Consider the following 288,358-nt stretch of genomic DNA (forward strand, 5'->3'; position numbering starts at 1 on the left):
ATTGGATTGGACCTCGTCCATCCGTTGGGTGAGATTGAACCAACATCCTGTCCATTGATAGAAGAAAAGAATACAAGTGTCAGTGGATTAGCTTTGGGTTGAAAGTGAAACCTATCTAAATTAAAACCAATTTGAACAGATTAGACGATTTAAACATTGAATTGGACTGATCCAAAATGGTCCAGAGTCATCAGGTTGGATTGGACCTGCTCCATCTCTAATGGACTCATATCTAATTGACACCCTACACTTGGTAAAATGTTATTGTCCAATTAAGTAATGTTCAGTATTTAGCCACTCTAATTACAAGTTATAGATGGGAGCTAGTGTATCTATTATACCAATAAGATCTGCTACCCACAAGACACTACCAACACAGTTTCCAACATGATCCACAACCGCACATCTTAAACATGTTTCATATTTGGATGTTGTCATTGATGGAGTGTACTTGAGATGTGCAGCTATAGATCATGTTGGAAGTTCTGTAGGTAGCTTCTTGTGCATAGCAAATCTAGGCAATATTTTGGTACACGCTTCTTTACTAGTGACCCAACTATCAGAGCCAGAGCCCAGATCTGCTGATCACAAAACTTTGTATGTACACATCTACAGCCACACATTAGAAACATCTCTTGTACTATTTATAGTCATTCAGCGGGAGATATTTCCAGTGTACAGCTGTACTGTCAGGTGCACACGGATGCAACCAGCATTTTGTGATCAGTGAATCCAGAGCAGGGATGGCAATTTTCCCATCCCCACTGGGTATCCGGCCTCCCCAACCTGATGGGGTCAGGGATGGGGAGTGAAAGAGTTCGGCTTCAGTCAAGGCAAGGTCCATTCGGGCAGCTTTTTCTGCGTTGCATTGAGAATATATCCCTACTTATGTGTTTTATTTTATGGGAAGATATTCTCAATGCAAGGTTGAAAAAGGCTGTTAAAACGGTGTGGGCACAGATTTGCCCTGATGGAAGCCAATCTTGAGTGAAATCCCAGACCTGACCCATCCCTGATTATATATATATATATATATATATATATATATATATATATATATATATATATTAAATATAATAATATATTATTTATACTCTCTCTCTCTCTCTCTCTATATATATATATACTTTTAATTAAAAAAAAAATCGAAGATTTGAGCCTGCATGCAGAACCCATCTTGAAGGATTGGGGATGGAGAATAACTTTTATCCTCGGTGGGGGTTGAGGTCGGTGACAGGAATTTATTTCAAAATCGGAATCAGGAAAAATATGCCTCATCCCAAACCCGCCCTGTTGTCAATCCTAAACAAGAAAAAAGAAAAGAGGAATTTTCTGTACTTGGCCTAATATACTTCAAAAATGCTAACTTTACACGCACATGGAGTGTGCAGCATTTACAGAACTTCCTAAATGAGACACTTCCAACCAAAGGCACAGGCGTCTGATTTAGTCCATGTTTGGTTTGACAGAAAACAAGAGATATTAAGAGAAAAAAACTGAAAGCCGAAGGAAAGTTTGCCAAACTAAACACAGCCTTATGGGGTGTAAGATTAGTATTGTATTATCATATCAAAATCACATAAAAAAGCAACACAGATAGAATTTTAGCTCAAATCGGATATTACTCCCTTTTTCTGCCACCCTTAGCTAACTAACTTCGATATAGGTCACTTCAGATTTTGATTATGACTTTATAGCCAAGAGATGGGGAAAAAGATAAAACCAAGAGGATAGATAGAAGGAGCCAGAGAGGACAGAGAAGGGTGGGGGAAGAAAGATGAATAAGATATAATTGAAGAAAAAGCATGAGCATGTCATATCATCAATTATATCAGAAGGAAGAGAAGAGAAGAAGAGAAAGAAGAAAGAAGAACAGAACATTTTGGTGTTTGGAATTTAAAACAATTGTGGGCCCGGCTTTGTTTTATTATGGAGTCCAGATCATCTGTCAATAAAGCACGTTTAGTTTGCAAAGGTGGTCAAAGACTCACGACAGATGTGATTGCAATAAAAACAATTTAGAAAACTCTGTTGACATTTATTTTTAAATGTTAACATAATATGAAAATCAAGCATGTTCATCAACTTCTATTTCTATGCACATCAGACTTCTAATATTAATTGCTTTTTATTTTTTTTATTTTTGCATTTTTTAAAATTTTTTAAACAAAAATTAAATATGGGGATATTTAAGTTCACCAGCGATCACAATTAAGAAACCGAATGTGATGTGGGAATCTATTTAACATCTAACGGGTCTTTTACTAGATTCAAGGGGTTTTTATAGATGAATCCACCCTTAGAATGGAGTTAAGATTTTTAGGGATGGACTGAATCCGGTCCGTGGATTGATGTCAAATTCATGGGCAGGATGCGATTTATAGGGGGGCTATTAGTAGAGTAGGAGGGGGCTGCAATTCAGATTTCTGAGGTGAATTGCAGTCCACTTATCCTTAGATTAAAAGGGACTGGTCCTGAACCCTATTCAATCTAAATTTGAGTTTTATCCTAAAAAGTGTTGGTAAATTTACTAACAAAAAATTCAAGGAAAAAAAAAAAGATTTTGTCTTATTTATATTTTAGGTAGTGGATCTGCTATACAAATCATGATTTTTAAAACCAAATCGGTCAAGGGTCCAGTTACCAATTCGAACGGCTGGCCCGTTCTAACAAAAAAATAAAAAAAAATTAAAACATTGAAAAACGGTCAAAACCATTCGAACAATTTAAATGGTTCAAACGGTTAACCGGCTGGTTCAGCAGTTTGTTGACCAAAATCAAAAGTTTTGTGGAAAAAAGAGGGTTTGGGAAAAAAGCGAGTTCAGCGATTCCCGATTTTTCTGGTCCAGCCGTCCAATTCGATCCGATTTTGAAAACCATGATACAAATAGGAATATAGGATGGGGCCCATGGAAGACCTCTCATAATTTGAGACTAAAGGCGATGTCTTCTATCAGGGGTGTATTCATACTTTGCACCACACGCTTTTTTTTTGTTCCCCCAATTATGAAATTAACTCCATCCACAATCCTCGCTGGACATAAAATTTGTTCTCTATTCCCGATCCTTGATAAGGATGGGTTCACCGTGGGACCCGAATCTTTAAAATTTTTTAGATAATAGTATTTTTTATGAAAATAAATTTACTTAAAATAAATAAAAAAAATAAATTATAATAACATTTTAAATATGTTTTGATATATACAATATACATTTAATATAAATAACATTTAAATAAATAAATATATATATATATATTTATATATAAATATATAATCAGGCTCGGGGTGGGGTGGGGACCTCAATCCCCATCCCCAACCCCGACCAGGGATTCTTATTAATTTCCGTTTTCATCCCCGCCCCACCAAAGCAATCCCTATCTCCGAGCCAATGGAGTCTGAGAACTCGGGTCCCCATCGGGGATGGAGAAATTGCCATTCCTAACCTTGATTAACATATAAAAGAAAAAGGTTCCGGTATTGTCCTTAAAAAGGTGTATTGGCAAGGTATCAATATAATACAATGTGCCCAATATAAGATGTATCATATCAATACTTTAAACCTTTGATTAGAAAACTCATTTCATCACCGGGAGTTCTCTAACTATATTTTAATTTAAAAAACCCATCCTTGAGCTCGTAAGAAATGGTATTTCTAATTACCACATGCATGATACATCAACTCTTCCATTTCCAAATTTCTTCACATATGACAAAGAAACAAAGTGAAATTTTGTAGGATTTATTATGTGTTAAATCATTGTGGGAAGAACCGTAAGATTGTAACACGTGGCAATTAAAGCAATTATAATCAATACCAGACCATTATGCAGAGTAGGTAAAAGGTTTGATAGTTAAGGAGGTGGCATTCTGATGAAATGCACATGCTAAATAGGAAGCAGATATGTAGGGCAGTAGGGCATTAAATAACCAAATTGACAATAGATGGGGAGATATTGCACAGCTGCAAGGGTCTGTGAGGACCATTTTGTTGAAGTGGTGTGGTTTGCCACTCATATAGTTGATGGGCTTATTGTTGGGTCTATTTTTTGGCCAGCTCTTTGTTATGGGTCTTCAATTTTGTGTGTTTGGGCTTACGCCTTATATCTTCTTTTTCTTCTTTTTTCTTAATAAATTTTTATTTAGTGTAAAAAATAAGGGAAAATTCCTGATCAGTACTTTATATTTTTGCTCGAGTAACAATTTGATCCCCAAAGTTTAAAATGCGATAATTCAGTACCCAAAGTTTTAAAATGCAATAATTCAGTACCCAAACTTTCAAATACAATAATTCAGTACCCAAACTTTCAAAATGTGACAATCCAGTATCTATCGTTAACCTGTCCATTAATTAGCCGTTAAGTGACATTTGAAAAGTAAAAAATGCTATAAGAGTGCCATCTAATTCTCTTTATCAACCACCCAAACATTGACAATAAAATGAACATCCCCAAATTCTAGATTCTTCTAAGATTTGGGACTGTTCAGTTTTTTGTCAATGTTTGGATGGTTGATAAAGAGAATTAGATGGCACTCAAAGGGCATTTTTGACTTTTCAAATGTCACTTAATGGCTGATTAACGGACTGGTTAACGACAAGTACTGGATTGTCACATTTTGGAAGTTGGGGTATTAGATTGTCACATTTTGAAAGTTTGGGTACTGGATTGTCACATTTTAAAGTTCGGGGACCAAATTGTCATTTGAACCAAAGTACAAGGTATTGATCGGGAATTTTCCCAAAAGTAATGTTGTTTGTATATATACTAGCATAATATATAGTTCAATGAGGTCTTAATTATATATACTAGTGTAAAAGCATATCCATGCAAGTAAGTTTTAGCCATACATGATATATGATATTTGGATTTAACTTTAATGAATTTATGGAACCCAAGTCAAGTATCCACCTCGCATCACGGGTTATGACCAGACAATTATACCAAATTCTCTATGCTTGGAAGTCATGTCTACAATTTAGATCAATATTGTTTTAAAAAATAACCAGGAATTGAAACTGCTTTTTCTCTAGGTGGTAAATCAGTGATTTAACCGCTCAAGTCAAATGGGTCAATCTATAAAATCATAAATCATATGATAATAAAAATACAAAATTTGTACCATTTATAAAAATGAGAATGGTTGTCAGAAGACCTGATTTTTCTATTTCCACTATTGTCCCTTAGTTATCATACATGGGTTATCTGATTATCTATTTCCATTATTACCCCTATTATTGTCCCTTAGTTATTATACCTGGGTAATCCGATTATCTATTTCCATTATTACCCCTCTTTAGTTATTATTATTCCAATTACATATCTATTTCTATTATTTTCCCTCCTTAGCCATTGTATCCTAATTTCTCTATAACCATTATATATTTCTATAATCTATAATAAAAATGAGGATGGTAACAATGTTTCGTCAAAAAGCCTGATTACACTTTCCCTTTTTATAGGGATGCAATAGATCGAATTGGATTCAAATCAAGGTATATCCAAATCCAATCTGATAAATTATAGGTCAAATCCAATCCGATCAGATCTCACAAATATTGATTTAGATTCGAATTCGATAAGGACATTGGATATTCGAATTTGATCCAATCAGATTTATTTTTTTAAAATCATAAATTATTAAAAAATTAAATATAACAATTTAAATAAAGAAAAACAATAAAATGAATGTCTTTTTCAACTATTTTCATCATATATACATGTTTTTATAAAAAAATAAATAACTATAAAAATTACAAAAATATGATATAAATAATATATTGGATCCTTTTGAATCGGATAGGGGTGATCCGAATCTGATTCAGTTTTTAATCCGATCCAAAAATCCATAATGAAGATATCCAAATCCTATAAAATAGGATTAGACTTTGGATCGGATCGAATCATGATCCCTTTTTACCCTTTATGCTTTTTGTTATTCCAATATTTATTTGACCTATCATTAAATGGGATGTACACTATGAAACAAAGTTTTTTCCAATAAAAATGAATACTAACCGTTAACATACTGAATATCAACCAAAGTTGCATCCTCTAATTTTTACCTTTATCATTTTTTTGCTATTCCAATCTTTGATCTTTCATAAATGTGAAACTATAAAGTGGGCTATACCCAACACAGGCCAATCAATGTAGCAATTGGACTAGCCCATACCCCCGAGTTGTGTTGGGCTTGGGTTTTGAGGCTCGTGCATCAGCATGATATAGAACAAAAAAGTGGACCATGCTGGTATAGGCCCACAGCCCATCACAGAACAGGCTTTTATATATATATATATATATATATATATATATATATATATATATATATATATATATTCAATTTTACTGTACTATTTTGTTCAAATTATATTGTAATTTTTTTAATTTCATATATAAACAATTGTATACATCAAAATTTATATAGAATAAAATTTTAATATTTTTTCAATTTCTTTTTTATTTAGTTAATTTATTTAACTTTTCATTATTTATTTAATTTTTTAATAAAAAATCATGCCTCTCACACCCCAGCCTATGGCTAAGCCCACCTGGACTTGTGTTGTAGGCCAAACCTTGGAAGAGTTTCAGCCTTTCAAGCCAGGTAGGGCATGACCCACCCAGGACCATGTGTCGACATGGCACGGCCTGTTAAAGCATAGACAACCCGCAAAATCTTGTCATGTCGGCATGACACAACCCATTTTATATTTTCTGATGAATTAATGAAAAGTGCAAATTAGAGACAATACAAAAAAGGGCACGGAAAATAGTAAATAACACACATACAAACAAATGAGAAAATAATAGCAAAGAAATAATCATAAATTGTCAAACATCAATCAAACCACTTTCTAATGGCCTAAATCCAAGTTCTTTCCAACTTATTGTCAAATTGATATCTTCATCCCAAATTGTATTTTCTTTATCATACTTGATTTGTATTAATGAGTTTAGTTATAGTTTTAACTATTATTTTTTTCATTCATTTTCACCCGTGCATCGGCTTCTCTACTAGTAAGTATAAAAATTAGTTAAACATGCAAAATACAACTAAATATGCATGTATCTGATATTATAAATTCATTGTATTAACCAATTAATTATGGCTCGGTTGGTAAGTTTTTCTGGCTGTTTAAAGCGAAGACCTGGGATTAAATCCTGCTGCCACCAGGGTTGGAGGGTTATGGATTTGAGGAGATAGGCTACCCTGTTATGTTAACAAGCAAAAAAATATATATAAAAAGAAAAAAAAATCATTGTATTAAACAAAATAAGTGTAAAAAACAAAAATTATTATAATAAATAATGAAAATGACTAAAAAAATGCAGAAAAAAAAGAGATATTTAATGTCTAAGCCATGGATCAAATGGCTCGACAGTTCCACACATTTTTCTCTCTAAGCAGATGGCGATTCAAGGGTTCGACTGGTCCAAATTGGCAAGGTCAATGATAGGTTCTTTCTCTGGGTACCTTTTTCCTCCTCATTTTCTATAGATGTTTTTTTTTATTTTTTTTTTACTCCTAGTACTATTTTCTGATATTTTAGAAATCATTAGGTTAAGTGAGATCCCAATTGGAAGGAATGGCTTGTCTTTATGTTATACACAGACCTTCATTTGTGTTTAAAGCTCAATTTGAGTCAACTATTGACCCTAGGTGGAGCTCTCTTCTCCATGGTGTTTGGAAGCGTGGGTGTTTTTTGAGACCGATTTTCAAGAAAAAATGCCCATGCTTCCAAAACCTGTTTTTCACAAAAAAAAATGTTTCTGCCACATAGGCAGTGAGCAATACTATGCTGTTTGATAAGGTGATTTTCATCACTGTTTTTCATGTATGTACTGACAAGTAAACACCACATAACATACACATCAGTCAACCGTTGGGGGAAACAGTTTACCAATGCATGAAACGCCAAATTTGACATTTCATGCATCGGTGGAGTCCCAATTTTTGAGGCATGCCCAATTTTTTAATAATTGGTTGAACCAAACAATGAAATACATAGGCGTTTATTATGTAGATCCAACGTGGCACCGTTTTTTTGAAAAACGGCCATGGTTCCAAACCCCCTCATTAGTCCCTCACTAAAATAGAGATTTAATTAGAGAATACAGACCAAGACTGTTCATTGCCTGACATGTTTGATTGCATTCTTTCCTAAGCTCTCTCTCTCTCTCTCTCTCATTAAACAGGAATGAATAACTAATTGTTTCTAAACTATTTTTTATTGGTTTTTTAGTTTTCTTTACCAACTCTTCGACCTATGATTCACTATCCCTCTCTCTTGAATTTTGAAAGAATCTCCCACTTGTCACTGTTCCAACTGTACAGATGAATAAAAACTTCTGAAGGGGAGGAATATATAAAAACTCTGAAGTGTTGGTAATATACTACAATATTTCATATAAGAAATTTGGTGTAAAACATAGGATCGGTTTGGTTTGCAGGAATAAGGGTTTGGGTTCAGAATAGAAATGTCTCATTTCTAATGGAAAGGCATTCCCCCATTTGAAGGAATGATCATTCCCTCCTCCCTTAGAAATGAGAATCCATTCCAATTGATTCTAATTCCCATTTGAACCAAATAAGCAGAGAAATAGGCTGCATTCCAATTTCAATTCCTGACTATAAATCAAACGGACCTGTAGTGCAATGTGTTTGAGTCTTTGTTTGAATTATTCTCTCTATATATATTTATGAGAGAGAAACTCTTCAAACTATATTAGCTGCCATTATTATTAAAGAAGACTTTGCGAGTTAACTGTTGAGATAAGGAGCCAAAAAAGAACCAAGAATCGTACAAATGGAAGCAAGATACGGGGTCCAACAAAATAGCTTCACTTCTATTCATGGTAAGTTTTCATCCCAAAAAGCCTCTCCCAGTCCCACAGACCATGCATGATCAATGCTTTCAACCCGCTGTTGACCTGCCAATTGAATTGTTTGAACTGTCACCCGGTCAGGATTTTGGGTTCAGTTCAGTCAAGACCTGTCAGATGGTCAAATACCGTTGCCTTGGTCAAGAACCGTTTGGCCCGGATGGTTCGACCACTAACACGTGCGACCTAGTGCCTGGGATGCGGGTTGCATACACAATGAGTACAAACTTTTGGAGGCCATAACTTTGCACTCCGATGCCTGATTGGGGTGATTCTTTTTATTTTTTATTTTGGGTAACTTTTCGAGATCTATGTCCCATAGAGGCATAGGCGCCTTGCCCCGCTATTTTCATAAAAAATAATCATTTTTGGCCTCAAATTACAATTTATAATATTTTTTATAAATAAAAATAAAAAATATAAATCAAATATAAAATAATACATATAATATATCTATAACATATTTATACATTGTTTATTGCTAAGACGATTCGGCCTCCAATAAGGCTTAAAAGCTTCTGCCTTCTCGTCCACACTTAAACAGCCTGGATTATCACATGTTTTGTCATTAATGACTCACAACCCAGAGGCAAAGACGATTCGGCCTACAATAAGGCTTAAAAGCTTCTGCCTTCTCGTCCACACTTAAACAGCCTGGATTATCACATGTTTTGTCATTAATTTGGAATTCTGTACACATCTACACCAGGCTGGCAAGGGGTTATTGAAGCGGTCAACAAGGAACCAAACTCTAGTCAGGCCATTATCCAACGACATCAAATCAACCTCCCACAACGTCTCACAGCACATTCCCACTGTGTATTAGAAACATCTCTTAATGATAATATCAGAAATGATGATATCATCATTTGAAGATATTTCCAATACATTAGCCCGGATGTTTTGGAGAACAATCTTATGGGAGGTCTGGTTTGAACTCTTATCCAGCCATATCCCTACAGTCAGGTGGAGAGAGAGAGAGAGGAGGGAGGCATGTGCTTTTCACATGAAAGCAATAGGTTAGTCTAAACATTGAACAATTAACTCCTCAACCAAATGGTAGGTTGTCTTATAGGTATGGAATAATAGATAATGTGTCTGAATCAAGTCATTATAGCTTAGGTCTCTTTCTATCTCTATTTAATATTGGTTGTTGTTTTTTTTAATTTCCTTCGTATAATGGAGATGAATATCTTGATGTTGCCTTTCTTTCATTTCTATCCTCACTTTGTTATCACTATATCCATATACAATTCCTACAGCTAATAAGCTAGAAGAGCTGAGGTGTCCCAACGATTTGCACACATCCTTCCGTGTATTGGGTTAGGGAGATGTTCCCGATACTCGGTGGGATGTGCCTATGAGGTCGGTGTGAGGTGGGGTCTAGATGCCAAGTGGGTGTCAATCTCTTTTATTAGGCATTTTAGCGAGTTCACATCAGTGCCCCACAATGCCCCAATCACACCTCGACCTTGTATTGGGAGCATCTCCCGGTGACAAGTACGGGATGTGTTGTGAGGCATCTAGAGGTGTAAAGTGGGTCATGCCGTGTGCGGCCTGTGCAAAGTGTGGGTCGTGCTGTGTCGTCCTCCCCGGTGAAAATTTTGGGGGTTGGTTCGGCATGGCCCACAGCCCAGGCATGTGCAGACCCGTGCCATGCCATGGGCCAAGCCCTGGACCAGGTTGGGCCGTGCATCGGGCCAAAGCTATTTATTTAAAAAATTGACAAAAAACTTAAAATTTCAATTTTATATGAATTTTGTGTATAAAATTGCTTATACATAATTAAATAAATTAGTATAATAAAATTAAAAAAATATATTTATTTTATTAATATATTATATATTATATAATTATAATTTATATAATATTATATAAATATATAATATATATAAATAATATATATGGGTTGTATTGGGCTAGGCTGCGGGCTAGGTCATTTCAGCCTGTGGACCTAAAACCCCAGGCCCAGCACAGCCCATATGATCATGTTGGGCCTGGCATGGCCTGCAGACCGTCATGCCAGACTGGTCCAAGTTTGTGTCCGGCCATGCCGGGCCGCGGGCGGCACGACCCGATTTACACCTCTAGGGGCATTATGGGATGCCCTTCCCCTCAAGTTTGTTGGCCCGAGCAATGTTTTAAAAACTGATCTAGAATCAAAACCATTATAGCCATCGGTTTCCGAGTCAATTATTCGATCGTCCAGTTCAAATAGATGGCCCGTTCTAACAAAAAATTAAAATTTAAAAAAAAATAATTAAAATAAAAAATGACCAGAAATTGTTGAATGGATCAACAGTTCAACCACCCAGGTCAATAGGTCGTTAACCAATTCAATGATTTTTGGCCGGGAGCCAAGTTTGGAGTAAAATAGAACTGATTACTTGGATGATTTCCGATCCAAATGGTCCAACCATCCAGGTCAATGGCAATTCGAAAACATTGGGCCCGAGATTTTAACATTATTCCAAGTAATGGACCGTTAGGAATTTCTCATAATCAATCAGTTGAAAGTTTCAGCATCTTGTTCATGGGGCTACACAATAACAACAATAACGGGTAACCCATCTCCCAAATCCCAAACCCACAACCTCGGTGAAGGCAGGTCTTCCCTACCAAACACGTTACTAACTGAATTAGTCGGCACCTTCCCATCAATTTATATTTTGATGGAATATGTATCTACCTAAATGTGATCTAATATGATCCAATCTAAATCAATAATGTTTAGCCATTTGCATTTATAAGCATAAAATTAATACATATCTATTAATAAAGTTGTTTTGAATATGTATGTTTACTTAAAAAGTCACAGGTCCCACGTCTCATAGAAATTATTTTCAAATAAATTCATTTTTAGTTAATTTTGTTAATAGCACAGAATATTTTAATTATTTTTAATTTAGATTATGTTTGCGAGTGTTTAAAAATAAGTGCTTATTTGGGATGGACCACACCATTAAGTACTTATTAGTGTTTTGGAAATAAGCCTGAAAAAAAATGCTTATTTTTTAAACCCAAATTTTCAGCTTTCTTTAAGTGCTCATACAATAGTACTTATTCACTTTTTTCTCCCATAATTGTCCCCAGTGAATTTTTAGAATACCAATTATAACCCTTTTACGAAAGCACTTTTATAAAAGTACTTTTACAAAAGTATTTTTATGGAAGCACTTGTACAAAAGTACTTTATAAAAGCAATTCTATAAAAGTACTTTTATCAAAGCACTTTTATAAAGTATTTTTACGAAAGCACTTTTACGAACAAAAGAACTTTTATAAAAGCACTTTTACGAAAGCACTTTTATAAAAGTACTTTTGTAAAAGCACTTCTATCAAAATACTTTTGTTCATTCACTTTGGATTGGATATTTTGAAAATTTGAAAGAAAATGAAAGACAAAAGAGTCACAATTACTTATTATTGGAAAAAAAAATACCACCAAACACTCAATATAAAATAAGTGCTTATTTTTAAAATAAGCACTTAAAAAAATTAGGTGTCAAATGCAAATAAGTACTTATTTTAAGCATTTATTCAATAAGCATTTATTTTTAACATAAACACTCTCAAACATGACCTTAATTTATTAATGGCATTGAATAACCGAATCCAATTAAGCCCTATTTAAATCAAAATGGATAGGAACATACGCCATTATTTAGTACTTCAATGTTAACTTGCCCAAAAACAGGGCCTTTATTCTGGCTACGAACAGGCGTTTTGGGGGGCTTAAATTTGGCCCAATTCCGGCTCCAAATCAACTTTCCACATATAAGATATTGCCTGGTTTTTACCCCAAATAAAAAAAAAAAAAAAGAAAAGAAAAGATATTGCCTGATTGGTTGACCTTCTTGGCCAAATAATCTGACAAATAGATCGCTCTCATGGACTCTAGTTGGTTTCTAAGGTTCAAAATTTCAATATGATACGCTCTATATCGGGATTATTATACTGTCCTAAACCCAAATTAGAGGTGTTTCGGTTTTTTACTATTTTTAGGGGGTACGCATGCTTAAAACTGACCCCTGATACAATTTTGAAAAATAAAACATTAGGGCTCGCTTGGTTCTTGGGAATAGGGGTCTAGAATCGGAATCGGAATGGGTCACTCCAATTCTAAATGTTTGGTCGGGCGGAATAAGAATCTCATTCCCATTTCTGGTGGAATGGCCATTGCCTCCCCCTCCCTTGAAAATGAAATCACATTCCAGCTTATTCCAAATCCAAATGTTTGGTTAGGTAGAATAAGAATCCCATTCCCATACCTATTGGAATGGCAAATCACATTCCAGCTTACTCCAAATCCAAATGTTTGGTTGGGCAGAATAAGAATCCCATTCCAATTCCTATTGGAATGGCCATTCCCTCCCCCTTCCAACTTGTTCCAATTCCTGTTTGAACAAACCAAATTATGGGAAAGATCACTCTGATTCTGATTGTGACTATGAACCAAATGAACCCTTCGATTAACAAAATAATAAAGTAGTGAAACATCCGATAAGCCTTTTGTGCATATTGGATGCTTCGATACTTTAAATCAGGCCATCATAGTTCTTGCAAATGAAAGAGTACAACAAATATGTAAAGTACAAATGCATACAAAATGCATGGTTTTGCAATCTACATATATATTTGTATTTGTACTTCTTCCAAACCGAGCCAAAAGGGAGGGAAGTGGGAGGCTGTGCTTTCCCATCGAGGCTTCATCCTCCCCTTGTGCTCTAATGTTTTAGGGCTATTTATATCCTATTTGGCTCACTGCTTGGTCACCTGGCTTATTCATCAGACTGGGCTGACTCGGTTCAAATCAGCCCCCCACAACGTCCCACAGCACATCCCCGCCGTGTATTGAGAACATCTCCCAATAATGACATAATCATTTTTGGTATATTATCGGTAGATGTTTCCAATACACGGGTGTGCAGTGAGACGTTGTGGGGGGCTGATTTGATCTCAGATTTTGAAATCTATACTCTTACACAGTTACACTTGTAACATACTTGGGTCAGTGAATGACAGATAAGGGTGCCAATGGACCGGTTTTGAATTGGACCCATCCAGTTCAAAATCAATTTGGATGAATTGGAAGGACCAACAAGACATATTGGGTTGGACCAATTCAGTCCAAAAGTTTATTAGAATAGATTGGACCTGATCCGTCCGTAATAAATTTATATTGGATTGGGTTGGATTAAACCAAATCTGGTCCATTGATATAAGATAAGAATATATGTGTCAATGGACCGGGTTTGGGTTGAAATCAATCTAAATCAAAATGAATTTGAACAGATTGGACGGTCCAGACATTGAATTGGACCATCCAAATTGGTTCAAAACATTCATTGGATTGGACCTGGTCCATGGACTCACATTGAGCTGGATCGAATTGGACCAAATCCAGTCCAATTGAACCTGGTCCTTGGGACATCCATTGTATGTCTCTGTCTCCAGTCTGTAGTCTGTGCTGTGTAGATAAACTCCCACATCTTATAGAGAAATCCTTTTTGCTTCTGCAAGAATATTTTATAGGATTCTTTTTTGTTCCAATAATCCAACTTTTGCTTTCTTTAACATGCACGTCCCTACTTGCTTTTCTTTTTTTAATTGATGAAACCACTTGTCCATGGATTCTCTGATTTTTGAATGCTTTTGAGCATGGATTCAGAGGGGAGATAGCTTGGTCAATAACAGATTAGCTACCTAACTTCTCCTATCTACAAACCTATCCCAGCCATTCTATTCTCTACTCATGGTTTATGATTATGAACAGAGAGAGAGGTGGGAATGTGGGATTCATGAATCAAGATTTTTTAAACTGGATCGGACATAGAACCATTGTAGCTAGGGACTGGTTTTTGGGTCGAATAATGATCTGACCATCTAATTCAAATGGAAGGCCTATTTTGACTTTAAAATTAAAAAAAACGGCTAAAATTGTTGTCCAGATTGGTGGGTTGACAGTTCGACTATCCGAGCTAATGGGTTACTGATCAAATGAATGGATTTGGCAAAAAAAAAAAAAAAAAACGGTTTTAGGATGAAACGAAACCGGCTCCCGAGTTTTCCGGTCCGATTTTCAAAACCATGCCATGAATCATAAATGGAAGGAATACCCACCATTAGAGATAAGACAAATAAAGTCGATCGGTAAGGTCTTTTCGTGGGTCCCACTTCTGTCATGAAGGGAGATGAATCCAGGGAATTGCAGCCTGGCGTTGTCTCTGCAAATTTGGTTTATTTAAGAAAGAAGAAAAATGGATGATCCAAGAAACCCTTTTTCATACTGTACGTACATGTGAAACCCAAAGAGTTGTGAGTTTGGAATATAATTGAGGATACATCCTTCCACCCATTTGTCATTTCTTTAATTTTCAATTGGTATTATGTAAGAGGCGTATCGAACCGTCCAAGCAACGCAACACTCAGCAGTCAGCTCAGCCTTCTATATAAGAAATCTCCATTTCTTATCATCTCTAGTCTGCAGATATCCAGCATTAATTCATCTTGGGTTTCAAGCTTAACGTCGTACGAACCCATGGAAGCAACTACCGAGAAGCAGGCGACCTTGTCGTCTGAATCTCAAGCATCCAAAGAGATGGCGTCGTCCTCACCCGCCACTAAATATTTGTCGCTGGACTTGTCGCTTAGAGTCCTACTGTTCGCGTCGACGCTCGTGGCCGTGGTGGTCATGGTCACCAGCAAGCAGACCGAGCTCGTGCCCGTCCGGTTACTGCCGATGCCCGCCTTTGGCTACAAAGCAGCCAAGTTCAATCACTCTCCGGCAACCATGTAAGTTGATCTTAACTGAATTGCTTGAACTACTACATGTCTGGACTGGTAGATAGGTAGACTGGTAGAGCTGATGATCTTTTTGCGTCACGTACTTAGGTAGCTGATCTTTTGGGGTTGGCCCCAAGACTGATATGATCCTCTATCAGCTTCATCACTCTCAGTCCCGGGCCGGTGATCTTTCGGTGCTTGGTACAGTATATGCACCGGCCGGCCACCGGGAGAAGAACACAAAATGACCCAGCTTTTAATTTTGAGCTTATCCATTAAGAGTCAACAAAGTTTGCATCAATTTGTCAAAGTGGGACCAGAATCGATATCAAAAGTGGAGCCCATGACTTATCATGGGTTTAGCGCTTTGGCTAGAGTCTAGAGTTTCATTCTGGACCCGGCTTGCCAGGTGGAAATTCTGATTGACATGTAGCCTCACTCATTCATTCTGGGTCTGGCTGATCACTTGAGTCGTCTGTTGCTATTTTCTATGTAATTTTGATCAACGCTATATATACCTTGTGTAGATACTTTGTGGCTGCACTTTCAGTGGCTTGTTTATACAGTATTATCACCACGCTCACATCCTTGGGAGCCATCTGGAAGCCATGCCCCTCGAAGAAGTTCTTCCTTCTCCTGGTTTTCATGGATCTGGTAATTAATTAATTAATTAATTAGCTGCTAACAGATATATAATCTCCTTGATTCCCTCTCTTTAACATTAATGTTGCTGGGTACAAAGAGGAGATATACTTACTCAGAGCTTATCTCTGTATCTGGTGCTGCAGATAATGCTGGGGTTGGTGGCCTCAGCCACTGGCACGGCGGGTGGTGTGGCTTACATCGGGCTGAAGGGCAATTCTCACGTAGGATGGACTAAGATCTGCTCTGTCTACGACAAGTTTTGCCACCACGTCGCTAGCTCAATTGCAATCTCTTTGTTTGCTTCTATTCTCCTTGTCTCGCTGGTTATGGTCTCCACATACGCGCTCTACCGCCGCTGCTAATCAGAATCCAGAGCTAATCAATGAAGCTTAATTTGGTTGTGGGTCTGTCTGCATTAAGAAGTGTGTGTGTGTGTTTGATCAAGTGCTGATCGAATCCATGTCTGTATCATATCATAGAACCAAACTAGCTCTTCATCATCATACTGTTGTTATTTATAATTAGCCAACAATGTACAACTGCTTTAACTTACTGCTTGTCTTTATTAAGCTACATTTAGTTTACTGCTGTAAGTCCATTTGTTGAGACCCAGAAACTCGTTTCGACATTTTGACAAACAACCAGAGATCACACCAGTGACAGTGGGCGGGATTGATTTTGCAGAAAATAGAACACAACTGACAACCCCAATGAAAAAACCAGTCAACTTCTTCCATCTCTTCTTTCACTTGGCTTGTTCCGACTCTTAAGAGAGACTCAATGGCCTCATGTTCTGGGGATTCCCATAAATCTGGTTATGATCAATAATTAGTAAAAATAGAGCACATTTCACGCACTTAACCAACCGTGCTTATTATATGGCTTACTTGTTAAATAATCAAGTAACTATGCTGTTTTCTAAAGTTTCCCACATTCTGCTCTCTATTCTACGCTCCGTTAGACACCTTTTTTTTAATTAAAAATCCATTTTTTAAGCGTAGAAGAATCATTCTCTCTCTCTCTCTCTTTGCTCTTTCGAGAGAACCTTGACCCATGTTGCCAAACTCAACAACCAATTACGATGTGTATGGTGTAAGAGCAATTCATAACATGGGCTATGCTTGTTACTGTGGCGGTTTGTTAACATTGAAGAAAGGTTTTGTACGGGATTTATTTTGAAAAACAAGAAAAGTAATTATTGAATGAAGCTTATCTCAATTGTTGCTCTCATACAAACTAAGACAAACATTTATTGAGGGGATATTTGGTATGGCTTCCATTTATTTAAAAAACGTTTTTATTTGATTTATCTTCAAAATCAAGGAAAAGTCAGAGATAATAAAGTTTATTGGATAAACAGGTTTACCAAATAACATTTTGGTACAAACGCTTACATGGCAATGAGCTAGCACCGTTTACCAAAACACAAAAGCCATACCAAACATCATCTTAATAAACGTTTTTCAAAAGAAAAAACTGTCAGCGTTGCCAATTCATTGCCAATAGATGTTTATTCTAAACTGCTATTCAATAAAACTTTTATTAAATAAACATTTGTCTCGATTTGTGTTATTATGTGAAAGCCAACCACTGGGAGAAGTTTCATTTTAGATGATGTTTGATATAATTTTCATTTATTTTAAAAAAAAAAAGTTTGTACTTAATTTATCATCAAAATCTGCCATTAGGCACTATATAAGCAAAACAGTAGACAAGCACCTTAGCGTTGGGGGAAATGTTAAAATGAAGCTCCCCCCAACGGTTGGCTTATATATAAATGGAGACAAAACATTTATTTGATAAACATGCTTAACAAATAGCATTTTTGGGACAAACACATGGCAATGAAATGACATCGTTCTCCAAATAAACGAAAATCATACCAAACACCATCTTAATGTTTCTCTCAACACCAAAGCATTTATTTACTATTTAGCTTATGTGGCGTCTAGTGGTGTCTAATTGTCAAAAAACATCAATAAACTTAAACATTTATCAATTATTTTTTCAAAATGATAAAAATACAAAAAGTTTATTTCATAACGGCAACAGAACCAAACATCCCCTAAAATCATCAACAACAAGCTAATACTAGATGGGGACTTGAGGTTGAACTTGGCTTACTAGCACTTTTCTGTTTTGTGGTATATTCTCAAAGTTATTTATCTTTTATCTTTTTTTTTTATTTTAGGGAAATTGACTAAAATTCACCAAGTCAGTAAGTTTTTATTTTCCAAAACTCACCTTTTGTTAGTGCACCGTTAATGCTTCTTAACAGAGGTGTCCATGTCAGCATAAATAACAATTTTCATGGCCAAATTACTCTTGAATGGCGAGTTAGAGGAAAAATGGTCTTTTTCAGTTTTCAATTTTCATGTTTTTTTTTTTTTGCATTTTTAGTGTTTTGTTATAATTTCCGTTTTTTACATTTTCTATTTTCTACAATCTATAATTTTCCTATATTTTTTGTTATCTATTTGTAATTTCTGTGTTTTTCTATAATTTTTTGTGCTTTTCTACAATTTTTATTTTCTGATTTTCTTTTCAATTTCTATAGTTTCTATAATTTGAAAATATTTTTTTATTTTGTTTGCAATTTCTATAATTTTTTATATTTTTTGTAATTTCTATATTTTTATGTATTTTATATTTGAAAATATTTTTTGAACTTTTTTCCTTTTTTTCATGTCTAAATATTAAAATGGTAATATATTAACACCCATTAATTTATTTTGTATATATTTTATATTTTTCTATGAAGGTTAAAATGGTAATGTATTGACACCCGTTAATCTGTTTAACGTTGAGTTAGCAACATGGTGAGTTTTAGACATTTTGAAAAATTGTGGTGAGTTTAAGAGAAATGCTGAAAACTCATGATGAGTTTTAGACAATTTCCCTTTATTTTATAATTTTAAAGTTGAACAAAACAATTTAAATGGTCAATCACCTTAAGACTTTTAACACTCCTCATTAATATATCATTAACTCTCTCTCTCTCTCTCTCTCTCTCCTCCATTAGCTGTTTTAATAATATCTCTTCATTAATTATGCTATTAACTCTCTCCTTCAATAACTCATGCCACTAATATTCAATGACATATTATAATTATTAGTAAAGATTAATTGTATTGAAATTGATATATTCAATGGTATATTATTATGCTAAATAATTTACTTTCGTTCAAAATTATAATCCATTCATATTCCATTTGAAAATAATAAAAGTTAATCAACCATAATAAAAATAATTTAGTAAGTTACTTGAATAAAATAAAAACAATTATTAATTATCGTTATTAATGAAAATATTTTTTATTAATATAATAAAAAGAACTTAATTAATAAAAGGAATAAGATAAATAAAAACTAATATCAATTTAAAATGAATATAAAACTAATACAAAATTACCAAACAATTATAAGTTTTATAATTAAGTTTTATTAATTTAAAACCAACTTAAGTTCCACTAAAAATAAAAATTTATATAAATTTCATAAGGAATTTAAATTTAATAAAAACTTAATATACTTAAATAAATTCCATTTTTACTAATTTTAAAAGTTAATAAAAATATCAATTTTAAATATAGTTTAATTATTTTAAAATCTATTTAAATTTCATTTAAAAATAAGGGAAATTATAAAAACCTCTTTGGGTTTTCTAGCAATTGTATGAAGCTCCCCAGTTTTTTGACCTTAACGAAACCTCCCCTATTATTTTGAAAAAAAAAAGCAAATTCCTTCCTTTTATTAGCATTTCAAATAAATAATGTTAATGTAATGCATTAATTCTACTTCACTTCAGCCTTTTTACCTTATTTTGTCCAAGGTAATGCATAAATAATGTTAATGTAATGCATAAATAATGTTAATGTAATGCATTATTCTTTGAAAGTTATCTGGAAAAATAAATTAGTAAAGGGTAACATTGAAACTTTAAATTATGTATGATAATGCATTAACAATGATATAAGACTTCAATGTCTTTGTTATCAAAAAGCCAAGGGAAAATAGGTATTTGCACTTTTTTCTCAAAACTATAGGAAAGGCCTTTGGTAGGGTCAAAACACAAGGGTGGTTTATAGAATTGTTTAAAGCAGATGTTTTTTTTTATAATTTTACCTAGAAATAATACAAAAATAAAAATATATATTTTTCAAATTTATCTAGAGAATAGGAAATTGGCCACTCTCACTAAAATGCAACTTAAATGTGATTGGATAAACTAGACATAACTCCAAAAAATAATACTTGAATTGACTTACATGAACACCACTTAATTGGAAATATTATACAGCTCCATCTTCAATTTTATTTATAAATAAAGCCTGTACATCACACGTGTCCTGACTAATACCTTTTTTATGTACGATGGGGTCCTCTCATGAGATCAGATAAGAAAGAAAATCGAAAAGATAAAAGAATAGAGAGTTGCGTGAAAGAGAATTATTATCACATGCTCATTGACATCTGGTAAAATTTTATTTGGTTAGTAGAATAGAGAGTTGGGTGAAGTTAGTAGGAATCCGGACTGCACGTTTGTTTACATGGATAATATTAAAATGGGTTGGCCTATTTGGATTATCTAAACTTGGGCCAACCCATTAAGTCTCGAATTTGGGTTTTTGTTTGGCCCAAAATTTCATTAATTAGGCAGGACAGAGGCAGACTTACCATGTGTACAAACTACTAACAAATATTGGTGGATTCACCACTTGATGGGCTGTATATTATACCCTGAGCTTTTAGAACTCTAGGGTATGTTTTTTTTTTATTTTAACTCTTAATAATTTTTTTTTAGTTTATAAATTGATATGTATTTTTCAATTTTATTCTTATTTTAATATTTTTTTGATTTTTTATAATTTACTCATATTTTTCAATATTATTTTGAATTTAATAAATTATTTTTATGAAATGTTGCAAATTGAACTCAAAATTACCAAATAGTCTATTTTAGGGGTAAAATAGTAAAATCAATGAATTTCAGATGCTGAAACACAAACAACATTCTTTATTTAGAGCATCTAAAAAGTCGAAAAACAACTATGTCTCTTTTCAGATTTTAGACACTTTTAAAATCATTTTTAACTTTTCTGATTTTAGATTTCAGATTTATCAAACGCCACCTTAAATTAATTGGCTACTTGAGTTATTTTGTTTCATTTTAAAAATAGAAATAAAAATAACACAAATTAAAATAGATAAATGGTAGGGGAGAAAAGAGAGCCAATATTAACATGGCATGGCATGTCTTGTTTTATTATATACTAGTGAGGACAACACAAGATTTGTCAAGGGAAAGTGAAACGATAGCAGCTGATAACTATTATAATGAAGGAATGCAATGCTGTTTAAAATAATTGATCTTTAATTTAGTAATTTGTAACAATTTGAATTAATTATATTAATATTTTTTAACAAAAGTAATAAAATACCGGTAATTACTTACTAAAATAATTATTTTTCTATATTATATGTTAGTGTTCTATATTAATTATTTTAATTTATTAATGATTAAATGTTACAAATTTTTAGTAAATATTAGTAAATATATGAAATTAGGTTCTAGTCATAATAAAATTATGGGTTAAAGATTTAAACATACCTTGAGTTTTCAGAAATTGACTTACACATACCCTAATGTTGTGTTTGTTTTGAAGGAAAAAGTAAGGAAAGAAAGAGAAAGACAGAGAAACCTATACAAGGTTTATACATGTTTCCCTTCCTTTGCTTTTATTTCCATACTTTTTCCTTCAAACCAAACATGGCCTAAAGTTTTAAAATGGACTTAAGCATACCTTGTGTACCAACCCCACATACCCTTCATCAATGAAATGTCACATCTGAATTCATTTAAAGTTTTTGAAAGCGTATCTTACCCTTATATCCCTTCAATAGATGAGACTTTCCCTCTCTACAATAATTCCTCTTACTTCTCTCTAGTATTAACACTCCAGAGCTTTTTCTTTTCGAGAAAGCTTATGATCTTAGTGTGATCCTATACTTGCCCTTTACCTTAATCAATTTACCACTTGTTGTCAAAAACTCCAACTTCTCTGACAATAGCCACTTGAAGTTTTGGCAGTGCCCAGCACTGGTCCTCAATATACAAAGCAATATGACCCCGTTCGCTTCTCAGCAAGTTACTTATTTGGGTAAATGCAGTTAGCTGGGCAAGTTTTTCCTAGGGAACACTTACCCGGATAGGTGCATCCCATGTTCTTTTATTTCTCATGTAAATAAGACAATGATGTTCTTCCATTTGTCTTGTTCTTCAGATTCACATTTGAACACAAAGACAATACACTACTTATTCTAGGTCTTTTAGTATTGTGATCCATTCTTGCTCCATGTTTCTTAACCCCAAACTTAAGGGCAGTTCCTTCTTCTAAGGTCCACTTGTCCGGAATCCTTTGGAGCACCCATTAGGAGAAGTCCCAAAATCTTTTTAGGTCCACCCACTAACATATTGAACAATCAATAAAAGTATCTTCTTTTTTGTTCCTTTTGACAATTTGAAATCAAATGAAGGGTAAAAGAGTCGCAAGGCATTTTTAAGTCCATTTTAAAACTCTAGGGTATGTTTAAGTTAATTTCTAAAAGCTCAAGGTGTGCTTCATATAAATTTATTATACATACATACTTTAAAAATAATTGTTTTTTAACTTTTTGAATTATTTGATCATTTCAAACACAATAAGATGGTATGTGAATTAAATCTGAATCCAATCCAAAATCCACCATAATAATTGGATGTAGATGTGGATCTAGATATTTCATGATCAAATGTGGATGCACCTGGACCTGATCTGAATTTGATCCATTTATAGCTCTATTGCCCGTATTGTGTGTGGACTTAGTGCAAATCTGAGCTAGGCCTAGCGTATAAGAAAACAGTTGCTTGAGCTCAGGAATTTGTAGGTCTATCCAAATTGGGTGAGCTAAGTTATAAATGATCATCCATAAGTAGAATGAGTTTTATGACATTTCTAATTAGGCCATTATTAGTTTTATTATATAGAATGCAAATGGTTTATTTTATTACTCTTAAAAGTTTTTTTACCTTTTTCTTGTTAATTTAATTATCCTATTAATATTAGTTGTTTTTAAATAGAAGTCAAATGTTTTTCAATTTTTAATTTAGGCCCTTTGGAAGGAGTACAAATACAAATATGTAGAGTGTGAAACCTTGTATTTTGTATTACTTTGTATGTATTATACTATACATATTTGTATTTGTACTTTTTCTAAATTGAGCCTTAGGAACTATTACATTTTGTTATGTTCTTAATTTTTAATAGTTGATAGATAAAAACTTGCTAAAATTTAATTTTTTTTGTAAACTTTGGTATTTTTATTAATTTTAGTTATTAAGTTTCAAATTATAATTTTATGACAATTAACCGATTAAATAGAATTTGAATATGAAACAAATAAATGGAATTTGGATTAGAGTAAAATTCTCTCTCTCTCTCTCTCTCTCCCTCTCTCTCTCTCTGGAATACAATAGTTTAATAATGGAAGGGGCCTGTAAAAATATGCTAAAATAGGTTAATGATAGAAGGGGTGGGACCTGATGAGGGCAGATTTGGCCCTCTAGTGAAGTTGCGACACGTGGCACCTCGCGACAACTAGGCAAGCCCCCAAGCAACAACTTACCAAGTTGGTCCCCCCCCCCGGGCACCGGTCTGGCTGGCCTGGTGCGACCTGGCGCGGCCTGCGCGCGATCTTGAACGGCCTGCGCGCGACCTGCGCGGCCTGGCGCGGCCTGCGCGCGAACTGCGCGCGACCTGCGCGAACTGCGCACGGCCTGCGCGAATTGCGCGCGACCTGCGCGACCTGGCCGGATGAGCCTGCCACATGTGCCGACTTGGCAACCTGGCCGGACGCCGATCCGCCGACTAACACAGGCGCCGACCTGGCAACCTAGCCCGGACACCGACCCGCCGACTGACATAGGCGCCGACCTAGCGATCTGGCCCGGACACAGGGGCCGACCTGACAACATGACCCGGACATAGGCGCCGACCTGATGACCTAACCCTGACACAGGCGCCGGCCTGGCAACCTGGCCCGGACACCGACCCGTCGACTGACAGGCGCTGACCTGACAACCTCGAGGAGTTCATCACCGTACCTCGGTTCTGACGGGATATGACGTCTTACCATTTGAAGGCTTTTTACCCACCTAACCCGCGAGGGCACCGCTATATAAGGACTCCGACCCCAAAGCCAAGGGAGGAGAAAAAAGAGTATGGTAACCCCCGCTCTCTAGCTCTCTCATTTCTCTCCAAGCCCTCTGTAATTAGAATGCTAACTTAGGCATCGGAGAGTCCCCGCCGGGAAAATACCCCCGGGTCCTCTAATTCAGTTCCCGCAGGTCCCTCAGTTCCCGCCATCTACAATGGAGAGAAAATCACCTCACGCAGGGGGTAGTCGGGTAGCGCTGCACCAGGGAGCTCCACCATCCTCTGAGTTGCAGACCGCCTAGGAGCAAGTCAAGTGATGAGTTCGCCATCAGGGAACACTACCAGGCAGTTCGCCACCAGGTAGCACTGCCGGGCAGTTTGCCACCAGGCAGTTCGCCATCAAGCAGTTCGTCACCAGGCAGTTCGCCATCAGGCAGTTCGCCACCAAGCAGTTCGCCATCAGGCAGTTCGCCATCAGGCAGTTTGCCATCAGGCAGTTCGCCACCGGGCAGTTCGGCACCGGGCAGTTCACCACCAGGCAGTTCTCCATTTGGCAGTTCGCCACCAGGAAGCATCACCAGGCAGTTCTCCCCCGGGAAGTTCGCCACCAAGTAGCTCATCACCAAGGCACGTCACTACCAGGTCAAACACGAGGTACTTAGCCAAAAAATTTTACCAAAAACGGTTACATCAATTGGCGCCGTCTGTGGGAATACGCTACGAAAAGCTAAGTTCTCATCCTACAAAAGCTAAGTTCTCATCCTACCAAAGCTAAGTCCTCACTTTTTTGAAGATATCACTTTATAGTTTACATTTTTTATGAACTCAAAAACTATGCAGGGGGCTAACAGACTAAGTAGCTCTACCAACCTTACTTTCGATTCAGATGATGCCTCATCAGTCCTCTCCGCAAGGTCCCCCTACAAAGATGAGCTCTTCGTGGCTTCCGCGGGAGTTGACGGCCAACAGACTACATAGGCGCCCTTACCGGTCGAGCCTTCCAAGGCTCCCGTGTGAGCTGGCAACCTAAAGTTAGTAGTGCTACCCCCGAAGGTCGAGCCCCTAGCAGCTTCTTGTAGGAGTGGGTGACCGGCATTACGAAGCTGATGCAGCACAATCATAGCTCGACACCTCACAGGCAAAGCCTACGGGCCACATTACTGCTTAAGACCCGGTCGCCTCTCCGGCACGGGCAAAGTCAAAAAAGAGTAGACCACGAGTCACTCCCAAAAGCCTACGGGCCACATTACTGCTTAAGACCCGGTCGCCCCTCCGGCACGGGCAAAAGTCAAAAAAGAGTAGACTACGAGTCACTCCCAAAAGCCTACGGGCCACATTACTGCTTAAGACCCGGTCGCCTCTCCGGCACGGGCAAAGTAAAAAAAGAGTAGACCACGAGTCACTCCCAAAAGCCTACGGGCCACATTACTGCTTAAGACCCAGTCGCCCCTCCGGCACGGGCAAAGGTCAAAAAAGAGTAGACTACGAGTCACTCCCAAAAGCCTACGGGCCACATTACTGCTTAAGACCCGGTCGCCTCTCCGGCACGGGCAAAGTCAAAAAAGAGTAGACCACGAGCCACTCCCAAAAGCCTATGGGCCACATTACTGCTTCAGACCCGGTCGCCCCTCCGGCACGGGCAAAAGTCAAAAAAGAGTAGACTACGAGTCACTCCCAAAAGCCTACGGGCCATATTACTGCTTAAGACCCGGCCGCCCCTCCGGCACGGGCAAAAGTCAAAAAGGAGTAGACTACGAGTCACTCCCAAAAGCCTACGGGCCACATTACTGCTTAAGACCCGGTCGCCTCTCCGGCACGGGCGAAAATAAAAAAGAGTAGACTATGAGTCACTCCCAAAGCCTGCGGGCCACACTGTTGCTAAATATCCAATCGCTTTCTCAGTAGGAACAAAATCAACAAAAGTGAACTATAAGTTACCCCAGAGCCTAAGGGCTACACTACTGAAACCGGCGGAGACCCCCTCGTCTTACTGGCAGCTCGCCACATACAGGCAGCTCCCAAAGCCTAAGGAATTGGATCAAAACTTACTAACTCGTCGACTTACGGGCCAAAAGAAATCTACTCCCTTCGCTGAGTTACTCTCAGCTCAGGAGTGGGGGGCAATTGATGAGGGCAGATTTGGCCCTCCAGTGAAGTTGCGACACGTGGCACCTCGTGACAAGTAGGCAAGCCCCCAGGCAACAACTTACCAAGTTGATCCCCCCCCGGGCACCGGTCTGGCTGGCCTGGCGTGACCTGGCACGGCCTGCGTGGCCTGGCGCGGCCTGCGCGCGAACTGCGCGCGACCTGGCGCGACCTGCGCGACCTGGCCGGATGAGCCTACCACATGCGCCGACCTGACAACCTGGCCGGACGCCGACCGGCCGACTGACACAGGCGCCGACCTGGCAACCTGGCCCGGACACCGACCCGCCGACTGACACAGGCGCCGACCTGGCGATTTGGCCCGGACACAGGCACCAACCTGACAACATGACCCGGACACAGACGCCGACCTGATGACCTGACCCTGACACAGGCGCCGGCCTGGCAACCTGGCCCGGACACCGACCCGTCGACTGACAGGCGCCGACCTGACAACCTCGAGGAGTTCATCACCGTACCCCGGTTCTGACGGGATATGACGTCTTACCATTTGAAGGCTTTTTACCCACCTAACCCGCGAGGGCACCACTATATAAGGACTCCGACCCCCAAAGCCAAGGGAGGAGAAAAAAGAGTATGGTAACCCCCGCTCTCTAGCTCTCTCATTTCTCTCCAAGCCCTCTGTAGTCAGAATGCTAACTTAGGCATCGGAGAGTCCCCGCCGGGAAAATACCCCCGGGTCCTCTGATTCAGTTTCCGCAGGTCCCTCAGCTCCCGCCATCTACAAAGGAGAGAAAATCACCTCACGCAGGGGGTAGTCGGGTAGCGCTGCACCAGGGAGCTCCACCATCCTCTGAGTTGCAGACTGCCTAGGAGCAAGTCAAGTGACGAGTTCGCCATCAGGGAACACTACCGGGTAGTTCGCCACCAGGTAGTTCGCCATCAGGCAGTTCGCCACCAGGTAGCACTGCCGGGCAGTTCGCCACCAGGCAGTTCGCCATCAGGCAGTTCGTCACCAGGCAGTTCGCCACCAGGGAGCACTGCCGGGCAGTTCGCCACCAGGCAGTTCGCCATCAGGCAGTTCGTCACCAGCAGTTCGCCATCAAGCAGTTCGCCATCAAGCAGTTCGCCATCAGGCAGTTCGCCACCGGGCAGTTCGCCACCAGGCAGTTCACCACCAGGAAGCATCACCAGGCAGTTCGCCACCAGGCAGTTCTCCCCCGGGAAGTTCGCCACCAAGTAGCTCATCACCAAGGCATGTCACCACCAGGTCAAACACGAGGTACTTAGCCAGAAAATTTTACACATCCCAAAAAATGGTATGTGACCAAAAACGGTTACATCAGGACCTATGTATAGGGCTGCAACTTGGGCGTACCCAACCCAAATAAATGGTATTTTTATTAATTTTAGTTATTAAGTTTCAAATTATAATTTTATGACAATTAACCGATTAAATAGAATTTGAATATGAAACAAATAAATGGAATTTGGATTTGAGTAAAATTCTCTCTCTCTCTCTGGAATACAATAGTTTAATAATGGAAGAGGCCTGTAAAAATTTGCTAAAATAGGTTAATGATAGAAGGGGTGGGACCTATATCTAGGGGTGCAACTTGGGCGTGCCCAACCCAAAATTTTACACATACTGGGCTTGGATTTTTGGTCCTTAGGCTGGGCACGGACCCAAGAAGTTGAGCTTTTTTATTATTCGGCCTAGGCCCGGGCCTAGCCCTTAGGTAGCCTGAACTTGGCCTAAGCCCGACCCAAATATAGATATTCATACATACATATGTATGAATGTAAATTTTGCATACATATTTACATATATATACAAACATATTTGTGTGTGTGTGTATATACACATTTGTATACATATTTACATATATACATAAATATATGTATAATTTTAGAGTGGGTTCATTAACCAACCTAAGCCCGAACCCAACTTGAGTGCATCAAATTATAGTGCGGGCTGGGCTTGGGTTGGGAAGATCTGGCTTGACCTCAGGCTCGGGCCTTAAGCCCAAATTTTAGGGTCAGGCTCGAGTTGACCATAAACCTAGCCCAACCCACCCAACTTACATCCCTACCTATGTCTTAAAGACTTAAGTTAATTAACTCCTTTGAGTTGTTCAATTTTAAAAATAAAAATTTAAAAACTACAAAAAAATAAATAGTAGGGAAAAATGAGAGACATACTAATGCGACAGGCCCAAACTTCAATCATGGTTTTAAAAACTGACTCAGAAATGGAATCATTTTAACCATCGATTCTTAGGTCAAATGATCTAAATGTCTGATTAGAAGCATGGTCAAGCTATTTTTGGGTCCAAAATCGGACCTAGAGACATGACCAGTTGGTTTCCATGTCAAATAGTTTTGATTGTCCAATCCACTCTAGTTTTTAAAATCATAATTTTAATATGTAGATAGATATATAGAAACCAATGAAATTCACAAAATTGAGTTTTAAAACAAATCCAATTAGTAGGGGTGCTCATAAAAAAATGAAAAACTGAAAAGTTAAACCATGTCAGAAAAATCCGATTAACTGAACCAATTGATTTGGTATTTTTGAAAGACTGAAGGTTTCAATTTAGATTAAACTATATGAAAAACCATCAATTTCTCATATATTACATATTATATTCATAATTAGCTATTTACAATACATCATATATTATATTACATAATATACATAATATATATTTATAGTATTTATATCATATGTATTTATTTATTTATTATATATATTATAAATAAATAAAAATAAAAAATCTGAACAATCAAAAAATCAAATAAACAAAGTGATCAACCAGTTAATCAATGGACAAATATCTTAAACTACCCCCTAATGTTTAACTGTGACCAATAATTTTTGAAAATTCCCAAAATACTCTTTTGAATCTCTCTCTCCTCACGGCTTTTCGTGCATATTGGATTGTAAACCAAGGCATCACCGCCGTTGCAACCTTATCTAAGTAGAAAGAATGGCCGTAAGGAGTATAAATGCAAATATGTAGAGTGTATAACCTTATATTTTATATTATTTTGTATGTATTTACGCTGTACATATTTGCATTTGTCCTGCTTCCAAACTGAGAGTAACGGTTCTAGAAGCAATCAAGCAAATAGAGTTCATCTTCGACTGTTCTAACAGAGATTACCAGAAGAATCTTAGATTCAGTACACTCCATGCTGAAAGACTCGTTCCATGCTCCTACGGTGGCTGTCAAATCCAGTCCAAATCTCCATGCTGTCTCCCTCATCGGATCTCAGATTTGAGTATCCCTCACCAGAATCGATTCCTCCCTCGGTCAGATACAGTCCATATCTCAGACTCATGCCGCTCCGAAGGTCGAACTGTTGTCACACGCCAGAGGTCTAAGTCTGAGATCTGAGATCTGAGATCTGGACTGCACATTGCAACTCAAACTCAGAACTTAGTTGGCCTGTATCTGACTGGAAATCTCAGTCCTCTGGGGCGGCATGCCTGTTGAGGTCTCCGGCGTTTTATCACACATCACCATGTTTGACGCACCCATGGGAACAGAATGTCAGCCGATGAACAACCACGGGAACTGCTCCACCGATTGCCCTTGAACTGAGAAACTGCTCCACCGGGTTTCCTTTGATCCAAATACTAAAGATTGAATCCTAATCCCCTAGTCGCGAACTCAATTGGGGCTATATGCGTAGGATTTGCATCCTGTAACTTCCGAGTAAAAAGAGGGTACAATTCAATGAGGAAGGAGGAGACATCTTTGCTACTCTTCACCATCGTTGTTAGCCATGGTAACTTGAGCGAGATGTTGGTTCTCTCACAATTTCACGAATGATGTGATCTGCAGAGTAGCTTTTGGGAGAAAGTACATCGCAGATGAGGGTGGGAAGAGGTTTAAGAAGTTGCTTATGGAATTTGGGTCATTGTTGGGTACTTTTTTGTGTGAAGGACTTCATTCCATCACTTAGGTGGGTGGATTATCTGAGTGGTTTGGACGCTCGAGTGGAGAAGAACTTCAAAGAGTTAGACTGTTTTCTTGATCAAGTAATCAATTACAACAACCTCTTCTTACCCTAAAATTCTAAATTCCATTACTCCCAAAAACAAAAGAAGAAGCTGCACTTGCATTTTTCTTTTTTCTATTCTAACAAATTGATTCATTTGTTAGAAAAGGTCACAGTAGGTTCAACAACCCAAAATCAGCACCCTGCTCTCCCCCTCTTCTCTCCTTCCTCTCTCCGTCATCTCTGCTCTACACTCTGTTTCTAGCACGGTCCATGCTTCTCTTGAACCAGAGCTCTCACTCATTGAGAAGTCATTCCATGATGTCATCTCAACCCAATCGTTAAACGCCGGAGTGATAAAACCCTGGCTAGATTCCCCTATTGCTGCACATCGCAACTGATACAATCCAGATCTTAGACCTCCGCTCCGGAGACCCAACTCATGTTAGCACATTACCGGAGATCTCAGACTCAGAGGTTAGTCGGTTGATCTGCACATCACAACTCAAACTCATTTGTGCGAGAAGAACTGACCTCTGGGCGGTTCAATATTAAATGTTCAACTTCAAAACAAGGGAGGTTTAAGGGCAAAAAGGATATTTCATCCTTTTCTGTTACGATTTAACGTGTAATTGTCAGGAATAATAAGGGTAGTTTAAGGAAATACTTAAATAAATTAAACAATTAGCTAAACAGTTGGATAATTTAATGAATTTACCTTCAATCAATTGATTGATTCGGTTCAGAACAATGTAAAAATCGAATGAACCGAACCGGCTCGGTTTAAAAATGCCCAATCGAACCGTGGGCACCCCGGCAGTTAATTCTCCTAATCTTTCATCTTCTTCCTCTATAAAGACTACAACCGAACAGAGTCCAGAGGCCTTTATCAACCGAGCCAATTGGCACCGTCTATCCGCCTAACTCGGATGGCAGGAGCATCCGCGTTTTTCTGATTCACAGGTGGCCATGCCAAACCAGAGAGGAATCGTTTTTTGCTGGTCTGTCTTCCCAAATTCTTAAAAGGAAAAAGCACGTCCTGCACAAGAACAGTCTTTTGTTTTGTCATTGTTATGGACACATGGCTCCTCATAGGTCAGTCGGTCGTCTGTCCCCTCGGGAACTCTGGCACACCACATGTTCGATGATAAGCCACCCACTAATTCACTGAACATAGTCGCGTTATCACATTACTCTCTCGTCTTCAACGAGGACTTGTTGTCTGTATTCTTCGACTTTACGACCTCTACTTCAGTAGGTCCCACTTTGAGCTGATTTAGTGGGATTGATTGATGGTTTGATATACACTCCAAGGGGGGCATTCTCTCGTTCTGGGACGTCGTGGTCTGGGCTTTGGGGTGTGGCGCGGGCATGGCCTTTTAATGGCGTGAGTTGTGGCCAAGGGAGAACCAGAAAAGGCATCGACAGTTCTAGTTGTGGCGGGTGAGAAGCTGAGAACAAAACATGGACGCAACCCAGAAGCTCAGCGTCTTCTGCCAAAATGTCCTCCGCCACTCAACCGTACAGGTGAAAGAAAACAAGATGACTCATTCTAGAAAAGTAAGAAAAAACGAGTTAATATTGACCATGACTCTCTCTTTCTCTCTCTCTTCTCCTGCTTCAAATATTTTTTTTGATAATGATAAAAGAAATATATTTTTTGGTAATAGCTTTATAATTGAGCGTTATTATTTTTTTTTTGTTTTTTAGTTTATACTAGGCTACTAGCATAACCATAAACGCTTTCAGTATCTCCGTTTAGTTTCTTATAAATCTCTCTATGCCATAGTCTTCTTTCCAGCTTCAACAAATAGCTGAAAGTCACTTCAAACCCCAATTTCTTATGCAGCTATTATTTAGATAGGCAATGGCTTCGACTGTAGCATGTTCGTCTGCTAATACTCGTATTCTGGGCTTGCCTTCTCTTACTGTAGCTTCTGTGTCCAAATGCGGTCGAGTTCGGTTTCGTGCTTTGGCTGGTGGGAATCCGGGGGTTTTGTCTTCTGCACTTGTTGAAGCCAATGAGACTGCTTTTATCAGAGACCAGGAAGAAATTGGGTCTAGAATTGATGGAAGGAATGGACGAGTTGGTTTGAAAACTAAGGAAGTGAAGGAGAATGAAATGGGTTTGGAAGGGCTGGAGGTGTTGTGGGATGATAGGTTTGGGACTGGTAGTGTGAAGGATTACCTTGATATGGCAAGGGACATGATTAAGCCTGATGGTGGTCCTCCTCGCTGGTTTTGCCCAGTTGATTGTGGGCGTCCATTAAAAGATTCACCTGTGCTGCTCTTCTTGCCCGGTAATATATGCCTGACTGTGGATGGCTCCGTGTTTGCTAATTGTTGGAAGCCGATATATGAACGTAGACAATTGAAGTTTTCATTTATTTTAAACTTTATAATACTTATTTAGTTGCTTTCTATTTTCTTTCGGGCATTCCCTGTTTCAGTGTTCTGGAGCTTTTCTGTAGCTTTGATATCCTTTTTTTTTTATGAATAATATAGATTTGATATCAAAGTACTGATTGCTTTATCAATTGATGAATGCAGGAACAGATGGTACTGGGCTGGGACTCCTCTTGCATCAAAAACCACTTGGCAAGTGAGTCAAGTATCCTTATTTACCAAAACTAAAGTATCGTTGGTTTTATGTAAATGGAGAGACATTACATATTTTCACATGAACAGAAACAAATAGTGCCTTACAAACATGATTCATCATCATCTAAGCCTCGTCCCAACTATATGGGGCCTGCTACATGAATCCCATTTTGCCATTCCGTTCTGGATATGGAACTTTGTTACAACTTGCACCCAAAGGTTGCACTAACCATTCTGGCTTAGGATGGTGACTTTTTTTTCCTGGTTGAATTGGCCTCTAAGAAGAAAAAGGTCTCAAAAGCAAAACAAAAAATACAAAATTGCAATGCTAATATGCTACCATATTCAATAGAGATATACTCTGAAAGAGTAGCATCTAGGAAATTCGTTCCCTAGGAAGGTGACATTTTTGCCATGTACTATTTTTTTTAAAGCAGAGGTATGGAATATATGACAATAAAATGGGTGCATTCTATGTTTTTTTATTCCTGCTATATTTCTCTTTTTTTACTTTTTTTTTTGCTTTGTACATAGCTTTGTTTAAAGTTCTATATATGTTAGTTTTGTTTGTCATATGCATGACATTCATTCTTGTATCCTTTTGGCAACTAATTTGTATTTCTCCACCTATTCATCATGTGTGCAGCTTATGCAACAATTTCAAAACATCATCATCATCATCATCATCATCATCATCATCATCATCATCATCATCATCATCATCATCATCATCATCATCCATGCATTATCCCAACCATATGGGGTCAGATACATGGATCATGTTTTGCCAATCCGTTCTATTTAAAGCCATATCCATTGTTAAATCATTAGTGCTTAAATCATTTCTTACTACTTTTACCCATGTCCTGTTTTGGTCTACCCCTAGCCCTTCTAGCCCTTTCAACTTGTAACAAAACACTTCTAATTGGTGTTGTTGGTGATCTTCTCCACAAGTGGCCAAACCATCTTAGTCTACTTTCTCTCATTTTATCACCTATCGGGGCTACTCCTAGGTTTTTACGGATGACTTCATTCATGATCCTATTATTTCTAGTTTTTCCGCTCATCTATCTTAGCGTTCGCATTTCTGCCGCACTCATTTTTGGAGATATTGTTTCTCGATTGCCCAACACTCTTGCTCCATTACAACTAGGGGTGTTCACGGGTCGGGTTGGGTCAGTTTGAGTCAATTTCTTCAACTGACCCGACCTAGTCAGTTTACTTATTGACTAAACCAAAACCGATTGACCTTGAAGCAAAATCGAATCAAACATGAAGGGTTGGTTTATCGGTTTAGTCGGTTTATATAACAATTAAAATAGTTAGTTTTAAACAGTCCAATGTGAACACCCTTAGTCGGTTTGGCTCCAAGACTCCAACAGGCAACATGCAACAGTTGAAGACTCCAACTCCAAGTATCCAACAGTCACTTACCAGTATTTATTTAACCTCTCTTATTTTTCTCTTTCCAAAACTAAAGAGTGAAGACTCCAACAATCCCAACTCCCAACCTGTCTGTCCATTCCAAGACTCCTTGACAGCAATGGTTGCTTGTTTCCAAAAAAAAGGAAAGATAGCAATGGTTGCTAAACTCAAAAAGGTAATAAATAAACTAATAAAGGTAATAAATAACTTAAAATTTAAGTTAACTATGATAGGGAGTAGGGGAGGACTAAGGACTACCGAGTAGGGACTAATTAGTAATTACATAAACATACAGGGTTGGGTCAGTTAGGTTTCGAACCGAGTTGTCAGTTTATTTTCTCACACAAACCGAAACCGACAGTGGTTTTAAAAAACTGACCAACTCGGATTGGGTCGGGCCGCCGGTTTGGTCGGTTTGACATTTAATGTGGACACCCCTAATTACAATGGTTTTATATAATTTTCTCTTTAGTCTAAGTGGTATTCACCTATCACATAAAAGTCCAGATGCACCCCTCCATTTTGCCCATTATGCTCTAATTCTTTGGGTGACATCCTCCTAAAATTCTTCCTTGTTATGAATTATTGAACTAAGGTATTGGAAATTGTCACATTGAGTTATCTCTTGGTCTCCAATCCTAAGGGTATGTTGAATTACACTCATATTAGTACTAAACTTACATGTCATATACTCTATTTTAGTCATACTTATTTTTAAACCCCTTGCTTCTAAGGCATTTGTCCATAAGCTTAATTTTGCATGTAATCCTTTATTAGTTTCATCAATTAAACCAATATCATCCTCAAACAATATGCACCATGGAGCTTCCTCCTGAATGTGTTTAGTCAATTCATCTATGATCAGTGCAAATAAATTAGGGCTAAGTGTTGGACCTTGGTGGAGTTGTGGAGATCCATCATAACTATAAAATTGGAAGTCTCTCCCACTAGTGTTCTAGCATTGGTTGTTGCCCCCTCATACATATCCTTAATTAGGTCTATATGCCTATTTTGAATTCCTTTTTTTTCCAATACCCACCATATTATCTCTCTAGGAATTCTATCATATGCCTTCTCTAGATCAATAAACACCATATGGAGTTCTTTCTTCTTCTCTCTAGACTTTTTTTATCAATCGTCTCAAAAGAAATGTGGCTTCCATGGTTGATCTCCTTGGCATAAGCCAAATTGGTTCTTTGATACACTTGTTTCAAGTCATAATCTTTATTCAAGTATTCTCTCCCAAAGTTCCATAGTGTGACTCATGAATTTAATCCCCCAATAATTATTACAACTTTGTATATCACCTTTGTTCTTAAGTATAGGCACACTATGCTGTTGTTTTTCCAATCGTCAAGCATCTCCTTTTCTTTCACTATAAATAACTTATTTAACCATAATGAGCCTATCTCTCCCATACCTTTCCATACTTTTATTGGAATCCTATTGGCTCCTAATGCCTTTCCCTAACATGGTTTAAATATTTGCCTTTCCTTTCTCTCAGCTTTGCTATTTATACATTATCTTTATCCCTCTATAGTGCCTAATTTATGGTAAAGCTCATCATAAGTCTTATATTTAGCTTCATTCACTTTCTTTTTTAATTTCCTTTCTTATGGTTATATTTTTCCCAATTTTGTGCATTTCTAGTTTTCGACATTCTTTATGACATGCTTGTTTTAATCTGATTATGTTTTGAACCTCTTCATTCCACCACCAAGTTTCTTTAGTACTTTTTTTGATAAATAACAGGGTAAAAATTTATTCGTTCAACATCAAACTGCACACAAATGTATGCAGCAAAAGAAGGGTACAACAATGAGCTTCCCAAGAGAAGCCTTACTACAAGTAACAACAGAAACAAAAACAAGTGACAGCAAACTGATTACATATTACACGTTATCAGCTGGTCCTGGGCATCCCCAATCTAAACAAACTTTTCCAACCCCAGCCTTAGCTAGAGAATCAACCATCATGTTAGCACTCTTAGTCTCCTAGGCACCCACTTAAATGAGGCATTCAAGGCAGCACCTAAATATCGAACCAGTCTGACTAGAGGTCTGAATTTCCATGAGATTTGACTTTGACCTGTCATCCAACATAATACCATTTGACAGTCACCCTCTACTTCCACATTCCTTAAATCCTGCCCGGCCAACTTCAAACCTTGAATCAAGGCTAGAAGTTCAGCCCTTAAAGAATTCCTTTGGCCCACCGGACTTGAAAATCTTAGAATGATACTGCCCCCTTGATCTCTAACAACTCTCCCCATTCCCAAGGGCCCCAGATTTCCAAGGCTGCAGCTGTTGAAGTAGAGTTTGAGAACTTCTACATCAGGAGGGGACCAATGACCACCCATTGTTGTCTTGTAACCTGAAACTCCATCACCACCTGCCACTCCCTAAGCAAATCATTAATAGAAACACCTTGAAATGCCCCGCAAATCACAGCCTAATGAGCTACCTTACTTTTGTGAGCTCAAACACTTCCTCCACTTGTTTGCACCTTTCTTCAAACATCCTCACGTTTCTTTCACACCATAATCCCCAAAGCACCGCCCCACATAGACATTGCCAAGCAATCTTTTGCCTTTGTGTAGGTCCTCCAAAAACGTATGTTTTAAATAGGTCTACTAGTGTAGTTGGTACAACCCATGTTTTTCCAAACAATGAGAAGAAAAGCTACCAAAAACTAGAAGCATAGGAACAATGTAATAAACGATGATTAATATTTTCCTCACTCTTCAAGCAAAGAACACACACATGAGGAGAGAGATCCCAGTGTTTCCATTGCCTTGGAGGGTTTCAGGAGTGCTGATGATTTGGTTGACAACCTCCCAACAAAAAATCTTTACTTTGGGGGGAATTGGGTTACAACATACCTCTTTAACCAGGAAAGGTTGAGACTCTGTAAGGGGAGATAAGGATTTAAAAAGGGAGGCACAAGTAAAATAGCCATTGGTATTAGGAATCCAAATTCTCTCATCATTCCTCGATGAGGACAAATTAAAGTTTTCAAGTAGGGCTACAGGAGAAACTTCCTCATTTGTTTCATGACCACAACATATCTTATGTTTTGCAAGAAGGTAGGCAATATGGTGAAAATTGATCTCCATGGGCTTTTCAAAGTTGCACCCTTGGTAGCCCTTGAGTCCCATCCATTTGGTTGCAACCCATGGATGCTCTTGATCACCAAATGCCATAAAGCCTCTCTTTCTTTTGGCTCTACAACCATCTGCCTAGTAAAGCCTATTTTTTTTTCTTGAATCCTTCCTATTTCTAATCCTCCTTCCCAGCTCTTTAGATTTGCATACTGATGTAACCGAATCTGGTCACTTACCATTTTTTCTTCGCTAGGTACCTCGTCACCTCGTCTGCTCCCAAGTGGCCGATGACTCGGAGGCTGAAGTGGAGCTCCCTAGCGTAGCGCAGCCCAGCTACTCCCTGCAGGAACTGACCTGGCTACCAGCAACGACGGGAACTGAACCGGCTACTCCCTGTTGGAGATGATCTGCTCATCTTTGTAGGCGGCGGGAGTTGAGGGACCTACGAGAACTGAATCAGAGAACCCGAGGGTGTATACCCGGCGAGGTCACTCCGATGGCTAAGTCAGCACTTTGTAGTGAGCTGAGAATCATATTGGAGAATGAGAGAGCTAGAGAGCAGGGGTTACCACCCTTTTTCCTCTTCATCCTCCTCTTTTCCTCATGCCTTTGCCCCTAGGGGGTGAGGCCTTTATATACTGGAGTCCGCACGGGTTTGGTGGAGTGGTTCTTGGATTCCTGCTGTGATGGGACCTGCTTTCATGTTAGGTGGGCATAAAGCCACCAACCGGTAAGGTTGCCCATTTCTGCCTAAATCGGGGAGTGGGTGAGCTAATATAGCCGTTACAAGTCACAATCCCGTAAAACGCGGGGTATGGTGGTGAGCTCCTCGGGGTTGTCATGCGGTGGCCGGGCTGACCAGGTGCCGAGCTGCCTGTGAGGTGCCGAGCTACCTGTGAGGTGCTGGGCTGACCAGGTGCCGAGCTGCCTGTGAGGTGCTGAGCTGCCTGTGAGGTGTCGGGCTGGCCAGGTGCCGAGCTGCCTGTGAGGTGCCGGGCTGGCCAGGTGCCGAGCTGCCTGTGAGGTGCCGGGCTGACCAGGTGTCGAGTTGCCTGTGAGGTGTTGGGCTGACCAGGTGTCGAGCTGCCTGTGAGGTGTTGGGCTGACCAGGTGTCGGGCTGCCTGTGGCGAGCTGTCTAGTTGTCATGAGGCTGCACTTAGTTGTCATGAGGTGCCAGGTGTCATAGGGTCATTGGAGGGCCAAATCTGCCCTCATCACATACCTCTTCCCACTTCCTTAGACGACTACTCTTACTATCCCCTGGATCCCACAAGAAGTCCATTATGATTTTCTCTAATCTTCTCACCACCTTAATTGGAGCCTTAAAAACATACAAGAAATAAATTAGGAGATTGGACAACATAGATTTAATCAAAGTAACTCTCCCCCCTTTGGAAATGTAGTTCCTTTTCCAAGAAGCCAACCTTTTACCGAGTCTTTCAATAATACTCTCATAGAAAGTCTCATCTCTTGGGTTGCCTCCCAAGGGTAATCTTAGGTATTTAATTGGTCACTCCTTTACTTCACAACCCAACACTCCTCCAATTCCACCCTTTCCATCCCAAAGCGCACCAAACTGCATTTTCCTAAATTGATTTTCAACCCTAAAACTCTCTTCACTAATTCCAAGATCCTTTTTAGAGCCCTAACATCTTGAACCCCCCCTGAACTCACGTAAAATAAAATTATCATCTATAAACTGAAATGAGATACAACTTGGCTTTCCCTCCCTATTCTAAAACCTCTAGAGATATTTCTTTCATCCGCTCTCTTTAAAAGTTTATTGGAAACCTCTGCCACTAACATAAACAACATTGGTGATAATGGGTCTCCCTATCTTAAACCCCTCGAATCCTTAAAGAAATCTTCTGGGGAGCCATAGGTCAAGATCGAAAAATGAATTATCCTCAAACACCCCATCATCCACCTGATCCACCTATGTGCCAAAACCCATTTGGGCCATCACCTACTATAGGAAATTCCAATCCACGTGATAATAGGCCTTTTGAAATCTAATTTGAACACAAACCTTTCTTTCCTGATTTTTGAAAATCCTCCATTGCCCCATTAGCTATTAGGGTCTGGTCCAAAATCTACCTATTCCTAATGAAAGCTATTTTGTACAGGCTTGTAGTGAGGCTAATATTGTAGAGGCAGCTTCCACACATTTCAGAATCATGACGCAAAGGTTGCATTCATTCCTTACTTTTCCCCCTTAAATAGAGCTCACCAATCACTTTTTCCAGATCCTTATAATCCCAATACTCATGATAAAAGGCCATAGTGGAACCGTCCAGACTAGGGGCCTTATCACTACTCATACCCCTTTTTTTTATGAGTAAAGAAAAAAGATTCATTAATAGAGAATTAATGCAATTACAAGCTTCCCATGGAGAGGCACGAGCTGCGTCCTCTCCTAATAGCAGGAAGAAAGACAAAGGAAAACAGATAACAGAAAACAGAAAACAGGAAGCAGATTCAATCTACAATTGAGCCCAATATAATCTTTCCCTGTTTACCCCTTGCTTTGCAAGGCCATCAGCCATAGAGTTTGCAGATCTCCCCACCCATTGTATTCTCACTTAAAACACCACACTATAGAGTCCGGGTTTTGTAGCCATCCATCCCACTACCACCTTGAAGTCCCCTTCTATTATCAGATGTTCCACACCTATCTGCACAGCTAGCTGTACTCCTTGGATAGCAGCAGCAAGTTCCGCCCTAATGGAGTTTCCAGCTCCTATTGGCTCTGAGTAGATAAGAACCACATTCCCAGCCTCATTCCTCAGTATCCCTCCCACCCTTGACGGACCTGGATTTCCAAGACTACTTCCATCGAAGTTCAGCTTCAAAAAATTCTCAGGAGGGGGTTCCCAAGTCAGACTCACTTTAGTCTTTCTAGATGAACAATTAGCCACTGCTAACCAATTCCTCCAAATATCACTAAATGAGAAAAGATGAAATAAGTCCATTGATTTTAGCCATAAGATTACCCTATTTAGAATGCAGTCCTTCATCTCTTCTAAGTTTCTCTCCTTCTCTTGGAAAGTTCTGGTATTCCTTTCTTCCCACACGGACCAAAGCAGCGCTGCTCTTGCACACCTCCACATAATTCTTCCTCTTCTGTGCTGCCAAGGGAGGAAAGCAGGATCAAAAATCAAGCTTGCATCTGCTGGCCTAACCAACCTGCGCCCAAACAATGAGAAGAGCCACTCCCATAACTATGCAGTAAATGAACAGGAAATTAGTAGATGGTTACAGTCCTCACCACGTGACTTGCAAAGGATACACCAAGAAGGTGAAAGACAAAGATAAGGTCTTCTCTTTTATAGAATGTCTTAAGGTGTTTATTTTCCCATAATGCACTTCCCAACAAAAAGCCATAACCTTAGGGGGAACAGGCCTACACCAGTTTTCCTTAAAAGGGAAAAGTCGAGTGGGGTTAGATTGAGTAATGGATTTAAAGAAAGAAGCGCAACAGAAGGATCCGTTTGGCTTGGGTGTCCAGATCCGTTTGTCGGGTTCAAAAGGGTCCAATCACACTGTATCAAGTAGGCTTAGAAGATTTGTTAGGGACACAATTTCCTCTTCCCTTAGGTCTCTATGAAACCCAAAATTCCAATTCGATGTTAATGGATTATTCATAAAGTAGCAAAACTTTGAGACAACCTCCTTTTTGTGTCCTCCCAAAAAGAACAGAGTTACCATTACAAACATCATACCTGACAAAACTGAAAAACTGAGGAAGGATGCCATGAATAGCTTTCCAAGGAGTTGCCAAGGTTGCCTGCCGTGATACTCTAGCATCCCACCCATTATCAGAGCGACCATGAATACTACCCACCACCTCATGCCAGAGCCTCTCTCCCTCCACTGGCCACCTCCACAGCCACTTCCCTAGTAGTGCTTTATTCTTTTTAATCAAATTCCCTAACCTCAATCCCCCCTCCTCTTTATTCCGGCATACAATCTCCCTTTTTATCAAGTGATCCTTCTTACCTTCTCCTGACTTCCAGAGGAAATCTCTAATCACCTTCTCTATCTTCCTAGCTTCCCTAGGTGGTATCCTAAACACAGATAGGAAATAGGTTGGTAGGTTAGCTAATGTGGCTCTTATCAACGTGATTCTTCCCCCCAAAGAAATATAGTTTTTCCTCTAAGAAGTCAATTTCTTTTGAAACCTCTCCACCACTGGACATCAAAAACTACTTTCCCTAGGGTTTGCCCCTGACGGAAGCCCCAAGTAGGTCATAGGCCATGACGAAATAGAACACCCTAAGCTTCTTGCTATAGCCTCCACCTGACTGTCCTCCAAGTTAACCCCAGCTACACAACTCTTCCCAAAGTTGACACTCATATTTGACACCCTCTCAAAATTCCTAACCAGATCCTTGAGATTTCTCACCTTCTCAATATCGTCCCCTTCACAGAAAATCAAAATATCATCTGCAAATTGGAGATGGGTGACCGAAATACCATCCCTACCTATCCTCCACCCTTTAATCATTTCTTCCCTATCAGCCTTTGAGATCATTCTACTAAGCACCTCTGCTATTAAAGTATAGAGGAAGGGTGATAGCGGGTCCCCTTGTCTGATACCTCTACAAGTTGGGAAAAAGTCCTTCACCACTCCATTAACTAGGACAGAGTAATGGCATGAACTCACACATCCAAAAATCCAACTGCACCATTTATTCCCGAAGCCACAATTTCTCATTACTTGTACCAAGAAGTGCCAATCCACTAAGTCATAGGCCTTCTCTAGATCCAACTTACAAACAAAGCCTCTTCTTTTGGATCTCCTCATATCCTCCACACATTCACTAGCAACTAGGATCTGATCTATTATTTGGCTTCCTTGAACAAATGCCCCTTGGGCTTGGCTTATTAGGGATGGAAGAGCTACTTTCAGCCTCAAAGACAACACCTTAGCCAATATTTTGTTAGTGCTAATTACCAAACTAATTGGCCTGTAATCCTTAAGGGTGGATAGCATCTGATTTCTTGGGGACTAAGGCCAAAAAAGTGGCGTTGACTCCCGGGCTTACTATATGAGTCTCTACGAATTCCTTAACAGCGTCACATAAATCCTCTTTCAAAATGTCCCAACAATCATGGTAGAAAGCCATAGTAAAACCATCCGAACCTGGTGCCTTAGATCTATCCATCATGAACACTGCCCTCCTGATCTCCTCTTCTTCAATTTTCCTTTCTAACCACCTTGCTTTCTCTCCATCTTACCTCGGCCATTCCAATCCTTCTATAGGCACCCTCTCATTCAATGTCCTTCTAAAGATAGCTTTAAAATGGTCTAAAAAGGTTCCAGCTATCTCCTCCTGATTGGTAATTACCTGCCCTTCTACCTCTAATCTATCCACTAAGTTCTTCCTCCTTCTATCATTTGCCAACTCATGAAAGAATCTAGTATTCCCATCTCCCTCCTTAATCCACTTATGCCTTGACTTCTGCCTCCAGCAGATCTCTTCTCTGAGTAGAACCTCTTCTAGGTCCTTATTTAATTGCCTTCTTGATTCTCTATCCTTCTCACTCAACAATCCTTGGGCTTCTCTCTCATCCAGCTCTTCAATTTGTATGAATAAGTTCAGCTTTTGTTCCTCTACCCTACCAAATTGATCTTTATTCCACTCCTTCAACTTGACTCTCAGTCTCTTCAACTTCTGATGGAATTTGACTCCTTTCCACTTTATTCCCCTTAACTCCTCATTCTAGCAATCCTTCACTATGTTTCCAAATTCCGGATGAGTTAACTACATATTCTCAAATCTAAATGGTTTTGGTCCACTAATTAGGGATTCCACCCCAATCTTGATGGGGTAGTGGTCTGATGTAACCCTAGGCAAGGCTCTAGAAACCAGATTTCCCCAATAGTTTTCCCATTCTAGATTGAATAGAAACCTATCCAGCTTTGAATAGATAGGATTATCTTGAAAATTGGACCAGGTGAGTCTAGCTTGCATTAACGGAATTTCTTTTAGCTCACAATCTTCTATAAATCCGTTAAATTTCCTCATGCTTGTTGTGATTGATTGTACAAGATTACTAGATTCCTTTGAATATCTTGTGACATTAAAATCCCCTCCAAAATACCAAGGCCCATCCCATAAACCTCGAATTGCGTACAATTCCTCCCAAAATTCATTCCTTTCTCTGTAGGTATTAGGGCCATACACATTAGTAAGCACCCAACAAAATCCATCCTCCACATTCTTGAATTTAATGGAGACAGAGTATCTACCTACTAACTCCTCCACCGCTTCCATTGCCTCATTCTTCCAGATGGTGACAATTCCTCCAGATGCTCCCCAAGAGGGAGCCAAGGACCAACTAACACCCCTAGTCCTCCAACAGCTTCTTATCCACCTTCCGTCTAGCTCAGAGAGCTTCGTCTCTTGCACCATAACAATATCAGGCTTCTCTCTTGTTAATAAATCCTTTATTACCCTCCTTTTTCTCGCACTTCCCAATCCTCTCACATTCCAGCTGATAATTCTCATGGATAAACTTGCAAAATAGTCCCTCCTGAATTCGACTCCTTACCTAGAGTTCTTCCTCCTCTCTCCCCTTCCGCTAAACTCAAGGTCAGCCTCGATGTCAGATATTAGCCTTTGCACCTCAGTTCTTTTCTTCTTCTTATACTCCTTTTTCTTCTCTTTTCCTTCCTCAGGTTTCCTATGGTAAGTTTTAATTTTGTCATTCCCCACCTCTAGGTCAACCTCTTGATAACTTCTTCCTGTTTTAGGGTTCAATTCTGTCCTCTCAACATCATCTATTTCACCACTCTCTCCTTCCTCACTAGGCAAACCCTTTTTCTGATGATTCTCTTCCAAGTAACCTTCCTTCATTCTAATTGCCTCAGCTTCCGTACAAATCAGCATCCAAATTCTCTCCACCTCTTCTCCCACACCCTCACAAGGAACTGACTCTTCCTTCTCCTTAAGTTCATGATTTCCACCAGCACCTTCACCACTTCCTTTAGATACCAAATCTGGTCCTTCCGGGTGGGATATTAGAGTCTCTGCAACAGGCCGAACACACGGATCAGTAGCAAAAACCGAATGGACACCCATACCTGATTGCTGAGGAGGATATATAGGAGCAAACAAGGCTTGTGTCTGCGAAATTACTGGTAGTGCCCCGTCCACTCCCTTTAGTTAGCAGTTGCAGTGAAGTGGTTAAGGTTAATATTTCACCTTTGTTCAATCTTACCATCGGAGAAGCCTGTTCCTTCTCCTTCCTTCCTAGCCTATCTTCACAGATCATTGGTGAGTCTTGTGACTTTGTACTAATTCCGTTTATGGTCTGAGAGGTTGGAGTTGCTCCCTCATGGAAAGGGGGGTTGATAAGCCTGGCTTCCGAAGCTGAATTTCCAGTCCTCCTCACCTCTGCATCTTCCCCTTGAGAGCTTCCTTCTAGAAAAAGATTCTGTGTTAAAACTTCCTTCCTGGAGCATGTCTAAGTTTCCTTGCAGATCAAGACTTCTCAAACTCTCTGTTTCAGTCGAGTCTTCAGCACCACTATCTTCTTCATCTAAGTAATCACTGTCTTCAATAAAGTCTAGATCCCTCCGTTTTATGCTTCTGGGGTTCCGCCTATCTGGGGATAACTGGTTTACCTTCTTGGTTGGAATCCATTGCAGTGACGAAGTGGCCGAACCTGCAACTGGCGCGCGGATATGAGAGGAGGAGCTCGAAGGAGAAGAAAATAGATGGTTTTTACCATCTATTGGAGCCTCCCCCTTCCCAAACACGTGTAACTTAAGTGAGTCACGTGCCCTCTTTAAGTGAGGCTTGATTTGGGCCGACTTAAGTTGAGGGCACGGCCCACCCTTGGTTTCTTTAACAGGCCCAACAATTTTTAGAGGCCCACGTGTGCTTTCTTGCATTGGCACGTGAGGCTTTACCACTTAACACTCAGTGCCTGGGACACCCGGCTCAAGTTCACCCTTTTTTGGTTCAACCTGGTCTGAAACCTTTAATCTTCCTTCGTAACTTGAATTTAAAACGTCCTTCTTGCCGCCTTTAACCATCTGAGCATAAGATTTACTACCCTCCCTTCTGATAGCTTGCACTCCATGTAGTTGACCACCCATCTGCCCCTTCTCTTAAAGTTTCCAGTTTTTGCTTACCCAAATAGGTGAAAGACTGATCGACCTTTGATATTACCAATCTCCTTGTTCCACATAGGGCCTCTTCTTCTACCTTCTCCTCCCCTTCCTTGCGAGCCTCCCTCCACAGTGTAGCTTCTATGGAGGAGGCCAGCCAAACTGAGTAGAAGCAACCTTCCACATTTATCTCCACTTTTCTGGGTATGTCTTCTGGTTTCACTCCGTTCAATAGAAGAGCTGCTGATCAAAGGTCCCCCCAAAAGGCTCTGACAAGATTACCACCACATAACAGTGCAATGGATGCGGCCACTTCCTGTTTCCACAAATGAAAGGGCAGACCAAGAACTCATACCACCACCCCGTCCTCAGTGAAGAACTCTTTAGAGTTCGATGAAGGGTTCCACTTAGAGATTGAAAACTGATAGCTGAGAGCTCTAACTTATCTTCAGTCAGATCAAGCACCGCTTTACTGTTCTCAAAAGGTGTTAGAATAAACGTCCCTTTTAACTTCAGCTGTAATACGAGCAGGTCTGCAACTCTCCTCCAGTTGCTAACCTGATTTTTAACTTGAACCACATATTTATCTTCCCATTCTTCTCTCCTGGAATAGCCAACCAGCCTGTTCTGTTCAAAGGCTAGTAGCTCTTGGATCTGGTCTTCGTCTTCAGTTGAAAGTTTGTTGGTTTTACCATTTTCCTTTAGTAGGTCCAGACGCAAGGTTTTCAGGTGTTGGATAAACTCTTCCAGTATTCCATTGATTTTCTTCCATCCAAGTCCCTGTCTACTTTCAAGAAAGCAGACTAGTTGCCTCCTTCCTTTCCCGAAATATTCAGAAAGAGCTAAATAACCCCCTTTACTGTTTCTTCTGCATTCTACAACATACCTCTTCCCTTCTTGAGTTCTCAATTCCTTCCAGTTTGTTTGTTTACCTTTGAGGCATGCTTCATTCACATACTCCTTGAACCATTTAATCACTTCCATACCTTGCAACATCACTGTGGCCTTCTTCCCTTCCCTATTCTTCAAGCTTGTCCCTCCTTTGTTTTTCAGCTCTTCAAGCAGAAACTCATTGGCTTCAACCTTCAGCATTCTCCTCCACCATCCTGCAGCCACAAGCCCATCGCCCTTTCTTCCCGTCGTTCTTCCTTTCACCTCACCTTTGTTCCTTAGTCAGTATGAAAAAAAATGCATATCACTACTCATACCCATTATAGACCTCTTTATTTCCTTTAATGAGAAAGGTTCCTCAAGCCTCGCAGCTACCTCCGAGGGAACCTTTCTATTTATCAAGTTGTTTTCAAATTAAGTTAGTTTTTCTCCTTTTAGGTTTTCCCACCTAATTCTGGGACAGCTATTTTCTTCTCTATTTTTCTTTCATTTCCTAATGCGCACATCTACCACCATTAATCTATGTTGAGCTTTTTCCTGGGATAATTTTGCAATCTTTAGACACCATTCACTCTGTTCTTCTAGTAAGGAAAAACATCTATTTGGTTTATATTTGGTTCACTTTTAAATGTTATTAAGTGTTCATCATTCTTTTGGAAAAAGGTGTTTAAAATTGCCACATGATAAGTTACTGCAAAATCTAATATTGTACCTCCTGGTTCATTCCTCTCCCCAAACCTAAATCCTCTATACACCATTATCATATTTTACACTTCTTTTCCCTACATGCCCATTTAAGTTTCCTCTTATAAAAATCTTCTCTTCATTTGGAATTTCTTGGATCAATCCTTTTAAGTTTTCCCAAAATTGTCTTTTAATGTTTTCTTCTAAACCCGCTTGAGATGCATAAGCATTAATTATGTTAATGATTTCCTCGCCTAAAACAAGTCTAATTAAAATTATTCTATCCCCAACTTCTTAATATTCACAATTTCATTTTTCAAATCCTTATCTACTATTATCACTACACCATTTCTATTATTTACCTCTCCCATATACCATGATTTGTAACCATCAATTTCTTTAGCTTTTTTACCCTTGCAGTTAATTTCTTGTAGGCATGCAATATTAATCCTTCTCTTCTTCATAGTATCTACTAATTCCATAGTTTTTTATGTTAATGTTCCTACATTCCAAGTGGCTAAACAAATTTGTGGTTCTTGGACAAACTTCTTTACCTGCCCCCGATCAGAAGGAAGTAGGAACCTTTGCCTATTTGACACCACAACTCTGTGTTTCCATGGTGAGTCACTTACAGGAACCATCCTAGCATACCCTTGCCCACAACTGGGTGTTTCCATGGTGAGTCACTTATAGGGACCATCCTAGCATACCCTTGCCCACTTAACACTGCACTTGGGTTAGGGTTCAACACGGCATTTTTGGAGAACACCTTAGCATGAGCACGAAAAGACAAATCAGGATCCATGTTCATAAGGGTTTGGAAAAAGTTTTAGTGCCGGCTTCAAATTTGACATAACCTTCCTCCTTTTTTCCGGGCTTGGGATTGGCGGTGTAAGACATGCTCACACTAGCGGAGTTAACAATTTCAAAACATGAAACCATTAATATGGAATATCAGGAAATTTTCAATAATGATACCAATAAAAAAATTAACAGTGATGTTTTCAGGGATAACTATGTATTTGGACTAACATATACCACTAAGTTTAGGTCACTTTTAAAGGTACACTCTTCATGAACATTCCTAACCTATAATTTCTTTGACTGCAGGGTTTTTGAAGTTAGATGCTTGCATATCCCTGTTTATGACCGCACATCTTTTGAAGGTCTTGATCTCTGAACTCCCTATATTCATGAAAGATCTCTTGGGATATATCTCCCATGGTTTTTTTCCTTGATCTTGCTGAGGGCTGATATTATGTTAGATGTTGATGGATCAAACTGGCATCCATTAATCCAAATTCTAGTGCTAGTTAAGAAACCTATTTTGAACTGCTTAAAACTGCAGGTTCATAAATGTCAAATTGAAATAATGAATTCCCCCACATCACATTTGGTACTTTATAATCCGCATTTATGAGTTTCCTGATCAGTTAGTGTTAAGAATGTACCATTTATGTTAAGTGGTTTTTTGGATTTATTGACAGAAAAAGTAGTTGTTTTTCTGTTCAGGACTCGTGAAATTTGTTGAAGATGCTGTGAGGCTTGAGAGTGCTTTATCTCCAAATAAGCCAATTTATTTAGTTGGGGATTCATTGGGAGGATGCCTAGCACTTGCAGTTGCTGCTCGTAACCCAACTATTGACTTAGTACTGGTATTAGTCAATCCAGGTAAGTGTATAATGCGATTAAACATTTTACTGCAAAACCTAAGTCTTTTCCCTCTTCTTGACCTCGTGTGATTGGTCTTCCAAGTTGGTGATACTTTTTGTCTTCCCATTTAGCGACGTCATTTGGCAAATCACAACTTCAACCATTGCTCCCAGTTTTGGAGGCTTTACCAGACGTACTTCATATAACTGTCCCTTACCTTCTAAGCTTCATCATGGGTAAGTGATATTGTCTCTTTGAAATCTTAAGTATGATTCTCAGTTTGTAGAGGATGGAGTTAGGATCTTAGCATTGTGGTATTACTTTATTACTATGATTGCAATCTTTTAATCACGGTTGTGAAATCTTTTGCTTGATGGCATATGGTGGATTTTTTTTTGATTGAAGACTGCTGTTGCATTCTTTCCATATCAACCAGCAGATTACCATAGGCACCATGTCCCATAACCATTTCCCCCAGGCACCAAGGGCTTTAGTTTGGCCACATGGAAATTAGAAATTTAGGACATTTATGCTACCTGGTGCAGCCCATTACATCTTAAACAGCTTCAGGAAATGGTCTCACACTTCAGTTGAGAAAGAGCAATGAATCAGGAGATGATCAACTGATTCCAGTGAGGTGGCAAATACTGTTGTTGATCCACATTCCTGTTGACAAAAGGTTATCTACAGTGAGTATTCTGTCAAGAAGGGCAATCCACATAAAGAAAACAACCTTTGAGGGACAGCATGATTTCCAAATCCTTTTCCAGTTGACACGTTCACCACCTGCACACTCAATTGCTCTGTAGAATGATTGATTTCACCGAGAAGAACCTCAACTTTCCATCCTCCACCAACTTCTGTCTCTCTCCATAGGGGATGGGAGGGCTTGACTGCTTGACCTAACTCCATGAGCATTTGCAGTACCCCTTCAGCTTCCAAGTCATATAGACTTCTTCTCAGCCTAGGGGACAATACAATCTGGTATTGTATTAATATGTTTAGAATTTTTATAAACAAGCAGGTAAACTTGATAGAAAACTAAAATTTAAAGAGCCCAAAACATCACCCCTGGCTCAGAATTCGATTTCTGTTCAAAGATTATGCTGTTCCTCTCATGCCAGAAAGCCCATATAATTGCTGCTGGGACAGTTGTTCAATAAACCTTCCCTTTCCTGGACATACCTGAGACAAGCCATTCTTCTAACTTCTAACAACTCTTTCACTTATCTAGGACAATACCACTGCAGGTTTAAAGCTCTGAAATAATGATTCCACACAAAAATTGTACATTAAAACTGCAGAGAAGATTGCTTCTATTGAGTAGAAGATGAAGAGGGAGATGGCAGCAAAGAGGGTTAGAGTATGAGAGGTTCGAACTTCACTCTCCCTCTAACACCCTAACACTATTTCATTAAGTTAGTTTTGAATAATTACAAGGGGGGGCCCTTGGTTGGGCAAGAAATTACAAGAACATAACAGAGAAGAGGATGGGCCCAGAATAAGGTCCATTACATAAAGGAACATAAACAGTAAGAAATAATAACAGCCTATGGGCCATTGGGCCCATCTTCTCTACACTCCCCCTCAAGCTGAGCATAGATGTCAATCATGCCAAGCTTGCCAGTGTCATGCTGAATCTTTGCCTTGGGAATGCCCTTGGTGAGAAATTCTGCTAACTGTCCTTTAGATGTGATGAAAGGAAGACACACTTCACCCGAAGAGACCCTTTCTCGAATAAAGTGTCTATCAACTTCAATATGCTTAGTTCTATCATGTTGCACTGGGTTGTGGGCAATGTTGATGGTGGTCTGATTATCACAGTACAATATCATTGGCTTGTCATGCTCAACCCCAAGTTCCTCCATCAATGATTTTAGCCATAACAGTTCAGAAACTCCATGTGCCATGGCCTTGTATTCTACTTCTGTTGAAGATCGAGCAACAATCGATTGTTTCTTGCTTCTCCAAGAAACAACATTACCAGCCACCAAGCTGCAATACCCAGAAGTAGATCTTCTGTCATCAATGTTTCCAGCCCATTTAGCATCAGTATAGGCTTCAAGTTTCACATGACCATGCTTGGCAAACAGAATTCCCTTTCCTGGAGAGCCCTTCAAATAACACAGAATTCGCTCTGTTGCTGCCATATGAGTGTCTCAAGGAGCATGCATGAATTGGCTAATACAACTGACAACATATGCAATATCTGGCTGAGTCGTGCATAGGTATAGGAGTTTCCCAAGAAGTCTCTGGAAGACCCCTTTGTCTTCTAACAATGTTCCATCTGAAGCAGAAAGTTTATGACTCATATCAATAGGAGTAGCAACTGGTCTAGCACCCATCTTCCCAGTTTTAGAGAGCAAGTCAAGAATATACTTCCTTTGGGAGATAAGAATCCCATCCTTGGATCTAGCAACTTCTATTACAAGGAAGTATCTCAATTCCCCAGGTCTTTAATCTCAAACTCTGTGTGGAGGAAAGATTTGAGAGCATGAATTCCTGAAACATCATTACCAGTCACAACAATATCATCTACATACACAATGAGGTATACTGCCAGAGGTCCACTCCTCTTCACAAAAAGAGTATGATCAGACTATGTCTGAACATAGCCAAAGTTAACAAGTGCTGTTCTAAATCTCTCAAACCATGCTCTAGGGGACTGTTTGAGGCCATAAAGGGATTTCTTCAGTTTGCATACCTTTCTTTGCATATCTCTTCCATACATCCCTGGAGGAAGAGACATATAAACCTCCTCATGTAATTCACCATTCAGAAATGCATTCTTTACATCCAATTGATAAAGGGGCCAGTCAAAGTGAGCAGCTAGAGATAGAAGAACCCTCACAGATGTCATCTTAGCAACAGGTGCAAAGGTCTCCAGATAATCAATCCCATACGTATGTGTATAGCCTTTTGCAACTAGCCTGGCCTTGTACCTCTCAATGGTCCCATCAGCCCGATATTTAATAGTAAAGACCCACTTGCAACCAACTGGATACTTCCCTTCAGGCAAATCAACCACTTCCCAAGTGTCATTCTTGTGTAGGGCATCAATTTCAGATCTCATTTCATCCCTCCATTCTGGAATATTAAGAGCTTCTGACACAGACCTGGGAATAGGGTTAGAGGCAACTGAAGAGAGATAAGAAAAATATGAAGGGGTAAGTAAACTATAAGAAACGTATTTGGAAATGCAGTGTGCAGTGCACTTCCGTTTTCCTTTCCTAACAACAATGGGAATATCAAGGTCAGGGAAAGATGGCTCCAAAGGGGTTGAAACAGTAGCTGTTGTCTCATCTGTGACTGGAAGTGCATGAGGCTCATGTGTTGTAGGGGAAACAACCTGCTCATTCCTAGATCTTTGCCTTTGATACACCTTGGGGTTGAGGATAGGACGAGGAGGTAAAGAGGGAAGAACACTGGGACAGGGAGAATGGAATGACTGACCCTCCCTTGATTCATTTGAAGGAGACACAGACTCAATTAAAGATTCAACTGGGACAGGGAGAGGAAGAACAAACACTTGTGATAAACCCTCCCTCTGTGGACAATGTCCTTCCAGAGAGGAACCATAAAAGGGAGAAAACTCATCAAAGGTGACATCCATTGAGACATATCGAGTGCTACTCTTTGGATCAAAACAACAGTAACCCTTCTGTGTGGGGGAATAGCCAAGGAAGATACACTTGTGGGCTTTTGGTTCAAATTTATGTCTTTGGACACTTGGAACATGTACATAACAGGTGCAACCAAAGACACGAAGAGGAATAGGAAAAAGGTCATTGTCCGGATGAAGAAGATTGAAGGGAGACTTAAACCCTAAAACCCTGGATGGCATACGGTTTATGAGGTAGGTAGCAGTGAGGACAACATCACCCCAAAATCTTGTAATGTGGGGCAAACAAAATACTTCTTGCAACTTCAACAATATGCCTATTTTGTCTTTCAGCAACTCCGTTCTGTTATGGGGTCCTAACACAAGAACTTTGATGAATAACCCTCATGTTAGAGAGATAGCGGGATAAGCTCTTCTCAAAATATTCTTTTGCATTGTCAGATCTGAAAATTTTAATCCTGGTATCAAACTGGGCTAGAACAAATTCATGGAATTGTCTTACAAGTCTTGGAACTTCATCACGAGATTTCATCAGGAATATCCAAGTGAACCGAAAAAAGTCATCAATAAACAAGATAAAATATTTGTAGCCCCCCATAGAGGGTAAGTGATAAGGCCCCCACACATCAGAATGCACAATATTAAAAGGAAAAGAAGTTCTTTTATTGCTCAAAGGATAATTGTTTCTACAATGCTTTGATAACTCACAAGATTCACAATGAAGACTAGACACACTAATTCCCTTGAATAGTTCAGGGAATAAATGACTTAAAGCAGAAAAAGACAGATGGCCCAAACGACGATGATACAACATAATTCGACTAGTAGACTCTAAAGAAACAAACCCAAAAGCAACATTCCCAGGCTGATCAGAGCATTGTCCCGGAGTATCAAGCAAGTATATTCCGTTCGCCTCATGGCCACTCCTAATCACCTTCTGAGACTCCAGATCCTGAAAAACATAGTAGGAAGGAAAAAAGGTTACACAACAATTTAATGACTTGGTTAAACTACTTACAGATAACAAATTTGTATTTTAGTCTAGGTACATGAAGGGCAGAAGATAGGAGCAAGGAATTTGTAGCCTTGACGGTTCCCTTGCCAGAAATAGAGGCAAGAGAACCATCGGCTAAGGTGATTTAATCACGTCCAGGAAGCAAATCATACGAAACAAACAAAGTAGAAAGGTTGGTCATATGATCAGATGCCCGTGAGTCGATAATCCAAGGGATCTTAAGATTACCTGAAGTGGTTGCATGATTAGCAAAAACCCTTATACCTGAATGAGCAAATGCAGAAGGAGCTGAATTTCCTGAAGGGTTGGAAGAAGAAGTTACACCCTCGAGATGACTGATCATCTTCCCAAACTTTTCATACTCTGCTTTCATGGCTGCCAACTGTGCACAAGCAGACTCAACTTCAGTATCTGGACCAACAGCCACATTTGCACTCCCTGCCCTTCTACTATCATGTTTTTTCTAAAACCGAATAGGAACAAGATCGAGATGTAATTTCCAACACTTGTCTTTGGTGTGCTTTGGCTTCTTGCAGTATTCACATACCTCTTTCTTTCCAGAGCCACTAGGAGCCCCCACAACTCCTTTGGGTTTAACCCCCATATTCGCAAAGTGATCATTAATACTAACCCCTTGAACCTAGACCATCCTTCTGCTTTCTTCCCTGCTCACCAAAGCATACGCTTGTGACAATGAGACACTTTCCTTGGATAAAATATTATGTTTTGTGATGTCATATTCTGGGTTTAGTCCGGTTAAAAACTCAAACACCCTGTTTCTTTCAACTAGTTTCTTGTAGGTCTCTGCATCATTGGTGGTGTCCCAAGTTACAGCTTCTATTAGATCAATTTCTTGCCACAGAAACTTCAGGGTTTAGTCCGGTTAAGAACTCAATTTATAGGCTCTAACCACATTTAGTTTCTGGTAATAGGTTTCTGCAACACTATCCCAGATTTCCTTTGCTGAATTCATCCATAGATAGTGTTGGCTAATCTGTTGCTGCATTGAGTTCACAAGCCACCCAATAACAGTGTAATTCTCTTGCATCCACTTCTCATAGGGATGGATCATCCTTTGGGGAAGCCTTATTGCTCCTGGAGATAAACCCCCATTTTCCTCTACTACATATATAAATCTTTACCGATTGTGACCATGCCAGATAGTTGGTTCCATCTAGCTTAACTGTGGTCACAGTCAATAAAGAATCAACTGGAGTTCCCTGAACTTGTCCAAATTCAGCAACATTCTTACTCTCAATCTCTGAGGAGTCCATCATGTAAACACTTCAAATAGGGTTTCAGTCAACTTCTACTAGTGTACTGAATGAGGATGAGCTAGGACTGTGTTAAATCAGCCTCAAACACAGCAATACACAAGGCCAAACCAGACCCGGAAGCAGTGAGAACCAAATCTGGCAGCAGCACCTTGTTGTCTACACGAGACACTAAATGGCTTGGTTCAGTCTTCAAGAAGTAATCAATAGACCTCCAAGCACTGTGCACCCAATTGAAGTACCTTTTCTAATCAGGGATTCTAGGTACTCACCAACAAGTGCCCTAAAAAGAGCAAAAAACAGTTCGTAGTGATTAAGGGGCCTTTTTACGAACACTGTGTGGGCAGCAGAGAAGACCCCACTGTCAACAAGTGAGAAACACCTCAGGAGCAGTCCGTACAGGTCCAAAAACCAACCAAACAGAAGCAAGAACTTGCACCACTGAATCCAAAGAGGTTTCAGCAGCTTAACAGTCCAAAAAAGGGAGAAAACCAACCCAGAAATCTCTAGGTTAAACCAGATTAACCACAGCCGAACAGCTGTACAGTTTCAAGGGAACTTCGAACACTTCAACAACCCCCAAAACAGAAATATAACTCAGGAATAACTGAGTGCAACTTACAATCTCATCAATCTCCGATTTGAGCTCCAACTCCAAATTAGGAACCGAACAGTCCTTTTCTCTGATTCTTCCTGGTCATCGAACCACTCTCCAAGAGATTAGAGTCTTGGGCACCCTCCAATGACCTCCAAGAACACTCTCATGCAGTCGGTTGGACTACACCCACATGAGAGCCAAGCCAAGTTCAGGCCTGCTCTGATACCAAGAAGAAAAATAGTCCTTGAGAGTGTGGGACTGTTTAGGATAGATGTAGAAATCAAAAGGAATCAAAAACTATAGAGAAGAGTGCTTCTATTGAGTAGAAGATGAAGAGGGAGATGGCAACAAAGAGGGTTAAGAGTATGAGAGGTTCGAACTTCACTCTCCCTCTAACACCCTAACACTATTTCATTAAGTTAGTTTTGAATAATTACAAGGGGGGGCCCTTGGTTGGGCAAGAAATTACAAGAACATAACATAGAAGAGGATGGGCCCAGAATAAGGCCCATTACAGAAAGGAACATAAACAGTAAGAAATAATAACCTATGAGCCATTCGGCCCATCTTCTCTACACTCTTTGTGTGCCATTCAAAGATAGACGAACTAAACAACATGCTAGTATCAGATGGTAGGTTCCACCTACACTCAAACAACATAAAACTCCAAGTCCATAAAGCTGTAAGTGGTGACAGTCCTCATTCTGAGATTTACAAATAACACACCAATTAGGGGATAGACACCATTTTGGTCTTCTCTTTTGCAGGTTTTCAAAGGTATTAATCTTACCATAATAAACTTCCCAACAAAAAACAACAATCTTTGGAGGAATGGGACTAGTCCAGAATTCTTTGACTGGGAAGTTTTTGTTGGACAGTTTTGTATGCCCTTAGCTTCAATCAGATTGATGTACTTTATGAGTTTATTGTAAATGAATAAAAGTGCATATTTGATTCATGTTCCCTTGGTATGTTTCTGTGTAATACCCTTAAACTGGACACTTAATGAGACTCGTGTTAGTTTAGATTGTTCACAGCCAGTGGGTCAGTCTGGGGAGACTTATCCTGATAAGGCTGACACTGTGGTGCCACCAAGTCGGTTGGGGTGGCCTGTCTCAGCTGCCAGGGTGAGACCCTAGGCACACACAGTGTAGGATTAATTGAATCTTTGAACTGGACCAGATTTCCAGTATTGCTCTGGACCTTGGAGATTAATGGGCAAAACTGGAAAGTTACACCCGACCCCTAGACTCGATTATGATATTGCACTAGGTGTCGGATTGGGCTGTCTTTGATGTACCAATCAGTGAGATCCTTAGCGGGGGTCAAAACTTGGGTATGTTGGGACAGTCTGAGAATTCATCTGAGTGGGTGATCATAGTGACAGGATCAGCCCCTTTGTCGGACAAAGGTAATGATCGGGGATGCATTCTCACTGATGGAAACCAAGACTGCCGGCAGCCGATTTCAATCGTTGAGATTTGTTTTGCAAAGTATATTTTATATGAGATATAAAAGTATATATATTATGGTTTCTAAAATGTTTGCAAAAGGTTTTAATTCCCAGGATCCATACAAGTAGAGAGTGCAACACTGTTCTTTGCAGTCGAGGGAGAGGTCCTCTCTTGTCGGGCAGTGTTTGATCATTATGGGCTGAGAGGTTAAGTGTAAGACCATTGAGGATAATACCTGATGGGCTAATCTTGCATCTGCCCATAGTCCCTGGGTGTTACAAGGTGGCTTGGCCCAGGGACCACTTAGGGTAAGTGTTGGGCCCATAGAGCCCATTTGATGGGTTTGAGGGGGTGCACTGTCCATAACAGTGTATTCGGCCAGGCCTTGTAACAAAGACTGGGCCGAACCCATGTGGCTGATGTGTAGATCAATGCTTGGGTTCCACGCCATACAAGGAAGCCCAATTGGGCAGCAGTTAGGAAAGTTAAGTGAGCACATAAGCTTAATGGGCCTAAAGCCCATTTTGAGCTGGATTTATTTAATAAGTTAAATATGGGTGAATTCTGAGATGGATCAGCTGATAGGATAGGGTCTTAACCCTATCCACTCAGAGAGTCCAAATCTGAATATGATTCAGATCTAGAAGCCTCCTAATGAGATTAGGAGAGGGCTAATCTAATCTGCAGATAAGATAAGGGTTTATCCTTATCATCTAAAAGGATGTCTGATCCAAATATGATTTGGATCAGCAGCTCCTAATTGGATTAGGAGCTGATCTTTTAGGGTTACTAAAGAAGGAGGGGGCGGCAGCCTTTAGAAGAATCACATATTCAGATCCTCTTCAGAGCTGAAATCACAGAAGAAAGATTTTTGCAATCCCTACAAAGATCTTTCTTGCCGCCTCCTTGCAGCCGCCAGACATCCAGTTCGATCTCCAGTTGTGGGAGAAGTCAAGATTCAATCTTGACATCAGTTCTTTGAGAAAGAATTGATAAGAAGCTGTGCTCACGTGCCATCCTGTTGTTTCTTGTGAATGACAGAATTCTTGGAGAAGAATACTGTTGATTCTGCTCCATCCTGCAATGCGCCATCTTCAGTGGGAGCAGTCTTTGGATCCTTCCTTGGGCGTAAACACCTTCGTTGGGAGATACTTTTTCTCCGTATCAGGTATAATCCTCTCCTACTCCTTTTGGTTCAGATTTGGTTCAATTTATGGTTCAAGATTGATCCTTGAAAATATGATTTTCTAAATAGGGAATGCGATTCCCAGTTGAAAGGGAGAGAAAAAATTTTTGAAATTCACCCCTTTATTCCGCAAGATTTGGGCGTCCATACGATGGATCTCTCATCCCTTCAGTTTTGGGGTGTAGAAGTGGAGCAAAGGGACTTGAAGAAAGAGGAGCAAGTGAAAAAGCCTTTTGGGTTAGGGGTCCAAATTCTTTTGTCAGGTTTTAGGGGATCTAAACAAATAGACTCAAGTGAAGACAACAGTTTTGAAACACAAGCATTTTCATCATCACGTAACCCTTTACGGAAACTAAAATCCCAATTTAGGATCACAGAAGAAGCTGAGGAAATAAAACTAGAAACCGGCTCTTCCCTATAAAGGGAAAGAGAGTAAAGAGAGGGAAAAAGGTCTTTAAGAGGTTGGTGTCCTACCCAAATGTCTTCCCAAAAGAGAACTTTGTTTCCAGAATTAACATCATACCTGAACAAACTGAGAAAATGGGGAAGGATTCTGTGTATAGCCTTCCAGGGTGTTGCAAGAGTCGCCCGTCAAGATACCCCAACATCCCAACCGTTTTGCGAACAACCATGAATACTATTCACCACCTTGTGCCATAACCTCCCTCTCTCTAACGGTCATCTCCAATGCCACTTCCCTAGTAGAGCTTCATTCTTAAGAACTAGGTTTCCCAATCCTAATCCCCCTTCTTCCTTACTCCTGCTGACTATCTCCCACCTAATCAAATGATCCTTCTTCTCTTCCCCTGGCTCCCACAAGAAATCCCTCATCACCTTTTCTAGCTTCTTGACTTCCGTTGAGGGTATCTTGAATACTGAAAGAAAATAAACCGGAAGACTAGCAAGTGTCGCCCTAATCAAGGTCACTCTACCCCCTATCGAAATGTAACTTTTTTTTCCAAGAAGCCAACCTCTTTTCAAACTTTTCCACAATTGGATACCAGAACCAACTTTCTTTTGGGTTAGCTCCTAACGGAAGATCCAAGTAGGTTAAAGGCCAATCAGACACGGAACACTCTAGACAACCTGCTATAGCCTCTACCTCCCAAACTTCCAAATTGATTCCCGCCACACAACTTTTGTCAAAGTTAATTGTTAGGTTTGAAGCAAACTCAAAGGATTTAATAAGATCTTTTAGGTTCCTCACTATCCTTAAGTCTCCCCCTTCACAAAAAATGATGATATCATCAGCGAACTGAAGATGAGTCACCGAGACATTATTCCTACCTATCCTCCAACCACTTATTAGCCCTTCCCTATCTGCTTTAGAAATCATTCTATTGAGCACATCTATCACAAGTGTGAACAAAAAGGGTGAAAGAGGATCTCCTTGCCTGAGCCCTCTATATCTAGGAAGAAATCTTTGACCCCTCCATTAGCTAGAACTGAAAACTGGCAAGATGTTATGCATCCACTCACCCACCTGCACCATCTATCACCAAATCCACATTTTCTTGGTACTTCTAATAGAAAATCCTAATCCACTGAGTCATAGGCCTTCTTAATGTCCAGCTCCTTCTCTCTGTTTGATTTGGTTGTTGGGGGTAAATTTGGTTCAATCAAAACCTTTTCAATCCCTACATCCAAAGGAGGCTTTGGTGCATTTTCCTTTCTGGGTGTTTTCTTGTAAACCTTCAAAGAAGAATCCTGCCCCTCCAAACTGAAACTCTTTACCTGCATGTTTTCTGGAAAGGATTTGTTTGCAAGAATAGATGTACCCTGATCATCCTTTAAAGCTGCTGCTAAGTTCCCATCATCCTTGTGTGGCACATCAGTTGTTGAAGTCTTTAACTTGTCAGCCTTGTCTTCCACCTTATTTTGCTTCTCCCCTTTTCCACATCCTTCCGGAACACATTTCCTCCTCTGGGAATAGAATAGCAGTGTTTAAACTTTTGTTCTCCCACAAGTCTTTTGAATCTTGCAGATTTACACTTTCTATATCGATTGTGTTGTCTGTGTCTGAACCAGAATCACTTTCAGCTTCAGATGATAACTCTGCTTCAAGGTTTTCAAGGTCGTTCCGTCGAACTGACCTTGGATTGCAACAATCTTTGGAAAGTCGTGACAGATTTTTCGAAGGAACCCATTGTAGAGAACCTTTTCTCTGGTTTGACTTCTTCGAAGCCTTAGAAGAGCTCAATGAGGATGATTAAACTTGTCTAGCATGAATCCTTCCTCAGTCACGTGTGCTTTTAAAAACTCATATGATAACTTAAGACATGGGCCAGCTACAGTTGGTCCCATTTGAGAAGGTCCAAATGAAAGGTTAAGCCCAGCCTCACTTAACTGTTCAATCACGTGACTTTTTAAAGAGCCACCCCTTTCGGCTTGACCCGATGGCTCAACCCTCTTAATAACCGGCTCAAAATCCTTGGCCAGACTGGTTTTTCCTCTTGGAAATGAATGGTGCAGCTTGTTTGAATTTTTGGCTCCAGAAACTAACACCTGAGCAAAGGATCATTTTGCTGTCTGTCCCCTGCCTTGTAGCTCACGTATTTGACCTTCCTCACTGCCCATATCTTTTGGATGTTGAAGTTTTGCTTGCCTATTTTAATGAAACTTTCCATCTTCTTCTGAATCTCCAATCCTAGGCATCTGTGCGGGGCCTGTTCTTCCACTCAACGGAGGAAGCTAACCAGACCTGTAAAGACAGTCCTTCAACCTGAAGAGTAATCTTCCTGGGTATCTCCTCTGGTTTGACTCCATCTTCCTAGGTATCTCCTCTGCTACTCATGTTTCCACAGGTGGAAAGGCAACGCAATCACCCTGACTATCATTCCATCTTCAATGGCAAAAGGTTTCGAATTGGATGAAGGGGACCATCTATACAAAGTAAAGGTCTCCTTGTCCTCTTGAATGCTTAGAGACTCAACTTCCATCATGTTTTGAAGAGGATCAAGCACTGCCTTCGTACTGTCAAAAGGGGTTAAAATAAATGTCTTACTCAGTTCCAACTTACTAATCAACAAGTCTGCAATCTTCCTCCAATCCTTAATCTGATTTTTAGCTTGAACCACTAGCATATTGTTCCAGTGATTTTTGCTGAAATTTACATTCAGTATTGGATTGCTGTTGCAGTTTGCCATGGCTAGAAAGTCCTGGTTAAGAGTCACTCCCTCCGTCAATGGTGAGTTTCCAACAAATACTCCCTCAACTACTTCTGCAGCTTCCACCATCTTCTTCGTTTCTGGGTTCCTTCAATCTAAAAAGCCAGTCAAGATCTCAGTCACTCCTCGCCATCCTTGACTATTTTTTCCAGTAGGGAAGCAGACCATTTGTTTCCTTTTGTTACAGACTGTATAATTAAAATAGGAAGATGTTACAGACTGTATAATTAAAATAGGAAGTAAATACTAGGGAGATATGATGTTACAGACTGTATAACTAAAATAGGAAGTAAATGCTAGGGAGATATGATTTACCTTGATTGTAGGACAGATTTGTAGGAATTTGATTAGTCTTCTTTCCTAATATATTCTTTCCTAACATAGAATTTGTAACTTGTATATATACATACGAGATTGATGAATAATACAACAAATTCTTCTTCTTCTTCCTCTGTTTACTCTTATTTTACATGGTATCAGAGCATCTAGTCTCTGCTTGCCCTTTTGTTTTAAGTAAATAGTAGGTAGAGGAAAATTTCTGGGTGTTTTGGGTCACCTCCTTGGAGCAGTCAGAGCATCTAGTCTCTGCAAAGTCCGGCAGTCAGCAGCCCTGTGCGTGTGTCTCACGCACCGCCTGAAGATTCTGCCACAGTCACACGCGCCGGCACGTGGAGGCACATTTGTCGCCGGAATTTTTTTTTTCGATCGTTGTCTTTTGGCTCGCCTCGTCCTGTATAGCACATATTTGTACTTTGTTACGTGCATATCCATTCCGGTGTTTTCAACAGGTGTGTTCTGTTGATTTTCGGTGTTCAAAATATTCTGTTTATTTGAATTTTGAGATTATGGCAGACAAGAAATCAGTAGTTATGTCGGATGTTATTCCAGTGATATCAAAAATAATTGAGCATAAGCTTAATGGCTCTAATTATCTGGATTGGAGTAAAACTGTTCAACTATATTTGTTGAGTATTGCTATGGATAACCATTTGACTGATGACCCTCCTAATGATGACTCGAGAAAGTCTTGGTTGAGGGAGGATGCCCGTTTGTTCTTGCAGATACACAACTCCATTGAAAGTGAGGTGGTTGGTTTAGTCACTCACTATGGATTTGTTAAGGAATTAATGAACTATCTAGAGTTCTTGTACTCCGGAAAGGGGAATATTTCCCGCATTTATGATGTGTGCAAAGATTTTTACAGGGCAGACAAAAGCGAAAGATCTCTTACAAGATATTTCAAGGATTTCAAGAAAACATATGAAGAACTTAATATGTTGCTTCCGTTTAGTACTGATGTGATTGTTCAACAAGCTCAGCGAGAAAAGATGGCTGTTATGAGTTTTTTAGCTGGCCTACCTTAATGCTTTTGAGACTGCTAAATCTCATATTCTTTCCAGTTTAGAGATCTCTTCTCTACAAGATGCTTTCAGTAGGGTCCTTCGTACAGAATGTTCTCCACCTGTTCAGCCTAGTAGTGCCCTTGTCAGCCGCAATAATACATCTGAATCAGGGAGACAACAATACAGGAGTGGTAGTGGTAGGTCAAGTAACTATGACAGGAATACTAATACTCGTGGACAGGAGTTAGGAGAGATAGTGTGTCATTACTGTCATAAGCCAGGACATATGAAGTGGGATTGCAGGAAGTTGTAGAATAAGAAAACTCAGTCAGCCCATATTGCATCCACCACGGATACTTCTGAGAAGTCTGTTATGATATCTGCAGATGAATATGCCAAATTTGCTCAGTACCAAGAATCATTGAAACCTCAATCTACTCCTGTTACTGCCATCGTCGAGTCAGGTAAACCCAATACATGTCTTGTTTCCTCCTCTTCAAAATGGGTCATTGATTCTGGAGCTACAGATCATATGACAAGTAATTGAAGTCTGTTTTCTACCTTTTAGTCACATAAATCTACCTCTCTTGTTACTTTAGTAGATGGGTCAATATCTTGTGTTATTGGGTCTGGCACAATTAGTCCAACACCATCACTTCCTTTGTCATATGTTCTTAGTTTACCTCAGTTATCATTTAATTTAATTTCTGTTAGCAAACTCACTCGTACCCTTAATTGTTGTGTCTCATTTTTTCCTGATTATTGTTTATTTCAGGATCTTACGACGAAGAAGATTATTGGTAAGGGACATGAGTCTGGAGGTCTCTACATCCTTGATACACAAGTTCCAAGATCCATAGCCTGTTCTGGAGTTGTAACCCCTTTTGAAACACATTGTCGGTTGGGCCACCCCTCTCTCCATGTGTTAAAGCAAATTTGTCCTCAATTTCAGAGTTTGTCGTCATTAAATTGTGAATCTTGTCAGTTTGCTAAACACCATCGTCTTAGTTCGAGTCCTAGAGTCAATAAACGAGCTAATGCTCCTTTTGAATTAGTCCATTCAGATGTTTGGGGTCCGTGTCCAATTGAGTCCAAAACTGGGTTTAAGTATTTTGTTACTTTTGTTGATGATTACTCTCGTATGACATGGTTATATTTAATGAAAAATCGTTCTGAGGTGTTTTCTCATTTTTCTGCTTTCTGTGTTGAAGTTAAAACTCAATTTAATGTTTCTGTACAAATATTGAGAAGTGATAATGCTAAGGAGTACTTGTCAGAATCCTTTCAAACTTACATGCTTCAGCATGGCATTCTTCATCAAACTTCTTGTGTAGATACACCATCTCAAAATGGGGTTGCTGAACGGAAAAATAGACACCTTAAAATTGCAAGAGCTTTTTTATTTCAAATGAAGGTTCCTAAACCTTTCTGGGTTGATGCAGTTTCCACAGCATGTTTTTTGATTAACCGTATGTCTTCATCTGTCCTTCAGGGTAAGACTCCTTATCATGTTCTGTTTCCAAATAAAACATTGTTTCCTATTGAGCCTAGGGTATTTGGGTATACATGCTTTGTTCGGGATGTTCGTCCTCAGGTTACCAAACTAGATCCAAAATCTTTGAAGTGTGTTTTTCTTGGGTATTTTCGTGTTCAAAAAGGGTATAGATGTTATTGTCCTACTCTTCACAGATATCTTGTGTCAGGTGATGTTAATTTCCTAAAAGATACACCTTTCTTTCCATCTACTCCTCATTCAAGTCAGGGGGAGGATGATGATTTGTTAATCTATATTGTCACATCATTTGGTTCACATCCTATTGAATCTGCTCCTTCCAGGCCTAAGCCACCTACAGTACAGGTTTATTCTCGGTGACCAACCCCTCTAGATCCATGTTCTGCACCAGCTCCTTCGTCGGCAGATCCAGTCTCAACTGATCCTGTTCCTTCGTCATCAGAACCAGTCTCTAATGATGATCTTCCTATTGCTCTTCGTAAAGGTAAGCGTAAGTGTACTTATCCAGTATCTTCATTTGTGTTGTTATAATCATTTGTCGTCCTCTTCTTGTTCTTTTATTGCATCTCTTGATTCTATCTCTGTTCCTAAGACTGTTAAAGAAGCCCTTTCTCACCTTGAATGGCGTAATGCTATGATTGAGGAGATGAATGCTTTAGAGGACAATGGTACTTGGACCTTGGTAAATTTACCTGCAAATAAGAAGGCTATTGGGTGTAAATGGGTGTTTACAGTTAAAGTCAATCCTGATGGGTCCATTACCCGATTGAAAGCCTGTCTTGTTGCTAAAGGATATGCTCAGACTTATGGAGTGGATTATTCTGATACCTTTTCTCCTGTTACTAAACTTACTTCTGTCAGGTTGTTTATTTCTATGGCAGCTACTTATAATTGGCCCCTTCATCAGTTAGACATCAAGAATGCTTTTCTTCATGGGGATCTTCAAGAAGAAGTTTATATGGAGCAACCGCCTGGCTTTGTTGCTCAGGGGGAGTATGGGAAAGTTTGCTATCTTCATAAGTCTCTATACGGGTTGAAGCAGAGTCCTCGCGCTTGGTTTGGAAAGTTTAGTCAGGTAGTCGAGAATTTTGGTATGAAGAAAAGTAAGTCTGATCATTCTGTTTTCTTCAAGCGCTCTGTTGCTGGCATCATTTTGTTAGTTGTGTATGTGGATGATATTGTCATTACAGGGAGTGATACTACAGGGATTTCATCCCTTAAATCCTTTCTCCACACTCAGTTTCATACCAAAGATTTGGGAATGTTGAAATACTTCTTGGGCGTTGAGGTAACAAGAAGCAAGAAGGGAATATTCTTATCTCAAAGGAAATATGTACTTGACTTGTTGTATGAGACGAGAAAGTTGGGAGCTAAGCCATGTAGCACTCCAATGATTCCTAACTTGCAGCTCACAAAAGATGGTGAATTATTTGAAGATCCCGAGAGATATAGAAGATTGGTTGGAAAGTTGAATTATCTTACTGTAACTTGTCCAGATATTGCATATTCAGTTAGTGTGGTGAGTCAGTACATGTCCTCTCCAACAGTTAATCACTGGACATCTGTAGAATAAATTTTGTGCTACTTAAAAGGAGCACCTGGGCGAGGAATTTTGTATGGCAATCATGGTCATACTAGAATTGAATGTTTTTCAGATGCTAACTGGGCAGGATCCAAGGAAGATCGAAGGTCTACTTCAGGCTATTGTGTATTTGTTGGAGGGAATCTAGTTTCATGGAAAAGCAAGAAGCAGAATGTTGTCTCACGTTCGAGTGCAGAATCGGAATATAGAGCTATGGCCAAGTCTGTGTGTGAAATAATGTGGATATATCAGCTTCTGACTGAAGTAGGTCTTAAAACTTCAGTACCAGCCAAGTTGTGGTGTGATAACCAAGCTGCTCTTCACATTGCATCTAATCCTGTTTTTCATGAACGAACTAAGCATATCGAGATTGATTGCCATTTTGTTCGTGAAAATATTCAGCAAGGTTTGATTTCCACAGGTTATGTGAAAACAGGAGAACAACTGGGAGATATCTTCACGAAGGCTCTTAATGGGGTTAGGTTTGATTATCTTTGTAACAAGCTGGGCATGATTAATATCTATGCTCCAGCTTGAGGGGGAGTGTTACAAACTGTATAATTAAAATAGGAAGATGTTACAGACTGTATAATTAAAATAGGAAGTAAATGCTAGGGAGATATGATGTTACAGACTGTATAACTAAAATAGGAAGTAAATACTAGGGAGATATGATTTACCTTGATTGTAGGACAGATTTGTAGGAATTTGATTAGTCTTCTTTCCTAATATATTCTTTCCTAACATAGAATTTGTAACTTGTATATATACATACGAGATTGATGAATAATAACAAATTCTTCTTCTTCCTCTGTTTACTCTTATTTTACACCTTCCTTTGTCAAAGAACTTTGAAAGAGATATGGATAAACCTTTTGCGTTCTGTTTACTTTCCACCACATATCTCCTGCCAGACTGTGTTATTTTCCTTCCAGCATGTCTATTTTCCTTTTATTGCTGCTTTTTGCAAAAAAATCCTTCAGCCATTCGATTATCTCCAAGCCTTCCACCAGAACTGTAGCTTTCTTCAACTCCCTTATTTTCAAGCTATGACACCCTTTGATTCTTATTTCTTCAAATGTAAAGCCTTTAGCCTCCACTTTCAGAGCTTTCCTCCACCTTGTCACCTCCACAAAGCCCTGTGAGCTTTCCATTTTCCAAAGATATTAGTTCAATTATTGTACAATATTGGATTTAATTGATCATCTAGGATTCTTTATAGCTACAGAACCTTCAGCAGAAACTGCATAGTCACACACCAACCCTTTCCTTCTCAAATCGACTCCAGTCCTTCCAACTATTACTTCTACTGGACAATCATTAAGCCTTCTTTGAATAACAATGTTGTCCTCCACGTCATGACAACCAGTCCTTTAACTACAAACTGAATCCTTCCTAACATGCTTCAACGATGTCTTTGAAGAAGCCAAATGATATTCAAGACACAAAATATCTGGCTCCAATGTCCAAAAGTAGAAAAGTCTGTACTCGATCTCGTGTTGGAACGTGCATCTCCCGGATCTTGCCACTCAGAACCACCTGGATTGACATGTTCCTTGACATCCATTTAAATCTTCGGAAATCATTCAACTGCCATGTCACCCCTTCCCCTCTCTGCAACCATTTTATCACAGTTTTTGAGTCTCCCTCGATTATCAGTCTATTAATACCCAACTCTTTAGCCTTCTCAACCCCATATGCTGCAGCTAGAAACTCAATGCTTGAAGGGCCTGGGTTACCCACACAACTCCTATCAAAGTTCAGCTTCTTCCAACCATCTGTTGAAGGGGACCAAGTCTCAAAAAACTGTCATCCCATAGATGATGATGTGACAATAAGTCCCCAAACCCTGAAAAAGTCTTCGACCTTAAAAGCTGAAAACAGCTTCAAGCTTTTTACCCAATGTGCCACCCTCAATGTTATTGTTTCAACTAAAGCTTCCTTGCATTTTTCTTTACTTTCGAATATTCTATCATTTCTTTCCTCCCAAATGGTCCAAAGTATTGCTGCTCTAGTACACCTCCAAAGAATCCTATCCCTCCTTGTCTTACCACTGATACCATTAGGGTTGAATAAACCTTCCACCCTGTCAGGAGAGGACCACTTGCACCCAAAAAGGGAAGTAAACCAATTCCAAATAAAACTGACAAAATGGCAAGATATAAGGTGGAAAGCAGTCTCATCACTCAACTTAGACAGGACACACCAGTTAGGGAACAAGCACCAATTTGATCTTTTCCTTTGAAGTACATCAAAGGTATTAATACAACCATGAAAAACTTCCCAACAAAAAGCACTAATTTTAGGGGGAGTAGGAGGGCACTAAATTTCTTTGACTGGGAAAGGAAGAGAAGATTGTGTGGCAACCAACGAATGTAAAAAGGATTTACGAGAAAACGACCCATCAGAATTAGGACCCAAAATCCTAGAATCTGACCCACCTTCCCCCAAGAATACTGAATTCAGCAATCCTAACAGCTCAGACACTGCAAGAAGTTCAAACTCTCTGAGGTTCCTGTTAAATCCAAAGTTCCAATTCAACCCTGGAAGGTGAGATGGTTGACTTAGGAAATCTGAAATAGGCTTACCTTTGAACCTGGACAGATCACAAAGAGAAGGAAATTTCTCACCCAAAGGAGTATCCCCAATCCACACATCCTCCCAAAATCTGATTTTATTACCAGAAGACAAGTCATATCTGATATAATTTAGGAATGTAGGGAGAACATCATGGATTGCCTTCTAGGGACCAGCCAAGTTAGCCCTACGGAGACATCCAACATCCCATCCGTCTCGACATGCCATGAATTCTTGCAACCACTCTGTGCCATAATTTCTCATTTTCATTTGGAAACCTCCAAAGTCATTTGCTAAGCAAAGCCCGATTCTTCAATCTAACATTACCTATTCCCAAACCCCCTTCTTCTTTCAATTTCTTCACCTTTTCCCATCTAACCAAATGATCCTTCTTTTTTCCCCCCGACTCTCAAAGAAAAGCCCTCATGATTTTTTCAATTTTCCTTACTATCCCTTGTGGCATCCTAAACACTGACATATAATACACGGGAAGATTTGCTAAAGTGGACTTAATTAGGGTTATTCTCCCCCCAATGAGATATAATTCCTTTTCCATGCAGCCAAGTGTTTCTCAATCCTTTCCCCCACCAGAGACCAAAAACTAGTAGATCTAGGGTTGTCTCCAAGAGGTAAACCCAAGTATTTCATTAGTCACTCACCTTTCTCACAGCCTAGGGAATTTGCCAGAAATCTCACTTCATCCTCTTCAATGTTGGTTCCAACCAATAAGCTCTTTGACCAATTAATCCTCAAATTAGACATCCTCTCAAAGAGTTTCACAACCAGCCTCAGATTTTCCACTCCCTCCCTACTTTCTCCATCACAAAAAATAAGAATATCATCTGCGAACTGTAAATGAGTGACTAAAACATTATCCCTCCCAACTGACCAACCCCTGAATAATTAATTGCACACCATTTGCTCTTGAAATCAATTTACTTAGGGCTTCAACAATCAAAGTAAATAGAAAGGGAGAAAGGGGGTCAGCCTGCCTGAGCCCCATGGTCCATTAACTATTACTGAAAAGTGACTAGTTTGTAGGCATCCCATGGTCCATTTATACCACAAGTTTCCAAAGCCACACCTCCTCATAATTTCAATCAAGAAGTTCCAACCCATTAAGTCATAGGCTTTTTCCAAATCCAGTTTGATAGCCACTCCCTTCCTCTTTAATCTCTTTTGAGACTCCACACATTCATTGGCAATTAAGATTTGATCAATAATCTGTCTATCCTGCACAAAGGCCCCTTGATAGAATTCATTAAACACTCTAATCAGATCTCCTTTAATTATGTCCCAACAATCTTGATAGAATGCCATTGTGAAACCATCGGGTCCTGGTGATTTTGATCTATTCATATAAAAGATTGCTTCCTTAATCTCTCCCTCTTCAAACCTTTTTTTCACAAATTGGACTTGAGTCTCCCCCAATGTCTCCCAATCAATGCCTTCAATCCTCCACCTCTCAATTAGGGGTCTTCTATAAATTGACCTAAAATGCTCTAAGAATGTTTTAGCAATCTCACCTTGGTCCGTGATCTCATTTTCCCCCACCACTAAAGAGGTAATCATGCACTTACTTCTCCTTCCATTTGCAATGGCATGGAAAAATTTTGTATTTCCATCACCTTCTTTGATCCATCTCTCTCTTGACTTTTGCTTCCAGCATATTTCCTCTCTCAATAAGGTCTCCCCTAGCTCTTTCTTCAAATTCCATCTCAGCTCCTTTTCACCTTCACCTAATGTTCCTTCTACCTCTTTGCTATCTATTGCCTCAATCTGAGAAATCAAATCAGCTTTCTTCTCCTCTGTTTCGACTGCTGCTATAGTAGTCCGAACAAGAAGAAGAAGAAGAAGAAGAAGAAGAAGAAGAAGAAGAAGAGAAGAAGAAGGGTCAGTCGAAAATCTGATGGTTAACCCATCCAATCGACCCCCTTAATCTATATTAGATTCTAATGATGTTTACAAAGACAGAAATGCCCTTACTTAAGTGTGGGGTAGAGTAACTCTAATAACACTGCCACATAAGCAAGTTACTTAATAAACAGAAGAAGACTAAACTACCCCTATTCGGCACATCTTAACACTCCCCCTCAAGCTGGAGAATATATGTCATATAATCCCAGCTTGTTACATAGATAGTTCACTTTCCCTGAGCTTAGAGCTTTTGTAAACAAATCTATCCACTAGTCATTGGAGCCCACATGTTCTGTATTTATCTCTCCGGCAAGAACCTTCTCTCTCACAAAGTGGCAATCAACCTCTATGTGCTTTGTTCTCTCATGAAAGACAGGATTGGATTAGATATGGAGTGCAGCTTGGTTGTCACAGTACAATTTCATAGGTTTATCCATGTGAAACCCAATTTCTTGTAGGAGATTCCTCAGCCACACTTATTCACAGGTAGTGTGAGCCATGGCCCTATATTCAGCTTCAACACTGCTTCTGGCTACAACCGTCTGCTTTTTACTCTTCCATGTCACAAGATTTCCTCCCAGAAATGTGTAATAGCCTATAGTAGATCTTCTGTCACTCACTGAGCCTGCCCAGTCTGCATCTGTATACCCAACTACTTCAAGTTTTCCTCCTGGTTTATACAATAGCCCACGGCCTGGAGCTCCTTTCAGATACCTCACAATTCTAAGGACTGCATCCCAGTGAGGTATATGAGGGTTCTGCATGAATTGGCTCACCGCACTGACTGCAAAGGAGATGTCGGGTCTCGTGATAGTCAGATAGTTCAGCTTTCCCACTAGTCGTCTATACCTTCCAGGATCTTCAAATACTTCTCCTGTATCACTGCTCAACTTAACATTTGGTTCCATAGGGGTCTCAGCTGGTTTTGCACCTGACAGTCCTGTTTCTTCCAATAGATCAAGGACATATTTCCTTTGGCACAGATTCACACCTTGTTTTGACCTGGCAACCTCTATTCCCAAGAAATACTTTAATGTTCCAAGGTCCTTTGTTTGAAAATGATTTTGTAGAAATACCTTTAGTTTGCCAATCCCCAATTAATCACTACCAGTGATGACAATATCATCCACATAGACCACTAATAAAATCTTCCCAGCTTCTGAGTCATAGTTGAACACTGAGTGATCAACCTGGCATTGCTTCATTCCAAAACTCTTCACCACTTCGTTGAACTTCCCAAACCAAGCACGTGGAGATTGCTTCAACCCATAAATTGCTTTCTTCAGGTTGCACACCTTACCACCCTCCCCCTGAGCAACAAACCCAAGTGGTTGCTCCATATATACCTCCTCCACTAGATCACCATGGAGGAAGGCATTCTTTATGTCAAGTTGAAGGAGAGGCCAATCATACATAACTGCCAAGGAAATTAGGACACGAACGGAACCAATTTTAGCCACCGGAGAGAATGTCTCCATGTAGTCCACACCATACAACTGTGAGTAACCTTTAGCAACAAGTCTGGCCTTCAAACGCTCCACACTACCATCTGACAAGTATTTCACAGTATACACCCATTTACAGCCCACAACATGCTTACCAGGTGGGAGAGTAGTAAGTTCCCACGTTTGAGTATGTTGAAGAGCAGAAAGTTCCTCCTCCATTGCCCGCCACCATCCAGGTGAACTAAGAGCTTCTTGAACATTGTTAGGTATGGAAATAGAAGACAAAAGTGAAACAAACTAGCGATGTGAGGTAGAAAGATGAGATAATGAAACAAAATTGGAAATGGGATGGAGTGTAGAACTACGTTTACCTTTCCGTAAGGCAATGGGTAGGTCAAGATCTGAAGGTTCAGCAATAGGAGCCATGAGAGGATCCGCAGATGAGGTAGAAGCAGGAGGAGGGGCCGGTGTCGTTCGTCGTATATACACTTGTTGGATCGGTGGTCGTTCAGTGGTGACCTGCGCTGGATGAGGAGATGAGTCTACTCCAACAACAACCTCTAGAATAGAATCATTGACAGGAAGAGGAAGAGGAGGTAAGGGTGAGGACAAGGGTGCTTCATGACTGGAGAAGAAGGGGACAAACTCAAAAAAGGTGACATCAGGGCAGACATAGCACTTTTGGGCAATGGGATTATAACACTTGTACCCTTTTTGAGTCCAAGAGTAGCCAAGGAAGACACATTTAATTGAGCGTGCATCTAGCTTGTCTATTCCAGGACTCAGATTATGAACAAAGCACATACAACCAAAGACACGAGGAGTTAATGGAAACGGAGATAAAATGGGAGGGGACCGACCATGGAGAATAAAAGAGGGCATCCGATTAATGAGAAAACATGCAGTGAGTACAACATCACTCCAAAACCGTTTAGGAACATTCATGTGGTGAAGCATAGACCGAGCAATTTCAAGAAGATGACGATTCTTCCGTTTAGCCACCCCATTTTGTTGAGGGGTGAAAGCACACGAGGTCTGATGAATAATGCCATGTTGTTCTAAATACTGTTGAAATGCAGTAAGAAAGTATTCACGACCATTATCTGAACGGAGAACTTTGATTGGAACACCGAATTGTGTGTGTATTTTAGCATGGAATTTTTGAAAAATGGAAAATAATTCACTTCTTTCTTTCATTAAGTAAATCCATGTCATTCTTGAACAATCATCAATAAAGGAGACAAAATACTTGTACCCATTATAAGACTCTATTTTGATTGGACCCCAAACATCTGAATGAACCAAAGAAAAAGGACTCAACATACGACTCTCAACTCTTGGACTGAAGGACACACGACGGTGTTTACCAAACTAACATGACTCACATTGTAAAACTGACAATTGACTCAATGATGGAACCAACATCTTGAGAACCTTGAGAGATGGATGTCCTAGTCGGCAATGCCATTGTAGAGGAGTAAGGGAAGTCTGAAGTGCAATTGAAGATCCACCGCCGTCAAGGTAATACAATCCACCAGCTTCATGCCCTCCACCAATCTTCTTCACCGTCTTGAGATCGTGAAAAACACAAGTGGAAGGAAAGAAGGTAACAGAACAGTTAAGAGTTTTGGTTATTTTACTAACAGACATAAGATTGAATGGAAACTTAGGTACATATAAAACAGATGATAAGGGAACAGAAGCCAAATCAACATTACCAACACCACAGATGGGAGATGAGGACCCATTGGCAAGTGTAACAGTTTGTGATGTGGAGGTTTCAGAAAGAGAAGAGAACACACCTGGAGTCCCGGTCATATGATTTGAGGCTCCAGAGTCAATAATCCAGGAAAGAGTTTTAGATGACATGCAAGCAATACCTGATTGGGCGTATGTGGCAGTGGTATGCTGTGAAGTAGTTTGAAGGAACCGTTCATACTCATCACGCGGAACACTCACCATCTCCCTCCCAGAAGTAGATGTAGATGTGGGAGGTGTTCGGTCTGCTAGTTTACTGTCACTAATAGCAACCTCGCCTGTTACAGCATGATTAGCCCATTTAGAGGGAGGGCCATGTAGGTCATAACAGAAACTCACTGTGTGTCCATCCCTACCACAGTGAGTACACTTCCTTGTAGAGTTATTTTTTCCTCTGCCATGGCCTCCCCCTGAGTCACGGCCACCCCGACCAATCATGGAATTGCCATGGCCCCCTCTGGAATGACCTCCCCCTCTTGTACTATGTCCACCACCTCTAGCTGTCACAAGTGCTGATCTATCATACTGTGTGGGGTTCTCTGTCTGGCCCAAAGAAATTCTACGAAGTCTTGAGAATACTTCCTCAAGTGTAGGAAGAGTAGAGCCCCCCAATATTTGAGCTCTAACTGGTTCATATTCCGACTTCAGCCCCACTAAAAATCTTGTAACATCTAGCTGCTTCCTTTGCTGTTGCTGAACTTGAATATCTGGAGTAAGGGGATGATAAACATTGAGTTCATTCCTTATATTCTTCATGCAGGCATAGTACTCTTCTAGTGTTTTGGTTCCTTGTTGTAAATCAAAGTACTCCTGATACAGCTGATATACTCTTGTTGTGTTATCTTGTTCAGAATATAGCTTCTTAGCATGCTCCCATATATCCTTAGCTGTATCAAGGAACATGAAGTTGGCACTGATTTTGGGTTCCATACTATTCCACAGCCAAGTCATGATTTGAGCATCTTCTTGTTCCTAATCATCAAACCCTAGAGAGTCAACCGGTGGCTTCTCATCTCTTACATGCTTTACTTTCTTCTTTTCCTTGAGAAAAACTTCCACTGATTTAGCCCATGGAACATAGTTCTCCCCATTTAGCTTAATTGCGGTCATTTGTACCCCTAGGTAGTCGGAGGAAATTACTACACTAGGTTTCTGATCATTGTAGCCATCTCCTATTGCTGCCATTGTACTCTTTCACAGTTGTCTCTAACTTTACTTCTCAGCTACAAGCTGATTGATGTTGTTCACAGTTTGATATTTCAACACCTATTGCAGCCTCAAAACACCATAGTGGAAGCACACACTTGTTCTTATTCACACTACTGCTGACTTCACACACTTACGTCCCACATAAGCATCAGTTTACCATTCACTAATCACAAGTAGAGGCCCTCTTACAACCACTCAAGCACCACAACACAGCCAAATCTGCTGCACCCAGTTCAGACTTGTTTAACACACTTAAGAGGGCATTACACAACCACAAGGAGTTCGGCAAGGTCACTGCATTCTACCTTACACCACTCGGCCACTTACAGCAGCCCTAACACCATTCAACAACTTACAGCAGCCCTACACCATTCGGCTACTGCACACACAGCCCTTCCTAGGGCAACAATGAACCTAGTTCTCTAGGTTCTACTCAATACTAACAGCTTCTTGTAGGGTTTCTGCCTAGAAATATAAGTAACACTAGAAGAAGAGAGAACCGACCTTCCTTTGAGAATATCAATCAACCATTCACTGCTGAAGTCACTTTCCTTGTTGAAGAAGGTTATGCACAGCAGAGAGACAAGCTGTAATGTTCCTGACCTAGGGCGAACCAGTTCTCTCCATCGACTGACCAGAAACGAAGGTGAAGAGTCACGAACAATGCTGAGGTGCTTTACCAACTGACGTAGGTCAGGAGCCTGGCTCTGATACCATGTTTCGACTGCTGCTACAGTAGTCCGAACAGGAAGAAGAAGAAGAAGAAGAAGAGAAGAAGAAGGGTCAGTTGAAAATCTGATGGTTAACCCATCCAGTCGACCCACTTAATCTATATTAGATTCTAATGATGTTTACAAAGACAGAAATGCCCTTACTTAAGTGTGGGGCAGAGTAACTCTAATAACACTGCCACATAAGCAAGTTACTTAATAAACAGAAGAAGACTAAACTACCCCTATTCGGCACATCTTACCATACTCCAATCTCCCAAACTTCTCCTTATTCCACTCCTCGATCTCCTTTTTCAACAAGTGGAGCTTCTTTAGGAACTTTTGGCCTTCCCACATTGTGGGTGCGACCAAACTATTCCACCAAACCTTCCTTAGGAATTGAATGGAGTTGGGCCATTGGTGTCTCCGGAAGCGTGTCGTTAACCATTTTGGAACACCAGTTTCAATATTTATAAATTTACCGATTCTCAAAACAACTACAAACGCAGTTAATGGTGAGAAAGGGGTTCTATCCACAGGGAAGCGAGGGAAAAATCACTACGTACTTTAATTCGGACAAAATAACACGATGGGAAGTTGTAGAAACACAACTTTAATTAATTAAATTGGAACCCATTAAAATAAAATTCTAACAATTCTGAAAGCGAAAAGTGCAGAAAAATAAATAAATAACAAAAATAAATAAATAAAAGAAACTAAATGAAAAGTCTGCAACTCGGTCGGAGGTAGTAGTCTCCGAAAAATAAATAAATAACAGAAATAAATTAAATTGGAACCCATTAAAATAAAATTCTAACAATTCTGAAAGCGAAAAGTGCAGAAAAATAAATAAATAACAGAAATAAATAAATAAAAGAAACTAAATGAAAAGTCTGCAACTCGATCAGAGGTAGCAGTCTCCGGATCTCTCCTTTGACCCTCGAACTCCTCGAGCTAGGCCTTCTGTCTTACTTGTCTGAATCCCAGATCTGCAGAAAAGAAAACAAAAAATAAACTAGATAAAAGTAAATTGCAGAAAGGAAGAATAAGACTAGAAATTAAAGAACGGAAGTTAAATCTAAAACGAAAGTAAACTAGTTGGGATCCGAATCCAATCCAGAGGTGGCAGTAGTGGCTAGGTGAACTGCAAGTAGGAACCCCTCCTCTTGCCTGGGCGTTCTCTTCCTCTACCCTTGAACTTCTCAAGATCAGCCTTCCGTCTTACTTGGGGGTAGAATCCAACCCCTTCTCAGGCCCCCTTGGGTCATTTTTTTAGAGAATGGTGGATAAAACTGGGATTAGAGAGAAAGAGGGGGGCGGCAGCTGGGTTTTGGCAAAAATATGGGCGCCCTAGGGTTTAGAATGAAGGGTTAGGATGGTTCTAAGGTGATCCTAAGGCTGAGAAGAGAAGGAGAGGGCGCTCAATATTATGTAGGGCTGAGATTTGGGTGCCCAGAATTGAATGGTGGAGATTAGGGCGCCTAGGGCTGAAAGGTGGAGATTAAAAGGAATGGGTGGCGCCCTAGAGTGAATGGCTGAGATAGAGAGTGGAATAGAGGGCTGAGATCTAGTGGCTAAGGGCTGAATGGTGAGGATTATAAGTTAGGTGGCGCCCTAGGGTTAGAATGCTAAAAAGAGAGTGCCCTAGAATGAATGGTGGAGATTAGAAGGGATGGAAGGTGAGGATTTAGTAGTTAGGGGTGGCTAGGGTTTGTTAGAGATGAAAAGAATGAGTGGAGAGTCACCCTAGGGTTTGCTAGGGAGAGGGGAGTATGCTAATACAGTAGGAGGGGCGCCATTCTGGGTTTAGCAGCTAGGAGGCGCCTTCCTGTGTTCAGTTTTTCACAAAAACACCCCCTCTCTCAGCTGGACTTCACACCAGCTTCCCAAAAACTGCATTTCAGCCATGAAACTTCCCCAGTTTTCCACAAGATTTGCACAAAGACCCTCAGAGGTCACAATATTGAATTTAACTGGGAAAAGGGGACATTTTGTCTATTCTAAGGCCTAAAATACCCCTGAAATGATGGCCTTAAGGCATCAAAATACAGAGTTATCAGCCACCATCACTGGTTCTCTCAAACAAATAGATGGGCCAATGGTCTAAGGTTATTCTAGGTAGATTTCTCCCAACTAACCCTGGCCAATGCTTTTCCCAGTCAGGTGAAACTAAAAACCTATCAAGCTTGGATAGGATAGGGGATGTTTGAAGGTTTGACCAAGTATAATAGGATTGCCCTAGAGGAATATCTCTTAGCTCAAAAGCTTCAATAAAGGAGTTGAACTTTCTCATACTCAATTTAGTTCCTTGCCTAACTCTAGTTGTCTCACTCACAAACCTTACTACATTGAAATCTCCCCCTAAACACCAAGGCCCTCCCCAGACTTAGAACTTTTCAACACCAACCCTTCTTTCTTCCTAGATCTATACCCACTCCTCACATGAGTCCCTTTCCTTTTTACCACCCCTACTCCATCTAAAAGACCTGCCCAATCTCTTTGAAAACTTCTTGAACCTTCCCAAATTCCCTCCCTCTTGAAACTTTTAACTTATCCCACCAATCTCTTCTGCGTAAAACCATTGACTCTTTCTTCTGAAAGTGGATCCCACTCAAGCCCCTCTCATCACAAGAGCCCGCAAGTGTTGGTTCCCCTTCCTCTCTCAAACCAAACTTAGCCAACCCTTCTAATTCTTTATTCCCTTAGTCGCTACCTTCTTTTTGTCCCTCGAATTGAGGCACTTGCGAGCTTTCCCTTTCCTCACCTTAATGCTCCCCTTCCTTCATCGTGTCTCTCCCACCTAGCCCTTTAACTTCCTTGCTCTTTGATACCATTACCTTCCATGTAACCTTCAGCATGAATCACCTCCGTTTTCCTATCATTCAAAATTGCTTTTCTACCCTTTAACTTCCTTAATACTAGCTTCCCCCACTTTCCAAAATACAGTCTTATTGCAAATAAGTTCCTTCTCCACACTAAAGGTCACATCCTCACCTTCAATCATGATTCTTCACTCGTAAATTCTCCAGCAATATGAAACTCCAACAAGTTTGAGATAACAGAAAGGCCCTCCAATTCCACCAAGATTCTTGCCATGCCCACCCTCTCCCAACCTCCCACAATGCTCGCCAATCTCTTTGAAAGCAATTATAGATCGTGCACATAACGGAATACCAACCACCACAATCCAAACCACATGCCTCCTCTTTTCTTTGTGAATTTCTCCTTCCACTGGAAAGCACCAGCTCAACCTGAGATCCCAATTCCTTACCTTCAAATTTTCCAATTCAAGAACCCAATCCACATCTGACCTCTCATAGAACATAAACAGAAATGTCCTTCCTACAAGTCTCCTCACCCTCATCACCTCCTTCCCCCACTCTAACATCCCTCAGACTTCGACCTCTTCCAACTCAACTCCCACAAATCTACCATTGAGACTTGCCTGCAACACCTTCATCCTTTCACTCATCCTCCTGACCTGCCTAACATCAATGTGACACTCCATGGTCCAGAGTGTCACATTGTAACACCTCCTGCAAAAAAAAAAGAAACAAAAAAAAAAAACAAAACTCGTAAGTCGTAACTATGCCAATCGAAGTCAAGTTGTACATTAATATCTACTATATCAAAAATATTCCAAAAAGCCATTCTAAAAGAAGCCGACACATCAACTTTTACAATGTTTTCAAACTTGGGCAAAACCTAATGTCCAATAGAAGTCAAGTTGTGCACAATCATCTAGGCTCCCTTGCTTTTCCATAAAAGATTCATATGTTCCTCTTTCTATAAACCCCAACAGGTTCTGAACAAAATTATAATCCAAGTTTTGTCATTTCACCCACTATCATGAGAAACAGTGAAGTTATTTCTTATGAGTGGGCAGGACTGAATACCATTTCACCTAGATTTTTTTTGGTACTCTGCCATTTCACCCACTCCCAAATGACATCATATTGGTGAGTCGTTGGGTTTTATTAAAGGTTATTAACTTCCTTTTGTCCATCCTAAATAGAAAGAAAAGTAAAGTATCTACCATAATGCTTAAAGCACTTGAAGTTACACCAAAATGAGCATCTTTTGGGAATTTCATAATATGTTATCTATAAGTTGTGGTTCTTTAATCTCTAATTCATCCTATTGCTGTATGTGTGTTATTGGCACAAATGTATGGATGCCTTGACTTTTACAGTTCATTTGTTGAGTCTTCTTAATGTTTGTTCCTCCACCCATAGTTCACATGCTCTGTTTTATATATGCTGTAAATTTGAGATCCACTGATCACTATTTTGTTGTTCTTAAGTTTGTTGAAATCCATGATCATCACATTCTTTCTACTGTGGTTGGTTTCAATTTGCACTCGTTCTACTAATTTTCCACATTTTATTACAATAGGTGATCCTGTGAAGATGGCAATGGCCAATGTTGATGATAGACTTCCTCCTGCACAAACACTAGAACAATTGTCTGGAAATCTTACTGCTTTATTACCACGTCTGTCAGTAAGAATCTGCTTTCTTTGCTTACAATTTCCCTGTCATTGAAGTTCTTGGTTGCGCATGGGCAAGCTTCTTTTTAGTGGTAACGGATCTGCAACTTTATTAATAAAAAATAAGAGATAGTACAATTAAGATGGCATCAAGAAATGCCAAATAAAGGAAAATAAAGAGGGATAGCTCCATCATGTTATACAATATCCCATGATAAAGATTACCAATAAAAGTCCCATTTGGGGGGGGGGGGGGCGGGGGAGTAGGGCCTCGATATGAATGTTCTTACTGCCTCTTCCCTTGCAAGCTATCTGCTGAAAGAGTTTTCAGCTCTATGAACTCAACTAAACAAGCTATCTAGTTGGTTGGATAGATCTTTAACTTTCTGAATTTCCATTTAGAAGGCTACCAATCTATGATTACCTGAGATTTGCTTCCACCATTAGGTTGTTGTAATGCAGAGAAAGTGCTATGCATAGCTCCTGCAGTAGAGATAGAAGTTCTGTTCATATGGAATCCCTCTGCTTATTGGCTCCACAAATATGAAAGCATGTCATTGATGGTTCCTGATCCTTGAAAACTCCCCCAAGTCCCGAAGCTCCAGGATTTCCCAGGCTGCACTTATTTTAATTTGATCTGATTTGAAGGTGTGGTTCTTATTGACTACTCCTAAAGGAAGATGAAAGAACATATTCCATTCTCAAATGATGTTATTGGTGAAAGGTTTGAACTCTTCCATGGTTTTGTGTCTTTTGACCAATAAGCCACTCACACTGTAATCAGCTCTACTAAGGCTTCCAGAGTTTTTGTCTTGTTTGAAAAAGTTATTGCATTTCATTCCTCCTAAACTGACCATAAGATCGCATCTTTAGTTCTTGCATCCACCTCCAAAGGAATTACCTTTCTCTCTTGTATATATATATATATATTATCATCATCATCACTATTCATTACTGTTCATCGTCATCACTGTTAATCACTCTTTCTGTTATTCCCCCATATTGGTATCAGAGCCAACATCCCTATCTATCCTTACTTCATCTCTTAATCCCTCTATGCTCTATCTTCCATATTGACCATACAATTGTTAACATCTGAACCTGTCTCTATCTAGCTTAGATCTTTGGACACTAGTAGGTACCCTAGAACCTTTGGCTAGAACCCAAAGACTGTAGCTTCTTCGGAGATATCACTGGGCTAGAACCCCAGTCGGACAGCCTAGACACCTGTCGTTTTTACCAAGGCTAGAACCCTTGAGCCAAGGTTGTTGTCGTGTTGAAGGCCGAAGAGAGTGAAGGCCGTGGAAGTTGACTGACCATATTTGGTGAAGTAAAAGGATAAGATGAAAAGTTATTTAGGACCTCCTCTAGTTCCCCCGAAGACTAGTGAAAATAGTAGTAGAACATCTTTAGCCAAGTCTATGTCTATAAAAAATATGGAAGAAGTAAATTATGATAATATAGAATGTAGAGAACACTGATGTGGGCTCCACAACTACGGTCCCACTGTACTTGTAGGGTAGAAGGTGTTCTAGTCTTCCTAGGGTTAGTTATTGGTTATTTAGTTGTTTCAGTTGTTATTTGTTACTTATTATTTCAGTCTTATTTTGATTTGTTTGTTATGTAAAGACTAAGGGCAGATCTGTCCTTTCCATGTAATGAGCATAACCTATAAATATTAATTAAAGTGGCGGCAGCAGTACATTAAGCTTCTGCTCCTCCTTTCAACTCTTGCGTTCTACTACTTCTCCTCCCTCTTCCTCTTCTTTCCTCTTACCTTTCTTCTTATTTTCGATCCTGAAATCCATTAGAGTTCAAGACTGATAACAGTCCTGAACTTCTACTTGGTATCAGAGCTAGGGTTTCTCATGTGAGTCTAGTCCAGCCGACCACATGAGAACCATCTAAGGCTGGAAGCTGAGAAAGCAGAGTTCGTTGACTGGTTCTTGGAGATCTCCAGAGGATTAGCAACTGTTTGAAGAAGTGCCACAGTTGCAGCGAGTTGGTGATCAGGAAGAATCAGAGAAGGCTAGGGTTCGGGTAACCTTGGTAGGCAGCGAACTGCATCCTATTGTAAGTCTTTTATTTTCTGAGAGAAGTAATATCAGAGAAGATAGGTTGGACCTATCCAGCAAGGGTGGCCGAACCACTCTAGGGTTTTATCTCTCTATTCTCTAGGGTTTTGTCTTATCCCTGCGGCAAACCCTAGTATTGGACTGAACCTTGTGATCTTATCCCTGCGGCAAACCTTGATAGTTCTCCTCAACATTGATCAGTTTTAGGGTTTCATATTAATCCTAATACAAACCTTATCCGTACGGTACTGTCTGGAGTGTACGACTTTTAGGACTGATTAAAACCTCAAATTGGCTTCAGCATATCAGATTGTTCTTCAAACTGTTTTTCAGTTTTCTTTTGGGGTATTGAACACTTCTAAAGGGGTGAAAACAGTTCGGACTGTTGCTGTTGTGTGTGGTTATTGATTTCAGATCAGTTTTATACATGTTTCATGCACATCTACTGTGAGTACAAATTGGTTCTATACTGATTTTGTGATTGTGGTTGGTAGTCCTAGTGCTGGTTTTGACTGTAGTAACCCTAATTTTGAGACTTCTGCTTCTTGACCGAAATGGAGTTTAAGAATCAGGCAGAAGGCAGTTTTGGGAACAGCAGTTATGGTGGTGGTTCTGAGACAGGTTTTCAGATTACAACCGTAAAGTTTGATGGATCAAACTATTTGGAATGGGCCCAATCAGCCATGATGGCTATTGGGGGAAGGGGCAAAGTAGGGTATCTCTTGGGAGATGTGGCAGAACCTTCCAAGGGAGACCCTATGTATACCAAGTGGGTCCAAGAAAACTACTTGATTATGACATGGCTCTGTAATTCTATGCAGCCCCATATCAGCCGAAATTACTTATGGGCAAAGACAACCAAGGAGATATGGGATGTGATGAAAGAGACTTACTCCCAACCCCTTAATGTTGCCAGAGCATATGAATTGAAATGTGAGGTGAATTCCCTTAAACAAGGAGAGAAACCGGTGTCGGTCTACTTCTCTACCTTGAAGTCCCTGTGGCATGAGATTGATCACTTAGAGACTCTTGAGTGGGAGAGTCCCAAAGATGCTCAAATACATAGAAAGCACATCGAGACAAACAGAGTGTTTGAGTTCCTGGCAGGACTGAATTCAGAATATGATATTGTGAGGCAGCAGATTTTGACTAGAGATAGTGTGACCCTCTCTCAGGCATACTCCTTAGTGCATAGTGAAGAGACCAGGAGGAAAGTCATGATGCAACCTCAGCCGCTTACACCTGCCTTGGTAGCTATCAAACCCAAAACAGGGGGTGATTCAGAGAGGGACAGAAAGAAGGAAGATAAAAGGGATGTGGTGTGTGAGCATTGCAAGAAACCTAAACACACAAAAGAAACATGTTAGAAGTTGCATCCACATTTGGTCCCGGCAAAGTTGAGAAATAAAAAGGGTAATGCTCATGTGGCTATGACTACTGATTTAGCATCCTCATCTGGCACAAGAGGCACACCATTAGAGACCTTAGCTGCAGTTCGGGCTGCTCTAATACAATTGGAGAAGGAAGTTGGCAGTTCAGCTCAGTTACCGCATTCATCGTCAGCCCTGGCCACATCGGCCTTTGCACACTCAGGTACTCGAGCCTCAGCCTACCATGCCTCCGCTCCAGGTACTACTGAACCTTGTTGGGTAATAGATTCAGGTGCATCCGACCATATGACTAGCTTGCCCTCCTTGTTTACTACTTATTACTTATCTTCTGGTAGAGATAAAGTATCTATAGTTGATGGCTCTCTTGTCCCTATTTCTGGCAAGGATGACATCAAACTGTCGGATACTATATCCTTGTCCTCTGTCTTGCATGTTCCTAAACTGGATACTAACCTCCTTTCCATTAGTAGTATTACCAAACATTTGAACTGCTCAGTAACTTTCTTTCCTGACCAATGTGTTTTTTAGGACCTGGAGACGAAGAAGGTGATTGGGACTGGCCGTGAGACGAATGGGATCTATCTGCTCGGGGAGAGTTCTCGTCGGGAAGAGTCAGTGGATAAGAAGTTACTTGTTTCTCAAGTTGTGAGTCCGGTTATGCTTTGGCATAACCGATTGGGTCATTTATCTTTTCGGTCCTTGAAGAGTCTGTTTCCTACTTTGTTTGAATCTGTTGAGTCATCTCAGTTGAAGTGTGAAAGTTGTGAGTTTGCTAAACATTGTAGAAACTCTTATTCATTGAGTAATAAAAGGAGTAATAGTTCTTTTGATATTGTGCATACTGATGTTTGGGGGCCATATCACATTCCTTCTATGAGTGGGTACAGATATTTTTTGTTATTTGTTGATGACCACACCCGGTTTTCTTGGGTTTATCTTATGCGTTCACGAGATGAGGTGCCTGCCCTGACCCAAAACTTCCACCAAATGATCCTAACCCAGTTTGATGCCAGGATCAAAGTGCTTAGATCTGATAATGCAAAGGAATACTTTGCTAAGCCATTGGCATCGTACCTCCTTAATCATGGGGTTATCCACCAGAGCACTTGCCCTCATACACCTTAGCAGAATGGGGTTGCAGAAAGGAAGAATAGGCACATCTTGGAGGTGGCTAGAAGTATTATGTTTACCTCCAATGTCCCTATTCGCTTCTGGGGTGATGCTATCCTTACGGCGGTATATCTTATTAATCGGATTCCTTCCCGGGTTCTTGATATGAAACCTCCTTTTTCCCTTCTATACCCTAATGAGGAGTTGTTCACTATTCTCCTCAAAACATTTGGTTGTACCTGTTTTGTTCAGCTTCTCGGTCCCCATCACTCCAAGTTTGAACCCAAGACCTCCAAATGCATCTTTCTTGGTTATGCACAAACTCAAAAGGGTTATTGTTGTTATGATCCTGTCTCAGGGAAGAAGTTTGTATCCATGGATGTCACTTTCTTTGAGGAGACACCCTACTATTCTCGGGTCTCTCCTCGGGGGGAGAGTAGTGAGCGTGGAGATTTGGGTTCTTTTCTTTAGGGGGAGTGCAGTGAGGACAGGGTTAATACTTTTGAGGCTGTTCCCTTACCTATTCCAGTTGGTGATGAGGGTTGCAGTAGCGAGGGTGGTCAAAGGGATCGGGAGTTGAGAGTCTATCACAGGCGATGCAGACAGGTTGATCCCGGTCATCAGCAATCCCGGCCAGCTCCAACCTCTTCTACGGCTCCAAGTCCAGATATTACAGTCTCAGGACCCACAGAGACTCTTTCCATTGTTGCTACCTCACCCTTTGCAGATGACCTTGACCTTCCCATTGCCCTCCGTAAAGGAAAACAGCATTGCACCACATCTACAGCCCACTGCATCTCCCAGTTTTTGTCCTATGATCGCCTATCTCCCTCTTACAGGTCCTATCTCACCTCCGTTGTTGATGTCCCTATTCCGAGAACAGTGCAAGAAGCCCTATCAGTCCCGGAGTGGAGAGGTGCAATGCAAGTTGAAATGGATGCCCTGTTGAAAAATAATACCTGGGAGCTAGTTGACCTGCCCAAAGGAAAGAAACCAATTGGATGCAGGTGGGTATTTACTGTGAAGCACAATGTGGATGGTTCCATTGAGAGGTACGAAGCTCGGCTAGTTGCAAAAGGGTTCACTCAGACTTATGGTATAGATTACTTGGAGACATTTGCCCCGGTAGCCAAGATGACCACCATTCGGGTTCTATTATCTCTTGCAGCAAGCTACACTTGGCCTTTGTACCAAATGGTTGTTAAGAATGCCTTCCTGAATGGGGACTTGCAGGAAGAGGTTTACATGCAGTTGTCTCCTGGATTCTATGATACAGAGGCAGGTAAGAAGGTCTGCCGGCTCAATAAGGCATTGTATGGTTTGAAGCAGTCACCTAGAGCTTGGTTCGACAGATTCAGACTAGCCCTTGGGAAGTTCGGTTATGTACAGGCCCAGTCAGATCATACACTGTTCATCAAGAGGGTGGAGTCGTCACTGACACTACTTGCAGTATATGTTGATGATATTGTGGTGACAGGAAATGACAACCATGAGATTGAGTCCCTCAAACAGCTCCTTCATCAAGAGTTTGAGGTGAAAGATCTGGGTACACTACGGTATTTTTTGGGTATTGAGGTTGCTAGATCTAAACAGGGGATCTTTATCTCTCAGAGAAAATATGTTTTAGATCTGTTGGCTGAAACTGGAAAGCTGGGTGTCAAACCTACAGATACACCCATTGAACAGAACCACAGAATTAGTGCAGAGAGTGGGGAGTTGCTTGAAGACAAAGTTATGTTCCAGCGGTTAGTGGGAAAGCTCCTATATCTATGCCTCACTCGACCAGATATCAGTTATGTCGTTAGCGTTGTCAGTCAGTACATGCATTCTCCTAGAACCACGCACCTTCTAGCAGCAGAAAGAATACTAGCATACTTGAGGAGATGCCCGGGTAGAGGTATACTGTTCAAGAACAATGACCACATGAAGGTGGAAGTCTATACGGATGCCGATTGGGCTGGGAGTGTTGATGACAGAAGGTCTACCTCTAGATATTATGCTCTTGTGGGAGGTAACTTGGTCTCTTGGAGGAGTAAGAAACAGAGTGTTGTCTCCCGATCCAATGCTGAAGTTGAGTACAGGTCAATGGCTAATGGAGTGGCTGAAATTCTTTGGCTGAGATCACTACTTGAGGAGTTGGGTATTGAGTATGAGAAGCCCCTGATGCTGTATTGTGATAATCAAGCGGCTATTAATATAGCACACAACCCGGTGCAGCATCACAGAACTAAACATATTGAAGTTGATCGACACTTTGTACGAGAGAGGGTCTCATCACAAGAAGTGTGCCTCCCATACATCACCTCCAACATGCAGCTGGCAGATATCCTCACCAAAGCTGTACCACGGAAGAAGCTAGAGGCGGATCTATCCAAGTTGGGAATGATAAACATTTATTCCCAACTTGAGGGGGAGTGTAGAGAACACTGATGTGGGCCCCACAGCTACGGTCCCACTGTACTTGTAGGGTAGAAGGTGTTCTAGTCTTCCTAGAGTTAGCTATTGGTTATTTAGTTGTTTCAGTTGTTATTTGTTACTTATTATTTCAGTCTTATTTTGATTTGTTTGTTATGTAAAGACTAAGGGCAGATCTGTCCTTTCCGTGTAATGAGCATAACCTATAAATATTAATTAAAGTGGCGGCAGCAGTACATTAAGCTTCTGCTCCTCCTTTCAACTCTTGTGTTCTACTGCTTCTCCTCCCTCTTCCTCTTCTTTCCTCTTACCTTTCTTCTTATTTTCGATCCTGAAATCCATTAGAGTTCAAGACTGATAACAGTCCTGAACTTCTACTTAGAAAAATTTTTATACAACTGGACTATCCCAAAGATTGCACCGTCTGAAATATACAAAAAAGGAATATTCAGCCTAAAAACAGACCTGAATATTAGGACTGTAGAAAGAACGACTGCTCTAGGAAACGAAGCAGAAAGCTTCTCCCTAGTAGATAAAAAGATAATAGAAACTTATAAGAAAAGAAGTGACTGTAATTTTATACATTTTGGCTTAATACAAGTTTCCATTAAACCATTGACTAGAACAGGTCTACAGACAGCAGCCCTAGCTTGTCTGACCGATTCTAGACATAATAGATTCAATGACTCCTTATTAGGAGTAATAGAAGGAAGCCTCCATCAAGGGCCAATTTACTTCAATGCCTTTCCAAATTTTTCTGTATCACTAACAGATCCGGGTATCCAAGAAGCCTTAACCCTTGGGATTCAGACCCAAGATTTCGATATGAAACCAGGATCCAAAAATATAGCGTTAGTATACAGGGTCTACTTCAAGACCATGAATACTATCTGTCCTAATACCAGGATCACAGGAATGACTACCCTCTTCCTGACCAACGCTAGGAATAATGTTTCGATTCCTAGGCAAATAACTTGGAATGAAGTGAAGATGCCGAAAAGTTGGTCACTTGCTAAAGTAGAACCCCCGAGTCCTATCTGTTGGAAAGTAGAAGATTGACTCTCTGATTGATTCTCCATAATTTTAGGTCCATCAATTTAGGAAACTTAATTTCCTAGAATCATGGGATATCCTAAAATCATGGGATATTAATTGGAGAATCCCACTGATATAGAAATTAGTTTTTTAGGAAAAGTTAGTTTCCTATTTTATCACCCTGTAAATTAGCTCTGTAATTCTATATAAAGTTGTGTATATGCTCCTTCCAAGACAATACAATCAATTCATTTTTCTCTCAAATTTTCACATGGTATCAGAGCAGGTCACGACTTAATCCACACATAGTATCTCTTTGGTCATCTCTGCTGCTGGTTCAAGAACTCTCAAACAGTATTTGGGAGGTTCTTGAGTGTCCTTGATTCTTCTTCGAGATCGGCTACAGATCTGAACTCTACATTTTTGCTTCTTCTGGACTGCTGCTTCATCGGATTCATCCTTTTTTCTTGGATCTCTTTGTAGAGACATCAGATCAGTCTGAAATCTTAGATCTGGTGTTGCCCAGAGCAGATTTACTGAATCCCTTTGGTTTGGTTTCGATCAGTTTTGATTTTGAGTGGTTTCGATCCACTCTTCAGTTTGGTGGAGCATTACAGTTACCTTTTTTTTACATTGGCTGAAAGATTCTTTAGGCCTTCATCGCCAACCCTTACTAAGTTTTTCAGACCTTCATTGTATGTTTTTCTCTCTTTCTTGAAGCCCGCCCAAAATGTCAGAAGCCACTGTATCAAATACCACTGCACAATCGAAAGAAGTTTCCTCACATCAAGCATCTGGCGACCTGCAAAACATTCAGGCAGCATATAGGTTGAACGGGAAAAATTATTTGAAGTGGTCTCAGTTTGTTCGAACATATTTAAAGGGAAAAGGAAAGCTTAGTCATCTCTTAGGGACGGGACCGAAGGAAGGAGATCCAAGATTTGATGCATGGGACGAAGCTGACTCCATGATCATGTCATGGTTATGGAATTCAATGAACCCTGAAATCAGCGACACGTGTATGTTTTTATCCATGGCTAAAGAGATCTGGGATGCCGTCCGACAAACATATTCAAAAGCACGTGATGCAACACAAGTGTACGAAATCGAAGTCAAGACTGGAGCAACTAAACAAGGCAGCAAGACAGTTACCGAGTATGCAAATTTACTGCAGAACCTGTGGCAAGAACTCGATCATTATCGGTGCATTGAGACTAAATGTGCAGCGGATGCAGCAATCCTAAAGAGTTTTATCGAAAAAGATCGCGTTTATGACTTTCTTGCAGGACTCAAAGCAGAATTTGATCAAGTTAGGGTCCAGATTCTCGGCAAAGAAGAGGTACCATCTCTAAATGAGACTATTTCTCTGATTCGTGCTGAAGAAAGCCGTAGGGGGGTTATGCTTGAACTCCAAGTACTAGAAGGTTCAGCCATGACTACAAGGATGGAACAACCGAAAATATTAGAAGGAATGAAGACAGATTTGTCCTCTGCACGGGACAACAAGGAGTCTCTTTGGTGTACCTATTGCAAGAAACCAAGGCACACCAAAGAGAAGTGTTGGAAGCTGAATGGTAAACCGTTGAATAGGGAATGGGGCTACCGAGGACAACAGAAGAGTCGAAGTCAAGCTAAGTTCACCACAAATCAGCCGAGCCAAGAAAAGCCTCCAGACAAGACCGAGTTCAATAAGGAGGAGATCGAAAAGTTAAGGGGGCTTCTGGGATCGTTGGAGAAACCTAGTGATACAGGCTCTCTTGCAATCTCAGGTAAGTTTTCTATTCCTCACGGACTAAATGTCTCAGATGAACCTATTAGGGATTTATGGGTTATTGACTCAAGAGCCACAGATCACATGACTCACTCCTCACTACATTTTAGCACTTATACCCCCTGCCCAAGCAATCGAAAAATAGCCATTGCAGACGGTTCCCTTACTACCGTAGCTGGCCTTGGGGATATCCATATTAATCCATCACTTACACTAAAAAGTGTCCTTCATGTTCCAAAATTGTCCACTAACCTGATATCCATCCAAAAACTCACCCATGACATGAACTGTAATGTGCTTTTCTATCCTTCTTATTATATATTTTAGGACTAGGATTCGGGGAAGAGGATTGGACTTGCTAAGGAGAAGAATGGACTCTACTATCTTGAAGAATCATGCAAATCAATTATTGTCCAGGATAAGTTATCTTTGTCATTCCTTTCATCATCCAACAAAGACACCATTTGGCTTCATACTTTCGACTAGGACATCCATCTTTTGGAATTTTGAAAACCATGTTTCCCTCTTTGTTTAAAGGATTGAGTGTTGAATATTTTCATTGTGATGTGTGTGAATTTGCAAAACACAAGTGTGTGCCCTTTCCAATCAGTAACAAGAGAAGTTCAATCCCATTCTTTTTGATCCATAGTGATATATGGGGACCCTCCACAGTTCCAAATGTGTTTGGCTCACGATGGTTCGTCTCTTTTATTGATGATTGCACTAGGGTCTCTTGGATCTTTCTTCTTAAATCTAAATCAGATGTAAGTAGTGTACTCCCAAATTTCCATAACATGATCCAAAATCAGTTTGGGGTCAGAATCAAAAGATTTAGATCGGATAATGCACGGGATTATTTCAACCAAACTTTATCCCCATATTTTCAAAAAGAAGGGATTATCCATGAATCCTCCTGCATTAATACTCCACAACAAAATGGAGTAGCAGAAAGGAAGAATGGTCATCTACTAGCTGCAACCCGAGCCTTACTTTTCCACCAGCATGTTCCAAAAACCTATTGGGGGGAAGCTGTGCTTATAGCTGCATACATTATAAATCGATTACCTTCGATGGTGTTGGGATTTAAAACACCAATGGAAACACTTTCTCAATTTTATCCCGATCTACGTACAACAAATAATCTCACCCCAAGAATCTTTGGATGCATTGCTTTTGTCCATGTTCATACCCATAATAGAGGGAAGTTAGATCCAAGAGCCATCAAGTGTTTTTTTGTGGGTTATTCGTCCACCCAAAAGGGTTATAAGTGTTACCACCCACCTACTAAAAAATTCTTTGTCTCTATTGATGTCACTTTTAAAGAAAAAACACCATATTTCACTCAACCTTATCTTCAGGGGGAGTCTTTGTCATTCATTGAAGATAAGGACAGAGAATTGTTCCCGCTTGGTCTACCTACAGTTTCTCAACACCCAAACTTAGCATCTATACCAGTTCAATCCGTATCTGCACCTATCAAACCACCTCAAACCAAACCAACTTCTTCACCCATTCATACCAGACCCATGACAGAGAATGATGAACTTTGTGACTCTATGAGATTGCAGGTATATTCAAGAAGAAGAAACCAGGATCCTAATCTTGTGCAGGTTCAAGATTCAACTCCTAATCCTGAGAATGAGGTAAATACAGTTCCAGAAATTTCTTCTGAATTAGCATTTGACCAAGATCTTCCTATTGCCCTTAGGAAAGGCACAAGAGAATGCACTAAACATCCCTTATATCCCTTAGCAAATTTTGTGTCCTTAAAAAAATTCTCACCATCACATAGGAGTTTCCTAGTTAGTCTAAACACCATTCATATTCCTAATACTTTATCTGAGGCATTATCTGATGAGAAATGGAAAGATGCTATGAGAGAAGAGATGCAGGCTTTAGATAAGAATCAAACATGGGAAATTGTTGACCTACCACCAGGAAAGAAACCCGTGGGCTGCAAGTGGGTTTTCACAGTAAAGTACAAGTCAGATGGCTCTCTAGAAAGATACAAGGCAAGACTCGTGGCAAAAGGATATACACAAACCTATGGTGTTGACTATCAGGAGACATTCGCTCCAGTGGCTAAGATGAATACGGTAAGAATTTTGTTGTCACTAGCAGCTAACTTCGACTGGTACTTGGAGCAATTTGGTGTAAAGAATGCTTTTCTTCACGGTAATTTAGAGGAGGAGATATACATGGATATTCCTCCGGGCTTCAAAGGAAATAAAGTTTGTAGGTTGAAGAAAGCACTATATGGTCTCAAGCAATCACCTAGGGCGTGGTTTGGAAGATTTACTAAAGTTATGCTTGCCATCGGATACAAACAAAGTCAGGGAGATCATACACTCTTTCTAAAGCATTCAGATGCAGGGGGAGTCATGGCTCTTCTGGTATATGTCGATGACATAATTGTGACAGGAAATGATGAAAAGGAGAAGGAAGCCTTGAGAAGATGCCTAGTCAGAGAATTCGAAATAAAAGAACTTGGGAGATTGAAGTATTTTCTAGGGATTGAAGTAGCTCATTCCAGAGAAGGCATCTTTATCTCACAACAGAAATATGTAACAGATCTTTTAAGAGAGACAGGAAAGTTAGCATGCAAACCATCCTCCACACCGATTGAGCCAAATCACAAATTGGGAGAAGCAAATGAAGATCCAGCCGTGAATAGGGAACTGTACCAAAGATTAGTAGGAAAACTTATATATCTTGCCCACACAAGGCCAGACATAGCATATGCCGTGAGCGTGGCTAGCCAGTTTATGCACAACCCGAAAGAGGTTCACCTACAGGCGGTCTATAGGATACTACATTACCTAAAGGCTAATCCTGGCAAAGGAATCTTGTTTAAAAGAAATATTGGATTAACCCTAGAGGCATACACCGATGCAGATTATGCAGGCTCTCCCATGGGTAGGCGGTCCACTACAGGTTACTGTACGTTCCTTGGAGGAAATCTTGTGACATGGAGGAGTAAGAAGCAGAATGTGGTAGATAGATCAAGTGCGGAGGCAGAATTCAGGGCAATGGCTCAGGGAGTATGTGAATTACTATGGCTCAAGATAATTTTGGAAGACCTAAAGATCAGATGGGAAGGTCCAATGAGATTATTCTGTGACAACAAGTCAGCTATTAACATTGCTCACAATCCCGTCCAACATGACAGGACAAAGCACATTGAGATAAATAGGCATTTCATAAAGGAAAAGCTGGATAGCGGATTAATTTGCACTCCATATGTCTCAACGAATGGTCAACTGGCAGATGTGCTGACAAAAGGGCTTTGCAGTGTGGCATTCCAAGGACTTATCTCCAAGCTGGGAATGAAAGATGCATATTCACCAGCTTGAGGGGGAGTGTTGGAAAGTAGAAGATTGACTCTAATTGATTCTCCATAATTTTAGGTCCATCAATTTAGGAAACTTAATTTCCTAGAATCATGGGATATTAATTGGAGAATCCCACTGATATAGAAATTAGTTTTTTAGGAAAAGTTAGTTTCCTATTTTATCACCCTGTAAATTAGCTCTGTAATTCTATATAAAGTTGTGTATATGCTCCTTCCAAGACAATACAATCAATTCATTTTTCTCTCAAATTTTCACACTATCGAATCCACTGAATTAGCTTCTATGTTCAATGAACAAGATGGGTCTATAGAACTCAGGTTTAGAAGAGCTTTGACATCCTCACGACCTTCGTATGCCGAATCAATGGATACAAGGTCTAGGAGAGACGCCGATTTGATGGACACTAGTTCCAGGAGATCGGTAGACCTGACACGACCTCTCCCAGGAATTATTTATGCCACTTATGAGACACCCATAACCAATAATTCACCATCGGACTATCATACAGCCCGAAGAGAAAACCCATCGGTAAAGTCTTATGAGCCTACAGAGGCAGACTTTGAGATTAATGTGATAAAAACAGAAGATGAGTTCCAAATAGATAAAGACCCTATTAGGTTAGATTTTAACTCACAACCTTTGAAGAAAACGTGGTTTTTCAAGAAATTTACCAAGGAAGAAAGAGATCGTATCAGAGAAGCATTGCACGATGACATGATGCAAGTTAAGGAGAATATCCCTTTCTGGGAATGGTTTGTGAAACAAAACCAGTTCATACAACCTCCCACTAAGGAGTTAGAATTATGTGTTACAGAAAAGCTATCTAAAGCTTGGAAGATAGTAACAACCGAAAAAATTGTGGAATCAATACATCCACCTTTAGAAGCAATGAAAATAGGGAAGGACGAGCTAATAGCTAGCCCTATAAAAAATTCAACAATAATAAAAGAATATGAAAAAATTGCGCCAGAACACTATTCTCAAATAATATAACAGAACAATTACACGAATATATGCCTAAATGTCTTAGGAAAACAAACCAACAGGATAGAATCCTTATTAAGTTCGCTAGAAATCTCTAAAACCAGAGCGATAATCAAAATGGAAAGACCAATGGCGATTATGCCAAGTTTTCCTAAAAATATGAAAATTAAAACAAACCCAATAGATCTATCAAAAATAAGTTATCAAGAATTATCGGCTAGATTAATATCCCCCTCAATTTGGTAAAAGGTAGAAACTTCTAAATCTAGTAAAGGCAAAAGGAAAGATGACTTATCAGACTCTAGATCAATAAATCTCTTGGGAGAAGATTCAAATAATGAATCCGTAGCAGGAAGCGAATCCATAAAAAGTTTGGAGATAAATAAACTCTCCTATCAGAGTAAAAAGCCTTATTACTCAAGGCACACCCCAATGGATCTTCTATTCGAAGAACCAATGAAACCTTAAGTCGGGTATAATTGGAATGCCTTCTATGAATGAAACCTAGATGGGAAATCTGAATATCAGATTCACGACATGATAGCATACATGACCATGTATGCTTGTGCCAACAAATTGGCTGGAAATGATGAAAAGGTGATAGCCACTGTTATCACTGAATCCTTCACATGACAATTAAAAGGTTGGTGGAATAATTATCTTACAGAAGGAGAAAGAGATTACATCCTTAATGCAGTAAAAAGAGATGAAGATGGAGAAAGAATCCTTATACAAGGATCCCCTGTATCTGATGCAGTTATGACCTTAATCCTAAACATCCTAAACCAGTTCATAGGAAATTCGTTAGATATGTGGGAACGAATAAGAGAACAATTGATAAATCTTAGATGTAAAACCCTATCTGATTTTAGATGGTACAAAGATGTATTCTTATCCAAAGTACATAGATTAACCAATTCCAGACAGGACTTCTGGAAAGAACAATTTATTTCGGGACTCCCGCCAGTATTTGAGGAAAAGGCTAGATATTACCTTAGGCAAATAGGAGGTGATAGAATCCTGTACTCCAATTAATCCTACGGATACTTAATCCAAATAGTAAATCAAATAGGATTGGAAGTATGTAATGACATGAAACTAAAAAGACAAGTTAAAAAGGAAAAACTTAATTCTAAAAGAGAATTAGGAGATTTTTGCTACCAATTCGGAATGGCTCCTGAACCTCCCGCTCCGCGGATGGTTCAAAAGAAAAAGAAAATAAACTTCTACAAAGGGGAAAAGAAGCCCCATAAGAACCCTAAAAGGTTTTCTAAAATCAGAAAGCCAACATCCCCAACTTGTTTTAAATGTGGAAAAACAGGCCACTATGCTAATAAATGCTTTAAAAATAAAACCACCACTAATAAACTTAATGAGTTGGAAGAAGAAGAAGGTGAGCCAGAGGTCTCAACAAGAGAATCTTCTACCTCTTCAGAAGAATGCTGTGCTAATGACATATGCACCTGCAAGAGTGAAACGAATACTTCTAAAGAAGAGTCAGGAGAGCTTAACGTATTAACCTTAGATGAAGAGTATCTTTTAGAGGTACTTGATGAAATTCCTAATGAGGAATTAAAGAAAAAATACTTGCTAATAGCCTTGCAAAGTAGAACTGAAAGAGCCAACAAGGAGAAACCTAAACAATTGTTAGATGAAAAGAATATAATTTCATATAGAGAATTGATTAGAAGGTCTCAATCAGAAACTTCCCGACCTCCTACAATACAGGATTTACAGGAAGAAGTCAATCTACGAAAAAGATAGCTAAAAACCCTCAAATTAAGGGTTGACCAATTGGAAGCCAAAAAATTCTGGGAGAATCAATCAGAAAAATCATCGGAACAGGTTTCCGTTGAGTTTGTCGGAGACGATGAAGAGTTTATATACTCTATAGAAGAAGTCAAATACCAAAAATGGTATTCTAGATTACCATTAGAATCAAAGATTACAATCTCTCAGTAATAGCCTTAATAGACTTAGGCGCAGACATTAATTGTATTAAAGAAGGAATTGTGCCTTCTAGATATTTCGAGAAAACATCCCAGCAAGTTAATGCAGCGGATGGAAGAAAACTTGAGATAAAATACAAGATCTCTGTAGCCCATATCTGCAACCAAGGAACTTGTCTAAAGTCTACTTTCCTTATGGTAAAAGACCTAAAACAATAAGTTGTAGAGAACACTGATGTGGGCCCTACAGTTGTGGTCCCCACTATGTTCGTAGGACAGTATGTGCAATTATTTGTTTCAGTCATGTTAGTGTTAGTTGGTGGTCAGCTTGTTATTTCAGTTATTTATTTCAGTTTGTTATTTGCTTTATTTGTCATGTAAGTATTAAGGGCAGATATGTCCTTTCCTCTATGTACTGAACATAACCTATAAATACTAAGAGAGTGGCGGCGGCAGATCAACTTTCAGAATCTGTCCCTCCTTTCAAACCTTTGTGTTCTCCTGTTCTTCTCTCTTTTCTTCTTTTCCTCTTTTCCTTATTTTTCTTCTATCTTTTCTAATCTGAAATCCATTAGGATTCAAGGCTGATTGTAGTCTTGATCGCCTACTTGATATCAGAGCCTATCTAGGGTTTCTCATGTGAGTCTAGTCCAGCCGACCACATGAGAACTATCTAGGGCTGGAAGTTTATAAAGAAGTGTTCGTTGGCTGATTCTTGGAGGTTACCAAAAGAGTTTAGCAGCTGTTTGAAGACTTGGCATGGCTTGCAGAGTGTTGGTAATCAGGAAGAATCAGAGAAGGCTAGGGTTTAGGCAACGTTGGAAGGTAGCGAACAGAATTCTCTGGGTAAGCCTTATTTATTTTCTAGAGAATGCTATCAGCCAAGATAGGTTGGACCTATCTAGAAGGAGCGGCCGAACTGTTTTTAGGGTTTTCTCTCAGAGGTGATCTATTCCAGGGTTTGACATTAACCTTATGGCAAGACCTAACTGTTGGGCCGAACTCTTTTATCTTCTTGGAAAGTGTTCGTTTTAAGGGTTTTCTCTCAGAGGTGATCAGTTTTTAGGGTTTCACATTGACCCTACGGCAAGACCTAACTGTGAACCCCTTGGAAAGTGCGGCTGAGCACTTATTTCAGACCTACGATTAAAACCCTAATTCTGTTCCAGCATCTCAGATTGCTCTCTAAGCTGGTTTCAGACATGTCTCTTGGTTCCGAGCACTTTTAGGGGGTGAAAACTTGTATGGACTGCTTGGTACTGTGATTGCCGATTGGTTTCAGATCAGATTTATACTGGTTTCATGCATATACTGTGATTACAGATTGGTTTCAGATTAGACCTGCATTGATTCCATACTGATTTTTGATTGTGATGTTCAAGTGTTGTTTTCTGTTGTAGTAACCCTAATAGTTCGTAACTACTGATTCTTGACCAAGAATGGAGTTTAAAAATCAAGGAGAAGGTAGTTTTGGGAACAATAGTTATGGTAGTGTATCTGAAACTGGGTTTCAGATTACAACTGTGAGATTTGACGGGTCAAACTACTTGGAATGGGCCCAATCAGCCATGATGGTTATTGGGGGAAGGGGAAAACTAGGTTACCTCTTGGGAGATGTGAAAGAACCTTCTAAGGAGGATCCAATGTATACCTAGTGCGTTCAAGAGAACTACTTGGTTATGACATGGCTGTGTAACTCTATGCAGCCACATATCAGCCGAAATTACTTGTGGGCAAAGACAGCCAAGGAGATATGGGATGTTATGAAAGAAACCTATTCCCAACCCCTTAACGTTGCCAGAGCCTATGAACTGAAGTGTGAAGTGAATAGTCTTAAACAAGGAGAGAAACCAGTTTTTGTCTACTTCTCTACCTTGAAATCCCTGTGGCATGAAATTGATCATCTAGAGACTCTTGAGTGGGAAAGTCTCAAAGATGCATAGACTCATAGAAAGCAAGTCGAGACGAATAGGGTATTTGAATTTCTGGCTGGCCTGAATTCAGATTATGACATTGTGAGGCAACAAATACTGACCAGAGATAGTGTGACCCTCTCTCAAGCATACTCCCTGGTGCATAGTGAAGAGACCAGGAGGAAAGTTATGATGCAACCTCAGCCCTTTTCCCCAGCCCTGGCAGCTGTTAAACCTAAGTCAAGGGGTGATACAGAAAGGGACAAGAAGAAGGAAGACAAACGGGATCTGGTATGTGAGCATTGCAAGAAACCCAAGCATACAAAAGATACTTGTTGGAAGCTGCACCCTCATTTGGTTCCAACAAAACTGAGAAATAAGAAGGGTAATGCTCATGTGGCTGTGAATACTGATTCAGCATCCTCGTCAGGCACAAAAGGCACACCCCTAGAGACCTTAATCGCGGTTCGGTTTGCCCTAATACAGTTGGAAAGGAAGTTGGGAATTCAGCTCAGCCATCTCAGTCACCATCAGCCCCTGCCACATCTGCATTTGCACATTCAGGTACTCGAGCCTCAGCCTACCATGTTTCAGCTCCAGGTAATACTGAACACTGTTGGGTAATAGATTCAGGTGCATCCGACCATATGACTAACTTGCCATCCTTGTTCACTACATATCACTTATCCTCTGGTAGAGATAAAGTATCCATTGTTGATGGCTCTCTTGTTCCCATTTCTGGCAAGGGTGACATCAAGTTATCTGATTACCATCTCTTTATCTTCTGTCTTGCATGTTCCTAAGCTTGATACTAACCTGCTTTCAATCAGTAGTATTACCAAACATATGAACTGTTCAGTAACCTTTTTCCCTGACCGATGTGTTTTTCAAGACTTGGAGACGAGGAAGGTGATTAGGACTGGCCGTGAGACGAATGGGATCTATCTGCTCAGAGAGAGTTCTCGTTGGGAAGAGCCAGTGGATAAGAAGTCCTTTGTTTCTCAGTTTGTGATTCCGGTTATGCTTTGGCATAATCGATTAGGTCATTTATCTTTCCGGTCTTTGAAGAGTCTGTTTCCTGCTTTATTTGAATCTGTTGAGATGTCGAAGTTGAGATGTGAGAGTTGTGAGTTTGCCAAACATTGTAGAACATCTTATTCTTTGAGTAATAAAAGGAGTAATAATTCTTTTGATATTGCGCATATTGATATTTGGGGGCCATATCACATCCCTTCTATGGGTGGGTACAGATATTTTCTGTTGTTTGTTGATGACTATACCCGTTTTTCTTGGGTCTATCTAATGCGTTCTCGAGATGAGGTTCCCGCTCTGACCCAAAACTTTCATCAGATGATTCTAACTCAGTTTGGGGCCAAAATCAAAGTTCTCAGATCCGATAATGCAAATGAATACTTTGCTAAGCCATTAACTTCTTACCTCCTTAATCATGGGATTATTCACCAAAGCACTTGTCCTCATACACCACAGCAGAATGGGGTTGCCGAAAGGAAGAATAGGCACATCTTGGAGGTGGCTAGAAGCATTATGTTTACCTCCAATGTGCCTATTCGCTTCTGGGATGGTGCTATCCTCACGGCAGTATATCTCATTAATCGGGTTCCTTCCCAGGTCCTTGATATGAAACCCCCTTTTACACTTCTATACCCAGACGAGGAGTTGTTTACTGTTCCTCTTAAGACCTTTGGTTGTACCTGTTTCGTTCAGCTTCTCGGGCCCCATCATTCCAAGTTTGACCCTAAGGCCTCCAAATGCATTTTCCTCGGTTATGCACAAACTCAAAAGGATTATTGCTGCTATGATCCTGCTTCCGGGAGGAAGTTTGTCTCCATGGATGTCACATTCTTTGAGGAGACACCCTATTATCCTAGGGTTTCTCCTCAGGGGGAGAGCAGTGAGAGTGGGGATTTTGGTCTTTTTCCTCAGGGGGAGCACAGTGAGAGTGGGGTTAACACATCTAAGGCTGTTCCTTTACCTATTCCATTGGGGGATGAAGGTTGTAATGGTGAGGGCTGTAATGGTGAGGGTGGTTAGAGGGATCAGGAGTTGAAAGTCTATCACAGGCGATGCAAGCAGGTTGATCGCGGTCATCGGCAGTCCAGGCCAGCTCCAGTTCCTTCTACGGCTCTAGATCCAGGTATTACAGTCCCAGGGCCCACTGAGACACCTTCCACTGTTGCCACTTCCCCTCCTGCGGATGACCTTGACCTCCCTATTGCCGTCCGTAAAGGGAAACGGCATTGCACCACATCTACAGCTCACTACATTTCCCAGTTTTTATCCTATGATCGCCTATCTCCCTCTTACAGGTCCTTTCTCACTTCCATTGCCAATGTCCCTATTCCCAGAACAGTGCAAGAAGCCTTATCAGTTCCAGAGTGGAAAGATGCAATGCAAGTTGAAATGGATGCCCTGTTGAAAAATAACACTTGGGAGCTAGTTGACCTACTCAAAGGAAAGAAGCCAGTTGGATGTTGATGGGTATTTACTGTGAAGCATAATGTTGATGGCTCCATTGAAAGGTACAAAGCCCGACTGGTTGCAAAGGGGTTCACCCAGACTTATGGTATAGACTAGTTGGAGACTTTTGCCCCGGTAGCCAAGATGACCACCATCCGAGTTCTATTATCCCTTGCAGCAAGTTATTCTTGGCCCTTGTTCCAGATGGATGTTAAAAATGCTTTTCTGAATGGAGACTTACAGGAAGAGGTCTACATGCAGTTGCCTCCTGGATTCTATGATACAGAGACAGGTAAGAAGGTTTGCCGACTGAATAAGGCATTGTGTGGATTGAAGCAGTCACCTAGAGCTTGATTTGATAGATTCAGACTAGCCCTTGGCAAATTCGGTTATGTACTGGCCAGCCAGATCATACACTGTTCATTAAAAGGGTGGACTCCTCTTTAACCCTGCTTGTTGTATATGTGGATGATATTGTAGTGACAGGAAATAATAGTAGTGAGATTGAGTCCCTCAAATAGCTCCTTCATCAAGAGTTTGAGGTGAAAGATCTTGGTGCACTACGGTACTTTTTGGGTATTGAGGTTGCTAGATCTAAACAAGGGATCTTTATCTCTCAGAGAAAATATGTTCTAGATCTGTTGGCGGAAACTGGAAAGTTAGGTGTCAAGCCTGCCGATACACCCATTGAACAGAATCACAAGATCAGTGCAGAGGGCGGGGAGCCTCTTGAAGACAAAGTTATGTTCCAACGGTTGGTTGGTAAACTCCTATTATCTCTGCCTCACTTGACCAGATATCAATTATGCAGTTAGTGTTGTCAGCCAGTACATGCATTCCCCTAGAACTACTCATCTTCTTGCAGCAAAGAGAATATTAACATACTTGAAGAGATGCCCGGGTAGGGGTATACTGTTCAAGAACGATAATCACATGAAGGTGGAGGTCTATACAGATGTTGATTGGGTTGGGAGTGCTGATGACAGGAGGTCTACCTCTGGATATTGTGCCCTTGTGGGAGATAACCTTGTCTCTTGGAGGAGTAAGAAACAAAGTGTTGTTTCTCGCTCTAGTGCCGAAGCTGAATACAGGTCAATGGCTAACGGAGTGGCTGAAATTCTATGGCTGAGATCACTACTTGAAGAGTTGGGTATTGATTATGGGAAGCCCATGATGTTGTATTGTGATAATCAGGCGGCTATTAATATAGTTCACAATCCGGTGCAGCATGACAAAACTAAGCATATCGAAGTTGATCGACATTTTGTCCGAGAGAGGGTCTCATCACAGGAAGTGTCTCCCGTATATCACATCCAACATGTAGCTCGCAGATATCCTAACCAAGGCTGTACCAAGGAAGAAGTTAGAGGCAGACCTATCCAAGTTGGGAATGATAAATAAATAAGAAAAATAAATAGTACAATCTCTCACAATGAGAGGGTCTCATCATAGTAATTAGGATATGCAGAGAGATGTTGTGTAAACAAATAAGAAAAATAAATAGTACGCAAAGAAAAGAAAATTTGTGGTCGGAAAGCTTACAGAGATATAGTAGGCACACAAAGCTTACACAGGTATAATATAGCACACAAAGCTCACAATAGTACAATCTCTCACAATGAATACAAAGCTTACACACCTCTAGAACAAGCAGGACTAAAAATGCTCTCAAGAATTTTTCTATCTCAATATTTTACATCCAAAGTCTTGCACACCTCTTGCTTTGAGAGGAGGGTAGTTTATATAGCGGTGGCCGAGCTTTCCAGAGAGTCTTCTTTATTCGATCTTATCTTCAGGGCATCTATAATTGAGATACCTTTTATCTTTACTTAGTGTGCATCTTAATTATTAAGATGCTCTCTTATCACCTTCTTGTCCTATTAGGAACAACTGCCGATTTTTTTACTGTTTCGGATGAGATGGAATCCTCAAACAGTGTCTCTTCCGTGGTGCGGGTTGAGCGAGTGCACGCTTTCTGTCTCGAGGTCTTTCGAGTTTCCCTTGCTTTTCTCTTTCATCTTTTCAGTCATCCGTAAGGACATTTCTTCGTGCTCTAGTGGGTCCAAGTCTGGGAACTTGCTTCGAAGCTTGTCCATGTAGGATTCGAAGATGGACTGGAAGATGTCGTCTTCTTCCGCGATAGGCTTGAGGACGTTTGCGAGATCAAATTTATCCCACCATTTTATTTCAATTTTTCTTTCGATGGCTGGGGGCATCCAAGAGATATCCAAGTGATAATTCCACTTTAGAATCCAGGGGAGACGAAATGTCTTGAAAAAACTTGAATTGCTTTACATGTTCGTATTCCAGATAAGCTCTTCCTTTTCCAAAAGCTCTATATTTGTCCATGAGCTCCTGGTGAGGGAAGATATCATCAGAAGCTCCCCAAGAGATCCACCAAACATATGCCCAGTTAGGGTACGGGCCTTGAAAATCTTCGGAGAACCGAATAAACCATGAATGTCTGAAAATGGAATTTTGCAACAGGAAAACTATGTCTTGATAATCCCAATAATTGAATATTTTGGGTCTATAATCAATAGGCTTAGTGATAAACTTCGGCTTGCTTGCGTTGCCCCATGTCGACAGGGAGATAAATTTAACTATTACTAGCTTGGAATAAGCTAGTTCAGTCTTATTTGGATCCCTAAAATAATGCTGAATCCGTGCAGACCCTATGTGGAGAAGAATTTGTTCATAATATTTCTGATCCTTATTTTGTGCGCAGACAGTGAAATGGTGCGCATCTAGGATGGAGAGGGCAAGGTGTTGAAGGGCTCCTTCTAGGTTGACATGAGTAGAGACGGCGGCGGCTTCTTCTCTTGAGATAGTTGTCACGAAACCTAACGAATTAGGTAGGTATTGGCTAGAATTAGCCTCTTCTATCGCGGGAGACAGTTCCCTAATTAAGGGAGACATTAATGGGGACTAATTAGTCCTTGAGCTTGCTCCGATCTCTAAATTAGATTTGGGATTGGACACATTAGTTCTTTTAGGGCGCCTAAAATTAGGACTTAGAGGAAGACGAAGTTTTCTGTCGGTCATCTTTAATTAGATAACCTTGCAGGAATTCCCTGGTCAAGAAATCTGGCAAAGCATTTTCAGATCCTTTAATATATTTAATATCAAAATCGAAAACTGATAAAATAGCTTGCCATCTAGCAAAAATTTGTTTTGAAACCAGGTTTTCCACATCTTTTTCCAAAATCTTTGTGGCTGATTTACAATCAATTTGAAGAGTAAAATGTTGGTTTATCAAATCACTTTGAAATTTAGTGATGCAGAGAACTATGCTGAGCATTTCGTTTTTGACGGTAGAATATTTTCTCTAGGTATCATTCCAGGTTCCTGAGGTAAACCGAATTATCTCATCTTTCCCATTTCTCCTTTGCTTTAGGATTCCTCCATAACCTATTTCACTAGCATCAATTTCTACCATGTTTGGAGATCCTGGATGAGGGATATTGAGGCAAGGAAGGGTTTTACCCTTTGTTTAATCTTTCTCACTATTTGAGTGAACTGTTCACTCCATTCTGGAGGATTCTTTTTCAATCATTTTTCAAGTAATTGGCGGTCTTGGGCTATTCCTTTATAGTAGTCTACTACATAATTTATACTGCCTAAGAATCTTTGAAGTTGAGTTTTATCTTTGATTTCGTCAGGGAATTTATCAGCAAACTCTATCACTCTCTGGATGGGTGCTATTGTTTTTTTGGATATCTGGAAATCTAAAAATCTAATTTCTGTTTGAAAGAGTTTCATTTTCTTAGCAGATGTTGCTAATCCATTTTCTTTCATCACTCGAAGGAATATATTGAAGTGTTTCCAGTAGGACTTTATGGATGAAGAATAAATTAATACATCATCAATATATACTATTATGAATTGTGTATAAGGAGTGAATATTTCATTCATAATCCTTTGAAATTCAGAGGGGGCGTTCTTTAGCCCAAAAGGCATTACATTCCACTCATAGTGTCCGAAAGGCAATGTGAATGCTGTTTTGTATCTATCCTTTTCTTCTATTATGATCTGCCAATAACCTGATTTTAGGTCAAATTTTGAGAATATCGCTGCATCATATAATCGATTTATTAAATCCTACTTATTAGGAATGGGGTAACTAATCCATCTTAAAGCTTTGTTGAGGGGTTTGTAATTTATGACAAGTCTTGGTACTCCTCTTTCTATTTCTGCTGCGTTTTCTACATCAGACGAACAATTGGCTGATATCTTGGCCAAGGGAGTTCCAAGAGGGAAAATGACACACTATACAAGCAAGCTGGGCATGATTGACATCTATGCTCAGCTTGAGGGGGAGTGTAAAGAGACTGGGTCGAATGGGTCCTAGTATCTTCTCTTGTAATATCTTTTCTTTTTATCGTTAGCTAATGGGCCTGTTATTTCTTTTTGTTTGGTCTCTTTATGTTACTGCCTAGCTGGCCGCCCACTTAAGGGCATACTTGTAATTACTTTAACATTAATTCTTAATAAAAGGGTTTAGAGAAGAAAGGGAAGATAATTAGAACCTTTCTTCTTCTTCCTACTCTTTTCGCCATCTTCTCTTGTACTGCTGCTCTTACTTTTCTTCTTCCTTTTTCTCTCTAATCTTCAAATTTACACCTAATTTTGAGGACTGGTTTTGCATCTGCATTGTAGATGATGATAGAAAGCGTGGTGTTTTGATGGACGAGTCAAAGCATTCACGAACCTCTTTTCCAATGTTCAATGGGTCCCCGTGCCCTTGTTCTAGTACTAACGCTGCTAGAAATAGAATAAAGCCATGGGTGCCAACCTAGCTCTTGTCCAGTATCCATTCTGAGGGGAATAGGAATGCAAAGGGTCTATTGGAAGAAAAGAAGGAAAACATACTCCAAGCACAAGACGACTGTCATTGATTGTGGAAAGGTGGTGGCAGGCCTGACCTGGGAATGGCGGATGTACCAACGGCTCGTGGGAAAGTTTCTTTACCTATGCCTAACTTGTCCTAACATTTCTTATGTTGTCAGTCAGTATATGCACTTTTCCAAGACAACTCACCTCCTTACTGTTGAAAGGATTTTGGCCTACTTGAAGAGGTGTCTTGGCCGAGTTATACACATACTTTTTAAAAACAATAGCCACATGAAGATAGGAGCATACATTGATGCAAATTGGGCAAGGTGTATTGATAATAGAAGATCTACCTCAGGGTAGTGCACTCTTGTTGGAGGAAATCTGGTTTCTTCGAGGAGCAAGAAATAGAACGTTGTTTCTCACTCTAGTACTGAAGTTGAGTACAGGTCTATGGCTAATGGTGTTGCTGAAATGTTATGGCTGAGATCACTTCTTGAAGAGTTGGGGATTGAGTCGGAGATGCTGTATTGTGATAATCAGACGACCATTAACATTGCTCATAACCCAATACAACATGATAGAACCGAACACATTGAAGTTGACAGACATTTCATCTGAGAGAGAGTTGCCTCTCAAGATGTCTTCCTTGTGTAGCCTCTGGTATGTAACTTGCTGATCTCTTCACCAAGGCAGTCACCAAAGTCAAGCTTGAGATAGATTTAAACAAGTTGGGAATGACAACTATCTTTTCCCAACTTAAGGGGGAGTGTGAAGAAAATGGTTGATAAGCTTGTGGTCCCACATTTTTAATATTATCTGATGATATATTTCTGTTTTATGTTGTTACTGTCGACAGGGGTATTCCTGTCATTGTACACTTTTATTTGTGCCTAATATAAATAGTTCCTGGGGCAGAAGATCAGATTGATTTTTAATCCTGCTCTCTCTTCTCTCATTCTTCCCTTCTCTTCTTTCTTTTCTTTTCTTTTCTTGAACAGATTTCATACTAAACTTAAAACTGCTACAGCATCTTTGCTTTTCTGCACTCAAGTATCTAAACAAGGAAATTAAGAAAAAAAACACTCCTAAGTAGTAGTTATATATGATCAGGAGCATGAAATTAATAAATTATATATAGACTCACCACTAGCCTAACAACATATATGGGGTGGAAGGCACTCATTAGGCCTTATTTTTTGGACATCAGTATTTTTCTTATTCATGTAAATCTCCTCCCCCAACTTAAAGGTCTTCCTAGAATCTTGTTTTGCACCCTTTGAGATATAAGATCTAATATGCTCTAAGAAACTGGATAGTATCAAAGAGATGGACTTACATGGAGAATAATGTTTTTCTAGATGCCAGGTTTGTGTCCTAACTATATGTCCTACTCTTGATGTCAGAACTCTAAAGCTTTTCCTGTATTGTCCAGCTCTATTTCTACTATTAGAGCTATTTATTTGCTAGATATTCTGTAGGTCTTAGTAAAAGGTTAGCTACTATAGCTGCAGGGTAATGTTTCTATTACCTCTTCAGATTTTATCATTTCTCAGCATTTTGAGCCATAAAAAACTGGGTTTTATTTCTCTTTCTTACTATCCTTTCCTCCATCACAACTGTTGTTTGTTTGTTTGTCTGTCTTATATGCCTGGGGTCTTGAGTGAATTGGCTGATTGGATTGGAGTTTGAGGTTGTTAATGGGTGTGGGAAAATTGGTATGCAACTCTTAATGAATTATAATTGGCAGTTGTTAGTGGCACCTACTTTATTTCCATGGATGTCATTTTTGCTGAGTCCATTCCCTAATTTTCTACCTCTCCTTCTGAGTGGGAGAATCATGAGTTGTTTGCCTCCCTACTACTCTTCCTATTACCATTATTTCTCATCCTTCCACTCCACCATCTCCATGAAAGAATGGTAGGATCCATCTAATGGACGCCATAAAGGTTGCGGAATGGGTGGGGCGAATTTCAAAAATTTCCTACCTTCTCCCAACTGGGAATCATATTCCCTGAATTTAGAATACAATATTCAAGGATCTACTTGAACCCTAATCAAACCAGATCTGTACCAAAAGATAAATGGGAGGATTATACCTGATCCGGAGAAGCAGTATCTCCCAAAGTTGGTGTTCACGCCCAAAGAATGCTCCAAGATCTGTCCCTGCTGAAGATGACACAGCTGTGGATGGAACAGAACCAGCAGGGTGCGTCCTACACACTGGATCCTTCACAAGAATCCCCTGGATGTACTAAACACTGAATTCTTTCAGTCTTTCTTGCAAGACTGATGTCAAGAACTGATTTCTTGACTTTCTTTTCTGCAAAGATCAAATCTTGCAACAATGCAGATGGCGGCGGCAGGAGGAGATTTCCAGAAACGAAAAGGCTGAACTGTTTTCTTTTCTGGAGAGAATGAGATCTAATCTCAATTCGCAGGAACCTTTCTTGCTTACCAAAACCCCTTGGATCGAAATCTGATTTCTCTCCCTCTTGGTTCATTCGAAAATCTCCTCTCTTTTCTTCTTGATTAAGAAATCTCCTAATTAGGAGTTATCCCAATCCAAATCAGTATTTGGATAGAGGATAATCTTAATCCCTTTCCCAGATAGAGTTAGCTTACTCCTGATCTTATCAGGAGGTTACCAGATTCAAATCTGATTTGAATTTGGTCTCTAAGAGTGGATAAGGCTAAGAGCCCAATCCTTTTTGCTAACTTCAATCTCAAATTCGCCCCATTGATGGGTGATCATATCAGCCCACTTCGAAATGGGCTTTTGGCCCATTAAGTATTCAGTGTTTAATTAGTTTCCAATCTGCTGCCCAGTTGGGCTTCTTTGTATGGCGTGGGACCCAAGCATTGATCTACACACCAGCCACATGGGTTCGGCCCAGCCTTTAATACAAGGCCCAGCCAAATTCACTGAAAATCTCAATGAACCCCTTGAGTCCATCTTATGAACCCTATGGGCCCAACACTTACATTAAGAGGTCCCTGGGCCAAGCCATCTTATAAAAACCCAGGGACTGTGGGCAGGTGCAAGATTAGCCCATCAGGTATTATCCGAAATGGTCTTACACTTAACCTCTCAGCCCTTAATGATCAAGCACTGCCCGACAAGAGAGGACCTCTCCCTCGGCTGCAAGGAACAGTGCCGCACTCTCCTCTCACATGGATCCCGGGAATTAAAACCATTTGCAAACATTTTGAAACCGTACATATATATGTAAATATATTAATTTTGCAAAAACAAAATTCCAACGATTGAAATCAACTGCCGGCAGTTTGGTTTCCATCAGAGAGAGTGCATTCCCGATCATTACCCTTTGTCCGACAAAGTGGCTGATTCTGTCACTATGACCACCCACTCAGATGAATTCTCAAACTGCCCCAACATACCCAGGTTTTGATCCCCACTAAGGATCTCACTGATTGGCATATCAAAGGCAGCCTGATCCAACACCTAGTGAAGTGTCATAATCGAGTCTAGGGGTCAGGTGTAACTTTCCAGTTTTGCCCATCTATCTCCAAGGTCCAGGGCAAGACTGGAAATCTGGTCCGGTTCAAGGATTCAAGTAATCCCATGCTGTATGTGCCTCGGGTCTTACCCTGATGGCTGAGACAGGCCATCCCAACACTTGGTGGCACACCAGTATCAGCCTTGGCAGGATAAATCTCCCCAGACTTATCCAACGGCTGTGAACATTTAAAACTAACATGAGTCTCTACAAATGTCCAGTTTTAGGGTTTTACACAGAATTAAACCAAACAACATGAATCAAACATGCACTTTATTTATTTCCACTAAATAACAAAAGTACATCAAAATGATTGAAGCTAAGGGCATACAAAACTGTCTAACAGCTCCCACTTGCACTTAGGTCCAATCTGGTACAAGCCGGAGTCCCATACTTTCCACGTGTTTCTCAAACACTTTCTGTGTCAGTGGCTTAGTCAATGGGTCTGCCACATTATCCGCTGATGCTACCTTTTGAATTAGGACGTCCCCTCTACCAACGATCTCCCGCAGTACATGGTACTTCCTCTCGATGTGCTTTGACTTCGAGTGGGCCCGAGGCTCTTTAGCCTGGGCGATCGCTCCATTGTTGTCACACAACAACGGGATGGGTGATGTGCTGGATGGAATCGCTCCCAATTCGTGTATGAATTTCTTCATCCACACGGCTTCCTTGGCAGCTTCACTTGCGGCAATGTACTCGGCCTCGGTTGTGGAGTCTGCAGTGGACCCCTGTTTGCTGCTTTTCCAGCAAACAGCACACGATCCTATCGTGAAAACATACCCAGATGTAGACTTTCTATCATCTGGATCCGACTGGAAATCGGCATCGGTATACCCTAGAACTTGCAGTGAACTACCATCGAATACCAGACAAAACTCTTTCGTCCTTCGAAGGTATTTGAGTATGTTCTTCACAGCAGTCCAGTGCTCCTGTCCTGGGTTTGCCTGGAATCTGCTTACCACACTCACCGCCTGAGCTATGTCCGGGCGAGTGCACAACATGGCATACATGATGCTCCCCACAGTTGAGGCATAGGGAACGTCTCTCATGCTCTCAATCTCCTCAGAAGTCTTGGGAGACATCTTCTTGGAGAGAGTGACTCCGTGCCTGAAAGGAACGTTTCCTTTCTTGGAGTTTTCCATGCTGTATCTTTTGACAATTTTGTCAATGTAAGCAGCCTGGGATAATCCAATTATCCGCTTCGATCTATCTCTATAGAGTCGAAGACCCAGTATGTATGAAGCTTCTCCAAGATCTTTCATGGAGAACTGCTGTGATAGCCACACCTTGACCGAAGTCAACATTCCTACATCATTCCCAATGAGTAGGATATCGTCCACATACAAGACTAAAAAGGTGATCTTATCCCCACTGGATTTCCTGTAAACACAGGGCTCATCCGGATTCTGCTCAAAGTCAAATGTTTTGACTGCAGAATCAAAACGGATGTTCCAACTCCTAGAAGCCTGCTTAAGTCCATATATGGATCTATTAAGTTTACATACCATGTGTTCCTGACCAGCAGCAATGAAGCCTTGCGGCTGCTGCATGTAGATATCTTCACTAAGATCTCCATTCAGGAACGCTGTCTTGACATCCATTTGCCAAATCTCGTAATCATGGTACGCTGCTACAGCTAGCAGGATCCTAATGGATTTAAGCATGGCCACCGGTGAAAAGGTTTCCTCATAGTCGATGCCTTCTTTCTGAGTATACCCTTTTGCCACCAAACGAGCTTTAAAGGTCTCAATCCTGCCATCGGGGCCCTTCTTCCTCTTGTAGATCCATTTGCAACCAATTGCTTTTACCCCGGAGGGCGGATACACTAGAGTCCAGACTCCATTGGTCTCCATTGAGTCCATCTCGGCTCTCATGGCCTCCACCCACTTCTGGGAGTCTATGTCTAACATAGCTTCCGCGTAAGACACGGGATCCTCTTCACTAGTCAAGGCTTCCACCAGGTAACTATCCTGGTCATAACCATATCGGACTGGTGGTCTGGATACCCGGGTGGACCTTCTAGGTTGGTCATTACCTGGAACTTGTGGGTCATCTCCCACTGCTCCTGAGCTCTCCTCATCAAGAACTATTTCCTGACGATGGGTGTCCAGGATGTAATCGGATTCTAAGAATCGGGCGTTTCGACTGCAGAACACTTTCTGCTCACTTGGGTCATAGAATAGATAACCCACCGAATCCTTTGGGTAGCCTATAAACAGGCAACGGCTGGTTTTAGATTCCAACTTGTCCGCACTTGTTCTTTTAACGTGTGCAGGACAACCCCAAATCTTCAAGTGTCTCACACTTGGCTTCCTTCCGGTCCAAAGCTCATATGGAGTTTTCGGAACTGATTTGGTTGGAACCCTATTCAGCACGTAGATAACAGTCTCTAATGCGTATCCCCAAAAGGATGTGGGTAATTCTGAGCGTACGAGAAGTGACCGGACCATGTCCAACAAGGTCCTATTTCTCCTCTCTGAAACACCGTTGAGTTGAGGTGTAGCAGGAGGAGCTAGTTGTGACACTATCCCATTGGCCTTTAAGTAGTCCCTGAATTCGTCAGAGAGATACTCGCCACCTCGATCTGATCGAAGGGCCTTAATTTCTCTCCCTAACTGTTTCTCGACTTCCTGTCTGAACTCTTTGAACTTTTCAAATGATTCAGACTTATGTCTCATTAGGTACACGTAACCATATCGTGAAAAATCATCTGTAAAGGTGATGAAGTACACGTGTTGATTCCGTGTCCTAACACTTAGGGGACCACATACATCAGTATGTATTAGGTCAAGTGTGCCTGCACATCTTTCAGGCTTACCGTCAAATGGCCGCTTAGTCATCTTACCTTGGAGGCAAGGTTCACAAGTGGGAAGATTTTCTACGGTTAGAAAATCCAAAGGACCATCCTTTACCAGTCTTGTGATTCGGTCGACACCGATGTGGCCAAGTCGGTAATGCCAGAGGCACGTGGGATTTACTGTATCACGAGTCCTTTTCTTGGGATTTTCGACCGACGTAGTTTCGGTTAAGTTAGTTTCCAAAGAAGGATGCAGAACATAGAGACCGTTCTCTAGCTCCCCGCATGCGATGAATTTATTATTCCGTTTAACAGTAATCATATTACTAAAGTAAACAGTATATCCATCAGCACACAATTTTGAAACAGAAATTAAATTCCTTCTCAAGTTCTGTACATAAAGACAATCTTTAAGTACAAGGACTCCTTCTTTAAAAACCAATTCTACGGTTCCTATTGCCGCAGCTGCAACACTTGCAGTTGTTCCCAAGAACAGTGTCACTTCACCTTCACTCAGCCTTCTGCTAACTTTGAACCCCTGCAGTGAGTTACACGCATGAGTTGAAGCCCCGGAGTCAACACACCAGGACACAGAAGTAACTAACATATTAGTTTCTATGACACAAGTTTCGATTATTACCTTTCTTAGATTCCAGGTAGGTAGGACAGTTCCTCTTCCAGTGGCCGGTCTGCTTGCAGAAGTGACAGACATCAGATGCCTTGTTCTTCTTCTGCTTCTTGGGTTTGGTAGTCTTCTTCTGGGGCTTCTTTGCCTTTCTCTTTCTCTTGCCCGATTTGTTAGCTTCAGCAAGCATAACCACAGGCTCATCCTTCTTGAGTAAATCCTCGGCCCTCTGCAACATATTGCTGAGTTCCTGGACGCTGACATTCAGCTTATTCATATTGTAGTTCATAGTGAACGCATTGAAGGAAGAGGGCAAAGAATTTAGGATGGCATCCACTTGCGTGCCAAGATCTAGCCCGGATCCAAGAGCTTCAAGTTCGTTGATGTATCCCATCATCCGAAGACAATGGTCATGAACTTTCTGCCCTTTGGTCATCTGCGTGGTCATGAACAATTTCAGGACCTTCTGTCGAGTAGAACGGTTCTGCTCCTCATACATTGTCCTTAGACTGTCCAATATGTCCTTGGCAAGTTCGATCTGATCGAACTGCCTCTGTATTGAGTTGTCTAATGAGGCAATGACAAAGCAGCGGGCTAGGGAGTTCTTATCCTCCCAATCTTGGTAGTCCCTCCTACGGGCCTCAGAAGCCCTATCACCCGGACGTTCCGGGGCAGGATTTTTCACTACCTTGTCTAACTTTTCAGAAGTTAGGACCAGCATAAGATTTCTGTACCAGTCGGCATAGTTTGGGCCCTTAAGCTTGTTATCGTCTAGAAGCTTTGCAAATTGACCGTTTGCCATTTTCTGATAAAACAGCAAAATCGTTAGTCCACAACCTTAGTTTAATTCATGTTTACCTACATAGATATGGCTTTTAATCTATGTTCCATTCCCATTTGTTCATCTCTGAGATTTCCCTCCTATCTCAGTGACGGAGATGACGAAATGTCTCTGGAAATGTGGGAAATCACATGGGGTGCGTGAAGCCAACTGTTTCAGCTGCATAACCCCACCACCTTTCTGTGACGGATCATATCCACTCATCAAATGAGTTTCCCTTTGGCCTCTGTCAGACAAGGTTCAGAGCCGTTTTCAGGTAAACCCTTCTGTCAGTGAGTGCACACCCATCATATTCAGGTTACGCCAAGGTACCGTGAGAGAGTTCCCATTTTCTGGTGAAGCCCCTCCCACATCGGTCTATGACGCCCCTATCATCTTATGAAACACTCTAACAGATCCAACAGCAAATGGATAGCCCAATTTTATGGTGCGTTTCCTCATTACTGATGGACCCATCATTGTGCTAATGACGGAAGGCCTTTAGAGAGTCCATCATATGGATCTCCCTATCACTTGCATTCATATTTGCTGGAGGGAACAAAATTACGGCCTAGTTCTAATTTAGGTCAAACCAAAGTGGCTCCCACTGACTTTCATAAAGTCAGATTTCTGGTGGGCCTTCATCGGCTAGGGGTTCCGTACGCATCCCTTTTCAGGGTTGTGGGGCCCACCAGGCAAAGAGGGGGTCATCCAATGACCTTCAGGGACACCATGGCAATGATGTGCATTCAGCCATGGTGTGCGCAAGAGCCACTAACGAGTCATCACGGGCCAAGTACTTATGGCCCATGGTCGCAGCACATCAAACATCCAAACATCACATGTAAAGGAGGAATTGATCCAATCAATTAATTGCTGTAAAGCCCATTCAACGGCCCATTTAAAAACCAAGTCATTAACGATTAATGTCCACTAGGTGTATGGGCTGAATCGCAGATAGCAGTTCGGCCCATACAGCTTATCTCACAATAATGGGCTTTTGCAGTTTTAACCCTTTAAAACTGGGCTTTACAGGTGGGCCGAATTAATCCCTGTAATTGAACATCAGATTTGGAACAAAAGTGTGAGACAATTGGACTGAGAACAGCCCCTTTCGAAACCCAGATTCGGTCCAAACAGTTTTGGTCCAATCTAGTCCGAAATGGTCCAAAACTGATTTTCAATTCAAGAATTAATTATTGAATGATCTGAAATTAATAGTTTTGATTTCTAGCAAACACAAAACAATTATGGACTGTTCGCACCACCTGCAAAACAGAGGTTAATCACAAGGGTTGCAGTTTCATAAACTGCAAATCGCAGAAAACGATTTCTCCATCTGCAAATCTCCAGCGCCGCCATCTTCTTCCATCTTCTTTAATCAAGAAAAATAACAGAAATCCTATTTCTATTAATTACATTCTTGATCAAATCCTATACATTCAGTCTAAAAATAAAAAAAATTATTTACAGACCGAATTGAATGAAATAAATAAATAGAAAAGAAAAAGGGTGCGCAGACCATCTGCGCTAAAACTGCACTGCGATCTCCAGGTTTGAACAGTCCATTAAATCAAAATAAATAAAGAACAATTCCAAATAAATTTTGGATTTAATAGAAATTAATTTCAGATCAATCGCCCTTAACAAGAAACAGTTTCTTGGAAAAAAAAGAAAACAATCTGCGCAAATCTTGAAAGAACACCTTCTATCCATCTGCGCAGGGTCAGATCTGATTTTCTTTTGGTTCAAGATTCGAACCTGTGGCTCTGATACCACTGAAAGAATGGTAGGATCCATCTAATGGACGCCATAAAGGTTGCCGAATGGGTGGGGCGAATTTCAAAAATTTCCTACCTTCTCCCAACTGGGAATCATATTCCCTGAATTTAGAATACAATATTCAAGGATCTACTTGAACCCTAATCAAACCAGATCTGTACCAAAAGATAAATGGGAGGATTATACCTGATCCGGAGAAGCAGTATCTCCCAAAGTTGGTGTTCACGCCCAAAGAATGCTCCAAGATCTGTCCCTGCTGAAGATGACACAGCTGTGGATGGAACAGAACCAGCAGGGTGCGTCCTACACACTGGATCCTTCACAAGAATCCCCTGGATGTACTAAACACTGAATTCTTTCAGTCTTTCTTGCAAGACTGATGTCAAGAACTGATTTCTTGACTTTCTTTTCTGCAAAGATCAAATCTTGCAACAATGCAGATGGCGGCGGCAGGAGGAGATTTCCAGAAACGAAAAGGCTGAACTGTTTTCTTTTCTGGAGAGAATGAGATCTAATCTCAATTCGCAGGAACCTTTCTTGCTTACCAAAACCCCTTGGATCGAAATCTGATTTCTCTCCCTCTTGGTTCATTCGAAAATCTCCTCTCTTTTCTTCTTGATTAAGAAATCTCCTAATTAGGAGTTATCCCAATCCAAATCAGTATTTGGATAGAGGATAATCTTAATCCCTTTCCCAGATAGAGTTAGCTTACTCCTGATCTTATCAGGAGGTTACCAGATTCAAATCTGATTTGAATTTGGTCTCTAAGAGTGGATAAGGCTAAGAGCCCAATCCTTTTTGCTAACTTCAATCTCAAATTCGCCCCATTGATGGGTGATCATATCAGCCCACTTCGAAATGGGCTTTTGGCCCATTAAGTATTCAGTGTTTAATTAGTTTCCAATCTGCTGCCCAGTTGGGCTTCTTTGTATGGCGTGGGACCCAAGCATTGATCTACACACCAGCCACATGGGTTCGGCCCAGCCTTTAATACAAGGCCCAGCCAAATTCACTGAAAATCTCAATGAACCCCTTGAGTCCATCTTATGAACCCTATGGGCCCAACACTTACATTAAGTGGTCCCTGGGCCAAGCCATCTTATAAAAACCCAGGGACTGTGGGCAGGTGCAAGATTAGCCCATCAGGTATTATCCGAAATGGTCTTACACTTAACCTCTCAGCCCTTAATGATCAAGCACTGCCCGACAAGAGAGGACCTCTCCCTCGGCTGCAAGGAACAGTGCCGCACTCTCCTCTCACATGGATCCCGGGAATTAAAACCATTTGCAAACATTTTGAAACCGTACATATATATGTAAATATATTAATTTTGCAAAAACAAAATTCCAACGATTGAAATCAACTGCCGGCAGTTTGGTTTCCATCAGAGAGAGTGCATTCCCGATCATTACCCTTTGTCCGACAAAGTGGCTGATTCTGTCACTATGACCACCCACTCAGATGAATTCTCAAACTGCCCCAACATACCCAGGTTTTGATCCCCACTAAGGATCTCACTGATTGGCATATCAAAGGCAGCCTGATCCAACACCTAGTGAAGTGTCATAATCGAGTCTAGGGGTCAGGTGTAACTTTCCAGTTTTGCCCATCTATCTCCAAGGTCCAGGGCAAGACTGGAAATCTGGTCCGGTTCAAGGATTCAAGTAATCCCATGCTGTATGTGCCTCGGGTCTTACCCTGATGGCTGAGACAGGCCATCCCAACACTTGGTGGCACACCAGTATCAGCCTTGGCAGGATAAATCTCCCCAGACTTATCCAACGGCTGTGAACATTTAAAACTAACATGAGTCTCTACAAATGTCCAGTTTTAGGGTTTTACACAGAATTAAACCAAACAACATGAATCAAACATGCACTTTATTTATTTCCACTAAATAACAAAAGTACATCAAAATGATTGAAGCTAAGGGCATACAAAACTGTCTAACACTCCAAGCCAATGCAAGGTGTATTGAAGATATGAGGAGGCTGCTCCCACAATAGCAACAAAGCCTCCACCACCACTAGATACTGATGAGGCAACAAGTTCTACTCCACCCGCATTACCACTTATGGATTCTTTCTTGGAACCATTTGTACCTCTTTCTCATCCCACAAAAGATCCAGGTGAACCTTTCCGGCCTTCTTTTTCTGACCTTGATATTCCCATTGCTTTGAGAAAGTTTAAATGCTGTTATCCTGCCCATTACATCTCTAAATTCTTGTTCTATGGCCTTTTGTTCCCTTCTTATCATTCCTTCCTTGTTATCTCTTCTGAATCTATCCATAGGAATGTATCAAAAGCACTATCCAAAACAGAGGGGAAGGAGGCTATGAAAACTAAGATGGATGAATTGGTGAAAAATCGGACATGGAATATAGTTGATCTACCTAAAGGAAAGGAGCCTGTTGGATGCAAGTGGGTATATATCATTAAGTGTAATGCTGGTGGGTGCATTGAGAGTAATAAGGTGAGATCGGTGACAAAGGGCTATACATAAATGTATAGGGTGGATTATTTACAAACTTTTGCTCTTGTGGCCAAGATGAAGTCCATGTGAATTCTTTTGTTTCTAGCCGCCACATATTCCTAGCCATTGTACCAATTTGATGTTAAGAATGCATTCTTGAATGGGGATCTCCATGAAGAAGTTCATGTCTCTCCCACCATGCATGTATGGTAATGAAGTTGAAGGAAAGCTTTGTTGACTTAAGAAATCTCTCTATGGCCTCAAATAACTTCCTCGAGCTTGGTTTGAGAGATTTAGAGATGCTCTTGTGGAAGCGAACTTAATTCAAGCCCAGTCTGATCACATTATTTATTAAGAGGCATGAGTCACTTCTTACTGCAATCATTGTTTATGTAGATAATATTGTGGTGATTGGAGATGATGTCCAAGTGGTTGCCAAGTTAAAGCTGTTTCTTGGGGTTAAGTTTGACATGAAAGTCTTGGGAGAGCTACGTTACTTTCTTGGTATTGAAGTGGCCTGATCTGATGCAGGGATATTTATATTACAAAGGAAGTATGTTCTTGACCTATTGAGGGAGACCGGTAAGAAATGTTTTCCTGCCCCATTCACTATGATTGAGTAATGACATGACTATAAACACTCCTTTTTCCATTTTCTCCAAGTCTCTCCAAACCCACTTTTTTTGTGAAAAATAGCATGATTACTTTATTAGTGCATATAAGTTCATTACACAGATTGCAAAGTAATACCTACAGTGGTGGTTAATCACAGTTAACCAAACCCACATTTATTTAGCACTGTCTAAAAAAGATCAGTCCACAAAGTCATAAGCTTTCTCTAAAACAATGTTTCAAATCAACCCTCTTCTCCCCATTCTTTTCATGTACTCAGCACATTCATTCTGATAGATCTGAGCTGCTTTGAGGGAGCTCAACCCCCTGAATGGTTGCTTGGGGAAGGGGAAGAGGGAATTTAGGAAAACTCAGGTCTACCTATAGCCAATGGAGAAGTAGTCTTATATACTCAAACATTGCAGTTTGTTAGACAGTTGCAACCATCAGAGATTAAGGCTGATGTGGTCTTCTAGTGTAAACTAACTTCAGTGGTGCTATCAGGTTCGAAACTCCTCTTCTGTTAACATGTACACAGCTGTTAGAATTTCCCTCGGTGTCCATCTGGGCTGAGCTGCTAGCATTGGGCTGGGCCTTATCAACTCCCTCCCCGTTGAGAGAAACCTTGTCCTCAAGGTTTATATGAGGAAACTGCTGCTGAAGCTTCTCAAAGTCTTCCCAGGTGGTATCATCTGCTGGTAGGTTGGACCAAATAACCAGAGCTTGCTTCACAATTTTGTGCCCAATTTTAATCCATCACCAATATTTGATCAGGTGGAGTTCAATTTTTAGTTCTCCATCATCAGTGAACTGTGGGAGCAAGGGACTGACTGTGGCAGCTGAAGAAACACTTGGCTTCAGCAGGTTTACATGGGAATACCAGATGCAGCCAGGAATTTGGGGGCAAGTTCAGGTGGTAGGTGACTAACTCCAGCCCTCTCAATCACTTGAAAGGGGCCAAAATACCTGGGTAAGTGTTTCTGCCAAGCTCTCTGGGAAAATGGTGATTGCCTATAGGGTTGTGGTTTTAAGTACACAAAATCCCATATTGCATAAGTGACTTCTCAATGCTTTTTATCATACATGAACTTCATTTATTGCTAGGCTTTGTGCAGGTGGGCCTTGAGAGCTTTGAGCATATCATCACAGGCTTATAACCATGCATCTACTTCGGCGATGGCAGCTGCTCCTTTCTCATATGACAAGCTAGTTGGTGGTTTTCTCCCATACACAATTTGAAAGGGGGTGGTTCTTGGGGATCAGGATGGATTTGGGTTTTTCGGAGGAAGGTGAAGCAGAGGTCAAGGTGATGAAGACTGGTTTGAGAGTTTGCATTGGTTCGAAGGGAGTTAAGGAAAGGGAAGCAGTTTTAAGGTGTTTGGTGGGTGAAGTGGAAGATGGGAAGATGAATGACGGTGAGCTTCAGAGGTGGCTAACAAGCATAGGTTCTGGTAGGTGCAGGGGAGGAGTAAGAACGTTAGCCGGAGAGAGATTTCTGGTGGTGAGGGAATCAAAGCTAGAGGCCCTCAAGCTACTAGAACAAAGTCCATTCCGCTGCAACGGAGTGAACCGGACGCTGCACAGGTGACATCCTGAAGTAGAGGACAGAGCATTAGAAGGCTACAAAAAATGGAAGGCTCGTTGTTTTGGTTTACCACTCCATGCATGGAGTTGGAGAACATTCATAGAATTAGGGGATGCTTGGGGGGGTTTCGTCGAGATGGCGGTTGCAAATCTGCAGTGGAAAGATTTAGAAGCTGTGAAGATAGTGATCTTGGCTTGTTTCCCTTCAAACATGCCGAAGTTGGTGCCAATTGAGGTTGCGGGTAAGGTTTTGCGGTGAGGGTGTCGATGGAGGACCCAGCTTGGATTGAAGCAGATATGCAGAGGGGTCTCAAAATGGTGGCTCTAGAAAGCCATGCGGTGTGCAAAAGAAAGGATCTCGATCTCTCCGACCGGTGAGAGGATGTGACCCCACTGGTTTCAGAAAGGGAAGAAGATCCTGGTTTTACAAGGAGGTTGCAACGGATTCTCTTGAACAGGGTAAGACGGAAGCAAAGAGGCCTACAATTCGTAGGCGTTGCACCCAGGACATGTTAGAAGGAGATGGAGGTTGTCGTTCCATCTAGACTTGAGCTAGGTAGAGAGAGAGACCAGAGACGTATGAAGTTTTGAATTTCAAAATTTCTACGGAGTTCACACTTGTGGGTCTTTTAAATTAGATCGGTGCTACAAACGTCAGTGGGCTTTCAAGAGGTGGGTCGCGATTTGAGTAAGACAAGGGCCCAGACCAAAGCGAGCATCAGCTAGTGCCAATGGCCTTTATTTGGGAGAGGCTAAAGCCCGTTATCTCAACGAGGAAAGCAAGGATGCCTATAACGTTGGTGAGGAATCTAAAGTGCCTTGTATTATCCAATGTGACTTGTAAGAAGTTGGGTTTGAGGTAAACTTGTAAAAGGATGTCAAAGAAGCGAATGGGATGTATAGTGGAACTGATGAGAAAAGCTGCAGTAGAGGAGGTTCGAGAAGATGCAGGATGCGTGACAAGGGCCAGATGGACCTGGTTTTAGGAGGTGTAGTTTGGTCCAGCAGTTGAGAGGGGACTTCCAAGACTTGAGCAAGTGGGGGATCCATCCTCATTACAGAGGGAGGATGGGCCGCCTCTATAGGAGTTAGGGAGTCGCACGGGTTGGAGGTTGCAAATCGTGAGCCGACCAGAGAAGAGAGGACTAAGACTAGGGTGGCGAACAGTGTTAGGATAGCAAACATGCTAGGACTCTCGTTCTTGGGTGGAGAGCCCTGTGAGAGAGAGGCACTTCAGAGTTTTGAAAAAGAACAAGAGGAAGATAGAAGATTGGAGCAGGCGAGATCGGATCCGAAGCTAGAGGAGAAAATTTGCTTTCAGCTTGTTGACAAGGAGTCTTTCAAGTTTTTTTTTTTTTTTTGGGGGGGGTGCTCCCTGTGAGCAGGAAATTAAGGAGGTTAGCGGAGTTATATGTTGACTGTGCATTTAAGGTGGACAAGGAGTCGAGAGGAAGAAGATCTTGTAGAGGTAGAGGCAGACAGGGAAGGGGTGGAGCTAGATAAGGACATTGTTTCTCATGCTGGGTAAGGATGGCTTTGAGTTGAATAGGTGTTAGAGAAAAGGTTTTTTGTTGGTGGGAGTTTGGGATAGGGGTAAGCTTTGTTTCTTTCAGAGGTCAAAGTTTAGAGTTTAGTTCTTGCGGATGGTCCGGGAGTTTTTTGGGTTACTTTTTGGTTCTGGTATGGGGATTCCTGGGCTGAAGGAGAGTATAGTTTTTCTTGTAAAGTCTCTATTTTGGGCCCCAATCTCGGGGGCCCAATTGTATATTCTTCTCTTTTTTTATTTTAATAAATTTTTCTTTACTTATCAAAAAAAAAAGAAAGGGGGTGGTTCCTGCTGAAACAAGATAAGATGTATTATACTAGAACTCTGCCCATGGGAGCCACTAGGCCAAGTTTTGGGATTGTTCTCTACATAACATTGGAGATAAGTCTCAAGACATCAGTTCACCACTTCTGATTGTACATCAGTTTGGGGATGGTAACTGGTGGAGTGGTGGAGATCCACCCCCAAGGCTGAAAAATAGGCATCCCAGAAACGACTCATGAATACTGGATCTCTATCCATTACTATAGTAGTGGGTGTGTTGTGAAGCTTGGCCACTTCTTGTATATAGGCCCTTGCCATGGTGGATGTTGAGTAAGGCTGAGAGAGAACCACAAAATCATAGACTTACCATTAGACTTAGGAAGGCTGGTCACAAAATCCATGGTGATCTCATCCCATACTCGATCTGGAATTGGCAATGGTTGCGTCAACCCGAATAGAGATTGGGTGGAATACTTCTATTGTTGGCAGGTGTCACAGGCAGCTATATAAGTGGAAATTTTCTGCTTCATCCCTGGCCAATAATAGTGGGCAACTATCCTCTTATGTGTTTTAAAAATACTGGAATGACCCCCCATGACCAAGTCAAGGAATAAGGCAATGAATTGCTTGTAGATGGGCAGAAGTCTGAGATACTACCATTCGGACATGAAAGAATAAGTTAGGGCCCCTGATTGCATACCTAGGTACTGAAGTTGGGTCCACTTCTAGCTTGGACCTGATGTCCATGAGCTTGGGGTCTTGTTGAGACTCTTTGTCTGATCAACTCAAATAAGGGATAGGTTATCTTAGAAATTCCCATTAGCTTTAGTTCCTTTCTAGATAAAGCATCTACAACTTGATTAGAATGCCCCAGCTTGTACTCAATTATAAAATCATACCCCAGGAGTTTGGTGGCCCAAAGCTTTTGGTCAGGACTCAAAACAGGCTGGGTGATAAGGTACTTCAAACTTTGATGGCCGGTCTTGACTATGAATCGCCGACCCACTAAGTAAGCTCTCCACTTCTGAATGGACAACACCAAGGCCATTAATTCCTTCTCATAAGTGGATTTTGTTGGGCTTGGTGCGTTAAGGCCTTACTAAAGAATGCAATGGGATGGTCTTGTTGCATCAGCACAACCCCAATGCCCTTGCCCAAAGCATCACTCTCCACAGTAATTTCAATCAAGGGTTAGCATTGGAGGTAAGGTAATGACCACCTTCAAATCAAGGAATGCTTTCTCAACCCAATCGTCCCAAGTAAGATTGTTGGTCTTGAGAAGATGAGTCAAGGGTTCAGCCAATACTCCATACCCCTTAATGAACCTCCGGTAATAACCGGTAAGGCCTAAGAACCCCCTTAGGCTTTTAATGGTAGTGGGCCTAGGCCATTGTAACATGCTTTCCACCTTCTCTAGATCTGTCATCACCCTTTCAGCCCAGATGATATGGCACAGGTACTGGGTTTGGGTTTAGCCAAATGAACACTTAGAGGGTTTGGCAAACAGCTTGTGGCACCCTAGAAGCTCAAGAACACTTCTTACATGCTCCATGTGAAGGGCCCAACTAGCACTGTACACTAGTATATCATCGAAGAAGACTAGGATGTACTTAAATACGAATGAAAATTGAAAAATATCATTCATCGGACTCTAGAATGTTGAGGGTGTGTTGGTTAAGCTGAATGGCATAACTACAAACTCATAGTGGCCATCTGTGGTTTTGAAGGCAGTCTTATTTTTGTCAGGCCCATAAAATCGGGTATAGTGATACCCAAATCAGAGGTCCAGTTTGGAGAAGAAATGAGCATGTCCCAACTCATCAAACAATTCTTTTATTAAGGGAATGGGGAATCCTTCCTTAATAGGAATTTTGTTTAGCACCCAGTAATCAACATGGAATCTCTTAGAGCCATCCTTCTTTTTTATCAACAAGACTAGGGAAGAGTAGGGGCTTGTACTAGGCCAGATAAACCCTCTCTCCAATTCATGGATTGTTTTATCAATTTCAGTCCGCTGATAAGTTGGGTATCTATACTAGCGGACATTAGCAGGTGGGGCACCGGGTTGTATTATCTGGTGGTCATGGACTCGGTGTGGTGGAAGGTTGGATGGTTCTGAAAACACATCCTCATACTCTTGTAAAAGTTGTAGCTAGGGTAGGTCAAGCATTGAGTGAGTGGGCTCTTGGTTATGAGATAAAGTAGGTTCTATGGTCCGAGGGCCTAGGTGCATGAGCATTGGGACATCTTCATGTTGACAATATTTGAGCAATACATGAGGTGAGTTGTTGGACCAGCTAGAAAGTTGCAAAAATTCAAAAGAAAGTAGCAGAAATCAGAGTTCAAGAGGAGAGAAGAAGAAGAAGAAGGTGGCGGCAACTTGGGTTCAGAGAGAGATTTTCAAACATAATCTCTTCTCTTACTCCCTTAATTATATTTCATTAAGTTAAACTTTAGTAATTTACAGAGAAGCCCCTAGTTGGGAAGAAAATTAAAAAGGCATAACATAAGAAAGAATAAAGCCCAAATTAAGGCCTATTACACCAAAGAACATAAAAGATAAAAAAGGATAAACAGCCTATGGGCCATTCGGCCCATCTTCTCTACACTCCCCCTCAAGCTGAGCATAGATGTCAATCATGCCAAAGTTGTCAGTATCATGTTGAAGTTTAGCCTTGGGAATGCCCTTGGTGAGGAAATCAGCTATCTATCCTTCAGAGGTGATGAAAGGTAGACACACTTCTCCAGAAGCCACTCTTTCTCGAATGAAGTGTCTGTCAACTTCAATATGCTTAGTTCTTTCATGTTGCACTGGGTTGTGAGCAATGTTGATTGTGGCCTGATTATCACAGTATAACATCATTGGCTTATCATGCTCAATACCCAGTTCCTCCATCAAGGATCTAAGCCACAATAGTTCAGAAACTCCATGAGCCATGGCTCTGTATTCTGCTTCGGCTGAAGATCGAGCAACAACTGATTGTTTCTTGCTTCTCCAAGAGACAATATTACCTGCCACCAAGCTACGATACCCAGAGGTAGATCTTCTGTCATCAATGTTTCCGGCCCAGTCAGCATCTGTGTAGGCTTCAAGTTTCATATGGCCATGCTTAGCAAATAGAATTCCCTTTCCAGGGGAGCCCTTCAAATAACACAGAATCCGCTCTGTTGCTGCCATGTGAGTATCCCTGGGAGCATGCATGAACTAACTGATGCAACTGACAACATATGCAATGTATGGCCGAGTCATGCATAGATAAAGAAGTTTTCCAAGTAGTCTCTAGAAGACTCCCTTATCTTCTAACAATATTCCATCTGAAGCAGAGAGTTTATGGCTCATACCGATAGGAGTAGCAACTGGTCTAGCACCCATCTTCCCTGTTTCAGAGAGCAAATCAAGAACATACTTTCTCTGAGAGATAAGGATCCCATCCTTGGATCTAGCAACTTCTACGCCAAGAAAGTATCTCAATTCCCCCAGATCTTTGATCTCAAACTTTGTATGAAGGAAAGATTTGAGATCATTAATCCCTAAGACATCATTACCAGTCACAACAATATCATCAACATACACAATCAAGTAAACGACCAAGGATCCTCTCTTCTTCACAAAGAGGGTATGATCAGACTGTGTCTGTACATAGCCAATGCTAACAAGGGCAGCCCTAAACCTTTCAAACCATGCTCTAGGGGACTATTTGATTCCATAAAGAGATTTCTTCAACTTGCAGACCTTTCCTTTCATATCTGTTTCATACATCCCTGGAGGAAGAGACATATAGACCTCCTAATGTAACACTCCATTCAAAAATGCATTCTTTACATCCAGTTGATAAAGTGGCCAGTCTGAGTGTGCAGCCAAAGATAGCAGAACTCTCACAGAAGTCATCTTGGCAACAGGGGCAAAGGTCTCTAGATAATCAATCCCATATGTCTGTGTATAGCCTTTTGCAACCAGCCTAGCCTTGTACCTTTCAATGGTGCCATCAGCATGATATTTGATAGTAAAAACCGACTTACAGCCTACTGGATCCTTCCCTTCAGGCAAATCAACCACTTCCCAAGTGTCATTCTTGTGCAAGGCATCAATTTCTGTTCTCATAGCATCCCTCCATTCTAGAATAGTAAGAGCTTCTGACACAAACCTGGGAATTGGGTTAGAAGCAACAGAAGAAAGGTAGGCAAAATATAAAGGAGAGAGCAAACTATAAGAAAGGTGTTTGGAAATGCAATGTGCAGTACACTTCCTTTTTCCTTTCCTAATAGCAATGGGGATATCAAGGTCTGGGAAGGATGGCTCCAAAGGGGGTGTAACAGTACCTGTTGTCTCATCTGTAACTAGAAGTGCATGAGGCTCATGTGTTGGAGGGAAAACAATTTGCTCATTTCTGGTTCTCTGCCATTGGTACTACCTGGGATTAAAAAGAGGGCGAGGAGGTAAAGGAGGAGGAATAGAAACACTGGAATGAGAGTGAAGTGATTGATCCTCCCTTGACTCATTTGAAGGAGGAAGAGACTCAGCAAAAGACTCAACTGGGACAGGAAGAGGAAGAGCAAACACCTATGACAAATCCTCCCCCTTTGGACAATGTCTCTCCAGAGAAGAACCATAAAAGGAAGAAAGCTCATCAAAGGTGACATCTATTGAGACATACCGAGTGCTAGTCTTCGGATCAAAACAACAGTAACCCTTCTGTGTGGGGGAATAACCAAGGAAGATACACTTGTGGGCTTTTGGTTCAAATTTATGTCTCTGGACACTTGGGATATGTACATAACAAGTGCAGCCAAAGACACGAAGAGGAATAGGAAAAAGATCCTTGTTCGGATGAAGAAGACTGAAGGGAGACTTAAACCCTAAAACCCTGGATGGCATACAGTTTATAAGGTAGGTAGCAGTGAGAACAACATCACCCCAAAATTTTGTAGGGACATGTGAGGCAAATAGAATACTTCTTGCAACTTCAACAATATGTCTATTATTTCTTTCAGCAACTCCATTCTGTTTTGGGGTCCTAACACAGGAGCTTTGATGAATAACCCCTAAATCAGTGAGATAGCAGGTTAGGTTTTTCTCAAAATATTCTTTTGCATTGTCGGATCTGAAAATTTTAATTCTGGTATCAAATTGGGTTAGGACAAATTCATGGAATTGCCTCACAAGTCTAGGAACTTCATCACGGGACTTCATCAAAAATATCCAAGTGAATCGAGAAAAGTCATCAATGAACAAGATAAAATATTTGTAGCCACCCATAGAAGGTAAGTGGTAAGGCCACCACACATCAGAGTGCACAATATTAAAAGGAGAAGAAGATTTTTTATTACTCAGAGGATAACTGTTTCTACAATGTTTTGACGGTTCACAAGACTCACAATGAAGACTGGACAAACTAATTCCCTTAAACAGTTTTGGGAATAAATGACTTAATGCAGAAAAAGAAAGATGACCCAAACGAAAATGACATAGCATGACTCGACTGATGGACTCTGTAGATGTAGACCCAAAAGCAGCATTTCCAGGTTGTTCATGGCACTGTCCAGGTGTATCCAGCAGATATATTCCATTCGCCTCACGGCCACTCCCAATCACCTTCTGAGACTCTAGATCCTGAAAAACACAGTAGGAAGGGAAGAAGGTTACACAACAATTTAATGACTTAGTTAGGCTACTTACAGATAACAAGTTTGTATTTAGTCTGGGTACATGAAGAGTAGAAGGAAGAACCAAGGAGTCTGTAGCCTTGATGGTTTCCTTGCCAGAGATAGGGGCAAGAGAGCCATCGGCTAGGGTGATTTTGTCACGTCCAGGAAGTAAATCATATGAAACAAACAAAGTAGGAAGGCTGGTCATATGATCAGAAGCACCAGAATCAATAATCCAAGGGATCCTACAATTACCTGAAATGGTTGTATGATTGGCAGAAGCCCGTATACCTGAATGAGCAAATGCAGAAGAGGTTGAATTTCCTGGAGGGTTGGAAGAAGAGGTCACACCCTCTAGGTGATTGATCATCCTCCCAAACTTCTCATATTCTGCCTTCATAGCTGCTAACTGCTCACTAGCCGTCATCTCTTCAGTTTGGTATCTATCACTATCTGGACCAACAACAACATTGGCACTCCCTGCCTTTATATTATCAGACTTCTTCTGAAACCGAAGTGGTAGGAGCTCAGGATGCAATTTCCAGCACTTGTCTTTAGTGTGTCTTGCCTTTTTACAGCACTCACAAATAATCTCTTTCTTCCCTGAGCTACTTGGAGTTCCTGCAACCCCCTTGGGTTTCACTCCCATATTAGCAAAGTGATCATTTAGACCAGCCCCTTGGACTTGGACAAGTCTTCTGCTTTCTTCACTACTTACTAAGGCATATGCTTGAGACAGTGAGACACTATCCTTGGATAAAATATTTTGCTTTGTAATGTCGTACTCTGGATTTAGCCCTATCAAGAACTCAAACACCCTGTTTCTCTCAACCAGTTTTCTATAGGTCTCAGCGTCCTTAGTGGTATCCCAGGCTACAACTTTTATCAAATCTATTTCTTGCCATGAAGACTTCAGTGTTGAGAAGTATATAGCTAATGGTTTCTCCCCCCGTCTCAAATTCTTCACATCACTTCTCAACTTGTAAACCCTGGCCACATTTAATTTTTGGGAATATGTTTAAGCAACACTATCCCAAATTTCCTTTGCTGAATTCATCCACAAATCGTGTTGACTAATCTGTGGTTGCATTGAATTCACAAGCCATCCAATAACAGTATAATTTTCTTGCATCCACTTTTCATATGATGGATCATCTTCCGGAGGAGCCTTTTTGCTCCCGGAGATAAAACCCCATTGGCCTCTACTACAAATATGAATTTTTACTGATTGTGACCAAGCCAGATAATTAGTTCCATCCAACTTGACAGTGGTCATAGCCAGTAGAGAGTCTACAGAGGCTCCCAGAACTTGTTCGGATTCAGCAACATGCTTGTTTTCAAAGTCTGAGGAGTTCATCTTCTTAAATACTTCAAAAATGACTTCAAACAACTTCGAATAACAACAAATGAAGACAGAACAAAAACTGTGTTGTGAGCCAACCTCTATGCAGTCGTACCAATAACCTGCGTCACACCCGGAAGCTGGGAGAAACAGAGAAAACTCAGCCGCTCCTTGTAGACTTCACAGAACACCAATCCACTTGATTCGATCTTCAAGAAGAAGAATGAGAAGGCCTTCAGTCACTGAGAGCCCAGGTCAAACTCCCTGTGGGGCCCGCAATCATATTTCTCCAGAAAATTAGGGTTTTGGGCAACACACTTGAATCTGTCAAGAGGACGACAAAACCAGTCCCCTTCTCTCCAGAAACTACTAACAACTGGGCTGAAATAGGTTTCTTTAACTATTCATACGATTCAGTTCTCCATACACACTGTGTATGGGAAAAAAAGGGAAAAACGAGCCTGCTCTAATACCAAGAAGAAAAACAGCCTTTTGAGAAGAAAGGGCTGTTTAGAAAGTTGCAAAAATTCAAAAGAAAGTAGCAGAAATCAGAGTTCAAGAGGAGAGAAGAAGAAGAAGAAGAAGAAGGTGGCGGCAACTTGGGTTCAGAGAGAAAGATTTTCAAACATAATCTCTTCTCTTACTCCCTTAATTCTATTTCATTAAGTTAAACTTTAGTAATTTACAGAGAAGCCCCTAGTTGGGCAGAAAATTAAAAAGACATAACATAAGAAAGAATAAAGCCCAGATTAAGGCCCATTACAGCAAAGAACATAAAAGATAAAAAAGGATAAATAGCCTATGGGCCATTCGGCCCATCTTCTCTACACCTTTCAAATGGCATTGCTAGTCACTAATGGTGAAGTCCATGGTTAAGTTGGCCCAGTCGTGCACCACCGGGCCCAATTTGCTTAGCCAAGGAATCCCCAATGCAACATTAGCTCTTGAGAATTTCAATGATAGAGGTTCACTTGAAACTTGAAAGACATTCCCTTGTATCTTGACCCCAATGTGACCATACATACTATCATAAGCAATCTGGTTGCCATTTGCTACATGAACCAAGAATGAGGTAGTGGGTTGAACAGTTAGGCCGATTTTCTTGGCCAGGTCGGTAGTGATCCGTGTCCAGTTCCTCCACTTGTAAGAGATAGGCTTGTTGGGCCTTGCACCGATGTCCCGGTGCAAATTTTTCATCACAATTATAGCACAACCCCTTCTCCCTTCAGGCTTGCATTTCGTTCCAAGAGAGTCCATTTAAAGGGAATTGGTCCATGTCCAGTTCCTTTCATTGGGATCAGTTCTGGTTTGTTTGGTGGGGTCTTAAGTATAGACCCTTGCATTTTATTTAATTTACGAATTCGATCCAACCTTTCTTCTTGTATTTTTGCTAAGCTCGCCGCCGCTAGAACAGAGGTGGGCTACATAGCCTTCACCTCAATTCGAATGTCATCCCGAAAGCCCCCCCCCCCCCCATAAAGCATCTGACCAAGTACTGCTTCAGCCATCCATGCACCCTCAGCATGAGTTTCTTGAACTCTTGCTGAATCAGTTTGTTTCAGTTGGGTGAGGGCTTCATCGAAGTTGACAACCCCAGTTGGTCTAAATCTAACCCCAATGGCCTCGGTAAAGTCTAACCATGTTAACTGGGGATGGCTCTTTTGGTACCACTGGTACTACAAACTAGCCTCTCCGTCCAGATGGATCAAGGCTATAGGGACCCATTGAGAAGCTGAAATCTCATGAAATTCAAAATATCTCTCTGCCCTGTAGTGCCAAGGAGTAGGATCCTCACCTGTAAATACTGGAAAATCTAGTTTCTCAACTCGTCCAATCGGTGGCGCATTCTTCTTCGATCCACTGGCACTTGAGCTCTCCAATTCATCGCCCTTTCTTCATGCTGGAGACATTTGGTCGAATCTTGACATCACCGCCAATAACGCTTCCTTGATCTCCTTCAAATCACCGGAAAACTTGTGGAGATCAGTTTCCATTCGATCCACTCGTTCTTCAACACTAGCCGATCTGGTGGTAGGCATAGTTGAAGGCCGAGCTCTGGTACCAGTTGATAGATCTGAACTGCTTTGAGGGAGCTCAACCTCTTGATGGTTTCTTGGGGGAAAGAGACAAAAGGGAATTTGGGAAAATTCATGTCTGCCTCCTGCCGATGGGGAGGTAGTCTTATATACTCAATCACTGCAGTTTGTTAGACAGTTAAAACCATCACAGATTAGTATGTGCGCAGCTTTAGAATTTCCCTTGGTGTCCATCTGGGTCGAGCTGCTAGCATTGGACTGGGCCTTATCACATTTGCTATGAGTATCTGATCAGTTATCTGTCTTCCATGAATAAACGCTCCTTAGAACTGGGGCACTATCAAGGGAAAGGTTTTCTTCATTATTAGAGAGAGGATCTTAGAAATGACGACGTATAAGCTACTCACTACACTGATTGGTCTAAAATCTTTAGGGGATTTAGGGATGACTGAAATGGAAGTAGCACTTGCTCCCTTGTAGTTTATACTTCTATCGTAGAATTCCTTGTGAGCATCCATCAGGTCCTCCTTAATTGCATTTCCAAACCTGTGGATAATACTTCTTAGGCTGTTAGGCATGACATTTTCATTTGAACACATGTAAACTTATGCTACATGGTGTTTTATTATGATATTTGTGAACCCATGTTTTGATTTTCATAGTTTTGCACACACACACACACACACACACACATATATATATATATATTCTATTACCTTTGTGAATTATACTATTGTCTATTTTCTGCAGGGTTTGGCTGATATTATACCTAAGGAGACTCTCTTGTGGAAACTTAAGCTGCTCAATTCAGGTGCTGCTTATGCTAATTCTCGTCTTCATGCTGTCAAAGCTGAAGTACTAGTACTTGCCAGGTGTTTAATTTATACTCTCAAGATGTAGTATGCTGTCTATTTTTGTTTCTGAGTTTGGCTGTCAGATTGTTTTTTAGATATATTTATTGCATCTCCATTAGGAATAAAAAATTTCCCTTTCCATTAGACATCAAAAAATTCCCTTAAAATATTATAAGGAGTTTCTGTTTTGGTTATTATGGTTTGTTTTCTCTTGGATATTATTTTTTTAATTCATGCTTTGTATTTAGTGGGAAGGATAATATGCTACCCAGTGGAATTGAAGCTCAACGGCTTTCAACCTCATTGCAGAATTGCAAAGTTCGCTACTTCAAGGAAAATGGTCATACTCTATTATTGGTAGGTGAGGTTCTTCTCTATTTTTCTTATCTTTCCATAGATGTATGTTGTATCTGGGATGCTACAGAAAGCTGTCTTAATTTGGTATTTAGATCACTAGCTTTCAGATAACAGTAGGGCTTATGATAAGCTCAAGATTTTGATTTTGTATCTTCAAAATCAATGAATCCCATCATTTAAAAGTGGTGCAATTATATCCTGATGTTTCTCTATTAGTATCTTCAAATTTTGGATGAGCTAATGACCTTCACATTCAAAGAGCAAATTTTAGCAATTAATGTACTTCTTACTTAGGAGTGCAAATGATCCAATCCGATCCGACACACACACACACACAGATATATATATATATATACACACACATACACATATTTACTTATAAAACATGTATATATTAATATATTTATTTATAAATATGCTTATATTGCAATTTTTGTAATTTTTTATAAAAAGACATGTATATATTAATATATATGATGAAAATAGTTGAACAAAATACTTATGCTTTTTTGTTTTTCTTTGTATAAATATTTTACATTTTTTTCTTTAAATAATTTATTAGATTTTTCATACTTTGAATCAGATCGGATCATATTCGGATATCTGACATCCTTGATGGATTTGGATTCGAAACACCATTTGGGAGATCCAATCGGATCTTCGGATTGGATCAGATCCCGGGTTCTGCTATCAGATCGGATTCGATTCCATTTGCATCCCTATTCTTACTGATCTGTATCCTCAAATATGCATCCATTTCTTTCTCTGCAAATGTCCCAACAGATTGCAAATGGTTTATGCTCCAAGGGATTAACCTTTTTACCACCAAAAGTATTAGGTCAAGAAGAAAAACCTCCCTTGGCAATTAAAAATCTGGTTTTTGAATGTAGCATGGAAAAGAACACCCACACAAATCTGATGTGCTACTATGGATGAATAAGTGTTTCACATCTTACTCTCTCTTTGCACATAAAACAAATACTTGGCTGCTGAAACCCCCCTTGATTTCAGATGATTTACTGTTAGAATACTGCTTGGTGCTAAAGCCATGTGAACTCTTTAACCCTTGGTGGGATTGAGTTTCCCCATACCCCTTAATTATTGGACTTTTCTACCTGATTTTCAATTACCGCTGCATAAATATACTTGATAGAGAACTTCCCATCTACATATTATTTCCACCTTTACACGTGTTGATGTTTGTCACCTGCAATTTTGTGAAAGTGGAATTGCAAGAAATAAAGTTGATTTGATTCATTATAATCCCAAAATCACCATGGAGCATCTGATTGTTTTTTTTTTTAATTTTTAATTATTTCATACCTGCAAATCGCCCAATATTCAGCTCTTAATTCTGAATTGTTTTTATGGAAAATTCAGCTTATATTCTCAACCCAACTGGCCAATTTGATTCCTCCAATGGAAGTCACACTGCTCCTTTGAGTAGATCAAACTCTTCCATAGGTCTGGTTGAATTCTGCTCTTTGAACTCTTAAATTATCTTATATATTATGAGAAGCAGGGTTCTAAGGGGGTATGAGATCCTATTAGGGTTTCCTAGGAGATACTACATCTATCTTCTCTTGAATTGGAATCTTCCATCCACTTTATTCAATTTGTGATTAGGATTAGAAAGGCTTCTTAAAACTGCGAAGAGGTCCAATTACACATTTGCAGTTATGTTCTTAAGTCCTGGAAATTATCATAATGTACCCTACATTCAAAGGGAAAAGATAATTCAATCCTTCTACACAACAACATCTGAATTTGGTTGGGAAATCACACAAAGAGTCACTGTCTTAAGACTCTCAACCAGCCACCATCGTATAGGACAATTGTTTTGCTTTGACAGGGAAACCTCCTGAAACTCAGTTTCTTGTTTTGAAACTATTTCAAGATAGTTGCTAGCATTTAATAACCCAGGTATAGTAGGGAATCAGGACATTGCAGGACAAGCTCTAGAAACTTTCCTGAGAGTCCTATTGCTACAAGGACCCTTCCATATTCATCCAGAGTATTCTGAGAGCTGAATATTAGAGTCCTAGTGCAAACCAGGATATCTCCCCAGGAGTTCCAGTTTAACTAGGATTCCCCTGCACTCATTCCGGTGTTACCCAGGGACTCATATAAGAGTCCTAGTGTCATTGTGGATTCCTCTACAAGAGTCCAACTAGGACTCTTGGCCAAAGTCCTAATTTGAATCAATTCCTTGGCAGTGACACTCTCCTCGTGTCTGAGGATGTAGAGTACATTCGCAGAACCATAGAATCACTCACAAACACCCAACATACAGAATCCCATAGCCATAGGTCATCAACAACCATCCTCATGGTATATCAAAGTGGTTTTGTGGCTGATCATAACCCAACAATCCTGGAGCTCTTTAGGTCCAAGGACTGAAGAGACTTTGCATAAGAGATTCATGCATGTAACAGTGATGGAGATCACACCACTATTACATGAATCAGTCTCTAAATTAAATCATATCAATGTGTATTCCAATCACACCCACATGGTATTTTGAAGTCTCACTTCAATGGTTGAGATCACACCACTCTTCTCTATGGAAACTGTAGAGAAACTGATGTGGTGTGGGGCCACTCTGTCCGTAGGGTAGAATATACCTAGTCTATCTGTTATGTTATTCTGTTATTTACGTTTCAGTTTTTTATATTGTTAAGTGTTATGATGTAAACACCAAGGGCAGATATGTCCTTTCATGTAACTAGCATAACATATAAATATTAAATTGAAGTGGCGGCAGCAGATCATTCAGAATCTGTCCTTCCTTTCAAACCTGTGTTCTACTGCTCTCTCACTAATCTTTCTCCTCTTTCTTCTTCACTTTCTCTTCTGTTCGAACAAGACTGATAGCAGTCTTGATCATCTTCATGGTATCAGAGCCAGGTTAGGGTTTCTTATGTGAGTCTAATACCAGCCGATCACATGAGAATCTCCTAGGACTAGAAGCTGAAAAGGTGGAGTTCGCAGACTGATTCTTGGAGATCGCCAGAAGTGCTAGCAACTGTTGGAAGTTTTGTTATGGTTGCAGAGTATTGGTGGTCAGGAAGGATCAGAGAAGACTAGGGTTCAGGTAACCCTAGAAGGCAGCGAACAATTCTTTTCTTGTAAGTCATCTACTTTTCTAAGAAAAGATAGGTTGGACCTATCTGGAGAGGAAGGCTGAACCATTCTAGGTTTTCATCTCTTCGATTCACTAGGGTTTTACAGCAAACCCTACTGTTCTGCTGTGATTAAAACCCTACTGTTTTACACTTCGATTCAGGGTTTTACAGCAAACCCTATTGTTCTGCTGTGATTAAAACCCTACTGTTTTACACCGAACTGTCTCAGCCTTGTTTCTTTCTGCACTAGAGTTTGAAAGTGATCTTGCGGCAAGCCCTAGTGCTGGACTGAATCTTGTGATCTATTTAGAGCTGTCCTCAAGTTTATTGTTAGCATTGATCAGATTCTAGGGTTTCATATTAACCCTACTGCAAGTCTATCTATACAGTACTGATTAGATTGTGCAACTGAATTGATCACTTTAAGGACTGATTAAAACCCTAATTCTGCAAAGGCAAATCAGACCTCCTTCTAAGCTGTTTTTCAGAGTTTTTTGGGGTTTTCGAACTCTCTTAAAGGGGTTAGAGCTCTACGGACAGCCACTGTTGTGTTTGTTAGTTGATTTCAGATCAGAGTTATCCCAGTTTTGTGCACATACACTGTGAATACAGATCAGGCCTATACTGTTTTTTATTGTGATTGGTATTCCAAGTGCTGTTTTAAGACTTGACCGAGATGGAGTTTAAAAATCAGGCAGAAGGCACTTTGGGAGCATCAGTTATGGCAGTGTTTCTGAGATGGGTGGTCAGATTACAACCGTAAATTCAGGTACTCTAGCTTCAGCCTACCATGCCTCAGCTCCAGGTACTACTGAACCTTGTTGGGTAATAGATTCAGGTGCATCCGACCACATGACTAGCTTGCCTTCACTGTTTACCTCTTACCATTTGTCATCTGGTAGGGATAAAGTATCTATTGCTGATGGCTCCCTGGTTCCTATTTCTGGGAAGGGGGACATTAAGTTATCAGATACGATCTCCTTGTCTTCTGTCTTACATGTTCCTAACCTTGATACTAACCTCATTTCAGTCAGTAGTATTACCAAACACATGAACTGCTCAGTAACTTTCTTCCCTGACCGGTGTGTTTTTCAGGACCTGGAGACGAAGAAGGTGATTGGGACTGGCCGTGAGACGAATGGGATCTATCTGCTCGGGGAGAGTTCTCGTCGGGAAGAATTAGTGGGTAAGAGGTCACTTGTTTCCCAGAGTGTGAGTTCGGTTATGCTTTGGCATAACCGATTGGGTCATTTGTCTTTTCGGTCCTTAAAGAGTCTGTTTCCTACTTTGTTTGAGTCTGTTGAGTTGTCCCAGTTGCAATGTGAAAGCTGTGAGTTTGCTAAACATTGTAGAAACTCTTATTCATTGAGTAATAAAAGGAGTAATCGTCCTTTTGATCTTGTGCATACGGATGTTTGGGGGCCATATCACATTCCTTCTATGGGTGGGTACAGATATTTTTTGTTATTTGTTGATGACCATACCCGGTTTTCTTGGGTTTATCTTATGCGTTCACGAGATGAGGTTCCCGCCCTGACCCAAAACTTTCACCAAATGATCCTAACCCAGTTTGATGTCAAGATTAAAGTTCTTAGATCTGATAATGCAAAGGAATACTTTGCTAAGTCATTGGCATCTTACCTTCTTACTCATGGGGTTATCCATCAAAGCTCTTGCCCTCATACACCTCAGCAGAATGGGGTTGCAGAAAGGAAGAATAGGCACATCTTGGAGGTGGCTAGAAGTCTTATGTTTACCTCCAATGTCCCTATTCGCTTCTGGGGTGATGCTATCCTCATGGCGGTATATCTTATTAATCGGATTCCTTCTCGGGTTCTTGATTTGCGATCTCCTTTTTCCCTTCTATACCCACATGAGTTGTTTTCTATTCCCCTTAAAACATTCGGTTGTACCTGTTTTGTTCAGCTTCTCGGACCCCATCACTCCAAGTTTGAACCCAAGGCCTCCAAATGCATTTTCCTTGGTTATGCACAAACTCAAAAGGGGTATTGTTGCTATGATCCTGTCACAGGGAGGAAGTTCGTCTCCGTGGATGTCACTTTCTTTGAGGAGACACCCTATTATCCTCGGGTTTCTCCTCAGGGGGAGAGCAGTGAGAGTAGGGGTTTAAGTCCTTGTCTTCAGGGGGAGAGCAGTGAGAGTGGGGTAGTTCCTTTACCTATTCCATTGGGTGATGGGAGCTGCAATGGTGAGGGTGGCCAGAGGGATCAGGAGTTGAGGGGGAGCTGCAATGGTGAGGGTGGTCAGAGGGATCAGGAGTTGAGGGACTATCACAAGCGGTGCAGGCAGGTTGATCCCGATCATCAGCAGTCCAGGCTAGCTCCAATCTCATCTACAGCCCCAGGTCCAGACATTACAGTCCCAGGACCCACACAAAGACTTCTTCTATTGTTGCCATTTCACCTCCTACAGATGAACTTGATCTTCCGATTGCAGTCCGTAAAGGGAAACGACATTGTACCACATCTACAGCCCACTGTATTTCCCATTTTTTATCCTATGATCGCCTATCTCCTACCTACAGGTCTTACCTTAGTTCCATTTCCAATGTCCCTATTCCAAGAACAGTACAAGAGGCCCTATCAGTCCCGGAGTGGAGAGGTGCAATGCAAGTTGAAATGGATGCCCTGTTGAAAAATAATACCTGGGAGCTAGTCGACTTGCCCAAAGGAAAGAAACCAATTGGATGCAGATGGGTATTTACTGTGAAGCACAATGCGGATGGATCCATTGAGAGGTACAAAGCTCGGCTAGTTGCAAAAGGGTTCACTCAGACTTATGGTATAGATTACTTAGAGACATTTGCCCCGGTAGCCAAGATGACCACCATTCGGGTTCTATTATCTCTTGCAGCAAGCCACACTTGGCCTTTGTACCAAATGGATGTTAAAAATGCCTTCCTGAATGGGGACTTGCAGGAAGAGGTTTACATGCAGTTGCCTCCTGGATACTATGATACAGAGACAAGTAAGAAGGCCTGCCGGCTCAATAAGGCATTGTCTGGTTTGAAGCAGTCACCTAGAGCTTGGTTCGACAGATTCAGACTAGCTCTTGGAAAGTTCGGTTATGTACAGGCCCAATCAGATCACACACTGTTCATCAAGAGAGTGGAGTCTTCACTGACACTATTTGCAGTATATGTTGATGATATTGTGGTGACAGGAAATGACAGCCATGAGATTGAGTCCCTCAAACAGCTCCTTCATCAAGAGTTTGAGGTGAAAGATCTGGGTACACTACGGTATTTTTTGGGCATTAAGGTTGCTAGATCTAAACAGGGGATCTTTGTCTCTCAGAGGAAATATGTTTTAAATATGTTGGCTGAAACTGGAAAGCTTGGTGTCAAACCTGTAGATACACCCATTGAACAGAACTGTTAGTGGTGTTAGTGAAGGGGTATTTCGGTCCTTTGTACTTGTTGATAATGTTGATGTGTATTGTTATGTTAGTTCGAGTGCCTCTTACTTAAAGAAGGGCACTTAAGTCTTTCCCAATAAGTTAATAATATAATAACAGGTCTGACCGAATCTAGGGATATCTTTTTCTCTAATTCGAACCAGCCTTTCTCTCTTCCTCTCTTTTCTCTCTTCTTCTTTCCTCTCCTACTTCTTGCTGTTTACTTTACAGTCAACGAACAAGACAGAATTCTAGGGCAGGTCAAACTTCAACATGGTATCAGAGCGAGGTTCAACAAATCAGACTTGCTAGAATTCTGTCTTCTGCGCATTCGAATTAGGGTTTCTCTTGGGTTCTCAGCTGTGAGTTGGAGACTGGGAAAAGGGCTGAAAAGGAGTGATCGCCCTCTTCCCTAGGAGTTTCCTATGCCTCCGATTGTGTCGTTGGTGATTGGTTGTTGTGGTTTCTAAGCCCTAGTTAGGGCTGGTACGTGTGGTGCAGTGGTGTCTTAGCCCTTCGTGTGGTTGGCCTTCAGGCGATGAGGTAAAGTTTTTTTTATGCATATTATCTGTTATGGAATACATGAGAGGTGTCTTAGCCCTTCGCATGATGGGTTTTCAGATTGCAGTATGCTAGGGTTTATTCTGGTTTGTGTGTGATTCGAAGGGCAATAGTGTCTACTTAATGGTGAAACTTCCTGTAGCTGTGGATTAGGGTTTGTGGTGTTACAAGTGTGGTTTTCAGCATTTAATACTGCTGAAATCAGTGTGCAGATTTCGGTGAGTAGGGTTTGTGGTGTTGCAGTTCTCAGTATTTATTACTGTTGAAATCAATGTGCAGATTTCGATGAAGTGTCTGTGTGTAGTGTGCAGTGTGTAGTGCTCATAAGTCAGTGCTCAGAATTCAGTGATAAGGGAGTTCGGCAATGGCAGATAACAGTGATAGTAAACCTAGTGTCATGATATCTACTGACTACCTGAATGTCCAAATGACCTCCATTAAACTGAATGGAGAGAATTATGTCCCTTGGGCCAAGTCTGTAGAGGTTTTTCTGAAGGCGAAGAAGAAAGTGAAGCATATAAGAGAGGAGAAACCCCCCGCTAATTCTCAGGAGTATGAAGACTGGGAACAGGAAGATGCACAGATCATTACATGGTTGTGGAACAGTATGGAACCCAAAATCAGTGTGAACTTCATGTTTCTTGACACAGCCAAAGAGGTGTGGGATCATGCTAAGAAACTGTATTTAGGTCAAGATAATACCACTAGGGTATATCAACTGTATCAGGAATACTTCAATCTGCAACAGGGAAATCAGAGCCTTGAGGAGTACTATGCCAGTGTGAGAAATATCCGTAATGAGTTAAATGTCTATCATCCTCTCACTTCTGATGTCAAAGTTCAATAGCAACAGCAAGAGCAGCTTGATGTGACACGGTTTCTGGTGGGGCTGAAGTCTGAGTATGAACCAGTACAAGCCCAGATACTAGGGGGATTTGCTCTTCCATCTTTAGAGGAGGTGTTTGCTCGTCTTCGGAGGGCTTCCATTGGATCTATGGATTCTAATGTCTCCGATAAATCAGCATTTGCAGTGTCGAGAGGTCGTGGTGGCAAAAGTGGGGCTCAAGGAGCCCAGCCTGGCAGGAGTGGTAGTGGTGGATCTACACATATCCGTGGTGGTGGTCGTACTGGAGGCAGAGATTCAGGGGGAGCTCGTGGTAGAGGACGTGGCTCGGGTCCACGGAAGTGTAATTGTGGTTTGGATGGACATACCATTAACTACTGCTATGACTTACATGGTCCTCCCTCGACGTGGGCCAACCATGCCATGACTAGTGACACCAGTTTCAGCTCTAGACAGGAGAACCGGTCAGCTGACCCGATGCCTTCTACTTCCTCAGATGGTCCAGGCAAGGAGATGGTGAGTGTTCCTCGGGATGAGTATGAGAGGTTTGTTCAATCCAAATCGCAGCAGAACACAGCTTCCTTTGCACACTCAGGTATGGCTTGTTTGGCATCCACACCCAACCCCTGGATTATTGACTCTGGAGCCTCCGATCACATGACGGGAACTCCAGGTGTGTTTTCATCTCTCACTCATTGCTCAACATCACAATCTGTTACCCTTGCTAATGGCTCCACATCATCTATCTGTGGTGTTGGTAATGTTGACTTAGACCCTGTATCCCTATCCTCTGTTTTATATGTACCTAAGCTTCCATTTAATTTTATGTCTGTTAGTAAGCTAACCAAGTCCCTTAAGTGCTCCATCACATTTTACCCTTCTATGTGTGTTTTTCAGGATCTCAAAACGGGGATGAAGATTGGTGGAGGGCATGAAGCCGGTGGACTGTATTATCTTGATGGTGGTGGACGAACGTCAACGGCCCTTCAGTCATCCATTTCTCCTCTCCAGTGGCATTGTAGATTTGGTCATCCTTCGCTGAAAGTGTTGCAGTCCTTAGTCCCTTCATTGAGTCAACTTTCTGTTTTAGATTGTGAGTCATGTCAATTTGGGAAACACCATCGTGTTCCCTTTCGTTCTAGGGTCGATAATCGTGTGTCGAGTCTTTTTTCTTTAATTCATTCAAATGTTTGGGGTCCTTATAAAGTGATGTCATATAATGGATACCGATATTTTGTTATTTTTGTTGATGACTGTTCAAGAATGACGTGGCTCTATTTAATGAAAGAAAGAAGTGAATTATTTGCCTTCCAGAAATTTTATGCTGAGATCCGCAATCAATTTGGCGTTCACATCAAAATTTTCCGTTCTGATAATGGTCGTGAATACTTGTCTTCATCTTTTCAAGAATACTTGGACCAACATGGCATTATACACCAAACTTCATGTACCTACACTCCGCAACAAAATGGGGTTGCTGAGAGAAAGAACCGCCACCTTGTAGAAACGGCACGCTCCCTCATGCACCACATGAATGTTCCCAAAATCTTTTGGAGCGATGCAATGCTCACCTCTTGTTTCTTAATTAATCGGATGCCCACGTCTATCCTTGATGGTCGTTCTCCTTTTAGTGTCTTATTCCCCAACATGTCTCCGTTTCCGCTTTCTCCTCGGGTATTTGGGTGTGTCTGCTTCGTTCATAATCTGGGCCCCGGGACTGACAAGTTAGATGCACGTTCCCTAAAGTGTATCTTCCTTGGCTATTCCCGAACTCAGAAAGGGTACAAGTGTTATCATCCCAGTTCTCGTCGTTCCTTGGTTTGTGCTGATGTTACATTCTTCGAGTCTACTCCGTTCTTCGTGGGGTCTGGTGCTGCTGCTTCCTCCACATTACCACCTCCTCTTCCTCTTCCTGTGGCTGATCCACCTCCTCTGGTTCCAGTCATGCCTACGTCCTTGCCTCCGGTGCCACCGTCGGTTGACCGTCCACCCATCTGTCACGTGTATACACATTGCCCGTGTGTACCGGCTGCAGCTCCTCCAGCTTCATCACCGTCGACAGATCCAGCTCCAGCTCCGACACCAGCCTCTGACCTAGATCTTCCTATTGCCTTCCAGAAAGGTAAACGTACTTGCACCCTTCACCCTATTTCCAATTTTGTTTCACTTACCCACCTCTCTACCTCCCATCACTAGTTCATCTCTTTGTTATCCTTCGTGGTTGTTCCTAAGGATGTCCAGGAAGCCCTTACCTCTCCAGAGTGGTGTCGTGCTATGGAAGAAGAGCTCTCTGCTCTGCATCATAATCACACTTGGGATCTCACCGCTCTTTCTCCTGGGAAGCAAGTTGTCGGTTGTAAGTGGGTGTATAGTGTTAAGTACTTGCCAGATGGTCGTGTTGAGCGCCTGAAGGTGCGGCTGGTTGCCAAAGGGTACTCCCAAACCTATGGCATTGACTACACAGAGACATTCTCCCCGGTTGCTAAGATAGGGTCAGTTCGTGTTGTCATCTCCCTTGCAGCTATGTATGATTGGCCTCTCCATCAGCTAGATATCAAAAATGCCTTTTTGCATGGTGATTTGCTCGAGGAGGTCTACATGGAGCAACCACCAGGGTTTGTTGCTCAGGGGGAGGATGGCAAGGTATGCAGACTTAAGAAGGCTATTTATGGACTTAAACAGTCCCCTCGAGCATGGTTTGGTAGGTTCAGTGAGGTGGTCAAGAAGTTTGGTATGAAACAGTGCCAAGTTGATCACTTTGTCTTCAGTTTTGACTCGTCGGCAGGCAAAATAATATTGGTGGTGTATGTGGATGATATCGTTGTGACTGGGAATGATAAAATGGGCATTGACAGATTGAAGGCATTCCTACAAGAACACTTTCAGACAAAGGACCTTGGCAAGTTGAATACTTTTTGGGCATAGAGGTAGCAAGATCTAAGCATGGCATTAATTTGTGTCAGAGGAAATATGTGCTTGATTTACTGGAAGAAACAGGGTTGTTGGGTACTAAACCGGCTGAGACACCTATGGAAACAAATACAAGGCTGAGCAGTGATATAGGTGAAGTATTTGAAGACCCTGGCAAATACCGACGACTTGTAGGCAAACTAAACTATCAAACCATTACTCGGCTAGATATTTCATTTGCAGTTAGTGTGGTGAGTCAGTTCATGCAGAAACCTTTGGTCCCACATTGGAATGCAGTGCTAAGGATTGTGCGGTATCTGAAAGGAGCTCCTGGTCATGGTTTGCTGTATAGGAGTGGTGGAAAACTGGTAGTAGAAGGATACACCGATGCTGATTGGGCAGGTTCTATGTCTGATAGACGATCTACCACAGGCTATTGCACCTTTCTGGGGGGCAACCTGGTAACGTGGAAAAGTAAGAAGCAAACAGTTGTGGCAAGAAGCAGTGCAGAAGCAGAATATAGGGCCATGGCACATACTACTTGTGAATTAGTGTGGCTGAGGAACCTTCTACAGGAGATAGGATATGACATCAGTACTCCAATGAAGCTCTATTGTGACAATCAGGCAGCGGTTCATATCTCTTCCAATCCGGTGTTTCATGAAAGAACCAAGCACATCGAAGTTGACTGTCATTTTGTGAGAGAGAAGGTGCTGAATGGGGTGATAGAAACTGCATATGTTAGTACGGGAAACCAGTGGGCAGACTTGTTTACAAAAGGTTTGAGTCTGGGGAGAGTGGACTACATATGTAACAAGCTGGGATTATATGATATATATTCACCAGCTTGAGGGGGAGTGTTAGTGGTGTTAGTGAAGGGGTATTTCGGTCCTTTGTACTTGTTGAGAATGTTGATGTGTATTGTTATGTTAGTTCGAGTGCCTCTTACTTAAAGAAGGGAACTTAAGTCTTTTCCAATAAGTTAATAATATAATAACAGGTCTGGCCGAATCTAGGGATATCTTTTTCTCTAATTCGAACCAGCCTTTCTCTCTTTCCTCTCTTTTCTCTCTTCTTCTTTCCTCTCCTACTTCTTGCTGTTTACTTTACAGTCAACGAACAAGACAGAATTCTAGGGCAGGTCAAACTTCAACAAGAACCACAGGATTAGTGCAGAGAGTGGGAAGCTGCTTGAAGACAAAGTTATGTTCCAGCGGTTGGTAGGAAAGCTCCTATATCTCTGCCTCACTCGGCCGGATATTACTTATGCTGTTAGTGTTGTCAGCCAGTACATGCATTCTCCTAGAACCACACATCTTCTTGCGGCAGAAAGAATTCTAGCCTACTTGAAGAGATGCCCGGGTAGGGGTATACTGTTCAAGAACAATAGCCACATGAAGGTGGAGGTCTATACAGATGTCGATTGGGCTGGGAGTGTCGATGACAGACGGTCTACCTCAGGATATTGTGCCCTTGTGGGAGGAAACATTGTCTCCTGGAGAAGTAAGAAACAAAGTATTGTCTCCCGGTCTAGTGCTGAAGCAGAATACAGGTCCATGGCCAACGGAGTGGCTGAAATCCTATGGCTAAGATCTCTACTTGAGGAGTTGGGTATTGAGTATGAGAAGCCTCTAATGCTGTATTGTGATAATCAAGCAACCATTAATATAGCACATAATCTAGTGCAGCATGACAGAACCAAACACATTGAAGTTGACCGACATTTTGTACGAGAGAGGGTCTCATCTCAAGAAATATGCCTCCCTTACATCACATCCAGTATGCAACTAGCAGATATCCTCACTAAAGCTGTATCAAGAAAGAAGCTAGAAGCGGATCTATCCAAGTTGGGAATGATAAACATTTACTCCCAACTTGAGGGGGAGTGTAGAGAAACTGCTGTGGGGCCACTCTGTCCGTAGGGTAGAATATACCTAGTCTATCTGTTATGTTATTCTGTTATTCTAGTTCTGTTATTTACATTTCAGTTTTTTATATTGTTAAGTGTTATGATGTAAACACCAAGGGCAGATATGTCCTTTCATGTAACTAGCATAACATATAAATATTAAATTGAAGTGGCGGCGGCAGATCATTCAGAATCTGTCCTTCCTTTCAAACCTGTGTTCTACTGCTCTCTCACTAATCTTTCTCCTCTTTCTTCTTCACTTTCTCTTCTGTTCGAACCTGAAATTCCTTAGTGCCCAAGACTGATAGCAGTCTTGATCATCTTCAGAAACCATCCATGTGCTAACCTTTAAGGTGAGTAGTCCAGGCTCACCCTTAGTCAGGATATTTTAGGTATATAAGAAACTGGGCTACCTAGATCTCTCATGGTAAGTCTCACCTATCATTTGGATTCCCTATAATATTGCTTATGAACTAAACAATTATAAAGAAAAGTAATTGTAGAAAGCATGCCTCATGAAAAATATAACTTTTATTAACAAAGAGAATGTAAAATTGAGTACATTTGGCTTTGAATGAACACATGGAAATCTCATTTCCAACATTTTGAGAACAAAATAGAACATTTCTCCAATTCTTTTTCTAGCAGTGGACACCCAAATACCAAGTATTGCACAATCCGATCTCCCCTTTTTCAAAGGATTGGCTGAATGAAATGCCCTTTGAGTCAAGTCTATACAATCTTGGACATATATCACAAAGTCTACCTTTCCTACACCAATCATCTTCCAAAAACCTTGCTCTACTCCCATCACGCACAATTAGGAGTGCAACTTGAATTGGGTTGGGTTGGGAATTTGTCAAATTTTCAATGGGCCCAAACCCTAAGACAAGCTCGATGTAGTTGAAGTTCTTCAAGTCAAGCAACCCAACCCACAACAAATTTGGCATAACCCACAAATACTATGTGAAACTTCATTATTCCTTTCTAAATATAAACCCCATATGAAGATGAAACTTCCTTTGTATGCCATTGAAATCTTGCCACACCATATTTGTATATCATCCCCCTACCCCACACAACATCTCTCCTCCCAACCCTCCATAGCCACTTACCCAAGTAATGTTTTATTTTAATTTCTAATCCTTATAATGCCCATATCCCCAAACTTCTAAAATCAGCATTTATCTATCAACATGTATGTTTTTGATGATTCTTCTAACTCTGCCCACCTAAAACAGTCATGCCCAATGCAATTAATGCTGACCAACAATAATTTTTATCCATAAAAGAAATATACCTAAGCTGCTAAAGCTACCCAAAATGGATTGGTCACAAATCCTTATTCAAAATTTTAAGTTTAAACCGCATCCAATCCTAACAAGGGTATCTTCCCATAAAAGACTTTTTTCCCAATTCATTGGGATAAATCAACATTACATGCTTGTGTTGATCAAGATTGTTCTATCTGCCTGGTCTAATTGCTGATTTGGGCTATCCAACTTTTGAATGATCAAGTTGGGCTCTGATAGATTCAGCACTTGGTGAACAGTTGACTTGTAAAGATTGCTGTCAATTCAATCCAAATGGGGCAATAATATCAGCTTCTTTTGCAGTAATCTAGCCTCTCAGACCAGTAATTTCTCTTGGGTGGTACCCATCAACAAAATTGCCTGGACATTTGATGCATGGCCATGGCAACCCTATACTGACCCATATGGCTCCTATTAGAAGGAAAATCAGGTATAAATGCATGGCTTCTTAAAGTCTGATTAGCCAAAGCAAATTGTTGAGAACTAATGTCTCATTGGAATAATGCCCTTTTTTTTCCTTTGTCAACTTGAACCTCCATTGATGAGAAAACAGATTAAAAAAAACATGACTTAAACAGATTGACTATAACTCTACTACCAATCACATTAATGGTTAACACTAAGCCTTTTTGCCGGAATCCGTTGGGTTGTAGCAAACAGATGAGTGAAATGAGGGGGGGGGGAGTAGCAAACCACTCCCCTTGACGATCAAAACCATGTAATGCTTCCACATGAACAGCTGAGTTACCCTTTTACAGAATACAGATAAAACTAAAAGAAAGTTTGCATTTTAAGCAAAAATGTACCATCTTTGATAATGAAAAAAAATATATATTTATTTGGTGCTGTCTCTGATTTTTCCTTTGAGGCCACCACCAGCTTCTTTAAATCACTAATTCTTGTTCTTCAACCTATTGACAAGAGTTGGACATTCCAAAAGGACCATTGCCACAGCCATCAGAGACGGATTTGCAAATCATGGACCAATGTTTGAGAAGAAAAACAGCCTTCTGAAATGAATGGACTGTTTAAAAAGCTGTAGAAAAGTGATTGAGAGTAGCAGAAATCAAGATTCAAGAAGAGGAAGAAGAAGATGGCAGCAATAAGGGTTCAGAGAGAGATTTTCGAACATAACCTCCTCTTACACCCCTAATCCCTTTTCATTAACTTAATTTCAGTAATTTACAGAGAGGCCCTTAGTTGGGCGAATAATTAAAATACATAAAATAAGAGAAAATGCCCAAGTTGGGGCCCATTACAGCAAAGAACATAAAGAGACAAAATAAGAAAACTGTCTATGGGCCATTCGGCCCATCTTCTCTACATTCCCCCTCAAGCTGAGCATAGATGTCAATCATGCCAAGCTTGCCAATATCATGCTGAAGTTTAGCCTTGGGGATGCCCTTGGTAAGGAAATCAGCTAACTGTCCTTCAGAAGAGATAAAAGGTAGACAAACGTCTCCAAAAGCCACTCTTTCTTGAATAAAATGTCTGTCAACTTCAATATGTTTGGTTCTGTCATGTTGCACTGGATTGTGAGCAATGTTGATGGCAGCCTGATTATCACAATATAACATTAATGGCTTATCATGCTCAATACCCAGTTCCTCCATCAATGATCGAAGCCAGAACAGCTCAGAAACTCCATGAGCCATGGCCCTGTATTCAGCTTCGGCTGAAGATCTGGCAATAACTGATTGTTTCTTACTTCTCCAAGAAACAATATTACCTGCCACCAAGCTACAGTACCCAGAAGTAGATCTTCTATCATCAATATTTCCGGCCCAATCAACACCTGTGTAGGCTTCAAGTTTTATATGACTATGCTTAGCAAATAGAATTCCCTTTCTAGGAGAACCCTTCAAATAACACAGAATCCGTTCTGTTGCTGCCATGTGAGTGTCCCTAGGAGCATGCATGAACTGACTAGAGCAGCTTCCCAAGTAACCTCTGGAAGACTCCCTTATCTTTCAACAATACTCCATCTGAAGCAAAGAGTTTATGACTCATATCAATAGGAGTAGCAACTGGTCTAGCACCCATCTTCCCTGTTACAGTGAGCAAGTCAAGCACATACTTTCGTTGAGAGATAAGGATCCCATCCTTAGATCGAGCAACTTCTATCATAAGGTTTATTCTCAGGGGGAGAGTGGTGAGTTGGGTAATTCAGCTCCAAAAGTTCCATTACCTATTCCGGTCACTAAAGGGGAGAGTGGTGAAGAGGGTTGTCAGAAGTGCAGGGAATTGAGGGTGTTTCACATATGGTGGAGACAGGTTGATTTTGGTTCTCAGCAGTCCAGGCCGATCCCGGTTCCTTTTACAGCTCTAGATCCAGGTACCACCTCCACTACTGAGACCACTAAGTCCACTGTTGCAGATGATATACCTACACTGCTAAGCTTCAGCCCCTACCTTTAGATGACCTTGACCTCCCAATTGCAATTTGTAAGGGGAAGCGTCGTTGTACTTCATCCACTGCTCATTGTATCTCCCAGTTTCTCTCTTATGATGGACTTTCACAATCCTATAGATCCTTCTTGGCCTTTATTGCTACTATTCCTATTCTCAGAACAGTACAAGAAGCTTTATTAGTACCTGAGTGGAAAGATGCAATGAAAGTAGAAATGGATGCTCTTGTTAAAAACAATACATAGGAGTTGGTTGACTATCTTGAGGGGAAGAAGCCTATTGGGTGTACATGGGTGTTTACAGTGAAATATAATGTTGATGGCTTCGTAGAAAGGTATAAGGCCAGATTGATTGCAAAGGGATTCACACAAACTTATGGCATTGATTATTTGGAGATGTTTGCACCAGTAGCCAAGATGAATACCATCAGAATTTTATTATCCATTGCTGCAAATTTCCCATGGCCACTGGTTCAGATGGATATTAAGAATGCATTCCTCAATGGAGATCTACAAGAGGAGGTGTACATGGAGTTGCCCCCAGTTTTTATGGTGCAGAGGTAGGAAAGAAGGTTTGCCAACTGAAGAAGGCTTTATATGGACTGAAACAATTCCCAAGAGCCTGGTTTGATAGATTTAGACTGGCTTTAGAAAAATTTGGCTATGTTCAAGCTCAATCAAATCACACTCTTTTCTTTAAGAAAACATACTCCAATTTGACCTTTCTTGCTATCTATATTGATGATATTTTTTTTTATCAATAATCTATGTTGATGATATTGTAGTAATAGGAAGTGACATTGGTGAGATTGACACCCTCAAGCAACTTCTTCACCAAGAGTTTGAAGTAAAAGATTTGGAGGAACTACGCTACTACTTGGGAATTGAGGTAGCTAGATCTAAGCATGGCATCTTTGTCTCCCAAAGAAAGTATGTTCTTGATTTGTTGGAAGAAACTGGGAAGTTGGGACTTAAACCAACCAACAATCCCATTGAACTAAACCACAAGATAAGTGCAGAAAGTGGAGAGCCTCTTGAAGATAGAGTTATGTATCAGTGGTTGGTTGGCAAACTTCTTTATCTTTGCTTAACACGACCGGACATTTCTTATGCTGTCAGTGTTGTTAGCCAATACATGCATTCTCCCAAAACCACCCACCTTGCAGTGGAAAGGATACTTGCCTATCTAAAGAGATGCCTCGGGAGAGGTATGCTCTTCTAGAATAACGGTCACATGAAAATAGAAACATACACAGATGCTGATTGGGCCGGTTGTGTTGATGACAGGAGATCTACCTTTGGGTATTGTGCTTTTGTAGGGGGGAATCTTGTTTCTTGGAGGAGTAAGAAACAAAATGTCGTTGCTCGCTCCAGTGCTGAAGCTGAATACAGATCTATGGCTAATGGAGTGGCTGAAGTGTTATAGTTGCGATCTTTACTTGATAAGCCGGGTGTTGAATATGAGAAGCCTCTGGTGTTGTATTGCAATAATCAGGCTGCAATTAACATTGCTCATAATCCGATACAGCACGACAGAACTAATCACATTGAAGTGGACCGACACTTTATCTGAGAGAGAGTTGCATCTCAAGAAGTGTGTTTTCCATATATTGCCTCAGATATGCAGCTAGCTGATCTCTTCACTAAGGTGGTTACAAAGACCAAGTTGGAGACAGATCTACGCAAGTTGGGAATGATTAACATCTACTCCCAAGAGGGGGAGTGTAGAGATAGTTGTTAGTGTGTGTGTGGTCCCACTAATATTTTTTATATATTTATTGCATGGTAGTTATGGTAGTTAGGCTAGACATATTGCTTTATATTTATTTCTGTTTCAGAAGGGGTATTTATGTAACTCCAATACAGTTAAGATGCAAACTATAAATACTAATCTGATGGGGCGGCAGAATTATTGAACCGCACCCTTTCTTTCCCTCTTTCCTCTTCTCTTCTTCTCTTCCCTTTTTCTTCTGTTCGTGACCTTCTTTTCTCTTCTTTTTCTACTGAATCTATATCAGAAATCAATCAGTTTCTGGTCTAATTTATCCAATCCCTATAGGTATCCATATTCTTAGAAGGCTGAAATAGAGAAATTAGTGAAAGAATTATTGCAGAAACAACACATTCAGCCCAGTTCAAGCCCATATTCCTCACCTGTCCTTTTGGTTAAAAAGAAAGGTGGTACATGGTGATTTTGCATCAATTATAGAGCCTTGAACCATATCACCGTGAAGGAGTAGGACAAATTCCCAATTCCACAAATTGAGGAACTCTTAGATGAGCTGAAGGCAGCCACTATCTTTTCCAAGTTGGACCTTAAGTCCGGTTATCACTTATCACCAGCACCACAAGGCAGCTTTCAAAATGCATGATGGCCACTACGAATTTTTGGTGGCGTTGTTTGCTTGACAAATGCTCTTCTAGGATCAGTTTTCTTGGATCAATTCTGCGTTGATAGCATAATTTGGACACCTTCCCCTTCTAGTTATTTCACTTGTTCCCCTTTTTACAATGTTTTCAATCTACTAACTAGGGGTGTCAACAGTATTCGAAAATCCAATTTCAAATTCGAGATTCGACATAATCAAATCGAATTCATATATGACCTAATTTGATTCGATAAGGTTACTCATTGGTTGAAATTGGTTGAATTGTTTAGGATCAATAGGAGTGGGTGATTCACTAAGAGCAGAGGTGATGGCTTTGTTTCAAGGTGTAATGTTCACTAAACAGTTGGGCCTCCACCAAGTTGAGGTAGAAGGGGACTGTAAGTTGCTAATTGGGTGGATACAATCAGGTGAGGGAAATCTATTGCATAGCAAGGGAGATTGGAGTGTGCTTCAAATGGACTATAAGATCAGCTAATCAGATAGCTGATACCTTGGCAAAGCAAGGGACTATTAGGGATAATTTTTTTTTGGGCTGTGTTGTAACTTGTAATCTTCTAGTGTTTTGGGGTTAACACCCTTCCCTGGGGTGGTTAACAGTTGTACTTTGAAATCTCTTTTTTAATGAAAATTACCATTTCTGATTAAAAAAATGCACCTTTGATGTTCCAATCATTACTGGATGGGGCCTTTCGCCATTGTCTCTGTCGTTTATACTTGTCTTTTTTATGACATCTTAGTATATAGTCTGGATTGACAGCATCTTGCTATTACATTGTCCATCCTAAGAGACAATCAACTACATGCAAAGAATCAAGTGTGAACCTTCTCTCTCTCTCTCGGAGTAGTGCCTCAGTTGGGCAGGTTCCCAAAACATAACTTCTAGATTCCCCCAAAATTTTCTTGCATCATGTACTTTACAAGTTTACCTTCTTGTCTTGTGTGATAATGTAACACAATATCTAGAGGTACATTCCAATGAGCATAACCTTGTACAATTTCATTATAAAACCTCATTGGAACTTAACTGACCAAATGAACATAAAAATGGTGCAGGAAGATGGAATTAATCTGTTGACTGTTATTAAAGGCACAAGTACATACCGACGCTCAAGGCGACATGATTATACCTCAGATTTTATTCCTCCTACAATGACAGAATACAGAAATGCAGTTAATCAACAATATAAGTAAGTTTTCCATCACAGCACAATTACATTTTCATGGGTTTATGCAATATTTATGATGTCAACACACAAGTGCAGACTATTTAATTTCGCTACAAGCTCTGTGATGCTTTCAACATTGGAAGATGGCAAGATAGTGAGGGGTCTTGCAGGGGTTCCCAACGAAGGGCCCATTCTACTAATTGGTTATCACATGCTTATGGGATTGGAACTTGCTCCCATTGTTGAGGCATTCTTGAGGGAGAAGAAGGTTATGGTTCGTGGTATGGCTCACCCAATATTGTTTACCAAGACTGTTGAAACTTCTTTACAAGAATTCTCCCACTTTGATCACTTGAGAATCTTTGGTGCATCACCTGTCTCTCCTAGCAACCTCTATAAGTTGTTATCAACAAAATCATATGTTCTTCTTTATCCTGGTGGTGTACGTGAGGCTCTCCATCGCAAGGTATGTGGATTTTCTTTGTGTTATTTGTGATAAATCTTCTCCTTTTTCTTGCTAAAAAAATGTTTTCGTATCATTGCCATATTTTTTAATGAATGTCCTTAACAAACCCGAATGATCATTTTATTGTTCTTTTATGTATGTAGTCATTGGACATTGAAATGCTGAATTTATGTACGTACATGTGCATGTCCACTTATATGAATATATATATACGAAAAAATTCTCCCTAATTGGGTCAAATAGAGAGCTTTCCTATACAAGCCCCACTTATATCTCCCATGTGGAGGAATCCTGTGGCCAATCCAGACTGCCCTTGAGATAGGCAACGTATTTGATCAGACACATGAAATGATACCCAAGTACCCATACAAGGCTGTTGTATCATCTCTCAGACTTGATATTTACTTTTTTTACTGTAATTTCCATATTCAACATCTTGTCCAACCATGTCCTTGTCATATTTGGGTTACATAAGCCATGTGTTTAATTAATTGCACAGTCCATTTTGTCCCTATTACCCGACCTTGTATTGGAGTTTAGCCCAATTGATAATGGTTATTGGTACTTCAATTTTTTAATATAAAAGTTATCCATAAAAAGGTCCATTTTGAACGCATGGCAAGGTCTTTTGAGCTGAAAGAATGGGAAGAGAAATATGGAGACTCCTTTTGACTCTTGGAGATCCAAGTTAATTTGCTATGTGGAAGATTCCTAGGTCATCTATGGGTGCCCACTAAATGACCCAATTGTTCCCGCATAAGTTTATATTTGATTGCTTGGTAATACTTTAGCTCTCGTGTATCTTTCTTCTAATGGTTATACATGCCTTGATGATTGTCAGGGTGAAGAATATAAGTTATTTTGGCCTGATCAGCCTGAATTTGTGAGAATGGCAGCTAGATTTGGGGCAACAATTGTACCTTTTGGAGTTGTTGGAGAAGATGATATTGCAGAGGTAAGTTTTTTAATCTAATAATGTTTTATCTTAAACATTCTGTTATCCAGTACCATGTATCATAGTGGAACCCTTCTTTTTCTGGGATTTTCTTATCACTGGATTCCTCCGATCTTTTTACGTCGTTGAATTCTCTATGACTGAGATACACTATGACTGGAGGTGTGTCTTGCCAATCATGTGTATCGGGCTGATACAGGGGCATATCGGGCCATATCACATTGTATCGGCTGATACGCATCAATATGCCACGCCCTTCTACTAAAAAATGATGATAAAGGGATTTGAACCCTGGTCGCCTAGCGTGCAGCACGCCTTAATCTTAAATCGACCCTTAAACAACTAGGCCATTTTGCTTCTTATGTTAATAAGTGAGATAAAATAACTTTTATTAAATTTAGTATCTACACGTAATCCAAATAAATAACACATACTTATGTTTAACAACTCAAACTAAAAATTAAAATGAATAATATTCAAAATTAATATTTTATTAAATAATGGAATAAATAATCTAAAAATGCACACTAAAATCAAAAGATGATTTAATCTCAAGAAATTTATACAAATAAAACATTAATAATAGAATAATTATTTTAGTACTTAAATTTTATATATATATATATATATATATATATATAACTGATATTTTAATTTACATTACATTAAATAACAACATATTAACTATTTACAAAAAATTAAAAAAATGTTTACGAAATATTTAAGAATATAATATTAAATAAAATCTATCAAATCTAATAAGCAACATTTATATCAAAAAAATGGTTTTTAATTTTAGAAAAAATATAGAAAACAAAAACATTGATAATGGAATAATTATTTTAGTAATTAAAAATTACAAATTTGCATATGATATGTATCTTAGAAATTTTAACAGATTCGATATATTTTAAATTGAGATTATATATTTTTATAAATTATTAATTGATATTTTAATTTGCACCTTAGAATTTAATATTTGGTTTACTTTTTGTTAATGTAAAAAAGTAAAAATAGTAAAATAGAAAATAATTGATATAATAATTAAAATATAATATGTGCATATGTTATGTGTCTTGTATTCTTGATTGATGATTATCAATAAAATTTTATGATATCCATGCATCCCGTTATATTAATTGTAATATATTTTTCATATACGCCCTTTAAATATACACTTGCTATGTATTTATACATTATTTGTCGCTGTTTGATTTTAAATTTAGTATTATTAATATATTTATGGAAATTATGTGTTTCCCTAGCATATCCAAGCGTTTCCATTTTTTTTCTGTATCCATGCATTTCGAAAGTGTATCCATATCCAAGTTGTCCGATACGATATTCAATACTGATACTCTGATCCATGGTTGGAACTGTATCTTTCATGGGATGTTAGTGCAATTCTTGCAATATATATTTGCTCTTCAAAGTTGACTTTTATTGAAAGACGCAAGTGCTTTGGGTTTGAAAAGAGTAGATGTTGGGAAGGTTTTTAAGCTTCCAACTAAATTGTCATGTAGAATATTGCTTGGTTACTTGGGGAAGCTCGGCAAGTGAGCCCACCACTTTTACCCGTTCCAACACACATTTTTCCCATTTAAATTGGAGTTTGGCTGGATTTTCTGTATTTGTCATTGAGATCATGATACACTTTAACCTACCTGGTTAACATCGATTGCATTGGATGTTGCAGCTCGTTATCGATTACAATGATCTAATGGGCATTCCCTTTGTTAGAGACTGGTTAAAGGAAAGCAATCAAAATGTTATAAGATTAAGGTAATGTTGTTCTATCCTATCATATTTGACCCTTACTTCCAGATTCATCCATAAATCTATCCATCTTCAATGGTAAAAAAAACTCTTATGATTGACACTCTTGTTACAGGAATGATTCAAGTGGGGAGGTTGCAAACCAGGACATGTTCTACCCTGGAATTTTTCCAAAGATACCAGGCCGCTTTTACTATCTATTTGGAAAACCAATTGAAACAAGGGGAAGAGAGAAGATACTACTGAAAGATAGAGAGAAAGCCAATAAATTGTACTTGCACATAAAATCTGAAGTTGAAGGCATAATGTCTTATTTGGTAAAGAAAAGGGAGGAGGATCCATACAGGGATGTCATACAGAGGACTATATATAGGGCTTTCTCAGCTCCTGCAGATCAAGTCCCCACATTTACACCATGATCTATTTTTTATTTTAGCCATGATTTAAGTTGGTATACAAGATGCAATTGTATGTTCTTTGAATATATGCAAATAAGATGAACTCTTTATGGATAGAGAGCCTAGTATTTTGGGTTGATCTAATTCTTGCCAAGTTACACTTACATAGTTGTCCTAATTCCTAAATAGCCGGTTATACCCTCCAAATATGTTGGATTTTCTGCCCTAATTGGACATTTGAATAATTGAATATAATTGTAACCTATGGATGCTACCGAGGCATATTCATCCTTTTCTGTGAGGCACTATCCTCTAATCTGATTTTGTTCCCCTTCCAATCGCTTCCACAGTGCAATGGGTTACACCAGCTGCAATCTTCCCAGTTGTTTACAATAGGCCTCTAGCCTCTTGACTTCACAAAATAGAGAATATATAATAGCACCAGCAGGCAGCAGCAATATGGCTGTAGGCTGTAGCTAGCTAGTAAAAATGAAGAAACCCCAAGTTAAATACAGGCTTTGATCCATTAATGCTCATATCACGCGGTCACGCCCTAACTACAATTAAAAAGAACAAAGTAAAAAGTAGATAATAATAGGGTTCTGTGCAAATTGTTGCCACATGCAACTTTGTTCATGATCACAAGATGGATGAATACCACCCACTGACTAGCCTAAAAATGTTTAAGCTCTTTAATTGAAATATTGCGGGACATAATTGACAATTTCCGTCTCATAATATAATATATAACAAACGAAATGTATGGTAAACTCATTTTCTATGACTGCATTGTTTGTTTCTACCTGAAACCTTTTGGGTTGATCAAGACAAATTAGTGAGAGAGATATGTGTTGTTAATTGTTATATCACATAGGAGCTTTACTTCAGTTAGAATGATTAGCCTTCATCCCCTGGATTAGCCAATTGAGGGGTGGCTCATTTGGTATGTTAGCTGGTTTGTTCCAGCATATAGAGGCGGATTCAATTCCCGCAACCACCGATTTTGGGGAGGGGGTAATTAGTGGTGTGTAAATATTAAAAAAAAAAAAAACCTGAATTTATGTTTCTACAAACAGCCTCTCACATGTGCATTTTTAAGGTATACCTATTTTAACCATAAATACAAATAACAAGTATATGTAAATTTGTATCGATTAACCCAAAATGTTTTAGATAGAAACAACAATGGTACCAAACACAACCCAAATATATGGTAAACTCAAGAGGAATGGTGTTTTGTCATCAGGAGAGATGTGCCAGCTTTCTAATGTAGCCATAGCATCACTTTAAGTTAAATTTATCAAACCAAACACAGTTTTTTCTTTTATTTGTTCTGTAGGCTTCATTTGCAGTGCACATCAAAACTATATACAAACTTTGCACTCGATACAGTTTTGCATCCATTTGTTTGTAAAGATAATTTGTGCTCGTCTGATCAAGGTTCAAAATATTGATACGCCTGATATGTCGGTATGGGCGTATCGGGCGAATCGATACTCCTTTTGGTGGTTTTTTTTTTATTTTTTTTTTCGCCAACTGGTTCAAGGGAGCCAGTTTAGGTCTTCCACCACACCCTGAACCGATCAGACCACCGATACACCCACTGTAGGGGTGTATCGGTGGGGTGCTGGATGGGCTGATACGTATCGATACTTTGAACCTTATGTCTGATACAAAGATTGTACTTGTTTCGTTTACACATTCAGCAATAATCTGAACCAGATACAAATATGATTCACACCACCTTCCTCTTACCTCAATTCTCTCATATAAAGAGGGGAAAAAGCTTGGTTGTTTCGATATAAATAGATCTGTTATCCTAGTTAGTTCTTCATTTGTCCTTTTGATTAAAATAATATTGATTGCAATTATTCTTTTACCCCACACTTATGCCAAGGTGTAAGCTTCAAAACAGCCAAAGTTGTTTTTCCCAAATAATCCTCCTAACCTCCTTCCTCACCTACTTCCTATCTTACCTTATTCTCTGCAAACAAATGAAACCATACTCGACCGTGTGGCATCCAAAAAAATAATCCAATGCCACGCCCCCCCCCCCTGAATTGATCAAATCAAAGCTAATAAAAACCCTAATCATCGTTTGCATTGTTTTCCAATTATTTTTGCTGGGCCCAACACATTTTCTTTTTGTCAGGTTCATAAGGTTATGTTTGTTTGCAATGTAAACTTTGAATCGATGTAAACTTGCACTCTAGTCCAGTTTTGCCCGTGTTTGATAGTAGTATCTTTTGTACATTGTAAATTGATGTATCATTCCATTCTAGAAAGTTTTTACATTGATAATCTATGTATGTTAACATTGATTTTTTTCAATGTAAAACTGTCCTCTCTTCTTGTCTCTAATGATTCAATCCACATTTTGTACTCTTAATAAACCATCGTCACTCTGTTTGGTTGTATTCTAAGGAGATCAACCACTAAAGCTATATTTCTTTTGAGATGATTAATAGAAAAGTTTAGAGGGGAGAAGAAAAATCTTCATATGGTGTTTATTGATCTAGAAAAAGGCATGCAACAAAATTCTTAAAAGATAAAATAGTGGGTTTTGGAAAAGGAAAGAATTTTAAATAAGCATATAGACTTAATTAAGGGAATATATTAGGGGGCAACAACCAATGTTAGAACACTAGTGGGAGAGGCTTCCGGTTTTATAGTTATGGTGGGTCTTCATCAAGGTTTAGCATTTAGCCCTTATTTATTTACATTGATCATAAATGAATTGACTAAACATATTTAGGAAGAAGTTTGATGATGCATGTGGTTTGTGGATGGCATTGGTTTATTTGATGAAAATTAATAAAGTATTAAATCCAAAAATAAGTTTATGGATAAATGCCTTAGAAACAAAAGGTTTTAAAATAATAGGACTAAAACATAATATATGACATGTGAGTTTAATACTAAATTGAGTGTAAATCGAGATACACTTAGGAATGAAGACCAAAAGATAACAAAATGTGACAATTTCTGGTACCTTAGTTCAATAATTTATAATAAAGAAGACACTGAGGATGATGTCACCTAAAGAATTAGAGCAAGATGGACAAAATGGAGGGGTGTATGTCGACTTGTATATGTCATTAAAAGGAAAATTCCATAAAACAATTGTAGAGTTAGAGCTATGTTGTATGAAGCGGGGTGTTAAACAATCAAGAAACAACATGTACAGAAAATGAATGTGGCATATATGCGAAGATAGACTAGCGAAAAAACTAAAATGGATAAGATTAGGATTTAGGAATGAAGTTATATGTTGAAATGTAGGGTAGCTCCAATAAATGTTAAAATGAGAAATGGTAAATTAAGATGATTTGAGCACATGTATAGAAAGCTATCAACTACATAGTTAAAAGAAATAATTTATTACACGTTGAAGAGGCCAAAAGATCTTGAATAGATAAAAAAACGACATGGGTAGAAATAGTAAAAAATAATTTAAATATTAATAATTTTACGGTCCATATGGTCAAAATAGGATTCATGCCTACAGCCTACCGCACATAATTGGGATTGGGATAATGTTGATGATCAGACCGGCACGGCACGGCCCGTACCACCCTCCTCGTTGAAAATTTTGGGGGTCGGCCCGGCACGGCCTAGGCCCGTGTGGGCCCGTGTCGTGCCTGGGCCGGGCTACAAGCCGGGTTGTGGGCTTGGGCTGCGTCAGGCTAGGCCACAAGGAGGGCCTTGGGCCTGGGTCGAATCAGGCTAGAATGACTTTTTGACTTTTTTTATTTTTTTTTTAATTTTTTATTTCTTTTCTAAGTAAAAGTGCAAAACGGTAAAACTAAAATATTTAACTTTCCTTTGAGCTTTGGAAACTATTTGAAAAAATAAGAATGAGAAATCTAACACATAAATGAAAAAATACTTAACCAAATAAGAATAATGGAATAAGAAATTAAAAGAAAAAAAGGAATTTTATTTTATTTAAATTTGAATGATACAAATTACAAAGCATGCAATATTACAATGGTTGGATACTTGGATGGGTGAAATATGAAAATAGAATAAATTAATAAAATATAAAAATACAATATAGTTACAAATTGAAAATACAAAATTATATTGTTAAAAAATAGCAAATAAATTAAATAAAATTAAAACAAAATTTACACTAATTCGAAAAAAATAAAAAATTCTATACAACTAGTCAACTATTGTTCATGAATCATGACTTTCATCATCTGCTTCGAGTGGAATATTTGATGTAATGTCATGCCCTCCTTTGTCTTGTAATATATCTTCTGCATCCAGTCAATCCTTAAAGCAGATGCACATCTCTATACTTTCATTGTTCATGCAGCTTCTCTTGTCGTCCAACACCCTGGTACATGCACTAAAACAAGACTCTAATGGAACTATAGACATCGGAGGGGTTAGTAGATCACATGCCATGGCGGCGAGAACTGGATAATTTTTTAAATGTTCACTCCACCAGGCTAAAATATCAAAATTATTTGTTCCCTCGCCTAAAGTAGAAAATTTTGCTTGTAAATAAAAATTAAATTCAGTAAATAAACTTGTTGTAGAAGTAGCAGATTTATGCCTTCTACTTATTAAATAAAAAATATTTTCTCTTCTACTACTAGGCTCAAGATCAGAAGTAGAAGATGTTGTACAAGTTGTAGGATTATTTCCTACTGCTTCAGATTCATATAAACTATACATTTCAAATAATAAATTATTAAGTTTTTCTTTTTTATTTCCAATTTCAATATTCATATTTTCACAATATGTTTCAAGTAAAATATCTAAACCATCTTTCCTAATCCTAAGATCTAATATTGTAGCTAAGCAATAAAGGGGAGAAATGTTCTCCAAATAATTTTTAAATTTATTTTTCATTGTTTCAACAATACATTTAAATTGTAGATTATTTCTATATTTTACAAAACAAACACTAGTGATCATTAATTGATAAGGTAAATTACAACTAGTTGGATAATAAATACATGACAATACATTAGTTGCATCATAAAATGTTTAAAAAATCTCTTATACAAACTGTTATTTCCCAATCTTCATCAAATATAATATCATTAGGAATTTTTGAATCATAAAAATGAGTAAGAATTTGTTTGTGAGAAATACTACTTTCTAACATAGTATAGGTAGAATTCCATTTATGTTTAACATCTAATATAAAATGTTTATATTTTAAACCATAATTTTGGCATAAATATTTAAATTATTGTTTTCTTGCCCCTTAACTTTTAATATATATAATACAATTTCCAATTTTAGAAATATGAGTAGAAATAATATTTAAAGCATCCTGAATACATAAACTTAAGATGTAACATGCACATCTAATATGAAATAATTTACCATTTAAACATGGTTTTAATTGAGATTTTAAAATATTTATTGCAGAATTATTATTGCTAATATTATCAAAACTAATAGAAAATAATTTATTCTCAATTTCATGAGCATGCAAAGTATTTAAAATGCTTGCAACAATAGCTAGGCCAATATGTGGTCATTCAAGCCTAGTAAACTTAAAATTCTTTTATTTAAAAGCCAATTTTCATCAATAAAATGGTCGGTAACACAAATATAACTATGTTAAATTTAGAAGCCCAAACATCAAAAGTAATTGCAACTTTAGAATTAAGATGTAATAACAAATAAATTAAATTTTGTTTATATGAATAAAATAATTTTAAAGCATCTAATCTAATAGTATTCCTTTAAACTTTTTTATATTGTGGATTTACAGAATTAAGTAACCATTATTCAAGTTTAGTATCTTCAGCTAACAAAAATGGTTGTTCTACGTATACAATGTATTTTGCTAATTTGCGTCTCATTTTTTCTTGTGACTATTTAAATGTACCAAAAACCCCTCCCAAATTATGTTTGTGTTGTTTTTCTCCTATATTCTTCTTCTTCCTTCTCATGTGTGAGCAAATGTCTGCTTAAAATGGCCAATACCACCATTGCTACAATAGCTAAAGTCTTTTCTACATTTTTGGCAAACTGCTCTTTTTCCCTTCCCCTCAATATCCTCTACTTCAAATATTTTCCAAACCGGACTACTCAACTTAGAGGTCCTCTTTTTCTTTCCCCTACTATCAGTACTAGGGGTGAAAGTTCCATAAATATCAATAGCATTAGTGCTAACACTGTCATGATGCAACTGAATATCGTCAACAGTGAACATGTTGGGGAATTGGTTTTGGGAAGAGCCGGCCATTTTTTTTTAATTCTAAAAAAAATAATTTAATTGAACTTACTCGGGTTGTCGGTTCAGAATCCCAACTTGATTTCAATGGTTAAAGCTTTTCAACGTCCAAGCCTCCCAAATTGCTAACTTGAGATACTTGAGCTGGTTGAGCAAGCCTTCTTATTGTTGAAACTTCAATCAAGTTGAGAATTGAAGAATCAGACAATCAGCCAATCAAACTATTAGAGTTCACTCAAATTGCAGAGAATGTATGAGAGAGAGAGAGAGAAGAGATTAAGAGAATTGTTGAATACTTGAATTGGTGTGATGAGAATGGTGGAGGATAGGGCTATTTATAGGAATTAAAAATAATTCAATTACCCAAAATACCCTAAAAACTATATATTTTTTAGTTATTGGGATGGGCATTTTGGTCATTGTAGAATTATTCATAACTTTACCCAAGAAGCCCCCTAAACTAGTTGTTATATAGCTATTGGGGGGCATTTGTGTCATTTTTCCTCCCCCATAAGCAAAATACATAAATACCCCCCCTATATAGCTGTTAGGGGGTATTTATGTAACCCCCCCCCAAAAAAAAGTTGAAACTAGCCAGGGGGTCCAAACGGCTAGTTTTCGGATGGGTCAAGTGCGGCCCTCTATGAGCCCTATAGGCCGTGCCGTGCTGGCTCGTGGACTACAAACCCCTGGCCCAGCCCGACACAGACCATCGTGTCGGGCCTAGCACGACCTGCGAGCTATCGTCTCGTGCTAGGCCAGGCCGGTCCAAAGTCGTGTCGACACCTCTAGATCACTATACTCCATCGTTGTAAAAATGTATTTAAACTGTAACCAAATGTAGACAAACGAATTGGGATCTGCTCCTCATAGAGCACACCTCACACCAACCTCACAACCACATCCCACCCTATATCGGGAACATCTCTTCATGAATAATAAATAGAAAAAATTCCCGATAGGTACCCTGTACTTTAGGCCAAGTGCCAATTTAGTACCCGAACTTGAAAACTGGACAAATTAGTACTTGAACTTTCATTTTGCGACAATCTAGTACCTACCATTAATGAACTGTCAGTTATGTATATCACATGACCTCATGTGCTATTTAAGACTTTTAAAAATGTCAAAATTACCCTTGGACATTGTTCATCATCTTCTTTCTCAAGAAAATGAAGATTAGGTTCTGGGAACCCAAATCTCTTGATGGAGGTGAAGCCTCCATCCACCACCAACGGGACGTTCTTCGCCGCACCGAAGAATGCTTGCAGCAATGGCTGAGTGTGCAAGTGGCTCCTGAAGGGATGAGAGATCCATCCTATGGACGCCCAAAGATTGCGGAATAAGGGGCGAATTTCAAAAATTTTTCTCTCCCTTCAACTGGGAATCGTATTCCCTATTTAGAAAATCATATTTTCAAGGATCAATCTTGAACCATAAACTAAACCAGATCTGAACCAAAAATAATGGGAGAGGAATATACCTGATACAGAGATGTAATATCTCCCAATTGAGGTGTTCACGCCCAAGGAAGAATCCAAAGACTGCTCCCACTGAAGATGGCGCAGTGCAGGGTGGAGCAGAATCAGCAACGTTCTTCCAAAAGAACTTGACCCTTCTTAAGGATCAACTGGACGACTTGAGTACAGCTCCAACCAATCTTTTCCCTAAAAGATTGAAATCAAGATCCAATCTTGATTGCTCCCAAGAACTGGAGATCGAACTGAAGGAATGGCAATGGCAGGAAGGTGGCGGTAGGAGAGAATTCACAGTATGCAGGAAATCTCTCAATCTCTCTTTCTTTAAGAGAAGAATGCTGTTGATGATGTAAAAGGCTGCCGCCCCCTTCCCCTTTTATAATCTCAAAGGGATCAGCTCCTAATCAGATTAGGAGCTGCTAATCCAAATCATATTTGGGTTAGAAGTCCCTTAGTGATAAGGGATAATCCTTATCTTATCTGCAAATCAGATCAGCTGTCTCCTAATCTAATTAGGAGGTTTCCAGATCTAAATCTTATTTAGATCTTGGACTCTCTGAGTGGATAGGGTCTAAGCCCAATCCTTTTAGCTGACCCATTTCAGAATTTGCCCCCTTTAAATGACTGATCAAATCAGCCCAGTTCGAAATGGGCTTAAGGCCCATTTAAGGTTATGTACTCAAAAGGCTTCCAAATTGCTGCCCAGTTGGGCTTCCTTGTATGGCGTGGGACCCAAGCATTGATCTACACATCAGCCACATGGGTTCAGCCCAGCCTTTGTTACAAGGCCTGGCTGAATGCACTGCTGAAGACAGTGTACCCCCTGAAACCCATCAAATGAGCTCTATGGGCCCAACACTTACACTAAGTGGTCCCTGGGCCAAGCCACCTTGTAACACCCAGGGACTGTGGGCAGATGCAAGATTAACCCATCAGGCATTATCCTCAATGGTCTTACACTTAACCTCTCAGCCCATAATGATCATACACTGCCCAACAAGAGAGGACCTCTCCCTCGGCTGCAAGGAACAGTGTTGCACTCTCCACTTATATGGATCCCGGGAATTAAAACCTTTTGCAAACATTTCAGAAACCATAATATATATATTTTTATATCTTATATAAAATATATTTTGCAAAACAAATCTCAACGGTTGAAATCAGCTGCCGGCAGTCTTGATTTCCATCAGTGAGAGTGCATCCCCGATCATTACCTTTGTCCGACAAAGGGGCTGATCCTGTCACTATGATCACCCACTCAGATGAATTCTCGGGCTGTCCCAACATACCCAGGTTTTGACCCCCGCTAAGGATCTCACTGATTGGTACATCAAAGACAGCCCAATCCGACACCTAGTGTAGTATCATAATCGAGTCTAGGGGTCGGGTGTAACTTTCCAGTTTTGTCCATCAATCTCCAAGGTCCAGGGCAATACTGGAAATCTGGTCCAGTTCAAAGATTCAATTAATCCTACACTATATGTGCCTAGGGTCTCACCCTGGCAGCTGAGACAGGCCACCCCAACCGACTTGGTGGCACCACAGTGTCAGCCTTGTCAGGATAGGTCTCCCCAGACCGACCCACTGGCTGTGAACATTCTAAACTAACACGAGTCTCATTAAGTGTCCAGTTTAAGGGTATTACACAGAAACATACCAAGGGAACATGAATCAAATATGTATCTTTATTCATTTACAATAAACTCATAAAGTACATCATTCTGATTGAAGCTAAGGGCATACAAAACTGTCTAACATCTATTGCCTTAGCAACTTACACCATAAACCATAAGTCCCTGACATTGATCTTAATCACACTGACATTGCTGGCTATCTCATACCCAAGCTTGGCCTCTTAACGGATCTGGCTGATTGGCTCTTTTCCACCTCAACTCTAACCATTTTTGCGGCATCTCCCCAGATACCATTTTTGCAAATATGGCTCTTTGATAAGGACTTGAACAACCACTTCTGGTTCGGCATTTTGAACAACATCGGAAACTCCCCCATCTCCATCATTGTGTTGTCCAACAACAACCTTGGCGGTTGCATCCCCAAGGCCTGCTTCCACCCGCCATTGGGTAGATGAAGAGCTTGGAGCAATTCAACGTGGCTTACAATATGTTTACTAGGGTTGTATTGGCGGTAGTGTTTAGCTGTCGAGATTGGGATTAAGATGATAGCGATGGACAAGGGTGGTGGTGGTGAAGGATCAGTGGACGACATGGGGGAGGGGATGCAGTGCAGTGACCATCCTTACAAAAACAATCCATGTGGCATCTACGACTTCTACTTACAAGAGAAGCTGGGTAAGCTACTATCCTCAATCTACTGCAGAGGCTTGTTCTCTCCGGTAACAAAAGAATTCAACGGATCGATCCCAGCTGATCTCGGTGATTTGAAATCACTTCTAGAATCCTACTTACTCCCATGTTCATCGGTTACATAAGGCAACTCAGACCAAGCTTATGGTGGTGGTGATGGTGGTTGGGAAGCATGACTTGGTGGCAAAGGAGGTGATTCTATGACGCACCCAAATGGAGGTGAGAGAGAGCTAGAAGCTTGTGGTGGCGGAGCACTGGTTGGAGGTGGGTAGAATTGTTTTGGGGGTGGAGGCATTGTATAATGATGGATCGGTGGCGGCATGCCAATATGTGGTGGAGGTGGCGATGGTGGTATATAAAGGTGATGGGTTGGAGGAGAAGGAAGATGGGGAAGAGGTGAGGCATAACCAGAATGATGGGTTGGTGGTGGTGGTGATGCATAAGGATAATGATGGGTTGGTGGTGATGGCAGGTAATGTCTAATAGGAGGCTTCTGCTTAGTCTGTTAGTTGGATGCGGAGATGGAGGTTGTGGTAAAATAGGATGCTTTGTCTTCGGTGGTGGAGGAGGCTTGAAGAATCTAGGTAAGTAGGCCGAACTTGGCGGTGGGGGTTGCGGCATGGGTGTCATTGCTCCCGATGTAGGGAAAGGAGTAGCACCACCCTTGCTGCCACTGCTATCGCATTTCAACTTGTTGTAGTTGACATGTAATACAACCTTGGAAGAGCACTCCCTCAAAGATTGTTGATCTGATTTACTAGGAATGCAATTCTTCCGGTCATCCAACAAAACCCTTCCCACACCGCCGAAGATCAGCGTAGTGCACTTCGGGGCTTCATCGGTGAAGTAGTTAAACAAGTACGTAATTGTGGAAGGTTGGGAGTTTCACAGAGGAGTAAGGTTGTGAGTTTACACTTGAAGGGCATTTTTGTCTTTTTGCATGTTATTTAACGGCTGATTAACGCCAAGTACTAGATTGTCACAAAAATGAAAGTTTGGGTACTAGATTGCCACGTTTTAAAGTTTGAGTACTAAATTGGCACTCAGCCTAAAGTACAGGGTACCTATCGGGAATTTTCCCTAATAAATACAAGTATGGGAGATGCTCCGGATGAAAGGCCAGAACATGCTATGAGGTCGGTGAGAGGTGCACTCTGTGAGGAGCATATTTGAACTCCAACCAAACATAGTGTGTTTCATGGTTTTCGAACTGCCATTGACCTAAGCGGTTGGATCGTTTGGCTTGGGAACCGTCCAGACAACCGGTTCCATTTTACCCCAAACTTGGTCTTTGGTCAAAAACCATTGAAAAAGTCAACAAACCATTGACTCGGGTGGTCAAACCGTCGAAATGTCGACCCGTTCAACGTTTTTTGGCCATTTTATTTTTAATTATTTTTTATTTCCAGAACCGGCCATCCGTTCAAACAAGACGGTTGGACCATCGACTTGGAAACCGGTGACCACCAGAACCATTCCGATTCTGGGTCGTTTTTTAAAACCATGGTGTGTTTTGAAGAAAAAGAAAAAAAAAGTAAATAAATAAAATAATAATCTGCCGTGGACCAATAAAACTTTATTTTGTGGAGGGGTCCAGGGTACACGTAGGATTTTTCCGTCTCCTCGGGACTAAAAACGGAACCTTTCTAGACCATTCGAACGGGGGAAAAAAGGAGCAACTGCAGGCGCCCAAATTTCCCCCGAATTATCGGGGATTTCTCATTAGGGTTTCTTTACACTGCCTCTGTTCTTTGCTCTCCAACTTCCACTTCCAAATGGTGCGCTCGGGCGGTGCTAGGTTGGTGTACTGGTTCGCCCGACGGTCTCTGGGCACCAAGGTTGTCAACCATTCTTTCGTAAGAGATGGGTTGTGATTGATTGGCTCCGATGAATTTTATTCTCATCAATTTTTATTTGTTATTAACAGATCAATGATTCATTGAACCATGGAAGCCGCAGGGGATTTGTTTCCCGATTCTGCAATTCTTCCCGGATTTTGGGATTGGAAAATTCAGACAGCGGTAACGGTAGGTTGATATTTTCAGGCTCAAGCTTGAGTTTTTTGTTCATTGCTGTTTCTTTTTTATGCTTGTAATTGATCTGGTTGCTTTTGATGCCTCAGTGAAACGAAATGACGGACGGTGGGGCGGATTTGTACATTGCAATTGGAGGCCTACGAGGTCCTTCCATGGAACAGGTATCTAAACAACTTAGCTTTCTTGCATTTCTGATGGCTTATTCTTCGGTGTATCGAAACAACTTAGCCAGGTGTCATTCGTTTGAACTAAAAATGGAGGGAAGTGTTTTTTCCTGGCTGAAATATTGAGCTGTATCTTCACTCAAAATTTAGTTTTCCTTGGCATTTACATCAAAATAAATCTAAGAGGGGCGGAAGACAAGACTTCTGCAATAAGAATGGTGGACATAATAGCTGAAATATTTCCGTCTGAAAAAAATTACATCCATTTTATAGAGAAATAAACGCAATATGATCTAAAGAAGAAAAAAAGCTTGAATAACACGTATTTGTTTTTCATGTATGTAAGCGTCAATGCATATGGCTTCAAGGGACTACTATGATGTACTTGGAGTGAGCAAGAATGCGAGTGCATCAGAAATTAAGAAAGCTTACTATGCGGTAGGTTTTGGTTTCTCATTCCATAACATCGATTATGATGATCCCATTCAACCATGGAACTATTCTCTATAAGATTGTTTCTACTTTGTCTTGGTTTTTCATGATTTTTGCAGCTTGCAAAGAAGCTACATCCCGATACAAACAAAGAAGATGCTGATGCAGAGGCCAAGTTTCAAGAAGTTCAAAAAGCTTACGAGGCATTCTTCTTTTCTTTAGCTTTGTAACAATTATTGTTCATAAAGATGTGCATCCCTCAAATGATATATGCAGAGAATGTAAATATAACTATTCTTTTTGTTGTCTTTTAGGTTCTAAAAGATGAGGAAAAACGGTCTCTCTATGACCAGGTGCGGAGTTAGCTTCCTTTTAGTAACACCAATTATCTTGGAATTTGGAAACAACATTATACCTGTTACTTTCTTTTGATATATCTCTGTTGAAGTTAAACTGGTATTTACACCTTGACATAATGCTAGCATTATTTTATCCAGCCACATAAAATTCAATGTTAAATGATTATTTTCCACGTGTTTAATTAGATCATGGAATCTTTGTTATATTTCTACTCAAATTCTTTTTTTTTTCTGTCATTAACTAGCCTGTAATGTTTCACTTGGCAAAAGACAACTCCTAAGAATATAACCAATTTCTATTGATTGATAATATTTGCAACTGTTTCAATGCTTTCTTCAAGCAATCTCCTTTCTTTCTAGTGAATATTGTGAGAATTAGTCAATTAGATCTATATTGAGATGGCTCTGAGCCAAGATTACAAAATAAGCTGGATTAGGGCAGGATCTATATTGGGATATCAAGCTGTTGTCTGATCTAGGGGTCCACTTAATTTAGCATTTTAGGCTAGTAATTAGAGATTTTGCTTTTCTAATCAGAAATCTAAACCTCCATGAATGATGGGACCTCTTCCTCTGATTTTAGTCAATTGATTATTGCTTGACAACCCCTTTCAACTGTCATGTCCATCCCCCCTGCCTTTACACCAAGTTTTGTACCAGGGCAGAATATATGTGGTTTGATATCCCAGAAGGACAATTTCCATGATTTCAGTTGGTTATCTTTGATTAGGGATTGGTTGAGGAGGATGTTGCTTAAAGTTGGATGAGTGAAGTTTATATGTATATTTTAGAGCCTAATTGATCAAATTAAGGGAAGATTAGTTCCATGTTTTTGGAGAAGATTATTCAGCAATTAATAATTTGAAAGTACAGAATTGAAAATGAATTTGGAACACAAGTCAGGTTGCCCAAGTTGAAGAATTTCAACTACATCTGACTCGGGCTTATTCAAAATTTAACAAATGCTCAGTTCAACTTGGCCCAAGTAACACCCCTAAAATGAGTGCATCAGAATGGAGTTAGGATGGACTTCGTTGGTGATAAAACAAGGGAAGATCTATTAGATTTTTCTACTATGAAGACCAAAGACTTAACCACTGACAGCAAATTATAGGTTCAAGTTGGAGGCTATAAATGGACAATGTGGGTTTAAAAAAGGCTTTGGATGGAGGTAATTAATATCTGTGTACCTGTTCTATTAAATAAAATTTAAGATGGAATAAACGGACTTCATTCATGTAGCTGACCCAAATAGTTGGAACAAGGCTAGAATGATCCATTGTTCCATTCTTTTGCAAAACTACATTTTGTTTTCTTAGTACCAAACATGCTAATATTGCTATCAAGGTTGTTTCATTGCCTGTGCTCTTACTAGTAATAATATTTTTTTCTGTTTATAATCACGATATTTTTGGTAAATTTATCAGGTTGGTCATGATGCATTTGAGCAACATGCTACCGGAGGTGGTGGTCCTGGTGGCTTTGATGGTCCATTTGGAGGTTCTGGATTCCCATTTGAGGACTTGTTTAACCAAGATGTAAGCATTCTATCTCAAATGTCCTTTAAATTTTGTTTCTTTTGCCTTTATATATACTACCTTCTTAGCTTCTCATAATTTTAACTTTGACGTCTTGTTCAAAATATTTTCATTTGCAATGAATTTAATGCTTTTATTGCTCTCTATATGTAGATGGTCTGGCAATGTTGTTTACTTGTGAACTTTGTTAAAAGTTACCACCCTGGTTCTGTGCATTTTCTTGTGTAATCAATATGGTTTAAGTAACAATGTAGTCGCTCTTTTAAGCTTTTTTTTTATATCTTTGGTGTATTAATATGCAAGTTGGCATCTTATTTGATCCTTTGTATAACATGATTTGGGTGTGCCATTGTGTTGTGGAAATCAGTTCATGAATATCTTTGGACGGAGGAACTTTGGGGGGAAAGATGTTAAGGTTTGTATTCCATTTTATCTCTTCACGACTTTCTTCTAGTATGAAGTTGTTAATTTTTGACTTTTCCACACTTTGATCCTTTGATGTTTATGACTCCTTGTTGATTGTGTGCAGGTTTCTCTTGAACTATCTTTCATGGAAGCTGTTCAAGGGTGCACCAGAACTGTGACATTTCAAACTGATGTACCCTGTGACACTTGTGGTATGACAATAATCTTTCTTCACTATCTAGATATTTTCTTCATGTGCAGTCCATCGGTTTTTTTGGTTCCATAAGCCTAATTGAGTTCCAAATGCCATTATTTTTCTTTTAAAATTCATGTAACTTTTTTCTTTTGTCTGGGGGAGAGGCAGGTGGAAGTGGTGTACCTCCTGGGACAAGACCTGAAACATGTAGACCCTGTAGGGGCTCTGGAATGGTTAGTTTTGTGACAAATCATTTATTTTCATCTGTATTAGTTTTCTTTTGGATGTGTGTGTGTGTGTGCGCCACCGGGTAAACATGTGCATGTGCTATTTTGTGTTGTTATGTCTAATAGGTGTTTTTTCTGTTATGTCTACAGATATTTATGCAAAAAGGCCCATTTAGGTTGCAGACAACTTGTACACATTGTGGTGGAACTGGGAAAACTGTAACGGTATGATGGCACAGTATGTCTTGTATGTTAACTTATTATTTGCAAGCATTTGAGACACTTTTTTTTTCTATATCTTCATAGAAAATCAAAGTAGTACTTTTGTTCCACATATATATTACGGAATCTTCTATATTTCTATGGTTTTCATTCTTTTCAATTATTGATTGTGACACTAACCTTGCTCATTGATTATGTATAAATTATGATCAGATTAGCAAGTAGCAACAACATTTTCTTTATCTACAAGGATTATAAAAAAGCTTTCTTCTCCAAGGAATTGAAATAGAAAATGCCATCATAAATGAGCTTATTTTAGTTGCCATTTTGTACAGAAAAAAATTCACTGCTGGGTATCATATTGGGACAAATCCATGAATGTCTAGACTCCAGCATCAGGCCTATGTATACTGGACTAGGAATAGAGATCTACTCTTATCCTTTTGCTTACAAAGGGTTTCTCCTTTTTGTGTGGGTTTGGTATAAGGTGGTTTAGTAATTACACAGGTAATGCAAAGGGTGGGAGTAGATTTCTATGTGTATAGTAGTGTTTGTTTTAGTATCAAATACCATATGAGGGTAAGGGAGTGCCACTATTGATATTACATTTGATTCCTTGTCTGCAATTTTATAATGGAGAACTTCATTGCCAAATTAACAAAATTTAAAGTTTTAAACTATATTTTTTTCTAAAGCCTTTTGTTTTCTGTTTTATAATGATCAGGATATATTAGAACAAATCTAAGCATTGTATAGAGAAATCAAACAAGCTGAAAAACAAACTAAGAAATCAAACAGAAACAAGGGAGTGCAAGCCCTGTTACACAGGTATTGAAGGAAATAGTTATACCACAGTGCTGAGCAGTGAAACCCATTTTTTACCCCAGCAAAGTTTTTTATTTATATAATATGATATGGTGATACACCATATATTTTTGGTATGCTAAATAGTTTAAAGATAATAAGGTGCCTACCTAACCTGCTTGATCAGCAGTACTCTTTTCATTATAGTAGTCATGAAAGCATACAAGGCCATATGTATAAATTTCTAAGAGGTGAGTTATGGTTATTATTAGATGTTAATCAACTGGTAGATTTATGAGACAGTGTTGTATATTTCCAGCATGCTCCACAACAATTTGGCTAGGGTTGTTGCGATGCGTGCGTGTGTGTGTGTGGGGGGGGGAGGGGTGATGGGCCTCATAAAAGGCAAGATTTTTTGCCTCAAGGTTAGGATGCAGCTTTATTGGATCTGCCAACACAATGTGAGATACTAGCCAGGGTAGGGTTAATAGGAAATTATTGTATGTTGGTCCTGGTCCTGCTGCTATAGACTGCAGTAGGAAAACTTTTAAGTTTTGAGTATTGGGTTTGGGTTGGGGGGGGGGGGGGGTTGCAGTCTGTGGACTGGCCCAGGTGTTTGAAGTTTGTTTCTGAATTTTTATTTTTTATTTTGATAATTATTTCTGAACTTTTATACAAATTACAAAATTAATGAATTTTTATCCAATTACCAATCAAACAAAAAGGAAAAAAACATGAAGAAAGACAAAGTTGTAAATGTCTATATAACATGGTAATATAGTAATGTGATATTGGAGACATACTGAATCCATCTCAATAAAGACAAGGTGGAATAGGTTACCCAAAGGACTTCCCCATTGTCATCTTTAAATATGAAATATGCATACTAATGTTATAATCTCATGATTGAAATATTTGAAACCAACCATATAATAATCTCAGTAGTTGGATTTAAGCTATCCATTTGAACTGAAATGATGACTGGACAATGTTTGTCATGCCCTCCCTACTTACCATATCAAATAACATCCTTGATGATTGAATGACTGATGAAAAAAGGTTTATGGTTGAATTGATTCTAGAACTGATTTGCAACAGTATGGTGCACTATGTAGTATTTTTTTCATAGCTGATTTACAAAATGGAGAAAATATTAATTAAAATCAATTGTTGGTACTCATAGGAAGTATCATTTAATCCATGGGATGTACTTATGGTCCAGTTGGTATCTGGACTTGGAATTACAATCTCAACTTTCTGTGATTTTTTTTATCAGTCTGTAATAGTGAGTTCTAATGATTTGGCTTCTGTCAAAAGTTGAGGTTACTTACACTTCTGTTCCATTCCTTATGGTTTTACTTATTTTGATATCTTTCTTAAGAACATGCGAATATTTTATTCGACTGTTGCATTGAGTTATCTTCCATATATTTTGTTTACAGAATTTCTGCAAGTCATGCAAAGGAGAACGTGTTGTGAGAGGATCGAAGTCAGTCAGATTGGATGTAACTCCAGGTATTCATATATTTAAATTATCCTTTGGGCCAATATATAGTTGTATCATAATTATTTATTTTAAATTTAATTTCATGCGCTATGAAATGTTATGGAGTTGAAGATATTCTTCAATTTCTGGTGGCTATGTATTCTGATAATGTTATTCTCTCTCTCTCTCTCTCTCGCTCTTTGATGGTGTTGATGGCCCTCTTTTTCAGAGATAGTGTCATCTCCTCTGATTAGGGGGCTATTGCTTTAGTCCAATGGCGAAATCTCAGGCTGACAACCTTGAGAGCATGGGTTGGAGCCTGAGTGCAGCCACTTTGTGCAAGAAAATGCTGAAAGTTAGACCTGTATCGAAGCACCTCTCCCAAGATCCTGGAGAGTCAGGAGTCAAGAACTCAAGACCAACAATATTCGGTGATGGACCTTTTATGTTACCATCTCTGCTTGTAACTTTTTTTTTTTAATACCATATTTAAGATCAATGGTTCAAAACCAGGCAAAGTAGACTGGTCAATGAGGTAGGTTGGTCCATCTTAGTTGTAGCCCTTGCAATATCAACTCAATGTTGTCCATGTAGTTTCAAGATAAGTAGAATACAAGGTTTAGGTGCCTTTCAATAAACAAAAGAAGTAAGCATTGGGACCTTCGAATGCTGATTGTGCCTGGTACTGTTCAATTCTGTCTTAATGCATATCTGGGTCTAGGTCGGTTGGCCGATTTTGGTACTTGCTGAGACATCCAGGTATGGGTTTTAGAACATCATGGGTTCAAATGAACGATTAAGATACCATTTAAGCGGTTTTCTTTTCTTTTTTTTGTTGGCAACGATTTAAGCAGTCTACATTCTGTAATTGATAATATCTTATTTTCTATGCTTATGAAACTAAGATTTTATTTTAAGTTAATAGCTACTTTTTCCTTTTTTAGGCTGGCTAAAATGTAAGGATATCTATAAAGATCTGCATGTTGCACAAAGTTTTTGTTAGAATAAGGTTCAAATCAATAAGTTCTTTTACTCTTTGATTTATACGCTTGCATCGTTGTGTGAAACTAGATGTTTAATGTGGTTACTTATCTACTTCTATACTAAAAGTTCATAGATTAGTGAATATGTATATTTAATGAGGCACCCCAAGTGATGTGGACCAACTATTTCTAAGAAAACATCTCAACTTCAAGCTCTTTACATGTCCTTCAAAGCTTAAACAGGAAGAAGGCATTTATGATTTTCCATATAATTAATGGAACGGGAAGGGGGGCAGAAATAAGCATTAAATGGCATTAGTGTATGCCATGAATGTATGTCATCTTCGTTCATATTCTTGTACCTAATAACAATGTTTGATGTCTTTTGGTTCATTGTTGTTTATAGGAGTTGATGATAACGAAACCATGAAAGTATATAGAAGTGGTGGAGCAGATCCTGAAGGCAATCAACCCGGTGATCTTTATGTTACAATTAAGGCAAGCTGTCTAATTTCTTTCATCATCTGTTATATTTCAGCTTATTGCCAATGGTTTGTTGTCATACCTTGTTTGGTTCTAAGAGTTTGATGGCATTTTTCATTTCTAGGTCCGAGAAGACCCTGTTTTTCGGAGAGAAGGTCCTGACATCCATGTTGATGCTGTTCTTAGTGTCAGTCAGGTAATTCATAGTTGTAGTTTTTCTGCATGCATCTTATTCCAGGAAACCTTTTTTTCCCTGATGTACAAACAAACTGATTTTTTCAATGTGTACAATATGAGATAGTTTCTTGAGGTGGTGTTTCATTATCAATATGTAAAAAATGTTTTTTTTTTTTTCTTCTGTAGATGATCTTCATGCTGGATATAAGAAAAGCCACAAAGTCTTCAATTTGCAAATTATTTTTTATCAATGAATAAATATTTTATTAATCCAGAAAATAAGAGTAACAGGCGACCCAAGGAAAGGCATGGGATGCGTACCTTTCCTTTAAGATTTATTACAGCATTACAAGATCAGATGAACATGATTACAAGGTAGCCCAAAATAAAGAGTCCGAGAAACCCCCTGTTTAGCAAGTGAATCAGCCATAGAGATTGCTGATCTGCATACCCACTGGACTCTAACTGTCATATTTCTTGTTAGCCATTTGCCTTTTTTAAAGAGGTCTCTATACCCCCAAATCAGAGTCCGGATTCAGCAGCCATCCCACCACCACCTGAGAGTCCCCTTCAATAAGCAAGTGCTCTATCCCTAACTGGTTTGCAAGCTGGATACCTTGTACCACAGCAAGCAATTCAGCCCTTATAGTCTCCCAGACCCACAGGCCCTGAATATAAGGATCAGATCATACTGTCTTTATTTCTCAGAACTCCTATACCCGAGGGTCCAGGGTTACCTCTGCTACTCCATCAAAATTAAGCTTAACGAGCTTCTCCCCAGGTGGCTCCCATTGTACCAAAAGTCTGTTTTTCCTGGTAGAAGTATTGGCTACTGCTAATCAGTTCCTCCACAGGTCATTGAAGGAATAACTATTTTTTTTTATCAATAACAGCATTTTCATTAAATTAAAAGAAAAGAGGGAATATGGATACAAAAGGGGAGATAAAATAACTTAGCTCCCCAAAAACAGAAAACAAAGGAAATGCAAAGAAGAAAGATTAAAAACTAGCCCAAAAAACAGACTCCCTATTCACTCCTTGCTTGGCCAACCCATCCGCAAATTAGTTGGCACTCCTCTTCATCCAGCTGTACTGAATCTCAATGTTCCTACCCAGCCATAAGAACTGTTTTTTTTTTCATTGTTAAAGTTCCACAAACCACTGTCTTCTGTCTTCAACCAACTAACCACCACCTTCGAATCGCCTTCCAGGATCAAACGGCTGATATTTAATTCCTTTGCTCTTCGAATTCCTTCAAGCGCTGCAAGGATCTCAGCCCTAAGAGAGTCAGATCGAAGGAATAACTATCAAACAGGTTTAATGTTTTCAACCACTGAATTGCCCTTGTCAAAACACAGTCCTTAACTTCTGACACTTTCCTTTCCTTACTCAGTTGATTTCAAGTAATTTTGGTGATCGTTAAACTATTGCAAAATATATCATGACCTATACCATTCTTTGACTCTTTTATGTCAAGTTTGGTAGGTTTACCTGAATTTATTTTATATTGGTTTTCTATCTGCATCAATTATGAACTATATCGCGCTGATATGGCAAGGAAACAACTGGATATGGTATAAGATATGAAATTTAAACTAAAAAAATTGAGGTATCCAACACAATACAACATACTTGTACAGGTACCTGGGTATCATAGGTTGAATGATTCGGCTTTCAATTTTTGTTTTTGAAAGCCAAGAGGCGACTCAATCTGGTTCCTGTTTCAGGATCTTTCCCCTCAAAAGTGATATTAATATTCTTTATTAAAGTCTTTGTGGTCCATTTATTAAATGGTGTTTGTTCCTTGTGCAGGCAATTCTAGGAGGAAACATCCAGGTCCCTACTCTCACAGGCAATGTTGTTCTCAAGGTTGTTTGAAATATCAATCATGTTACTAATCAAATAGATTTATCTTATTCAGCAATGAAACTAACATGGTCCAAAAAGGAAATCATGGGTTTTTGTTTGATAAAGTCTGCAAACCAAAGTTGGAAACATGTAAAATTTGAGGGACATTTTTATTTATGAAGAATGACTTTTGAATATCCTGGCATGATTTACTTACTTTGGTTTCAGGTCCGCCCAGGCACCCAACCTGGTCAGAAGGTTGTACTGAAGAAAAAAGGTGAGAACTGCAAATTCCAAGACTTGGGGCTGCCTCCAAATTACAAATTAGGTGTTTTTAGTAATTTCTCCTCAAATTTTTATAGGTTTTGTTCAGCTGGTAGTAGTGACAGGTGGGGGAATCTATCACAATACAGGGGGGGGGGGGGTACTGTAGCATAGGTGAGGGTTAGGGACAATACATTCATTAAACCAATAAAATTTTTTCAGGAGAAGCAAACCATAAGTTTCCCTAAAAAAAATTAAGTTGCTTCTCTAAGCTGGTAGATGTAATATTTGCATTTGTTATCCCTGTCTTTAAGCATAAAAATTTTCGAACCATGGGGTTCAGGGTTATCACTCCATTCTACCATAGTTTTACAGAGCATCAAAATTTATCCACAACATGACACTTGTCTCATCTGCAATAATTTTTCTTGGTTTTTCTTTTCAAATTTAATTAGTTATTTCACATGATATTTTTTTCTTTAGGAATTAGAACAAGGAGCTCCGCCTCATATGGGGATCAATATGTGCATTTCATTGTCAGCATTCCAACGTAAGTTGTCATTCTTGTTGATCTTAAGAGTTTCCTGCTCGGTATTTGGGATGCTTTTTTTTTCCCAAGTTTGAGAAAGGAGTTTCTAAGGCACAAACACCATGCAGGAATTTGACTGAGAGACAGCGTATGCTGATGGAAGAGTTTGCCAAGGAGGAGAAGGGAGAATATGATAAAGATGCTGCTGCTGCTGCTGCTGCTGTTGGAGCATCTGGCTGAGTAGAATGAACAATGCCCAGTAGCTCAAATTTTTGTAGGAGAGGTTTCTATTCATCTTTTCTTTACTTTTGTGCAATATGTATTTTATTCATCCTCATATAATTGTTATTCTTGCATCACATTAAATTCTCAAGGATGAAATAGGTTCACAAATTTCAGAGTCGAGAGCTAATAATGTACATATAGTTTACATGTTTTCACAAGGAAGAGATAATATGTCATCCGCAGATGTTTTACTTTTACCTTACATTTTCTTGATTTGATGAAGTAGGGGAAATTGCTTTTGTTTATCTGACATATGGTTCGTCATTTGTTAGGTATTTGATGAACTGTTTGGTAGAAGCCATGGTTAAGAAATCAAAGAAAAACAAGTGTATGCAATATTCTATATCCTTGGCTTTGAATTAAAACTGACATGGTAGTTGAAAAACTGGACCTTATTTTTGTGAATGTGAAAAACAACTTTTTTGAACCAGCAAAACTCTCACCTTCCATGTATCAAAAAAAGAAAAGTGAAACCCTTTTGATGAATATCCTACAAAAAAAGGACCCAATGTTTTTTTTTTATTGTTAAAGAAATTTCATTAATTCACGAAAGAAAGCAAACACGAAGAAGACAAACAGAAAAGAAAAGAAACTAACAAAACATAAACCAACTGTGAACCCAAAACACCATAAACCAATATGTTTAGAGAGAAATGAAAGACACAAGTCACAACCACGCCTTACATTTTAAAGTTATGAGGTTTTGTTGAATTTGTGAAGCGCCAAGGATTTTCGATGGTTGGCTTGTATGGGTAAAAGAGGAGAGCACGTTAGCAGAGTCAACATAAATGATACAACTGATTGAGACAACGGGGAAGACAGTCGTCGAAGTAAATGCAAACAAAAAAAAAGGAATATCATCTGTAACTCAATGACTTTCACATTTCTCTTAAAGCTTTTCAAAACCTCCAGACAGTGAGTTTTTATTGTCCAAAACTCTTATTCCGTTAGATTTCTGTTTGAGTCACCTTTCATGAGCATTAATAGAAATTGTCCATGTAAGCACTTAAGTATTTTACATCACCCCTGATTTCTCAAATACAGCACATAAGTAAGCTAGTAAGCAAGGTTCAAAGTATCGGAAAGGCAAATTTAAGAGACGTATTGGGATACACCTTGGATACGCATGGATATGGACAAAAAATTAAGATACACATTAAAACACATGGAAATTTTATAAATACTCATAAACATTAATATCTCTAAATATAAAACATAAATGAGTTATTTATGCATAAAAATAATATGTTTTAGTGGGTTTTATGAAAAAAAACATATTATAATCAATAAACAGGAAGTCGGGAACAGAAACATACTATCTAATTATGAACATTAAAAATCAAGTAATTATTTTGCATGTTTTATTCTAATTTTGTAAAAACTAAATAATTATTTATTTTTATTCAAATAATTATTTTGTATGTTTTATTCTAAAAAATAAATTAAAATTAAGAAAAGTAAATATGTAACAAAAAATTGAATGGATTTATGGACATAATAGATGAAATAATTATTTTGCATGTTTTATTTTTAAAATTAAAAAAATAAATATCAATGTTTTAAAACATAGAGGCGTTCCACTACCTAGAGGTGTGAAGCATAGTTTAGAATGCAAGAGGCGTAAGCCTCTCGAACACAAGGAGGTGAAAGCTTCCTTAAGAGGAGGAAGGAGGAAGGGGGGATTTCATTTTTTTTCTTTATCTTTAATAAAAATCTTTTATAATAAGAACAATAAAAATGCATAATAGTTGTTAAAAGGGGGGTCTTGTTGAAGCGGAGGGGCCGAAGGGTCTGGGGGCAAACCACTTTCTTTCCCCTCATCTTTTTTAACATTGGCTGAAAATGTAAAAGAAATTTGAAAAAACATTTATTTTCACTCATTTTTTTACAACCTTGAAAAACTTATTGAATCTTGCAAATTTATAGATGTTTTGGCAACTTTTTACAAGATTTGAGTCTTTAAAAATGTTAAACAACTTTTTGAAGGGTTTGGGAAATAAAGAGGGCTTCTGGCTTTTGAAATGGGTTTAGAAGCCCTCTTTCTAAGGGAATTTTATTTGCGATTCCACCACAGTAAAATTGTACTGTATTGGTTGATACGCTATTGGTAGCGTATCGACTGATACGGTGCTGAAATGCACCGATACTCAATGATACGGGCACAATACGACATCGATACGATGAATAGATACGACACATTCAATTTGGTACTATGTACTGTGCTGAAAGCTTGTCGGAATGATACATGTCGGCCGATACGTGACGAAATTTTGAACCTTGCTAGTAAGTATGGCCTTGGCTGGGCTTGAAATATTTGGCTTAGACTTGCTCTAAAATTTGTAGGCATAGTTCCGGCCGGGCCCAGGTAAGGGATAGTTTTGTTATGAAAATATTTAATAAGTTTGATAGGCAATTTATGAGTAGTTTGGTCATGTAAAATACTTAAATGTTTAAGTTTCCAATAAAAGTAACTACAGTGATCTAACTGACATGTGCTTCTCTCGAGGTTTTAAAAAGTCACGGTGAATTTAAAGAAAACTGAAATCATGGTCAGTTTTACGTAATCCCCCCACCCACCAAAAAAAAAAAAAGTGTTTGGGTTACTCAATTATCACAACTTGAGATCTATAATCTGTTGTGCCAATTTGAACCAATTTGAACAACGGTCCAGACATTGAATTGGACTGGTTCAATGCGGTCCAAAGTATTCATAGGACTTACATCGGTGTTCTTCGCAAATTATGTTAGCTGTTCAAAGTTCTGACGATTTTCTTTTAATGTAAAGTTTAGTTCATTTCGCCCGTGGCAATGTATTTTTCCCCGATTTTTCTTCCATAAACAGAAGGTATTTGCCCAATGGTTTGACGTTTATGTACCAAACCCATTCAATGCTCATTTTGTTGACTCTTCCCCCCGAAATCATTTGCTAAAAGAAGGAAAAAGCTGAAATTTCTTTCCTATAATTTAATTGTTTATACATAAAATGATAAAATCTCCTTTACAATAAAAAAAAGATCCTTATTGCATTTTCTTTTAATATGTAGTTCTTTTCACAAAGCTTTTTTCTTGAGCTGGCTGAGTTCTTTCTCTTGGTTGGAGTCTGTTGTTATGACAAAAACTTAATTAAAAAGTAAATATTTAACATGGAAGAATCAATGAATAGACAGAACTTAATGGAACTTATCATTACAGAAACCAGCATCAGCAGCCTTGAAGGCAAATATGCTTGCCTTGTTGTATTATACAAACATCTCTCTTCAGGGAGAGAGACAACAATAAACAAATAGAAACCCAGAAAACATTTTGAAATTTTCTCAAACAAGGAACATTTTGATCACTAGAACTATGAAACTTCTAAGCAGACCTCTTTCAGTAGCAGCAGCAATATAATATTGGGTATATAAATATATTATTGTTTGCATTTCTCTTCTCATCACTTCATCAGGACTCAGATCATGCTGTCCATTCGAGCTGGCAATCTCTTGAAGAAATTGCTTGGTACAGCAGGCAGCTTGCTGCGAAATCTGGGATGGCGAAGCATATATAGGCCGAGGATCAACGCCACCACTCTGAATGGGGTAACGTACAGCACAACTGCAGCACAGAGACAGAAGACTATGAACAGGCTGGACGCCCTTGGGTCTCTCCAGCTGAGCAGAGACTGGAGTCTCTCCCCCTGTGTAGCCATGTCTCCCACCACTGTCTGAATCCTTCCTGCTACACTTCTGAGCCTGTCATACCTCATTCGGACTATGTCATGAGGCTTAGACGTCGGGAATGTGTCGAACTCCTCGTCTAGCTCATCTGGGTGGACTGCCTCCGCCCATGAAAGTCTGGTGTCCATGTGAGGTGGGTGCCTGGGGCGGAATCTGTAGTTCCATATCCCGATGAGGAACATGTAGAGGAAGATGGTTGGAAGTATGAGCTCTGGGTACCATATCAGTATCAGGAACAGCACATGAACCAGGACTGATGTGATGGGATTTTTCCAGTGACAGACATCATCAAACCATCTGCTCACAGAGATTGTACCAGACAGCAGTGACATGATCCTGAAGAAGTTAGCTTTGCTTCTTCTCATGCTCCACACGTGGGAGTCCACATCCAACATATACTCCACAACCTCCTTCCTGAGTGGTGGCTCCGCCCGTCCCAGCCGCACCGCCACTATGTTCATTGCCTGGTATCTAAGACTGTCTACTTGGTTCACTGTGAAAGGATGCAAATAATGCATCTTTGGCAACAGAGGATGACCGTAGAGGTATATCATGTTAACCAATGAGAGACAAGTGAATCGAACTGCTAACTGGAGCTCCCCCATTTTCTTCACCCCAGATGGGTGTAGAACAAGAAGTGGGTAAGAGTGGGTGTAGATCCTATCTGCTTCAAGGGTTGACAGCCGAATTCTTACCTTTCCAATTCGTGAGTCTCTCGCAGGGCCACCGCCAGCTGCTGGTTTCTCGCCGCCCCCCAGGTGGCAGTTGTCGAAAACTCCGAGCGTGATCACGGTGCAAGGATCATAGACCTCCCATTTATATTGCTCATTCCATATGGGACTGAAGCTGTCGATTATCGTTCTGGTTCGTACCCACTTCTGTCCATACTTGGCGACACAGTATGCATCCGTGGCGCCTCGGCTATCTTTCATCTTCATGGGTAGCAGTCCTTGTGCACTCAGGATTCCTACCTCCAGTATGCCGATCGGCTGCTTCCAGAGCTGCCTTGCAGTCGGGCGTTGGTCGCTTGTGTACATGGTTGATTCATCAAGTACATGATAACCACCCTCCAGACACACTCTGAGGTGAATCCTGCTGGAGAATTTGAGCTCCTTTCTCCTGTCTCCTTCCAACACTCCGAACCCAAATTTCTCGAGGTTGAACCAACGAGAATGAACTGGGCGGTGGTCCAGGCGTTTCTCAAAGATGTTGAGTGGCAGAGTAATCTTCCCAAGCACATCATCTTTTGATGGGTGCACCCGGTCCTCGATCGTCAGCAGCAGCTGTTCTTCAAAAGGCTCGGCCACTACAAAGACCAGATCTTCGTTCCAGAGTGGGTTTGTGGTACGAGTCGGGCATATCTTGGTTTTCAGCACCTGACTGCCGACTTGTGCCGTCACAAAGGACTCCGGCACCCGGCTTCTGTCGTTGGGCTGTACATCCTGCGCTTCAATCACGTTCACCCTCAGGTACCACAGTTTGGGTGAGACATAGACCTTTGATCGGATGTTGAACACACCCTCTCCATGAATGGTGGCAGCATCTGAGTGCCAGGCCTCTGGGAAGGCTTCATCCGCCTGTGTTCCCATCCAGACCGCAAGCATGATCTCACCTTTCACCTTCCCCTCCCCCCGACGGTCCTCCAATCTGTACCACTGAGGTGCCAGAGGGCTGTCAGGCGGCACCCTCGTCGGCACCTCATTCAGGTCGAACACCACCTTCCCGAGATAGTCATCTCTTCCTACCATCTCTTTGTCCTTGACGAAGACTTCCAGCGCTGATGACTGTATTCTCTCCTTTGAAAATGCGAAGACCTGGTCCCACTCAGGGTTGGTTTTCTTCTCGAAATGCCTCGTCGTTCCTTTGTAATTCCCCAGCTTCACTTCTGCATATGGGTCACAGCTTCCAGTGATGGAGTTGGTGGGTAAGTCTTTGGATTTTACCACTCGAACATACAGGTAGGACATTTGTTCGACGAGGTCGTAAGTGCTGGTGAACTTGTCTCCTCCGCTCATCCACCCTCCGCCACCTCGTACCCCTCCGTTTGGCCATCGCTCTCCAAGGCGGGGGCTTGTGTCCTTCAAGTTGTAGTCGTCTGCAGGTTTGTTAGGATGGGCTTGTGGGTTGATCTGGTGCATGATTAAATCTCTACCTCCGGCAGTCTTCGTCTGCACCAGCAGTGTCAGCAGTATTAATCAGCCACTGCAGTTGAGCCAGAAAGTGTCGACAGCAGCAACTGTAGTCGGTCACTGAAGCAGCAGTTCCAGATAGAGATAATTCTGTAGTAGTAAAAATGGTACTGGTTTTATCAGAAACAGTTGTTAGTTCGGATTCAGATGAAATATAAATTTTCAGGCCAATCTCGACTTCCACTTACGAAAAGAAACACTTCTTTTTCTAATATAATATGGGAACTGTTGCAAAATGCAAAGCTTCCTCTGCTTATTGTTGAAATATTAGAGCCATGAATCCTTACCTTCCCAAGAGAGTTGCAACCAGGGCAGGGATCGAACTCCTCTGGGCTCTTGTTGTGTTGATGAAGACTATTGGGGTTGTTTAGATTGAAGTTTTTGTGAAGTGTGCCGAATCCGATTCTCTGGTTCTCAGAGTCAAGCTCTACAAATGAAGTGGGGTGATCCTTCGCCGTCTCTGGGAATAAGATGATAGGCGTCCACCAGCTTCATAGTCTCTTTGTTGTTGCTTTTCTGCTGCGAGAAGCTGCAAGGAAACAGCCTCTCGCAAGAAACCCGAAGCTCGATTCTGAAGCAAAGGGATCTTAATTAATTAGCAAAAACAGAGGCTAAAGAAAGGAATGCTGAGGTTCTTCTGATCTGGGTCTCCTACACATTAGTTTTTATTCAGGTGGCAGGGTTTGTTTTTGGTCGTGTGCAGGAAAAAAAGAGTTGCTTTAATGGAGAGGGTGCTCGAAGGCGGGTCTGGATTCTGGAGGGAAATGGGGGGAAAGCCATTGGCTTTGTTTAAAAGAACTAAAGCGAACCAGAGATCAATTTTCTTTAGTATGAAACCACTGTTAACTACTCATATGTTGGTTTCCCCCCTGAACTGAATTCTCATTCCAACCAAAAGATAAAGATTTTCCCAGTCTTTACCTCAGCTGACAAAGATCACCTTTTGCTTATTAATTAGATTCTCTGGGTCAGTGGCACCATTTCTTTGGTAAACAATCAGATTGGTTTACATTCTTGTTGGCAGCTGCAGTACCCAGAATACCCTTCATTGTGTCTAGGAATTTCCACTGTGGATGTGGATTGATTCCTACTGGATCAGGGGTTAGGGACATCCCTTTCTTCACTAAGCAGCAAAACCAATGACAAAGAAAGCAAGCGAACAAAAGAAATATATAAAGAGGAAAGCAGAGTGGGAGTTCAAAGAAAAGCAAAAGCAAAACCGAAAGCTTTTGGCCCTGTGATGACCCTTATCAAAGATGCTTTTACTTTGCTTTATTATTACCTCACTCCATTCATGGCTCTGAGATTTATATGTAATTGCCAATTAATTCTCTTCTCAAATATGTAATCATCATTCATCAAGGTTCGTGGCTTCAATCACATGTGCCTCTGGCCTAATATTCTGGGTGTATAATAATATAATATGCATACACAACCTTGAACCACTTTTTGAGTAAACGTAACGTAAGATCATCCCTTGATTCCTTCCTTTTTTTGGGGTTCATATGGAGAGTTGAAGGTGATCCATGTTACTGAGATGCAATAAATGCAGATGAAGCTATCAAACGTAAGATGATGATGATCCCAGCATCGATCACTCTACTTTTATACCCAGATCCTGTCACAAACAGGGTGCATACTCTCTCTCTCTCTCTTTCTAAAAAAAAGGTCACTCTTTTAGTAATTAGTTATCTTGGTTTTTTACTTATGATCACTGAATAGCTGAATAGGTCCTTTTTTGGCCATTTGGCTAGATGAATAGGTTCAATAAAGAAAATTTTCTACTCAAGGCTCTCTGATTGGTTTTTTTGGGATTTATAATTTAAGAGAAGGTTCTTTTTTTAAACTTAGGTATAAAGAGAGGTTTCACAATAGAATAATTCCTGGGAGCTTTTTCCTTCACAAGTGCCATTCTGACTTAGTTAGAAAGCCCAGAAATCATGGAGCAAGTTCTAGGCTAGCAAGCATGGCAAAACTAACCTAAGGCCAACATTTAGTATATAAGATTTTGATATTCATTAGCTCAAAACTTTCTGGGTATACAGCTAACATGGACTGAGGAGGTGACCACCTTATACATTTGGGAATCTCAATCTGAGGGACAGTCTGAATTGGCTGTCATCCTCCCAAACGCTTTCAATAAATCATGTTTAGTCAAATAAAGAAAGGAAAGAAAGAAAGGAGAGAGAGAGAGAGAGGTCATGTGGAAAAGAGCTCCAAGGTTTAGAAAACTCTTATCCTGATCCAAACTAGGAGTCTAGGACCCAGTTGCACTCTTGTAGTGAGGAGACAATAGCTTTGTGGTTTGCTCTATCAATCTCAATATGTGCAGCATGGGAGCAGTTTAAATACAAATACTTAATATGCTCTTTGTCCCGTTTTCTGTAAACATTGCTACCATGTGTACCCGTAGCCCAACTGGTAGTTGTACATTACAAACACACCCACAATCGAGTCATCCTGAACTGTCCAATGAAAATAGAAATACCCTTTCCTTCCACTGTTAGAATTGTCTCTGTGGCATTAAAAGTAGAATATGCTGTGCGTTTTGCTCCTCTTTTTCTCCTTTTATAATTATATAAGCTCTTTTTTTTTTCTGGTTTGACACATTTTCTAGTTTGGATCTGCAAAAAAGGAAACATTCATGAGAACCAAAAATTTTGTTGTGGGTTTTAATACATTCCTGGAAATGCAGAGAAAGAGAGACTTGGCTACGGATTCAAAGATGTTCCACCTTCATTTCTCAGTGTCCACCCGGCAAAAGTCAGTAAAGTGAATTGGGATTCCTAATCCTTGCTGAGGTTTAATGCAATACTTAATGAGTACTTCTAAAAGTAAGCAGTATTCTAGTAAGAAGATTAATGAGGCTTTGTTAGTGCAGCAGAGAGAGAGAGAGAGAGAGTTTGGTTAGTGGGTTTGGAGGTAAACTTAGGTTTAGTAATTGGGAAACATTATATGAATACATATACTATACATATGGGTGTGAAGGGAGAGTAGCCACACAACAAGAAAGAAGACAAACTAAAGACAGTAGAAAAGAAAGAAAGGAAGGAGGAAAGATGGATAAAAAGATTAAAAGAGATTAGAATGTTTTAAGAGTGAATTTTATTGTCTGTCTCTCAATTATCCTAATTTGTAAATTGATACACTTGAAAGCAGCTGGTGAAAACAAGTCTAAACTTTAAAAGCTTTTTCTGTGTGCCCTTTAGAAATATTATGGATGCAACAGTGGTATCAAAGCAAAAAAAAAAAAAAAAACACACAAAAGTGATCCCATACAGTGCTCAGGTCAAACCAACTATCCAAACCCAATGATCAAATCCATGTTTTGATTTGGGAAAATCGTTTCAATATCTGATGCATTTTGATAATCCTAGCTTCCTTTTTCTTTTCTTTTCTTTTTCCTTTTTACTGTATGACACAGGAAAGTGGATACTGCCAACCAATGACCAGTGGGAAAGGGATTCCCCATTAGAATATCACGAGTGCTTTCATGCATCTACCGTTAATTCCTTTGAGAAAGACAGTACCTCTCTCTCTCTCTCTCTCACAGAGAGGGGCACACACATTGAGGATGAGGACTGAGTGACCTATGGTAAAGATAACAATTATACATAAAAGAAGACAAGGAGCTCGGACGATTTGCCTCCTCCATCCTCAGCAACCATACCAAGCTTTGTTTCTTTTTATGCAACTTTAACTACTCCCTGGTGGTCGTGGGTAATCAATTTCAGCACAATTGTGTAGCAGGCAAAAGTAATTGAATCCCTCCCCAAGTCCTTAAACATTACCCAGAGAACCAAATCAATCAGGAAAAGAAGTTGGTAAAATAAGTGGGTGTTGTCTAATTGCTCACACATTTCTACTTCTACCAACTGAACTATTTCAGAGTCAGACCACCAAAAACTGAACCACCAATAATGATTCCATGGTAAGCAAAATCAAATTCAGGCGAAAATAAATAGGTCAATGAGCAATTTCTGACCCACCCAGTCTGCAATTTTACTGGACTTAGATTTTCAGTATTCGAGATGGGCATGGGCCCAAAAGTTTGGACTTTTTAATTTATCAGGCTGGGCTTGGACCTAGCCCAATCTTTTCTCAACCTCAACCTCAGCCCAACCTTTTATTAGAATCTTAAAAAAAAAGGCATGAAAATATTCAAAATACCCATACAGTTACACTTTTGACCAAAATGTTTATTTAACCCTTTCAATCTCTTTTCTAAAATTGATTTATTTTTCAAATTTACCCTCAAATGTAAAGATGCAACTTTAAATTCTCTATCTTTTTGTTGTTATAAAATTTTATTGTTTTTTTATGTTGAAACCAGCCTTAGTAGTAATTGATGGATATTTTGGACATTTTTGTGTCTCTTTTTAAAAGATTCTAACAGAGGGATTTACTTGCAATTATGTCAAAAAGTTTAGGGGAGATGATTATAATTATCAAACTTAAAAGGGGAGGTTTCAGCAATTTGCTTTACTTTTTTTTTTTTTTTTTTGTATTGTGTACTTGCTCATTATTTTCTTGTTCTTGGTTTTGTTAGTTCCATACAACAATTTCATTAAATGCAACTCCATAATTGGAGATTAGTTGTTCTCTACTATTCATGATCATTTTTCTTGGATCCAAGAGCCAATCAACAACTCTTTACACCGTTGACATTAAAACCAAACCCAGCTAAACAACTTTACATCTGGATCATTGACATGCAGATGACCCTTTATTTTAGGGTAAATTACATATTAGTACTAGTTTTTCAAAAGGTGCCATTGCATTACCTAAATTTCAAAAGACTACCAAATTTAGTACCTACTGTTAATAGTTCGTCTATTATCTGTAGCATGTGACAACATATGACTTATTTTTTTAAAATGCCAAAACTACCCTTTTTAATATTATTGAGACCATTTTACTTAATTGTCTTCCTTGATGACTGCAACTTCCTCAACAACAATGGTGGTCTAAACCCCCCCCCCTCCCCTGTTATGGATTAAATAACTGGAAAAAGGATTACAAAGATGACAGTCTAAATCTCTTTCCGAGAATTCAAATACTGCAATACCAAGTTTTAAAGTTTCAGATACTAAAATGAGACTAGCCCCAAATTACAGGTAGTAGTAATATTCAATTTACCCTTTATTTTAATGTCCATTAATGAGCATGGGCTATTACCAACAATCAATCAGTGAAGATGGAGCAGCCCAGAAGCCAGTCCACACTTCTGAAGATTTTCTGTTTCAAGAGGATCTCAGCAAGTGGCGAGAGTTCTGTACAAGTGGAGACTGTTTTAATGTAACGGCCTGAGTGGGATATTATCTCTCCTCTCTCCTCTCTCCTCTCTCCTCTCTCCTCTCTCTCTCTCTCTCTCTCTCTCTCCAACTCTCCCTCCCTCGTCGCGTGCAAACTCCAACCTCCTTTCATCTTTTGCTCACGTAAACGCACCGTCCACTGGTTTCTGTCTATCTTTCTAGTTTCTGGACTTCTTGTATAAAACTAATCAATCAATTTCTTCACAGCTTCAACCAAACCAACTGCTGCTCATACCATCCTAAGAAATCCAGAACATTGAGAGGACAGTAAGGCCTAACTGATGTCCTTGATGGGTTTTCTTCCCAAGTTGGAATGCCTTTGGAATGCAATAAATGACCCAAAGAAACGGAAATCATCTTGCCATTTCAGAGTTTGGTTTAATGGAAAAGATAAGGATGGTTGTCACAATTCAACTTATCAGTTTTCAGCTAAGGCCTAACTGTTTCATTTAGTTAATGCATGATCCTCAATTGCTTCAAGCAACAATTAAGTGTATTTTGGTAATTGCAATGGTCTCTCCTATATTTTTTGACATAGTTGCAATAGACCCTTTGTTAGAATCTTCAAAGACGACATATAAAAATGTCCAAAATACCCATGCAGTTGCAGTTACTACTGAGGTTGGTTTCTACGGATAAAAAAAATAAAAACTTTATGAACAACAAAAAAAATGAGAATTTGAAGTTGTAGCTTTACCCTTGAGCGATTGATATAAACGATGAGTTTGAAAAATAAATCAATTTCAAAAAAGAGAACGGAGAGGCTTGGGGTAGTGGTTGATATGAATAAAAAATTTAGAAAAATAAACATTTTGGTCAAAAGTAATTGCATGGGTATTTTGGACATTTTAGTGCCTCTTGCTAAAGGATTCTAACAAAATGGGTCCACTTGCAACTATGTCAAAAAGTACAAGGGAGGTGATTACAACTACCAAACTCCATGGGAGGTTTCAACAATTTGCCCAAAGAAAAGAAAAGAAAATGAACTTTTAGAGAATATGTATTGATAGTTGACTGCAACCAGCAATTTCAAACAAACAGAAAAATTCTTGTTTTGCTGTCATGGAGAATTATTATCAGTTGCTCTTCGTAGATGTGAGTATGAACCATCAAACACAGCTTGATTAAACACTACATTCATGTGCCCCATCACATTGTTTTGAATGATTAAAGTGAACCAATCAAAATATGATTGACAAGATTGGGATTTCTTAACCTATCAAACATGTTTGTCAGTTTCACTAAAATTTCACAAAATTTTGATTGATTCCATGTGAGGCCAACAAAATCAAATTAACCAGATTTTGTGTTTCAAGATTTTTGGGCAAAATTTTGAACCGTTACTGGAATCTAATGCCTTGTTTGGTGGTATTTTATGCTTTGTACTTTCATATAAAGTACATAGTATATTTTTGGTTTCATATGAAAATTTTTCAAAAACATATTTTTCAAAGTAAAAGTAAATGATGGTATTTGGGTACAACAAAATGTTTTATACATGTATATGCCATTTGGTATCATATATAGATGTCACGTGGTATTTGAATGTAAATCAATAATTTGGGGATGCCATATAACGGCATAGAAGAATGTCATGTGGCACCTAAAAGGTAAGTTAACGATATTGCATGCCTATGCTTTCACGTGGCATTTGTATATGCTATCACATGGTGGGGTGTATAAGTATTACACATGTGATTGATACACGTTTTAGAAAGTATAAAGTATGCCAGAGAGTCAAAAAGCATGAAGTATCAAAAGCTGATTTCGTGCTTTTCGTGTTTTTTATATTTTTACTTTATGTTTTTTAAAGTAAAAAACACCCCAAACAAACACGTTTCAAGACTTTTCTTATTTTCTTAGACTTTCAAATGTACTACCAAACAGGGCCTAATTTTAGATGAAAAGTAATTCCTAGAAACAGAAACAAGTACATTTACTTTAATTGTCTTCTAAAAGATAAAGTTTGTATCAAAATTTTGAGAAATATGGCATAATTAACTGATTGAAATTGCCCTTAAGGCCAAACAAGCCTAGCCTCCCATCTGCGGATGGGCTCACAGACTTAAAGGAAAATTTCAACTATCATACTAATTGTGTAGCCCAGCCCAACACGGTTTGGGCACTTGTGGGAAGTTATCCTAGCCAACCCATATGCAATGGAGGCCTATAAGAGGTCTGTGCATGTGAATTTTGTCCTGTATCTCAATGCTCAAAGCTGAAAGCAACTCCTGGAAGAAACCTCAAAAGAAAACGGCCATGTTTAAGCCCATAACCTCACTCTTTTGTTTTGTGCTTCTATAAATGGAGACCAGTTGAGAAGTTCTGACTAAGCTCTTTCTGTTGTTTCAAGGGGTTCACCTTCACCAACACAAAGAGCTTCATCAACCCCACAAGAATGGTAATTCATATAACCATTCATACCTTGGCTTTTGCCTTTGGCCTTCTAGGTACCATACACCAACTTCCATTTCTTCCAATTGAATTTGATCTCTTTTAGAAATCATTTTGCTTCTCTCTGATGGATCTTCTGTATTTTTCTGTTTCAAAAGGTAATATTGTATCATTCATGGTGTACCTGGCTCCAGTGTAAGCTCCATGATACTAATCACTAGAGTTGTTTTGAAAAACAGTGCAAATTTCCAATAAACTGGTGTTTAATCTGTCTTTTGTTTTCCATTATAGGCCCACCTTTTATAGGATTTATAAGAAGAAATCCACAGAAGGATTTCAATCAATACCATATGTGGTAGCATTACTGAGTGCCATGTTATGGATATACTATGCGATGCTCAAGAACGAAGGAGCTATGCTTGAAACCATTAATGGCATTGGATGCAGCATAGAAGCCATATACATAACCATCTACCTGGTTTATGCACCCAAGGAGGCAAGGGTGGGTTGCTCTTCCTTCCTTGTTATTCATTATTTGATGCCAATTCTCAGTTCTCACAGACAAATTCATTACTCATATAGCAAAAACTACTACTATATTGACATGACACCCATGAATTGTTGGGTTTGTGGTTTGGTGGATCAACAGAGATGGTTATGTATACCTAGAGAGATGATGGGTTTGGTGGGTCAACAGAGATGACTGTCCATGATCCCTAAAACAAATTTTTTCTTTCTTTTTCTTCTTAATTCAATTATTGGGTTTGTGGTTGTTCTCCAAATTATTAGAGGTGTTTTGATGGCCTTTCCAGGTCTTTACATTGAAGCTGCTACTACTTTTGAATGTTGGAGCCTATGGACTGATCTTACTGTTAACCTTCCTACTTACCAATGGTTCAAGGCAAGTTATGGTTGTGGGATGGATCTGTGCTGGCTTCTCCATCAGTGTATTTGCTTCTCCTCTTAGCATCATGGTACTACTACCACTTATTTTCACCAATCTTTCATTCATTAACTCTTCAGCAAAACACTTGTTTGAATTAGGGTTGTAAATGGGTTGGATTATTCAGATTGAATCACCAGTTGCTAAAAACTGTTGATTATGGTTTCAGAGGCAGGTGATCAGAACAAAAAGTGTAGAGTTCATGCCCTTCTTATTGTCCTTCTTCCTCACCCTCTGTGCAGTCTTGTGGTTCTGCTATGGTTTGTTGAAGAACGATTTATATATAGCAGTAAGTCTAGCTGAGCCTACAGTTTTGTATGTATTATGACTGATCAACAGATGAAGGAAACATTGCCAAGACTTCAAATATAATTGCTGATTAAGTGTATCTCTCTGATGACTAGATACCAAATGTGTTAGGATTTGCATTTGGAATCACTCAAATGATCCTCTACATGGTCTACAAGGACACAAAAAAGGACTTCAAATGTGAAGTGAAGCTGCCTCAGTTGAACCCCAACATCAATTCCATCACCACAGAAGAACTGAAGGCACAACCAAGAGGCGATCAACCACAGTACAATGAAGCGAACCGCCAGATGGGCAATGCCGCACCGGCCGAATTCAATGTGTAGAACATCCATATATGCAAGGAAGATCTGAAATATATAGAGCACCTCCATGGGGTGAGCAAAGCAAGAGCTATAACAGTGGGTTTGATGGATGAATACAAGGGGAATTGCCTACTAGCTTGAATTTTTTACACCTTCACCATACAGTTGCTTATTCTTTTCCAAGTGGGGTTGTTCGTTTCCTTCCATCCATCCATCTTCCCACAACAAATGTGCTCCAAGGGAAGAAGAAATGCCTTTTAGAGCTACAAATCAAAAAGAAAAGAAAAAACCTAACAGAAAGCACTAGATGAATAAGTGCTAAAGCCCTAAAAGCTTTTCTCTTTTCTTTTTCTGTTAAATTTGATCAAATTCCCAAAGGGTGCAAGTATAAATGATTATAGTAACCAAATTATCAATGCCTCATTATTGTGCATTTATGGTGTCATTTTCTTCTGTTTATAATGGGATTGTGTGAATCCATAAACCCGGAAAGTCATCAAGCCATGTTTGGTAAAAATCTGGAAGCAGCTCAGTCAGTGCAGTTCAATCACCCCAAAAGCCCTCCCAAATGAGATTTTTATTGAATTCGCATTGGCTCCTCACAGCACATCCCAACCGGGTTCTATTGTCTTCTCAATAAGGAGGGCCAATCGATGCAAATTTTGAAATATTGTAGGGACAGTTTTGTCCCATAAAAAATAAGCACTTATTCAATAAGTGATTAAAATAAATAGGCCCAAAATTGCTTATTTTTTAAGTATTTATTCTGGACTTTTTTTGTCAAACATGAATAAGCACTTATTGTCCAATCCCACCACTTATTTTAAGTATTTATTCAAATAAATACTTAAAATAAAGGATTTTCGGCTCTAATAACCCTTGTATTTTGCCAAAAAAAAACACTTTTGTTCTTGTAATTTGAGGATCTCATTTTTCATTATTTTATTTGATCTTAAACGATGCAAGGGACGACATTACAAATGTCATGTTTCTGCTTATGATTGACCTTTTTTCAAAGTCTGAGATCTAAATTAGCCCCTCCAAAAGGGCAAAAGTAGTATTTTCACAAATTACAAGAATTGTTATCAAAAGCCGAAAATCCTTAAAATAAACGGAGAAGTACAGATACACACGATGCAGAATTCTGAATTCCAGCCCTCCCTATTATTAACCCTCTCCCCCTATAAACTACATCCTGCCCGTGAATTTGGCATCAATTCACGGTCAGGATGCATTCCCCTTGTACTTTGGAACCATAAAATTCTGATCTGGGCTGATTCCTCATTCTCCCTGAAATAAATGGTACCAAACAGTCCCAACCAGCCTACTTTCCAGGGTTTGCATCTCCCCACCCCACCAGGGCCACCACAGACTTGCCCCTCAAAAACGTCCCACGAATCCTAGGCGTGACGCGTGTCATGACACACGCGCACTAGGATGACTCGTGCGGTCTCTATTTCACGCCGTTTGTATCACGTTCGTTAATTCCTCCTCGCCCAAAAGGGCTTTTGCTCCCATTCTGGGTATTATTTCTCCTATTCTACTATGAACTAAAACCCTTGGCGCCCCCTTTCATAACCCACCCACCGGAGATAAACTCTTTCGAGTTCCGTCGGCCATACAAACGACGAGAAGGTAAGCATTCTATAATGGAGGGAAGTAAGTGCCACTGGTTTTCTCGGTGCCCCCTAACTACTACGCTTACTTCCCTTCCAACGATAGCGTCGCTGGTTTTCTCAGCAAAATGCTTAGCACTGGATTTAATGTTGTTGGGTTCAACTAGATGTTGTTGCCGGTGGCCACAGAGCTGGAGTGCATAGTCATGGATTGGCTTGGCAAGATGCTTAAGTTCCCCAAGTCTTTCCTCTTCTCTGGAAACAGTGGTGGTGTGCTACAAGGGACTACCTGCAAAGCCATCCTGTGCACTCTCACAGCAGCCAGAGATCGGATGTTGAACAGAATTGGTAGGGAGAACATAGGGAAGTTGGTGGTTTATGGATCAGATCAGACCCACTGTGCACTCCAGAAAGCTGCCTAGATTGCAGGGATCTTTCCAAACAACTTCCATGCCGTTGCAACGAGTAAGGCCACCTCATTGGGGCTGGCCCCCAAATCTCTTCGGTCTGCAATCCAAGCAGATATACAAGCTGGGCTCATCCCATTATTCCTCTGTGCTACTGTCGGTATTACATCATCGACAGCCGTCGACCCAATTGCTCCTCTATGCGTAGTGGCCAAAGAGTATGGAGTTTGAGTTCACATCGACGCAGCATACGCCGGAAGTGCATGCATATTCCTAAGTTCAGACACTTCATCAATGGGGTAGAGGATGCAGACTCGTTCAGTTTCAATGCACACAAGTGGTTCTTCACCACTCTCAATTGCTATTGCCTTTGGGTCAAGGACCCTAGCGCCCTTGTTAAGGCCCTGTCAACCAGTCCTGAGTATTTGAGGAACAAAGCTACTGAATCAAAAAAAGTGATAGACTACAAAGACTGGCAAGTAGCCCTCAGTCGTCGATTCCGAGCCATGAAGCTCTGGATGGTGCTTCGGAAGCTCTAGATGGTGTGGCCAACCTAAGAAATTTCCTTCGGACCCACGTGAAAATGGCTAAGAAGGTAACCATGGACAAGAGGTTTGAGATTGTGGTGCCGAGGAATTTCGCGATGGTATGCTTCCGGCCGCTACCACCGCCGGTGAAGGATCATGAGGATGAGACGCTCAGGCAATCGTTAGAGTTGGAACGTGCAAACGAGATCAACCGTAAGTTGCTGGAGTCGATCAACTCGGTTGGGTGCATATACATGACGCATGCGGTGGTTGGGGGTGTTTACATGATCAGGTTCGCTGTTGGTGCAAGCCTTACGGAGGACCGCCATGTGAACTTGGCATGGAAGGTAGTGTAGGAACATGTAGAGGCCATTCTCAAAGCGTGCTGATTAAGGTGGCGACCCAGGAAAAAATAAAAGAAATTAATTACTTGGGTTCATTAATTTTGTTCGTATTCATCATCTGTAATTTTTTTTCTTAAATTTCTTTTGTATCTATTAAATCATCTACATCGAATTGTTTCTACTATGAAATTATCAAATTATTATTGATTTTACAATAACGATTCAGTTAACAGTAGAATAGGAGAAAGTACTTGGAATGGGAGAAGAAACCCTTTTGGGCGAGAAGGAATTAACGGACGTGATACAAACGGCGTGAAATAGAGATCGCACAAGTCATTTAATGCGCGTGTGTCATGACACGCGTCACGCCTAAGTTTCGTGGGAACGTTTTTGGGGGGCAAGTCTATGGGTGGGGGGCAGATGCGAACCCTACTTTCCATTTCCATAAACCAACCCATGACGTCCATCATTGGTCATTGCAAGTAACACAGCCTAGACCAAAGCCCAAACTCAACTCCCAAAATACCCTACTTAAAACGCAAATTGAACTCAAGGGCCAAGAGGCCCAATACAACTCCGGCCCAACAATTCATTCTCTCTTCTTCTTCTTCTTCTTCTTCTTCTTCTTCTTCTGCTACTTGTACGAATTACTCGCTATCCTTGTTTCTTTTTTTTGGTTTTTGTCGAAGTTTGTGGAGATGAAGAACCGAAAATCGGAAGAGTACAACGGGAACGGAGAGAATGTTAGCAGCTCGATCTCGAACTCAATCAATAAGAAGAAGAAGAAGAGGCTGGGAGGAGGAGGTTTGTCTCTCGAAGCGTTCGCGAATGCGAAATCCAAGAGCATAGACTACAATCCAGCCCTTATCAGTAATTATTTCCTGCTAAACCCCTGCTTTTTATTATGTAATTCCGTCATCTTTGTGTTCTTCAATTTTAGGGTTTTTTTTTTTTTTCCAAAATCTCTTTTCCCCCTTTTTCTTTTATTACACTTCTTGCTTCTGTTTAATAGGGTTTTAAACTGAAATGGTGAGTGGTGAGGAACCTTTAAGACTGAACTGTCTAAGTTCGTTAAAATCCCTATGAATTGAAAATATAGTGGATTTAGAGACCACATAGGTGGAACCCAACATCGAACTCGATATCATTTCAAACTAATCAAAATACTAGATATCATTTCAAGATTTTAGGGCTTGTAAGCAACAGCCTCCTCAATCCTGATTGCGACCTTTCAGCAGAGGACCGCCTAGTCATAGAGACTTCAAGTGTCATGTACAAAAATGGATTAATTGTTATTTGATTAGTTCATCGCATTAAAAGTGACCCAGACCCAGATTAAAATGATTGTTCTTACAATTAACAGTTCAAAGAATCAAAGATAGGACATAAAATAGGTAGAAAGTATGAAATGCAACTTCAATTGAGGATGCGAGAGGAGCTGCAAGGTACTCATTCCAGCAATATGGTCCTCACTCCAAACCTTGTTTAATATGCTAGTGCTGTCACTTGAGAGGCCATAATATTTTGCTGGAAAATCAATATACGATCCTCAATTGCATTGCCAGTCTGTTTTGATTATGCATCAAATGAGACCATCTTTACCCAGTGGAGTTACAAACCTGCAATAAGTTGGTAATAGGATGTACAAAGTGCAATAGATGGTAGCAGCATGGGCAATCGGTAGCTTTAATAAGTTGGTAACTAGGTGTACCATTTATTCATGTTGCTACAACCTATTGTAACTGAAATATAGTTCGTCAACTAACCAATGTAGACTATTCTGAACATCCACAGATATTGCCTTCGGTGTTTTAAAAGGTGTGGGAGGTGTACACCTGGAGCAATTGCCCCCAAAACGCCCTGCGGTGTATGCCAGAAGTGCTGATACCTCTGAGGTGTACGCCTCATATGCCTTTTTCATGAGGCATGCACCTCATTCACATTTCATATAAAAGGACAGAAAAAAAATAAAGAAAGAAAAAAATGGAAAAAAAGAAAAGGAAAAGAAAGGGAAGGGAAAGAAAAAGAAAGAGAAGAAGAAGAAGAAAAAATAAGGGGAAGGAAAGTGGGCCGGAGGCAAAGCCCCTAGGCCCCCTTGGCTGGGGGGCCATCTATTGCCCCCACATTTTAAAACGCCTCATGCCTCTAGGTGGTGGTCGCTTTGTGTCACGCCTCCGCGTTTTAAAACATTGATTGCCTTACGTTAAATGATTGTAATCTTTAGACATTCTGAAAGCCTGGGATTGTTCTTTTTTGGAATACTGGTCCACTAGTTGAATCATCTAGATTAATTAGTTTCCAGCTTTTTATCTATTATTGCCTATTTATGAAACTTTCCCTTATTTTCAGAAAAGCAAAGAGAGTTCTACAACAATGCAAAATATGTGAAAAGGTACAAGAAGTTGATGAAGCAGCAAAATGGAACAGACAATCAGCTTTCTGCAGCGACAAATTTACTGGAGGTATTAATACTTATTTTTTGCAGATTATCTGCTTGTTATCTCTTTGTATTTGTAGTTTCTCTGGTTATTAACCTTTTTCTATTATTTTCTGCTAGTATTTGTATAACATTTTTGTAAGCTTTTCATGTTAACTGCTTATACCAGCTTACCTATCATTTCTCATGTTAACTTTGTGGACATGGGCGCTGATCAAAAAAAAATGTTGACATGGACCATGTCAGAGGATTATATATTAATTACAGAAATCTCTGTTAAAGTCAGTCCAATTTGCGTTGATTTTTAAGGAGGTTGTGAGCTCCTTAATGGCTGAAGTTAAAGTTGGGTTGATTTTTATACACTTGAGTTTTTATTAATTAAATATTGTACCCACTAAAAGACAAAACAATATGTCATTCAATTCAGCTACTTCAGCTGTTATAAGTTTCATTTGGCAGCAAGTGGTTTGCTGATGTCTTAGCAAAACAAGAGGTGGGGAGGAACCAGTTGTTTTGGGCTTAATTGTAACAGTTTTTTGTCTGTCGAGAGTTAAGAAAGTTTACCTCTCCCTGTCTTGTAATTTTTAAATATTTTTAATGAAATTCTGTTATTGATCAAAAAAAGTAGTGTCAATGAAGTCTCTCCATAAAAAATACCAGCTGAGTGGCATGTGCAAGAGGAGGGAGAGGGAGTGAGAGCGAGAGGGAGGGGAGGATGAATCAGTTTTGATGGAAATGCATTTATCATTGTAAAGTGATAAAAATTATGCTTTTAAAATGATTAAACCATTTTAAGATAGCCTCTCCCTTAGTTCTAAAGGGGGGGGAACTCTTATAAATGCATTTATCATTGTAAAGTGATAAAAATTATGCTATTAAAATGATTAAACCATTATAAGATAGCCTCTCCCTTAGTTCTAAAGGACAAAAAAAAAAAAAAACTCTTATAAATGCATTTATCATTGTAAAATGATAAAAATTATGCTTTTAAAATGATTAAACCATTTTAAGATAGCCTCTCCCTTAGATAGATTTTGAAGGGTTTAAAATTTTATTATATTTTAATTATAAATATTATTTTACTATATCTTATTTAACATTTTATGCCTTGTCCCAACTATCTAGGGTTGGGTACATTAAAGAAAATGAAATGGAAAAACAGGATAGCCAACCCCATATGATTGGTGGGATAAGTCTTGGATGATGATGATGATGACATTAATTCTGTGCTGCCATTCCATCCTGTTTAGTGTCATATCTATTGCTAAGTTGTGGACCCTTGAATCATTTCTCTGTACTTCAATCCATGTCCTTTTAACTTGTAATAGACCACTTCTTATTGGTGTTGTAGATGACCTTCTTTATGCATGCCCAAACCAACATAGTTTACTTTTCCTCGTTTTATTTATTTATTTATTTTTATCAATAACTGTGAAATGTATTCATTAAAATTAAGAAGAATTACAAAGCAAGGGGGCTAAACAATCTTAGCTCCCTATAACAGTCTGTGAGCATCAAATACAATTACAATAAAGCCCAAAACAAAGAGGTTGTATTAACCCCTTGCCTAGCTAAACCATCTGTCAGTGAGTTTGCACTTTTCTTAACCCATTTGTACTGAATTTCAACATCCTTAGCCAGCCACTTAAATTTTCGTTTTTCATTGTTGTACTTCCATATCCTTGAGTTATCTTCTTTTAACCAGTTCACCACCACTTCAGAATCTCCTTCAATAATCAGCTTTCTAATTTGCATCTCCTTGGCTCTTCGAACCCCTCTAAGGGCTGCAAGAATCTCAGCCCTCAAGGAATCTCCTTCCCCAATTGGTCCTGAAAACATAGCTAACAGATTTCCATGTTCATCTCTTATTGCTCCCCCTATTCCAGATGGACCTGGATTACCCATATTGCTGCCATCAAAATTTAGTTTAAGAAAGCCATTAGATGGGGGACACCAGCAAGAGAGTGATGCCTTCTTAGCTGAGGCTAATTTTGCAATTTCCTTCCAGTTTTTTACCATCTCATCTACTGAGAAGTCTGCAAACAAGGCCGAAGTTTTCAGCCAATGTATCACCCTAATATGGATTACCTCCAATATTACTTCCAAGGTTCTCTCCTTTTCTGAGAATATCCGTGAGTTCCTCTCCTCCCAAACAGTCCAGCATACTGCAGCCCTCATACATCTCCACATAGCCTTGGCCCTTTTTGTTGGCCAACTAGGCATGAACCTGAATAAACTTTGCACATTCAAAGGGGGGGCCCACCTGCACCCAAATAAAGAAGTACACCATTTCCAAGTGCTTTTAGTAAATCGACAGGAAATCAGTAAATGGTATTCAGACTCACCATCAGCTTTGCAGAGAGTACACCAATGAGGGCACAAACAACTATTGGGCATTTTTCTTTGAAGTAGATCACATGTATTAACTCTTTCCAAGGCTTCCCAATAGAAACTCCCAACCTTAGGGGGTATAGGAAGACACCACGCCTCTTTATCAAGGAAAGACAGACCCAAAGAAGGAGGTTGAGCTAGAGCTTCAAAGAAGGAAGCACATGTGAAAGAACCAAAGGGGGTGAGAGACCAAATTCTATTGTCTATCTTTGTAGGCTCTAAAAAAACCCCTTCAAGAATGGATAGCAAGGATAAGACGTAATCAAATTCTGTGTCCCTAATTTCCCTTCTAAAGCCCAAGTTCCAGCTGAACCCAGAAGTTGAGTTAGAAGGAACAAGGAAGGAGGAGACTAGTTCATTTTTAAGAGTGGAAAGAGTGAAAAGACTCGGAAATTGATCTTTTAAAGGAGTCCCCAATCCAGATATGTTCCTAAAAATTGATGAGGCTACCTGAGTGCAAGTCATACCTGATCCATGGAGAGAACAAAGGCAAAATAGCTCGAATAGCTTTCCAAGGTGTTGCTCTTGTAGTCCTTGCCACAATCCCAGAGTCCCATCCATTGTCTGCTACCCCATGAATGCTGCCCACTATCTTCACCCACAGTTTATCCTTCTCTAGAGAAAATCTCCACAGCCACTTCCCTAGTAGTGCCAAATTCCTACTCCTTATATTCCCAATACCCAAACCTCCTTCCCTCTTGCTCCTACAAACCATCTCCCACCCAGTGTTTTAAAAGCACAAGGCGCAAAAAAGGTGCAAGGGCCATTTTGCGCCTCAGGCGCAAGGTGCAAGGCAAGACGCGTGCCTTTTGAGGCAAGGCACACAATTTAAAAAATAAAGATAAAAATTCAAAAAAATGCAAAAAGTTAAAAATAAAATGCAAAAAATTATAAAACATAATATTAATAAAAATATAAACTTAAGTTTTAAAATAAATGTTTTAAAAAACCTACTATCTAAAATTAAAATACATAAGTATAATAGTAAAGCATATTCAAATGAGAATTTAAAAATGAAATCAAACATATAAAACATTTTCAACCATATAAAACCCACAATCTCTTTTTTTTCTCAATTGCATCAAGTAGCTAATGTGACATTACATTCCTAATTCTACAAGCCACCTTTGTGCCACACCCCTCGAGGCAAGCCCAAACAAGACCGGAGCTTCAAGAATCCCCTATTTGGTAATGTTGTCCATTCATTCATCCTAATAAAATATCTTCTTAAAAGCAATTAAAACTATAAAATTATTACTTTTTATGTGAAAACTAAGAATTTAAGACCCTAACATGGACTTGTTTGGGCTTGCCTTGAAGGGCGTGGCACGGGGGTCTGGGGGCAGAGCTCCTGGCCTAGCCGCCAAACTCAAAAAATAGGAAAAAGCGGCAAATTTTCAAAAGGCACATGCCTGGGCGCACGCCTAGGCGCACCAGGCATGCGCTTTTGAACGGGTTGCACCTAGGACCTGGGCGAGGCGCCTACCCTAAAATGCACCTAGGCTTACCTTTTAAATCACTGCTCCCACCTAACCCTATGGTCCTTCTTCTCCTCCCCCGGCTCCCAAAGGAAATCTCTCATTTGTTTTTCTAACCTGCTAGCCACCTTAGCTGGAATCTTAAAGACTGATAGAAAGTAAATAGGAAGGTTAGCTAGGGTAGACCTAATTAAAGTGATTCTCCCACCAAGAGACAAATAGTTCTTCCAAGTTGCAAGTCTCTTTTCAAATCTCCCCACAATCGGACTCCAAAATTCATCTTTTTGAGGGTTATCTCCCAATGGCAAACCAAGGTAATTTAGGGGCCAATTAGAAACTGCACACTCCAAGATGTCTGTACACTCCAATATCTCCCTCTCCCCCATATTTACCCCCACTAGACAGCTCTTCTCAAAATTCACCTTAAGGTTTGACATTTGCTCAAAGAGTTGTATAGTGAGCTTTAGGTTTCTTATCCTATTTAGGTCCCCTCATTCACAGAAAAGTATTGTGTCATCTGCAAATTGCAAATGAGTGAGTGGCACATTCTCCCTTCCAACTCTCCATCCTCTTATTAAGCCCCTAGAGTCTGCTCTAGAAATTAATCTCCCCAAAACCTCTGCAACCATCGGGAATAATAATGGGGAAAGAGGATCTCCTTGTCTTATTCCTCTCAAAGTTGGAAAGGAATCCACCACTGTCCCATTTATCAAAATGGAATAATGGCATTTCTTGATGCATCCCATCACCCACTTACACCACTTGTCTCCAAACCCAAAGTTGACCATCACCTCCAACAAGAAAGACCAATCCACCATATCATAAGCTTTTTCCAAGTCTAGTTTGCAAACCACCCCTTTTTTCTTGGATCTCTTGAACTCCTCCAAACTCTCATTTGCAACAAGTATTTGATCGGTTATCTGCCTCCCTTTCACAAAAGCTCATTGGTTGTTTGCTATGATTGCTGGGAGCACTTTTCTAATTCTAATGGACAGCATCTTAGTGATGATCTTACAAAGGTTGTTTACCAAGCTGATCGGCCTAGTCCCTTGGGTGACTTGCATTCCTTTTCTTGGGAACCAAGGCACTGAATGTGGAATTTAGCCCCAGGTTTATCATCCTCGAGAATAAAATTTATCAAACACTATCCTTAGGTCCTCTTTTAAAATCTCCCAACAATCCTGATAAAAAGCCATCGTAAAACTATCAGGGCCTGGTGCCTTTGATCTGTTCATAGAGAACACTGCCTCCTTTATTTCTTCCAAATCAAATTTCCTTTCCTGCCATTCCTTTTCTTCCAACTTCAGTGTAGGCCATTCCAATCCTTCAATCCAAACCCTATTGTTTAGGGGTCTTCTAAAGATAGACCTAAAATGATTTGCAAAAGCCCCTGCAATTTCACTTTGATTGAAAATTGTTGCCCCTTCAATCTCCAAACTTGAGATATAATTCTTTCAACTCCTTCCATTTGCCATTGCATGAAAAAACTTGGTATTTTTATCCCCCTCTTTCAACCACTTGCACCTTGACTTTTGTCTCCAACCTATTTCCTCCTGCAAAAGACAGCCCTCTAATTGTTTACACAGATTCCATTTCTGCTCTTTATCCTCTTCTATAAAACATCCCCTCCCTTCCTTACTAGCCAATGCCTCATTTTGAGCAGTCACCATTTGTTTCTTTTCCACTAGTCTCCCAAACTCTAACAGATTCCACTCCTTGATTCTACCCTTCAGATGTTGGAGTTTTTTATGAAACCTCATTCCACTCCATTTCGCTGTTGGATTACTCTCAACTCTCAAGCCACAAATCTTTGACCTTCTTAATAAAACCTGGGTGTTCAAGCCATATGTTTTCAAATCTAAAAGGGGTGGTGCTTGCATTTCTCATCTCCTCCTTACAAATTACTATAGGCCAGTGATCGGATGTCACCCTTGGGAGTGTTCTAGAATTCAAACTTCCCCCATGTTCTTCCCAATCATTTGAAAACAAGAACCTGTCCAACTTGGAACAGATTGGGTTCACTTGGAGATTGGACCAGGTAAAACAGCTATGCGACAATGGGATTTCCTTAAGTCCATAGGCATCGACAAATTGATTAAATTTTCTCATGCTCATGGTTGACCTCTGCCTAGTACTATTTGTTTCTTCCAAGAATCTGATTACATTGAAGTCACCTCCTAAACACCAAGGTCCTTCCCACAAACCCCTTATATCAGCCAATTCTTCCCATAGTTGCCTCCTCTCTCTATAGTCATTCGGTCCATAGGCATTGGTTAACACTCATTCAAACCCATCCTCCACCTGTCTAAACTTCAGGGAAACTGAAAATTGGCCTATCAGCTCCTCCTTACCCTCCAGTACTTCTTTCTTCCACATTGTCACAACACCCCTTGCAGACCCCCATGAGGGCAGAAATGCCCAATTAATCCCCCTACCTCTCCAAACACTTCTTACCCATTTGATATCAAAATCTGCTCTTTTAGTCTCCCGCAAGAGAACTACATCCAGGTCTATTTTCTTAATGGCCTCTTTTATTACTGCTCTCTTCCTAGCATTTCCTAGCCCTCTGACATTCCAACTTATGATCTTCATTCCGCTGTACTCTTGACCCCATATTCCTCTTACCCTCACTTATTCCCTTTCCTCCTGTCCCTTTTAACACCAAGACTACTACCTCCTTCCACATCCTTCATCAATCTTTCCACTTCACTTAATTTTTTTTTCCTTTTAGCCTTAGTTTCTTCTCCCTTTTTTTTGTAGAAACTTTTTTTTTATCAATAACAGAATGCTTTATTAGATTATAAAAATTGTAGAAACATTTTTAAGTCATTTGGATTTTTCACTTTACATCCCAACTTCTGCACAAAAGCTGCCACAGAATCCTCACTAGTCAACTCTCTTTCTTTTGACTTTTTATTCCTCCCTCCTTGTTCTGTTTCCTCACCTTTGTCCCCATTCTCCTTAATTTCTTCTATTCTAATTACCTCTGGCCCTTCCTTCTGTTTATTGCTCCCAACTACTTCCTTTAACAGGCATTCAAGAATTTCCAGAATTCTTTTATTTCCTTTTACTTCTTCCTCACCCTCCCGACCTTCCCTGTCTCCACTGCCATCTCTTGCCCCATCCCCACCTTTTCCTTGTTTTATCACCTATCTAGGTTCTTTCGGATAGGTTCATTTCTGATACTATCCTTTCTAGTATTTCTATTCATCCATCTTAATTTTTGCATTTTTTCCATACTCATTTTTTAGACATGTTTTTTGATTGCCCAACACTTTGCTCCACATTGGTGGCCTTTTCTATACATGCCCAACCCAACATAGTTTACTTCTCCTCATTTTATCACCTATTAGAGACACTCCTAGGTTCTTTCAACTAGGCTCATTTCTGATATTATCCTTTCTAGTATTTCTACTCATCAATCTTAACATTTGCATTTTGCCATACTCATTTTTAGACACTTTTTATTACCCAACAGTTTGCTCCATATTGCTGGCATTATAACTGTGTGATAAGAGTAATGATTTATATATAAATATGCTTATTATGCTATTATGTTTTTACCTTCCAAAACAGTTTAAAATATTAAAAATATTAAAGCATTGACTATTTTTATTAAACTATTTATGACTAAGAATATTTTATAAAGGAAAATACGAAGGAAAGAGTCATTTATAATGATAAACTTGAATTAGGAATGGTTTTAAAGAGAAAAGGATCATATCGAAGCAAATTATTTGGATATCTATGTAAATGTAAATTGAAAACATTATATTCATCTGATTAACAAAGTAAAATCTGTTGAAAACAATACAGAAGATATTAAAGCATTGACGAATATTTTAGGAAATAGTTTGGTAATGTTTTGTGCCAGTAAAGCATGTCATGGAAAAATCAAGAAATATGTCAGCATTCTAAACCATGCTCATATCTAGTGTGTTGCTTTCCAAAATCTGTATGGTTTCACATGCACTGTTCTGGAATGAACCAAAAAATGTAGATGTCTAGTCAATGATAACTCTTGGGTTAACAAGCCAGAAGCTAGGATTGCAAAAGTAAGAGCTTGAATACCATTTTTACATAATCCAAGAATATAACAGGAGAGGAACTACTGAAAGTGAAGTATCTCCAGTTCATTATTGCCATACTGCTCGTTATCTGCAATAACATGTACACCTATTGAGTGTGGATTAGTTTGTACTGTTTGACAGTCAGAAGGAAATTATTTTGTATTTGCCATTACAGGGCCACAATGAAACTGGAGATGGTATCAAGACAATTAAGAAGCAGAAGAATAAATCACAGGGTTTAGAAGAGCTATACAAGAAGAAACATGAGGAGGAAGAGAAGGCAAGGATGGAGAGAGAAGCAATTATTCAGGCAAAGAAGGAAGAGAGAGAAAGAGTCCAAGCTCGTAGAAAGACTCTAAGGGAGAAGATGTTCAAGAAAACACGGTCAGGTCAGCCTGTCATGAAGTACAGAATTGAGTATCTCTTGGAGAGTATTCAGGCTTCTAATAGTTAGGTTCATTATATGCCTTACTGCTTTTCATCCCAAAGTTTTTGGCATCCCAACTGGAAAATCATGTATGAAGTACTCAGATAAGAGAAATAGTTATCACAAGAAATTTATAAACATTCTCTTCTGTTGTCACAAATGATTCAACATTGAAAGCCATGTAGAACATGTAAAGTAAAATCTAAAAACCGAGTCTGAGTGTATAATTAATTACCATTATCCATTTGTTGGAATAAGTGCCACTAAAAACTGAGTACTTATCTCGTGAGGGGAAGGGCACTTGTTACAATAATCCATTTTGCCGAGCACTTTTTATGCGCCAATTCTTCCCCAGTGGCAGTCATGAATAACTTCGACGGGCATTACCAGCTGTGTTGGTTGGTATGGTTCATTTAGACAGCAAAAAACATGGTATGATCAGGTGTTTGATCACACGCTAGTTAGGAGAGACGTTTTCTTCTTTCCTCTTTTTTTTTTTTTTTGGTGGGGTAGGACTTTGGACTCGTAAGTTAGGAGACATTTTCCCAATGCAACATTTATTTATCCCCTCTAATCTTGACTGGATTCTTGAAGCATGTTTCCCCGGTACCAACCATTTAGATTTTACATGTCTATTCCAAGTTTAACCACAGAACTTTGGAAAACAATATACTTTTTTTTCTGGAAAGTGGAAATTAATCATTATTTATTTTTTGTTTTCATTTTATTTGTAAATTGTAATTAAATACAGCTGACAGCTCTACTTCAAACTAAATAATATCGAGAGTTTTGAACGAAAACCACTCTAAATGTTAAACTAGTTTTAAAAACTTTGTACTTGGAAGTGAACTTTTAGGGTCCATTGACTCCATTTGGTTTATAGGAAAAGGGGTCTAGAATGGCCCTTCCAATTTCAACTGTTTGATTGAGCAAAATCATCATCTATTTGTGAAATGACATTCCCTCATTCTCATTTAAACCAAACAGGCAAGGAAATAGACCAACCATTCCGGTTCTGAGTGATACTGATTCCAATCCTGACTGCAAACCAAAGAAACCCTAGTGCTTCAAAATTCAAATGCTATGGAAAACTAAACTAAATTGAATCCGTTCAGCATGTCTTCCAACCGTACCCCATTGGATGCATGGATTACCAATAGCATACTTTCACTGAACAAGATGCATGGATTACCAATAGCATACTTTCACTGAATATCAGAAAAAGGATGATAAACAACAGTAGGATAAGCATTCAAATGAAATTTGAACAGGTGCTAATACTCAGAAGTCAGAATAGCTTCGGGTGCAGCGCTCACAATCTTTGACGGTATTTCACACTTTAACTAACTGAAAAATGAATTACAACTCCCCCTTTCTTATTAGAATAGTGAAACGAAGAGTAATTCCGATTAAAAAAAAACTATTCAATGGCCTACATCTCTCTAGTCCAATCCCACCTGAATTCAACTTTGAATAACGCTTCTTTTTATCACTAGTCTAAAAACAGTCCCGGTTTAGGAAAAGATTAACACAACCTAGGGTTTGTTTGTTGAGGTGACTATTTTGAGCTTAAATGTAAACCTCACCAAATGTCAATGAGAACGCGATGCATATTCTTTCGCCTTCTGCGATATTATGCTACTGATGCCAAGGGCTCAATTGATTCTTTCTCGGTATAAATATAGAATTGGCTATTGTGGAAGAGCCCATCATCCCTAGCAGTTCCAAGTTTTCTGACTGAACAAACCCATTATCACGCCACACGGGCCAACCCATGGCTCTAGAGAAATATAGCCTGGGCTATTCCATCTTGCCTGAAAATGGGAAAATGAATGTCTAGGAGCTCGTAGAGTCGAGATGTCCACTTGGCGGCATTGAAGACTCGCTAGTTGGCTCAGATTCAGTGTTTGGCTCACTACTGTTTTCAGATGTTCCTTGGATCATCTCTTCTGCTGGCTCCACGTCAGTGTTCTTATTATCTTCATCAGCCTCCTCAGCCTCTGCCATTTCTTCATCCTCACTACCTACCATAACTTGAACCCCATTTTGGATTTGGTTGGAATGCGGTTGGCTCCCTTCGATTCCTCCTTCAGGTTCTTCAGATTTTTGTGTAATCGTTGATGGATATGGATCGGTAGAAATTGATAGAGTTGAGGTCACCAGTAAATTCTGCAACACAGAAGAAGAAATCATATATGATGTTAACCCAGAATGCAAAGTGTGTGTGGTGGGTGATGGTGTTGTATACAAATAGGTTTCATAATAAAGTCAAATGAGAGAGAATAGAGTAAGATGGTTTGATCACATGCATAGAAGACCATCTACAGTACCCTATAAGAAAAAGCATTCTTTTGCGATTTGAAAGGGCTAATGGGCTAGGGCAGACAAAAAAGAACATGGGTTTTAGTAATAAATAAATGAGTTCAGCGCTCCTAATTTCACAATGAATATGACACTAAACAGAATGGAATGGTAAAACAAGAATCATATAGCCGACCCCATATAGATGGGACAAGGCTTCAAGGCTTAGATGATTATGATGATGATGATAATGATGAATCAGGTCAAATAAGGCAATCCCCTACATGACCCCAACTATTTTTGCCACACGGAAGAATTGCGAGACAATTGATGGCCTAGCAGAAAGACCTACTGAATCAACCATCTATCCAATCCAGAGTCCACATTAGCCCTATACACAACCCTTGCAATATAGCATTGGCCAACCAAATATAATTATATAAGCTTTCAACTTTTCTTAATATAATATGTTGCCCATAAAAAAATCTTATTTTGAAAACTAGATATAGAAATTTAGCCCCAAAATAAATTTCTGATTCATTTAGGCTGTTTTTTTTTTTTGGTGGAAAATTTAGGCTGTGTTTGGTTTAAATGAAAATGTAGGGAAAGGAAGGGAAATCTATACAAAGCTTGTACAGGTTTCCCTACCTTCTCTTTCAAGCCAAACACAGCCATAGGGAAACTGACCAAATGACCTGATGATGCAGGTAGGCTGAGACTATATGCAGCAAACGCTCAAAGTTACTGGTTAGTTCCATTATCCAGTCTACATCTCCCAACTCTCAAGTCCCCAGATAGGGGAAGCAACATTGGGTAATGCCTTGTTAACAATGTAATCCTTTTACATAAAGATGAAACTTGAACGTTATAAGCAAAAAAAAATACTGTATAGCAAGATAAATTGTGATAAATGCTGCCTGTCCTATGTGCAAATTATAGATCTATCACAAATTTACCAAGGTGCATGATTTCATGATGTTCACGACACCTCAGAAACAACATGACATAATGTCTGAACTCTGATATGTACAGAAATCCGCAGTTCTGCACCTTCTTCTCAATGTATTAAGACAATTCAGAATTGCATTGCCAAATCACCAGCTCAAGCACACAAGATTGAAATTTTTTTCAAAAGCATTGACAGTTCTGAAGGAACTAGTTGTGATGAAGAATATTGGAGTAAAAATTGATCATGGTAATTTAGATGGACATTACAAATGGCATCGGCTGGCAATGATTTTGATCAACAAGATTTTCCCCAAATCAATTAGATCAACAAGGCTGCAGCTAAAAAAAATTCTAAATAAGAGGCACATGGGCAATTTGATGGTATGCACTTTGAGGATAAAAGAAAGCTACCACATGAGGTATGCGTTTATAAACATGGATAGCATAATTATTGATATATTACTGTTGAAATAGAATATAGAAGAGGCAAGGCATATTCTACCCATCAGGCCAGAGTCTATGAATTGACACTGAAGCATGTTTATTCCCCCATCCGCCATCATCTTAAGATATACTTGGCAATGGGATGAAAATGAATTATGCCAGTTCATGACTTGCTTGTGGAATTGACTGAAACCAAATACTTAATCTAGCATACATATTTTCCCTTCAACTAAATTTTCCAAAACAGAGTACCAGGCCAAAGGATCCATAAAGATCCATGACTTGTAATACGTCGGGAAGGAAAAGTACCAATTTGCTTACATTATGGCTATAAAGGCATGCAGGGTGCCACAAAAGGCATTCCTTCAGGGAGTTAAAAGTAATTGAAAAGTACCAACTCCTGTTGGCAAGGAAAAATGGAAACAATATCAAAATAAAGTCCCAAGGGGCATTATCAAAGCTACAACTACCCTTCTTGGAAAAGATAATAATCTATTGTAACCACTAGCATTTTATTTATATTATAAGATTGTTTCCCATAAACTGGTTAACCAGCAGCCACTTTAACACAAGGAATTGTGTTAATGTTCAGTTCTGGAGAAAGGAAAACATATAATCAAAAGAAGGATCAGAAGTTAGATTCAAATTGCCAATACTGTTGCCATTACTTGTGTGTGTTAAACAATTCCCAATCTATAATTCCACAATAATCACTCCAAGAAAAAAATTGTCTGCTAACAAACCTTTTCTAAAGCTAGAGCAAGTTTCGAGAGGTTCGGATATATACTTCTTGCAGCCAGGAGAATCTGCTCAACACCAAAACAAAAGGAAAAATAATTTCACTCGTACAATCACATTAAAAGTGTAAAATTTCTGAAAGCTAAAGCCTAAAGGATGACTAGCAGATAGAAATCCAGAAACTCTTCAAAGTACTAAAAATGCAACTCTAAAAAAGGAAAAGAGAACAAAAACAAGATGAAAAAATGTGCAAAGATATCCGCTGATTCAGATAAGTGTAAATGAATTTTCTGGATGCTATGTTTCAAGGATATCCACTGATTCAAAAAAGTTTTTGGGATACGGCATGTGGATTCAACTTTTTTGTCTTCAAGGATATGTTTCAAGCTTTGTTTTAATCCGGTTGGAAAGGGAGAGAGACCTTTTGAAGTGAAGGATTGGAAGCAGATCAGGCTGATGGTATCTACTGGTTTTTATGTCGCAGTTTGGTTACGTCTTTCTTCTCAGAGTTTTCTCTGGTCAGGTGTGTTGACTCTGGTGAAAGCTTATGGGAGAGGGTGGTTTACAAATATGTATTTTGGATATCTGAAGATGGGTAGTTTTGTTTCTGTTGCCATTGTTTGGTGATATCTTATCAGACTCCTAGTTTGCATCCTTTTTTTCCTTTTAATGAAATTTTATTTTACTTGTCAAAAAAATTCTAGATGCTATTTCAAAACCTAAATCAACTTCAACATCACACTTATGGCATCGTATATAATAGTGAAATTTATTGTTGAATTCTTAACCATATGAGAAGAAATAGCATTGAGTGCAAATGTTGAAATCACCTCACAGAGTCTCTGAAGGGTAAATGGAGGACCTTCTACAAAGCTAAGAAGAGCTGCAAAATAGAACACTAACATGTATTACTTATTGACAAACCAAGGGAAATATAAAGGGGAGAAAAATGCCATTTACATTTAAACATTAAATATAAGCATGCAAAAAGCTTAAACTAATGGACTAAGACTAGCCCTAGACAATAAAACTTGCAAGCCCATAGAAGACCAAAGCACTTCTCTCTAATGCTTTATTTTTGACAGTTGGTGTGATGCTTTATTAGATGATAAAAGAAATGAATTAGTACATATATTACAAAGAATGCCAAGCATCCCTGTAATCAGACTTGGAAAAGCCACCTACCTTAAATTATGGTACTTTATTACAAATTGCCCAAAGCAATTGTTCCCTATTTACCCCTTGTCTGGCCATGGCATCAACAAGGAAGTTAGCTCATCTATAGGTCCACTAAAAGCTAGCTTCCAATTCCATTGCTAGAGCTCTTAATTCTTTAACATGAGCTTCGTTTGCTTTGTTATCAAGTTTACCACAACTTTTGAATCTCCCTCAACTACACTTTTCTTTTCTTTACATTTAAGGATCTTCCCTATCTTAGGCATTGCAGCATGGCTAACAACTGTCCTTGGGGAAATTCCATTACCTATAGAGCCTGAATACAATGCCAATATGGATCCACCAAAAGGTCACCCTTTTTTGGTATAAAGTAGCTTATTCTCAGACACAAACCTGTGTTTTCATGTTTGTCAACCTGAGGTTGTACTATCACACCAAGCAATGGGCCAATGGCCCCACCAATATGGATCCGCCATTATCTTTAAAAATTCCTCACCATTGCCCAATGCTCCAAGATTTCCCAAACTGCAGCCATCAAAATTTAGTTCAAAAAAGCCTTCATTTGGCGCGATCCAATGCAAGGAAGCAGTAGCCCCATGGAAAGAGGTAGTCACCACCATGATCTGCTTCCAGTTTTCTCCCCTTGGATCAGGTATGGTCTTAACTCAGGTAATCGAATAAAATTTTGGGAACAACATTGGGTTGGGGACTCACCTCTGATGGACCAATTTCCCTCTTTGTTTGCTCTGTCAGACTTGAAAAATGAACTCATCTCATCTTTCTTAAGTCCTTCAGAATCTACTTCTGGTTTTGGGTGAAACCTAGGCCTGAGAAGGGGAATTAGGGATACAGACTTAGGCTGCATTTTGTCTCTGTTAGCCATCCTTGAAAATGTTTTCTTGGACCCTAATAAGGACATCAGATTTTGGACCCCTTCCTCCTCAGGTACTTTCTCTTGTGCTTCGTTTTTTGAGACCTGAACTCAGCCTGCTGTTCCTCTTGGGTTGTCCTTCCCGGTTAAAGAAATTTGGAGCAAGCCCATTCTTCCTCGGGTTGGTAGTTTTTGTTGGGAAACTTTCCTGGAAAGATTTAACACAAATGACCTGCTTCAGAAAAAGAGACCCAATTCTTTTTTACTTCCTAATTGGTGTACTCGTTGTAACGTTGATGGGGAAACTGGTTACCACCTTACGGTTACTTGTTCGACCACTAAAACTGTATGTTAGTGGGCTTTCTCCCTCTTTGGGTGTATTTGGAATCCCCCATGAGCATCCAAAGTTTTTCTCCTTCGTTTTTCAGATGGCCTAAGAAGAGAGAAGATTATGTGGAGAAGCATTAGGGCAGCAGTGTGTTGGTCCCTGTGGGAAGAAAGAAACTCACGAATTTTTTCAGACAAGGAAAGAACCCTAGAAAACTTATTAGATCTAATACTTTTAAGGGTAGCCCACTAGCTGAAATCTATGGAGCAGTTCTCAATTTATTCTGTGGCTGACTTGTTAAGAAATTGGAAAGAGATAGCTACCTCTGCCCAATGTAAGAGGACTCTTAGCCCCTCTTGGTCCCCTCCTCCCTCTGGATTCATAAAACTGAATTTTGATGGTAGTAGCTCAAAGAATCCAGGGCCTTCTGGGATTGGGGGAGTGTTCAGGAATGAGGATGGGATTATTACTGCCATGTTTTCAGGCCCAATTGGCGAAGGAGACTCTCTTAGGGCTGAGATTCTTGCAGCTCTGGAAGTAATCCAAAAAGCAAGAGAACTGAACATCAGGCGTTTGGTCCTTGAAGGTGACTCGAAGGTGGTGATTAGATGGCTAAAGGAAGAAGACATCGGTTTGTGGAGCTATAACAATGAGTAGGGACATTGAGGTGCAATACAGCTGGGTGAAGAGAATTGCTAACTCATTTGCTAACTCTGTTTTGGGCTAATTTTTAACTTTCTTCCAATGTATTCTGATGGTGGAGAGTTAAGACATTTTAACTCCCCACTTTGTAATTAAAGTTTCACAAAGCTTCACATCATTAATAAAGTTTTTTGTTACTGATAAAAAAAAAAAAAAAGAGGTAGTCACCACCACCCTCTATCTTCAATAGAAAAGAGATCAAAGATCTTCAATGTTTTGATCCGATATACCACTTTCACTAGGATGCTTTTCATAATCGCTTCCCTAGTTCTTTCTTTCTCCTTAACTAGTTTAGCATTCCCTTATTCCCATATCATCCATAATGATGCAGCTTTAGTGCATCCATACACTTTTAAGGCAAAAATAAAATTTTATTCAAACGAAAAAAAAAAAACTGAATACAACCTAAAGACAGTTGTTAAGATAACACCTCCAAAACCCAAACTACTTCTACCAACCACCAAGAACAACAAAAGACAAGGAGAGAAAACACCACTCTTACACAACAATTGCAACAACAAAACGACGCAGATGCTAAGCACAGGTCAATCTTTCACCTCACCAAACTCTTTTGAGCCTCCCTCATCCCAAATTTCTCCCCCTAACTCTTCAGGGACCTTTCTCAAGCTTTCTTCTTTCCTCTTCCTCTTGTATGCTTCAAGGGCTCTTCACACAATGTTCTCTGCCTCCTAAGAACAAGCCCAAAGATTTACCAATTTCCACTTCTTTGTCAACTAGTGTCTTCATGTCCATGCTACCTTTCTCCACTTCCTTTTCCTCCAACATCACCTTAACAGAAACCTCTTTCAAAGCAGACTCATCCTTAACAGCTTTTTCAGACAAGTCAGACTTATTCGACTCCTCCCATTAAGAGCCAACCTTAAGAGAATTCTTTCTAACCCCCTTGGATGAGAGGGAAGATTCCGGGCAGGGTTCTCAAAGCCTAGAGATCTAAGTTTAACCCCTCTTCTTTTATAAATCCTTTTATACTTATTTGTTGGCCCAGTTCCCACCAAACCCTCCTTTAGACTTGAAAAGACCTTCGTAACATGAACCACATTTAGCTTGCTTGAAGTTTTGATCATCTTTGGGGTCTCTGAAACATCATTGCTTCCCACCACACTCGTCTCCTTGTCCCTACGGCCCAAGTCAACTTAATAACAAGCATCTAACCCATTCCTTGTCCCTACGACCCACTGTTAATCTTCCAACAACCACCTCAGAAACCAAATAACAAGCATCAATCCTATGAAACGCATCTTGACTTAAGCTATCTAAGTCAAAACCCTGCTTGCTCTCAACTTCTATTAAGCCACCTCCCTCCTCCCATTCCTTGGTTTTGTCGTCCACCTCCTCTACCACCACCTCCACCCTAGCTTTATCGTGTTCCTTACTCTCAATTCCCTCTTCGGAATTCCCTCCAAGAAACCAGTAACAAAACCCCTACTTTCCTAGCTTACCTCCGAGCACGAAGAAATAGGGCTCAGATCTTTCTTCCCTTCCACAAGTTCGAGCGCCAAAGCATTGGACATGACCTCGCCCAGCTTACCTTGAGGAGGCTTCTTAGAGATCGAGATCAAAAAATCATCGCAATTGATCGAGAAAAGACCAAGTGTTCAAACATTAGAAGCATCAGTCACCAACAAACCAACATTCCAAGCTTTCCTATGAAACCTATAAGCTGCCCATCTCCTTCTATTAAATCTTTTCTCGATTCTCCGCCTTCAAATTCCCAATATACCTTTACCTAAGTCACGGTCCCCACGCCTCTTAAAATTATTTCAATTCTTTCTTAATACACGAGTCCTGCCCTTAATCTTCTCCAATTCCTTTCTCAATAAGGAGTTATCGACCTTATTGGAATCGACCCCCTGCTTAGAATCTCCCATGTGTCCCTTCCCAACTAAGGGCTTATCGGCTCCCAACTACATGATTACAGTTTGCCTCTTTTCATTGATAAGAGAAAGGAAAAGGCTTTAAAGGATTCAAGATCAGCTGGGGCGCTCCACCTACAATCAAAGAGCCACTTGCAAATACTAGCTGCAAATTGAAAGGTATGATCTTTTTTGCAACATCTCACAGGTGTTAATCTTTTACTAGTACACCTCAAGGTTCAAAGTATCAACACATATCGGCCGATACGTATCGTTCCGGGACCTCCCCGATACGCCCTTACAGTGGGTGTATCAGGGTTCTGATCGGTTCAGGGGGTGGAGGAGCCTTAAACCGGCCCCCTGAACCGGTTTTGGAAAAAATAAAAAAAAAAGTACAAAAAACAGTATTGATATCGCCCAATACGCCGATAGGGGCATATCGGGTGTATCGATATTTTGAACCTTGGTACACCTCCCAACAGAAAGTCCTAATTTTTAGTGGCACTAGTCTACTCCAAATTTTCTCATCCAGAAATATCCAAGACAAGCACTTTTTTCTATGCTAACCACAAAATTGTAGTAATCTTGCATGAAGAAATAATTTAAATTTTCAAAAATTACATTGTTACAGTAACATATGCCCATATCCAAAAGCTCAAGGTCACACAGTGAGCACATGATTCTACTGTGTCCCAAGCCCAACAAAACTCTGAATATCAAATGAAGCTCTATATCATTTAGCTCAACTCAAACCATACTAAATGACCAAGTCCATTTATCATAGATGTGGAAAAAGGAAGAAGAAGAAGAAGAAGATGCAATTCACAAAACAAGCAGCACATGGATGGGCTCAGAATAAAATGTGAAAATATAATCATTTTGAAATACAAAAACAACAAAATGAGATTAAAAAATAAGTTTTTTGTGCTTGTATATACTAGGAAGCTCAAACCCAATTGATAATTCAAGATAAGTTATTTAACAAGCTAAAGAAAGTAATATGGAGAAAAAAAAAAAAGAGGGATGTAGCAATGACAAAGTAGTAGTACACACAACAAACATGTAAATGTAATGGTGTGATAACATCCTATCATGCTTTATGGCCACTTAGAAAAGGCATGTATGTACTAAATTGCCCTTAACCCCTTAATACAGTTATATTTCAAAATTAATCCAACAAAATGCATATGATATACCTTAGAGCATCACATAAATGGTTAAAAAACAGCATGATGAATACCTTCATCCAGCCTTTTTACCAACTCTATGTATGTTTCTCCTAATGAAGAATTCTGTTGATCAGTAGACATCTCTGCTTCAGGATACTCTGCTAGGACCTTTATCATCAATTTGAAAATTGAAACTAAGAATTCGAATAACTGAGACAATTTGTTTAGACACACATTAATGTCCTTGCCATTCACAAAGTAACTAGAGACTACATGCTGGCATACCTCCCCATACCTGCTTCAACTGAAAGGATAACAAGTTTTTTAACACATCCCAATCATGCCTGGTAGACAAAATAAGCAACATAAGTACTTTCTGACATCATCAAGTCCAGGTCTGATGTAAACATTTGAAAATGAACTTCCACTAAGAAATCAGAAAAATTCCTAGAAAACATATATAACACACAAATATTATGGAAAGTATATCTGCCAATATAACCTGTCCATGTCTTATGTCTATAATCCTAGATACCCGTACAAGGGCGTCATATCGTGTTGGATACTTCAATTTTTAGTTTAAATTTCATATCGGTTACCACCAGATAAGACATTTCTTACATGTGCAAAGTACCACATCAGAAACCAGACCACGGAAACAAACATTAGCCAATCAGGGAAATGCATTTGAATTTTATTGATTTATTTATGTAGTGATGCCAAAATACTAGTCCTATATATTAGCATGCAATCATCCAAAACAAAGTTGTGTGAGATGGTGAGAAATCTAATAAATGCCGAATTTTGTTGTAATATATAGGTCACATCTTGAACATTTCTTTGACCAAAAATCAGGAAAGCAATCACAACTACATGACCAATTATACTTCTCAGACGCCTAGAAATGCAAGATAGCAGTTTGTGTTCTTTTTTATGTTCCTTTTTTGGCCAGGAATAGGGGGCAGCGCATATGGTTAAATCTCTCCAAACAAACTGATTATGGTGAAGCGGCGGCACTTTCACATGGTACACCAACCAAGCCCACTCTTATGGAACATGAAGTACTAATACATGTCTAAATGGATATGCCCCCTTGACTATGCAAACCAACATTAGAACTCCAAACAGTGAGTCAATTATCTGCAGGCAAGCAGCACATATCGAAGTACCAAGATTCAAAACATGAATTAGAGAATATGACAACATACCAAAACTTTCCTGTTGCTGCAATTACTTCCAGTATGGATCTAACTTCTTCAACACTGATCTCATGCTTCCTTTCAGCATCACTGAAAGTTGACAAAACATGCCAGGGATTAAAACAACTTTGAGGAACTATCACATCAGTCTAAAACACTGAAGGCATCTGGTTAAAATATAGTACCATTTAAAGGTTTGCTTTAAAAAAATGTTGAAAATATGCAATAAAAAAAGGAGAATAAGAAAGGGCACATCCCCTTTAATTTTGATTAATATTTGTATACCATTTGTATTAAGCTTTCATTGCATCAATTTACGGTAGGCATATCTGGTTTTTTTTTTTTTGGGGGGGGGGGGACTTATATAGGCTAAACAAGCACGTGTAGCCAATAGAAAATTGTAGCATTCATATTCATTTCCAAGAAGCGTCACAAACAAACTTCTTTATGTAGATTTTCTTATAATGAAAGCATTGTGCATTACAGATAATCCTTCCACAGTATTAAATTATTACACATGACAAGCAAGGATTCAGAGAATCATTTTGAATTTAAATCCAGTGACAGTACAAAAGAAATAAAGGGGTAGAAGAAATAACAACCACCAAAAAGTAGCATGTACCCATGATTTAAGATCTGTTGATCCAGATTTTCTTGGTGTTGATCGACAGCATTGGAAGAAAATGATGAGGCTTGTGAATTTTCTGATGATGTCATCTCCATCAATTGCGCTTTCTCAACCTGCACAGGCAGAGGATATTTATAGATAAGGTAGATATAAGAATATACTCATATAATCCAAATAGATTTTCTTAGAAAGAACGTTATGGTTAAGTCATGAAAAATGGTTGAATAACCAACATCACCATTGTTTTTCTTAAACCCATATTCTAGCATATTAATAGCCTTAGCAGCCTTTGTTTTAAAATCCTACTACTTTTATATAGAGAATTGTAAATGTAGGAAATAAAGATTGGTAACGGGGAAAAAGTAGACTAAGATTTTTCCACAAGCAAAGCATGATGGCTTCTTAGGACCCAAAAATATTAAAAAGGGCAGCCCAGTGCATGAGGCTCCCGCCAATGCAGGGTCTTAGGACCCAAAAATATTACTAAACTAAAATTACAACACAACCATAAAGAAATGAAGTGCTGCTAGCAAACGCAGTCATTGGTAGAGAGGGAGGAGATGAGAATCCAACCAAAACATTAACCTACCTTTGAGAAGTCAAATTTCAAAAGTATACTGTATAGTATCCGAGTAAAAAAACAAACAAGAAAAGGCAATAAACAAATCAAGCATGTAGGCTGCATTTGGAAGCGATGTAAAACGTCATCAATGTAAAAGTTTACGCCAGTTCGGTTTTGTTGTCGTTTGGATGGAGTGTAAAACAAGATCGATGAAAACTCCACTCCCGTTTAGATTTGTTAGTGTTTGGATGGAGTGGAGTTTACGTTGTAAATAGATGTAAAACCTCATCAAAGGTAAAGTTTTACATCGATTATCAATGTAAACACTACATCAATTAAATCGATGTAAAAACACCATGCTTTTCTCCACGCTTTTAGAAGCTCAATGGTATTTTTTTTGCGGTTAGGTGTAAAACCTCATTGATGAACTTTTACATCGCTTCCAAACGCAGCCGTAGGAACAGAATAGATTATCCCGAAATGCCATCAAGATGAGGAAATATGAGACAATGTTGATGACCCACTAGCACTATAAATGCGTCAGACTTAAGAGTGTAAAGGGATGAACATGCAGAATGTTCAGAAAAGAAAATGTAACCATAAGACCAACTTGCCAAACTTTAAACAGTAACATAGCTGGTATTTGGGAGCCATAGCATGACTGTTCCATATTCTTGTTGTCATGCGAACAGGTGGCCACCTAATAATGTTCTCTAGACTGTACTTGAATCTACTGCCAGTGATATGTCGCAATTGTACCACAACATGTGTCGCTACTGTGATGGGTTAAATTTGCTCAACCAAGGCAACCATCCACAATATACGCTGTAGAATCACCAAAAGAGCTACAATATTCAATTTCGTAGTAACTTTAACATTTCCATACTAATCCACCTGCAAGTAGTCCCCGAATTTAATAAACCAAAACTCCATTATGGAATTCATACCGTGAGAATAAGATCAATAGTTATGGGTTATGGCAGTGAGTTTGTAAACAAAAGCGCTAACTTCGTCGAGAGATCAATCCACATATACATCCCAATATGCAACGGCACAAAATCTTCTAAGAAATAACTCTTCTCAATATATATAGCCAACCACCTTCTTTCATTAATCAAAGGCGCAGACGGAAATTTCACATGGCATACTTCTCGGCTTACTCAAAAAAAAATCTAAAAAAGAATGCAAAATCCATTAAACCCTAAATAGGCCAGAATCAGAGAGAAAGAGAGAATGAAAGGTTGATTAAACAAAAAGGAGAAAAGAAATCACAGTGGAAAAAAAATGATTTGAGGTTAACCAGATAAATAATGAAGGAGAGAAGAAAACTTCAAGGGCTGCTTCTCGCAATCTGGAATTTTACTTTTTACCTGAGAAACGAAGAGAAGCGGATCTATTCAGCAACGATGTACCGAATCTAATCGCGTCTAACTGTTTTGATTGGGTGAAGTGGCGGAACCGGAGACGGCGGGAATCCACCGGAGCAGAGAAGATACTGCTACGCCGGCGACGCCGAGAAATGGCCTGAAAATACACAGAAAGACTGGAGTTCAAGTGTGCAACAACTAATAGCTATGAATTTCCCATTTTGCGAAGCAGGATTTCAGTCTGAGAATATATCCGATGCGACTTGTAGAGCACATAATAATGTGGAGCACTCCTCTGTACGGGCCCCACTCATCGATCGACAGCTACAGTTGAACCCTAATAAGTCCTTCTAAGTAGCTAGCGTCGATCTACAAAGGTAGGCTCGTCCTATATTTCATGCGCAAAGCACGTCCCGGACGAGATCTCAGCCGTTAGATTGAAGGTGAACATCAACAGAGACAAACAAAACAATGAGAACCACCAAGCATCCACATGGTATGGGCCTGATGGCATGCAAAGCCCACAGAGAGAATTCACCATTAGCAAACCTGGACCAAGCGATCTTAGAGTCCGTTTGGTTCGAGGGAATAGGGGCCTGGATTCGGAATTGGTTGTGCGGAATCGGAATTTCATTCTCATTTTTGTTGGAATGGTATTCTCTCATTTGGGGAATGGCCATTTTCTTCCCTCTCTTAGGAATGAAATCTACTCCAATTGATTCTAATTTCAGTCTGAACCAAACACGTAAGAAAAATAGACCATTCCAATTCCAACTGAAAATCAAATGGGCCCTTATCTAGGGACAAAAAGTTGAAAGCCGTTTGGTTTTTTAAGCCATTAAGACAAATTCCATTTATGCCTTATCAAAAGAAAGGCAAATTCCATTAATCAATACTCATAGGAATTGTAATAGAAGTCATGCAAATGAGTTATAAAGGAGAAAATTGGAAACTACATTAATTTGGGAGAGATCTACTTAAGTGCTCACAAGACCATGCTCACACCTTTCGCACATATTGGGAATATTTCTGTACTTGTATGTTATTTTTCGTGTAGAGATATTCCTAATGCAAGGTTGTAAGGGATTATGCAAAGCTCATATTGATAAAAAAAATGAAATTATTCATAACAATACAAAATTAAAAAAAAAAAAGAAAAGAAAGAAAAAATCCTAGAGATTTTATTGATTTCTAAAACTTTGTCACTCAGCATCACTACCCAAGAGAGAGGTAGGTTGAACCCAGTGTAACTGCAACATCTATTAGGTATGGCTAGACCTGGCAATTGGGTTGGTGGGTCGGGTTTGGGTTTGGGTTGGGTCAAGGTATTTCAGGTAGATTCGGGTCATGTTGAATTTCGGGTTGGGTTGTCAAATGCTAGACCCTAACCCTAAATGTTCGAGTTAGGGTTAACCAATGGGTCAATTCGGGTCATCCCAAAAAATATTTGAAATTTAAAAAAATAAAGAAAAATTACATAAAAAATATCAAAATTAAAAAAATTAACCTTAAATTTTCAAATCTAAAATAAAAAACTTAAACATTTAACAATTTAAAGAATAAACAATAAAAAATAAAGACTAAATAGAAAAAATTAAAGAGCGGAAATTTCTAACAATGCATAAATGATCAACTAACCCAGTACTAGGGCTTAAAAAAAAACACTAACCAACAGAAAGGGAGATTAATTATAAGTCAACTTGTAAGATGCTAGGCTTGTGCTTAAGCAAAAAATACAACAGTCAAAGCATTAGTATGTATGTACAATCACCTAGGTTTTGGACAGTGATTTTTTATTAACATCAATAGAACTTGTTGACTTATTTTAAGTTATTATGAAGAAATAGAATGCACAAACATATCAATGCACACTACTGGTATTACTTTGGTACCATGTAATCATCAATTATAAAAAAAAAAACATATAATTAGTTGAGATAATGGGATTTTGACACAACTTTGTTATCATTAACAAGAACTTCATTAATTTATGAGAAAAATCTAGTGTTAGATACAGTACAATCTAGTTGTATCCCTTGGTTTCGGCCCATGCTACCAACCAGTGGACACAACTGGGTTATAACAAATTAATGATTATAAACTTATAGTAATTAAGAAATAATCCCTCAATTAGGGATACTTCTGATGTATCTTGAGTCAATTTGATATTTTTTTCACTTAAATGGTGAATTCTCACTTAAATGGACTATGATGTCATTAAGGCATGATACCGAAAAAACTTATAACCAATTAATTGGCATCATAAAAGTGGTAATTAATCAGACGGGTTTTCATCAAAACTCGTGAGGGTTTTGGTTGGTCAAATCCTTCCTGGTATCATGTATTTTCAACCAGTCCGGATCAGGTAGGCATGACATTGTAAGTACATTCATTGAGCACTTGGAAAAGTTTTTGGCATATGTCCTTTAGGCTCCATTTGTTTGTGGTACACCGAACCGGGGTATTTATATACTACGATTTGCATTTGTGAGCGTTTTTTTGGCATGTAAAAAAGTAATGATTATCAGATAAAAAATGTATTCTCTACATTTTTGCACTCTGAAAATTAAGAGAGCATTATTGTACCTATTTTTTGGATACAATTTTGTGTTCTTTTTGATAATCAACCTTTTAATCAAAGTTAAGCCATTGGAGTATAAGGTAGTTGGAGCATTTAAAGATGAGGCCCACACTTAGCACTAATTTCAAACAAACAAGATGAGTGCAAAAACGGTTTAAAATCTAAACTATGTACATATTTGCATTCATGAACCGAAAAGAGAGTAAATATATAAATGTACATATTTGCATTTGCATTGCAATCAAACGCAACCTTAAAATACCCCCTACCTACTCTTGAAGAATATTAAAAACCAGTTTGAACAGTTGTCAAAATATTTATGTAAATATGCTCCTAATGACTTAAACTAAACTGACATTCTGACTTTGTTGATTGGAGATTGGAAACTGATATTCAAAAGAAACGATTGCTTAATTACAGTATTGATTTTGGAATCTGTATATTTTGTGGTAACTGTGTCGAGTATTGTCCAACAAATTGTTTATCAATGACTGAAGAATATGAACTTTCTATTCCACTATATTAAAGTGCATCTTAGTAATCTACACAATAATTTGAATCTTTTAATAGCATTTAACTTTTCTGCATGCATATATATAGCATGTTTTTTTCTCTCTAGAAGTGAATAAAAACCATGGCTTGTAATCTATGGAAGCAACATAGGAGAAGAGACCTTAGACTTGACTTTAATTTTGGCTTAAAACTAACTCCTTGTATTCACACCATGGCTTAAAGTTGTGGTCAATGTAAAAGACCACTTTAAATTATAACCAAATTTGGCAGCATGAGCAGGTATCCTGGTAGCAAAGACTATCGACACTTCCACTGACAACAACTCCCCAAGTTATTCCATTTATTCCATCTTTGTTTGGACCAATTCATGGATAGTTACTTCCCACCAAGGAAGCAAGAGACCATGTGGTCATCTCTAGGGCTTGTGATGTAATTTTCAGGCCCACCATTTATTTATCAGTTATGAATAGGTCATAGGTAACTTTACAAGAACTAAAGGACTAGAAAACCCACAAGGATGAGGAACGAGTTCATGGTGATGCAGATGTTGATGGTTAAGGTAGAAGGAAGCAAAAAGTAACCTTTTGAATGGGGCTCTAGGGTAGGGGATTTGTTGTGGATATTAGATTTGAGCCCAAAGTTATAAATCCAGGTTGTGTTGAGTTTAAGTTGCACCATATGTAGCTCATATAATGATTAGAATTGTTAGGGTTGCGCCTTTAGTGAGCCCCTGACCTGATTTAACAGTAGTAGTATGCCCTCTCCAATAGCAATGAGAACTTTGGTTCCTATATGTTTAGGTAGATATAGACTTGAAGGAATGGTCTATGGACCTTCTTTTAGTTTTATGGCACTGATAGTGTTTAATTGATAAACATTTTGTAAGAAGTTGCATCGAAAAGCAGGAAAAAAATCATCTTTTAATGCTTTATTTGGTTTATGGGAAGATTTGGGTGGGATGGGATGGGATGAGAAAATGTAAAATTTTAATTTTCTATTGTTTGAGAATAATATTTGGTTTACTTTTTTTATGTCAACCAAACCTAAAAAATAAAATATTATATTATATTCAAAAGGGCAAATTTCTTAAACTACCCTTATGGTTTAGTTAATTGATTAACTCTACCCTTACTGTTTACATATTGTCTTAAAGTATCCCTACTATTTCTGATAATTGACAACGAAAAAAAAAAAAAAACGAAATTTTGAATTTACCCTCCATTATTCTTCAAATTTTCAAAATAAAACCCAATTGATAAAAATTTTGAAGAACTAATCCATTGTGAGTTTCTTCGAGGTGATGCTTTTCAATGGGTCTGATCTTTGACGTTGGTGCATCAGTTTCTAAGTGCCATTAATGGAACCTGAGCCATATCTCAATGCAATCTACATGGAAGTAGGGGTGGATTCGAAGCTAAGCCGAATAGTGCTAGGCTCGAGACTATTCTACAAGGCTCGAGCTCGGTTCAACCCAGAACCTTGAGCTCGAGCTCAGCTTGAGTCAAAAGTCCATAAGCTCAAGCTCAGCTCATTTTATATTTTATAAAAATATTTTATTATAAAAATTAAGATCATATATAATTTTTTTATTTTATATTTAAAATATTAAGAATTATAATAATTAATAATTATAATATTTTTATTATATATATTATTTTCTATAATTTTAGATAGCCAGATCATGAGCCTTACGAGCCGAGCTCTAATAGGCTCTAGCTCGGCTGAAACCGAGCCGAATAGAGCTTTTCACAAGCCGAGCTCAAGCAGCTCATGAAACGCTCGGCTCGTTGCCACCCCTACATGGAAGGCATGGGTACAGAAGAGGAGGGTGTGGATGTAGTCATTCTCTTCAAAACCAAGCATACAAATGGCATAGTCATGGCTCCCGCCGCCAACCGATCCACTATGAAGGTTCACTCGAATCAGAATGAGTATGATCTCTTTAACAAGAAATAAATGCAGTTGACATGGAAGGCATGAGAATGAAAGAAATAAATGAGAAGAGAGAGGAGGAGGAGGATCACCACCGCCGATGAGACCTATATTTATTATTTAATATTTATAGATCAATCGAGAAAGTCCCCTTCATTGGGCAGATTTTCCTCTAAGAAAACAACAGCAGCAGCAACAAAGGCATGGAAATTGCTACAATGGCTACGAATGCATTTAACCTTCTCTCTACTCCCTCTGAAGAAGCACCAATCTTCCTCCCCATCTCTCTCATGATGACTTCCTCTCTCCTCCGCCTTCTGCGTTTCCATTGTTGCTCCTTCACGTGCTAGGTCGACTCCCACTTTTGTTGTGGTGGCCCTGGATGCAAAACCTACTATCCTCGTGGTTGAAAAGCTCAAACAGGCCAGCCTCAACCTATTAAAGAACATCGCCAATGTTGACTGCTCTTATAACATGACCCAAGATGAACTCTGCTCCTCACGCGCCAATCCAGCTCCAGGATGAACTTTGCCAACGTTGACAGTTCAAACAGGGTGAACTTTGCCCCTCGTGCATCAGGCCGACCCCCACTTTTGTTGATTGCTTTTTCATCAATAACTTTAAAGAAACTTATGTCATAAACGAAATCCGGCTTGCTTTCTGCAAGTTCTTGCTTCTCTTGAATCTCATTGTCTATCTCGGCATTATTAAAACAACATGTAAACAATAAAGGTATAATTAGTCAATTAACTAAACCATAAGGGTAGCTTAAGAAATTTGCCCTATTCAAAAAGATTTGTATATCAATGCCCAAAGAAGGGAATACCACATTTCAGTTCCCTTCTTACAAATAGTGTATGCTATTTTATAAGCTATCTCATTTTTCTGCCTATTTACATGATTAATATACTATATATTTCATAAATCAAGATAGCTATTGATGCTGCTCATTCCGAGGTAGTGCACGAACCAATGAGGGCAATCAGATAGTCACCGCTAGCAGGTCGGGGCCGAGTTTCAAGGACAAGGCCGCGCTTCAAGATCTGCGATCAAGGAAGAAGTTAGAGGCCCAAGGAATTACCTCCGGGTAAGTGCTCTGACGCTCAAGTCAGTAGGAGATGATGGATGGCCGAGTCGAGCTGTAGGGATGTTGGTCCGAGCTAATTAGCAGTGTGGGTGTTCGAAGTCAAAAGTCCCTTACCTCGAGCATGGAGTATATTTTTATAGCCAGAGGGTCCGTATCCTGATCGGAGTAGATTTCCAGGAAAATCGGGGCAGAGTTCCCCGCCGAGGTTACAGGGGGTAGAGTCCTACTCCTCGACGGAGCTGTCTTCCCATCCCTATCCGCTAGGCAGGCTTATCCGTAGGTTGTAGCTGATGTGGTTGGCGGAATCACGACAATACCGTAGCCCGACCAGATTGTGCCGACGTGGCCGAGCTGTGACAGATGGCCAAGGGCCTCATGACTAGCTCAGCCATGTCCTCAACGGCTCTATTACTTCATTCATATATATTTTATCACACTAGTTACAATCTGATTTAGGTTGTTTAAACACATAACTATATGCATAGCGTTAGAAAAAAAAAATATTTATTTGATAGATTTTCGCCTTTATAGCCGCTTTTCTTCCTTGTAGTAATGCCTGGCATTCATTCAGCTTCAAAAGGATTTAGATCTTAAGATGTGCAACCTGCCATTGCTATCACCCTACAATTTTGCTTGACAACACACAAGATGTAACAGCCCTATTAAGATAAGGTATACTACTGGTACACAAGAACCATATGTATATTCTCCATAACCGCAAAACAGTGAAATATGTTACAGCCATGGGATCAAGATTTATGTTTTCATACAATCTTATGTTTATAGCATCCCATATGAACCAGAATACAATAGCAACCTTCTCCAATGTTTGTATCTGTTCATATCTGGGAAGTGTTTTTTAACGAGTTTTAATTTGTTTTAGGTCTATGATGATTTCATGGAACACCTTAATTTTTTTTTTTTTTTTTTTGTACACCACAAAGAAGGCATGCTTTATCCTCTTCGTGGTGGGTAAGGGTGGTCTGGACCATGTGGGTAAGGGCTTTCCTAATAGAGATTCCATTGGACCTTACAAGAGTTTCCCATCTAGAAGCATAGTGGTTCACAACCCCTTGGACCCCAATTTCCATATCCTCTCAGATATCTTCCAAATTCAGGGCCAATTGGAAGATGTCCAATTTAAGTATGTAAATCGTTTTGTAAATTAAGTGGCCCACTGCTTAGCTCGTTGTGCTAGAGACCCGTAGAGATCATGTATCATTTCGCTCCGTGGCCAACATAGTTTTGTAATTTCAACTGTTTTGAACTTTTCTAATGAATGCCTGCGGACTTTTAATCAGAAAAAAAAAATGTATGCAGATTTTACTATGTAAATGTAAGAGTAGGGGTGTTCACGGTCCAGTTTGGTGTGGTTTGGAGAAGATCTCTGAGCAAATCGGTAAATTATGGTGAGAAATTTCCAAATCGAACCATTTTATTATGGTTTGGTGTGGTTTCTAATATGGTTTGGAGACTTGAACCATTATATGATTCTATTGGGCTTGATCCAATTAGAAAGCCCAAATAGCTTTCCTAAAAATTAAAACTTAAAACTGTTATTTTATTATAAAATAAAGAGTTTATACCATCAACTGTAATTTAGAAAATCACCAAACTGAACCAAAATGTTTTTTAGGGTAAACCAAACCAAACCAAACCGCAAATTCGGTTTGGTTTTACGATTTAAACTATATAATGAACACTCCTATGTAAGAGTTTGAATGCTTCCATAGCAATGGTGCAAGTGACTAAAAGAAATGATTTTCATTATTTCCTCCATATCGCCTTAAGGGAAAATTTAAACAAGAGTTTGTAAATCCCATTGACCTTTTGGTGGGGATGAAAGTTCAATACATCTTCTTGACTTAAAAGAAAATTAAAAAAAAAAATTATTGTTTAATACCCAAAATAAACTACAAATGTAAAGAAAAACAAACAAAAACCACATTAGTTAGATTTTTAATGTGTGTATCATGGTTTTCAAAACCAGACCGGACCAGATTGGACGGTCAGACCGGAAAAACTGGGAACCGATCACCTGACCGGTTCCGTTTTCCTCTAAAACCGCTTTTTCCCCCAAAACCATTGATTTTGGTCAGCAAATCGCTGAACCGGCCGATTAACTGTTCAAACCTTTCGAACCGTTTTGACTGTTTTCCAATTATTTAATTTTTTATTTTTTTGTCAGAATAAACTAGCCATTTGGATCAAACGGTCAAACCATTCAAACTGATAATCGAACCCCCAACCGGTTCGTTTTTAAAAACCATGGTGTATATAGTGAGTTACGAATGAATGAATAAAGAAGAGTGCTAATGGAACTTGGAATGGAGGTTTGGTGGAACTTGATAATCTTGACTAATTAAATTGAAACAAGGCAAAAAACCAAATATGAAACAAGGCAAAACCAAGTGTGGAGGAATCTTGTGCAATACAGGCCCGGCCCGCCAACCTACTGAAGAATTTTTTGGATGGAATGAAGTAGATACAGGTTAAGTATCCATTTCTTGCAAAGAAAACACAACCTAAATATTTTTGTTACAAATCAATGCCATTAGGCAGTAAAGAATAAAGAAATCACCCATAAAATCTAAGCCTCCGTTTGGTTTGTAGGATGGGAAGGGAAAATATAGAATATTCTGGAATATATATTCCTCTCTTTCCATGTTTGGTTTGTGGGATGACATGAGATGGGATGGGAAAAAGGTGGAATTATAGATCCCAATTCTTGGGATGTGGAGTCCCACCATTTTGGTGGGAAATAAGTGGGAATGTAGGGGGAAACTTACTTAACGAAAAAAACCTTATAGTATTTTTAAGAGTTAATACTAGATCCATGACCCATAAATTAATTATTAATTATTTTATAACAAATTAATAAACTAATTTAGTTAAAACAAATAATAAATAACTTCAAATAAATAAATAATAATATTATTAATAAATACTTAATTATTTTCAGGATAAAATATTAAAAATTTTAATTAAGTCATAAGTATTAATAAAATAAAATATAAACTAATAAAAATTAAAATATTAATTGATGTTAATAATTAATTAACAAATTACTAAAAAATTAATAATTAGCAATAAAATACTAAATCATAAAAATATTATTAAATAATTAATAATTAACAACAAAATATTTAATAATTAATTATTTATTTTATATTCAATAATATAATTAAAATAAAAATATTTTAATAATTTATGATTAATTAATATCAGAATATTAAAATTATTAATTAAGTCATTGGTATTAATAAAATATAATATTAATAATAAAATACTAAATAATAAAAAGTATTATTAACTAATTAAGAATTAAGAAAAATAGTTAATACTTAATTAACTAAGTAATTAATGAATAAACAAATAAGGATTTTATTATTAATCTAATTAATAATTTATTAAAAAAATTAAATAATTAATAATAAAATAAAATTATTAATCAATTCATAGTAAATATTAGCAAAAATAAAATTTTAAAATATTAATTCTTAATTAATAATTATCAATACTAATTAATTAAAAATTATTTCATTAAAATATAAATAATGAATAATTAAGAATAATATAATATAAAATAATAAAAAGTTTACTAAATAATTATTACTAGGGTTGATTTTTCCACTATTTTCCCTTTTGCAACCAAACAATGATTTAATGAAACATGAAAATTTTCCACCCATGAAAAATTTGCCTTTTGCAACCAAACAATGATTCAATGAAACATGAAAATTTTCCTTTTGGACCTTTCCCATCCCATTCCGTCTCATATTTTCACATCCCACCAAAATTGTCTTACAAATCAAGGGGAGCTTAAAAATTCCATTGATATGCTGTGGGGCGCAGATGTAAATTCCATTGATACCGAGCACCATTTTAATTAGGGAGAAGTACGGACAGGCCCATTGCAGAAACCTGAATCGTAGGCCAGCCCATACAGAAGTTAAATTCAACTTTTGAATTATAGGACAGATTCCCACGCCAATTAAAAGCATCATGCTTTTCCCTATGCTTCTCATGTGAGGCGACAATCCAACTTGTATTCCATGTCATCATAACACTTATTTAAATTTCTATTGTGAAATTTAACCTTAGGTTGCAAAGACTAAAATGACCCTGCTAGGGCCCACGGTCATTGCTCTCTCCCGCCCTCCCTCTTATTTCTCTTTCGTTGTCTCTCGCACTTTCAACTCTCTCTTCGACTGTTCTTCCTGCAACTGCTAGTTTTCCTCCCCAGCGGTGCTCCTCACCCTTTCCCGCTCTCCCTCTCTCAGTCTCTCTCGCTCTCACTTTCTCCCGTTCGCTCTCACTTCCTCCCGAATTCATGTTCCACAGCCTCCTCTGCTCACTTTTCATTTTCATTTGCTTTGTTCGTTCTATTTTGATTCTTAAATCACTGGATTGTACTTTTAGTAAGAGAAATCACTGTTCAAGAATCAAAATAGAACGAACAAAGCAAATGAAAATGAAAAGTGAGTAGAGGAGGCTATGGAACACGAATTCGGAAGGAGGGCAGCATCGTAGCAGCAACTTTATTCATCCTCAAAAGTCATTCATCGTTCTGTCAAGCTAAAGTCTCCGTTTCCTCCATTTTTTTTTTTTTTGTCTTTGATGCATTCTCGTTTTAAGGTCTTTCGTTATTGGAAACCTGCAATTCTGCATGAAAAGGCGAAGAGCTTCCAACATATTTTTTGCTTCGAACTGAAGTTTTGCTGCAGAGATCGAATTCAGTGTCGCTTCGTTTAATCGCTTTCGTTTTGTTGAAAAAACCTCAAACTGAAGTTTTTTTTTAGGTTGGCTTCTTATTCTTCATCAAATTCAGTTTCTTTCTTTAGTTGAATTCTTTGGACGAAGAAATCGTTGAATTACTAGTTCTATTTCGTTCAGTTGATCAGTTGAAACCAACTATTTATTTTTATTTTGTAAAAGATTAAAAATTTCCAAATATTCTTATCTTCAAAGTTGACGGATAACATCACAAATAATTTCCCTTCCCATATAAAAAAAGGAAAAGTACGGACAGACCCATTGCATAAACCTTAACCCTAGGAAAAAACAGTCAAAGAGAAGAGAGTTGAGAGTGTAAGAGACAACGAAAGAGAGAAGAGGGAGGGCGGGAGAGAGTAATGACCATGGGTCCTAGAAAGTGAGAGCGAGAGAGACAGAGAGGGAGAGCGGGAGAGGGTGAGGGTGAGGGTGTGACAGAGGGAAAGCAAGACTGGGGGGGGGAGCGAGGGAGGAGAAAATGAGAGTAAGGAAGAGGGAGAGCGAGAACGGGAGAAAGTGAGAGCGAGAAACTGAGAGAGGGAGAGCGGGAGAGAGTGAGGAGCGATAAAGGGAGAGCGAGGGAGGAGAAAATGAGAATGAGAAAGAGGAGCGCCGCTGGGGAGGAGAACTTGCGGTTGAGGAAGAAACAGTCGAAGAGAAGAGAGTTTAGAGTGCGAGAGACAATGAAAAAGAAAGAAGAGGGAGGGTGGAAGAGAGCAATGACCGTGGGCCTTAGTAGGGTCATTTTAGTCTTTGCAACTTAAGATTAAATTTCAAAATAAAAATTTAAATAAGTGTTATTATGGCGTGGAGTCGAAGCTGGATTGCCACCTCAGATGAAAAGCACAGGAAAAAGCATGATGCTTAGTTGGCGTGGGAATCTGTCCTATAACTAACCACCCCCAAATGAAGTCAACAGGTAAACTCATTCAATTTCAAAATCCTTGTTCGTCTATTCTCGTGAAAAGAATATTGAGGTGAATTACTCTTATACCCCACACCCACGATGACTTGTCATTGCTCAAGCGAACGCGGCCTCAAACTCGCACTCGCTTAAGATTGCCATTCCGCACTTGACCCGCTTTTTGTTATTCAGAGGAGAGAGAGAGAGAGATTCTCTTGGAACATCTGAACATGGAGTTGGAGCAGTGGAAGTGGACACGGAGCTCGGTCCCTGATGATATTGCCCTGGAGATCGTATCATTCCTCCAAGTACTCTCTCTCTCTCTCTCTCTCTCTTTCGAATACTGCGAATTTGCAGGGTTTTCATGTTCGCTTATTATTCGTATTTATTCTTTTCTTGTGATATGTGGGAAGAGAAGGTCACTGATGTCTGCGCCCTGGGTAGTTGTTCCCGGTTTTGGAGGGAATTGTGTGCGTCGGATTGCCTATGGCTTTCTTTGTCCAGACAGAGATGGCCTTCTTTGGATTTCTCATCCCAACCCCCTGTTTTGGAAGTCGCCGACGGGCAGCCTGAAAAGGTTTTGGTGGATCAGTCCTCTTCTACCAAGGTCGTTACTGAAATTGTTATTGCTGTTCTTATCGCATTCTTTACAATTGTTTTTTTCCCTTCTATTATATGAAGACTTATAATAGAGTTCATACCTGATTTCTCCATAGTTTTGCTCTTTTCTTCTTGAGTTATTGGTCTGTTTTCTGGCGATATCCGACAACAATTTGCATAAGCACTTTGGAGCTTTAATTTCTAGGTAATGAATGGGTGGGTGAGGGGAAAGGGGAGAATCCGTTGAAGTATGCCTGAAAGTTGACAGATTTTGAATTGAGGACGTAATAAAAAAAGAAATATTTTCATAGTTTCATTTCTTCATTCATAAAGATAGACAGAATCCTCCTAGACACTTTGAACGGGGCAAGATTTTATTCATTTATAAATATTGGTAAAACCCAACACCTTGAAATTTTGAAAATGAGTTCTTTAAGGTGATTTAGGCGTCGAGCTTTAAACGTTAAGAAAACAACATACCGATCTCCTGAAATGCTTCTTATTTCTCCTTCGAGGCCCATGTTACCAAAATCAGCTAGAATCAAGGCGGATCACATGTGCTACAACCAATTTCTTGTTACCTTTCAATAAAACATAAGCACGTTAGCAATCCAACGAATGAAACAATATATTACCTGGTGTTTTGAATTTAAAACAAATGGTATCATGCCAGTGTTTTATTGGGCGATCGCAAAATTTGCACACATATGAGCTCAAATCAGGGACACAGAGTCGGATTAGAAGATAAAGAAAAGGAAAAAAAAGTTAATGGATGAAATTTGTTGCTAACCTGTGGTTAAATTTGTTGCTCTTTGGATGTATGTTATATTAGGCTTCTAATTTATCTTATCTTGATCAGATAAACTCTGTTTGCAGACTGCAGATAGATGCCAATTGTAATTTGTAAATTGGGTTTTACTGTTGTAGGGATGGAGGGACTTCTATATAAAGCGGCATAATGAGATGACTGGTAAAGCTACTGCCATTGTTAACTTTGTCGAGCTATGCTCCCCATCTAAATCAATCGAGGTTGCAGACTATCTAAAAGCCATTGCAAACCTTTGTTTGATGAAGATGGAGTTTGAGGATGTTCAAATGTTCTTGTTCACAAAGCAGAACGTGCTTCTTAACCTGATTGGTTTGCACTATTCCATATTTTGGCTCCAAATTGAGGTAATGTTAATGGGCATAACCCCAGCTATCGTTTACCATTTGACACTGATGATAGCTTCATTTTGGGAATGTATCAGTATGTGTAAGAGCTTTGGACCTGTGACCTGTGTGTGTGATGAAGGGGAAGCTGATCATAGAAATGAATGACTACAATGGAAACTTGTTAAATTGTTAATTTCTCTTAACTGGCATTTCAGCATCATCATTGTTCTCTGATACATCTTCTGGGTGCAATTTTAGATATTAGAATCTGGGATCAGTACCCTAAGTAGTGCACTGGATAGACTTTAGAACTTGATTTTTCTTATCAGTGTGTCAGTGGTGTGGACCTTGGGGCTTTTAGGTTGGACAGACAATAGGGAACATGCATTCCACCTTATGAAGTCATCCCTTGGGCCTATTCTCCATTTTTCAACCTTATGAAAACATCTCTTGGCTCTTTCATCCAATATAAAACCCTTTAACTCTGGCATTTCTTTCAAAGAGTTGCAGGCTGCAGCCACATTTGGAGGGGTTGGTGATAAACACAAGATGAATTTGACTAGGGAGTGACCTAACATTGAATAAGCATGCAGATGTTATAGAGAGAGAATGATGTGTTCTTTCTGAGGGATATCTATTTGTGGCATTCAATATCTTTCTTTCTTAATGGTTTCTTTCGTTATCTATCATAAAAAAAGTAAGATGGTGTTTGATGATTAGCTTTCAATATTAAACACTATAAATAAATACAGTGAATTTTAATTGTAATTACATGTAATATCCCTGGTTCTGATAGTTTCTTTCAGAATAGACACCATGTATTAAAAGAAAAAAGCATGCCCAAAACAAGAAAGTTATCCGGTTGGTGTAGTTTATTGCCACCATATTTTGCCTGCCTTGGCCACTCAGCTCAGTCCCTTCATCTCTTTCAAGATGTTGGATGAAAGATGTGTTTCACAGGAATCTGCAAACTTAACAATATCATGATATCAATCTAGAAAGCTGTTTGAGATATTTTACTGGTCAATTCACATGCAAGTGAACTAAGTAAATTTCAGATAACTCAGCTCACAAGCCATGGTGTATACACGTCTTATTATATGAGTGTATTGATTGAGAAATTAAAGCTTATTCTGTTGTTTCTGCCTGTTCTTGTCTATAACTGGGGGGGGGGGGGATTCATGACTGTCAGCTTGATCTTGACACATATGGAGTTCATAACCATTACTTGTTTTGAAATGCTGACTAGCAGGCTGACTCTGTGACGGAGGCCCTCTGTAGATGTGATATAGCAGAACAGCAAGTGTGCGTGAGATGGTGGAAGCTTGGGAGGTGGTTTTATGGGTTTCGGTTGCGTGATGAGTCGCACTCTCGCACAGTGTTGTTGAGAGATCTTGCAATGGCCAGAGAGGAAGAAGTGTTTGGGGTGCTTAATCGAGGAGCCATTCACGAGGTTTTACGCGTTCAAATCTCAGATGCAGTTCCCTCATGCACCTCTTGGGCGTTCCCAGACATGCAAAGGCAGGGCTAGTGCATACTTGATGCACTATATTTATTTGTATGTATGTAATTTTACTTCTGTATATAATTGTGGTATACGCATGTAGGTTGAAATGTGTATTTTACTTCATTTGACTTCTATAAAAAGGATATTTATATATAACATATCTATGCTTTTTAATTCAATGTGAATATGATGTATGTTTGAGCAATAAGAATATTAAACTATTGTTATAGGAAGAGAAATGAATCTCTCTCTCTATTATGTGTGTGCTTTGATAGTAACTAAGGTTCAAATGAAATCCCTTTGATCACTGGTTTTTGGGTATAGTTTTGGGTTTGAATGCTGGATCAATCAGTTATATATTAAATTTTAAAAAAAATGACTAAAAAATCGGTTCATGGGAATTGTTCAGGCAACTAGTTTCGTTTTACCCTAAATCTGGTCTTTGGCCAAAAACCTATCCAGGCAGTCGAATCATCAATTCGTTCAACTCGTTCAATGGCTTTGACTATTTTTAAAATTTAATTATTTTTTATTTTTAATTTATTTTGTCAGAATGGACCATCCGTTCGGATTGCATGGTTGAACTGTTGACCCGAAAACCGGTGGCCATAATGGTTCTGGATCCAGGTCATTTTTTAAAATATTACCCATTGGGTCCAGACCCAATTATAATGTATTTATTTAAATAATACAATAAAATTTAAAATTGATAATATAAACTTAATAAAAAATACTAAAACAAAACATTTATATGTTAATAAATTAAATATTTTTAACTAATATTATCTATCAAGTTTATCATTTTAAATATGAGGTATGATAAAAAATAGGAGTTAATAAAATAATCGATTTGGGATAACAAGAACCAGAACCGACCCAATTATTAATCCAAATAAAATCATCAGACTAGAACTGACATGATCGGTTTGGTTCAGTTCAGATAGTCGAGCAGAACTGACCCCCACACTTTATTATCAACAGATAAATAAGACTTAAATAAACGCAGTATATGCGTGAAAGTATGAACCACGTGCAAATGCACGTATACCTTTACTAATTGCATCATATGTGAGATCACAAGGTTGGGGTTCTCGGCTAATAAGCAGCTTGAGCGCACACGTGGCATTGCCTAGTGAGATCAAAGAGGAGTTCGGCTTCATGAATGTGAAGCATGTCGTACTGGTGTACCGAGTTGTGGTGGGTCGTATTTGAACCATCTGATGTGATGAAGGTGTGGTACATAGAGATGATTCTATGTTTGACTCGATCGTCGGCAAAGGTAGCAAGGAAACTCCAGTTGGATCAAGATGAGCTCTTTGTCTTTAATCGGATGGTCGTGCTTCCTTGCTTCATTCAGTTAGTGTGATTTTCGGAAAAATCTTTTAAGTTTTTCTTTTTTTTTTCTCAATAAAATATATGATATATGAGTAGAGAAAAAAAAAAGAAAAATGATGCTAAGTTGGTAGAGGTGTGATTTGGTAGTTCTTATATGCATTATGCTTCTTTTCTTTTTTTAATAAAAGTAGATATGCCACACCAATGTCCCACACCTTTTTTTATTATTTCTGTGGTCTAGATTGTCCAATCTTCTATAATTTTTTTAATTGTATTATTTTGTAATTTTGGTTTTATATAATTTTCTTGTTATTTTTCTACAATATTTTCAACTATTATTATTTGTTATAATCTATGTTATTTTCCACATTTCTTTTATGTTTTTTACACTTTCTGTATTTTCTACAATTTGTGTTATATTTTTCTATATTTTGTGTATGTCTCATTTTTAATGAAATAAAAAATTAATGGGTTGGGTTAAGGCGGGTCTAAGTTGAATACAACCATTTAATCTTTTCTAAATTGGTCATTAATGAATTAGCGGGTTAGAGGGGTTGGGTTGAGCTCCCAAACCCGCCCAATTCCCACTCCTATTAGGGGTGCCCTAGTTGTAAGGCCAATTATGTGACATTTTTTTAGTACCCTGGTCCAATAATTCATAATAATAGGAATATTGAGGTAGATGTTCATCCATAGAATTAGAGTAGGATGAGTAAAATGGAATGTTGCATATTGATTTTTATGTCATAGGCAAATACCACTTGTATTAGAAATAAAATTTTGGGAGAATGACCAATAACCCCAATGTCATAATTTTTAGGTTTAAAGTACATTTGGGGTAGGTGTCAGTTCGGAATTGATGCCAATTCATGGGTGGGTATGGGTGTATAGGGTGTGTTTTTTTTTATGTTTTGAATGTTTATAACAGTGCAGTGGGAATCAAAAATCTGCATTGAGTCTATCCGTACTTCTTCGTAAAATTTTATGATTTGGTTGTAAAGCCAGTTATGTTTTATGAAAAATAGAAGAGTTTTTTTTTTTTTGGTATGTGGTGAGACATTCACCACACTTACAACCCCTCCCCAAAGTTAGTAGTAGTGGGATTTGAATCTTTGTCTCAATTGGAATGAATCAACTAAATACCAACTGAACCACCTCTTAGTTGGCAATGAAGTGTTGGACATTTAGTATATGTTTGGCATCGATGTTGCTGATGTGTGGTTGGAAGCACCGTTTTTCTGAGAAAATGGTGCGTTTATTTTTGTTTGGAATTGTTGCTGCTAGGTAGGACATTTTCTAGAGCAACAACTTTTTCTGTTTGGTACCATTGCTCAAAGAAATGTTTTCAGCACAGGTACCTATTATCTAGTGCTACATCATTGCCCTGTTGGCAACAACGAGCTACAACTCCAGGAAACCCCAAATTTGATGTTGCTCCAAGCCATGGTTCCTGATTCCCAAGCCATGGCTTGGAGCACCGTTTTTTTATGGAAAAACGGTTCCAAACAAATGACCGTTTCTTGGAGCACCATTTTTTTCGATGTGGTGCCGTTGCTCTAGGAAACGACAACGATGTCAAACAACCGCTTAAAAAACATAACCAATAAAATGAATTTGACAAAAATACATATTCTGAGATGAACAAGTGAAGGAAAGGATATATAGAATCAGAAATGAAGTCATTCGTGGAAACTTTAGGAGCAACTCTAATAAAGTATATGCTTGGTTCCATTTACGTTTATTAAGAAAATATTTATTGATGGTGCCACATAAGCGCTCCATCAGCAAATTCCTCATTAATTGCATTTGTGTGTATCTAAGTTTGCAAAAGCAAACATTAGTTTTTGTGCGCCTCTCCCGTTTCAGAAAGCTTCATTTTGGAGCTTCTTGAAATTGGTAGGCGTTTATTGGCATTTTGCTGATGTGGTGCCTAATGACACCTATATGTCATAAATGCCCTCATTAATTGCTTTTCCCGGTTTTACAGTCACACAAATACAAAACATTTATTCAATAAATGGAACCAAACACACTCAAAATGAGAAAAATTTGACTAAGATGATTTGATCATATGCATAGAAGACCATCAACAAAACTTATAAAAAAAATTGATTTATTACAAGTTCGATGGACTAGAAGGGCGAGTGAGAATTTGGATTAACTGAACACGATAGCCGTTCAACGGGCTGTTAAACCAATAATAAAATTTTACGTTAATAATAAATTCATGGGCCCACTATAAAAAATGCATGTCTTATGTATTTTAATATTTTATTACTTACTTAGAACCTTATCATTAAGCAAAACCAATTGACGAAATAGGATTAATGTAGACGACTTCATAAAATTCGTGAACTCCCTTATTTGTTCATTAAAATCATTCCACTGTATCCCAATAATTGTCTAGCAATCACATTTTTGATAGATAATGCAATATCGATGCTGAGGTATTATGCTCTCGTCACATTGTTGGGCTGCAAATCGATTGAATTGAATTCAACATTCTTTGATCCAAAATTGATTCATCATTCAGAAGATTAAAACCAAACATTATTGGTGAGGTTTATATTGAAATTGGGTCAAATTTAAGTACTGAACGGTATTAATAAATTATAAATTTAACAGAAGAATTATTAAAATATCATATTTTATTAACAAAATGAACTAAAACTGATTTGACACTGTACAAATTGATCCCATTTTCATCCATATTCGTCTTGTGTATCCTATGGACGATTGAGGCCTTCAGGGTATTATTTGAAATCAAGGTTTTATATTATGGGTGGAGGAATCAATTCTAAAAGTAAAAGGGTGATAATACATTTCTTAATATGATGACCATAAAAAGAGTAAATTACAGATTATTATCATATACTTTGGGGATACTATCAATTACAACCCTGAACCTTCATCTAAGACACCACAAAGATTTTGAACTTTTATATCTCGATAAAGACTCTCTTTTATTAGCATTCCGTTCAGTTAAATTTGACAAGGGTTTTCATTTAATTATTTAAACATTTTTAAATTCTCAAACTGTTCTTTTTTCAACAATTTTCTAAAGGGTAATTTTCTTAAAATACCCTTAAAGTCTAGGAATTTGACTAACTTTACAGTAACCCCAATTTTTTTGATAATTAACATCATCGTTATGCGCTAATAAAAAAAAAGCGAGATATTGAATTTACCATCCACTATTCCTCAAATTTTCAAAATAAAACTCAATTTATGAAAAATTTTGAAGAACTATTATGGGACGGACGTTCCTGTGTGCGGGGCTAATGGGACGAACGAGCTGTTAGCCCCAAAATGAGCGCAAACCTCTTTTCTCCCATATTCCCGCCCCCTCAACCTCAAATCAACGTTTTAAAAAATGACTCGGAAACGAAATCATTTTGGCCACCATTTTTCGGATTGATGGTCCGATCATCCGGTTCGAACGGATGGGCCGTTCTAACAAATAAATTAAAAAATAAAAAATGGTCAAAAACGTTGAACGAGTCAATGGTTCGATCGCCCGGGTCAACGGAACTGATTGCCTAGACGATTCTCGGGCCAAATGATCCGACTGTCCGAGTAGAGGAGAGTAGAACGGGGGTTAGGCACGATTGGAGGTTGAGGGGCGGGAATATGGGAGCAAGGTTTTTGAACAGTCGTTGACCCGGATGGTCGGACCGTTTGGCCCAGGAACCATACAGGCAATGGGTTCCGTTCTACCCCAAACCCGATATTTGGCCAAAAAACCGTTGAAAAAGTCAACAACCCGCTGACCTAGGCAATCGAATTGTCGGCCCGTTCAACGATTTTTTATCATTTTTTATTTTTAATTTATTTTCTAGAATGGGCCATCCGTTCAAATCGGATGGTCAGACCGTCAACCCGGAAACTGGTGGCCAAAATGGTTATGTTTCTAGGTCATTTTTTAAAACATTTTATGGGAGAAAGGAAGTTTGGGCTTGTTTTGGGGCTAACAAGATGGCCGTGGGCTCATCCCATTAGCCCCACCGTGCGCGACTGGACATGTGGCAATCGCACGTTGTATGGGGCGAAGATGCAAACTCTCCATTAGAGAGTTCGACTTTAGTCCAGGCATGTTGCGTCCAGGCAATGTTCGCGCATTCGGAGGATGCGCCACGTGTCCTCCAAATCGTGTGAGGGGCTGAAGCGTGCGAAAAGCCTTCAGCTCCGTTAGTTACCACTATCGTTAGCCTAGGTTAAGCAAAATGCGAGTTTTGCTCCTCTCCTCTTCTCTCCTGTGACGAACCTCACGCTCTCTCTCCCCATCCGCCCGGCGGCAACTGCACAACCATCACTGCTTGGACTGGAGTCGAACTCAAGTGTGAGTTTTTCTCCTCTCCTCTCCTCTCCTGTGATAAACCTCACGCTCTTTCTCCCCATCTGCTCGATGGCGACTGCACAACCATCACCACCTGGATTGAAGCCAAACTCAAATGCGAGTTTTTCTCCTTTCCTCTCCTCTCCTATCTTATACGAACCTCACTCTCTCTCTCCCCATCCACCCGATGACGACTGCACAAAAAGTGAAGCCAATTTTGGTGGCGACCGAAACTCAAACGCGAGTTTTTCTTCCGCCACGGTTACCATGAACTCGTCGAGTTTGGGATCTATTCTGATCTCAATACTACAGCCACCACTCGGATAACTTTCGCGACCGATTTCTTCAAGAAGCAAAGCCAATTTTGGTGGCACTCTGACCTGTCAAAATAGGACAAGTACTTAAAATCTCGTCGGGAAATTCAAATGGAGATCAAACAAGTTCATGAGAGGACTGATTACTTTTCGACATTCTATGTAAGCAGACACTAAGTTAGGATAACGAGGATGATTAGCTATCTGAACTTTAATCAAATCGAAAATCTCCGATCCACAGATCTACGCCTCGCCCGGTTCAAATTGAAGTAGATTATCGAGCCGACGGTGAAACCTCGACGGCAGAGTGACATTTCCGACTCCAACAATCTCATTTGAGTACAAAATCGTTGGACTAATAAAGTACAAATTTTTCATGAAAACCATAGAGCGAGATAGAGTAGAGTGCAGAATTAGTTCTCCATTTCTATGAGATTCTGAAGAAGCAAAAGGTCCTAATCTCAAAATCTGAAGAACTAACACAAGCGATGAAACAAACTTGGAGTCGTCAGCTGACTATAACTCATCTCTTGATTCTTTTTTCTCGAAGGAATTAAGATGTCTCGGTTATCCTAGGTAGATTATTAATGCTCGCAGATCATTACATAATCAAACCGTTCTGAACCTTTGGAGCAATAAAAGGAAAATATGATAGTCAACAATTCTACTGAAATCCTCAAACTTTAGTATTATCCAAATAATACTTCTAGTGAGCCTAGATGAATTGAAACTCCGTCGAGAACTGAACTTTGGGAAGTAGCACGATTAGCAAAACAGAACTCAAGTTCCAAAATCACAAAATCTTTTTTGCAACATATAAGATGATTCGATGCCTTCTGAACTAAGGTTGATGATGTTAAAATTATGTAAATTGTTGATGTTAAAATCCTACACGAATCTTAAAAATTACTGATGTTAAATTACAAAACTAGAAAAACTAAGGTAATTGGAATAAACCCCTCTTTTCAAGGAAGAAGAAGAGATCATACAAAGAATTTTAAAACTTATTGATGTTAAATTATAAACTAGAAAAAATAAGGTAAGTGGATTAAACCCTAGTTTTCATGGAAGAAGAAGAGATGCAAAGAAGACAATACCTGAGGTTGATTCTGCCACCGGTGATGGTTGTTTGTCGTTAGCAGTGATGGTTGTACAGTCGCTGCCGGGTGGATGACTTCCATCCAAAACCATTAGGGTTAGTTTTCATGGAAGAAGAAGAGATGCAAAAAATACAATACCTGAGGTTGATCCTACTATCGGTGATGATTGTTTGTCGCCGGTGGTGATGGTTATGCAGTCGCTGCTGGGCAGATGGGGAGAGAGAGCATGAGGTTCGTCTGCAAGAGGAGAGGAGAGGAGCAAAACTCGCGTTTGAGTTAGGCTTCAGTCCAGGTGGTGATGGTTGTGCAGTTGCCACCGAGCAGATGGGGGGAGAGAGAACATGAGGTTTGTCACAGAGAGGAGAGGAGAGGAGCAAAACTCGCATTTTGTTTAACCCAGACTAACAGTAGTGGTAACTAATGGGGCTGAAGGCTTCTCACACGCTTCAGAGGACACGTGGTGCATCCTCTGAATGCGCGAACGTTGCCTGGTTGCAGTGTGCTTGAACTGAAGCAGAACTCCCATTAGAAGGGTGAAGAAGATGAGTTCGGCTTCAATCAGGGCAAAGCCCATTCAAGCAGCCTTTATTGTCTTGCATTGAGAATATCTCCGTACTTGTGTGCTTAATTTCATGTGGAGACATGACTAATGCGAGGTTGAAAATTGTTGTTATAATGGTGTGGGCACAGATTTGCCCTGATAGAAGTCGATCTCGAAGAAGATGACTGTAAGGCTTACCAGCTACGTGGCAAGCATATTCGATGATTCCTCTCCCTTTTGTCGAAGCTGATTCCAACTTCTTTCTCACCATTTCCAACCAAAGCTTACCCGCTCAATAAAACACAGAAGCAACACCTTTATTTCTCTATCTTTTCTTCATGTGTTGTCTTCTCCAACACTATTAATATATCTATTAATTCTCTACTCCCAACACATCACAACATCACTACATCACAACTATAACTACATTCAAAACCCTAAGTTTCTCAATTGAATAAGAAGAAGACTCAACCTCCCCAAAAATGGAGTTCAAAATTAATTAAAGATCAACATGATCTCCGCCCACGACTTATGCCTCCATCACCGTTGTATCAAGAAGAACGCCTTCATTGTCGTCTGGACAGACTCCCATAACTTGTGCTCCACCAGGATGGACACATGGGGTGGGAGTTGCCCCTCTTGGAATGAGAAGCTCAACCTCCTGCTCAACCTCCTGTTGCCCAATTTTGCCAAGTTTATTACAGTTGAGGTGCAATGCAAGACTCGATCTAGAAAGAATCAGAACTGTATGAATCACCAACATTTTGGTTTCGAATTTCATTGGAGATGGTACACCTGCTTTTTACCTCCACTTTCTCAAATTTTGATTAAGGCTATTAGGGTTGTCCACAAACAATGCCAAACCGACCAAGTCGGTCCGATCCAACCTGATTTGGTTAGTTTTTCTTCACCATTGGTCGGTTTTTGGTTGTGGAGAGGGATAAACCGATAATTCGGTTCAGAAACCAAACCGAGTTAATTAGTTTTTGATTTCCTAGTCTTTCCCTAACTAGGTAATCCTTATCCTAGTTTGTTACTTATTTTTAACATTAAAGAACAATAAAACATTAGTTAAATAGGAATTACTTTTGTCATTAGGATTATTTTCCTTTTATTGAGTAGGAGATTTTACACCAAATATATGGTTGTTCACAAACAATGCCAAACCAACCCAAATCGACCCTTCATGTGCTTAATGGCAGGTCGATTTCGGTTTGCTCTTTAAGTAACCCGACCAAGTTGGGTCGGTTGAAAAAATCTATTAAACCGACCCAACCCGACCCGTGAACAACACTAAAGGCTATGTTTGATTTGAAGGAAAAAGTAGGGAAACCTTTACAAACCTTGTCTAGGTTTCCTTGCCTTTCCCTACTTTTTCCTTCAGACCAAAAACAACTTAAGGGAGTCCAATGGTAAACATAACAATATCGTCAATTTACCCCTCAAGGCTGTGGTACCACAACGGCACAACCTTCGTCCCTCTCCAATGTCACCATTATTCAGAGCAAGACTACTTGAGGCCGCTAAGAAGAGGCCTAGTGGGATTGCTATCAGAATTCCAGGGGCCTACGGCCGTGGCTTACAACAAATGAATTGGACATTTCTCGCAAACAAACTTTGGTTCGACAATGTCCCTTATCGAAAAACCAGATTCAATCCTTATCCCATCCATCTCCAATTGCAGTTCGAAAAAAATATGCCAGAGAGAGTAGGTCTTCTTGGGATATTTTGGGAATCCAAGTACCTTAAAGGGGTAATTTAGGAATTTTTAAAAAATATATATTAGTCACGTAATGTCACATGTGAATGGAATGTAACAAATAGACAATTGTTAGAAAACTTAAGGATAGAATTAGTTAGTTTACTAAACCACATGGGTTACTTTAAGAGATTTGCCCTTTTTAAAATTGAACATTAAGGTTTTATTTAATATTTTGTTTTTTTGATCAATTAATGCTTTGTTTTTTTAATTTGCATTTTTTATAGTTTTAGTTGATATTAATTTCATGTTGTATTTATTGTAATTTTCATTTTTTTTGCATTTGTATGTTTTACCCAAACTACAGGTAGAGCAACTTGTAATTTACAAAAAACACCTTTTCTATTGTTTATAATTTTTCCACCTGCCGTGAATCGTTCTAAAACCCTAGCCTACAAACCACGAAGCCCGTGCTTTAAACCCTAACATACAACAATCCCATTCTTTCGCTTGCTGTCTTCTCTGGTTCATCTGTGAAAGCACCAAGAGAATAGGTGAGTGTTTAGGGTTTCTTTGTTACTTGATATTACATATTCGCAATATCTATCCATCTCCAGACCTTTGGCTCATTCTCTAAGCTCGGGTCTCCTTTGGAACTACACTGTACTAGGTCCCCGCAGATTATCTTCCGTCCACCGCATTCGTTTTTTTCCTTCTTTTCTCAAATTGAGTGGTTCAAGACTTCAGAGTTCAGATTGATGGACCTCATAATTGTTATAACTTAAATCCCCATGTCTAGGAACTCTCAAATCCATTGATTACTACATCTCTAACGTTAAAACCCTTGATTCCTATAGCTGAAGCCTCCAACCCCAAGTTTCCATCTTGTGGGTTCTTGTCATTTGTTATGCTCGCCAAATCTCTGAAGTGTTAACTTTGCTTTCGCATATGCTTGTTTTATTTTTATTTCTTCAACTGTTAATACGAGCTATTGAAATGCTGAAATAAGAGTAGATTCTTTACAGAAAACGGTTCAAGTTAGTAAATATGGTAGCTCCGTTCTCTTTGAATTAATATAAGGTGGTTCTGTTGATTTTGTGTGTAGGTGATCGAGGCTAAAAAATGCTTGTCTTGTTCGAAACTCCGGCGGGCTTTGCCCTATTTAAAGTATTAGATGAAGGGAAACTCTCTAAAGTCGAGGTTGTAAACATTTCTCTGATCCTAAGTTGTATATGCTTGTTCATTTTTGAATGTTAAGGTCCATGGATTCCTAACTACGCTGTGCCTGGGTTGCAGGACTTGTGGAAGGAGTTCTCGACATCAGAATCCGCTAGAAAGGTAAACTATTCTGTTTTTGCAATGCTAGTCTTATATGTAGCAACTGAGAATTCCTCTTCTTTCCTCTGTTGTGATTAACTGTTTATGGTTCAATTGTCATCAATGAATAGTCATTCTCTATCATAGGTTTTGTGTGTGTGTGTGTGTGGGGGGGGTATATTTGGCAGGAATGCACCAATGTTAGAAAAGTCCAGACATTAACCCAAAAGTGAAATGCTAAGAGCACTTCTCAGGCAGATAACAGAGAAATTGTAACCTGATCAATGAAAAGGTTAAGCTTTTCTTGCTTTTATCATCTGCCCTTTATTACCACCATCGTTTGCATTCTCCCTCTCTCTTTCATTTTAATGAAAATTTCTCTTTACTATACAAAGACATTGCTTAAATAGAAAATTATCTTACTTGGTTCATCATCTCTTCTGTTCTGCTCCATCCATAATCTTTTAAAGCATGAAAGGGAATCATTTGTATTCATCAACATTTTAGGGATGGATTTTTTTTTTTTGATAATTGAAAAAACATTTTAGGGATGAATTGTTAGCCTATTAGGGTGCTTAGAGTTCAACTTATATTAAATATCAAAGTTTCTTTTTATATTTTATAATGTGATAAGGAAACATAATGTCTGCACATTTCTTCTAACCAGTTGCACCTTCTATCCCTTGGTGCTTTTTTGGATCAATAAATCCCTTTGTGCTTTCCCTAGTAAGGTGCCCTAGGGTTGGGCGTTACTGTTATTATCTGGTTAAATGGGCATACAAATATTTTCCTCAGGTAGGGTGCTTAAGGTTTCTTTTTATAAATGAATTACCTCAAACAGTAGAAGTATTTGTCATAAGGGGGACCGGGGGGTGCATTTCTAAAACTGTAAATCCTATTCTCTCGTGTTTCTTGATTATGTTGCTCCTTACATGTTGAAGATTTGAAGCCCCCACTCACTTTTTAATGCCCAAAGATTCTTAGATGTTTACAGAATGAAATACCGGAAACCTGATGGAATGTTCCTCCCTCTTTAACTGCTTATAATTTAAGTATGTTTTGCTTTGGACTGTATGCACATTGCTAATGCTGATATTGGGTTCCACTTGCTACTATCTGCTTGTATTTCATTCCAACCATTCCACTTGCTACTATCTGCTCGTATTTCATTCCAACCATCTAATTACATATGTGGTTTCACTTCAACACCAGATGGTGAAGCTGAAAGCTTTCTCCAAATTTGAGAACACATCTGAAGCTTTATCAGCAGCAACATTGCTGATTGATAGCAAGCCTAGCAAGGCTCTTCGCAAGTTCTTGCGTGCACATTGTGATGGAGAAACTTTAGCAGTGGCAGACTCAAAATTTGGGAATGCAATAAAAGAAAAATTGGTATGCTAAATTCTGAATGATATTAACTCTTTGATTTCAAATATGTTTTCAACATCATCATCCAATATCAATTGAGAGCAATGATCTTCTTGCAGAAAATAGAATGTGTACACAATAATACTGTAATGGAGCTGATGAGGGGTGTGAGAAGTCAGTTGACTGAATTAATATCTGGGTTAGCAGTTCAAGATTTGGCTCCAATGAGCTTGGGTTTATCACACAGTTTATCTAGATACAAGCTAAAATTTAGCCCCGATAAGGTAATTTAATATCAAGTGTATCATCTTTTCCCTTCTTTTTAATGCTTTCATGTTCAACTATGAAAAAGCATGCTTCTGATTAAATAATTAAGAATGTCTCATCATATGGCTTAAATACTCTGTACATTTTCACTTCTGCATTCGGGATAGCAGTCCATTGTTGGATGAGTCCCCATTGTTTTGGGGAATGGACCCCTCTGGTTGTAAAAAGTAGTTCGTACAACAAGGGGTAGGTACAAAATAGCAAGGGCTAGCCTACACAAGGGGGGGGGGTACTTGGCACAATCATGAATTGTCTTTTTATATCATTCAAAAAATAATAAAATTCATGATTGTCTCTGACAGAAAAGATAATTTCTACTTGTCTTATATGTTGCTCTTAGAGGTAACTGATTTAGAATTGCATCATTTTCTCATCATTTGACTAGGGTGTTTTCTACTAGAAGATGCTCTGGTTGGGCCAATTCATCTTTTTCGATGCATACACCCCCTTAGGATTGAGGAGAGATGATTTCCTTTCATGCCTTTATAAATTAATTGTCAACAACTTTATCCTATGTATGCTGTTACATTTCTGTCCACTTGCAAGGACTCAAAAATTTAGTTAGAAGTGTTTGCATGTTGTTTACTTCAATGAGAAAGTTGTAGCTCCAATAACATCACATGCAGTTAACCTTAGTTTTCCTAATACCTTCATATATGCTTATACTAAACTTTTGATATCCAAGAACTTGCAATGTGGAACAATGGGAAAGTTAAAATGCTTTATATCTTATTAATAGAAACAGGAGCTTGTTTTATAATTTCAGTTTTCTTTTTTAAATTTGTACTTTTGTAGTTATTTCTGTTGCTTTGTAACTGATCAGTGGGTTGGCAATAAAATAGTAATATTGAGTTCTCTTGTACTCTCCAGGTGGATACTATGATTATTCAGGCCATTGGTTTGCTGGATGATCTTGACAAGGAGCTAAATACGTATGCAATGCGAGTCCGGGAATGGTATGGCTGGCATTTCCCAGAGCTTGCAAAGATTGTACAAGACAACATCCATTATGCCAAAGCAGTGAAATTGATGGGCAGTCGTTCAAATGCTGCAAAGCTTGATTTCTCTGAGGTAGAGCTCTGGCCTCTGGTTACTCTTACTCTTCATAATGATAGAAAAAATACATAAAGATTAATACCTTCATGTCATACAGGTAAAACATTTACATGGGTGAATCTTCAGTGGGACCTCACTATTTGGTGGGCCTCACTAGGTGAACTCCTAATTAAAAATCCATCTCCTTGCATTGTCCTTGTTATACTTTTAGTTTTAAATTGGCAACAGTTGTGACCTGTTTAGGAGTAAAAATATGTAATATTGCATGTTTAGATTTTAGAATGTCTTCTTTCTATAAAGAGAAGATTCTATTTAAAAAATATGGTACCTACAAATGTTCTTCACATGTTATTTTATTTGGTATGGGCAGATACTGCCAGAAGAGGTTGAGACAGAACTTAAAGAGGCAGCAGTGATTTCAATGGGAACAGAAGTTAGTGACTTGGATTTGATGAATATCAAAGACCTATGTGATCAGGTGTTGTCTCTCTCAGAGTATAGAGCTCAACTGTATGATTACTTAAAAAGCAGAATGAATACAATTGCCCCAAATTTGACTGCTCTTGTTGGAGAACTTGTTGGTGCTCGCCTTATTGCACATGGTGGCAGCTTGTTGAATCTTGCAAAGCAGCCTGGAAGCACTGTCCAAATTCTTGGTGCAGAAAAGGCCCTCTTTAGAGCTTTGAAGACAAAGCATGCTACTCCAAAATATGGGCTTATCTTCCATGCATCTTTAATTGGTCAGGCAGCCCCAAAGCTTAAAGGAAAAATTTCTAGATCACTTGCTGCTAAGACTGCATTAGCTATTCGATATGATGCTCTTGGAGATGGCCAAGATAACACAATGGGGCTGGAGAACCGAGCCAAGGTAATATGGATGTACATATTTATATTATGCTTTACCCCTTCTCACCCACCTGGAAGCTCCTTTTTTCATGTTAGCCTTTTTTCTTTTAATTTAGCTTGAAGCTCGGTTGAGGAATCTCGAGGGCAGAGAACTGGGCCGCTCGGCCGGGTCAACTAAAGGCAAACCTAAGATAGAATTCTATGACAAAGATCGGAAGAAAGGTGCAGGGGCATTGATAACTCCTGCTAAGGTGTGGCAATTTTTAGAACTTCCTGCTTTGTTTTCATGGTATATCGAGTAATCTGATCATTGACTTGCATTTATATGTAGACTTATAACACCGCAGCCGATTCGGTACTTGGACGAACTGCTGAACCGGTGGCTGAGAAGCTGGAGAAAGAGGAAGCAGTTGAGGAGGCTCCTGTTAAAGGTGATGAAGAGAAGGAGAAGAAGGAGAAGAAGGAGAAGAAGGAGAAGAAGGAGAAGAAGAAGAAAAAGAAGGCTGATGTTGAGGATGCTGATCTAAAAGGTAACAATGAGATTAGTGTGGAACCTGAAGGGGAAGAGACAGAGACTAAAAAGAAGAAGAAGAAAAAGAAGGCTGAAGCTGGAACTGCTGAAGCTCAAAATGAGGACGAAGCTGTTGAACCGCAGGTGGAAGAAAAGAAGAAAAAGAAGAGAAAGCATGCAGAAAATGATGAGGAAGAAACTGAGATGCAAAGTAAGAAGAAAGAGAAAAAGAAGAAGAAGAAGAGCGAAGACTGATCCTTGACACAAGCATGAGGCCTGCGTCATGGGCACACCAACGATTTTGACTATTTTAGGTACCAGTTTTCCCTCTATTTTGTAAATTTGTTTTTTATCAAAATCTTTCTTTTAGGTGTGGATCTTTATATTATTCTCAATGTACTTCAACATCTTGCTGTTGCATATGTATATGCAATTGCGAGAAATCGATTTAGGAATTACTCCTATATTTAAGGTAAATTTAAATTCAAATTTGAATTTTAGCGCCTAATTTCAATTCTCTAATTAATTCTATTAATTAATGATCCTCTCTTTCATTAATTTCGTTTTGTTAGTATAAAATCTACAAATATTAACAATAGAAAGACTTCAACCTTTGTCACAAGATTTTAACACCCATAATTTCACCACTATGCGACTTCAATTTGATTGTTATAATAATTATATGCATTTCTAGTTTTAAGTAAATTTTATCGTGCTTATTAATAAATATTAAAATTTATGTACTAATAAAAATTAAGATAAATTATATTGGTTATTTGAAAATTGATGTATATACATTTATATGTTAGTTTTTTTTTTTGCTTTTTTTCACATTTTAGTTATTTCATCATTTTCAACAATTACTAATTATATTTTGAGATGTCACATTTTATATAAACATTAAATTATGGTTTTTTTTTTTTACATTTAAATGACTTATTTACAATCATATAAAACTTGTAAGTGTTATTTTTATTTGAATTTCCTATCATATTTATGCGCATTTTGATTTTTCTATCCCGATATATTTCTTAAAATTACCTTTCTGTACACCTTGCTTAAACCTTGACTATCATAATTGTACCTTTGATGAGCGGGGCAAGCTGATAAAAAAACTTGTTAACGAGTTATGTGTACAAGTGGATCAATAACAAAGCAACATTAGCAGTCAAAACCAGGTTGTTAACGAGTTATGAGTACAGTGCTAAATGCTAAAACAATGCTAGCATTGCACTTAAAGTCTAATCTTTCCTTTTTGGGTGTCAATCTATTAATGTCGGTTTCCCATTCTAACTGCCTATATTCCTACCAAAGAATGCGTACTCTTCCATTACCAACTGAACGCACACTGGATTCGTCACCCAGATTAACAAAGGTGCCCAATAATCTCCAGGGGAGTGAGAAGCAAAACCAGAAACTTGATAGAAAACCAATTTTGATTTACTATACTACTAGTAACTGTTAGATGGTAACATATTTTGATATGTTACCATATCTCCAGGGGAGTGAGAAGCAAAACCAGGTTGCCGTCTTTTACCCGATGGCCTTACTTTGATAGGAAAGCCTACTTTCAAAAACAGGTTCATGCCACAATTGGTTTGGTTTTCCTCTAAACCCTATGAGATTAGATCAGTCCACTAAAGAGCCAAAGAAAAATCCATTATCACTTACAAATTGGTGGGTTTGTTCTACCCAAAAGAAAAAAAAAAAGAAAAAATCACCCAACACAAACGCCATTCTCACAAGAAGTGCTACATTTCTTGTCAAATTTCAATGAATCTCATACATGAAGTAGTAGTAGTCTTTTAAAGAGAAAATGCAACACAGACTAAGACAAAGTGGATGAAAATAAGCAAAAATGGTTACTAATTTCTGCGGTAACAGGAATTTCTGACGGTGATAACTTTGGATCGCCGTGGCTGAGGCATAAGCATGATCGCGATCACGATGCCAATCACAATCACCAGCAGAATTCCCTTAATGTCCATATCCTCATCGTCCGCCATCATTGAGCAACACATTTTCCCCATCGTCACAAGCAAACCTAAATCTATCTCCTGTTTGCAGAGCAATAAGCAAGCAAGCTGTTCTAAAATCTGAAGGGGAATGAATGAAGAACAGTAGATGAGGAAGGAGGGATGCTCAGATGCTGTTTTTAAAAAATTGACGTCGTTGACTTAAAACCTATTTCCTTCTTTTTTAAATTGTATTTAGATAGACATACAGACGCCTACCAAGCATTAATTTTGGTTAAGATTCCATCGATGTGATTACGTTGAGAGGACGAAGTTTCTATTGGGGAAAATGCCACAACCTCCATCCTAAAATAAAGGGGAATTATTAAGGGCACATGGGTCTTAAGATTTGGTGGACTTAAAATAGTCAAGATGATGAATTGATCGATGTCCATGAAAAAAAATTAAGAAATATCTGGGTCCCATAAAACAACTCAGACTCTTGTAATTTTAGAGAGTCGACACTCGTGACGTGACTCGACTTTGGAAGGTTCACTCCCACCTAAAAACAAACAATTGGTGGACGCTGATCGGTGGTTCAAATTTCAACATCGGAGACTCGGTGGTAGAGTGCTTAAGCTACACTAAAAGTAGATTTATCTTTACAATGGTATAGTCTTTAAAAAAAAGGTACACTAAATATTATAAGATTAACCTATTATAAAACTGTTCACTGATTTCTACTTGTAGCCATGTTTGCTTTTTGGTTAATGTTATTTATCTAGGCACTTGCCTTTTCTTTTTTCCTTTCTGTACAGGTAAATTTTGTATTGTTATTTTTACCCTTCTGTGTTTAAACTTTAAAGCCTGTTTAATGGGTAATTTTGTTAAGCTAGATTTTAGGGGTGAAAATCGGGCACCCCATTTGAAGAATTTACACTGTACTGGGCTTGAATTTTTAGGCCAGGCCCACTGAAATTTTATCCAACCCAAGCCTATGCAAGTTGCACCCCTACTAGTTTTGGGCTTTTAATATGTTTCCCCTAATGTGGGGAAAGTTACTTATCTAATAGTCAAGAGAAACTTCATTTACCATAAGACCCCACCTTTGCTGAAAAAAAAAAAAAGAATTAGCGAACTCTCCCGTTGCACCCATATTCCCACAATCCCACTATCGTTCAAAGTATTGATACATATCGGCTTGTATCGGCCGATACGTATCGTGTCGGAAGCTTCCCAATATGCCCCTATAGGGGTTGTATCAGGTCAGACCATGGTTCAAAGGGTAGCTGGGACTTAAACTGACTCATTTGAACCAGTTTTAAAAAATAAATAAATAAAACATAAAAAAAAAGCACTGGCACAGGCCAATATGCCCTACCGGCATATCGGCCTGTGTCGATACTTTGAACCTAGATTCCCAGTATGATTGATTGTAATGCATCTCTTTTTATAAGTAACGGAAGTTTGTATTTCTTATGTGCGTATAACTTATTCATAATTATTTCAATATTTTTGTTAAATATAATGTTTTCCACCTTACATCTATTATTATTGATGTTTTAGTGGGATTTGTAAGATTTTTTTTACAATGTATTTAACTATATCCATTTATTTTCACCATATCTATGCTATTTAAAGCATATCATGTTATACATTTTTGTCCAAACTTACTGATATGATACACATACCAATACTTTGAACATTGATGGAACTTACTGATATGATACACATACCAAGCATTTTAAAATTGTCATGTTGGTAATTTGGTATTACTACCTATGAATAGAAGTGTATGGAAGGCATTTTAAAATTGACATATTGGTATTATTATCTATCAATAGAAAGAAAACAAAAAAATGAAAAGGAAGACAGTAGAGTGTATGGGATAAATCCAACCTAATGTCATGACTAGAGTATTAAGGCAACTCTTTGAGACACGAAAGCTACAATTTTAGCATTATTGCAACTCTTTTAGACACGAAAGCTACAATTTTATTGAATGTGGGATAATCAGGAGAGAAAAAGTGCTAGCTTCCACCTAAATTCGAGAAAACAATTGAGAGAAAAGATAAGAAATCACGTTCTGTGGCATTTTTTTTGAAGTTTAAATGTTAGAGATTGGCATAGGCTGGCCATTTTATAATAAAAAAAAGGGCAATCCAGTGCACAGGCTCCCATCAATGAGGGATCTGAGGCACAAATGCACGCAGCCTTAACTCTGTACATAGTTTTCAAATCCAGACCAGACAGATAGACAAAACCAGGAATCAATCATCCGTTTTACCTCAGAACCGTTATTTTGCCAAAAACCGTTGATTCGGTCAGTAAATCACTGACCTGGGTGTTCAAACCGTCCAACAACTTTGGCCATTTTTTATTTTTTTATTAGAACGGGCCATCCGTTTGATTCAAACAGTCGGATCATTCAACTCGAAAACCAGACCCCCGACCGGTTAGATTTTAAAAACCTTGATTTCACACCAACAATAAATTCATGGACTCCACTGTGAAAGGTGGAGGTCCTATCTATTTTATTACATAGGACCCACAGCCCTTGTAGCTCTGCATTGAGAATATCTCTTCATGAATAAAATCAAATCATACAAACATGGAGATATTCCCAATGCACGGTTGCACAAGCAGTGAATGGATTTTGTGAGGATGAAATCCATGATCCATTTTATCGTAAGCGGTAAGCCTCAAGCGCCAATGAGGGAGGCACGTTTTATATATGCATTAGAAATTTAGAATAAAGGAAATGATCATAAATTCACATCTAACACTGCCGGCGGTCTGGGCCAACCCGATCCCGAGACCTAATTGCACAGGGATTTTGCCTGCATTGTTTTACCTGTTTCAGAGAGAGAGAGAGAGAGAGAGAGAGAGAGATTATTGTCAAATGTCAACTTACATAGTGTAAAGGTTTGTAGGTTATACATAGTCGGGTCTTGTTGGACAGACCCAACAACTCCCATTAAATAAGTAGGGTCAATCAGGGTTTAGTACTTAACCGTTGCTAATAATCTCAAGAAATCTGAGGGGTCAATTTCATACCAGCACATAACTGATAACACCATAATTTCACAAGTTTATGATCATTGGGAAGTTTGGGCATTTCCAAGGATAGAGAGAATAGCTCCCATCAGAAGATGAACCCATCCAAGGGATTAAAGACATAAGATTTTGAGCATCCTCAGATTAACTTTAACCAATCTGATCTTTTTAGAAACCTTAATCTTTTCTCTATAATTTGTACATCAGATTATAGGAATATGGAATGCAGGGTAAAAAATTACAAGTTTTGAAGCTGTTCCCCATGGCATAAATGCTAACAAGACCTATCCCCTTGCCTCTTGAATATGAAAGGACTTGTGGAAAATAAAGGAAGAATTTACACCTCTCATGTAGTCCAAAGGACTGAAAAAAGCTTGGACAAACCACAAACTGTTGCTAATACTCCTTTCTGCCTTCCCACATAAAGAGGGAAGCTGCACTTACTTTGGTAATCCAAGAAAGTGAGCAAAGCTTGGGTACTTTGGTTCCCATCCAATTTCTGCACGGGTTTTTGAGTTATTTAACCTCTTCCCTAAAGGATCATCAGTTCCTGCATCACAAGAAATTAAAGCTGACTTTGCATCAGTTGGAAAATATAGTGATAAACCTCAACCGTACGGGTGTAAAACTTTTCTGATGTTTCTATTTTGAAACATCACTTATGAGCTTGCCTGTAAAGGCCTCAAACTTTTTGCTGAATTTTCCACTACTGTTCACCAAATCCATCATTTCCTGCCTGTAAGGAGGAGATATAAAGCAGATGAAGAAAGATTTAGGTTGCTTCTGTGTTTTCTGTTTGAAATTGTCATGATTCACTACAAAGAAAGTAGCCAAAATCCAAAATAGTAAACCAGTGACAAGACCTGGATAAAGGATTATTGTCACAGCCTAAGAAGATGCGACCACGGAGTTTCTTCTTCATGATTGAAATTGAGAGTGATGCTGCGTCCTGTATGCAAGTGACAAGTTAGAGCAACCACTAATTCATGGTTTTTAACAAAAATTCATTTCCACTCTTGATAAATTATACAATTGTTAACTCTAAATCCCCCCAAAAGATATATAACCACAAAAATGCAGGAATATTATATGAATTAGTATGCCCTTGGCATGACATATGCACAGTGGCCTTGAAGATTTCATGACCTTTGTACTATTTATAGTATGTCTATGAAACTAAGATCTGGAGGTGCGCTGTGACCTAGACTAAACAATAGCGTATTGTCGTTTTTCCCTTTTGATCAATAATTAAACAAACGTCAGGAGGTGCAAAGGAGCTCTTTTTTAGGTTTTTTTATCATGTTGTTTAGTTTACAGGTAGACTGGAAGGGGCTCTTTTTTCAGTGATTCTCATGCCAGTCTTGGGGAAGGAGCAGATCTCCTTGGTGGTTGGAAGCTATTATCTTTCAGGGGGTAAGTTCATGCTTTCAATTTTTTTTTTCAGGGCTTCAGGGATTGTAACTTGTGTTTCTTTTGTTCATCTACATTGTTAAGCCTTCTTTGAAGGTAGGGGTTCAGGGGTTTCCATCTTTTTTTTCCTAGTCCTACGACCCCATCCCAATTCTAATTCCAATTAATAGAATATCCATTGCTGAAGAAAAAAAAAAAGCCATCAGCATTTTGTTGACAATCTTTACTACCAATATGACTGGGAAATGGAAACAACAAAAACAATATAGAGAGAAAAAAAAAGAAATGATCTTAAGCAACTAAAACGGTTATACCAATATAGCTCACCCACCACGAAAGCGAGTTAACAAGTTCACATAAGTAAGGATTCAAGTTTCATGTAATAGGCTATAGCTTTTTGCTAGTCAACCCACACCCTTTTTGGTCTGCCCCTAACTCTTCTATAACCTTTAGCTTGTAATTGATTAAATTTTCACATTAGTGCTGTAGATGGTCTTCTCTGCACATGTCCAAATCATCTTAGTCTTTCCCTCATTTTATCACCTATTGAGGCCACTCCTAAGTTCTTTAAAATAGATAAACTTGCAAAGATTGTAAGCATCAATTATGTGGCATATACAAATATAATGGAGAAATTTCAAGAACGACATTAAAGTTCAATATACAATATCAGGAGAACAACCATAAGATGAAAATGATGACCTCATAGTGAATAAGATTGAGAATGTGATCTGGACGAACTTCTACAGTCCCTTTCTCCAGCCAATAGTTATGGGCACCTCTATCTGCTTTGTGTAAATAGTTAAGGTACACTAAGAAGTTGACAGTAGCATTAATTTCCACATGTGTCCATTTAACTTCGAGGTGCAAATGAAAGCTAATGGTTTAGATTAATTGCAAGTAAGGATATGTAAAGCCCAGCCAATCTAAGAACACAACCACCAAGCTCCAGCACCACACTTTCTGCCTTTAAAAGAATATCTGTTCGAGGGCTTCTTCCTAAAGGGACTATTGGAGAGTCCTGCATAGCCATCTGCATGTAAGTTAAAAATGCAAACTAGATATCTTTCAACTATACTTCTACATGTAAAGAACTGTGCATCCCAGATTTTTTTCAGATTAGTTGCTTTCTAGATATAAAGGGAAAAAGTTTCTAACATGGGCCAGCTAGATGTATTCAGTACAAACCAACTCCTAATTGATCTAGTGGTCATCATCTGATCATTAATGTTTAAAAATTGAGAGAAGGATGCTTGGCATTCATGTTCACCCAATGTAAAGTGGTGGTGTTCATGACCTATTTTCTTGGGTTGTTTAGAAGATCAAATTTCAGAGTTCGGGCCTTCTCAGCCACATGATTTTTTTTCCTCTCCATGGCCATCTTTTGCTGGAGAAATAAAGGTGAAAATGATTTGAAGTACAATACCATTTTCTGTTCATTAGGGGCATTTGAAATTAGAGAAATTGGCATATTTTTTAAGGAAAGCATTGATCTACTCAAAAAGGTAAGGCTGACATTACTTCTAGTGGCAGTTGGTGCATCCAGAGCTCAAGGATGTCAATGGAAGAGCTTTGCGTCCAATCTTTATATCTAGTTATTTAGGATCCTTAGATGTTGTTTCTGGATTGTTTTCTAATGAGAGTTGGAGTTGGAAAGTTTTATTTTTATGTTGGATTTTTTTTCTTGATTGTATTGGTGACTCCTCATGATTTACAAGCATTCAATACTTGGAAAGTTGACCTGTAGCTTAATAGATCCTTGGTTTAGACCCCAACTAATGCATACATGGAAAAAGAGAAAGAAACCATAGAGAAACCATGTAGTGTGGTAGTTTTTAGGTTTTCTCTAGAACGATTTTAGTATTTTTTTAGCATTATTTTATAGTTTGTAGTTAATCTTATTTTATAGTTTATAGTTTAGCATTATTTTATAGTTTTGCAGTAATAGGTTTAGTTAATCTTATTAGTAAGCTTTTAGGTTTCTTTAATTAAAGCTACATTCGTATCACCTTTTTTGAGTCTAAGCTTTGGAGTCAAAACTTGTTTGTTTAATTTAATTTTGGTATCTTGTATGTTTTTTAGGCATCCATCCAAAAAGACTGAAAATTGAGAATCCGACTTTATTTGTAAAAGCTGGTTTATGTGGATTTAATTATACAAAAACCCTCTTATCGTAACTGAATTAAGAATTTGGAATTACCCAAGAGGTAAGGCTCTATTCTCTCTCCTCACTCTCCTCTTCTTATGTTGAGAATTGAGATCTGTATCTGCAGCATAAGTAAATGCTCTATCTTCTCTTCCCTTTGAAATATTCATCTCTACTACTTTCAATTGTTGCTCAGGTTTTGTACATCAAAATATTAAAATGTAATTTTTTTTCTTAGCTATCAACATTGAGTAAAGGCCTTCTTTGTATGATTTGAAACCCCTTTCTATTAGTCAAGATTTTTACCCCCTCTCCCCATGGACCCCACCATCAAGCCTGATTTTACAAGTGATGACTGTCTTACTACCAACCTCCCCCTCCTCTAATGCTCACATGTGGATAGGGAAAGGAATATTGTGAAACAAGAGTCAAAACTACCATACACTACATCTTTAGGAAGATCTGAAGTCAATGCACGGATTGATTCTAACGATTATTACAACAAGCGATAGTATGAAGCCAAAGACACATGATAAGTATGTAAGGGACACCTAGAACAAAAGCAATGCAAAAACAAATATTGTTACCAGCAAAACAATGTGTTGTAGTAGATTTAACACCTCATTACAAGATCCATTGTCATTGCAATCATATGGAGCACTACTTGACGTAAATATGAAAGAACCTTCACCACTCCAGTTTGATGCAGCCAACCTGCAGATTGTTCCAAATTCCAAATCAATGCCTTATTGTTAGACAGTGTATGCCCTTAGCTCCAATTAGATTGATGTACAAATACATTTATTGTAAATGAATAAAAGTACATTACTGTTTCATGTTGATATTGGTATGTTTCTGTGAAATTACCCCTTAAACTGGACATTAATGAGACTCGTGTTAGTTTAAAATGTTATCAACTGTTGGATAGACTTGGGGAGTTTATCCTGCCAAGACTGACACTGATGTGCTGCCAAAGAAGTTGGGGCTGCTTGTCTCAGTTGCTAGGGTTAGACCCAAAGCACATGCAGTGTGTGTTTAAATGAAACACTGAACTCAGACCATTTTCCAGTTATGCCCTGGACCTTGGAGATTGATAAACAAAATTGAAAAGTTACACATAACCCCTAGACTTGATTATGGTACTACACTAGGTGTTGGATTTGGCTGTCTTTGATATGCCAATCAATGAGATCTATTGAGGGTCAAAACCTGGATATGTTGGGGCAGTCTGAGAATTCACTTGAGTGGGTGATCATAGTGATAGGATTGGCCCCTTTTTCGGACAAAGTGAATAATAGGGCTTACACTCTCTCTGATGGAAATCTAAACTACTGACAATAGATTTCAATTGTGTTTGAGATTTGGTTTTGCAAAATATATTTATATGAGTATATATATTAATGTTTTATGAAAAATGTTTGCAAAAGGTTTTAATTCCTGGGATCCATCCCAACAAAGAGTGTGACACTGTATCTTGTAGCTAGGGGGGAAGTCCTCCCATGTCAGGCAGTGTTGTGATCATTATAGGCCGAGAGGTTAAGTATAAGAGACCATTAAGGGCTGATTGTCTGATGGGCTTTATCTTACTTAAGCCCATTATCCTTGGGTCTTCATAGGATGGCTGAATTCAATGACCATTTAAGTGTAAATGTTGGGACCATATTGAGCCCATAGTGATGTGCTCAGGGGTTTACTACGTTTAGCAGTGAATTCAGCTAAGCCCTTGCACAGAAGTTGGGCCGAACCCATGTGGACTTATGTGAGGTCATTATGGGGTCCCACACCATACAAATCATGCCTAAGTTGGCCATGCAACACCCTTGGGTCGTGGGCCTTTTGGCTGATGGGCCTAAGGCCCATAATTAATATGATTAATTATGTTGTCACATGTTGTCATGTGACATGGGGCGAATTTGAGTATGGATCACCTAATCTTATAAGAAGATATGGTATATCTCTAATTAGAGCCCAAATCTGATTTAGATCTAGATTATCTCCTAATTAGATTAGGAAATAACTCCATAAGAGATTATAAAAGAGGAGGGGGCGGACCAATCCAAGACAACTTCTTATTTTTTTGCAGTTTTTGGTTCTCTTTGCACCCTTTTGTCTCCCACTTTTTTTCCCAATTTGACATCAGCTATCTAGGACTGATTTAGATCAGTTTTCCTTTGACTTTGCAAGAAAAATTCAGAGGAACCTTCCCCGGTTTGATCCAAGCAGTTGGGTTGCAGTTTTGCTGAAAACTATGTTGCTGAATCAGCTTCACCTACACACTACGCCATCTTCAGTGGAGGCTGGTTTTGGGACTGATTTGGGCGTGAACCACCTTGGGATTTGCATTTGTGATATTCATATTAGGTATAAATCTCTCTCTTTGATTGATTTCAAATCTGGTCCGGTTCAGTGCAAGACCGATCCTGAAAAATGCAGTTTTTTAAAACATAGGGAATTCGATTCCTATAAGGATTAGGAAAATTTTGAAAATTCGCCCAGCCATCTAGCATGGTTCGGCCATCCATATGATGGATCTTAACCCTTCCAACACTTATGCCTAAGATGTATTGAATGCACATAATGAGATGCACTTTTCTTTATCAGGAACAAAGAACTTCATTAAATATGCAATGAACCAGTTTTGCCAAAGCAAATTATCTCTTTCAGTATCTTTAATATAATTAATCCTCAAAAACAACTTTTAAAAACGATGAAACGGTGTGGAAGTGCACCTCTGCCATAGATCAATGCATCAACTACTAGCATATTATGAATGCCCGCAATTCCCATCTCTAAAACATCACCCAAAAAATATAACTTTACCATCATTTTTTTATAAATGATGATAATTTTATTAAATCGTGAACATGTTTGGGACTAAAAGCTCATAAAACAACCCTTGGAGAGGTGCGAGCTGCAACCTCACCCAACAGATTACAAGGAAACTAAAAAAACAACAAAAATCACAATTGAGCCCAGAATAGGTCATCCCTGTTTGCCCCCTTGCTTGGCTAACACATCCGCCAAAGAATTTGCTGATCTCCCCACCCACTGCAATAGAAGTAGACATATTCCTAATCAGCCATTTGAACTTCTTAACTTCATTGTAGCACCAAGCAACATTCTGGGGGTTCTTCAACCGGCCCACCACTACCTTAGAATCCCCTTCAATAATCAATTGCTCTACCCCCATCTGGTTTGAAAAAAGGACCCCTTGTACAACAGCTAGTAATTCTGCCCAAACAGAATCTCCATGTCCTAGAGGACCCTATAGGACTACCTATCCATGCCGATTTCTCAGACCCCCCTCCCCCCATTCCAGAGGGTCTTGGATTGCCTAAATTTCTCCCATCAAAGTTCAATTTCAACGATCCTGCAGATAGGGGAAGCCACCTTATAGCTGCCCTATTCTTAGTGGAGGAGCAACTTGCTACTGTTTCCAGTTTCTCCAGAGATCACTAAAGGAGAAATGCTAAAAGAGCTCCATGGTTTTTAAGCAGTGTATTGACCTATTCAAAATGCAAACCTTCAAATCTAGGCTGCTCCTCTCCTCTTGGAAAATTCTAGCGTTCTTTCTTCCCATATTGTCCATAGCAAGGCTGCTCGAGCACATCTCCACATAATTCTCCCTCCTTTTTTAGGCCAGGTTAAGGTAGGGTAGTCAAAAATCATGCATACATCAGCTGGTAGATTCCAACTACACCCAAACAACAAGAGGAACCAAATTCATAACTCTGTCGAGAATAGATGGGAAATCAGTAAGTGATAGCAATCCTCCCCATGAGCTCTACAAAGAACACACCAGTTGGGAGAAATACACAAGAGAGGTCCTCTCTTTTGTAGGTTATCTACAGTGTTTAATTTCCCAAGGTACACTTCCCAGCAAAAAGCCATAATCTTTAGAACCAAACTTCCTTAGAGGGAAACAACTGATGAACAAAAGAAAGGCAAAGAGACTTAATATAAGAGGCACAAGTGAAGGTCCCTTTGGGCCTCGAAGCCCACACCCTCTTATCTGACTCAATTGGGTCCAAACAAACCTGATTGAGGAGGGAGAGAAAATTAGACAAAGATTCAATTTCAGCATCCCTTGACCCTCTATGAAAGCCAAAATCCCAATTCAGAGCCAAGGGGGTTCTCGAAGTTGAAACAAATTTTGAAACCCATTCTTTTTTTTATAAAGAGAGAGAGTATAACAAAGGGAAAAAGGTCTTTTAAGGGGGTATTTCCCACCCAAACATCCTCCCCAAACCAAACAGAATTATCAGAACAAACCTCATACCTAAAACATACCTGAGAAACTAAGGAAGAGTGTTGTGAATGGCCTTCCAAGGTGCTACCAAATTAGCCTGTTTTGATACACCAACATCCCACCCATTCTCTGAGTTTCCTTGGATACTTACCACCACCTCATGCCATAACCTCTCTCTCTCTCTCTCTCCATTGGAAAACAGCCATTTCCCTAGCAATGCTAAATTTTTTTGAACCACCCATCCTAAGCCCAATCCACCCTCCTTTTTGCTTCTGTACACACCACTTAATCAGGTGATCCTTTTTTTATCTTGTCTTGGTTCCCAAAGGAAATCTCTCGTTAGTTTCTCCAGCTTCTTTGCTTCCCTAGGTGGTATTCTAAATACAAACAAGAAATAGGTGGGTAAGATCGCCAAAGAAGCCTTTATTAAAGTGATCCTACCTCCTAGAGAGATGTAGTTCTTCTTCCAAGAGGCTAGTCTCTTCTCAAACTTTTCCACCACCGGAGTCCAAAAGCTACTCTCCCTAAGGTTTGCCCTTAACAGAAGCCCTAAGTAGGACATAGGCCATGAAGAGATGGAGCAATCAAGACACCCTACAATAGCCTCAATCTCCCTCTCCTCCAAGTTGATACCCTTTATGCAGACAAATTTATTTTCAAGTTGGAGATTCTCTCAAAAACCTTTGATTTGGTCTCTCAAGTTTGCCACCTTCTTGCTACCACCCCCCTCACAAAAAAATCATCAAGTCATCTGCAAAATGGAGATGGATAACGGTGACTTAATTCCTCCCTATTCTCCAACCCTTAATACATCTTCCCTATCAGCCTTGGTGACGATTCTATTGAACACATTAGCTACTAGAGTAAAGAGGAAGGGTGAGAGTGGGTCCCCTTGCCTTAGGTCCCTGCAAGCTAGAAAGAAATCCTTTACCACACCATTAGCCAGAATTGAGTAGTGACAAGAACTGATACACCCAAATATCCATCTACACCACTTATCACCAAAACCCACAATTTCTCAATACCTTAATTAGGAACTCCAAATCCACCAAATCATATGCCTTTACCAGACTAATTGGTCTAAAATATTTAAGGTGATTAACATCAATTTTCTTAGGAATAAGAACCAAGAAAGTGGCATTAACTCCAAGACTTACCATGTGGTTATTTGCAAATTCCTTAAAAACATCACACAATTCATCTTTCAACACCTCCCAACAATCTTGGTAAAATGCCATTGTAAAACCATCCAGACTCAGGGCCTTAGATCTGTCCATTAAAAAGTCTGCTTGCTTTATCTCTTCTTCCTCAAAACTCCTTTCCAGCCACTTTACCTTTTCATCATCCAACCTTAGCCAATCCAATCCTTCCGCTACTACTCTCATTCCAAAGCCTTCTAAAAATTGATTTAAAGTGATCCACAAAAATCCTGGTTGGTTAATACCTCCCCATCTATCTCTAACTTGGTCACAAAATTCTTCCTCCTTCCATTCGCCAAGTCATAAAAAAACCTAGTGTTCCCGTCACCTTCCTTGACCCACCTATGCGTAAACTTCTGCCTCCAACTAATCTCCTCTCTCAAAAGAACCTCTTCAAGATCCCTTTTAAGTTGATCTCATTTCTCTATTCAGACAATATAATTTGGGATTCCTTCTCATCCAAAGCTTCTATCCGAGTGATCGAACTCATCTTTTGTTCCTCCAATCTCCCAAAGTGATTCTTATTCCACTCTTTAATTTTGGTTCTTAATCTCTTTAGTTTCTTGTGGAATCTGACCCCCTTCCAATTACCCCCCTCATCTCCTCATCCCACCAGTCCTTCACCTTCTTCACAAAATCCAGGTGGATTAGCCACATATTTTCAGACCTAAAAGGTCTTTATCCAGTGACAAAGGATTCCAAACCTAATTTAATTGAGCTCTAGATACCAAGAATCCCTAAGGTCTCTTCCAAGTTGTGTTGACGAGGAATCTATCCAATTTGGAACAAAAAGGAGATGCCTGGAAATTGGACCAAGTAAATTTATCTTGTTAAAAGTGTAATTTCCTTTAACCCACAATCTTCAATAAAGCTGTTAAATTTCCTCATGTGGGTTGTGATTACCTGGTGAGGATTATTAATCTCTTTTGAAAACCTAATTACATTTAAATCCCCACCCAAACACCACGGACCATCCCAAAGCCCTTGAATTGCATAGAGCTCCTCCCACAATTCATTCCTTTCTCTGTAAGAGTTAGGTCCATAGACATTGGTTAGAACCCATTCTCCACATTCTTGAACTTGATGGATACTGAAAATTTGCCCATCAAGTCCTCCACTACTTCTACAACCTCTTCCTTCCATAGTGTGACAATTCCCCCCAAAGCTCCCCAAGAGGGAGCCAAGGTCCAACCTACTCCCTTAGATCTCCAAAAGCTCCTGACCCAACTTTAGCATCATTCTACATTCTACACTATGCTACCTGAAAATGATGGACAGAGTAAATCTTATGAAGTGAGAAAACAGCTTCTTCTTCTTATTGTTTTTGTTAAGTAAAATTGGATTCTACACATTGATGGAAAGGTTATCAATTTCCGCCATTTCTGATGGGCTGCTAATGTTTTAGATCATTGCCATATTCTTCAGAAGCTCAACTTTTGTGATATATTTGCTCGCATTAGTTTTTAAGGTTAAGTATCGATCCATAAGAAGATGGATTAGTCTCCTCTCTTACTGGTCAAGCTCCATTATCAAAGAATTAAAGACAAAACCTAAGACACAAACACAGAAACCAAAAGACCCCAATAACAGTCCATTTCATCAAGTCAACTGAAACCCCTAAAAGTCCAATGAGCTGTTTGATGGCAGCTGAAAAGGCTCAACTGAGCTTATTGCTTTGCCTTTTAGTGAATAAGTTTTTAAGGCAATTGTGGGCTCCTTAATGGTAAGGGTGCAACTTGGCTGGACTAGGGTTAAGATTTTGTCAAAATTTGAATGAGCCTTGCCTGAAGCAGTGCAAAATGTTAACTCGGGCCAAACAGAGTTGCACCCCTACTTAATGGCTGAAGCTGAAGCTGGGTAGAGTACTATACCCTTCAATATTTTATTATTTAATTATTTTATTCACTAAAAGACAGAAATAAGTTATTCAGTTCAGAAACTTCAGCCATTATCAAATGCCCCCTAATACTCTTACAATTTGTGATAGTGGTGGATACTTACACATTTATTAGGAAGTTCCAGGTTTAGCATCCAGAGGATAGAGTTAATGTATAGGTTTTCTCCTTTGGCATAAGCATTATTGTTTTGTATCATTTTCTGTGCTGATAAATTTGTATCATATCAAAAATCGTGAACAAAACAATATGAATTGCATACAGGAATCATTTTTGCAATGTCGTAGAATTTGTAACCAAATCACTAAATTGAATCGTAAATCGCGATTTGTAATCGATTTTACCGATTAATGATCTTATCAAGAAAAGACTATTTAGCCCCTCTCCTCTTAAGGTTATTGTTTTAAAAATGAGGGACAATAGTGTCATTTTAATTATTAAGGACCATTTGCCTTTCTAATCAATTGAAAGAAGCATTCTTCTGTTTTGATGCAAAAACAGGGCTTCCGTCCTTCATGTTTTTTCCTTCTTTTTTCTGATGTAAAAAAAGGGGCCATTCCCCATTTTTTTCCAGTCGTTATTTGACACAAAACAGGGGCTCCGCCCTATCTTTTTTTCACCTTCTTTTTTAATGTAACGGGAGATCTGCTCCATTTGTTTTCAGTCTTTTTTAGCACAGAAACAGGCGCTCTGCCCCCTTCTTTTTACATCATCTTTTGTGATGCAAAGATTATACCATGGTTTTTAGGTTTCTTTTTTGACAGAAATACAGGGGTTGGTGTGTTTCTCCTTTTATCCAATATCCACAATTCCATATATCAGCTTTTAAGTTGGTTATGCTTCTTGTTAGGTGTTTTTTTATTCATAAATGATTGAAGCCTAAACTCTGAAATTTTGAAGAACTCTACATTCCTTGTTGATCAACGAAGATTTCTTTGTTAAGTCCAGTCTGTAAGTCTTTATTTATGCTGATATGTGTATGTTTTGTTAAATTACCATGTTCTTGCCTTCTTGGATGTGTATTAGGTTCAAATAGAACAACTATATCTCTCTCTCTTATTTTAGTATTTTTAATGAATTACACGTTTGGATTAAATTACTGAAACTTGAAATTTGAAACAAGGACTAGAAACATTATAGTCCTTTTTCCTTGAAGAACTTGGAGATAGGATTATAGATTCACATGATAACCAAGTTTTCAATAGTAGATTAGGAGTATTGTAGAATGTAGTGAAAATATTAATATTAAATTTGGAATTGGTGTTGGCATGTAACACGTGTTGCAACTTGCAAGCTTGCATTGTTGCAAACTTGCAAGTTTGAAGGGAAATGCTCTCCCTTGGAAGACTTGAAAGCGAGAATCCTATTCCTAATCAATGGCTGGTTGAAAGCTCACAAGCTGTTTAGAGACATTTTCTTTGGAGATTTGGATAGAAACTTGTGGCAGGTGCTAAACTCCTCTTGCTTGGTGCCCCCTAGCCCCCTACTCTTTCTCCCAGACCTCCAGTGAACGCCAATCTTCAATTTGATGGCAGCTGCAGAAGTGTTTCAAGCCACAGGGGACAGCCTGGGATAAAGGGCCAAATTATTAAAGCTAATGGTTAGCTGCTCTGGGCATTTTGTGGGCGGATTGGTATAACAGACTCAGCAGAAGCAGAAATTTGTGCCTTGCTCGTGGGTTTGAGAGCTGCAGCTAATATGAATTTAACAGATCTGGTGCTGGAAGGAGATTCTAAAATGGTTATCAGCTGAGTGGAGGATTTAAAAGTTGGTCCTCAGAGATTCAACTTCTTCTTTAATGAAAACAGAGACCTTTTGTCATCGGTTTTTTGTCATTTTAGATGGATTCCTAGAGAGATGAATAGAGTGGCTGATTCTCTTGCCAAATCTGGGGTGGGGAGGGATTTTTTGCATAGTGGCTCGATGCCTTTGTAAATCCTTGGCGTTTTCATTTTTTGGGTTGTAGTCTCGTTTTGGCTTTTTGCTTTGTACATCTCCTCATATACATCCACTGTTTTTAATATTCAAGCATGCAAAAAAAAAAAAAAAAAACAGAGGAAGTATGTGAAAAAGTTTAAGGTGTTGTTGGAAATTGGAAAGCAAAGAAGGGACAAAGAATCAGAAGGAGATGGAATTGTATGAACCAATGCCAAGGCCAATTTGAGGGACTTCTATTTTGATGATCAACCGGAAGTAGAAGATCCCAAAGGCAATGCTCTAGAAATCATAACCATATTGTAAATCATAAAGGGGTTTGAATCGATCATATCGTAAATTGTAAGGTTTTTTCCAATTTTCTAAAAAGTTGTTAAAAACTCTAAAAAATACCTAAACCTCTCAAAAAATAGAAAAGACGAATTTGCACAAACTTCCTAACACATAAACATCATATAACTATATAAACAAGTAGTAGTGACAGATTGATAGTTACGCTAGTGTCAACTCCAATTTCATTCATTTTTTTCAGCAATAAAAAGCAATATCTTTAATTGTCTTGATATGAATATGAACTTTACATGACAATGACAATAGACCCAAGACTTGGTCAACAAAAAGGATGATTGAGGCAAACCAATATATTATTTTGGTCCCTTATACAAAATATACAAAAAAGTGCTCCACTATGCACAAATATACATGTAGCCTTGTAAATATTCTTTATAAGTTCATAAGTCATAACTAAAAAACTAAGAACTAAAAAGCCTTATCCATCAAAATATATCAATCATTAGCATCGCCATCTCTATCATCATTCTCATCATCATCACTATTCTCATCAACAAGTTGAATCTTGTCTTCATCTTCTTCATCAGATAAAGAAATAAATTCTTCTTCATCTTGAAGTTGGACTATCCCTTTTCTTCTCTTATTGTGTAAATAGATCCCTAGGACCTAACCTAAGGTAGAGCAAGCTATGAACATTTGAACAAAATAATAAAGTTGTAAATTATAATAATAACAAAACAAAACCTACCACGTTTCCTTCGTTTATCTACAACTCCTTCAACTTCAAAAAAACACTTTCCCATATCCATCCATGCGGTATCATCAAGAATGGCAGGATCTTCCATTTTTTTATAGGAAATGGTAACTTTCATTAAATAGAACACCAGAAATTACAAACTGTCACCTACAGAAGGGCAAGGTGACCCCTGAAACAAAAAGCAAGTTACAACACAGCCAAAAACAAAGTATCTCTATTCACACCTTGCTTTGCTAGTAAACCAGCTAAAGCATTTGCTGACTAGTCCAATTAACAACTACACCCAGATCCCTTGTAAGACTCAATAATTCTCTTACATTTCGTCTTAGGTACCAAGTTCCCAGACTATTTGTTTGCACCCTACTACTAACTTGTCTCCCTCCACTTCTAACTGTTGCATACCCAAATGCTTAGCCAATCTGAGCCCCTGAAGGAGGGCCAACACTTCTGCTCTAAGTGAGTCCCCCATACCTATTGGACTGGAGGGGCTCTAAGTGAGCCCCATACCAGGGTTCCCCACAGAGCTGCCATCAAAGTTTAATTTCACAGCCTGCTGTAAAGGAGGGGATCTTCCTTTTTAGTTATCCATTCATCATCTAACTCCATGTCTGATAGACAAATTGGATCAGCTCTTGCTTAGCTTTTCTCTTCTCATGGCAAATCCCAAGTTGGCAATTGATGCAGCTCTAACTCATCCTACTTTGGTACCAATTGATGCAGCTCAAATATGAAGAGAGAAAAGAAATAAGAAGAAGAGAATTGGATGGAACTTCATTAATCAAAGATGGCTTACAATATGAGGCAACAAAGTTAAAGACTTACTCACCCAATGAGAGGACTCTCTCAACTCTCAAAGAAAGCTCTAGGCTTTTCAAAACAAGGGAAAGAACTTGATGCCTCTAGTTTGAGATTACAAGGCTTTATATATAGAGAATAAAACTAGTTGTTGGTACATTAAATGAAAAACTAGCTGTTGGAACATTAAATGAGAAACTAGTTGTTGGAGTATTAAATACAAAACTATCTGTTAGAGCATTGAATGAGAAAGTAGTCGTTACAAGTTGCTGGAGCTTTTAATGAACTAATTGTTAAAAGTCCACTAACAACTAGCTATATGATTCTATGTTTCTTGGAGCATGATTGTGGACTGCATCAGTCCAACTTCAAGATGAAGAAGATGAAGACAACATTTAGCTTGTTGATGAGAATAGTGATGATGATAATGATTGATATATTTTAGGGATGCAAACAAATCGGATTGGATTTAAATCAATGTATACCCTAATCTAATCCGATACTATAAACCATAGATTCGATTGGATCTCACAAACATTGATTCGAATTCGAATCTGACAAGGGTGTCAGATATCCGAATCTAATCCGATCCAATTTAATTTTTAAACAATTTAATAAATTATTAAAAGGACACCATTGTCAGATTCGAATTTGAAAAGGGTGTCATATATATATCAGATCAGATCAGATCCTTTTGGATCAGATAGAGGGTGGTCCAAATTCGATCCGATTTTTAGTCGGGTCCTATTATCCAATTCGGAAGTCCGAAATGGGGATATCCGAATCTGACAAAATAGGATCAAGCTTCGGATCGAATCATGATCCAATCCATTTACACCCCATTCTTAGTTTTTTAGTTATGACTTATGAACTTATAAAGAATATTTATAGGGCTACATGTATATTTGTGTATAGTGGGGTACTTTTTTGTATATTTTGTATAAGGGACTTAAATAGTATATTGGGTTGGCCAAATCATCCTTTTTGTTGACTAAAGTCTTGGGCCTATTGTCATTGTCATGTAAAGTTCATACTCATATCAAGACAATTAAAGATATTGCTTTTATTGCTGAAAAAAAGAATGAAATTGGAGTGGACACTAGTTTGTCACTACTACTACCTGTTTATATAGTTATATGATGTTTATGGGTTAGAAAGTTCGTACAATGTCATTGTTTTCTATTTTTTGAGAGGTTTAGGTATATTTTAGAGTTGTAAAAATCAGAAAAAAAAATTATGATTATGATTTTCAGAACATTGATTGCTAAAAAAAAACTATTACTATAATTTAATAGCAACAATAGCAGCAACAACAAGAGCAATAATCAAATCTCCATAATTGTGCTCTTGCCTTGCAGATCTCCTTGGTTGTCTCAAGCCCCTTTAAACCCCAAAAATGTCTACTATCAGCATAAGCTACAACTTAAGTGCCCCGGTTTCCTTTTATTGTGCAAGAAACCAAGAAAAAAAAACAAAATAAAAAAGAAAACACATGATTTGACATGGTTTGACTATTTGTGCTTATGTCCACAAGTGAACCCCTATGAAATTCCACTATTCCCAATGCAACAATTACAACTTTAGTGCAGAAGCTAGTCTCAATAAACATCTATTCATCCCCTTGACACATTAAATGGACTAAGCAAAAAGGACCAAATGGTTATAGGCTCAATTGGCAGGTACATGTCCACTATCAAGCTCCTTCTATAAGGAGAGCAACACTAACCTGAGAAGATTCTATTATGCTCAAAGGCTAAATGTATCATCTTCCGTCCCAGCTGACTTTATTGCCTAAGTCACCCAGATCCAGAAAGGACACAATTGTAAAAGATGTAGGATATGACCTTATTCCTGATAAAGAAAAGTGCATCTATTAGGGCTGCAACTTGGGCTGGGTTTGCCCGAACCCATCCTGAAACGTAGGGTTGGGTTGGGTTGAAGTTCAGGTTAAGGTTAAAGTTGAAAAGTATGAACCCGACTTGACTTCATATTTGCATGTATAAATATCATATAAATATGTATTTATGCATGTAAATAATTATGTATATGTGTGTATTCACCATTCATGCATGTATTTATATGCAACTATGCATCCATAAATGTATGTATTTATATATTTGTATTTTTCACTGCAAGTATTTATATATTTATGTGCATATATATTTATATATCTATATATGTGTGCATATATATTGTATGTTAAAAATTTTAAGTTTAAAGGCAAGTCTTTTTCTGAAACATGTTAACTGTGTTCTTTTACAAATAAAAATGCTAATATAGAATTAACATAAGCCCTTAGAGTCTAAGAAATAAGTACATTTGGCAAAAGGAAATAGAAAAGTTAGCCAATCTGAGACTAACCCGAACCCAACCCGAAGTTTTAGGGTTGCGTTAGGGTTGACCTCAACCCGACCTAATCCAGCCCGACTTGCACCCCTAGCATCTATATAGAGCACTTAGTTCAACTGTCCAATGCAGTTAATGTGATTGCTTCCTGAAGATATCCACAGTTGAATCACTGGGGCAATCACTGAGTAGCAAATTGAAGTCAGTAAGGATCTTCAGTAGTAAATTGATTGCCTATGTAGTGTAGTAGTGCTATGGCTACACTGGCATTCAGAAAATGCTAAAAACTACGTTTTTCTCGCACATGCTTAAACATAAAAAAGGAATTTGTGTGTGTGTGTTTATCTAGTTGCATACATAAGAACAAAAAGAAGTTTTGAGCATGATATTCAGATTTTTCCATATGTATAACAAGGAGCTAATTTGAGTCCGCAGGTACCTGACATCACCGGGGTAGTCTGCAGTTCGGTAAGGAGGGGCACAGAAAATAACAAATGGAAACTGCTGAGGTGATCGCGTTCCTCTTAAAGATGGATTTATCCCAATTTTAACCAATTCATCATGGTGATTTGTAGTCATCGTCTGTCCAAAAATTTGGCAGCCTGGATATTCCTGTTACAAGATCAAGGAACAGTATATAGTTTAAGCACCTTTTCATGGAGTAAATATATCGAAACAAGGGGTTGGGGCAGGGGAGGAAGCAAAATATATGTGCAACTAAAAACTTGGAATTTGGAATCCTGCAGTTTCGATGATCCATCAAGTAAGATAAAGCAAATTTATGTTTTGAAATTGTTCTCCACAAATACCTTCCTCCACTGTTCTGCTACCATGCGCCCAAGTACTCCTGGTCCAATAATCAGCAAATCATTCTCCCCTACCAAACTAGGAGATGAAACCTCCAAATCCAATCTTTCATTTGGTGCACCTGCATCAATCAATAACTTTAAGCATTTATTTATTTACTTATTTAGAGTAATTCAATCACGCAGGCACCTAAGATTCCAACGAACGACCGCAACAAATGGAACTGAAGTGCATTGTGCATACACCACACAATTGATTCAAATCAAAAGATAATTGTAAGCTAGCAATCAACGGAAATGACAATAACAATCCATCACGACAGAATGCCGTAACAAATTTCTCCAAGTATTGACACAAATAAAGAGCGAAAAAAGAGAAATTAGCGTTAATAAACAAGAGATCGAAAGTAAATACTGACCAACCGTGGAGCATGCATGAACCTGCAACTGCAAGGGGGACGCCATTGAAGATCTACGCTTCGCACTGAAATTAGGTTTACGGAAGAGTGGAATTAAGGTTCTGGAGGAGGGTAAGAAGCGTCCTGACCAAGGAACTACAGTATTGCCACTACTACTACAGTAGGCAACGCCAATGGCTGCCATGGAAGCAAGAAAAACGAAACGCAGAAGATGAAAGGATAAACCGCAAGCGTTGAGGCTTGATTCGTGCTTACGAGTTTCGAGTTTCGAGTTTTGACATTGGTTTTCTAACCGGGGGGGTCGCGCCAAGACGTCAACGTGAAAGGACAAGTGGACAACCGGTAGTGACTTTGCGATCACCGGTCCGTGCCTTACACGTGTCTGTGGGTACCACCTTAGATGTTTTCTCAGTCGTCTGATCGGATCAGATGGCCTGTCCAGATTACCTTATCCAGTTGACTGGCTGGGCTGAGCTTGAAACGGGAAGACGGTCCGGATAGCCGATCTCAGATCAGTTGTCGTATAGTCCAGGTTCCCGTTAATCTTAACCATTTGATAGCTACTGAAATGGCTGAAATACTCAACTGAATGACTTAATACTTTGTCTTTCGGTGAATAGTGAGGATGAGAGGGTTCGGTTGGCGTCCCACAACAATGGCAACGGGGCGGCGATCATATTCATCGTTCCTGACGCCGATTTTGGAATAAATTTCCGTCCCCTGCTTCAATCTCCATTGAGGGTAAAAGTTGTTTTCCATCCGTGATCACTGATATAAACGGGTTTTTCGTGGGATTCAAAATTTTGAAAAATTTTCAACTAATAGTATTTTTAAAAATAAATTTATTTAAAATAAATAAATATTTTAAATGTATATATATATAATAATATATAATCAGGAGTGGGGCATCATTTCCCATCATAAGGTTAGGGAAATCAAGTACACCCCATCCCTACCCAAAGGCGCCCCACATGCACATCTCAACTTGCATTGGAAACATCTCCCATACTCATCAGGGGGAGATGTTCTTACTTCTTAATATATATTTGATAGGGTTGTTGGGGGCTTATGGGGTGTGTTATATAGGTAGACCTGTTCATGGGCCGGGTAGCTCGATGGCCCGGCCCGCACCCCGGCTGGGCTTGGTCATATAATTAGGCCCGCGGGCTTGACCTCGGGCTTAACACAGTAAGCCCGACTGTGTTTCGGGCCGGGCTCGGGATTTGTCAAAAAAGCCCGGCCCGAGCCCGGCCCGGCCCAACTTAGTATTATATATTTTATAAAATATATAATATGTATTTTATATATTATATAAAATATATAAATAATATAATATTTATTAAAATATATATTTATAATTTAATATATATATATATATATATATATTTATTCTTTTCTTTATAATTTCAATCTATCTCTCTCTTTATTCAGCTGCTTCAACATTAATAGTAATAATAATATAGGCTAAATTTCGGGCCTGGGCCCAGGCTCGGGCTTCGGGCTTTTTATGAGGGCCGGGCTCGGGCCCAAATTGTAGGCCCGATGGTCGGGCCGGGCTCGGGCTCGGGTCTTAAAAAAATTTGTTAATACACAGTAAAAGCCCAGCCTAAGCCCGGCCTGGCCCGGCCCATGAACAGGTCTATATATAGGGCACTGATGTGAATTCTAAATTATATAATATACTAATAAGGAAATAGTGTATGGAAAAGAGTCCTTAGAATTCAACATTTAAAATCCAATGGAAAATGCATGTGTAAAAACACAGTGTAAAACTTGACCTCACCTTATTGAACCACCATTTTTCTTTAACTCTCCTTAAAAATCAATGTATGATATTCATGTACATTTGCTAATTACAAAAGTGTCATTATTTATTTCCTTGAATTTTTTATTAATTACAAAAAGGGCCATTCAAAGTAATCAATGCCTCCTTTTTAGTTATGCAATTACAAGTGTGCCATTAATATGTAATTACAATATTGTCACAAAATTGTTATTACTCTCTTTATAATTTTTATTTGTTAGCCCCCCCCCCCCCCCTCATCTGTCTCTTTATCTCTAGGGCCGTCAATTGTTTAGATTGGACCTGATGGATCCAAACCAATTAGGTCAATTTAAATTCAATTCTTGATATATTGTCCCAATTCTTATCTGGTCATAGCCTATTCCACCAGTCATGAATTATAAATACATTATTTATATTGTATTTTTCTAAATTTGTTATATTATTTATTTTTTAATAAAAATATGTATATATTTTGAAAATGGTTGAAAAGATACTTGTAGTTTTTGTTTTTCTTTATTTAAATTATTATACTTTAACAATTTATTACTTTTTAAAAAATCAAATTGGATTGGATCAGATTTGAAAATCCGACTTCCTCATTAGATTCGAATTCAGACCCATGTTTTATCATATCTGATTGGATCTTCATATTGGATCAACAATTAATAGTGTCGGATCAGATTCGAATCATTTGCATCCCTAGTCAATGTGTCGGGTTGAACCTAATGGGCCAAAATCGATTGGGTCAATTTGATTTTCAATTCATGATATATTGTCCCAATTCTTATTGGGTAGGAGCCGGTTCCACCCAGTCACGAATTAATTAGGAGTTGGGTATAATTTTTAAATACATTGAATTGGAAATTTGTGAGTCTAATGTGACCTTGGGTTGGGCTACAATATTGGGCCAAAACTTGGGCTAAAAATTTGTAGGGCCATGCCTAGACCAAGTGTAAAGACAAAACTTAGGACCAAGCCTAAAATTTTGGGGTCAAGTTAGGTATTTTCATCTACACTTCTTTAACATCTCAATTGAAATCCATAGAACGAAAGCAAACTAATATTTTAAAACATTTCCTCTTCTCTCAATCTCTCTCTCCAAGAATTCAACCACCTCCTCCCATCCCTCCCCCATTCCCCCAACCCCTCTAATAGTATACACTTGTTAAAATGTATTTTTTAAAATTTTATTAATTATTCAAAGTTATTATTTATAATTGTAAAATTATTTATTTTAAAAGTTGAGTAATTAATGTAATTTAAGTATTTAATTAGATTAACTAAATTAATACTTAATTGATTTACCATAGTTAAATTAACTAAATTGAATAATTAAATAACACTAAATTAATTTGATTCATTTATTCAAATAGTTAACATTAAATATGCCTATATGAATAAAATTATTAATTTGTTGTTGTATTCTTATTAGGGGTGAGCATTCGGTTTTTTCGGTTCAAAACCGAACAAAAAAAAAAAAAACTGAATTTCTCAAAATTGATTTAACTATGGGATAAACCGAACCGAAACCGAAATATTTGACAACCGAATAAACCGAACCGAATTTGTTTTGGTTATTTCAGTTAAAACCGAAATATTTTGTTTTGTTATTTAGTCTTCACTCTGCAAGCGGATTTAGAGAGAGAAAATCATTGTAGATAATGAGGAGTCGAGGAAGAAAGAATAAGGGAACTTTTATGCTGCCCACCCAAACCAAAATGATATTCTCTTATATCAAATTCAAAGTTGCAACGAGTTGGAAGAAGACAGACTGCTCGAGTTCCTGGGACTCTGGACTTTTGGAGAAGAAGAAGAAGAATGACGGCAGGCAGAGTTGAGACCCGATGGAGAACACAAACTGCTTGAGTGCCTGGGACTCTAGACTTTTGGGGAAGAAGAAAAATAAGTTAGTTACCTGTTGAAGTGGAAGTGGAAGTCTGCCTGGGGATGGTGTCTGGTGATCTATTCTGTGGTCTCTGCTCTGGAGTCTAGAGTTTGTAACCCTGTAAGCACCGAATTGCCGAAGCGGATTGTGGAAGAAGACAAAGAGTTTTTTCCTGTTTTGAGTGTTTTCCACTTTTCGTATCTAATACGAAATTAGTTACTAGTTAGTCTTAGTCATTATAAATTTAGAAACTTTTAGAGTTATAGTCTTTTACGTTATTGCTTATTATGGAAATTTAGCATGTAGCCAAATACGTTATACGAAGTTTGGTCTTGGGTCTTTGAGTTCAATGTATATAAGTATAATATAAATAATATTAACAATATAATTATAAAACTAAATTGATTTTTTCAGTTAACCGATTTAGCAAACAAGGTAATTGAAACCAAAATCTGAAATAGAAGAAAACCGAATAACAAAATTGAACTCAGCCAAAAAACCAATTAGACTGAACAGATTAAACCGAAACCAAAATTTAAGTTCAGTTTTTCGGTTTTAACCGAATTGTGATCACCCCTAATTCTTATCGTATCAGCCCATGCAACCGGTAGTAGTGATAAATAAACTGTGTCCGTTTAGGAATGTAGCGACTTTTGCTTTTCTCTATACAGGCTCCACATGGACAACATATAGATTATGTGCCCGCTTTAGGGGTCGAGCTGAACATTCAATCAAGTTGGTTTAGCTGTTTTGAGGTTCAAGCGCACAACCCAAAAATATTACTGATTATGAATCATTTGGGTCATGGTTGAGCTCGGAACTGATTATGGTTTTGGGTTCAGTTTGGGACCCCTCAATCAGTGGTCAAAGTAGTTTCATTTCTAATCCAACTTTCAAAAACATGATTTGGGTTCTTTAGATTTTTCACCAAATATAACCTAGAAGGCTGTTCGTGTAGATCCCACTTCGAAAAGTCTGAAATTCTACTCTTCGGCCCTTTCAAATGGGCACTATGTTCCATGAAAAATCTAACAAGTGTTTAGAATCGATGCCATTTTTTTAAACGGCACGACATCAGTACCACATCTTAAATCTGTTTTTTGAAAAAACGCTCACTGTTTGATTGGGTGTTTTCCCAAAATAATTTTTCTCATACCACACCTAGGAAATCAAGGAAGGTGTGGTCTAAGAAAACACCCTTTTTTATGTCTTTCTTGTTTTATATGGCATTGAAAAAATAATGCCTATGTTGCAGCAATGATCCCCCTAAAAAAAAACAGAAAATCTGTTTTTTGAAAATACATCATATTTAAGTAATGCCATTTTCTCAACAAATGGCGCTGGAGAAACCAGTTTCCAACACCACCCTAGAAAACCCAAATCAGCTGTTTAATTGAATCTTCAGTCCAATTCTCTCAAAATGGACCTTTAGTTCAACTATTTTGTCACTCAAAGATGAAACAAAGTCATTCACGTTTGAAAATTGAATAATATGAAAATGACTATTTTACCCTTTATTTTTTCTTTAAATTTTCAAAAAGTGTATCTCTCCCTTTCTTGCCCGTTCTGTTCTTCGGAACCGCCAAAACCACCATAAGTGTAGATCTCTCCCTCTCCCTTTCGTTCTCTTCTCCAAAACCACTAGAACCGCTAGAAATGTAGATTTTTCAAATCTCTCCCTCTCCCTCTCGTTCTCTTCTTTGGAACCACCGGAACTGCCGAATTTGTAGATCTCCCATATCTCTTCCTCTCCCTCTCATTCTCTTCTCTGGAGCCACCGGAACAATAGATCTCTCCCTCTTGTTCTCTCTCAAATCTTTCAGATCTCTTCCTCTCCCTCTCGTTTTCTTCTCGGAATCACTAAAATTGTTGGAACAATAGATCAGGAAACAATAAGACTCCAGTTACGGCTAGAACTGTAGATGTCTCCCTCTCCATCTCGTTCTCTTCTCTAGAACCCGTCGAAACTAAGATCTACACTCAGTTCTCTTTGTCAGAGCTGTAGATCTCTCCCTCTTCCTCTCGTTCACTTATTTGGAACCCGCCAGAACTGAGATCTACACTCTCGTTCTGTTCGTTGGAGCTGGGATCGACATCTTTGTAGAAGGAATTTGGGTTGCAGCCATCGGAATTTGATTTAGTCTTCTCTGGAACCCATCGGAATTTGATTTGGTTGCAGCCGAAGCCAGAGGGAGTACACATCCCTCTCTCTCTCAGTAGAGCACCACCGCTTTCTATCAGAGTAATCCATCTTCAATGTTTTTTGTTTTTTTTTTTTTAATGAAAAGGTGTTAGAAATAAGAGCAAGTATTATGAAAATCCAAGAGCAATGAGAACAACCAGTTATACTAGGATCAACGGTAGCAATGAAGAGAAAGGGTATCATGTGATTCTTGGGTTTTCGCCGGAACTAAGGATGTTGGAACTAAGATCTCAGCCTTAGTATAAATCTTAGTTCCTGGTTTTCGTCGGAACCGAGATCGACATCTCTGCTCTTGGGTTTTCGTTTGAAACAATACAATTACTCAATTAGCTAAACTCTATAAGAGTAGTTGAAGAAATTTATCCTTCATAACCACTTTTAGCCATTATTTAAGGCAATGATGGATATAGCAGTAATTTTGTATTGGTAGTTTAACATTTGATAAGGGTGCACTTTTGTAAAGTAAAAAAAAAAAAAAGTTTTAAACTTTCAATAGTTAATAACTAAGGGTTTGGAACTTGTGTGGCATTTTGATCGGTTTGAATTGGGGTTTGAAATTTGAAAAACTTAGGTGGTGTTTGATAAATTTGAAATCTGAAATATGAAAAGTTAAAAAGATATTAAAAATATTTAAAATCTGAAAAGAGGCATAGGTGCTTTTCTACATTTTAGAGGCTTTAAATAGATAAGTTTGTTTGTGTTGAATTAATCCTTCAATATTTGAAATTCCCTAATTTTATTATTTTACCCCTAAAACAGACTATTTGGTAATTTTTAGTTCAATTTGCATTATTTCATAAAAATAATTTATTAAATTCAAAATAATATTGAAAAATATGAGTAAATTATAAAAAACAATATATTAAAATAAGAATAAAATTGAAGATACATATAAATTTATAAATTATAAATAAATTATTGAGCTAAAATAATAACAAAAATAGTAATAAAATCTATGAAGCAATGAAAAAATATTTAATAACTATCAAATTATTAATTAATATACATAAATTTTATAAAAGTAAAAAATTATTAAAATAGGAATAAAATTAGAAAATACACATAAATTTATAAATTAAAAATACATTATTAAGAATTAAAATAATAATAATATTATTATTAATAAAATCTATGAAATAATTTAAAAATATTTAATAATTAGCAACTAATATAAAAATTATTAACATATTCAATAATTAATAATTAATTTGGTGTACATTCGAACGTCGCTGCTAAAACAGGGCCGCTACAACTATGGGAAGACATGGGAGAGAGAGAGAGAGGGAAATCAAACACTGTTGGTGAGACTTGTAGCGGCAATGATGGGAAGACAAGGAGAGAGAGAGAGAGAAAGAAATCAAGCATCTGAGAACAGAAATGAGTTTTCCATCGCTAGTGACTATTAAGTTTTTTTTGAGTTCTCCATCGTCGTGTCCCTTTGAGTTCTCTGTTTCTCTCCCTCTATTGCCACAGTTGTCCATCGTCGTTGATCGCTAGAATATAGGTTTTTTTGAGTTCTCCATCACCATTGATCATTGGAATATAGATCATCGGATGAATGGAAACCTAGATTGTGAAGAGACTTGTCTGCTGCATTGGTTTGGAGCTCGAGTGAGAAGAAAATTGGGTTTAAAAAGGGATGTTTATTCAAATATTATCCGGGGCATTTTAGACTTTTGAACACATATGAAATGCGTTCATCAGATAAACTTTCAAACACATACCCAAACACTTATGGAATCTGAAAAGTAATGTTTTTAGATTTCAAACATCTTAAAAGCAATATCAAACGCCACCTTAATTTTTCAAATGTTGATTCTTCTTTGTGCTAACTAATGAATCATACCTCTGAAATGTAGAAAAAAAATGGTCTGATTTGATAAGAGGTGGCCCATGTGCTATTTTAATAATTTGAAAAATGTAGAAACAACATATTTTTGCTTTTTCAATTTCGAACGGTTGGAAGAAAAGCTATTTTGCTTTTTAGAATTCAAATTTCAGTTTTATCAAACACCACCCTACACTAATTTATATATATATATATATATATATATATATATATATATATATATATATTATATTAAATATTATATCAGCAACCCTCTCCTTGCTTCAAACCCCTTCCTAATTTTCTATTTTTTTTTTAATTTTTATTTTTTAATTCAACATAATTACCCATTAAACCAATAAGGAATCACATATGCTTAACTATTTTTAACAACCATAAAAAAGGGATTTGCATTTTTAATGTTTAGCCAAGTGGCACCACTTTCCCCCACTTCCTCCTAAATTGTCTCTAATTCCTATTTATCTCCTAAATTATCTCTAACTCCTAGTTATCTCTTAAATTATCTCTAATTTAGTAGAGAGACTATCTCCTAAACCATCTCTAATTCCTATTTATCCTCTCACCCACTTTTTATATATATTTATAGAAAGTTTTAATTAAAAAAAATCATAACTATTTAAATGTTATAACAAAATTATATACTAAATTTAAAATATTTATTAATAATTCAATATTTTTACAAAAGTCAGGATGAAATTATGTAGTGACAATATAAATTATAATTTTACGAATTATTCAATTTAAATGTTATTCAAATAATAAAAAATTAACATTAAAAAATAAAACATTATTTAAATATTTCAATAACTAAAAATATTAAATAAAAACATTAATAATAGCTAAGTAATATAACAAAATATTTAATATTATGTAATAACATTAATATAAATAAAATTCAAATAATAAAAAAATTTAAACATTTTACATATTATTTAAATATTTCAATAACAAAATATTTAACATGACAAAATTTTAAATAGTTAAAATAACGAAATTATATAATAAATTTTACAAAAAGTCTTAAAAGTAGAAAAATAATTATAATAGAATTCATAATATTCATATTAATAATAATTTAATATTTTACAAAATTAATAACGAATTATGTAATAATAATACAATCATAATTTTATGGATTATTAAATTCAATAAATAATTAATATTTTAATAATTTAAATAACAATAATATTTCAAAAACTAAATAATATTTTAAATAACTAATTTCACTTATATCAATTAATAACTATAGAAAATAACTATCAACAAAATTATATTTATTAGTAATAATTTTACAATAATCGTGTATATTCATTATATATTCATATATATATATATTATAAATATGCTTTCAATGATTATTTATAAATGTATTTTTATTTTTGTTATTTAATAGAAAATTATCAATAATTATTGGAGATTAAACAACTATTATTTCTCCAACCAAATAAGTCTAATCAAGTCTGCAATTTGTCACTCAAAACTGATTGGCCATTAGTGAAAATCCACCAACTTGGGTTGTATTGATTTGGGTCTATTGTTTAACTTTAGCTTAGCAAAACACGGGTCCCATCACCATGCTTCTCCTTGCTCAACTATCCCCACCTTGCATTCTCTTTGACTTTTTCTCCTCTCCCCATCCCAACACTGCCATTAAGCCATGTCACCCAGCTACCTAAAAATATTCCTATAATCTCTCTCCTAAGGTATCTCATTTAAACCAATAGTGAAGTATCATGTTACCCCACTCCAGCCCCAATCAATTTCTAAAATGCATCCCTCCCAATCTATATCCACTCTTCCTCATTTAAAATATTCATATTAATATTTAATCCCACCCATATTCAATGAGTATTAAATAGTGTTATACAAAAAAGTTAATAAATACGGTTAGTAAATTACCAAAAATTAAATATTCTTATTAGTACGGTTAGTAAATTACCAAAAATTAATAAATATTGTTATTAATTAACTCATTAACAACATTTTATAGAAATTGAAAACTCTTTAACTAATTTCTATAAAATTGAGAATTATATTTAACAATTATCAAGAAGTATAAAATTTTAGTTATTGTTATTATTATAATTAATATATAAATACAAATGGGGGAACAAAATATTATAATGTTAGAAAATGAAATTATTAATCAATTTATATTGAAAAATAAAAGATAAATTAGTGTAATTTTGTTAGTAAACTACCAAATAAAAAAATATATTTAATAACAATTTAAAAAAAAATCAATAAATCCCTATAGTTACACAAATGTAATAAAATTTTCATAAAACTACATTTTCGTAAAATACCATTTTAGAAATTAAAAGATATAAAGTATTTGAAAGTTTATTTAAAATGCATTAAATAATTATTGAAAATTATTAGAATATTTTGGAAATTTTAGGAAAATTTATTACATTTGATAGATTTTGGAAAAGCATTGAAAAATTATGTAATTTTCATTGTAGATTATTGAAAATTATTAAAGATAAATGACTATGGGAAATTTGAACAAATAATTACACAAATTATGAAGATAAATTAGTATAATATTGGAAAAAGAAAATTATTAGTTAGTTTATATTAGAAATTATAAGATAAATTAGTATAATTTTGCAAGTAAACCATTTAAAAAGAAAATAAATCATTTAATAAAAATTTAAATAAATTTTCAAAATTACACAAGTACAATAAATTTTCCAAAATTTTCATAAAATTACATTTTTGAATATTAAAGACAATTTAGTGTACTTTTAGAAATTTACCATGTGGTTGGTACTCAATATATCTTTTTGATTATTTCTATCACCAAATTGAATATTGGGTTGACGGGGATAGTGTTTTCAAAAATATATCAAACCAGATGGTTAGACCAGAAAAATTGGGAATCGGACACTGTTTCACATCAAAACTGCTTTTTGTCCAAAAACCGTTTATTTGGTTAGCGAACCGCCGACCTGGGTGGTCAAATCGTCAACCCAGACAATAGTTTTTGGCATTTTTTTTTTGTTTTTATAATTTTTTATTTTTTTTGTCAGAGCGGATCATCTGTTCGGATCGAACAATCAGACCATTCAACCCCAAAACGATTCCCTATTTGGTCCAATTTTAAAAACCTTAGATGGGGAGTGGTGCCTTGCTTTTGAGTTTGGCTTGGTGTGTGGCATGGCCTGGCCCATGGACTAGCTCGACCCTCGGCACGACATGGGCCCGTGCAGGCTCGAGCCATGGGTTGTGCCGAACCGACCCCCCAAATTATCCTAGAGGAGGGAGGCACGGCCCGGGACGCCTCGTGGGCCAGCACTACACGACTCGCACTTTGTGCGGGCCACATGCGGGTTGTTTCGTGTCGACCCAGCACGACCCAATTCACACCTCTACTTGAACCCGTCGAATACTAGGGACGGGGTAGTGAAATTTGAGGATTCTCCATCCTTGATGAGGAGTGGGGTGCCTTGCCCCTGAACTCGCCCGACATTGAGGAGTAGTTACCTTGCCCTGAATCCACGTGACATTGGGGATGGGGCGGAGATGGGGTAGAGTGTCTTGACTATGGGGAAAGGAAAGGGATGGGGTGCCCTGCCCTGAACCAACCTCATTATCATTCTTATATAATTGTTAATTATTAGTGGAATTAATAAAAATGTTAGCTTTTATAATTATTTTTATTTATTTAAAATTAATCAAAGTTTCATTTAAAAATAATAAAAAGAATAAAAATTATTAAAATTATTATAAATTATTAATAAAAATAAATTTATTACAAATATTTATTCATATTCAATTAACAATAATTATTTTTATAAATCAACATTAAAATGAAAAGTAAAATTATTAAATCTTTCAGATTTTCCTGTGCATCGCATGGGTCCCTGCTAGTTAATGAGAAATAAGTTTATGTGATATTAAACTCATGTTGAATTGAAATGACAAAAGGGGCTATTTAGTTGAATTGTCATTTATATGCAAAATGTTTCGTACAAATTTTTTTTCTTGAAAGTTTGAACTTTTCTGTGAGAATCTCAACAAAATGCTTATTGTTTCTTTTATGACAATTAGGCGCCATTAGGTGCCATTAGGCACCACATAAGCTGAACAATAGAAAAATTCCTAACTGTTAGAGGAAACTTCAATATGACATTCTCCTAATGGATGAGACTAGGGGTGTTAACGGTATTCGAAAATCTGATTTCGAAATCGAGATTCGACATAATCGAATTGAATTCAGATAATTCGAATATCTAATCGGTCGAATTCGGATATGACCTGATTCGATTTGATAAATATCCGAATTCGACTGATTATTTAATTCTTATATATAATATATAAAATATTTAAATGTCTTATATAACTTATATATATAATAATTAAGTTATATAAATAATTTATATACTTTATATAAATAAAATATTTATTTTATATATTTTTTAATTACCTAAAATAATTAATTAGTCGAATTCAAATTGAATCGAATATTCAAATATTTAATCAGATTCGATTTCGAATATTAATTTTTAATATCCGTCAGATATCGAATTGAATTCAAATATCAAGTTTTCTAATCAGATTCGAATTTGAATATTGCTTGATCCAATTCAAATTCGATCCGTTTACACCCTAGATGAGACTCATATAAAATGAAAAAGGCATTTTATTGATTAACAACTTAACCAAACAATATTTCAAACTCGGAAAAATATCTATGTAATACTGAATTAACACCAATATTCTAATAAATGACAATAAAATCAAACACTACCTGACCATCACCTTTCCTTATTGATATACACATAGTCAAAGACATCTCTTGTCGCATGCCAGTTACAAGAGCAAGGTTAGGCATCACAAATTCAAAATAGGTGAATATATGATATTGGTACTCCATGTCAATGAGGTCCCTAATTTAGTTAGTTATACACCAAAATCAACCTACTATATAATGAATTATAAGTACAAGTAATATGCATTCTTCTAATTAACCAACATAGACATGGCCCCACGTGTCATCAACACAAGCCACCTGATCGATGATCGCCTTTCTTTTTAGGGCAAGTGACATGTTCAAAGCAAACACAGTCATTGATACAAGAAATCCATATGAAGTCAAGTATGCATAACAACTGGTTGGATTGGGTGTGGGTGAAGGGCCAGCCTACCCACTAACCACCTATACCTATTAATGGCTCATGCATATATGTTGCAACCCAACCTAACTTATTCTTCATTTTCTACCTTTTATGTCTTCATCATTGCATGCACATGGTATGAATGGTGAACATCAGTGTCTAATTTATTCTTATATTTTAAAAAAAGTTCAACTATAATGCATTCGATAATATTGGATGTATGGTAAATCCAAATCTCGATATATGATATTAAAATCTATTTACTTTTCATTGGTCAATATTTCACAAAATGTATATTTACACTTAACAAGATGCACTGACCATTATATTCAATCAATCACATCTTTTGCTATGCAATAATGTGGATGCAACATAGATTTACCTTATGATTGATTTATTTGGGTGGTCCCAAAAATGCACAACCATGGTTACAACTGGGTGACAAACAAAATAAAACCTGGTTGAGCACATTAAGCACTTAATAGATATTTTGACAGTTTTCTAAGAAATTTGCTTTGATCAAACAGGCTAACTTGGTAACTAGTCAAGTAACCGATTCCGTTTTACCCTAAAATCACTCTAGGGCAAAAAACCATTGATTTGGTCAATGACCGGCTAACCTGGGGGTCGAACCGTCTACCCAAACAATGGTTTTTGGTTATTTTATTTTATTTATTTAAATTTATTTTTATTTATTTTTTATTTTTAAGGTAGAACAGGTCGTTCACTCGAACCAGTGGCCAAAACAGTTATATGTGTCTGGTCTGGTTTTTAAAACCTTGATAAATAATATGATAATTGTCAAAAGTTGTCATTAGGGATAGGTGCCAAAAAAATTTACTAAGTGCTCATTGAACATGCTTACAATACTGTGCCTATCTGATCTGAAGTGATGCGCCACAAAATTTTCTGAGTGCATGCTCACCAAGTGTGCCTATTTGATCTGGATTCGAAAAATAATCGTTATCCTTGATACTCTTGATGCCAGAATTGCTCTTCTTCTTGATCCAAGTGTGGGTTCTAGTTCAATAATGCTAAACTTTTGGGTTCACAATACATTCACACAATTGAACCTGGCTAAAAGAGTTTTAAAGGCTCCATTTGAGAAGAATGCAAATACAAATTTGTTCAGTGCAAGATGCAAATATATAGTCCATATATGCATTTCTAAACCTTGTATTTGTACTGATTTTTGAATTTGGGGCATTGGCAAATAACCAGCCAGGGAAGCAGTTAAATGGAGCAAACAACATTCTAATGCACCCGAACAGCATAAGGTGTGTTTGGCAATATGATTGATTTTGTTTTTTAACAAAATAGAAACAGTTAAATGGCCACATCAGTAAAATCATTTACATAGGAAAATGAATGAATTGGGTGGATTGCAATTTGCAAGAAGGATTGGGGTCAGACATTACCACCCTTAGTTGAACCACAAAAATTGCTATTTTAGTGACTTAATTTTTGACTAAACAGCTCATTGTCATTAAGAGGGACCCTCATTTTTTGTCAACACTGACCCCATGATCAAGAACGGATCTAGTCCCAACACAGGGTTCCAACAAGCTGTGTCCCAACGACCAAGACAAAGGAGATGTTCCCAATAAGACTGTTGGGACCGGATCTCTGCATGTAAATTGCACGTAGAGTCAA

General features: G+C 38.8%; 10 protein-coding genes, 1 long non-coding RNA gene and 1 pseudogene across 25 annotated transcripts; 8 read left to right on the top strand and 4 right to left on the bottom strand.

The window, feature by feature from the left end:
• The first annotated feature begins 15,262 nt into the window (after positions 1-15,262).
• LOC104588944 (CASP-like protein 1D1) lies at positions 15,263-17,530 on the top strand. Its single transcript, XM_010247084.3, has 3 exons — positions 15,263-15,676; positions 16,195-16,321; positions 16,456-17,530. The coding sequence occupies exons 1-3, from the start codon at positions 15,423-15,425 to the stop codon at positions 16,672-16,674; spliced, it is 600 nt and encodes a 199-aa protein (XP_010245386.1). The 5' UTR covers positions 15,263-15,422; the 3' UTR covers positions 16,675-17,530.
• Positions 17,531-29,622: 12,092 nt separating this feature from the next.
• On the bottom strand, positions 29,623-31,473 carry LOC148801770 (uncharacterized). The gene is made up of 2 exons (XR_016084704.1): positions 31,343-31,473; positions 29,623-31,115 (listed from the first exon to the last, which is right to left on the bottom strand). It is a non-coding gene; the product is annotated as an uncharacterized LOC148801770 (long non-coding RNA).
• Positions 31,114-155,335, top strand: LOC104588945 (phytyl ester synthase 1, chloroplastic-like). 4 transcript variants are annotated; one of them, XM_088902287.1, is made up of 14 exons: positions 31,114-32,151; positions 32,559-32,924; positions 33,175-33,226; positions 48,562-48,617; positions 48,964-49,122; positions 49,236-49,340; positions 79,870-79,976; positions 131,073-131,194; positions 131,425-131,533; positions 151,464-151,597; positions 151,673-152,042; positions 152,884-152,997; positions 154,694-154,779; positions 154,889-155,335. In XM_088902287.1, the coding sequence occupies exons 2-14, from the start codon at positions 32,747-32,749 to the stop codon at positions 155,190-155,192; spliced, it is 1,896 nt and encodes a 631-aa protein (XP_088758413.1). In that variant the 5' UTR covers positions 31,114-32,151; positions 32,559-32,746; the 3' UTR covers positions 155,193-155,335. The 4 variants fall into 4 exon arrangements, with proteins under 4 accessions (XP_088758413.1, XP_088758412.1, XP_088758411.1 ...); XM_088902286.1 differs by having other exon boundaries at positions 31,997-32,151; positions 32,474-32,924; XM_088902285.1 differs by having other exon boundaries at positions 32,041-32,184; positions 32,474-32,924.
• Positions 155,336-166,830: 11,495 nt separating this feature from the next.
• LOC104587613 (chaperone protein dnaJ GFA2, mitochondrial-like) lies at positions 166,831-177,816 on the top strand. Its single transcript, XM_010245297.3, has 18 exons — positions 166,831-167,019; positions 167,109-167,208; positions 167,304-167,378; positions 167,728-167,819; positions 167,933-168,016; positions 168,128-168,166; positions 169,600-169,710; positions 170,078-170,125; positions 170,240-170,327; positions 170,480-170,544; positions 170,689-170,763; positions 173,007-173,079; positions 174,440-174,531; positions 174,641-174,712; positions 176,506-176,562; positions 176,770-176,818; positions 177,289-177,355; positions 177,463-177,816. The coding sequence occupies exons 1-18, from the start codon at positions 166,957-166,959 to the stop codon at positions 177,572-177,574; spliced, it is 1,362 nt and encodes a 453-aa protein (XP_010243599.1). The 5' UTR covers positions 166,831-166,956; the 3' UTR covers positions 177,575-177,816.
• Positions 177,817-180,779: 2,963 nt separating this feature from the next.
• Positions 180,780-183,608, bottom strand: LOC104587612 (FT-interacting protein 1-like). Its single transcript, XM_019196039.2, has one exon. The coding sequence runs from the start codon at positions 183,471-183,473 to the stop codon at positions 181,068-181,070; it is 2,406 nt and encodes an 801-aa protein (XP_019051584.1). The 5' UTR covers positions 183,474-183,608; the 3' UTR covers positions 180,780-181,067.
• A 7,546-nt stretch (positions 183,609-191,154) lies between these two features.
• LOC104587625 (bidirectional sugar transporter SWEET14-like) lies at positions 191,155-193,223 on the top strand. The gene is made up of 6 exons (XM_010245310.2): positions 191,155-191,289; positions 191,392-191,428; positions 191,525-191,735; positions 192,046-192,207; positions 192,346-192,465; positions 192,581-193,223. Exons 1-6 carry the CDS (start codon positions 191,238-191,240, stop codon positions 192,809-192,811), a joined length of 813 nt encoding a protein of 270 aa, XP_010243612.1. The 5' UTR covers positions 191,155-191,237; the 3' UTR covers positions 192,812-193,223.
• Positions 193,224-194,089: 866 nt separating this feature from the next.
• LOC104587624 (tyrosine/DOPA decarboxylase 5-like) lies at positions 194,090-195,840 on the top strand (annotated as a pseudogene).
• Positions 195,841-196,212: 372 nt separating this feature from the next.
• Positions 196,213-206,627, top strand: LOC104587611 (rRNA-processing protein). The gene is made up of 3 exons (XM_010245296.3): positions 196,213-196,554; positions 198,034-198,146; positions 206,236-206,627. Exons 1-3 carry the CDS (start codon positions 196,383-196,385, stop codon positions 206,512-206,514), a joined length of 564 nt encoding a protein of 187 aa, XP_010243598.1. The 5' UTR covers positions 196,213-196,382; the 3' UTR covers positions 206,515-206,627.
• A 1,180-nt stretch (positions 206,628-207,807) lies between these two features.
• Positions 207,808-221,043, bottom strand: LOC104587609 (serine/threonine-protein phosphatase 4 regulatory subunit-like protein). Of its 8 annotated transcripts, none has more exons than XR_016083858.1 (9): positions 220,798-221,043; positions 218,860-218,978; positions 218,247-218,327; positions 217,334-217,382; positions 217,110-217,206; positions 211,749-211,801; positions 210,924-210,986; positions 210,502-210,580; positions 207,808-208,656 (listed from the first exon to the last, which is right to left on the bottom strand). XR_016083858.1 is itself a non-coding variant. In XM_088900556.1 (8 exons), exons 2-8 carry the CDS (start codon positions 218,958-218,960, stop codon positions 208,324-208,326), a joined length of 732 nt encoding a protein of 243 aa, XP_088756682.1. In that variant the 5' UTR covers positions 218,961-218,978; positions 220,798-221,043; the 3' UTR covers positions 207,808-208,323. The 8 variants fall into 8 exon arrangements, 6 of the variants coding, with proteins under 6 accessions (XP_088756682.1, XP_010243594.1, XP_010243592.1 ...); XR_733629.3 differs by having other exon boundaries at positions 208,516-208,656; positions 217,110-217,248; XM_088900556.1 differs by lacking the exon at positions 210,502-210,580 and having other exon boundaries at positions 217,110-217,161.
• An 11,531-nt stretch (positions 221,044-232,574) lies between these two features.
• Positions 232,575-236,088, top strand: LOC104587608 (uncharacterized). Of its 2 annotated transcripts, XM_010245288.3 has the most exons (5): positions 232,575-232,602; positions 232,780-232,895; positions 233,006-233,194; positions 234,115-234,360; positions 235,595-236,088. In XM_010245288.3, the coding sequence occupies exons 1-5, from the start codon at positions 232,590-232,592 to the stop codon at positions 235,871-235,873; spliced, it is 843 nt and encodes a 280-aa protein (XP_010243590.1). In that variant the 5' UTR covers positions 232,575-232,589; the 3' UTR covers positions 235,874-236,088. The 2 variants fall into 2 exon arrangements, with proteins under 2 accessions (XP_010243590.1, XP_019051585.1); XM_019196040.2 differs by lacking the exon at positions 233,006-233,194 and having other exon boundaries at positions 232,585-232,602.
• Positions 236,089-245,585: 9,497 nt separating this feature from the next.
• On the top strand, positions 245,586-251,094 carry LOC104587607 (putative nucleolar protein 5-2). The gene is made up of 9 exons (XM_010245286.3): positions 245,586-245,728; positions 246,280-246,374; positions 246,471-246,512; positions 247,704-247,883; positions 247,979-248,143; positions 249,057-249,257; positions 249,613-250,110; positions 250,205-250,339; positions 250,420-251,094. The coding sequence occupies exons 2-9, from the start codon at positions 246,297-246,299 to the stop codon at positions 250,852-250,854; spliced, it is 1,734 nt and encodes a 577-aa protein (XP_010243588.1). The 5' UTR covers positions 245,586-245,728; positions 246,280-246,296; the 3' UTR covers positions 250,855-251,094.
• Positions 251,095-255,755: 4,661 nt separating this feature from the next.
• Positions 255,756-274,175, bottom strand: LOC104587606 (uncharacterized). Of its 4 annotated transcripts, none has more exons than XM_088901940.1 (9): positions 273,860-274,175; positions 273,444-273,562; positions 273,074-273,246; positions 259,788-259,881; positions 257,931-258,054; positions 257,724-257,812; positions 256,475-256,560; positions 256,283-256,347; positions 255,756-256,161 (listed from the first exon to the last, which is right to left on the bottom strand). In XM_088901940.1, the coding sequence occupies exons 1-9, from the start codon at positions 274,041-274,043 to the stop codon at positions 256,052-256,054; spliced, it is 1,044 nt and encodes a 347-aa protein (XP_088758066.1). In that variant the 5' UTR covers positions 274,044-274,175; the 3' UTR covers positions 255,756-256,051. The 4 variants fall into 4 exon arrangements, with proteins under 4 accessions (XP_088758066.1, XP_088758065.1, XP_088758067.1 ...); XM_088901939.1 differs by having other exon boundaries at positions 257,931-258,042; positions 259,755-259,881; positions 273,860-274,168; XM_088901941.1 differs by having other exon boundaries at positions 257,931-258,042; positions 273,860-274,163.
• Between the last annotated feature and the right edge of the window lie 14,183 nt (positions 274,176-288,358).

The sequence above is a fragment of the Nelumbo nucifera genome, chromosome 3 (genome assembly GCF_055504915.1).
Source record: "Nelumbo nucifera cultivar China Antique chromosome 3, China Antique-T2T, whole genome shotgun sequence".
Classification (NCBI taxonomy): Eukaryota; Viridiplantae; Streptophyta; class Magnoliopsida; order Proteales; family Nelumbonaceae; genus Nelumbo; species Nelumbo nucifera.

Bases quoted from the DNA above. Each gene is read 5' to 3' on its own strand.
- LOC104588944 (XM_010247084.3), top strand. From the start codon at position 15,423: ATGGAAGCAACTACCGAGAAGCAGGCGACCTTGTCGTCTGAATCTCAA. The intron at 15,677-16,194 runs GTAAGTTGATCT...TACCTTGTGTAG, and splicing joins AATCACTCTCCGGCAACCAT to ATACTTTGTGGCTGCACTTT. The intron at 16,322-16,455 runs GTAATTAATTAA...CTGGTGCTGCAG, and splicing joins TCCTGGTTTTCATGGATCTG to ATAATGCTGGGGTTGGTGGC.
- LOC104588945 (XM_088902286.1), top strand. From the start codon at position 32,492: ATGGCTTCGACTGTAGCATGTTCGTCTGCTAATACTCGTATTCTGGGC. The intron at 49,123-49,235 runs GTAAGTGTATAA...CTTCCCATTTAG, and splicing joins ACTGGTATTAGTCAATCCAG to CGACGTCATTTGGCAAATCA. The intron at 131,534-151,463 runs GTAGGTGAGGTT...AAAATGGTGCAG, and splicing joins ATGGTCATACTCTATTATTG to GAAGATGGAATTAATCTGTT.
- LOC104587613 (XM_010245297.3), top strand. From the start codon at position 166,957: ATGGTGCGCTCGGGCGGTGCTAGGTTGGTGTACTGGTTCGCCCGACGG. The intron at 176,563-176,769 runs GTTGTTTGAAAT...CTTTGGTTTCAG, and splicing joins CAGGCAATGTTGTTCTCAAG to GTCCGCCCAGGCACCCAACC. The intron at 177,356-177,462 runs GTAAGTTGTCAT...AACACCATGCAG, and splicing joins TTCATTGTCAGCATTCCAAC to GAATTTGACTGAGAGACAGC.
- LOC104587612 (XM_019196039.2), bottom strand. From the start codon at position 183,473: ATGCACCAGATCAACCCACAAGCCCATCCTAACAAACCTGCAGACGAC.
- LOC104587625 (XM_010245310.2), top strand. From the start codon at position 191,238: ATGGTAATTCATATAACCATTCATACCTTGGCTTTTGCCTTTGGCCTT. The intron at 191,290-191,391 runs GTACCATACACC...CTGTTTCAAAAG, and splicing joins TTTTGCCTTTGGCCTTCTAG to GTAATATTGTATCATTCATG. The intron at 192,466-192,580 runs GTAAGTCTAGCT...TCTGATGACTAG, and splicing joins AGAACGATTTATATATAGCA to ATACCAAATGTGTTAGGATT.
- LOC104587611 (XM_010245296.3), top strand. From the start codon at position 196,383: ATGAAGAACCGAAAATCGGAAGAGTACAACGGGAACGGAGAGAATGTT. The intron at 196,555-198,033 runs GTAATTATTTCC...CCTTATTTTCAG, and splicing joins CTACAATCCAGCCCTTATCA to AAAAGCAAAGAGAGTTCTAC. The intron at 198,147-206,235 runs GTATTAATACTT...TTGCCATTACAG, and splicing joins CAGCGACAAATTTACTGGAG to GGCCACAATGAAACTGGAGA.
- LOC104587609 (XM_010245290.3), bottom strand. From the start codon at position 218,960: ATGGAGATGACATCATCAGAAAATTCACAAGCCTCATCATTTTCTTCC. The intron at 218,328-218,859 runs GTACATGCTACT...GTCAACTTTCAG, and splicing joins CAACAGATCTTAAATCATGG to TGATGCTGAAAGGAAGCATG. The intron at 217,249-217,333 runs GTATGGGGAGGT...AAATTGTCTCAG, and splicing joins TATCCTTTCAGTTGAAGCAG to TTATTCGAATTCTTAGTTTC.
- LOC104587608 (XM_010245288.3), top strand. The intron at 233,195-234,114 runs GTCGTTACTGAA...TTACTGTTGTAG, and splicing joins ATCAGTCCTCTTCTACCAAG to GGATGGAGGGACTTCTATAT. The intron at 234,361-235,594 runs GTAATGTTAATG...GCTGACTAGCAG, and splicing joins TATTTTGGCTCCAAATTGAG to GCTGACTCTGTGACGGAGGC.
- LOC104587607 (XM_010245286.3), top strand. From the start codon at position 246,297: ATGCTTGTCTTGTTCGAAACTCCGGCGGGCTTTGCCCTATTTAAAGTA. The intron at 246,375-246,470 runs GTTGTAAACATT...CCTGGGTTGCAG, and splicing joins GGAAACTCTCTAAAGTCGAG to GACTTGTGGAAGGAGTTCTC. The intron at 250,340-250,419 runs GTGTGGCAATTT...ATTTATATGTAG, and splicing joins CATTGATAACTCCTGCTAAG to ACTTATAACACCGCAGCCGA.
- LOC104587606 (XM_088901942.1), bottom strand. From the start codon at position 274,043: ATGGCAGCCATTGGCGTTGCCTACTGTAGTAGTAGTGGCAATACTGTA. The intron at 273,563-273,859 runs GTCAGTATTTAC...TGATTGATGCAG, and splicing joins TCATGCATGCTCCACGGTTG to GTGCACCAAATGAAAGATTG. The intron at 256,348-256,474 runs GTCTTGTCACTG...TCCTCCTTACAG, and splicing joins GACAATAATCCTTTATCCAG to GCAGGAAATGATGGATTTGG.